This window comes from Bos grunniens, chromosome 5, assembly GCF_055505025.1.
Source record: "Bos grunniens cultivar Pamir isolate PY7600 chromosome 5, Bosgru_T2T1.0, whole genome shotgun sequence".
Lineage (NCBI taxonomy): Eukaryota > Metazoa > Chordata > Mammalia > Artiodactyla > Bovidae > Bos > Bos grunniens.
Genome location: NC_141169.1, coordinates 112,199,528 through 112,434,698, shown reverse-complemented (window position 1 = coordinate 112,434,698; position 235,171 = coordinate 112,199,528). Strand labels below are relative to the sequence as shown.

General features: G+C 54.7%; 6 protein-coding genes and 4 long non-coding RNA genes across 17 annotated transcripts; 5 read left to right on the top strand and 5 right to left on the bottom strand.

Annotated features, from left to right (window-relative positions):
- Positions 1-1,351: 1,351 nt before the first annotated feature.
- Positions 1,352-117,841, bottom strand: CACNA1I (calcium voltage-gated channel subunit alpha1 I). Its single transcript, XM_086402931.1, has 36 exons — positions 117,360-117,841; positions 98,831-98,942; positions 97,159-97,292; positions 76,732-76,829; positions 59,694-59,853; positions 52,762-53,077; positions 51,302-51,394; positions 46,472-46,778; positions 43,044-43,468; positions 33,436-33,587; positions 32,476-32,661; positions 32,048-32,165; positions 31,271-31,426; positions 30,677-30,770; positions 29,809-30,011; positions 28,694-29,161; positions 28,242-28,342; positions 27,463-27,586; positions 27,115-27,183; positions 26,408-26,592; positions 25,844-25,970; positions 24,420-24,545; positions 22,985-23,074; positions 21,072-21,264; positions 20,330-20,481; positions 18,960-19,069; positions 18,216-18,349; positions 17,388-17,458; positions 13,994-14,072; positions 13,183-13,304; positions 12,282-12,626; positions 11,881-12,027; positions 10,775-10,897; positions 8,686-8,851; positions 6,963-7,162; positions 1,352-5,706 (listed from the first exon to the last, which is right to left on the bottom strand). Exons 1-36 carry the CDS (start codon positions 117,590-117,592, stop codon positions 5,038-5,040), a joined length of 6,588 nt encoding a protein of 2,195 aa, XP_086259057.1. The 5' UTR covers positions 117,593-117,841; the 3' UTR covers positions 1,352-5,037.
- LOC147373110 (uncharacterized) lies at positions 37,289-40,025 on the top strand. The gene is made up of 2 exons (XR_015164528.1): positions 37,289-37,589; positions 38,787-40,025. It is a non-coding gene; the product is annotated as an uncharacterized LOC147373110 (long non-coding RNA).
- A 38,917-nt stretch (positions 117,842-156,758) lies between the features above and the next one.
- Positions 156,759-160,356, top strand: RPS19BP1 (ribosomal protein S19 binding protein 1). Its single transcript, XM_086402928.1, has 4 exons — positions 156,759-156,838; positions 156,992-157,120; positions 159,427-159,524; positions 159,904-160,356. The coding sequence occupies exons 1-4, from the start codon at positions 156,787-156,789 to the stop codon at positions 160,036-160,038; spliced, it is 414 nt and encodes a 137-aa protein (XP_086259054.1). The 5' UTR covers positions 156,759-156,786; the 3' UTR covers positions 160,039-160,356.
- LOC147373108 (uncharacterized) lies at positions 158,683-159,226 on the top strand. The gene is made up of 2 exons (XR_015164527.1): positions 158,683-158,790; positions 159,093-159,226. It is a non-coding gene; the product is annotated as an uncharacterized LOC147373108 (long non-coding RNA).
- Positions 160,357-162,953: 2,597 nt separating the features above from the next.
- ATF4 (activating transcription factor 4) lies at positions 162,954-165,052 on the bottom strand. The gene is made up of 3 exons (XM_086402927.1): positions 164,857-165,052; positions 163,957-164,271; positions 162,954-163,859 (listed from the first exon to the last, which is right to left on the bottom strand). The coding sequence occupies exons 2-3, from the start codon at positions 164,174-164,176 to the stop codon at positions 163,033-163,035; spliced, it is 1,047 nt and encodes a 348-aa protein (XP_086259053.1). The 5' UTR covers positions 164,177-164,271; positions 164,857-165,052; the 3' UTR covers positions 162,954-163,032.
- A 136-nt stretch (positions 165,053-165,188) lies between these two features.
- Positions 165,189-179,519, top strand: LOC147373105 (uncharacterized). Of its 2 annotated transcripts, none has more exons than XR_015164525.1 (2): positions 165,189-165,485; positions 174,684-179,519. It is a non-coding gene; the product is annotated as an uncharacterized LOC147373105 (long non-coding RNA). The 2 variants fall into 2 exon arrangements; XR_015164526.1 differs by having other exon boundaries at positions 175,455-175,706.
- Positions 168,477-183,382, bottom strand: MIEF1 (mitochondrial elongation factor 1). The gene is made up of 6 exons (XM_086402926.1): positions 183,288-183,382; positions 180,488-180,844; positions 174,746-174,896; positions 172,898-173,075; positions 172,437-172,699; positions 168,477-171,910 (listed from the first exon to the last, which is right to left on the bottom strand). The coding sequence occupies exons 3-6, from the start codon at positions 174,887-174,889 to the stop codon at positions 171,104-171,106; spliced, it is 1,392 nt and encodes a 463-aa protein (XP_086259052.1). The 5' UTR covers positions 174,890-174,896; positions 180,488-180,844; positions 183,288-183,382; the 3' UTR covers positions 168,477-171,103.
- MIURF (mitochondrial elongation factor 1 upstream open reading frame) lies at positions 180,564-183,382 on the bottom strand. Its single transcript, XM_086402929.1, has 2 exons — positions 183,288-183,382; positions 180,564-180,844 (listed from the first exon to the last, which is right to left on the bottom strand). Exon 2 carries the CDS (start codon positions 180,814-180,816, stop codon positions 180,604-180,606), a length of 213 nt encoding a protein of 70 aa, XP_086259055.1. The 5' UTR covers positions 180,817-180,844; positions 183,288-183,382; the 3' UTR covers positions 180,564-180,603.
- Positions 183,383-183,471: 89 nt separating this feature from the next.
- On the top strand, positions 183,472-199,137 carry LOC147373102 (uncharacterized). Of its 2 annotated transcripts, XR_015164524.1 has the most exons (3): positions 183,472-184,712; positions 189,010-189,130; positions 197,825-199,137. It is a non-coding gene; the product is annotated as an uncharacterized LOC147373102 (long non-coding RNA). The 2 variants fall into 2 exon arrangements; XR_015164523.1 differs by lacking the exon at positions 183,472-184,712 and having other exon boundaries at positions 185,049-189,130.
- A 1,099-nt stretch (positions 199,138-200,236) lies between these two features.
- Positions 200,237-232,291, bottom strand: MGAT3 (beta-1,4-mannosyl-glycoprotein 4-beta-N-acetylglucosaminyltransferase). Of its 6 annotated transcripts, none has more exons than XM_086402919.1 (2): positions 232,140-232,291; positions 200,237-204,943 (listed from the first exon to the last, which is right to left on the bottom strand). In XM_086402919.1, the coding sequence occupies exons 1-2, from the start codon at positions 232,259-232,261 to the stop codon at positions 203,332-203,334; spliced, it is 1,734 nt and encodes a 577-aa protein (XP_086259045.1). In that variant the 5' UTR covers positions 232,262-232,291; the 3' UTR covers positions 200,237-203,331. The 6 variants fall into 6 exon arrangements, with proteins under 6 accessions (XP_086259045.1, XP_086259046.1, XP_086259047.1 ...); XM_086402920.1 differs by lacking the exon at positions 232,140-232,291 and adding an exon at positions 230,884-231,021; XM_086402921.1 differs by lacking the exon at positions 232,140-232,291 and adding an exon at positions 221,224-221,307.
- Between the last annotated feature and the right edge of the window lie 2,880 nt (positions 232,292-235,171).

Genomic DNA, 235,171 nt, shown 5'->3' with positions numbered 1-235,171 from the left:
CTCCCATAGCTTATAGATGTCCAGGTGCTCAGTCTCTGGACCTCTCTGGGTCCCTGGTCTGATCTGAGGGACAGTGATGAGAGCACCCTTCCCAGGGATGAGGCCGCACGCAGCTTAGCCGGAGGAGAGGCCGCCCAGGTTTCTCTGCGTGTCCAGCCTTCAGCCCCTCCTTCCAACAAGCACACAGTGGTTCTCCTTGACAGTTTCTCCCTTTCTTGCTCTCAGACCATGATGCCGGTGGGTCACCCCCATCCCTGGATCCCAGAGTTCAGACCTGGCCAATCAGAGCATGGCACGTACCCCAGTCAACCTATGAGAGTCCATGAACTTTGCCAGACTGTCAGGGAGAGACGCCCTCCTTCATCTGGGGATGGGCAGATAGGCCCCAAGCCTGGGCTTCTGGTGGCCACTCGGAGAGGAGGGAGGTAAACTCAGAAGGAAGTAGAGACAAGAGGTAGAGAGAGACCTCGTCCTAGCAACCTAGTTGGAGCCCTTGATCCAACTGCACCTGAAGCTGACTCTACCTCTGGGCTTTCTAGCTACTGGAGCCACCAAGTTACTTTCATCTTATTTCTCTCTTTTCTCCCTGCCTTCCTTTCCTCTCTTCCAGCTTTTTCTTTCAAACTCATTTGAGTTGGATTTTTGTCCTTTGCGAACTGTGGTGTTGGAGAAGACTCTTGAGAGTCCCTTGGACAGCAAGGAGATCCAACCAGTCCATCCTAAAGGAAATCAGTCCTGAATATTCATTGGAAGGACTGATGCTGAAGCTGAAGCTCCAATACTTTGGCCACCTGATGCGAAGAATTGACTCATTGGAAAAGACCCTGATGCTGGGAAAGATTGAAGGCAGGAGGAGAAGGGGATGACAGAGGATGAGATGGTTGGATGGCATCACCGACTCCATGGACATGAGTTTGAGTAAGCTCCAGGAGTTGGTGATGGACAAGGAGGCCTGGCATGCTGCGGTTCATGGGGTCGCAAAGAGTCGGACACGAATGAGTGACTGAACTGAACTGAACTGAACCAAGAGTCCTGAAAATACCCACAGTATGACTTTAGGTAACAGTGCCAGGTAGGTAGATGACTTCTTTCTTGTTACTTTCTCACCCAGGTCCAGCATCTTCACTAAAGAGCCAGGTTCTGCTTCCTCCCCAGCCCAGCAGCCCCCGACCCACACCCAAGCCAGGAGAGAAACTTCCATCCGTGTCTCTAGGTCCCAGACACCCCAGGCCCCGCAGCCTGGGCATAATAAACACATCACCACCACCACGCCCACCCACCCCCCAGCGGGAAACCCCCCAGTACAACACCCATGCCACTAGGGAAAGAACAGCCCAGACACACAGAAAAATTCTGAAATAGGCTTCGGGTTTTATTCAAAACAACACTGGTGGCGGCTGCCACTTGTTTTCTCTACCCCAGGCCGTCTGGGCCAGTAGGTACCAGCGCCATCAGCAACTAGGAGGGAAGTTTATTCACACCATAGAAACTGTACAGCGACTGGGAGTGCGATAGTCACAGCAGCAGGGCTGGGTGGAGGGCTTCCAGGAGGAGGCGGCCTCTGTCTCCTCCTCAAACCCTGGCTCAGCCCAGGCTCCGCCAGGAACACTGATTATTGCACAAAGACAAAAAAGAGTATGTGTATCTGGGCTAAACAGCGGTTTCTAAGACCCCAAGCCCTTACACAGCGCAGCAAAGGGGGCCAGAGGTGGCCCTGGAAACAGAAAGCTCCAGTGGGAAGATTTGTGGGGGGAAGACAGGCAGACAGGCTGATACTGTGCACATTTGGTCCACTTTTAGGGGGCTGCCTGGTGCAGGAGAAGGCCTGGCAGGAGACAGGAAAAGGGTTTGGCCAGGGCAGGCCATGTCCCATCTGGTCTTGGGTCCCTTTGTATAGGTGTTGAGGTGCCTGCCAGCCACCATCCTGCAGAGATCTGCAAACACACAGCTTGGGGTGTCCAGCACCAGGGTCCCCACTCTCCTCAGGGCCAGGCCACGTGGGTTAGGGTAGGTTTGTGCTTTTGTGATAGACAGGCCGCAGGATCAGAGAGGGCAAAGGGGCTAATCACCCAACCCTTAGCCATTTGGGCTTCTCCTGGCCAGCCAACCACAGCTTCCCTGGTCCCCTATCACCTGTAACTCCCAGGAACAGGACCAAGTGCCTGGGTTCAGCATTTGAGGCCCTCCAGGAACAAGCCCATCTCTCACGACTCCCTCAGGCAAAGCTTCTATCTTCTGTGTTCAGCTCTGAGACATATCCCTCTCTGACCAGACCTCCCACCATCACTCAGGTGACGGCTGGATCACTCTTCCCACGTGTCTGCTTGTTCTGAGGTCACACAGATCCCAGTAAAAGGATGGCTTTATGTCAGACACACCGGAGATGTGTTCCCTGCCCAGCCACTGATAACCTGGTGACATCAGGAAAGTCAGTTCCCTGGTCTGCGCGTGGAGCAGCAGTGCACGCGGCTCAGGGCCTCCCGACGACACCTGAGCCCAGAAAACGGGAGCTGCTGACCGGAGTCAGATGCCATCCCCTGAATCCCACCCACCCTCCACACGGGCCTCCCAGGCCCCACTAGCCATCTTCCAGCCCCTGGCACACACGTCCCTCCAGGAACACGTTGTCGGGCACAGCTACTGTGTGTGCGGCCTCCCCTCCACCTCGATTGCTGGGGCCAGCGTGGCTCACGGAGGGAGGGTGAGGCAGAGCCCAGCAGGCTACCCACGCCCTCTTTTTCCCCAGACAAGCAAGCACCCCCGTGATGAAACCACCAGCATGGCCAGGGCAGCCAGTGCAAGGCTCTCTGGAGCAAGCAGCTCAGGACTAGGGCCCAGCCTCCACCTCCAGCCAATGGGCCCCTGGGGGGCAGGAGGGGACATGACCCCAGGCCCAGCCAGCCCCTCCCCTGGAGGCTGCCACCTGGGAGAGTGCAGAGCGTGTAGGCACCGCCTTGTGTGGCCTCACAGCGACCCCTCAAAGAGGACTGCCCACCATCACACTTTCAGGTGAGGAGAGGGAGGCTCCAGAGGCTCAGGGGCAAGTCCAGGACTGACCACCAAGATGGCCCAACTCCCCCACTGCCAGCAGAGAGGCCTGCAGCCCGGCTGTGACTTTCTGAATCCACCTGCTTTGAAACACAGGGTCCCTGTTTCACATTTCAGGTACTCAGGGGCTGGCTGCCCACAGGGCCCCAGCCTCTTTGCTCCCCGGGTTCTGAGGGTCCTAGGGTGGCCCCTTCACCCCCTGGGGTGGACCTTGGCTTCCTCAGGTGTGAAGTGGACCAAACAACCCTTCCCCCTACCAGCTCTTGGGGAAAGGCTTTGCAGGCCACATTACCTCCTCCCTTTGCACGATGCCCAGACCCCAGGGGTCCCTCTGCCACCTAGAAGACCCACAGCCTGTCAAGAAGACCCTTCTCCCGAACCCATCTGCCCAGCCCAAAGCCAAACTCTTTAAGGTCAGGTTTGGGGAACAAGGTCAAGGGCCCCTCAGCGGGGCCAGCCAAAGCCTTTGAGAGGCTCTCACACCGGCAGAGGGCCTGGTTATTGCTGAAGGGCGGTGAGTCCCCAGCTTTCGGCATTTCCCACCCCACAACCTCTGCGTGTCTGCAGATCACTGCATCACTATGACCCAGCCTTCTTCCTCAAAATGACTTCAAGTCCATTCACTGCTCAAAACCCAGCCCTGATCTGAGCACTATGTCTGTGATGTCATGGGTCCAATGTACTGGGGTTTTTTTTTCTAATAAGTACTGAAATAAATGCACAACTATTCAAATAAATACCCATCTGATAAATGCAAGTCTATTCAAATAAATACCCATCTGGGAACCCATTTGAGAAGTATTGCAGCTTTGGGAAAGCTGGGAAGGGGAATAAAACAGAGACTTAGAGGCAGGCAGCAGGGAGAGAGGATGTGGGGATGTGGGTCTCCAGGTGCCAGGCGGGCGTGGGAAGGTGCAGGGCCCAGGGCTGATCCCAGGGCCCAGGCAGCTACCCCCACCCCTACTTAGGGTCCTGTCAGATCTATTTTACCCTGAACTCCATGGAGGATGGGGGGCAGGGAGCAGAGTTGGTCAGGGGACAGGGAGTGGAGGGGTGTGTACAACCTCCAGCAATGGCCGTGGCTCAGGGTCCACCCCGGGCTGGGGGTAAAAGGCAATAAGTAACCGGCCACTGATTGTCAGAACCCAGGAGCCCTGGGGGGCAGCCCGACCAGCATATGACCTCCAAACATCTCATCTGCTTAATACCTTCACCGTCCCTCTCCTTCCTGCAGCCCTGCTGCTCTCAGCTCCTTGGGGGCAAAAGCCCCTGGAACCTCACCTAAAGGTGAGGCCCCCCAACCCTGCCCAGTCGTGGAGCCACTTTACAGCCCCACCGCTGTCCTTAAAGTAATACCAGGACTCACCCCTGGTTTTTCTAAAGAAAGACATCTAACTGGTTGACTAAGAGAGTTTGTGTGCTCTGGGGCATCTATGAAGGACTGTCACAACAGCTAGACGGTCAGGAACAAGACAGACACCCCAACATGTAGAGGGGTGGGATCTTAGCAGCGTTTCTTCTTTAAAGGAAAAAAAAATGCACCCTGAATTCCACCTCTTCTTCTGGGCCTGTCTCCCCAGCCACGGTAGGGACCCTCAGAGGCCTGAGAGCCCTCTCCAAGCCACTCTCAACCCGGGAGGGAGACACCAGAAATTCCAGCCGCCAGTACCCCCGGAGTGGGCCCCCACCGGCTATGCTCAACTTTAGCACTTTCTGGAAGTCATAAGCTCTCGGTAGAAAAAATAAATATATATGTCTGTCTCTCTCTATGTATATGCATATGTATACACGTATACACACAGGCAGGACCTCCGCTGGGCCCTTCTGAGCCTCGGCTACCGGGCGGGCGTGGGGGGGCCTGCTCCTCCCGCCCCGACGGCGGCCCCCCGGCGCGGCGCCCAGGTCCAGGTGGTAGACTGGACGAAGTATTGCTGTCTGCCCCTGGCTCCTGAGGTAAAGAAGTGAAACGGGGCGGGCGGGCGGCGGCCCTCATCTCCTCCCCTGGCTCGCGGCGTCCCCGGACGGCGGCTCCCCCGGCGGCGGCGGCGGGGGCTGTGGCTCAGGCGCCTCGGGGTCCCGGGGAGCCGCCGGCTCAGCCGGGCGCGGCGGGTCCTTGCAGCGATCGGCGGCGGCCCAGGATGGGCTGCGGGCCAGGCCGCGGGGCCCGGGGGCGGCGGCGGCGCGGGGGCGGCCGGGCCCGGCGGCCAGGCTGCTGGCGCTGCTGAACCGGCGCGCGGGCGGGAGGCCGGGCGGCGGGGGCGGTGGCCCGAAGAGGGAGGTGAGCGAGAGGCTGCTGAGGGTCTCCGAGTGCTCGCTGCCCGCGCCCCCGCAGCCCCCGCCGGCCCGGCCGCCCGCGCCCTCCTCGTCCGAGGGGTCCATGGAGTCGTGCCGCGTGCAGCCCGGGCTGGTGGAGCCCCCGCTGCTGTGGCTGCGCTGGTGCGCCCGCAGCCCGCGCAGGCTGAACGTGCCCCGGCCCCGTGGGCTCGGGCGGCGGCGCGCGGCGGGCGACGGGCCGGCGCGGGGCCCCGGGACGGACGCGGGCAGCCCCAGCCCTCGCCGCGGGCTGTCGCTCAGGGTCAGGCTGTCCTCCAGCGTGGTCTGCAGGCTGCCCGCCGAGCTGCTGCGGCTGACCTCCAGCGACGTGTCGCTCCCCGTGGCCTGCGGGGAGGGCCACAGGGGATGGGGGTGCTGCCCGGTGCTCCCCTCCCCCGATGGGCACCCCCTCAAGCCCCTCCGACCCCTCAGGAACACACCGGGCCTGGCGAGGCTTTCCGGCTGTCTGAGCTGCAGGGTGGCCCTCCTGGTGGTCCCTGCAGCAGCTTCCAACTGGGCCCCACCCCACCCCATTGCCTGGCCCTCAGTGTGCCACCAGCGTCATCCTGCTCAGACCCCAGTCAGGCACCCAGCAGAGGAGGATCCAATTCACTGGGAGGAAAAGCCCTTGGGCCCCACCCCATCCCTCTTGACCTCCCTCCCCCCTTACTCGCCTGGCTCCTCCCACCCCACCCCGCACCCCCACCCCCACCTCTGCCTGGAAAGCTCTTCCCTGATACACCTGTGTCACCACTCACTGCCCTCCCAGTCCCTCCACCTGAACTGTCAGCACCCCACTCCCCCACCAGCTCCCTCCCCTCTCCCCCGCAGCATTCTTCCTGGCCCACATCACTGCCAAACACACTATACTTTCCCTGCATTTATTCTGATCATCTCTCCTGGCACATCCCTGCTACACACTAAACGGTAAACCCCCCAGAAGGCAGGGATTTTTTCACCCTGCAGCCGGCTGTAGCCTGGCTGGCGGGAGCTGGGGTCAACAGTCACTGGACGAACAAGTAATTGCAAGAGCCCTGGGCTGACTATGCCTCTCCCTGTGCCTCACTGTGCCTCTCCCTGAGACCTGGTCCCCTCCCCCTGCCCCCGCTGCCCCCAATCCACACCCCCAGACCAGGGATGTCAGGTCTGCAGACCCTTCTGCTCTGTGCCCTGAGGGGTGCCCAGGTGGTAGCCCTGGCCAATTCAATACAGGCGGCCTCACAGACCGAGACCTCCATTCCTAGCAATCACATGCCAACCCCCTCACCCCACCCCCAAACCCTGCAATGACTCCTAACACCCCCTCCTCCCTGTCCCCTCAAGCTAGAGCCCAGGTCTTCCTCCAGGGCCCCCAACCTGGGCACTCCCCACACTCTGCTGTCCCCAGATGCCCTAGGACCCAGCCCTGTCCACTTCATCAGCCTCTAGTGTCACCTCCTCCCTCCAGGCTCCCACTATGCCCCTCTTTCCCAAGTGTCCCTGGCACCGCCCTGCCTGGTGCCTTTGGTTGGGCCCGTTCCCTCCTCCCTCACCTTGGATTTCAAGACGCCCCCTCACATGTCCCCTGACAGGAGAGCTCTCAGAGCCCGGAGGGACCGTACCTGTCGAAGGAGGGTGCAGTTGACGCTCGGCGACCTCAGGGAGGCCCAGGAGCCCTGCAGGGCGATCTTGGGGAGGGTCCGGGATCCGGCGCCCTTCTCCTGCCCTTCCTGGCTGGCGGCCACGGCAGGGTGGAAGAACTCGGCCGGCATGGGCAGGAGCGGGCTGGAGGCATCCGGGGAGAAGGGGCTCGGGGGCACTGCTGGGGAGGGAGGAGAGGGACAGGGGAGCAGGCTCAGGCTGGCAGGCCCCTGAGGGTCGGCTGGCAGGAAGGGCCCCCTGACAAACTGGCTGTGACTCCATGGGCAAGCCTCCCTCTCTGAGCCTCAGAGTCCATCGTGAGAGCAAGAAACACTGAGCCTGCCTTGTGAGCCCTGGGAGGACGGGCACTGGGCGATGGCAGTTTCTGGAGCCAAGCAGACCCAGGCTCAAGGCCCCCTAGGTTCCTTCCTCTTTAAATGGGGACCAGCTGCCCACCTAGAGGAGTGGAGACATGGCTGTAAGAGCAAGAGGCAGCTATGGAGCTCAAGCCCCATGAACAGCAGCGCTCACTAAGACACTCACTCCACAGTGCTGACACCCTCAGGGCATGGCCAGGCCTGGGGCCCCCCACCCAAGGACAGCACACAGGTGGGCACCACGCTGGACAGCAGAGCAGACAGAGTGCTGGGGATGGAGGGGGCAAAGAGAAGGTGAGGTGGAGATGAGGGCAGTTCTGCAGGTGGGAGGAAGCAACTTCTGCCCATGGTCCCCTCAGTGGCTTCCAGGATGAGGATGGAAGCTCGAATGTCCCCAGGTAAGGGGGATTCCTCATCTTTGGCATCTTATTTAAAGAAAAATGCTAATGAAAGGTTAGGTAAAGAAGATGGGACTTCATCTGATCAGAATGGCTCTTCGGTCCTGTGCCCTAACTTTTGATTCAGGAGGTCTGGGGTCTTGGCACCTCAGCCATCATATCCAGGCCAGAGGCCGTCAGCTTTAGGAAAGTCCTCGGAAGAGTCACTCCACCTTTAGCTCCTGGAAGGTGCTCAAGGCCAAGGCCCCTCCCAGAAGAGTACATGGGGTGGGCTCAGGATCTCAGGGCCGCTCTTCCAACGAGTTCATCTTTCTGCCCCCCTTCCCCAGCTGGGACTATGAAGCCAGATTCCATCACCTTCCAGAGAGACTGGAGGTGAAGGTGAACCTGTGATGGACCAGTCAATTGAGTCCTCTGTCCTCAAGCCCAGAGCCCAGCCACAAGCCCAAAGTGCAAACAGAAGACGCTGAGGGTAGGGCTTTGTATGAAAGAGCTATTGAGGACCACAGGCATCTGCTGTTCAGCATCACCTTGTATGACGATCTTGTGGGATAAACACCTCTCAAATTCAGCTCTAGAAAAACGCTTCAATAATTAGGCAGCTTGCCTTCTGCTTGATGAGAGCTGTGTGTGCCAACCTGTTTCCTTTTTCACCACAGCTCCCAGGACACTCAGCATGAATCATCCATTAGCCCAGATTTTCGGTATAATTATGACCTCATCTCTCTGTATTATTTGGCTCCTGGTCTTTTGTCATTGTTCTATCAGGCCTGAGATTCCTATCTTTTATTGTCAATTAACCATCTGGTTCTTTCTGGACTCGATGTAATAGTCTAGGCAAAATTACTCAGGAAAAATCTCAGCCAGTTCCCTCTGAAGCCAACACCCAAGATCAGGGCCATGGGAGCTGGCAGGGCTCCCACCCTCACCTTGGCTGCTCTCGTGTTTCAGCCAGGACTGGACGGGGTTGAATGGGATGGCCTCCATCTCGCACAGGAAGTTCTCCGGACCCGATGAGACGGCCGTGTTGGGTAAGGGGAAGAAGCATTCGCCCAGGTCCCCTACCTGCATGGGCTCAGGCGGGTCAGGCTCGCCCTACAGGAAAAGGGAGGTGGAAGGGGCAGGATGGTGGAGGGGGGAACAGCCCACCATAGCTGCCTTCATGCCCCTGCTCTACACCCCTTTGCTTCGCTGCTCTCACTGCCTGGGACGGCCTTCTCCTCCCCTCCTTCACCTGGCCAGCGATCATCATCTTCCAAAACCTCCTGGAGGTAAAAGGACCCCACCTCCAAGAAGCCCTCTCTGATGTCCCAGGCAGGTAGCAATTCCCCCACTCACTCCCCTTGTGACCCTGAGACTCTTGAGGCTCTTCTTTGTCTCTGTAGCCAAGTGGTACAGACCCTGGCCAGCAAAAAGGCCAAGCCTAGGCTGGTGAAGGCACCAGAAGACAGACCAAGCAGCTTCAAAGCCTCCTTGTGAGCGTGACCCTGGGCAGGTCCCTTCCTGTGGCTGAGCCTCAGTTTCCACATCCATAAATGAGAGAGGAACCACTCCTTCTGGCAACCAGCTCTCCTTCCTGGCACTCCCTGAGCCCTGCCCTTCTTCAACCCTGCAGCCCAAGGTTACCTCTGAACAGTATGTGTCTCAAAAGCTGCCTCTATGCCCCCTCCAAGATAGATGAGCCCCCTATGAACTATTATTTGAGTCCTAATAAAACAGCACCCACCAACACCACCAGACCCTAGAAACTGCACCCCAACATCCTGTGTGGGAAAATAGTGCAGGGGTACAGGAGATGCAGGAAGGGGCTGGTGGCAGCGGGGGACAGGGGCTGTCAGCTGTCAGAGGGGGACAGAAGGGGCCAGCAAGATCCACTCCCCCCATCCCCGCCTTCCTGGAGCTGATGGAGGACAGCCCTGGGGGCGGTGGTGCCAAATCCAGGCTGCGCCAGGGGTCAGGGGGAAAGAGACTCTCTTAGGGGAGGCCCACTGCATACCCACCTTGGGCCGGGGGCTCTCGCACCTCCCCCAGCCTGGGCAAGCACGACTAGAATGCCTCGGAGCAATTAAGCCCCCTGATGCAACTACTGGGACCACGCACAGCACAACGAGAGAGTCCGTGTGCCGCAACAAAAGACCACACACGATGCAGTGAAGACCCTGAATGCCACAACTCAGACCCAAATGTCCCACTCCTTGCGACCCCATGGACTGGAGCCCACCAGGCTCCTCCGTCCGTGGAATTCTCCAAGCAAGAGTACTGGGGTGGGTTGCCATTTCCTTCTCCAGGGGATCGTCCCAACCCGGGGATTGAACCTGGGTCTCCCGCATTGCAGGCAGACTCTTTACCATCTGAGTCACCAGGGAATCCAAATAAAGAAATAAATACTTTAAAAAAGAAAAAAAAGAACGACTCTGCCTCCAGGTCACAAGCCCTGCGGCAGACCTCCCCTGCCTGAGTCTGCAGGATCAACAGAGCAGCCCTTCCAGCCCTCCTGGCCTCCCCTAGACTGACCACCTCGAGGGCAGAGGTTGGGGACTGTGCCCAGCTATGCGACAGGACAAGCCACCTCACCTCTCAGAGCCCTCATGCCCTGGCCTGTGGAATGGAGTCACATTACCCCCAACGCACAGAGCTGGGGGGCGGGCACACTGAGTGCAGACAAAGGGCACACAGTAGGTGCCTGCACCTGTTGAGACTCTCCAGCCTCCCCCGGTGCCCCCGTAAAGTGTGCCCACCAGGGACAACTCCCAGTGGAGCAAAAACATCCAAAGCTACAGTGAGTGGCCAGGGCCACTTGGATGCTGTGACTGGAGCTCTGGCTTGTTGCTGTGTGACTTCAGGTAAATCACTCCACCTCTCTGTCCCCAGCCCTCATCTGACCAACAGGAGATGAGGGCCCAGCATGCAGCAGGTGCCACTTAAATGGTGCGCCAGGAAGGGGCAGTGTCCCAGCATGGCAGGCAGAGGCCAGGCTGCAAGTTCAGATCCACCTGCCCAGGAGCCCACTGTGCTCACCTTGCTGTCCCTGGGGCCGACAGGGCAGGCTGCAGGGTCCTCCAGACTCAGGTCATCGCCAAGCAGGATGGACGAGGACCTGTCTGAGTTCAGGGAGAAGGCCTCCGTCTCGGCCAGCTGCACCTGCAGGGAGAGCGGGCCACCTCGTGTCACCTCTGGGGCTGCGGTGGGGCAGGGGTCCTCCAGAGAGACACAGGGCAGTGGTCAGAGAGGGCAAGAGATCTGAGCACAGATGGCACGTCCATCCTGTGCAGGGACCTAGCCTGGGCTGGGAATGGGAGACGACCCGAGGATGTCACAGACGGCAGAGTGCTGGGCCTAAGCTGGGCCAGCGGGCAGGTGAGCTGCTGAGGGCTGTGAACCAAAGCTGGTCCAAGCAGACCAAGTGCCCTTCAAGGCTGCTGGGAATGACTCACCTGTGGCTCTGTGCAGGCTGCCCTCATGGGCTGGGGGTGCTTGTGAGCCCCTAGGGCCTTGGGGAGTCTGAAGTCACCTCAGGCTAAAGGGGATCCCTGGGGGCTGGCCACTCCTAGGGAGGTGCTCAGGGCCCCACGTGGCTGGGGAGAGGGGACAGGGCCCGCCTGAGCCTGCACAAGACAGGCCCAAGGCCACGGATGCCCTGCGGCGCCCATCAGGGAAACCCCACCTGGGGAGGTTGGGGCTGAGCCCTGGAACCAGGACAGGGGCCCTGGGAAGAGGCTCTGGGGTGCTCAGGCCTTGAGCTCTGGAACGATGGTCCTGGGTGACCCCTTGACGTCACAGAAAAGGCACACTGCACCAGAGGTGACACCTGGGCTTCCTGCTGGCACCCGCAGCGCACCACCACAGTGGGCAGCCACCCTTTCTGAGCACCTGCTGTGTACAGGCCCAGAGCGGGGCCTCGCAGCTCCTGAGGCCACAGCACAGGCCTGGACCGAGCAGAGGATCAGGCCAGGCTGGGCTCAGGGAGGAGGCCTGTCCACCACAGCCCCATGGGACCAGCCTTGATCAAGTAGGCCCTGGCGGGCTTCCACCCAGAGCAGCTCGCCCCTCAGGCTGGCCCTCCACCAGGACTGGAGCCACCCCCCAACCCCGAGGCCCCAGCTCCCCTGGGGCGCTGTCATCACCTCCTGCTTGTCGTGGTGACACTTCTCGCAGCCGGCCGGCGAGGAGTAGTGGTGGAAGATGGACCCGGACAGGTTGTCGATGATGGTCAGCTCCCCCTCCAAGGAGTCCTTGATGATTAAAGAGACGCTGTCCAGCCACAGGTTCTCCTAGGCGGACGGGGACGGGGTGGGGACAGGTGGGATTATCGGCCAGCTCGGGATGGCCGGGTGGGCGGGCACGGGCTGCCTTCCTGGTTCTCCGCCCGTGGCCTGGGCCCGACCCCACATCACAGGGTCGCCCCTGAAACGGAGCTGAGCAAGCGGGGCCCGGAATGACAGAGCTCTCTGCCCGAGCCCCCCCGCCAGCCCAGCTGTCCTCCCAGCCCTCAGCAACCCCGCTGCCCTCTCCGGGCCCCGCCCACCTGGGCTGGCGAGTAGCAGCTTCGGTGCAGGCGGCCCTCGGGATCACCCTCGCCGGCCGCCCCTCCTGGCCCGTGGGCGGGTGCGGGCGCCCCCGGGGCACTGGCCGGTGGCCGCGGGCTGGGGCCCAGGCCGTGAGCCAGCTCCAGCTCCAGCTCGGCGTCCATCTCAGCGTCCTCCTGGGCCTCCTTGTTGCTGTCGTCCAGGTGCTTCATGAGCACGGCCACCACCACGTTGATGAGCACGAACTGGGCCGTGAGCACGAAGCTGACGAAGTAGAGCGGTGACACGAACTGCAGGCTGCTCAGGCAGCTGCGCTCGTCGTGCGTGCAGTCCCGCAGCGTGTCCTGCACCGAGGACGGGGGAGAGAGGGATGCAGCAGGGAGCTAGCCACGAGGCCCGGGGGTCTGGGACACAGGCCGCATCTCTGTCCTCATGAGGCCCCTCTCCACCCAGCCCAGGCTGAACTGCAGGCCAGAGCCAGGGAACCCGTGCTGGGTGATGGACAGTGAAGCCCAAGCCAAGGGACAGTCTGTTCGGGGGAGGGTGTCTCAGGCCTCCCCACCCTGCCGGGACCCTCCCTCCACTACCAGACCTGTTCCATAGCCCACCCCCTAGGCTGGCTTCAGCGTCAGAGCAGTGGCGCCTGGAGTCCCTGGGCTCGGGACCCCAGCACCCCCTCTGGCCCCAAGCAGAGTCCTGTCCCCTAGATTCTGAGCCCTGATCCCAGCACAGCATTCAGGGCGGACAGAAAACCCGCTCTGGCCTCATGTCCACCTTGCTGTGCCCCAGGGCCGTGGGTGGACCCCCGCGTCTCTGTGCCCTGCACACCCTCCGTGTGCGACGAGCCACTGGGCAGGCAGAATGCAGCCTGACTCTCCCTCCCCTGCCCACCACGTGTACCTTCATGATCCCATTCCAGTTGTCGCCAGTGGAGACCTGGAAGAGCGTGAGGAAGGCCATGCCGAAGTTCTCGAAGGTGGCGTGCCGGCTCATGCCCTCACAAGGGTTCTCGTCGTTGCAGACTGGAAGGAGAGTGGGGTCAGCCTGGCCTGCCCTGCGCTGCTGCCTCTCAGCCTTATCTCAGATAACCTCAGAGGCGTGTGCGGCCTGTGCACGCCCACAGATGGAGAGACTGAGGCTCAGAGAGGTGGCATGCTGGTGGAGACTCAAGCTCAGGTGAGCCTGGCTCCTTGCTCCACCCAGTATCAATTTCTGAGGGAGAAGTTGGGCTAAGGTAGGTAAGGGCTCATGCCCAGAGGAGCCCGGCTTGCTGGAGCTGGCCCTGTGCAAGGCTGCCTGGATGTGGGCTGCGTTGCCCTCAGTCTGGGCCCTGTCCACTCTGCCTACTGGGATGGCAGTGACTGGGGATAGGCACTGGCAGGTGGCACTGGAAGGGGCATCCCTGAGAGGTCAGACAGCTAGGGGGGCTCCAAGTGGGGGGTCCACTGCACAGGTATGGGATTGCCCATGGACCCAGGCGAGCATCTCTCCAAAGCCTCTATTCACGCTGGGAGCGGGGTATGGATGGCGGAGGGTCACCCATCCAGCCCCCAAAGGCTCGCTGTGGGAACATTTCCCCATCACAGAGACCGTGGCATGACAGTCTGTTCGGGGGAGGGTGTCTCAGGCCTCCCCACCCTGCCGGGACCCTCCCTCCACTACCAGACCTGTTCCATAGCCCACCCCCCAGGTCGGCTTCAGCATCACGCACCCAGCTTCCCGAAGAGCTCCACTCCCAGGGCGGCGTAGATGAAGAAGAGCAGCATGAAGAGGAGGCCCAGGTTGCCCACCTGTGGGGACAGCGGGTGGGGCTGGGCAGGGTCCGGGGAGGGGGCACGGCAGGCTCCAGGCAAAGGGCCAGCCTGAAGGTCAGGGCAGGCTCTGTGTCCGTGTCGGCCACCCCTGCCCCACCTCCTGGAGGGCCGGCCAGGTCCAGCACAGGGCACAAGACACGTGTGAAGCCCTTACTGGTGGCCCCTGTGGCTCAGTGGTAAAGAATCCGCCTGCAGTGCAGGAGCCACAGGAGATGTGGGTTCGATTTCTGAGTCAGGAAGTTCCCCTGGTTAGGAAAAGGCAGCCCACTCCAGTACTCTTGCCTGGAGAATCCCACGGATAAAGGAGCCTGGTGAGTTATAGTCCATGAGGTTGCAAAGAGTCAGACAGGACCGAAGTGACTGAGCATGACGCCCTTCCTATGAGCAGTCCGATTTCAAGCATTCCTTAGTCATGGCTGCACACAATGATCTATGGACTCTCTTTTACCCCCATTCTTCAAGTGATTAAACAGATGTCCTGAGAGGTGAAGTCCTTGCCCAGGACCACATCGCTAGTAGTGGTAGGACTGGGGTCAAGCCTAGCAGGCTGGCCCCAGGGTCTCTGCACACAGCTTCTACACCTGTGTGTGGTCAGTACCATCCCACAGATGAATGTAGAGAGGGAGAAAAGGAAGTTACATCAATAATGCTACCTCCTTCATGAAGCCTGCCTGAATTCCTTCAGACAGACAGGGATTCAGTCTTACAGCGTGAGTGTAACTGGTGTATCCCTGTCACTGTCTCTGCCAGTCTAGGAAGTCCTGGAGAGCAGGGGCATGGCTGGAGTAATTCAGATCTGCTTCCTTGGGTCAGCACGAGCTCTGGCCCCAGAAAGGCGTGAATATAGGAATCATGCAAGACTGGGCCCCCCAGAAGCCTCCTGCAGACCCAGCCACCCCCCTCCCACAGCTCCGGTGGGAGAAAAATATCGCAGATTTCAAACCTATTTCAAGTCTATCTGTAGGCCAGAGACCACCTTTAACTCATGTTATGGGTAAGATAAGGTTCCAACATGTTCTTGCCCTAGAAAGGAAGTGTCTCTGAGAACCCTCAGAGACCTGCATGAATGGAATCTGAGGATGTTCGTGTTAATTGCTGAAAAGTAAACCGTGTTAATCACGGGCTCCTAATGTTTCTCTACTCCAGACAAGGGTTTCCTTCTGAGCTGCGCCACAATCACACCAACAGAGTCTAATTAAATGATGCTTTTTTATTAAAGAGACAAGCTCTCACTGAGCACCTCTGAGGCCAGGTGTGAGGCCCCAGCTGCTGGGGTCCAGCCCTGTGGACCCCTCCCAGACTGATCACCCAACTCCAGACTCCAGCCACACAGAGAACAGACCCCATTTGCATATTCTGTTTTGTCTGCCAGGAAGACCTTCTCTCTGCCTTTGCCTAGAAAATGCCTACTCCCCACCCCTCAATACCCGGATCATGGGTCACCTCCTCTGAGAAGCCTTCCCTCAGGCCTCCTCTCTGGGTGCCTGAGACAAAGCCTGGAAGGAAAGGGCTGAGGTTTCGTTTTCCTGTCACTTTACAAAGAACCAAGGAAATGTCCAGGATCAGCTAATAGATTTTGAGGGGTAAGCCCTCACCCCAATACCACATGGTTCTAGGCACACACATCTCTTAAAGTAGTTGTAATTACTATTCCATGTCTCCTACCTGAAGCTGGGACTTCCTAGGCATCTCCATGTGCCCCATACCAACGTAGGGTTAGGATGCCCAAGGGTCAGAACAAGGGGAAAGGGAGAGGGGAAAGGGCCAGGAGGCCAGGCAGGCGGGGGGCACACACTTGCCACCCCCATTCCTGTCCTTAGCGGACTCTTCCACGGTGCTGCTTATGATCCAGTGCTTTACAAGCTTTAACTATTTTAAACCTCACAACAACCCTTTGAGATAGGAACTACTGCTACCACCATCCCTCGCCCCAATTTCACAGGCAAGAAAAATAAAGGCACCTCGTCCCCAGGCTCTCACAGGGCACTAGGCTTTGACCATAGGTTCCCTGGTGGCTCAGATGGTAAAGAATCTGCCTGCAACACAGAAGACCTGAATTTGATCCCTCGGTCGGGAAGATCCCCTGGAGAAGGGAATGACTACCCACTCCAGTATTCTTGCCCGGAGAATTCCATGGACACAGGAGCCTGGTGGGTTACAATCCATGGGGTTGCAAAGAGTCGGACACGACTGAGTGACTAACACTTTGACTTTCAGGGAGGCTTGAGTCTGGTCTCCAACCCATTTACTATCTGCCCAGAACTCACCCCCATCTCCCATGTGACAAATCCCTCCAAAGGAATTTCATGTTAGGAAAGACCACAGCTCTCTGAATGAAAGCCCTTGCTTTCCATCCAGACCGGCTGTCTGCTGTGTCGCTTGCCCTTTGCAACGAGGCTGCCAGGAAGCTCACACCAAACTTGAGAATGGAACTCAACGTCCTCAGCCCAAGTGCCTGAGAGAATTTGCTTTCACTTTCCCTGGGCTGTTTATCTTTCATCCTCATCTTTAGCATGCTGTATCTGTGCCTTTTACCTTAAAACAGCTGAAGTTCCTTAAGACTAGATGAGTCATAGTGAATAAATGAATGTATATGAGGCTCACCTCAGAGTGAGGTGAGGCTGCACTGAGGGGAGGGAGAAAAGGAGTCATCGGTAGCTGGGACAGCAGGGGAGGAGGAGCCTGGGACTGCAGAGCTCCCAGGAGGACCGAAGATGCACCCCTGTGGCTCTGACCCCATCTCCCTTCCCCTCACCAATGGTGGGGGGTGCTTTCCTAACTTCCCAGGGTCCCCACCCCCAGGTCAGTGTCTCATGCTATCCCCTCCTAGAATGTCATACCTGTCACCTCTCTATCCACATCACCACCTCTTACCAAGCCACCGACAAGGTCAAGCCGCCCTATAAGGTCATGCTCGAAGTGCCTTATGCCTTCTCTGATTCCCCATGTGCGGGCCTCTCCCCACACTGCCCTGAGGCCTCTGTCGTTCCCCTAGACTCCTGAGGGCAGAACCTGGGTCCTCAGCGTCCAGCCCGAGGGCGGGGTACAGAGCAGGCAGGTGGGGCAGGAGTGGGGAGAGGGACCAAGGGCTCAGCCAAGAAAGGAAGGAAGAAGTAGATGGGAACCCGCCCATCTCTCACGCCCTGAGCTCACAATTGCTTCTCTGGAGGCAGGACTCTGCCTCAGCTCCGGTTTGGGCAGATCTGGAGAGAAGGGAAGTCACAGCCCATGCCCCCCAGGGGCCCAGCGTGACACTGATGACGGCCAGGTTGGGCGAGGGGCGGCTCTTACCTGGGGCAGAGCTTGCACCACGGTGTCCAGCAGGGCCCGCATTCCCGTGGCCATCTTCAGGAGCTTCAGCACTGTGGGCAACACCCAACCCGGCCCACTCAGCCCAGACCAGCAGGGACAGGCCTGTGTGTGTGTGTGCATGTGAATGCGGTAGAGCGAGAAAGTGGAGGAGCGTGAACGAGACGCCACACTACAATCCCCTGGGTGCAGATGAATGGGGGTGGTGCACAAAAACACGTCCCCCCTGGGGTGGGTGTCTGTGTAAAAAAGCCCAAGAGAAGGAGGACAGGCACAAGGGAGCAGACGGATATCAAGTGTGTGCGTGGGCACGTAATTCACCATGATGAGGCCACAGTGAGCAGCGCGTGAGGGCCCCTGGGTCTCTCCCTTCCTCTCTGGCTGGAGAGGCCCCAGGGTGACTGCTGAGTTTCTCCACGGGATCCCTCACCACCTCGGAATCTGGGGGCAACGGGCGGGGCAGGTAGAAGGGTGAGGCCAGAGGCAGGAGGTTTTTTGAAACAAGGATGAGGACAGCCTTGGGGCGAAAGGGAGACTTCTGGGAGAACAAACAGGGTTTCAAGGACAAGGTGTCCCAGCCAGAGCTGGAGAAAGGCTGGTGAGGACCCAGTGTCTTCTTGGCTGCCCTGGGGTCCTTTCAACCCCACCTGAGACTGGACCACACTGGGCAGGGTGTTATATGGAGGGGGCATGCCAGGGCGCAGTACAGAGCTGTCAGGACGAGGGCAAGTGTGGGCACACAGCATGGGGGCGTCAAGTGTGTGTCAAGGACGGGCTCCTATTCCCCATCCTGCCCCGCCCAACCCTCACCCCGGGCGATGCGCAGGACCCGCATGATTCGGATGATGGTGGGGTTGATGGGCAGCGCCGCGTTGATCTCAATCTCCTCCAGTGTGATGCCCATGACCGACAGCAGCACGATGGCCAGGTCCAGTTGGTTCCACCTGTGCGGCCGAGCAGAGGAGGGCGGGAGTGAGATGCAGGGCGAGAAGCACTTGAGTTTAGACACACTCCAGCTGGGAGGAGTTTCCCAGCCCTCCACCCTCCTGCCATGGCCCTCGGGGATCCCTAATAGCCCCTCCAGATCCCAGTGGTTCCAGCTCCCTCGCTGCCCCCCAACCCCAACCCCACCACAGCCTCTATCCCTCAAGCAAGAGGCTGACCAGGCTAAAGGAACATCTGAGGAGGAATGGGTTCTGACTCCTAGGTCTGAATCTTGAGCCAGCTGCTCCCTCTGTGTGGCCTTGGGCTAGTCCATCAACCTCTCTGAGCTCCACTTTTTCCCTCTGAAAAGAAGGACTCGCATGAGGTATGCCCTGCTCTACCTGTGGGGTATGGAGGACCATGAGAGGGGTTTGGCAGAATGCCCGGCACCCATCAGGGCTGAAGGCAGCACCTGGGGTCAATGACCATCAGTCCTCGGACTCACTGGTTCCCCTCCTCCAGCTGCCCCAAGCTTCCCCTGGGGTCAGGATAGCTTCCCTGGGGGTCAGGACTGCTTCTCTCTCCTGCAGTGCACTCTCCGCTGCCTCAGCCCAGCCCAGTTTTGCTCACCGGTCCTTGAAGAAGCGTCTCAGACCAAATGCCACCAGCTTCAGCACAGCCTCCAGCACAAAGACAGTGGTGAACATGTAGTTGCAGTACTTGAGGGCTGTCTCCAGAGACTGCAGGAGCAACAAAAAGAAGCATGACCAGGCCCCATGACCTGTCCGCCACCTTTACTCCAGTCAGAAGAATCTCTGCCTTGTAAGGGGAGAATTTACTCCATTCACACTTAATGCAGTGATTTACATATCTGCTTTTACTCTTCCCACCTTACTTAATGTGCACTATTTATTTTAGATTGCGGTTTCCTTTTCCTTATTTCTGCTGGTCTGGTCCAATCGCCACTCAGTGGAGGCAGTATGGGGTAATGGTTAAGGTAGTGGTTAAGAACCAGGCCGCATATTAATCGATGTGAATTCAGACTCAGCACTTATTCCTTGTTTGAAGCCTTGGCAAGTCACTTGACCTCTCCAGGACTTAGTTTTCCAGTCTATGAATTGGATGATAATAGCACCCACCTCAGAATTAAACGAGGTAATAGTCCAAGACCAGACAGAATAAATACTTGGTTAATATGAACTTATTCTTATTCCATTTCTTCATGTTAATTTAGAAGTTCTACCATTACGGCCGCATCCCATCAACGGCTGCCTGCACTCATTGTATTTCACTCCTACCGTTTAAAATAACGTACCAATTCCTCATCTAGAGGCTCTGCTCTCCCCTCTTCCCCCACTCCAGTTAGTCTTCCCAGAGACTCGCCCCTACATAACACACCCCTCGTGTCCCTCATGAACACTGCCTGCAACCAGCTGGGGACTGGTCACCTCTCCTACCCCAGTGTTTGCCCTCAGAGGCCCTGCCCCTCTGCCAGGCTCCATATGCCCAGGAGCAGTGGAGCCAGGTGGCAAACCACAGTTCCAGTCCCACCTCCACTCACTGGCTGAATGACTAGGGCAGCGTGTTTTATGTCTCTGAGTCTCGGTTTCTTTATCTACAAAATCTGGAGAAAGCCCACCACACACACACATTAAGGTTGCTGCGAGGATTGGAGAGTTAATATCTGTAGTGTGTCCTGCAAAGAGTCTCAGTGAACACACCACGGCCACTGTCATCCACGTTCAAGGCTGGACCTGAATGTCACCCCCACCCCACTCCTACCCCGTTCCACCCCATCCCACCCCACTCACCAGGATCTTGCCCTGGAAAGGGGTGACTTCTCCCTCTCACTCATCCATCCTACCAGGCCCTGAGCTTCTTAAGCATAAGACCCCGTGCAGGACCTGCTCAGACCCTGGCCCGCCCATCCCTGGGGTGCGGGCCCCTGAGGACCCAACCCCACCACACGACCTCGGGCCAGGGGCCAGGCCGGGGCTCACCGTGGGCTGGTTGTAGTGCTCCAGGGACATGGTGACCACGTTGAGGCAGATGATGAAGGTGATGAAGATGTCCAGGTAGTGGCTGGTGCACATGGAGTGGATGAGCAGCCTCGTGGGACAGTAGGTAGCGTAGTAGGGCAGCCGCTGGGCCTCTGCAGGGGTGCGGGGTGGGTGGTGCAGACCACAGAGGGTTGGGGCAGAGGTGGGGACAGAGCACACAGAAGGAGAGGCAGACGGGAGGGAGGAGGCGAGGGGAGAGATCAGGTCCACCCCAGGCCCTGGGAGTCAGCTAGGTCCACCCCACCCAACCAGGGCACCTCGAGGGAAAGGGGTTAGCACGTGAGGCAGGATGGCAGAGAGGGATTGTCCTCTTTGTCCTGATTGTCCTCATTCACCCCAAATGTGCCCATTCAGGGGCTCTGGTTCTGCTGGGGGCAGGATAGGGGTCCCACGGCTCAGGGCTGGGCATCCAGGCTCTGTCTCTGCCCTCTGCCTGGACTGAGCTGCCAGGCCTCGTTTGGACAGGCAGTGGGGTCACCATTAGACTCTGGATGGACACTGATGACAGAGGTCAGGTCAGGCAGATGCTGGGGAAGGGCAAGGCCAGGGGCACAGAGACCTCCGTTCCCTCTGGGTCCAGAGGCCCAGTGGCTGGGGTCAGGCCCGGGCCTCCGCAGAGCAGCGGGCAGAGGAGCCCTGGGGCCAGGGAGCCATCACCCTCCCCCGCAGGTCACCCACTCACTCCGGCGCTTCTTCTCCAGCCGCCGCAGCCGCTTCTCCTCACGCCGCCGCGCCTCCTCGGCCTCCTGGTGCTGCCGGCACTTGTGGAAGTTCTCCACCACGACGCCCACGAACATGTTGAGCACGAAGAAGCTGACGATGAGCAGGAAGGAGATGAAGTAGAGCAGCATCCAGGGGTTGTGGTTGGGCACGGGCTGCGGGGACCAGACGGGGCTGAGGGAGGCTGGCCAGGCACCATGGGGCCCACTGCCGGGGGTACCCTCCCTCGACGAGCCTCCGTGCAGGGCAGGCACTGGTAACAGCCTCCCGGGCAACTGGGAGATTTGAAGGTGGAGGTAGGAAGTGCCTACCCTGCCTGGCACAAGGATGGTGCTCAGCAAAGACAGTGCCCCCTTCCCTGCCCTCTGTCTTCTTCCTCTACCCACCATCTATTCATCCACCCACCAACCTATCCATTCATCCACTCATTCATCCATTTACCCATCCATCCATTCATTCATCCATTTACCCACCCATTATCCATTCATCTATTTACCCACCCATCCACTTATTCACCATTTACCCATCCATCCATTCATTCATCCATTTACCCACCCATTATCCACTCATTCATCTATTTACCCACCCATCCACTTATTCATCCATTTACCCATCCATCCATTCATTCATCCATTTACCCATCCATCACCCACCCACTCATTCATCCATTTGCCCATCCATCCACTCATTCATCCATTTACCCATCCATCACCCACTTATTCATCCATTTACCCATCCATCCACTCATTCATCCATTTACCCACCAATCCACTTATTCATCCATGTGCTCATCATCCATCTATTCATCCAACTATTCATTCATTTATTCATTCATCTAGAAACAAACCAGGAAACAAAGCAGCCAGCAGAGGAGTGATCACAGCCCTGATGGTGTGTATGTGTGTGTGTGTGTGTGTGTGTGCATCTGTGTGTGTCCATGTGTGTGTTAGTGGGGGTGGCAGGCAGGAAGAGTGTACAGACAAAGAAGTGGAAGGTGATGTCACCACATGTTCTCATTCCTCCACATCCCCAACCTCCACTTCTATGTCCACTCCAGAGCCATCCAGGGTGAAGCCAAGAGTCTGAGGGGACCTACAGGCCTAGGGGCATCCCCAGCTCCAGTGCCCTCACTGAGTGGGTCCTGGCATGACCTAGAGCATCTCCCTGCTCCTTCTTCTGATGACTTTCATAGCCAGGACACTGCTGACCCTGATCAGCCATGTGTCTTGCCTAAGGCCCCCACCTAGCCCCTGAGGGGACCCCTGCTCTCAGAGGGATCTTGGGGGTGAGGGCTCAGACCCAGCCTCCTTGCTGACCCCTTCCACCCTCCCACTTCCAAATCCATCCTCACCCAGCAGCCCCAGGAGGCTCCCACAAGCTCACCTCACTGTTACCCCTTCACTGATGCCCACTACCCTCTGCTCCAGCCCCAGCTGTGCACCTAGGCCTTCCTGCCCTTTCTGCCCTGCTTACCTCCTCCACCTGCCTCCTGCCACTCTCCTTCCACCTCCTACCCCCGGCCCTGGCCTCATGACTCCCTGAGCCTGTCACTGTCCCGCCCAAGCATGCACCTGCTGTCCTCACAGCTGGCCCAGCCCTGGGCCTCCTCTTACTCTCGCTTCTCCATCCACGGGCTCTGCAGCCCTCTGGACAGAGCCAGCTCACAGCGCTCTCCCTGCAGACAGCAGGCTTGCAGAAGCAATCGGAGCACGGACTTACACCAGCCAGAGCACAGCCCTAATGGAAGGGTGCAGGCCAGGACAGGGAGGGGCGGGTACGGCTGACAGTGGGAGACACCAGCTTCAGACCCCGGGGGCCCCAAAGACACCGTGTCCCTCCCCTGCTGCCAGGCAGACCCGGCCCGGCCATGCCCACCTGCTGGTCCACCGCGACGGCGTCCAGTCCATTGTACATAATGTTCACCCAGCCATCCTTGGAGGCCAGCACGAAGAGGGACATGAGGGCCTGGAAACACGGGAGGAAGGGGGCAGGGAGATGGCACGGGCATCTCAGGCTGCATCTGCCCCCTCTGAGGGACAGAGAGGCCTTCCCCGAGTCCAGGGCAGAGCTGTGTCCTTGACCAACAGACCTTTTCTGAGAACACACCATGTGCCTGCCATGTACCCCGCAGGCACTGCTGCAGGAGAACGAGCACTGGACTTGGAGTCCTGGGCTCCAGTCTCAGCTCTGAAATTAACAGGCAAAAAATTCATGACATCTTTTCTCCTCACCCACAGAATGGCGCTAACCCTTCAGGGCCTGCCTGCCACATTGGCTGGGAGGATCAGCAGAGACTTTAAACTGGAAGGTTCCTGAAAACACGAGGGGCCCTGCCTCCAGTGCCTGAAACAGGAGCTCTCAAGAGACGCCAGGACCAGCTCAAGTTCTGCCACTCACTGGCTGTGTGTCTTGGGGCAGGTTCCTTCATGTCTCTAGGCCCCAGCTTCTTTGTCTGTAAATGGCAATATTTACCCTCGCTAATGATATTAGAAACAGAGGTGATCCCCAGGGGATAGGCAGCCAAGGCTTCTATATGGACAGCAGGCCAAAGCATCCACGGGAGAGGTCTCCTGCCCTGTACCGGCCCCTCCATCCTATCCATCCAGGCCTCAGACCCTTCCTCTTTGCTGCCGGTGCTGCCGGGAAAGGGCTCAGGCCCAGGAGCAGGACAGGGGACAAAAAGGGAGCCCTCTCGACCAGGGAGGCACACGAAGCCCTTACAGCTCAAGAGGCAAATGTCCCTGTGAGCCCTTAGATCACAGAGCTCTGAAGTGCAGAGAGCCTGGGGACCTTGGAATCACAGACCTGCTATCACTACTCCCATTTACAGATGAAGACACGGAAGCACAGAGAGGGGCAGAGCTGGGTGAGGGCACACAGCTGCTAAGAGGTCCAGGAGGGACCTAAGGCTCCAGGCCATGCTGGAACCTCCCACGTGGTTCTGCGGAGACCTACTCAGGGGTCTAAGGTCATCAGCCTGCCGTTAAGCAGATTTTCCAGAATGGAAAAGGGCTGGGCGGGGGAAGGGGACCAGGAACCAACGTCCACTAAGGCACTTACTAAATGCCAAGCACCTGCCAGACACTCTGTATTCAGGGTCCCTAAGCCTCACAGTACCTGTGAAGGGAGTTCTACCCCTACCCATTCTACAGAAAAGAAAATCAAGGCTTGAAAAGTAGAAGCCCTGGCAGGGGAGGACTGAAGCCTGGTCTGTAGTCCTGTTGGCGCTGAAGAGGGCTGTTGGCACCGAAGAGCTGTCACCCCCACCCATCTGGGGTGGGGCAGGTCAAGACCAGGAGGGGGTGCTCACCTGGCCCAGATTGTCGAAGTTGTACTTGTGATGGACCCAGCGGTAGTTGGCAGCCATGCAGTCGGAGCGGTTGGTGATGTTGCGGGTGTCTACACCCAGACAGTGGTAGAACTTGCCCTTGAAGAGCTGGGGGTAGGGACACAGGGCTAGTGACCATCTAGCCAGTGCTCCCAGGGGATGGTGGTGGATGGGGTACAATTGGGGTGCAAATCAGAAAAAGGACCTGCCCTTCCAGGGGCACGTCCTCTGTACATGCCTGAGCCAACCCACTCTACCCCACCCGCTCTCCAAGTCCTCCAGCATGAGGCAGGGCTACGCTCATCCCATCTCACAGGTAAGAAAACTGAGACCCAGTGATGTTAGGTTAATTTCCCAAAGTCATTTCTGGTTCAGGAAGAGGCAGAGCCAAAGTTCACAGCCTGGTCTGATTTCCAGCTCTTCCACAGACCCCAGAGATCAAACCCCAGTATGTACACTGAGGATTCGGGCAGGGACTCCACACAAGAAAGTTGCCTGTACATCCCCAAGGGAGAGACAGAAAGAAGCAAGGGGACCCTCTTAGGGACCCAAGCCCTGTCCATGTCAGCTGCCTAGAAGGGGCAGATCCACTGTCTGCACGAAGCCCTTCCTGCCCAGGCAGCCACGCTGTGATCTCTCAGCGACCCCACAGGACACCTGTGCCTGGGACTCCTCCAAAGCTACAGCCCAGAACACAGGACCAGGTGGGGAGCCTGGGGGCCTCAGAACAGGGCTCGGACCCTCAAGAAACAGGGTCTCCGTGGCACTTGGACCACAGAAGGCCCAGGTCATTCTGGCCACCCCCAACACACAGTCTACGGTCTGCAACCCCTCACCCCCGTCCAGCCCTGAGGCTCCATCCTATTCCCAGACTGGGCTCCAAACCAAAATCTGAGTCAGCTCAGGGCCCTGCCTGGGTTGGAGGCTCTCCATGGCGCCCACCCCAGTGAAGCCAAGCTGCCCTTCCAGGTCTCGCCCACCTTGGTCCAGCTCACCTCTGCATGCCAGTCATAGCTCCAGGACTCTCTCCACCAGTGCTCTGCTTGTCCCTGCCTCCCCATGCGCCCATCTGCCCCTGACATTCATTGCCCCTACTGTGACCTGCCCAAACCACTTGTCTTTCAAGGCCCTGTGAAAAGGCCACCTCCTTCCCCATTGTCACCGGCCCAGCCCTGTGTTCCTGCCTCCCTTGGCCCCCTGTGATCCCATTTACCCCGCCTGCTCTGCGCTCAGCACTTTGGGGCCTGTCTGCCTCCCTGCCTGGAATGGGAGCTCCCTGCTGGCCGAGACCATGGCTGCTCCACCAGGGCATCTGGCACAAGGTCCCGAGAGCTGGGCAGGAACGTGGAGCCTCTTCCTCAACTACAGAGCCCAGCCTACTGACAGCCCAGCCTGGGGCCCCTCACCTGCACCCCCAGGATGCCGAAGATGATGAAGAAGGCGCAGCAGATGAGGACGATGTTGCCGATGGGCTTTAGGGAGGAGATGAGTGTCTCCACCACCAGCTTCAGGCCAGGTGCCCGGCTGATGACACTGCAGGCGGGGAGGGGCCAAGGATACCATGAGCCATCAGCCAGGCCTAGGACAGCCCCTACTAGGCCCGAGTCACCAGAGCAGAGGCCCCAGGTCACAGATTATATGCACAGCAAGGCAGGGTGCATTCACCCCAATCCCTTGGGATACATGCTGCACCCTCCTCTAGATACTAGAGGCCCAGAGATGGCAGTGAGCCCCCCAAGGACACACAGAGAGTGGGTAGTAGCCCTGGGGACCACCTTCAGCCCCCGCCTTCCAGCACCTGCTGCAGGCCCCGCCCCCAGGAGTAGGGCCCGCAGCCCGGGGTTCAGATGGTGCCCGGCACATGCTACAGAGGACCGCGTGGGTGCAGAGAGGGAGAGTAAGTCCACTTAGACCCTGGGAGATTCCTCTGACAGTGCAGGGATCCCCATCCGCAGGGGCGGGGTCCTTACCGCAGGGGTCGTAGGGTGCGCAGGAGCCGCAGGACCCGGAGGACGCCCAAGATCTTGGCTCCCCCAGCCGAGGCCACGGACACCACAATGTCAATGATTGACACGAAGACGAGGAAGCCGTCCAGTACGTTCCAGCTGCTGCGCAGGTACGCCTGCTCCCCGAAGTACAGGCCCAGCGAGACCACCTGGGGGCGGGGCGTGGGCGGGGTCAGGTAGGTGTCCAGGGAGCAGGTGGGCGGGAGTGGACGCGTCACTGCCACCCCTCTGAAGGCAGGCTACAGGTGTCCCCTTACCCAAGGGGCCGCTCCCTGAAGCACAGGCCCACGACTGCCCGGTTCCCTTCTCCCTGCATATCTGGCTAACCCCCATTGGAAGCCAAGCACTCCCGGAAGCATCCTACACGGAACCCTCTCCTGTGCCCCACGCCTCCAGCAGGCACCTCCATGACACTGGAAATGCATTGTGAGCGCCCGCCCGGCAGACATGAAGCTGACCTCGCCCACCTCCTCCTTCCTCCGCCCCCCCTCCTCCTTCCTCCGCCCCAGGAGCCCCACCCAGTGGCTGGCACCAAGTGGGGATGGGCCTCCAATGCCCCCTGTGGAATGCTGCTGAGGGGCAAGTGGATGACCAGCTGATGGAGGCTGGACCAGAGCCTGGGGCCCCTGGCAGGGGGAAGGAGAGGTCCCTTCCTTCAGTGAAGCCAGTACCTTCAGTGTCATCTCGCCCACGAAGATAGCTGTGAAGATGTAGTTGGACACAGTGAGGAAGATGCGTTCCTGAAAGAGCCGGGAGAGGCCGTGGGTCCAGGGGCCTCCCAGAACTGTCACCCTCTGCCTTCAGCCAAGGGGCACCCAGGAGAGGCTGCCACTTCACAGTCCATGGAGGTGGCCCCCTCTCCAGAAGCATGCTCCCGGCCACACCTCCCTCCATGGCATCCGGCCTCATAGAGCTCTCCCACCCCCTGCCCCCAGCCCGGCATGCTGTCCCACAGCAGGCCCTGGCAGTCTGTCCCTCTGGCTTGTTCCCTGCACCGCCTGAAGTCCCCAGCCACTCACGGTGCTGCCAGCCTCAATCTGGGGCCGCTCCAGGGCGATGGTGATGCAGTTGAGGAAGATGAAGGCCAGGACGACATAGTCGAAGAGCTTGTGGGCAATGATGGTCTGACACAGGACCCGGAACCTGGGCAGGGTGGGCAGGGGACCACGTGAGTATCGGTTTGTCCCTCACCCTGGCCGGAAGGAAGGCAGAAGGCCCCAGCACACATGGGGACCAGGGTGTCCTGGAAAGCTGACCCTTCTCTTCTGGACACATCACAGGTGGCGATTTCACATCTTCTCAGGATGCCACCTGACCACACTGCAAGCTCCTAGCACCCCAGGATGCAGGGCACCCACCTAGCCTCGACACTCAAAGCTTTCCAAACACCAGCCCGTGTCCCTGAGCCTTGTCCTCAGCCGCATGGGCACACATGGCCAGATACCCTCAGCTCCTGACCCCAGGCCTTTCCTCAGGCTACTCTCTCCACCTGGACCGGCCTCCACCTTCTCACACCTCCTTCTTCATCTGCAGAATGCTGTCTGCTTCCAAAGCCCAGAACAAAGGCCACCTCCTCCAGGAAGCCCTTGGATGCTCCCTCCAGAGGGAAGCACTCCAGGTTCTCAGAAGATTTATCCAAGATGCTCAGAAAAGCCCCCTCCTAAACCCCTCCCTACCCTGCAGGCTCTGAGGTATAAGTGATGCCCCTCCAATGGTCCTGCTTGGCTTGGCAGAAATCTCCCCCTCCCAGACACATCAATCCCCTACACAATGGCACCCCAAGCCTGGCCCTGCCCACCTGTTCTCGGGGGAGAAGAGGTAGACGGACCAGTCCTCTCGGACTTCACACCAGTCAGGCTTGTAGACGTCAATCATCTTGCGGACTCGGAAGCACAGAGTCTGGCAAGAGAAGGCCGCAGGGTCAGGCAGGTCAGTGCTGCCCAGAGCTGCTCGCCTCCACCCATCCTGGCTATCTAGCAGAGTGTGGCCACTGGATGACCTCCGAACTCTGCGAGCAAGACCAGAATCCTCGCCCCACCCAGGGTAGGCCAGGAGGGCTTCTGTGCCAAGGGTAGGCCCACTCAGAGGTGGGCAGTCCAGGCCCTGCCCCCTGCTCACTCTCCTGAAGTCCTCTCCCCACGCCCACTCAGGTGGGGCCCCATTCAAGCCCCGCCCCTCGGCCCCTCCCTGTTCTATGCCCGCTCTCCACCTCGTGGTCCCTTCGGCTGCCCCAGAGCCCCGCGCACTCACATAGTCGATCTCCTCCTCGTCCTCCCCGCGATCCCGGCGGTCATCCATCTTAGTGAAGACGTCCTTGGCGATGCTGGGCATCCTGCCATTGCAGTCCTCGTGCCCGGGGGCCAGGCCTGCCGCCCTCCAGGCCGCCCGGGAGTGGGTGCCCACGGCGGGCACCAGCTCGGCCAGGTCCACCGAATCTCTGGTGTCGAGGGATAGCGTTCGGCGGTGGTGGTGGTGACGATGCACCGGGTGGGGACCATGATGCGCGTGGTGGGCGTGCGGGGCGTGCAGGGGCGCGGTCCGTAGCGGGCCCTCGTTCCGGGCGCCCTCGCAGCCCCGGGCGCCGCCACGCTCAGCGGAGAGCAGGGACTCATGCTCCGCCGACGGTTGCTTGTGCTTGAGGCTGTTCCAGCTGGAGCGACGGCTGGCCCAGGCCCCGCTGCGGCCCCACGGCCCGTAGTAGGAGCTCCGAGAGCTGGACTGGGAGGAAGCCCGGGGCTCTGGTCAGCGCCATCACACACAGTCACGGCTGTGACTGAAGGCAACCTGCACACCCGCTGAGGCCCAAAGAGGGCCACGCACCTGGCCACTGGGGGACAGAATGGGCTAGACCCCAAGAGACCTGTCCCTGCTCTGCCTCTCACTCCATCCTCATCTTGGGACATTTGGTCACCTCCACCCTGTGGTTCTGTCCCTCCTGCCACCTCATTTCTCGTAAGAAAGGTACAGCAAGTTAGGGCATCTGCCCATTTTACAGGAAAGGAAACCGGAGGCTTAGAGAAGCATTGTAACTTGGCCAGGGTTACAAAGCTTCACAGTGGCAGAGGCCAGATTGAAGCTCAGGTCTCCCCAACCCCAAGGCCCAGCTATTTACCCTGCACATTGCTGCTAAGACAAAAACCCAACTCTACACCAGACCCACTGGCACTTAGTCATTCATTCCTTGTTCCCTGGGCACCTAGGAATACAAAGACATGGTCCCTGCCTGGTTCTGGCTGGGCAGTCTGGTGTCCTAAGCCTAGGTACCAGTCTGAGGCTGGCACCAGACTGGCAGACACATCTTCTCTGGGTCACTCAGCACGCACCCGGCAGGAAGCAGCCATCCAGAGCACCACACAAGGACTCACCAGGGAGCGCTGGTCGTAGCTCATCCTCCCCAGTGACATGACACTGCTCTTGCGGGAGCCCAGGGCCATTAGCACGGGGTCTGGCTGCAGTGAGAGGCGGGGGGCAGATGCTGCAGCCCCAGTGGGGCCCAGATGTCCACCCAGTGGGAGATTGGGGTCCAGGTGCCCATTGGGGGTCATGGGGATTGGGCAGAGCTTGGGATCTGGAGGGTTCAGATAGAGACAGAAGGAGGGGCAGACAGGAGGACAGAACAAGAGCAAAAGAAGCCATGAGATGAAGAAATAGACATGGACAGTAACAGAAAAGAAGAATTTTTCTGGAGAGACCTCCTCCCCCAGGAAGTCCTCCTGGCTGGACCCCATTACACGTGCCTCCCCTGTGCCCATCTCCAAGGCTTTCAGCTTTACTTTTGGATGAGTGAAGCCCTTGCCCTCCATGTTTAGAGGCCAGCTCTGGGCTTCATCCAGCATAGGAGCCTCACTCCTGTACTCATTGAAGGAAGAAGGCAGAACCTGTCTAGCCCAGTTGCTGAGAAGGACACAGCATGGGCTGGGGAGGTTTCTTCCCAGCTGCCCAGAAGTACTCAACAGAACCCAGGCATCCTGAGGCCCAAAGCTCTTCCTAACAGGCCAGCTGTGTAGAGGGGTGAGGGTGGGCTGCATGGCTAGAATTCAGGAGAGCCATGACTGTCACTGACCTTTTTGAGATTCAGCATTTCTGTCTATTATAAACGTAAACAACAAACCATAGAGAGTTAGCAGTCCCGGAGCCTTGGCTTAAGGGGAAACTAGATGCTGTACCCTCTGCCCACCTGGGGCTCTGGGGAGAAGTCCTGGCCTCCCAGGTGATGAGTGGAAATCTGTTTACCTCCGCTGCAGTCCAGGCCCTCCTGGAGCTTGTCAAACTCCTCCATGTTGGATGAGCTCTGGTCCTCGTCCGAGTAGGAGCGATTGGCATCACCCTGGGAGACCGTCCCTCACATTGGAATGAAAGTCAGTTTAGCCCTTTCCTCCCTCCTGAATTTTTCAATGGGTATTTTTACCATTTCCCCCACACACACACCATTTTACAGATGGGAAAACTGAGGCTCTGAAAAGGGAAGTGAGAAGCTAATGAGGACCTCAGCCAGAATCCACATCTGCCTGACTGCAAGTGTCCCCCAAGCCTCAGAAAATGGAGCAGGCAGGATCCAGCATCCCAGATCTTGGGGACTCTAGGACCTCAGAGATGGAGGGGCTTATTCCTACATCCCTGGGGGATAGGCAGGGGTCCTAGATGCAGCCTCCACTTGCATGCTTCCTGTGATGGGAAGCTCACCACCTCACTGGTAACACCCTCCTCTGGAGACCCGTTGCCTGCTAGATGTTTGAATTGCGGTCCTCCTCTATCCAGGCCACTGCCCACCCCCACAGTCTCATACAGGCTCCAAAGAGGTGCTTCCTCCACCAAGGCCACAGTCACCTCCGCCTGGAAGCCCTCCACCAGGATGGCCACCAGCAGGTTGAAGAGCACATAATTGCCAAAGGTCATGAGGGCAACGAAGTAGAGGGAGGCCCAGGGGGAGGTGGAAGCCATGCCGTTGTAGAGGACGACGTTCCAGTCCTCCTGGGTGAGGATCTGTGGGGGGAGAGGATCGACTGCTTAGCCCCTGAGTATCCCCAGGCCCCAGCCCCCTGGGTGTCCTAGCTGCAGGCACGCAGCAGCCCATGCACACCCACATACAGCATCCTCTCACAATCGTGCACACCCAGGGTCCTCGCGTATCATGGCCTCGGCTGGGGCACAGCCACAGACCCAAGCGCATGTGCGTGTGTGTACACACATGTGAACACACACACATGCACACACACGTGCACACACACACACCTTTCTCTTCCTGCTGCCTGGCTTGCCCACACCCTCAAGGCCTGCATCACACACTCCTGCCCTAACACTCGCTCCCTGGTGACCAGCGTTCCCTCCTGGCTGCCCCCACAACCTCACCCCACGACCACAGTACCCATGAGGAAACGGTTTCAGGGAAGAATCCTAACCCCAAAGTCTCGGGGCAGGAGTGGATGCACAGGGATGGGCACTGGGCGGTCAGTCCAGCTCTCACAGCCAGAGCTGTGGCAGTCTGGCCACCGGAGGCTGGGGTTGAGGGGCCTCCTTGCAGGCTGCTGCTCTTCCCCGGACTCTCTGAGGCTGGGGACACCTCCAAAAAGCGACAGACACCCGTGGACACAGGCCGGGGCTCACCTGGAACACCGTGACGATGGCCCACAGCAGGGAGTCGAAGTTCTTCCTGTCGGGGACCGTGTCTCCCGTGTCTGTGCGCAGGCTGAATTTGCAGCCAAAGATGTGCATCCCGAGGATGCTGGGGGAAGGATGCAGGTGGCTCAAGGGACTCACACACACACCAAGCTCTCCGCCCGCCCACCCTGTTTCATTCTCAGAACAGCCCACTAAGAGGAGAAGCACCAGAGTTGGTCCCATTTTACAGATGTGAACACTGAGGCTCAGAGGGGCAGGATTTGCCCAGAGCCATCAGGGATGAAGTGACGGTGCCAGGATTCACACCCAGGTCTGGGGTGCTGCGTGGAGAAGCTCAGTCACACTCCCCCAGGCCCCTTCCCATGGGCCCTAGCAGACCCCGCGGGTGTGGCGCCAGGGTAGGCAGGGCTCACCTGAAGATGAAGATGAAAAGCATGAGCAGCATGCAGAAGGTGGCCACGTTGTCCATGGTCTTCATGAGCACCACGAGCTGGCGCCGCAGCGCGGGCATAAAGCGCACCAGCTTCAGCACCCGCAGCAGCCGGAAAGTCCGCAGCACTGACAGCCCGCCGTCCGCCTGCCCCACGATCTCCCAGATGCTGCGGCCAGGCCAGCAGGCAGGGCGGGGAGGGGAGAGAGGCAGGAGGGGTCAGCGGGAGGCCGGAACAGGGGCAGAGGAAGAAGCGGGGCCGGGGAGACAGAGACGCACACCTTCCGTTCAGACACTCATTCACCCAACAGATACTGTTTGCCAGGTTGCTGCGGCTCGTGCACCCTAATCCCGGGGCTCTGAACCTGGATTCCACGGACCGCCCCATTCAAGAAGTCTACAGCTCATGAATATCGCTGACCTCTTTTTGAGATTCAACATTCCTTTAATTATGAAGGTCAACAACAAACAGCAGAGAATTAATTAGCAGTCCCTACGACCCTGTGGCCAATCGAAATAACTGGTAGTTTTCTATCACGTGATGGCTGATACAGATATTTCCAGACGCTAGTTATGCTCATCATTTCTCTGGAATGTGGTTGTCATGGACCCACTACTATTGATCTTGATATTTAATTCATTCACCCAGAAGCACATCTATATTGATAAATCAGACATTTTCAAATATTTTCGTAACTGGTTTTCAGTATAATTGACTTCCTTTGATCTTATGTACTTCATTTACATCCATAGTTGGATGGCATCACTGACTCAATGGACATGAGTTTGAGCAAATTCCAGGAGATAATGAAAGACAGGGAAGCCTGGTGTGCTGCAGTCCATCGGGTTGCAAAGAGTCGGACATTTACTGGCTGGGGTCGGTGCATTGAATCCCCCTCCCGCCTCGCTCTAAGTCCGCAGGCTGGGGAGGTGGGGTCAGCACCTGATGATGACGATGATGCTGTCGAAGATGTTATAGGGGTTGCGCAGGTAGTCGAAGAGCCCGAAGGCGGCCAGCTTCAGCAGCATCTCCAGGGCAAACATGCTGGTGAAGACCACATTGCAGATCTCCAGGATGTTGGTCAGCTCCTCGGGCTGTGGGGATGTTGGGGCAGACGACAGGGACCCGGTCAGGCCAGAGGGCAGCTGGACACCCATCAGCTCTCAAATCCCCAGGGAGGGCCTGGCTCTGCCACCCTGGCCCCATGGCCCGCAGGCCCGTGTCCTCGTTGGACCTCCATCCTCCCCCTGCACTTGGCCTCTGCATCGTCTCTGCTGTCCCAAGAGGGCTACTGAGATGAGAACACATGGGGCTGACCTCCCATCAACGGGGCAATGATGCCCGTACTGCTCACTGAGGGCCACGTTATGATACCCAATTTACAGATAAGGAAGATAAGGCTCAGAAGGCAGCCTGAGGTCACACAGTTAGACAGAGAGCAAGACAGGAAGGCAAACCAGTGACTGCTGAAATCCCTGTTTGCCCACGACCCTAACCCATTTAGTGAGTGTGTGCGGGTCCTGTTCTGTGCACTTCTTAAGTATCGTGTCACTTAGTCCTTCACAAGAGCCCATCTGTATGCAGGTCAAGAAGCAACAGTTAGAACCAGACATGGAACAACGGACTAGTCCCACACTGGGAAAGGAGTAAGTCAAAGCTGGATATTGTCACCCTGCTTACTTAACTTATATGCAGAGTACATCATGTGAAATACCAGGCTGGATGAAGCACGGGCTGGAATCAAGACTGCCAGGAGAAATATCAATAAGCTCAGATATCCAGGATGTTGGTCAGCTCCTCAGGCTATGGGGATTTGGAGATGTATACCTGCTGATTATTAGCAGCACGTGACACCCCTACACGTGGGACTACCCAAGGAATGTCAGTGTATTAAGCAAGCTACCCTATAGCCACGACATTCCCATAGCTCCTCAGGCTATGGGGATGTTCAGATAAGATAGCACCCTTATGGCAGAAAGCAAAGAGGAACTAAAGAGCCTCTTGATGAAAGTGAAAGAGGAGAGTGAAAAAGTTGGCTAAAAACTCAACATTCAAAAATTGAAGATCATGCATGGCATCCAGTCCCATCACTTCATGGCAAATAGATGGGTAAACAGTGGAAACAGTGAGAGACTTTATTTTCTTGTGCTCCAAAATCACTGCAGATGGTGACTGCTGCCATGAAATTAAAAGATGCTTGCTCCTTGGAAGAAAAGTTATGACCAACCTAGACAGCATATTAAAAAGCAGAGACATCACTTTGCTGACAAAGGTCTGTCTAGTCAAAACTGTGGTTTTTCCAGTAGTCATGTTTGCATGTGAGAGCTGGACCATAAAAAAGCCTGAGCGCTGAAGAATTGATGCTTTTGAACTGTGGTCTTGGAGAAAACTCTTGAGAGACCCTTGGACTGCAAGGAGATCAAACCAGGCAATCCTAAAGGAAATCAATCCTGAATATTCATTGAAAAGACTGATGCTGAAGCTGCAATACTTTGGCCACATGATGCGAAGAGCTGACTCATTAGAAAAGACCCTGATGCTGGGAAGGATTGAAGGCAGGAAGAGAAGGGGATGACAGAGAATGAGATGGTTGGATGGCATCACCAACTTGATGGACATGAGTTTGAACAAGCTCCAGGAGATGGTGATGGACAGGGAAGCATGGCATGCTGCAGTCCATAGGGTCGCAAAGAATTGGACATGACTGAGCGACTGAACTGAACTGAAGAGCCAATTATGCAGATGAGGAGACAGGTTCAGAGAAGGCCAGTCCCCTGCCTGAGGCTGCACAGCTAGTACCTGGATTTGAACCCAGGCAGCCTAACTCCAAGGCTCTGCCCTTTGGCCCTCCATACCCAGCCCTCCCCCAACCTCTTTCCTTCCTTCGCAATTGCCTTTTCAAGACTGTGGGTGGCTGGAGACCACCAGCACTGTGAAGGGCAGACAGAGGCCCTGCCCCTACCGTGTGCCACCACGGCTTTCAGTACACTGGGCCACCCGGTCAGTGGGGCTTACTTCACCTGCTGCTCAGAGGAGAACACTAAGGCCCAGAGAGGTTGAAGGTCAAAGGGAAAGTCACTCAGTCGTGTCCGATTCTTTGCGACCCCATGGACTGTATGTAGCTGCCAGGCTCCTCTGTCCATGGCATTCTCCAGGCAAGAACACTGGAGTGGGTTGCCATTCCCTTCTCCAGGGGATCTTCCTGACCCAGGGATCGAAACCAGGTCTCCCGCATCAGAGGCAGATTCTTTACCATCTGAGCCATGAGGGAAGCCCCTGAAGGTCAAAGTCCCAGCTACTCAGAGGGAGACTAGCCCCTCGGTCCACAGACCCACCCTCTGCCCCTGGAGCTGTATACCTGCCAATTATTAGCAGCACGTGACACCCCTACATGTGGGACTACCCGCGGAATGCCAGTGTATGAAACAAGCTACCCTATAGCACGACTGGGGGTGGGGTTCCAAGTCCGCCCTCACTGCCCAGGCCTCAGTTTCCTCATCCATAAAATGGGAGATGGAGTGAGGGGAGGGCCATACAGGGCTCCAGCCCCTTCTCTCTCCACCCCTCTCCCCTCCCCTGGTTCTGCCAGGACTGGTGAAGTGTCTGGTCTCTACTCACCACCGGGTCAGGTTGTTCCTGCCCAAATCATGCAGCAGGAAAGGGCCATTTGTCAGGCCTGAGCTCAACCCCAACTCAGTTACTGACACCTCAGCCAGCCTGCGAGGCAACTGTTGTCGTCTCCGGTTTACAGATGAGGAAACTGAGGCTCAGAGAAGGGAACCGCCGTGCTCAGAGTCACCTGGCAAGGCTGTGGCAGAACCACCAAGTCAGACTTCAACCTGCGCTCCCAGTCCCCACCCCCACCCCCGACCTCATCCATCCATCCATTCACTCGTGCACTGCTGCAGGCTCTCCCCAGCGTCGGTCAAAGGCTGGGCTTGTGCTACCCAGGCTGGGCAGTGGTGAGCCAATCATGACATTCTTCCTGCCCTTGAGGAGTGCAGGCTCCACTGGCAAAGCCCATCGTGCAGCTTAACAAACCAGTCGGCAGGTGATAAAAACAGAGGGAAGTTGCAGGTGGTTTGGGCCATAGGGTCAGTGGAGTCTGGAGCAGCTTCCTGGAAGAAGTGACATCTCAAGGAGAGCTCAAAGCCAAGCGGGGAGTGGGTAACATGGGGAAGAGAAGGTGTCCAGGCAGAGGGACCAGCTAGAGCGAGGGAGGGAGGTGGGAGAAATCCCAGTATCGGGTCTGCCCGCTCTGGCCCATAGAGTTACTGGGACTCTCTCGCATAGAGTAACAGGGACTCAGGGCCTGACTTTGACTCCACTTGGGTCAAAAGGAGAAGAGAAAAAAATAGCAACACAACCCTCTGCTTCCCGCCTGGTGCCTGGGAAATCTAATAAAACTGCCAGCTCCTCTCAAGGCCAGATCAAAGGAGAAGGCACCATTTCCATCTGTAATTACATTTGACTCACAAAATGGTCCCGAAAGGGGAGTGGGACCCCAAGAGAGGCCCCCAGAGTGGGAGGGGCTGGGGCCCAGCATCCCAGGCTGAGCCAGGGCCCAGATGCTCTTGAGAGTCACCAATTTCCCAGCCCGCCAAAAGGGAGATGAGAGATGTGGCTGCTGACAGTCTGTGACCGCGGTCACCCCACTTGGGGCCACTTGCCGCACACGCGCCCGCCCACCCACAACTGATGGGAAGCCCGCCGCCCGGCTCTCCCCGAAAGGTCACCTGCTTCCTCCCGTCCTCCCTTGCAACAGCTGTTTCTCTAGTCAAGCACACACCTGTTAATCTTTTTCTAATGGACCATCCATCACTCCTGCGAGCATTTTTCTGGGAGAGAGGCAGTGAGCGGGAGACAAGCAGGTAGACAAACCTAGGCACAGTGAGTGAGAGACCAAGCGGGGAGGCATGTGGAGGGGAACAGGGCAGCCGTCAGAGAGACAGACAGAGGGAGACGCAAAAGACAGATGTATAGACAGACCAATATGGACGCAGGGAGTGAGAAGCTAACGCAGGGTGTGGAGAGACAAGACAAAGAGAGGAAAACAGAGATAAACACAGAATGAAGGACTGCGATCACGACACTGGGTAAGTCAGAGACAGAGCCAGAAAGTGAGAGCTCCGAGGCAGACAGAAGAGACTGCAGAGAGGTGGCTGGAGACGGCAAAGACCCACCCAGGGGAAGGGGAGGTGCGGAAGGGCAGAAAAACCAGGTTACACCAGAGGTGGGAAGATGGAGGGCAGATGAGGGGGCTGCAACCTGGAGGAGAGGCCAGAAGCAGAGGGAGACGGGGGCAGGGGCAGGGCCAGCTCACCCCTGAAGGACGCCAGGCTTGGGAGGGCTGGCTGCAGGGGCAGACAAGGGCCCAGCTGGGCAGGAACCTAAGCTGCCCCCCAGGAACCCCTCAAGCCCAGCATCACCCCCATGACAACAATGCTAGCTGGTGTTAAAAACATCCCCATGTGCCAGGTGGTGCTAAGCACGTTCCATGAATTATTCCATCAAAGCTAAAACATTACCCTATAGTAGCCCCATCTGACAGCCGGAAAACCTGAGACCCAGAGAGGAAAAGTGACTGCCCCTGGCCACAGACAGGCAGCGGAAGAATCAGATCTCACACGCAGGTCTCCTCCCTCTGGCCCAATACCTCCCCATGGTCCAGGTGCCTGCGCCTCCCCTGCCTTTCTGACTTGAGGCTCCAGTTCAGCACAGACTCACTGACCTGCTTACAAGCCTTCCATGCCCTCCCTCCCCCACTGCCCTAAGGATAAAGCCAGTCTCAAGACTCTTCATGAATGGACAGCCCCCGGGCCTCCTGGGCTATCTGCCCTGGCCCATGTGCATATGCACCTTGAGGGCTCAAGAGGGTCTTCCATAGGAATACCTATGTTCCTGGTGCCTGCATTTGTCTCTCCTCTGTCTACCCTCAGGATCCATCTCCAGTGCCACCACCTCCAGGAAGCCTTCCCTGACTGCAGCCCATGTTGGTGTGTCTCTCTCCTAAGCCCCCATAGAGCTGGAATGTCAGGCACTAAGCTATCCCATCTTCCTCTTCCTAGAGTCACCCAGATCTAGGTTGGCAGTGACTTGACAGGACTGCTGAAAAGAATAAAACCTGTTCTGACCCATCCACTGATTTGGAGGCCTTGAATGCTGTCCCCTGGGAGCTAGAGCCAGTGGACATACCCCAGCTGGGGTCAGCCTTGCTCTAGGGAGGGTTTCTGCACCCCTGCCTTGCACTCCATTCAACCTGACCCTCTTTTTCTTTTTTGGCCACACTGCAGCATATGAGACCTTAATTCCCCAAGCAAGGATCGAACCTGCGCCCCCTGCATTGGAAGGCAGAGCCTTAACCACTGGACCACGAGGGAAGCTTCTAATCCTCTTTGTGTCGTCCAACCATTCTCTAGTCTCAGGAAGGCCTTGCCCAGCTCGGGAGGAGTCATGGGCATGGTCAAGAGAGTGCCAGGAGAGGGTGGGGCTGAGACAGCCCCCTCCCAGAAATGGTGCCTCCCCTTCACCTCCTATCAGCCTTCTGGAACCTCCAATTCAACCTCAGCATCTCGGAGCCCAGCGCTGACAGCCGCTCACCATGCCACGCTGGGCAAGCCAGTTCACCTCTCTGAGCCTCAGTTTCCCCACCTGCCCAGTGGGGACAAGACACTTGCCCCGCCTGCCCCAGGGGCTGCCGAGAGGTCATACCAGGAAGAGATATGACAACACAGGAGAGCAGATGACGACGGAGGAATCTGGCTGCCCAAGCCATCCCCACCCACCTGCCTGTCACGTGGACTCCATCCCAGACAATTCTGGGCCCCCTCCCCTCTAGGGCTGCGCCGGATTGGGAGCAGACTTCAGCACCATCTGACCACCTCGTGGGTCACACACAGGCCCCTGCCTGGCTGACTCCTGCTTTTCCCAGCCACCTCCTCCCAGGCCAGTCCCTGCACGGAGTATCCATGACCATGAGAAACCTGGAGACGCTCCTTCGTGATCTTGGCAGCAGTGACCACCTACAGGCCATGGGCACCCCCGTCTCACCTCTCATCTGAGCCCCTGTGACCACACAGGGGTAGCCCCTTCACAGACGGAAAAGGAAAGTGACACCTGACCTCTGTCATGCCCTCGTCACCTTGGCGACCACACCAAGCTCGCCGCCTGCAGGGTGTGCAGCCGGGGCTATATGAGGGACCCCCCAGGATGCCTCCCCTCTGGGTGCCCTCCCCTGCAGGAGACGGACTGCATGTGTTCCTCGGCCTCCACTTCCCGCTCCCAGCTTCTCTCTCTGCCCCTTGGCAGCCCTGGGCCACCTTTCTCTCTACCGGCACCACCTCAGACGGGAGTTGCTCAAAATAGACTCGGGGGCGGATCGCTTCCTGCCAGCACTGTCTGGGATGGGAGCGAGGGGCGTGGAGCAGAGCTGCCCGCGCCCCACGAGCGGGCCCTGCGCAGAGCTCCGCCAAACAATGGCTGCCGCTCCGAGCTGCTTTAAAGAGAATATTTTTAAAAATCTTCCCTCCCCCTCACTTCTTCCTTAATAATTTTTTTAAGCTCCAGACGGTAGCTGGGTAAACTCAGCCCAAGGGTGGTGCAGTGAAAGTTGCTCAGTCGTGTCTGATTCTTTGCGACCCCATGGACTGTCCATGGAATTCTCCAGGCCAGAATACTGGAGTGAGTAGCCTTTCCCTTCTCCAAGGGACCTTCCCAACCCAGGGATCTAACCCAGGTCTCCCGTATTGCAGGCGGATTCTTTACCAGCTGAGCCACAAGGGAAGCCCAAGAATACTGGAGTGGGTAGCCTATCTCTTCTCCAGCAGATCTTCCCGATCCAGGAATTGAACCGGAGTCTCCTGCATTGCAGGCAGATTCTTTACCAACTGAGCTATGAGGGAAACCCCAAGGGTGGTGTAAGGTTCCAACAGAAGTTCACAAACCATTCCTAACTAGTGGGTGTGGACTATGTTGCAGGCTTCTTAACGCACTTGACCCTCCTGGCTGCTCTGGGAGGAGAGGTTCATGTGCCCACTTCCAGATGGGGCTACTGGCTGAAGGAGGCCAAGTGACTTGCCCAAGGTCACCCTCCTGGGCAACAGCAGAACCAAAGGATGAAGCAGTGGGTTTCAGCATTCCAGTGGTAGATGTCAGGTTGAGGGGTGGGGCAGGGGGTGTTAATACCTGCTTTGAGGATGGTGGTGAAAACTCAATACACCAGGCTGGCTCAGGGCCTGGCGCTTAGTAGGAGCCAGGGAGCCAATCCCTATGAGGGAAAGGGCACGAAGTCAGGGCATCTGCTTGTGGACGAAGAGGCCAGGGAGGATCCTGTGAAGGGGCAGAGGGTGCCAGTGAGGGCACCCCAGTGGGGAGACCAAAGGGGGCCTGCAGTACCAAAGAGAAGAGCCCCCCCCACCCCCGCCATCTGAAGGCTGGAGTGTTTGCCCAAAAGGATGCAGCAGAAGGAGAAGGCGGGACAGGCCAGGTGGGGAGACCCTGAGAGGACTCGAGAAGGGACCATGGCCTGGCCTGAGTCTGGGGCTGCAGGGAGAGGGAGAAGCTGGACCCAGAGGTCAGAGCTGCAGCCACTGTGTTGCCTTGGAGGGATGGCTGAGAAGGTGGGAACCAGTGGCACAGTAGCAAACAGGCCTCTGAAAAATAGCCCTGATTTGCAGCGTACGGCAGTTTCTACGAGTAAATACCCCCCACTTCATGGCCAAACCGTTTGGAAGGGTAGGCTTGCAAAATCCTGGAATCTGAGAAAACGGGCTCCTGTGAGCTGGTTCCACAAGCCAGCACAGGGACCGTGCTCAGGCGCTGGTGGGGCGGGACTGTAACAGGCACCCTGGGTGCTGCTCCATCCAGAAGCCAGACCAACCCCCCGCAGCACCCGTTCACTGCAGCGCCGTCCCTGGGGACACTGGGCCAGGCAAAGGCCAGCAGACTAGACCCGAGGTGAGGGGGTCCGGGCTGCCAGTCTCACCAACTTTACCCTTGCAGAAAGCCTCCCCACTGGCCCTCCCCAGAGACCCTCGTAATTAAGCTGGAATGGCTGGCAAACGGGCAGCTCCGAGCAGAGTGTGGTGGCAGCCCCAGGGGCCGCATTTAAGTAAATTGAATGGAGCCTGTGCCTGGTGAGCTAATGAAGAGGGAAATGAGAGTGGGGCCCACCCTGGGGTGCTGTGGGCGGGTGGGACGGCCCCACAGAAAGAGGACCACTGGGAAGCCAAGGGGGTGTTGAAACCCTATGGGGGATGAAATCTGACCTCAGCTGGCTATGGGATCTTGGGTCAGTAACATCCCCTCCCTGGGCCTCAAGCCTCCCCCTCTGGCTCCTAGATAGAGTTCCTTACACAGCTGGGGTGCAGGTTAAGGGAGAGACCCCACCTAGCAGCTGGGGAACAGTGGGAGCCCGAAAATGATGTTTTTCCAAAAGGAGCCAGGGCTGGACTGACTTGTCCAGGCTGTCAGCCAAGTGTGAGCTATGGAGACATCTGTGCTAACCCCCTAGCCCTCTGTCCTGTGCCCCCATAAATACCCTCCGGTACCACACATCCTCCCTATGTTCCTGCCACCTTCCAGTAGCCATCCCTGCCCCCATGGGCAGCTACCCCCCCCTCTTTGAGGACCCTTTCTCTGAACTTGCTGCTGCTGCTGCTAAGTCACTTCAGTCGTGTCCAACTGTGTGACCCCAGAGACGGCAGCTCATCAGGTTCCCCCATCCCTGGGATTCTCCAGGCAAGAACACTGGAGTGGGTTGCCATTTCCTTCTCCAATGCATGAAAGTGAAAAATGAAAGTGAAGTCGTTCAGTCGTGTCTGACTTGCCTCACCTCTAAACCCTGGGCAGTACCCCTGGCGGCCCAGGGGACCTGGGACCCACCATTTAACTCCGTCAACACAGTCTCTGTCCCCCATGCCTCCAGAGCTGAAGACAGAAGAAGCCACGAGTTCAGCCAAGAAGGGAGACAGGGGCAGCAGGGCAACCCCAGAGGGGTCCTCAGTGCCGTGGGGCTACAGTGGAAGGGAAGAAGAAGTTGGGGTGGGGGTCAGGGATAGAAGGACGCCCCACCTGCTGAAGGTGTGTCATGGGTAGAGCACAAGGGGCTTTGACCGTCAGTGAAAAGGTCTGCATTTTGTGCCGAGGGCGACGGAGGCTGTGGAAGTTTGGGGCCAGGGCGCTCCCAGCTTCTGGAAAGACCACTCCAGGGGTTTTGGAGAGAAGAGACAGGAAGGCTCGGGTGCAGAGGTGAGGAATGGAAGTCAGGATTCAGCGGGGACTGGCTGGGGATGGGCTGTGGGTGAGCTGGTGTCCACACTGAGAGGGACAGGAAGTGCTCCCCCTGGCTCTGACCCCAGGTCGCCATTCGATCACTCATCCACCCTGAGCTCTGCCTCCTCCGTGCCTCGCCCTGGGCTGGGCACTGAGGTCACGTGGCTGAACGGGACCCAGAACAGGGGAGACAGACACACAGCAGGTGTGTGCCAGCACATGTGTGCCACACACATGCCAGCCCGCCCCATGCCCGCCCCGCCCCGCTCCCCACTGGCCTGCTGATGGTGCTCGATGCCCATGCTGACAGTGTTGACCAGAATAGCCATCATGATGCCCCGGTTGAAGTATTTGCTGTCCACGATGCCCCGCAGCTTGGCTCGCGTCTCCCGCCACACGTCTTCGCACAGCCGAGCCGCCCCATCGGCCGGCCCCTCCTCGTCCTCCTTCCCCAGCTCCAAGGAGGCCCCGTCCTCGCTGGTCCGGGCCACATCCGCGCCGACTTCATCCTCGCTGCCCCCTGCGTCCCCGGAGCCCGAGCCCTCCTGGCCCGAGTCACTGCTGCTGCCCTGGCCTGAGGGCCGCCGGTCGCTCTCGTGCTGGCAGCGGGGGCAGCTGGCAGGGTCGGAGGCCAGCATGGCAGAGATGGGCTGCACCAGCGTGTGGGGCGTCGGGTCCAGGGGGCTGTGTCGGGGGCATAACTCTGGAAAGGAAGCAGGGGTCAGGGTCGGGGCCTCGGGTCATGCAGGAAGCAGTCCCCACCTGCAGTGGGTCTGGCATAACCTGGGTCACCACCCGCGTGAGCCCACAGGGTCTGCCTGGAACCCACCAGCGCTGCTTGGAGGCCGACGGCTGGTGGTTCCTGGGGAAATGCGCTTCCCCTTCTCGGCTTTCCTGGCACCCAAAGCAAAGCAGGGACCAGAAGCACCCACCCCACAGAGCTGTAGGGTGGGTTCTATTGGTTAAGACGCAGATGAGCCCTGAGGAGTGTCCTTGCTCCATCACTTCCTGACCTGTGGCCCCCCAAGATTAGTCACCAAAAGACCCTTCAGGTACCCCAGCCTGTCCCCACTGTTTTGCTTCATAGCATCATGGAGCCTGGAAAACGGCTGAAAAGGCCGGTGTGGAGGGTAGACACCCCTCAGAGGAAGCCAAGGTGGCCTCAATGTTCCTCAATTTTCCTGGGGTCTATCGCATCCAGGGAAGAAGGAAGCAGGAGCCCTGGGCAAAGGAAAGTCTTCATTCTAGAAGCACCTCTCCCCGTCCCCAGGCTCCCCTCCACACAGCTGAGTCGAGGTGGGCCCTGGGGAGCGGGCAGGAGGTCCCCACACGTGGCAGGGGCAGGAGCTGTCATCCCAGGGCTGTCCCCGGAGAGGTGAGGAGCTCGGCCAGTATTGGATCCAAGTTCTATGATCCGTGAACCATTTCAAAGAGGCGTCAGAGAGGCTCCGTTTGGGTGGTTTGGTTCCTTCTTTATATTTGTCTATGTTTTCCTAGAATAAACGGGTTTTGCTTGTGTAACAAAAAATATATAACATTAAAGGGGAAGAAAAGCCTGAAATGTCTACCCTTCATTTCCACGCTTGCTACCAAATACCTCTGGATGAGGCTCTCTGACTCACTCATCCTCTAGACCAGTGGGGCTGCCAGGGGTGGGCCCACCTCAGCATTGGAGGTCAGAGAAGAGCACTTCCCAGCCCAGCTGTGCATGGGGTTGACCCCCTAAGGCTTGTTTCCCAAGGAAGGGAGGAGTTGGGGGAGGCACAGAGGCCCAGGGCAGGGGACAACCTCCCTCCAGAGGCCTTCTAAGGGCTTCTCTCCACGCAATTTCTCGGGAGAGAGTGGTGGGTGACAGCAGGAAGTCCCCAAGTGGTAAACACCCTCCCCGCATCATCCAGGAACACAGGGTGCCAGCCTTGCCCAGACCCCCGCTCCCCCGACCACGTGCTGGGCCAGCCCACGGGCCACCTGGAGCCTCCTCCAAGACCACGCCTGGATGGCTGGCACTCGGGGATGGGTGGGCGGCCGCCCTGAGGATGAATTCTCCAGCTTGTCTCTGAGCATCTCAGATTCCCAGAACATGAGAGCTGCAGGAGCGAGGCTTGGGGTGGCTGACTCCACAGGGCCTGGCCTCATCCTCACGCCATGGATGGAGACCAGAGGGCCGCAGAGGAGCCAGGCCAGCCAGCATCACAGCTGCCGCTGCTCTGGGGTACAGTCCTGAGGCCAGCTGCCTTCCTCACTGGCACCAACTGGGGGGTAGGGCTGGGCCTGGGCTGGGGCTCACCTCCCGTGGCTCCTTCGCCTCCTCTTACCGGAGAGGTTCACGTCCCCCTGGGTGGTGGGGGGCGGGGAGCGGCAGAGCCTGTAACTCTGATGTCCCTAACACACTGTGTGACCTTGGGTGACTCCTTTCATCCCTCTAGACCTTAGTATTCCCATCTGAACACGGGAGCCGATATTACTCTGTTCCCTTCTTAAGACTGTTTTCTAGAACAGATGAGAAAATGAATGGAAAACCCTTTGAAGCCTAAGGGGCTAACTCTCTGGAACCGTCTACAGTTGAGCAAGAGAAATGATCCCAAGGCAGGAGCAGATCACAGTGTGTGAGGTGCCCAACATGCCTGCTCAGGTGTGCGAGCAGGCAGGCAGGTAGCAGCAGGAAGCCATGGGCGGGGTCGGGGAGGGGAGATGGTCTGCAGCGGAAAGGGATTTTATAGTTTCATAAAACTAAGGAAAACTATAAAGGAAACTAAGGAAAACTATAAAGAAAGCTGAACGCCTAAGAACTGATGCTTAGGAGATCCAACCAGTCCATCCTAAAGGAAATCAGTCCTGAATATTCATCGGAAGGACTGATGCTGAAGCTGAAACTCCAATACTTTGGCCATCTGATTAGAAGAACTGACTTATTTGAAAAGACTCTGATGCTGGGAAAGGTTGAAGGCTGGAGGAGAAGGGGACGACAGAGGATAAGATGGTTGGATGGCATCACCAACTACTTGGACATGAGTTTGAACAAGCTCCGGGAGTTGGTGATGGACAGGGAGGCCTGGCGTGCTGCAGTCCATGGGGTCTCGAAGAGTCAGACATGACTGAGCGACTGAACTGAAAACTAAGGACAGATACTTCAGTACTTTGGCCACCCGATGCAAAGAGCTGACTCATTGGAAAGACCCTGATGCTGGGAAAGATTGAAGGAAGGAGGAGAAGGGGATGACAGAGGATGAGATGGTTGGAGGGCATCACTGACTCAAAGGACATGATTTTGAGCAAACTCCGGGAGATAGTGAAGGACAGGGAAACCTGGTGTGCTGCAGTCCACGGGGTTGCGAAGAGTCAGACACGACTGAGCTGCAGAACAACAAAGGACAGATAACTGTTCATTGTTTTGTGCAGGGAGCCACGGTAGAGCCTGAGTCCTGTGCACACACGGGGTCAGAAGGGAATTCCTCCAGGGTGGGGCTAGGCCTCCCCAAGTCCAGGGCCAGGCCAGGCCAGCCCAGGCCCCAGCAGGTGATCGGGAAAGGAGACAGGCAACTGAGAGTGTGGACTGCAGCTCCCGGGGAAGGCCCAGGTTCTGAACTAGATGGACACCTCTGCTTGTGCTGGAGAGACAGGCCACGTTTTCAAACTGCCGCGTCTGAGTCCCCAGCTGGAGACACACCAGGCCTGGGTGGAGCACCCTGGAGGCCCCGCGACTTACTGTAGTGCCTGGGCTCCTTGGCGCGGGGCCCGGGTGTGGCAGATCCGGGCATCCCCGCAGCCTGGCGCCGGCTCCGCAGGGCCTGGTAGAGGCCCAGGGCCCGGCGCTTGGCCTTGCGCAGGATGTGGCAGACGTACTGGAAGATCTCCTCATAGCAGTCGCCGGGCTCGGCGTAGCTGGCCACCGTGCTGGAGGACAGGTAGCGCTGCCGCTGCTCCAGCATCAGCCGGTGCTCCCGCTGCTTGGTCTCCGAGAACTGGGTCGCTATGACAACGAGGCACAGGTTGATCATGAAGAAGGAGCCCACCTGTGACCAACGGGAGGAGAGGACAGGGACAGAGGGGATGGTGGGGTGAGAGGGGGTGGGGGTGAGGGGGAGGGGCCGCAGGACAGTGGGAGAGGGAGAAGGAGAGACGGGGCGGGAGAGGGAGCGGTGGAGACGAGGGATGGAGGCAGGGCGAAGAGCAGAGGGGATGCAGAGGCAGAAAGAGGACCAGGGGAAGGGGTGGGGCAGATCCCGGACATGAAACAGGCAGAGAGACGGCCAGAGACAGTGGGATGCAGAGAGAAAGGTAAGGAGAGACGCCGAGGGAGGGTGAGACAGGCTCAGAGAGGACAGAGGTGGAGGGTGTGGGAGGCACGGAGAAGGGGGCGGGTGGGGACGGGGAGAGAGAGGAGGGGGCAGGGTGTGGAGGGCCCAGAGAGACGGAGAGGCACGGGCACAGATAGGAACAAGAAAAGATCACTGAGGCCTGGCTCCCAGAGGAGGCTGAGGTCCAGGACAGGGGTGGCCCGGACAGCCCCCCAGAAGGCTGCTTCCCTGAAGCCTGCTTCCAAGCCCACCCGCTTCAGACCCCTAGGTCCTGACCACAGCTGCCCTCCCACCTGGGACATTGACACTGAGGCAGGGGAGGGAGGCAGAGACCCCGCAGGCTCTGCTAGCCCTGAAACCCACTCCAGCCCTGCCCTCGCTATGGCCTTGACTTGGGCCCTAGTTAGGCCCGCAGATCCCACTAGAGAGGCTTGCTTTAGAAAGCATTTCCTTGTGTGCTTGGACTGGGTGGTAGGGAAAGGTTAGGAGTTCTGCTACCTCAAGTCCTCAGGCCCCACTCCAGGGGCCCCCAGAGCCAGAAGGGCCCTTCCCGCCGCAGTTTCCAGAGTCAGGTCCTCCCAGACACGTGCTGAGCCTTGGACCAGACTCAGCTGCAGTGAGAGAGGCAATGGCGTTGCACCCTCCTCCAGGTTGCCCACCAGAAGGTTCCTGCAGGCAACAGTCGGTCGCTCATCCCCTCTTCCTTCCTCTCCCTGACAGCACGGCTGGGAGCTGGGGTTCTGGAGATGAGGTGTGAGGGTTGTAGGGGGCTTCCTGGCCCAGAAGACTCTGGGAAAATCCCCTGCTTCTAAAGTAAGAAGATGCCTCACTCGTTTGCTCTCTGTATTTCCGGGAAACGGGCTCCGCAGGCCCATGTGAGGGGCACGGACCCCGCCCGCTGGGACCTCACACTTGGCGGCCTCTGCCCAGCCTGCCTCTGCAGCCGCTGTCCCTGGGTGACCAGACAGCGCCCCATTTCCCCCCTGGACCTCCATTTTCCCCATCTGTCAAATGGAGGGCTCAGACGAGCTCAGGACTTATCCGGCCAGAAGGAGCACAGGGGACCTGGGTCTCAGGGATGAGAACCCTCACTGGCTGCATGGTCCAAGCCAAGCGCCTCGCCTCTCTGAGGGTCAGGGTGCACACCTGAGAAATGGGCAGGTGACCCGGCCTGGCCAGGGCTGTGAAGGTCAAAGGACAGAATGGTCGCTCAGGCGCTGTTCGCTACCCTCTTCCTAGCACCTGGCCAACCCAGCACCCCGGCCTCCTGCCAGCCACCCTTTTCCCTGAGATGGGGTCACCACCTGGGGCCCAATGATTGCAGCAACAATAGCAGCGGGACTCATTTACTGAGCAAGTACTGCGTGCCAGGAGCTGTGCAGGCGGCAGGCCCTGTCTCCTCTAACCCTCCCAGGGCCCGTGAACCAGATGTCGCCACTGTTCCTCACTTCACCATGAGCTTGGGAGCCAAGGGGCTTGCCCAGAATCATGCTGAAAGGTGCCACCCCCAGACCCTGTCCTAACTCCATCAGGAGAAGCAGATGAAGCATCTGGCCGCTTCTCGCTGGATCTCAAGGCTCCCCTCGCCACCCCAGTGCTTCAGAGTCCGCCCCACTGCAGGATTCTGTCTGGGTTCAAGGTCTCCACAAGGCGCCCCCTGCCCAGAAAGGCGCTTCCTCTGGCTCTTCCCCCTCCAGCTTTTAAGCTTTGATTCCGGCATCACCTCCTCCAGGAAACCTCTCACTTCCCCATCCCTTCTCCAGGCTGGACAAGAAGCCTCCTTTGGACTCCCTTAGCCTCTTGGGCTTCCTTTTGAGGCAGCTCCTAAGATGCGACTGGTCCCTGATGCTGCAGCCTGTTTCCCAGTGAGACTGTGAGCTCCCAGAGGGCAGGGCAGGCCAGATCCACTGCTCGATACCCAGCACTTGGGGCCTGGCACAGTGCAGGCTTCCCTGAAAGTGCTGGGGAATGAACGAACCAGTGGATGGGTAGGGATGCTGAACAAAGCCTGGGATCTTCTTTTATCGGCACTGTTTCCTTATGGAAGGCATTCTAGCACCCTCAGGAAGGCATTCCAGCACCCCCAGGAAGGCACTGAAGCTAAGCCAGCACTGGGTGTGTCTCAGCTTAGTTTGTCCTGAATCCCCAGGTCAAAGTCCCAGCAGCCCAGGAGGGGGTGCAGCGCTAAGCGCACCCTCTCCTAACACCAGGGAGCCAGACAACCCAGCCCTACAGCAGGGAGCCAGCAGTGACTTTCCTGGGAGTGAATCACCTTGACATTTGAGGACTGTGTTGTGGCTGAGACTGTCAGGCATGACAGAGTGGATGAGCTCTAAGCTTAGAGGAGACTGTGGTGGGGGTAGAGGGGTTGTGTTGGGGGCCAGAGTGAGGTACTCCGCCCATGGCAAAGGTCATGAGGAAGGAGGCTCGACATACGCAAAGGCGGGATCGAACCTCAGGAGTCCCCCTGGAACTCCTCGAGCATCTACCCCCATTACCAGAGCCTGCCTACTTTACTACTTTGTGCTCTTACCTACACCTCTGACTTTACGGGGGGCTGTCCCCCACCACCTCTTTCGGAGAAGGAGTTAACCTAGAGCTCCAGTCAATAAAAACTCTTGGGTGTGACAAGAGTGTTTTAACCTACAAACTCCTCTGAAGGTTCTCTAGCCTGCCTGACAGGCTCGTCCAGCCACATGTGATTGCTCACAGCCTCCCAACCGTGAGAGGCACAAGATGCTTTAAACCCTCTAAAAACAGGTTCTTTAGAGAAGTTAGAAAACTATTAGTATAAGTATAATGGGCTGATTAGAAATTGTGTTGGTGAAGGGTTTTTCATTTGTTGAGCCAACGTTTGTTGCTAAGTCTCCACATCCCCTGCCCTTACACACATTAATGAATATATAGAATTAACCTTTGATATTAATCACGTTAGACCTTAGGCTAAGTAAATTCTTTCCTTAACTAAAACCCACTACACCCTCACCCTGTAGGAATGTAACTTTATTTGGGTGGCGTCTGTTTTGAGAATAATCAGCCCTGGAGAAATAAGTGTCCTGATTGACTGACCGCTGTCACAAGGAGAGGGTCGTAAATTGTCAGCAGGCCCCCCTGGCCAGAAGATGATGTAACACCCCTAAGACCTCTGTATACATTTGTGTGAAGCACCTGACTTTAATACAAGTCAGGACTGCTGTCCCCACGTGACTTTTGTATAACATCTCAGTGTATAAAAACAGACTCTGGAAAATAAAGAATTGGGATCAGTTTCTCAAAATACTGGTCTCCCCATGTCGCTCTCTCTCTCACTCTGGTTGAGTCTCCATCTGGAGCGCGGAACCCACCATGCTTACTAATTATGCCTGGGCTTCTAAGAACCGACCGGGGAGGCCTCAGTGTCTCCTCTCCTTCGGGAGAACGGAAGGACGCCTGTGGCCTACGTAAGTGGTGCAAACTTCTTGTCTTGAAGTTTTATTGGTCTCCCGCGTAAACCAAGCTACTCAGCCTCTTTTCTCCACTGAATTTTCCTACTGAGCTATCCTTATTCTATTACTCTTTATATCTTTAATTAATATCTAATTGAAGCTATTGTATCCTGATCCTCGCCTATGCCGTCTCTCCTTCGAATACCCTGGATCAGCCGGGGCTGGTCCCCGGCAGGGTTGGTCAGCAGAGGAGCCCTCTCTGGGGGTAGAGAGAGCCCCCCTTCACCTCCAAGTCTCCCCCACAAGGAAGAGATGCCCGAGAGGCGTGGGTCCCTCCAAGAATTCCAAGGAGCTCCAGGAGCCCACACCCAGGCTCAGTCTCCCCTCCAGACCCTGCCTGGGAAGCCACCCCAGCCTTCAGTTTCACAGCGTCTCATCTTCCCGCCCCAGGAAACAAGGGAGATGCTGGAGCTCTTGAGAAGCTTTATCTGGGGGCTGCATCCCTGCTATGGTCATAAAAGAATGTATTCCCAGAGACTGCAAGGCAGAGAAACTTGAGTGCTGGGTGGACTTCAATGCCCAGAAATGAGAAACAAAGGCAATCAGAAGTGATGGATGCCTCCAGCAGCCACCCCCAACGAGACCCTTCAATCACCCATGGCTTGGGTGCATTTAAAAACTGCCCCTCCTGCTCTCTCCCACTCAGCTCTGTGGGCTCGGAGGGTCTCCCTGGGGACTCCCAAAGACTCTCTGGTCCCCTGGCCTGTGGGTCCTGGAGCTTGCCTGGAGAGCACCAGCTCCCTTGACACTTACTATGATGAGCAGGATAAAATAGATGAAGTTGTAGAAGGAGTGAGCATCCATCACATAGTACATGATCTCCACCCAGCCTTCCAGAGTGATCACCTGCAGCCGGAACAGAGCAGGAGAGACAGGCTGAGCTGGCCGAGCCTCTGGAAAGGCAGGCAGCAAAACGAGTGCCCCAGACAGAGGTCCCCCAGCACCTGGGCACTACACGTGTTCTCTCTTATACTTCTCCCGAGGGCTCCACTGGGCAGGCATCCTCATCCCCAACATGCAGGTGAGGAACTGAGGTCCAGAGGGATCAGGACACTTGTCCAATGTCACATAGCCAGCAAGGAGTGGATAGTGGACTTTTAACCTGGTCCCTCTCGCTCCAGAGCTCCCTACCTTTCAGTCTTCCACAGCAAAGCAGAAGGACTGGAGGAAGCAGGTGGCCGGGAGTGGGTCTGGGTTGCAACTCCAGCTCACCCCCTGGGCCACTCACTCTTTGAGCCTCAGCTGCTTCTTCAGTGCATGGGATTAACAGAGCCCGCCCGGCAGGGCTGGGGGTGCAGCTCGGCTGAGCCAGGGACAGTGGCTGTGCTGAGCTTGGTGTGACTCTGTCCCCCATGCACTTCCCCAGAGAGGAAAAGCAGAGCAGTCTTGGGCAAGACGAACACTGGATCCTTCCCAGCACTGCGGTCTTGTTGGCTTCTGGGCAATTGCACAGAGCAATTCCCCTTCTTGGGGCCGGAAGGTCTCCAAACACAGATGCTGGGCTATGATCACATCACACCTTCGGCTCTGAATTCTATGATTCTGATGCTCCCCAGAGCAAAGCTCGCAGAGCAGCCCTCTCAGCGGCTTCTCAGCCACCACACTCTGCGCCTGCCCCATCCTTCCTTCCAACCACAGCAGAAAAGTAACCCTGACCGAGCACTCACCGCACGCTGGGCTCTGCTCACATCGTCTGGTTTATTCTTCTCAGCCACTCAAGGTTGGGGGGCAGGGGGAGGGAGCTGTTATAACCCCCATTTTTTTAATTAAAAAAATTTTTTTTTGATGTGGACTATTTTTAAAGTCTTTATTGAACCTGTTGCAATATTACTTCCATTTTAGTTTTTTGGCTGCAAGGCATGTGGAATCTTAGCTCCCCGACCAGGGAATGAACCTGCATCCCCTGCATGGGAAGGTGAAAATCTTAACCACTGGACCGCCAGGGAAGTTCCAGCCCCATTTTTAGAGATAAGCAAATTGAGGCACAGAGACTTCAGGCGATACACCCGAGGGCCTACAGTCCTTTCTCCAAACCTCAGTTGCTCTGTCTGGAACATGGGCATGATACTGCCTGTCGTGCCTGCAGGTCAGGCAGACTTCAGTGACACAGGTGGCAAGCGTCTAGCACAGAGTGCCGGGTGAAGCTGCTCCCCCAACCCCTGCCCACCCCCAGCCCCCAGCACAGGGGCCGGTGCCAAGCCCGAGGGCCTCACCTGGAAAATGACGATCCAGGCATAGCCGATGTTGTCAAAGTTGATGGCGCCCTTGTGGGGGTTGGCGCTGCCCGTGCGGCACACGTTGTAGTAGCGGTTCCAGTTGACGCAGAGCCCACTGGCGTTGAGGTCCTGGCGGCCCGCCCCGAAGTCGTAGACGTCGTCCTTGGACAGGCAGCACTCGCGGCCCTGCTCCTTGAGCGGAGGGATCTCGTGGCAGCCCATGATGCCGTTGTCCCCCGACAGGGAGCAGATGAAGGGCATCTCGTCGTCCTCCTCCGGCTGGTAGTAGGGGGGCAGAGCCACGTCCCCTTGTCTGCGCAGGTGACGGTGCAGAAAAGAGGAGAAGGGGAGGGGTCACCGCCACGCAGCATGGCAGGACTGGAACCACCAGCCGTCATCGCTTCAAGGCCTTCATACCCGCTGTTCCGCCGCCTGGGACGCCTTTCTCCACCTCTGGCATCGTCACAAAAACTCCCACCTCCTCACTGAGGGGCGTTCCAGGGTCCCCGCTCCTCAGGGAGCCTGAGGCCCTGCACAAACTCCATTATTGCTCTTGGGGAAAATGCACCCAACTTCCCTGCGATCCCGGAGCTCTTTCAGGGCGAGGACTGGGTCTCAGCACCCCTAGTGCCTGCACACTGTCTGCTCGGCACAGATCAGGTGCTCAATATACAAATGCTGAATTTTACCGGTTCAACGAATCAAGGTAAGATACCTTCCTGTCCCACCCTGTCCCATCTCTGTGACCTTGGGCTGGTCAATTCCCCTCTCTGGATCTCAATTTCTTCATCTGTAAAACAGAGATAGCGATCCCTGCCCTACCCATCCTATGGAGCTAATCTGTGACTCATGGCAATCCCAATGAAAATTCCAACATGCTTTTGTCTATGAAACCTGGCCAGATGGTTCTAGGATTTATATAAATGGGAGACTAGTCTAGACAATTTTTTAAAAGAATAAAGATGAGTGGAGTACAGCCCTACAAGAGGTCAAAATGTACACTGTGGTATTGCACAGGAACAGAAAGATTCGTGGAGCACCACAGAACACAGGCACAAACCCAGGCATAAGAGAGAACTTGGTGTATTACAGAGAAGCCTCTTCAGACCCATGGAGAACAGAAGGCCTAGGCAATCAATGGTGTTAAGACATCTGCTATCCATTTGGAAAACAATAAAGTTAGATCCCTACCTCACACCACATACAAAAATAAACCTATGGAAGACATGGTATTGAAAGGAAAAAAGAACATCTATTATCTCCTCAATTGTTTGTATTGATCGCACACTGAAAATAAATAACATTTTGGACATACTAGGTTAAGTAAAATATATCATAAAATTTTAAATAATAAAATCCTGGTGAATAAAAAAGCATAAGTGCAACAAAAGTAACCACAAAAACTTTACAAGAAAATATGAGGTATTTTTGTTAACTCAGGATAGGTAAGACCTTCTTATATACGACACATAAAATCCAAAATCTATAAGGAAAAAGGTTGACAGGATTGAGTGTATACAAAATTTCTGAGACAAATAATAGTATACAAACAACAAATTGCAATAAAGCAGAAGTAGGCAAACTTTTTCCATAAAGAGACAAATAGAAAGTTTTTTTTCTTTCTGAAAACCACATGGTCTCCGTCCCAACCATGCAACTCTGCCACTGTAACATGAAAACCCTCACAGAAAACAGATAAACAAGTGGGCATGGCTGTGTTCCAACAAAACTTTATTCACAAAAACAGGCCAGAGTTTGCCATCCCCTGTGATAAAGTATTTGAAACACATAAAACAAATACAATATAATCATCTAAAACATATTAAAATCTCTTATAACTCGATAAGAAAAAGAATCCACTAGGGAAATAAAGGACGAAAGAATGGAAAATTCACAGAAGAAATCAAAATGACCAACATACAGGAAGAGATGCTCACTTCACTAATAACAGGAATATGCAAACAAAAATTACAGTGAGATCACTTTACATCCATCCAAACAGCAAACATTTCAGGGTTGATAATATTGAGTGTGGGGGTGAGTGTAAACAGACACGCTCATACACTAGCAGTGGGAGTTTAAATTGACACAACCCTTCTAGAGGGCACTTTGGCAACATCCATCAACAATTAACATGTGGACATATGACCCAAATACATATGGTCCCCCAGTGGTAATAAAGGCACTCTGACAATTCAATGGAGAAAGGATGGACTTCTCCAGCAGCAGCGCTGGGACAACTGGTCATCCACATGAAAAATGAATCTTGACCCCAAACGCATGCCATACTAAAAATGACTTGAAATGGAATACACACCTAAATGTGAAAGACACAAACAAGAAAGCTTCTAAAAGAAAACACTGGAGGACAGTTCATAACCTTGGGTTAGAAAAAGATTTCTTACACTGCATACAAAAAATAATACTAGAAAAGTAATTGATAATCTGGTCCTCATTATAACTGGGGAGCTTCTGTTTATCAATCAAACGATACCATTAAGAAAGTGAAAACTGCAAAAAGACAAAAAGAAAATTAGAAAAGAAAAAATACAGAAGTACAAAAAAAACCTTTAAAAAGAAATTAAAATGGAAGAAGAAAAAACAAAATTAAGAAAAATTTTAAAGGGGGAGAAAAGAGTGAAAACATAAAATTCAAACTGGAATCAAATATATGATATATGTCATAAATACATATATATCCACTGAAGGACTCAAATCCAGAATATAAAGAACTGCTACAAATTTATAAGAAAAATAAAGGCAATTCAATTTTAAAATGGCAAAAACCACACAGGCACTTCACATGAAGATATACCAATGGCTGATAAACACACAGAGAAGTGCCTATCACCACTAGCCATCAGGAAAATTCAAATTAAGTTGCAAATTAAAACCACAATAAGGCGCCACTGCACTCTCACTAGAATGGTAAAAATTAAAGGACTGACAATTCCAAACATCGGCATAGAATGTGGGGCAACTGGAACTCATTAGACTTTGCTAGTGAACATTCAGTGCAACCATCCTGGAAAACGGCTTGACAAAATTTACAAGCCAGTAAACACAGGCACTCCCTTCACCTGGCATTTCTACTCCTGGGAATTTACCCAAAAGAAGGAACGGCCATATCCACCCAAGGACATGGGCAAGAATATTCATGAGGCACTGAACCAAAGAACCAGAAACCACCCACATCCACAGGAGAATGGAAAAACACAACACTTCGTGGTGTATTCAGTCAGTGGGAGCCTTGCAGCAATAAAAAAGGAGCTACTGATACATGCAGCAACTTGGATGAACCTCAGAGACACAGGACCATGAGCCAAAGATGCAGACACAGAAGGTAACCGCCTGTATGATTTCATCTAAAGAAACCTCAGAAACAGGCAAAGGGAGTCCATGGAGATAAGAGATCAGAATAGCGACTACGTTGGGGCGAGGGGGAGGGTGACGAGGAAGGGGCAGGATGGAGCCCTGTTGGGCACTGTGAATTTCTCAGGGTAGATTTACACCCGTGCTTAATCCAGGGAAAACCTCACTGAGCACCCCGCCCCCCACAGCACCTATTAGCTGTGCCTGGCGCTGAGTGTAATTTATACCTTAACCAAAAAAGGCAAATAAAAAACATGGACACAGAGGTTCAAGAGGGAGGGAGACATATGTATATCTATGGTTGACTTATATTGATATTTGGCAGAAACCAACACAATTCTGTAAAGTAATTATCTTTCAATTTAAAATTTTTAAAAAAATCTTTTTTTAATGGACACAGGGCATAGCTCATTTTATTATTTTTAAATATTTATTTACTTACTTATTTGGCTGCACTGGGCCTGAGGTGCAGCATGTGGGATCTTGGATCTTAGCTGTGGCATGTGGATCTTTTTAGTTGGGGTGTGTGCAATCTTGCAGCATGCGGAATCTAGTTCCCTGACCGGGGATCAAACCCCAGGCCCCCTGCATTGGGCATGTGGAGTCTTAGCCACTGGACCACCAGAGAATCCCCCATACCTCATTTTATTAAGCTTTGCTTTATTATCCTTCTTACAAAGTGAAAGTTTATGGCAACCCTGCCTCAAACAAGCCTACCAACACCACTGTTCCCACAGCATCTGCTCTTTTGGTGTCTCTGTGTCGTATTCTGGTAATTCTTGCACTATTTCAAGCTTTCATTATTATTATGTCTGTTATGGTGATCTTCGATCAATGATGTTTGTTGTTACCACTATGACTCACTGAAGGCTCAGCAGAGATGGCTAGCATTTTTTGGCAATAAAATATTTTCAGTTGGGGCATGTTCTTTTTTATATACTCTTGCACAATTAACAGACTCCAGACGACTTGCCTGGTGGTTCACACTCCCAATGCAGGGGGCCTGGGTTCAATCCCTGGTTAGGGAAGTCGGTCCCTCATGCTGCAACTAAGAATTTGCGTGCCAAAACTAAAGATTTCACACGCCGCAACAAAGATTGAAGATTCCAAATACTGCAGCTAAAACCTGGTGCAGCCACATAAATAAAAAGAAATATTAAAAAAAAAACAAACCACAGGATGGTGTAAACATAACTTAACATGCATTGGGAAACCAAAAAAATCGCATGACTCACTTTATTTCCGTGGTCTGGAACCGAACCCACAGTATCTCAGAGGTGTGCCTTACACTTCGACTAGCAATTATGAGTCTAGTTATTGATCACACAAGGGCATACAAAGATGGCAAGCATACACGATGCTCCCTGCAGGCTTCCACGTAAAACCAAAAACCTGGTAACCGCACAAAGTCCATAGACAGAGGCTGGCTCACTGAACTGTGGTTCATTTGTAGAATAAGAAACACTGATGTAAGACACACTCAGGACACATTGCCAAAGCAATTCCCATTTTTAAAACTTGTCTGGGGTGTAAACAGTCGTGCGTGTGCATTAATGGCTAGACAGAATCTGCCAGAAGAGAGCAGATGCTTTGCAAAGGACACGAGACGGAGCCCTGCCACTTCCTAGGTGGGTGACATCGCCTTTGCTCATCAAGAACCCTCCGTCTGGCCATCTGGGGTCTCCCTGGGGGCCTATGTGCCTGGGGCAGGCTTTGTGCACACTCACTGGGGGGTGGTCACGGGAGGCTTTGGAGGTCCTGGAGCAAGGTTCTCCTCTCTCAGCCTCAGTTTCCGGGTCTCCGCATGGGGTCAAAAGTCAAGCACCACCGTCACCACCCGTGTCACACAGGAGCGTGTCATCCTTGCTAACCAAGGCGATGAACTGGACTAGAGATGCCCAACAACCCAGAAGATAAACTCACAAGCGAGACAGGTTCAGACAGAGACAGTGCCAAGAAAATCAAGCGGGATAATGTCTGAGGGAAAGGGGTGGTGAGGGAAGGCCTCCAGGAGGAGGTGACACTGGGGTTGAGCTGGGTGAATGAGAGGGGGCCACCTCAGGATGAACTAGGAAAAGATCCATGGGAGGCAGAGGGGCCTGGATGTGACCTGAACCCCCAAAGCTGAGAGCTCACACCTGCCCATCTCCATCTGTGCAGGCCAGACCAGGAGAAGCAGGGCCTGCCCCTTACAAGTGACTGACACTGTGTGCTCCCCTCCCCCAAACAGGGCCCTGACCCACAAGGGTGCCCTGGCCCTGATCTGCCCCTGCAGCGCTGCAGAGGGAGCCCTGCAGAGGGAGCCAGTTCTTTCCCCAGGCTTCCCCCTGGCTCTCCAGCGTAGCTCCATCCCCACAACCAGCAGTCAGGCGGACAGGGAGGCCCAGCCCCTGCCTGTGCAGTGCCCCCACGTCCCTGCACCCTTCGATCCCCAAGGGCTGGAACTCCACCTTCTGCTGCATCCTCCCCCGAGCTGCGCAAATGCCGCCGCTTCGGTGAGCGTGTCAAGTCACAGGATGAATGAAAATGCTTTCCTACCTCTGTCCCTGGGGCCTGCACACAGCAGGAGTGCACTAACGCATATTAGTGAAACGAAATGAAAGCTTAGTCATGTCCAACTACATATGGCCATGTATGTGTACTCAAAGGTGCTGCTCACCCCTCCTCGCTGAGATGCTACAGAGGTCCAATTTCTCCGACGACTCAACCCAACTTCTCCAAGAGCCACAGCTCAATTTCTGTTTACGTAGCTTTGGACAAGCCTCTCTCTAGGGAGCTGTCCACCCCCGCTGCTTTTAGACACACGTGGGCCAAGTGCAAGCTGACCTTTCCCTGATGACTCAGAGTCACCGATTGGAATGTCTGTGCTGTAATTAGGCAGCCAGGCTTCATGTCTGCTTTTGAGGTTTTCTGTCTTGCTTTTCCTTGCTGTCGTCACTTCTGCTTGGGTCTTCCCCTCCTACCCAACCTCCTTCTGGTTCGATGCTTCCACTCTTTTGGTCCCAACTACCAAGTAAGCTGCTTCCTGCTTCCCTGGTGGCTCAGAATCTGTCTGTAATGTAGGAGACCCAGGTTCCATCTCTGGGTTGGGAAGAGCCCCTGGAGAAGGGAATGGCAACCTGCTCCAGTATTCTTGCCTGAGAAATCCCATAGACAGAGGAGCCTGGCAGACTACAGACCATAGGGTTGCAAAGAGTCGGATATGACTGAGTGACTAACACTTTCACTTTCACCCAGTAAGTTAAAACTATGTGTTAAGTAAGAGTCAGTAGGAGCTGAATTAGCATCTAAAGGCCTATCTTGGACTGGGACTTTGTCATAACAGTTTGGAGGGCTCAGAGGCCTTTTGCTCTCATTTTGGTGTCCAACCATTCATGGGAGACCTACCACCAACTCACCTGGGCACATCTCTTAATCTCTCTGCTCCACCGGGAGTAAGGATGGGGACCAGGTGCTCAATGGGGAGACCTTCCTAGCTTGGAAACATTCTGCATGAACAATGCCCCAGGTAAAGCCAGCCAGGAGTCCCAGGGCAGGGGATGGGGGGCTGCACTCACATAGTGAAGTTCTCCTCCAGGAAGCAGCGGTTGCGAAGCAGGCCGGCCCAGAGCTGCACGCCGATGATGCCAAAGATGAAGAAGACAAAGAAGCAGAGCAGGAGGACATTCCCCAGCATGGGCAGTGTGTCCAGGAGCAGGTTCACCAGGATCCGCATACCTGGGCGAGGGAAGGGTGGAGGGATTGGCAGACAGGGGCAGAGGGCCCGGAGAGGAGAGGGAGAGAGCAGGGTTAGAGGAACAGAGAGGGGGTGGTGAGAGGAGAGGTGGGACACGTGGGCAGGGGCTCCTTACTGCCCTCAACCTGCTCAGTGGCCACCAGACCCCTTCTCCCAGAAGCCATGCAAATGGCTCTGCGTCCCGCTATATTTCCACTAGATCATGGGTGAATAAGCAGATATTTACGGAGCGCTTTTAATGTGCCAAATGCTTTTCGGGGTAATGCACAAATACGAGCTCTTCAGTCTCCATGACAACTCTATGAGGGTGGTAATATTATCCCTATTTTATAGAAAAGGCAACTGGAGGTTCATAGAGCTGAAGCTACTTGCCCAAGTTCGCATAGATAGGAAGCAGCAGGGTCTGGATTTAAACCAGGTGTCCTGACACCAAGTTAGCACTCTTTCCATAGCCCCCAAGTACCCAGAGGTCTGAGGCTGAGGTTATCTCATCTCCCTAACCCACCCAGGATGGGCACTGGTACCCTAATAAATGTGTCCTGAGTGTCCTTTATCTCTGGAACAGTCAGTGCCCTGACCGTGCCAGGACACATCTGTACCAACCAAAACCATCCTGCTAACCCACCCCACTGCATGATGAAATCAGGCAGAGTTCTCAGAACCACCTAGAGAAGAACCTTGGCCAGCCAAGGTACCCAGACCTGTCCTGATGCCAGAGGAAGAGGACTTTTCCTTTCCTTAGAAATAGCTACAATGAACAAGCCAAGCCAGAGGCAACAAGAGGAGAAAACGGGGAAATGAGAGAGGAGATAGACGTCCCCAGGGAGGGTGATGGGGTGCCCTGTTTGGGGCTTCAGGCAGGCATGGAGAGGGGAACAGAACATGTCAGTCACTTCCTGAGGAGGTCTGACATCCCAGAACTCTGCAGGTAGGGAAAGCCTGTGGAAAGCACATAGCCCATGATGAAGAGAGAACAGGGTTCAAATCCTCACGCTGCTGGCCTCTGGGACCTGTGGGACCTTGAACCAGTCCCTTCCCCTCTTGGAGGATAAGACCCCTCAGCAGAGGGGCCCAAGAAGACAGCAACCACGCTACAAAGATCCCCCAGCTCAGGGCCCACACCCAAGTCTCAGCAAACACTGGGGCTCCCACCCCACAGAGGAAGTGGGGAACAGGCTCAGCTTTGGCACCACTTCACACACTTGCCGCTCTTCATGTCTGTCTCCCCTACCCTTCCCTTCTGCCCCGCCTGCCTGGGCTGGCCCATCTGCACCCTCCAAGCCCTCTCTCCCCATGGGCTCAGCCCCCAGCTGCGAAAAGCACCTGCTCTCTCAAGTCTGGGTGATGTCATCCACTGCCATGGCTTTGGTAATGGTCTGCATGTCACCCACTCCCTCCTGACTCCTCAAGAAGATCCAGCCACCCCAGTCACTGGAGAACCCACGGGAATGCATGTCCCAGACAGGTGGGCCACCTCTGTGGCTTTGCCCAGCCCCTCTTTCCCAGTCCTCTGAACACAGCATCACTCTTCCATTCCAGTTCCCTGGTTTGCGTGCGCTGACATGGAGATCACATGACCCAGGCTTGGCCAATCAGCATAGTCTGTTTCCCTAGCTCCGTGATTGGTCCAGGATGAGTATGTGACTCTACCTAGGACCAATGAGAGTTGGCAATGAGACTTCTGATGGAATTACAGGAAAAGAGACGCTCTCTTACTGCAGGGATTAAAGTTGGGAGGAGTGAAGCCTGGAGTTGCTGGGGCCATCTTGCTTCCCAGGGATAGTGCCTGTCTGGGGTTGAAGCCAGCCCAGGGAAAGCAGAGCCCAGGACAGAGAGGGGATAATTTCTGGTAACAGCCACTCTAGAACACAAATGGGGACATGTCATCACTATGTGTACAAACAGATGACATTCTCTTCAGCAACCAGGGTTTGTGGACCCCTGGCAGGTGGGGGGGGAGGTCACTGGAAGGACTACAAGAGGTCATTGAACCTTATGAAATTGCTATAAAATATGCAAGTATGATGCCATGAATTTTTCTGGGAAGAAGGTCCACATAAGTGTCTGTGGCTCCAAAGAGCGTCAAGAGCTAATGGGTCACCCTTGAGTGTACACCACCCAAGATCCTGTGATTCCTGTGTACCCTCTCTAGCCTCATCTTCCTCTCTCCCTCCCTCTGTCCCCAGGCACACCCTAGGTCTCAGGTGGCACTAGTGGTAAAGAACCCATCTACCCATGCAGTAGACGTAAGAGACGCGGGTTCGATCCCTGGGTCGGGAAGATCCCCTGGAGGACGACTCGGCAATCTACTCCAGTGTTCTTGCCTGGAGAATCCCATGGACAGAGGAGCCTGGCAGCCTGCAGTCCATAGGGTCACACAGAGTCGGATACAACTGAATTGACTTAGCAAGCACACATGCGCAAAGATACCATGGGATTTCACACCTCCATGCTTTTTTTATTCATGCTGTTCCCTCTTTCTAGAACGCTCTTCCACCTCTCTTGTGCCTGGCAAACCTTTATTTAGCCACCATAGCTCAGTTAAGGATCTGCCTTCTCTCTGTGAAGTCTCTCTGTGACTTCCCATACCCCTTCTAAACCCATCTCTCGCTCATCTGTTCTGGGCCACTGTAGCACCTCTGACCCAGCGTAGGCTGTCATGTACAGCTGTGCAGGCTGCATACTGCACAACCTTGGAGGCACCATTTACATCAACATCTAATCTTCTAACCCTAATATATAATTATCCATTTACTCTCCTGTTTTTTCCACTGGGCTATACGCTCCTGGGGACAGGGTCTGTCTGAGTCACCTCAGTACTCCCAGAACCCAGCAGGTCCTGGCCCAGAGCAGAGTCTCAGCCATTTACATTCAACATTTATTGAATGACTGCTTGCGAATGAACAATGTGCAAAGTCATGGGGAGGGGTGGAATACTGGAGAGGGGAGGATGAAAGGATGGTGACAAGAAGACCGGCTCTGTCCAGATTTTTATTTATTCCAGGGGCAATGGCTGAGGTAGTTATTAACGAGGATAATTATTTGGGATTTGCATCACGAGCTCTGTATGGAGCAATTTCCAATCAATAATTAATGCTCACCCCCATCCTCCCACCCCACAAAACTAGGTCAGCCTCCTCTTGGGAAAGACAGTGGGGCTCCCTTGCAGGCTCCTGCTCTCCAATTGAGAGCAAGCCAGGGTGAGTGAGGGCTCAGTACCCCGCTCCCTCCACATCCACCCCCACAACACGGGGTGTGCAGAAAGAGGGAAGTGAGAAATCAGAGCAATCAGTTTGCAATCCATCCAAACATCAAGTCAGTCAGTCGCGGGCCTTTCTGGTGCCCCATCATTCATTCATTCATCAAACACTTACAAGAACTGTTGCATACCAGGCACAGTGCTGGGCTCGTGGGAAATCCCAAATCCCATTTTTCACCCCTTGCAGAGTTTGCAGTCTGCCAGCAGAGGGACAGGGGACCCCAGTGTTGGGGAAAGGGACAAGGCCTGCGGAGTAAGGGAGCTCTAGGCACATCGCTGGAGGCACTGACTCGAGCTGGGCCCTGCAGGATGACAGGAGCCATGGCAAAGGCACAGAGGAGTGACCAGTCAGAGAGGGCATCCGGGGGTCTCTGCTAGGTGGCTACTTGGGAGATTTCTAAGCAGGCTGAGCCCTTGACCAGCTCTGGGCTTTAAAGCCGATGTAACAATCTTGGAGGACAGGACAGAGGCAGGAGGCAAGCATGAAGGGCCAGGCAGCAGCCCTGAGAAGCGGTGGGCTCAGAGAGGCCTGCAGGAGGCCGCTCTGCACCATCCCAGCCTGGCTGCTCCCGCCTACTCCCCCCGGGCCCAGCTGTTGTTGCTCAATTAATTACATTTCCCAGCTCTCCAGGACACTGAAATTCTGAAAGGCTCCTGAGAACCTGCCTGGCCGCTGGCTTCCCTTAATGGCAGCCCGATCTCTCCTCCCCTCCTCCCTCCCCTCTGCTGAGCTGAACCCCAGCTCACTTCACAGCCCCCCTGGGGCCCAGGGAGTCCCAGGGCCACAGAGCCAGGGCATAATTAGCTAATTAGGGACTCAGAGCAAGTTCATCGCTTCCGTGCCAGGGAACAGGGGCCACGGGATTAGGGAGCCAGGGAGGACCTCACGAGAACCCAGCTAATCCTCCTTTCAATGCCCACAGTCAAGTAATTAGCTCAAGCAAGTCGGAGGGTTCTGCCATGCCCTTGATTCCCCTGGTAACCGCTACAGGAGAGAGAGAGAAAGTGAAACAAAGAGAGAATTGTAGACAGAGAATAGAGGCGGAGAGAAAGAGGCAGAGACTGCTCTTAAGACCCATCACCATCTACCTCAGACTACCTTTTCTGCTTATCTTCCACACCTCTCTTCAGCCAAGGCCTCCTCCTCCAGGCAGCCTTCTCTGATTCTCACCCCCAGATACTTAGAAGGCTTTCTGCCTCTCACTCCCTTATGGCTCTCCCTTTTCCTCTCCCGGGGTGAGATTACCTGGTTTTGGTCTCTGTGACTCTTGAGCCTTGGATGGAGACCAGGTGGGCCTTGATGAGGGCAGGCTGCAGGTGACCCATGAGTGTAGCTTGGGGCCCTACTCCCCTAGTTAAGATGGAAGAGGACCCCAGAGTCCTCAGAACATCCATGTAGCCCTTTCTCTGATGAGCAGACAGAGCACCAACTCAGGACAGGACATCTGGGGGCCAGTTCTGGCTGGGCAGCCTTGAGGCAGAGCTGGCCCTCTCTGGGCCCCAGAGGCCTCAACTACAAAAGAAGACAGTGGTTCCTGTCCAGCCTCAGGAAGACCCCAAGGCCAGAACACCTCAGCGGGGGGTGCCCCCAAAGTCAAAGCCTCCCATTCCAGTGGGGAAAGTATAAATCCTTATCCCACCCCCCAATCGCAGGACCCCCAACCATCAGGCTCCAGTCTGCCACCCCAGCCTCACCCCGCTCTGTCCTCCAGGCCACGCCTGAACCTGCTGCTCCACCAGACTGCAGACACGCCCAGCACGCCCACTCCCCACCTGTGCACACATCCTGCCCCCCACTGACCCCCCACCCACTCTCTGCCAGGGGAGTTCCTTTATTACTGCGCTGCTGAGAGCAATGCCAAGTTGACTTGCCAAGGCAGGATAGGGTCCATGCCGGAGCCAGACTGACCCACTTCCAATCCCTGGGAAGCTCAGGTTCTGGGTCACTGCCGGGCCCTCGCACATGCTCAGAAGGCCATCTCTCCTCCGTTTTCAGACCTCTGCTGTGTGGTCACCTCTCCTGGATCCCAGGCCTGGGCTCGTGTCCCTGCAATGAGCTGTCACAGCCCCGTCCGCCCTCCATCACACCACTTATTACACTGCCACCCTTCATCACAGCTCTGCCCTCCTCTCTCCCCAGAAACCACGAGTGCAAAGCCCACCTGGGGTGCTCTGCATCCCCCAATCCAGCCTGGGGCCCAGTACAGGGTAACCCCTCCAAGGGGGGCAGCCTGAACGAATGTAGGAGTGATGCTCTGGGTGGATGGATCTGTTCTACAAATGTTGCTGCTGCTGCTAAGTCGCTTCAATCGTGTCCGACTCTGTGCGACCCCAGAGACAGCAGCCCACAAGGCTCCCCTGTCCCTGGGATTCTCTGGGCAAGAACACTGGAGTGGGTTGCCATTTCCTTCTCCAATGCATGAAAGTGAAAAGTCAAAGTGTAGTCACTCAGTCGTGTCCGACTCTTCGAGACCCCATGGACTGCAGCCTACCAGGCTCCTCCGCCCATGGGATTTTCCAGGCAAGAGTACTGGAGTGGGGTGCCATTGCCTTCTCCAACTACAAATGTTGAGCAAGGGCCAACTACATGCCAGGCACTGTTTTAAGCTCTAGGGATATATCAGTTTAAAAACACACACACACACAAACAGATCAAACCCTTGCCCTTATGAGGCACACATTCCAGGTTAAGGGTAGGAAGAGGCAGGGGCTTCCCCGGTGACTCATCGGTAAAGCATCTGCCTACAATGCAGAAAATGTGGATTTGATTCTGGGGCCAGAAAGATCCCCTAGAGAAGAAAATGGCAACCCACTCCAGTATTCTCGCCTGGGAAATCCCACGGATAGAGACGCCTGGCGGGCTACAGTCCATGGGGCCGCAAAAGAACTCGACACGACTGAGCGTCTAAACAGCAAGCGAGATACAAAGAAAGAGCAAACATGATAAATAAGTACATTTCTTCCTTTGTTGGGTGGTAAGTGCTACAAAAACAAAAAGTAAGTTGCAGGAGGACCAGGCTGGGGCTAGGGGCCCAGTTGGTATAAAGCGGGGGCTGGGAAAGGCCACCCTGCCAAGACGCACAGAGCAGCTGTGTGCCCACTTTGGGGAGAGCTCTCCAGGAGAGGGGAGAGCCGGGCAAAGGTGGGAGGGCAACAGGGCTGCCTGCAGGAGAGCGTGTGACTCCAGCTTTGACTGGCACTGAGAGTCACGGGTAGAAGACAGACATGGTCTCCCAGCTGCTGGAGAGAAAACAACTGTGTGGGCTGGGGCGGAAGAGGGAGGCCATTACGGAACCCAGCCTGTAGGATGGTCTACAAATGCCCCTGAGTGACCCCGGAACCCGCACACGCATCTGGAAAGGGGGCTGGGCCTGTGGGCTGCATGGCCAGGAGCCTGACAGTGGCCACGTGGTCACTGCCTCCTGAGGGCACCCCCTGCCTTCCCCTGGGACTGAAATGGGGATCCCTCAAGGGGGTGCCTGGGGACTTCCCCGGTGGCTCGGATGGTAAAGCGTCTGCCTGCAATGCGGAACACAAGTGGTTTGATACCTGGGTCAGGAAGATCCCCTGGAGAAGGAAATGGCAACCCACTACAATATTCTTGCCTGGGAAATTCCATGGATGGAGGAGCCTGGTGAGCCACAGTCCATGGGGTCACAAAGAGTTGGACACGACTGAGCGACTTCACTTTCTTTCTTTGTTTCAAGGGGGTGTCCAGGAGAGACTCAGGCTCCTGCCCAGTGCCCTCCCTGTTGAGGTTGCCCAGGCCAGATGCTGGGACTGGGCACTCTCCAGGGTGGGGACCGGGCCTTCGGTCTACCTGCTCCACTTCAGGCCACCTGGCCTGGCCCAGCCCTCGCGCACCTGCCATCCTGATAACACACATCTGGCTGGGTTCAGATGACGTGGCAGTGGAGAGGGGCGTCAAGGCGGGGTTCTAGAGGCATTCCAAAGGTTGAGTCAGGGGTAGGATGTGGGTGTGAGTGGAATAGAGGAGCTGGGGCATCTCCAAGGTTGGGGGCCTGAGTCCAGAGGCACACAGCAGCCCTCAGCGGAGATGGGGGTCTGCGAGGATATGTGGAATTGGGGGTGCCTGGTGTATACCTGTGTGAAATCAGATCTCAGGGTCTGGGGTTCAGAGGGAGAAGTATGGCCTGGAGCATCACGTGGGTGGCACCAGGGTAGAAACAGTTTGTAGTGGCATTTTATTTTTTAATTTTTTGGCCGCACTGTGAGGCATGCAGGATGTTAGTTCCCAGACCAGGAATCGACCCTGCGCCCCCTGCGTAGGAAACGTGGAGTCTTAACCATTGGACCACCAGGGGAGTCCCTCTAGGTGGCATTTTAAATGCCAGGAGCTGAGGGAGACGATGACAGGTGGGCAAACTGATGGAGCTGCTCAACCTTTTCACCCCTTTCTCGCCAGCGAGCCCCTGGACCAGGCCCTCTGCCCTAAGGAAAGATGGGCATCAGCCAGACAAGGGCCCCTGGTCGCAGCGGGGCGCCTAGGAGGCGAAGGGGGTGCACTTCTTGACAGGCCTCTCCCCTGGAGGTCTGGGGTGCTCTCTGCAGACAGGAGCTGTCAGCCCAGATTAGCGCAGCCGCTCTGCCAGGGCAGCTCAAGTAGAAAGAGCCGAGCTCATGCCAGCCTCTGCCAGGGGCTCAGCCCGTAGCCAGGAGGACGGGAGTAGGCCCGGGGCAAGGGGCCGTGAGGCAGTGGCTGGCCCTGGGGCTCCCCTCTCTCCCTGGTCTTCCCAGGTCAGCAGAGGCTGAGAGAGGCCGTGTGCTGCTCCTGCCACAGCCAGCGCCAACTAATCAGAGGCACAGTGGGTGCCCGGGAGGCCGGGCCAGGCAGCATACGGTCCGGCGGCCGAGGACACAGCTGCTGGCCCCAGCCCTGAGGGGTGGGGCCTGTGGACTGAAGGGGGGCCTCAGTGCCCACTCCTGAGACGAGAAGCAGTGCCCACACAAGGGGTCTGCGGCATCGTGCCCTCCACCCCAGGGGAGGCCTTGGCTCCTCCCCGGGCAGTCAGCACTCACCCTGGAGGGGGGGGTGCCCGGCCCTGTCCTGCTGAAGGTCCCCAACCCCACCATGGCCCCGGATGTCCTCTCGCTCACTCTTCCAGAGTCTCTTGCCCGCTCCTCTCTGAAGCCTCCTCAAAGTACGGTGTCGGGAGCCCCTCGCCTCGGCCCGGCTGCCTCCGTTAGGGCACCTGGCCCCAGGCCCACAGCCGCCCAGCTTGAGCATCTGTCTACAGAGTCGGGGCAGCATCAGAGCCTTCTCCATGACCCCCACGTCTGCCCCAAGGCCTGGCTCCGTGGCCCCACAGGGGCTGCTACTCCGGATGAACGGATGAAGGCGTCAACACACACGCAGTGGCTCTCTCCCTTGATCTGGTGTCCAGGAATCACGCCCTCCTGATGTGTAAAGCGGAATTTGACCCACCGCAGAGGCAGAGTAGGGAGGAGAGGGCTGCCCTCACCCCAGCCCCACCCCAAGCATCTCTCCTCTCGAAGTCCTGGCTGCTCTTTCCTGTTCCTGAGTCAGGCTCTCATCAGATGGTCTGTCCAGATGCTCTCCGGCCCACCCCCATCTCTTCTGAAAGGCAGCAGCCCTGGGGAAATCGGGCCCCTGCTCACTGTCTTCTCTTTTCTCTCCCCACCTCCCTCCTTCCCTCCCTTCCTTCTCGGGTGGCTGCCAGACCTTTCTTCCACGGGGCATCTGGGGAGCTGTGTGGGTGCCAAGGACAGACAGTCTGAAGTTCAAGGTCCTGCTTGGGATCAGAGCCCCCTTCAGCTGTGCCCCAAGCCCCACTGAACACATGTACAGATTGAAAGTGCTGAGGTTCTCATGCAAGCCTTGTTTCCAGATACCCCAGCCCCTCTGCCAATAGATCTGGAGTATGACATTTGGAGTATGAGAAGTCACTCAAGCTTCCCCGGGGACTCAGTGGTAAAGAATCCACCTGTCAGTGCAGGAGATGTGGGTTCAGTCCCTGGCTCTGGAAGACCCCCTGGAGAAGGAAACGGCCACCCACTCCAGGATTCTTGCCTAGAAAATCCCATGGACAGGGGAGCTTAGTGGGCTACAGTCCATGGGGTGGCAAAAGAGTCAGACACAACTTAGCAACTAAAGGACAACATGAGACCCAAGATCAACGTACAGTATTGGCACCTTCACTGGGCACCTTCTAGGAGCAGGTGTCATGAAGATGCTTTGCCACTCCGAAGCCTAGCAAGCAAGTGCTGGGACCCATCTTATGGACCGAGAAACCAAGGTCTGAGAGGTGGCCAAGATCCCAGGCACAAACCCTGGTCTAACTGCTCTGGATGCTGTAGCCCCGACACTGGGACCCTCCCTCCAAGGGGGCGGGGATGGAGCAGCTCTCCAGGCGCCTGCTCTGCATCTGGCACTGCAGACTATCCCACGTTGAGGTGCCGTGTGTCATCCCCCTTGTGAGGACAGGGGTCCAAAACAAGAGAGGTTTCTTTTCCCAGGTCCTGCAGCTAACCAACACAGGCCCATGCTCTGAACACTGGCAGGGCAACTCAGACACCATGCTCCGCACTAACCACTCTACCTTTCTCCTTCCTGCCCTGACTCACCCCCTCAGGCTGCAAAGGGCCCAGCACCACGAGAACTCTTCACCCTGACAGTGAAAGGCGTTCAGAGGTCTGGAGCACACCAAACTTGGGGGTAAAGAAGGGGCCACTACTTCAGCCCATGGGGCCTTTCTGCTTTGACCTTGAACGTGGGCAGGTGTCTTTCCTGATGCCCCTATGCAGACGGAGTGGGTGGCTAAGATGCCTACCCAGTAAAAGGAAAGGAAGGAGGTTGTGAAAGGGAGCATAAAGCGCTGGCCAGCTGTGTGGCCTTGGGCAGGTTACTCAACCTCTCTCTGCCTCAGTTTTCCCATCTGTAAAGTGGGCATCACAATGGTACCAACATCCTAGGACTGTTATGATACAGTTGTGTAAAGCATATGATAAATTTTAGCCACTTATCATTATTAGTAAATCCCTAGAAGATGTGGAACGCTCACCTCACGCCTCCCCGTGACGGGCAGTGCTCTGCACCTACACACTAAAATGTGCACACAACCCCACATGTGCACATACAGATACACACAGTCCCAGGAGAGCTCCTCTCCTCCACCCTGGCATGTGCAATTCCACTCCGTCTGCCAGGACCACCGTTCCTGTTCTTCCTGTTCTTCCCAGTTCTCTGTGTTGCTGGTGAGCATTTTCCACAGGCAACCTCTGTGAAGAGGTCCTGATGCCCTCACCCTCCAACCCCAATGCTCCCAAGCACCTTCTTCATTAGAGTAGCACCTGTTGACCACTTACTGCATACAAGGCTCCAGGCCAAGCTCTCTATACACATGGGAGCATTTTGTCCTTAAAAAACCATATAGTAACTGGTATCACTAATGCCATCTTATCACTGGAGAAACAGAGGCCCAGGGTCCCACAACAGGTGGGTGGAAGGACCAGAACTGGGGCCTGTCAGTAGAGAGCTAATCTCCAGTCCTGAGCCTGCAGCTGGGGCCCGACAGGGGCCTTCCCCACAGCACTGTCAGCTCTGCCCCCCTGTCCCTGGGCCGTGCCCAGCCCAGCCAGAGCCCAGAGGCCCCTGCACAGAGGTGGGTCCTTGCTGACCCAGGGGTTGTCAGCCAGATAGGGCTCCAGGAGGTGGACAGCTGCCCCGAGCTCCCTAGGCCTCCCTCCCAACCCCATCCACAGCCTGGGTCAGGGCGTACAGGGGCACAGGTGGGCCAGCAGTTCATACTCAGCCGACAACAGACTGGTTCCAAATAGGAAAAGGAGTTCGTCAAGGCTGTATACTGTCACCCTGCTTATCTAACTTATATGCAGAGTACATCATGAGAAACGCTGGACTGGAAGAAACACAAGCTGGAATCAAGATTGCCGGGAGAAATATCAATAACCTCAGATATGCAGATGACACCACCCTTATGGCAGAAAGTGAAGAGGAACTCAAAAGCCTCTTGATTAAAGTGAAAGTGGAGAGTGAAAAAGTTGGCTTAAAGCTCAACATTCAGAAAACGAAGATCATGGCATCCGGTCCCATCACTTCATGGGAAATAGATGGGGAAACAGTGGAAACAGTGTCAGACTTTATTTTTCTGGGCTCCAAAATCACTGCAGATGGTGATTGCAGCCATGAAATTAAAAGACACTTACTCCTTGGAAGGAAAGTTATGACCAACCTAGATGGCATATTCAAAAGCAGAGACATTACTTTGCCAACAAAGGTCCATCTAGTCAAGGCTTATGGTTTTTCCAGTGGTCATGTATGGATGTGAGAGTTGGACTGTGAAGAAGGCTGAGCGCCGAAGAATTGATGCTTTTGAACTGTGGTGTTGGAGAAGACTCTTGAGAGTCCCTTGGACTGCAAGGAGATCCAACCAGTCCATTCTGAAGGAGATCAGCCCTGGGATTTCTTTGGAAGGAATGATGCTAAAGCTGAAACTCCAGTACTTTGGCCACCTCATTTGAAGAGTTGACTCATTGGAAAAGACTCTGATGCTGGGAGGGATTGGGGGCAAGAGGAGAAAGGGGACGACAGAGGATGAGATGGCTGGATGGCATCACTGACTCGATGGACGTGAGTCTGAGTGAACTCTGGGAGTTGGTGATGGACAGGGAGGCCCGGCGTGCTGTAGTCCATGGGGTTGCAAAGTCAGACACGACTGAGTCAGCTGATTGAGGGGTGTGTAGGGTGGGTGAAACCTGGAGTCAGCTGGTGCCAGGAGGGAGCACTTTCAGAGATAAACCAGCCCCATCTTGCCAAGGCCCCGAAAGGGATAATGACTTATGAAAAGTCACACAGCAAGGACTTATAAAAAGTCAGAACCTAGCCTCCTGACTGGCAGTCTAGTGCTTCTTCCTTCCCTCCCCAACTGGCTCCTCTATGCCCTCCTGCCCTTTATCCACCGATGGTTGAGTGGCCAGCACACACCTACAGGGGTGGGGGGAGGGACACATTTTCTGATGTTCTGTAAAGAGCACGACCCCCAGGTGCCCCACCCATCCTGGACAAAGCCTCTCCTCCTCCTTTGTGCAAATAGGAAAACAGGCCCAGAGACTCCCAAGGGCTTCCCAGGTCACACAGCAGACTCTCAGCAGAGCTCAGAAGCAGAACTTACATTCCCTGACAACCCAACTGAGTCTTCCTGGTTGCTTGTGTTTTTAAACTTCAGGCAGCCACCTCCCTCTCCACAGCTTTGCAATTAATAACCCATAATTTGACTTCACCCTCCCAATCCTCTAGCCTGCCATCTAGTGGCCAAATTGAAAGCTACAGGCTATTGTTGAACGAGTCCCAGGGCAGAAGCAGCAATAAAGATAAATGGGGGACTTCCCTGGCAGTGGATAACACTCCATGCTTCCAATGCAGGGGATGCGTGTTCAACTCCTGGTTGGGACTAAGGGAACTAAATCCCCCATGCCATGTGGCACGGCCTAAAAAAGATAAATGGGAGTACTTGGAATGTTCAGGGAAACAGCTAGGAAAAAAGAAGGCAACCAACCAAACCTCTCAAACAGACACTTCTAAGTGACCCCGCACCCCTACAGGCCACTCATTCCCAGTGACTCTGGGCAGAGCACGTGGCACCTGGGAAGGAAGTGGCAAGGTCTGGATTAGTGCACGCGCTCCAACAGTTTGAGGCTCCTGTTAAGTTGCTCGTGAAGATGGATTTATCTTAAGGTCCCTTTCAGGGAGGGAGGTGAGGCACATGAGCTATATTTTGGATCCCGGAGGGCTCATGCTCTCAATAACTCTCCCCCAGGCCAGGTTCTGAGAAAGCAAGAGATTCATTTGTCAGCTGAGAGGCAGAAACAGCTCAGAGTGGGAACAGAACTGCCCACCTCAGGCAGCCCTGGGCCTCCTGGCAAAGCCTATTAGCAGGAAAGAAGCCCCTGAGGAAAGACCCGGACTCCTCTCTGGGCCCTGGGGGCCACCCAGCCTCCGAAATCAGAACCTCCATGAGCGTGGGGCCCAGCCCGGCCCTTCTCTAGACAACTAGACGGACTGGCATGGGGGGCCTGCCAGTGACCCCTGACAGCCAGGAGCCGCAAATGAGTTCCTCACACGGGCAGTGAGGGCGGGTGAGGAGAGGCATGTGGGCCACAACCCTACATGTGCACACCCCCATGTACACACCCCCACATGTGCACACCCCCATGTACACGTTCCCACATGTGCACACCCCCATGTACAAACCCCCACATGTGCACACCCCCATGTACACGTTCCCACATGTGCACACCCCCATGTACACACCCCCACATGTGCACACCCCATGTACACACCCCCACATGTGCACACCTCCATGTACACATTCCCACATGTGCACACCCCCATGTACACACCCCCACATGTGCACACCCCCATGTACACACTCCCACATGTGCACACCCCCATTTACATGTTCCCACATGTGCACATCCACATGTACACATTCCCACATGTGCACATCCACATGTACACACCCCCACATGTGCACACCCCCATGTACACACCCCCACATGTGCACACCCCCATGTACACGTTCCCACATGTGCACACCCACATGTACACATTCCCACATGTGCACACCCCCATGTACACACCCCCACATGTGCACACCCCCATGTACACGTTCCCACATGTGCACACCCCCATGTACACACCCCCACATGTGCACACCCCCATGTACACGTTCCCACATGTGCACACCTCCATGTACACACCCCCACATGTGCACACCCCCATGTACACTTTCCCACATGTGCACACCCCCATGTACACACCCCCACATGTGAAGACCCCCATGTACACGTTCCCACATATGCACACCCCCATGTACACGTTCCCACATGTGCACACCCCCATGTACACGTTCCCACATGTGCACACCCCCACGTACACACCCCGACATGTGCACACCCACATGTACACGTTCCCACATGTGCACACTCCCACATGTGCACACACATATACACACGGTCTCTTAAGGAGAGACCCTCACACACACACACACGCACAAATGTACAGAAACCCATCCACAGAGACCCATAGCCTGTGTGTCTATCCCATCCACCCCCCACCCAGACCATCTCAGAAATGCCCTGTCACATTGCTATTCCCATGCCTGTCAGACCCTGAGACCTGACGGGAGATGCAGAATGCAGGATGGCCTCCAAACGCCCCTGTATGACCCCGGCACACGCATCTCTGGAAATGGGGCCAGGCCTGCGGGCTGCGTGGCCAGGAGGGTGACAGTGGTCATGTGGTTGCCGCCCCCTGGGGGCAGCCCTGCCTTTCTCTGGGACTGAAATGGGGAGCCCTATGGGGGATGCCCAGGAGAGATGCAGCCCCTGCCTGCCCTCCCTGTGGAGTTGCCCAGGTCAGACACTTGATTTCCTCCAGGACTCTCCAGAGTTAGGACCAGACCTCCCAGCCACCTGCTCCTCTCCAGCCTGCCCAGCCTGGCCCTCGTTCACCCACACTGCCAGAGCAGTCTTGTATCCACCTGCCCACCGCTGCCAGGCATCTATAAAACACTCCCTTGTCGGCTCAGTCCCCACGCTCCGCTGGGTCTCAGCTCAGACACCACCTCAGACCCCCAGTGCCCCACGTTGTGCCCCTCCCTGCACCCCTGTGCCCTCCACATGCCCGGCAACCCTCGGTCCAAGCATGGGCAGCACAGGACAGCTGCTCGATATACCTGCCCAGTGGGTCCACTTCACACCTATTTACTGAGCCCCTGCTACACACCAGACAGAGTTGTGGGCACTGCGGGAACAAAGGCTGCCTGTGGCCCGCCTCCCAGGAGGAGATGGGGCCTGGGAAGGGGAACATGCACCCCTGGGAGAAGCGTGCTGCTTAGAAATGGGCTCCAGTTTGGTCCCTGCCACTGACCTGCTGTGTGACCTTGGACTGGCCATGACCTTCTCTGGGCCTCACTGGCCTCATTTGTTAAAAGGGGTAAAGACGGTTTAGAATGAGGTGATCTTTAAGGAGACTCCTAGGCTTGGTGGCAAGTGGGAAGGACAGAAAGGCTGCCAGCCAGGATGGCCTCTCTGGATGCCCCTTCTCTGCCCCAAGGGAGTCTCCCTAGGACCAGGAGGGGACAAAGATGAACTCTTCCTTCCGCTCCCAGACACCTTGAGTTCCCACTGCCCACCTCTGGATTCCTACCTCTCAAGTCCTCCCTGGGGACCCTCACAGCAGCTCTCAGGGGCCCCCGAGTTCCCCATCATGTCAAGGCTCATGTGTGGGGAGGTGACCTTGTACATGTGATCCTGAGACATCAGCCCTTCCCCCTCTGCACATCATTCAGCCTGAGCCAGCCTGCCCCCTCCCCAAGTCCCTCTGCTCCACAAACATCCCAAAGCACAGCCTCCCCTGCAACGCCAGGCCTGCCCTGGCTGACCGACACGAGCCCAGAGTCAGGCGGACGGCTGCAGACAGGTGGGCAGGCTGGGAATGGGTGGAGCGGGGTCCGTACCAACTGGGGAGGAGAACGAGGTGCCAGGAGCCCCTTCCCCTTCTGCAGAAGAAGAAACGGAGGCTCAGGCAGGGAACAGAACTAGAGTTCAGATGGAGTCCAGGAAGAGCGGGGCTCGGGACAGACAGAACTCTGCTCAGATCCCTGCCTTGCCCCTGAATTGCTGTGTGACCTTCTGCAAGCCATTTAACCTCCCTGAACCTCACATAGGTTGTCGAGGGGGTTAAGTCAGCCATCAGCATGTCAAGAGCCTGACACACAGGAGATGGGCGGATGCTCCTGGAAGTTCCTGTCCTTCTCCATCAGGACAGAAGCTCCCTGGGGCAGGGCCCCTCACTCCTTTCCCGAATCCCCATTCCATCCTTGACACCAAGTGGAAAAGAGTCAGGGGACCTCCTGGGCAAGTAACCTCGTGTCTCCTCCAAGTCTCGGTTTTTTCCATCTCAGTTTTTCATGAGCACAGCCCACCTCCCGCTCCCGCCCAGGGGGATGGTAAGGCCCAAAAGAAATCACAGAGATGAAAGGCTTTGAAAGCGGTGTGAGTCTAGGCAGATGTCAGGGATTGTTGTTCTTAGATAACCTCTCTCAATACTAGGTGGGTGGACGGATGGGCACCTGGTCAGACGGGGGAGCCAAGTGGGTGGATGGACCTGCATGTAGGGGGGTGGTGAACCTATGGGGGATGAGGAGGGGGGTCAGGAGCTCAAGTTCCAGGTCACTTGGCACAAGTGGGGAGTCCAGGAGCCCCTCCTCAGTAGAAAGCTTCATGACACCTCCCTCCAACCAACCAGCTTCTTTTCACACACCTGCCACCTTGACTGCCCCCCGCAAGGACCCTTGTCCCCAACAAGCCAGAAACTTGCTGCAATACGAGTGCCTTGGGGACCCAGAGGCATCAGGACCACCCTCCCGCATCTTCAGGCCCGAGTAATGGCCCAAGAGGCCCGGGCAACAGGGCCCACATCTGTCCTGTCACGGAAGGGTCCCGTGCCCAGCACAGGCCTGGCACTGGGAGGTGCTGGGCAGTCTTGCTGAGTGCATGAGTGGCAGGGCCTGGGGCAGGGCCGGGGGCACCAACTCACTGGGCACACGGTTGATGGCTTTGAGGGGCCTCAGGACGCGCACGGTACGGATGGCTGACAGGTTGATGTTCTGGAGGTCCAGGGAGTACTCGACCATCCTGCAAAGAGAGGGGAGGAGAGTGAGACCCGGAGCTCGAAGGACGGCGGGGCCATGGCCAGACCAGCCACGCCCACACCTGCCTGGATGGGGTAAGAAAAGTGGTCAGCATCCCCGGCTAAGCCACAGTCAGCCCTGTGGCCTCGGGCTGTCCCCTTGGGCCCATCTCCTCCTCTGTAAGCAGGGCTGGTGACGTCCACCATGTAGACTGCCCAGAGGTGCCTGGTAGATGTGGCCGGGGGCAGAGGGAATAAGGAGCAGAGGCCCTGGGTCCCCAAAGCCTGTCCAGCCATGCGCTGGCAGCTCCTGCCCTCGTTTCTAGGGCAGCCCCCCAAACAGGGAGCAGTCACCCTGTTCCCTAGGGGGAGAATGGAGGTGCCCAGAGGCCCCAAGCTAAGCTCAGACAGTGACTGGCCATTACAGCTGCAGCCGCAGCAGCAGCGTCTGGTGGAGCTCCCCAGTCCCTCCATCTCCCCAAGTCCCCAGGAGCCCCTCAAGCCAGGGTTAGATGCCTGGATTTATGATGAGATAAGGCTGTAGGGTTAGGGTTAGGGTTAGAAGAGATGGCAAGAATACACAGAAGATATATATACATTATATACATAATATATAGAATATACATAAGAAGAGATGGCAAGAATACACAGAAGAACTGTACAAAAAAGATCTTCACGACCCAGATAATCATGATGGTGTGATCACTGACCTAGAGCCAGACATCCTGGAATGTGAAGTCAAGTGGGCCTTAGAAAGCATCACTATGAACAAAGCTAGTGGAGGTGACAGAATTCCAGTTGAGCTATTCCAAATCCTGAAAGATGATGCTGTGAAAGTGCTGCACTCAATATGCCAGCAAATTTGGAAAACTCAGCAGTGGCCACAGGACTGGAAAAGGTCAGTTTTCATTCCAATCCCAAAGAAAGGCCATGCCAAAGAATGCTCAAACTACCACACAATTCCACTCATCTCACATGCTAGTAAAGTAATGCTCAAAATGCTCCAAGCCAGGCTTCAGCAATATGTGAACCATGAACTTCCTGATGTTCAAGCTGGTTTTAGAAAAGGCAGAGGAACCAGAAACCAAATTGCCAACATCCACTGGATCATGGAAAAAGCAAAAGAGTTCCAGAAAAACATCTATTTCTGCTTTATTGACTATGCCAAAGCATTTGACTGTGTGGATCACAATAAACTGTGGAAAATTCTGAAAGATATGGAATACCAGACCACCTGATCTGCCTCTTGAGAAATCTGTATGCAGGTCAGGAAACAACAGTTAGAACTGGACATGGAACAACAGACTGGTTCCAAATAGGAAAAGGAGTTCGTCAAGGCTGTATATTGTTACCCTGTTTATTTAACTTATATGCAGAGTACATCATGAGAAACGCTGGACTGGAAGAAACACAAGCTGGAATCAAGATTGCCGGGAGAAATATCAATAACCTCAGATATGCAGGTGACACCACCCTTATGGCAGAAAGTGAAGAGGAACTAAAAAGCCTCTTGATTAAAGTGAAAGTGGAGAGTGAAAAAGTTGGCTTAAAGCTCAACATTCAGAAAACGAAGATCATGGCATCCGGTCCCATCACTTCATGAGAAATAGATGGGAAACAGTGGAAACAGTGTCAGACTTTATTTTTCTGGGCTCCAAAATCACTACAGATGGTGATTGCAGCCATGAAATTAAAAGACGCTTACTCCTTGGAAGGAAAGTTATGACCAACGTAGATAGTGTATTCAAAAGCAGAGACATTACTTTGCCAACAAAGGTTCATCTAGTCAAGGCTATGGTTTTTCCTGTGGTCATGTATGGATGTGAGAGTTGGACTGTGATGAAGGCTGAGTGCCGAAGAATTGATGCTTTTGAACTGTGGTGTTGGAGAAGACTTGAGAGTCCCTTGGACTGCAAGGAGATCCAACCAGTCCATTCTGAAGGAGATCAGCCCTGGGATTTCTTTGGAAGGAATGATGCTAAAGCTGAAACTCCAGTACTTTGGCCACCTCATTTGAAGAGTTGACTCATTGGAAAAGACTTTGATGCTGGGAGGGATTGGGGGCAAGAGGAGAAGGGGACGACAGAGGATGAGTTGGCTGGATGGCATCACTGACTCAATGGACGTGAGTCTGAGTGAACTCTGGGAGTTGGTGATGGACAGGGAGGCCTGGCGTGCTGTGATTCATGGGGTCGCAAAGAGTCGGACACGACTGAGCGACTGATCTGATCTGAAGGCTGTAGGAGAGGTGATGTCACATGTCCCAGGTCACCTAGCGAATGGGTTTAAGAAACTCAGTTCAGTTCAGTTCAGTTCAGTCGCTCAGTCATGTCCGACTCTTTGTGACCCCATGAACTGCAGCACGCCAGGCCTCCCTGTCCATCACCAACTCCCGGAGTCTACCCAAACCCATGTCCATTGAGTCGGTGATGCCATCCAACCATCTCATCCTGTGTCATCCCCTCCTCCTCCTGCCCTCAATCTTTCCCAGCATCAGGGTCTTTTCCAATGAGTCAGCTGTTTGCATCAGGTGGCCAAAGTATTGGAGTTACAGCTTTAACATCAGTCCTTCCAATGAACACCAAGGACTGATCTCCCTTAGGATGGACTGGTTGGATCTCCATGCAGTCCAAGGGACTCTCAAGAGTCTTCTCCAACACCACAGTTCAAAAGCATCAAGTCTTCGGTGCTCAGCTTTCTTTATAGTCCAACTCTCACATCCATTGGAGAAGGAAATGGCAACCCACTCCAGTACTCTTGCCTGGAAAATCCCATGGACGGAGGAGCCTGGTAGGCTATAGTCTATGAGGTCGCAAAGAGTCGGACACGACTGAGAGACTTCACTCACTCACTCACTCACTCACATCCATACATGACCACTGGAAAAACCATAGCCTTGACTAGACAGAGCTTGGTTGGCAAAGTAATGTCTCTGCTTTTGAATATGCTGTCTAGGTTGGTCATAACTTCCCTTCCAAGGAGTAAGCATCTTTTAATTTCATGGCTGCAATCACCATCTGCAGTGATTTTGGAGCCCAGAAAAATAAAGTCTGACACTGTTTCCACTGTTTCCCCATCTATCTGCCATGAAGTGATGGGACCAGATGCCATGATCTTCGTTTTCTGAATGTTGAGCTTTAAGCCAACTTTTTCACTCTCCACTTTCACTTTCATCAAGAGCCTCTTTAGTTCTTCTTCACTTTTTGCCATAAGGGTAGTGTCATCTGCATATCTAAGGTTATTGATATTTCTCCTGGCAATCTTGATTCCAGCTTGTGCTTCCTCCAGCCCAGCATTTCTCATGATGTACTCTGAATATAAGTTAAATAAGCATGGATACAATATACAGCCTTGATGTACTCCTTTTCCTATTTGGAACCAATCTGTTGTTCCATGTCCAGTTCTAACTGTTACTTCCTGACCTGCGTACAGGTTTCTCAAGAAGCAGGTCAGGTGGTCTGGTATGCCGATCTTTTTCAGAATTTTCCAGTTTATTGTAACCACACAGTCAAAGGCTTTGGCATAGTCAATAAAGCAGAAATAGATGTTTTTCTGGAACTCTTTTGCTTTTTCCATGATCCAGTGGATGTTGGCAATTTGATCTCTGGTTCCTCTGCCTTTTCTAAAACCAGCTTGAACATCTGGAAGTTCACGGTTCACGTATTGCTGAAGCTTGGCTTGGAGCATTTTAAGCATTACTTTACTAGCGTGTGAGATGAGTGCAATTGTGCGGTAGTTTGAGCATTCTTTGGCATTGCCTTTCTTTAGAAGCTCAAGCCAGGAGCCATCCCAGTTCTGCCCCCTCTCCCGTCTCTGAGTTTCACCTGGGCTCTGCGAGGCCAGGCTTCACAGGCCATGGCTCAGGGGTGTGGCAGGCAGGTGGTACTCGCCCTGTAGGAATAATCCCCTCTTTTGGGGCACACCCATCGGCCAGCCCCTGCAAGGTGCGCAGGCTCCAGCCTCTCGGGCTGACTGCACTGTCCCACTCCAGGCTTTCCCCGCACTGTCCCTTCCGCCTGGAACACCTCCCTCCTCTATTGAAGCCTTAATCGGGTTTTGTACAGAAGTCCCTGGAGACTTAGCAGTTTCTCCACACCCAGGTCCATGATGAACCAGGCCAGTCCAAGTGCTATGGCCCCAAGAACGACTCAGACCGGCCCCTACCCTCAGGAGTTCACATGGAGGCAGGGCAGAGACTCAAAGGCAAAGACGGCCCTGGAGCCCTCACCGTTGCCCTCCTTCTCATCCTTGGGGCCTCTCCCCACAGGCCCACCCACCCCTCCCACCGTCCACCAGTCCAGCAGCAACTCAGAGACAGTCTGCCTCCTCCAGGAGGCCTTCCTGGATCTCCGCAGCAGGCAGATCTCAGGGGAGGGGGGGCCTGTAGTTCCCAGCACGTCCACCAGATCCTCCCTGCTCAGTCGCTACCTGCTCCCCACCTCTGAAAGACAGGTCCCAGGGGCCTGCCACCCCAGCCTCACCCCAGGCGCCCCAATCACCAGACCTGAGCAACTCAAGCCTGAGGCTCGGGCCAGGCTGCCAGTTCCACATGTCTCCGCCATCAACGGGAATGAAGGCTTTTCCTGCACACCATGCAAACCTGTCCAACTGTTGTGAAGCTGCCCGCCCCCCCCCCACTTCCCCCGCTGCTTGAAGAGTAATTGAGTGAAAGCCTTGCTTGCCTCAAATGCCTCCATCCATCCCCCAGCTTTCTGGGGCCCAGGTTTCACTCCCTCTCTTTGTCTCTCTCTCTCTTTCACACACAACCCAGAGTCAAACCCCTGCACACAACCTCTGGTGCACACACACATACACACGCACTCCTTGCATGCCCTCATCCACACTCGCGCCTACCAGAGCCCAAATTCAGATGAAGGAATGTGACAGAGACCTAAGAACTAGAGACAGAGACCACCAGGGGGACCAGAGGAGGGGCGGGAGGGGATGCAGCAGGGGGACAGGGGGCAGCAGCCAGGCGGAGAGGCCGAGGGCCGAGGTGCCCAGGGGCAGCAGGTGACGTGAGAAGGGGCGCCGGGGGAGGGGGACTGCATGAGAATTCCGTGCGTGGGCAAGCCAAACTGTTGTTTTCCTATCTGGAAGAAAGAGCTCTCCAGGCAGCCTGGGAGATGTGCGTGATGGAGGCGCTGTGGGGGTGGCACACGTGGACACACAAACAGGCTCTCACGCTGGCGCACGCACACACACACACACACACACACCAGGCCGGGGACAGCCACCCCAGGGCAGGCAGCTAGGCCCAGCTCCAGCCCTCCCCTCCCCCTTCCCCCATCCCCACTAATGCATACCCTCCCCCTTCTGCCTCGTTCTATTCCATCCTGACAACCGGCTCGGTTGGTGCCTCGCTGCGTGTGCTGGAGGTGGGGGGCTCCTCAGCCATGCCAGACGGAACCCACCCAGGGACTACATTCCAGGAGCCTCGGGCACACCTCTGAGCTCCAGCAGGTGCCAGTCCAGGATTTGTTCACGTCTCACAATAAAAATAAATAGCTGCTTCACAGGCAGAGGGGTAGACAGAGAAAAGAATGGATTTTGAGGGCCTCTTGCGTGTGTTCTCATTATTCACCTGAGTTAACCTCCTGAGTGCCCTCTACATCACTCAGATCCCACCTCAACCCTCTCCTTGCTCCCCTGGACCAGGGCAGACCCACACTTACAAGCCACACAGGGCTCGCTCCGCGCTGGGAGCCCACAAGACAGTCGTGCCTGGTCCCTGACTCCCCCACCCCACTCTGCCAAGCGGGCTCCGTGCTGTCGATCCCTTCGCAAAGAACCTGCAGTCCACAGTCTGGGACTAAAGCTTCTTAATTAAGTCAGGAGCATCCACCGTGGCCCTGACCCAGGACAGGCTGGAGGGCAGGAATGGGAAACTACAGATGCCCTGCGTACTCAGGACCGATGGTGAAAAATCGGGTTCACCCTCCTCACGTGTTTCTCTAAAACAAGCCGGGCTGGCCCCTGCCTCCTGAGTGCAATGCAAGTTATTACTGGATGTCACCAAGGCTCACCATAACCCAGAGCCAGTGAGCCCTAGGATCTGAACACCTCCTAGACCCCAGCCCTCTCATGGAGGCTGATCTGACTCTTGTCCCATCTCTGAAGGGAACTACACAGCCACAGCCTGGCAGACCCAGACCAACACAGTGGCTCTGCCCCTTCCCTTCACCTCTGACCTCATCCTCTACTGCAAAAATCCCCCTGAGAATTCGTCAGTTGCAAGCCCCCGGGTTCCCATGGAAAAACTCCCCCAGAGAAATTTCTTGAAGAACTTAGTGCCAAGATCTTGGCTCTGAGCTTCCTGGCAGTCGAGTCAAAAGGGGAAATGTGATGAGTCACTGAGTTCATGGCAGCATGATCGACCTTGGCCCTGGGAATTCCTCTGCCTGAACACTACTCCCAGGTCCTAACTCTCTGTGAACCTATCAGGGTGTCCTGCCACAGCCGCATCTCCTGTCTAGGGGAGTAAGACCAGGTGTAAATGCTTTCAGAGGTAAAGAGTAAATAGCAGGTACACGGTGAGGAATCCAGCAGATCTCACAGTTCCCTGAGAGGAAGAGGATAGAAAGCTGCATATTGGACCAGGATGGGGAGACAGGCGCCAAGCGAGGGGCCGGGAGGTAGGAACTGCAGGTCTGAGTCTCTGCCCTGGAACCACACCGTCCTGATGGTGACTGTACCCACCAGCCCAACGTGGACAGTCACTGACAGCCTCAGCACCCTGCCCCTGCCCAGCCACCGTCCCTCTCTGCTGACAGCTGCAGCAGCCTTGGTGAGCCCAAAGCTCCTGAAACGCAAAGCTAGCTGTGTCACTCCTGGCTTAAACCCTCAATGGCTCCCCACTGCCCTCAGAACAAAGTCCAAGCCCCTGAGCAGGGTCTTCATGGTCCTGCAGTCTGGCCTCAGCCCCCTTCCCCCACCCCTTGCTCCAACTCCACACATCTCGGGCACCAGGAGCACCGAGCTCACCAAACACACTTCCCTGTCCCTTTCCTTTGAGTGGAGCCCATCCTCCGTACTCTCCGCCTACAAGACCCCCTCCTCCAGAAGTCCTGCTCTCCCCTCCCTGCACCTCGGGCTGCCCTCACCCCTCTGGGCTCTGGTTCCTCCCACACTCTGTTCACAACTCCAGTCTGGCTTGGGATCCCCCAACACTGCCTCAGCCAAGGACTCAGGAGACTCAGTTTATTTGGGAGGTGATCCCAGGAGGCCCAGAGAAGGGGCAGAGAGGGAAAAACCAGCAAGGGGCTGTTCGTGAGCAGGTTACCCTGCAAACACAAACGGGGTGCAATCCCAGTGGGGACCCTAACAGGCTGTGTGCATCAGACCTGGACCAGCCGGGGGTGGGGCCGAGGTGTTATCCTTGGACGACCGGCTGGATGCTGGCCGGGCGTCTCTCAGACACAGCCTGCTCCAGCCCCACCACACAGAGCTGGCACAGCACTGACTCGGGAATCTATGCAGCATGAAGAACACCTGGGACGGAAGAAGCCACCTCCCGCTTCGGGAGAGCTGAAGGAGCATTCTCCCCCCAGCCGACAAAAGAGAAGGGGAAGAGAGCTGCTCTGTGGGTGAATAACCATCCGGCTGACTTCCCTCAGGCCCCAAGTAAGACATTACTTGAGGGAGTGAGAAATTAATCCCTAATTACACAGTTACTTTATTGCGCAGCTTCAGTGCTAAAAGTCTAAAAAAAAAACAAAAACCAACAACCCCCACCCCACTACCTCCTGCCAGCTCCCAAGCGCCTAATTAGGTAAGTAATTTTGCTTTAAAGCGAGCACATTCGTCCTGACATCACCCCTGGAGGAGGGTGACTGCACCCAGCTCCCGGATGGGGTGTCGTCTGGGAAGAGGGGCTCGGGTGTGGCCGTGCTGAAGTGTGGGCCATGCCAGAGTGGGCAGGCAGGTTGGACACCTGCTCTTAGGGCCCTCCCCACGTATTCCTGCTAAGAAGCCACCCCCTTGTACTGTTCCCCTGGTTCCCAGGAGAAGCGCAGAGACCCAGGCCTGGTCTACCGCCAGACACCAGCCCCCACGACCACCACCAGCCACCGTGACTACTTCAGGATGGGCCGTGAGGAGCTGCTGGCCCTTGAGCCGGGACTGCAGAGGAGAGATGCTCTACCTGGCTAAGCCACCACCAGGAAACCCGGAGGCGCTAATGGCCATCTTGCCTCCGTGGTGGCCGGAAAGCTCTGCCAACACAGAGGAAGGCGGAGGCCAGAACCAGGACAAGGCAGGATCCTGACCATATGGCTGGAGCACTCCTCCCCAGCTGCACCCGAACCGTGGATCTGTGCTCTGTTCTGCCCAGGCACACGAGCCAGCCCCTTCCCTTTGGGGCCTAGGTGTCATGTGAACTGGTTTCTCTCCCTGGCAACTTGCAGGGTCCTGTTGCTTCAGAGGGCTTTCCGGAGCACTTGCCGTGTGCCAGGCACTTTACGCCCCTTCCCCTGGAGGGAGTAGGGCACCCACCCCAGAAGCTGAGGCACAGACAGAACCCAACTGAGCAGTGGGGGGCCCAGGAGCTCTGCATGACCTGCCCCCCACACTTCATCAATCATCAGGTCAGGCAGAGCAACTGCCACAGCCAGCCAGTAAATCGGACCGGCAGCATTTGGAACAGGGCCAGCAACGATGGAGGCTATGTTACCCGATGTTTAGAGCACAGAGCCTGGGTTCCAATCCCAGCTTGGGGTTTGCACCGGGTGACCTTGGGCAAGTCACTGAATTGACCTCACGGGGTTGAGGAAATGCGTTCACATGTGGATTCAGCACCTAGGGCAGGGTTTGGCACATGAAAGCCAGCCATTATTACATCACAGCCTTATTTGCTGCCTCGGGGCACACTGGCCCACAAATCACATGCTACCTGCTTAAACCCTCCCTGGATCCCACTTCCTCCCGGGGGGAGCCCAGGCGATAAGGGCCTCTGGAGGCTCCCCGACCAAGACTCCATCACTGCCCACCATTTGCCCTGCAGTCCAGGAACACCCCGGAGAAGGCAATAGCACCCAACTCTAGTAGTCTTGCCTGGAAAATCCCATGGATGGAGGAGCCTGATGGGCTGCCGTCTATGGGGTCGCACAGAGCCGGACACAACTGAGCGACTTCACTTTCACTTTTCACTTTCATGCATTGGAGAAGGAAATGGCAACCCACTCCTGTTCTTGCCTGGAGAATCCCAGGGACGGGGGAGCCTGATGGGCTGCCATCTATGGGGTCGCACGGAGTCGGACACGACTGAAGCGACTTAGCAGCAGCAGCAGCAGCAGCCAGGAACACCCGAACATCTCAGTTTCCCAGAATACACCAGCAGACATGCCTCAGCATCTGTCAGCCTCTCTCCCTGGGACGCCCTTCCCAGCTTTCAGATCCCACCCCAGGGCATCTCTGGCTCGAAGGGGTGCTGTCGTGTCCCTGTTCCTCAGGTCATGGCTCAGAGCCCTAGTTAGGTCCCTAGCCCCTCATCCAGCACCTGGCTTGGAGGCAGCTCCCCCTGCCAGCTTGTCAAACAAATAACTTGAGGGACAAGACCAGAAAAAAAGAAAAAAACTAGGAGCCGACAAGAAGCAACATAAAATGACTGAGACTTAACATCTTTCCAGGAAATACCCCTCCCAGGAGATGATTTCTGAGTGTTACTGATAAAAATAGGGTGTTTCCTCAGTCTTTACAAGGGACTCACAGGGGCTTTCTTAAAATGTAATGTAAGATGTAGCTAATGGAAAGGAAGCTGAGATGCTGGAAATGGCAACTCATCTGTCAGGAGGCAGCTCTATGATGACTCAGGCTTGTGTCGGGTGGTAACTAGACCACCAGCTTATGCTACTGTCTCAGCACCCAGCACATAGTAGGTGTTCAGTGGAGGGAGGGCAGGCGGGAGAGAGGAAATCATGGAAAGAGAAAATTAGGGACTGATAATGTTAACCCTTGACTCTGGCCAGTGTTTTATGATTGGTGGGTTGTTATTGCCCAGATACCATCACACAATTCTTATGAGACCAGAATAAAGTTTCTTTCTTTTTTGGGGGGAGGGGATTGCACTGGGTCTTCATTGCTACATGTAGGCTTTCTCTAGTTGCGAGTAGGGCTACTCTTCATTGGGGTACGCGGGCTTCTCACTGTGGTGGCTTCTCTCGTTACAGAGCAAGGGCTCTAGAGTGCAGGCTCAGAAGTTGTGATGCATAGGCTTAGTTGCTCCACGGCATATGGAATCTTTCCAGACCAGGGATCGAACCCATGACCCCTGCACTGGCTGGTGGATTTGTATCCACTGTGCCATCAGGGAAGTCCAAGAACTGGGTTTCTTAAGCCTACCTGACAAACTGATGGGCTGAAGCCAAGTCAGGTCAAGTTCAGAGTAAAGGAGGAACTGGGGGCCACAAAAGAAATTTGGGGACCTCGGCAGCAGGAGACCCTGGACCATCTCTCCACAAGGCTCTATGCAGGGGACAACACTCACTGGCTTTATCTCTGGGTAGAGTTGCCAAGTAGATAGAGGATGCCCAGTTAAGTCTGAACTTCAGGCAAACAGTGTTATCATTTTTTAGTATACATCCCAAATATACCTCCTGACTGCCTCCCACAACATTCAGCTCCCTTACTCCAGAGTAGTCTTGGCACCACGGCCGGTGGGCACAGCTGCTGGAAACCAGATAGGGATTCTTTTGGCTCCACCACAGCCTCAGAGAAAAAAAAATCCCTCTTCCGGGACTCATCCCACATCCTTCTGAGAGCTGGTGAGGTCGTCCAAGTCCTCCAGGGCAGAGCGACTGGGATCTTTTGGCCTCTGAAAGGGTAAAACCCTTCATGTTGTGAGTCAGCATGTAGTTGTCCCCAGAACCTGAACACATCACACAGTCCCTACAGGCTGTGTGACCTGAGACAGGCTGCTGATCTCTCTGAGCTTCCATTTCCCCAGTTGGGAAATGAGGTTAACAACCTCAAGTTCTCAGGACAGTGGGGGAGTAAGAAAGCACAACTCAGTCAGGAAACCTGAGTTCTGGCAACCCACCTAGGCATCATCACTGATTTGTGCCTACCTGGAGCTTCCTTCTCTGCTTGTAGGGTAACAGTTCTGGGATTTGCCAAATGCACCCTCCCCACTCTCTGACCATGTGGTATGAGAGAGGTCAACCTCACACCTGGCCCAGGACATAGACCTTGCCCTAGGTCTGGCCAATCAGAGTGCTGCCTCATTTAGGCTACAGTGATTGGCTGAAAAGCAGAGACATTACTTTGCCAACAAAGGTCCATCTAGTCAAGGCTATGGTTTTTCCAGTGGTCATGTATGGATGTGAGAGTTGGACTATGAAGAAAGCTGAATGCCAAAGAATTGATGCTTTTGAACTGTGGTGTTGGAGAAGACTCTTGAGAGTCCCTTGGACTGCAAGGAGCTCCAACCAGTCCATTCTAAAGGATATCAGTCCTGGGTATTCATTGGAAGGAATAATGCTAAAGCTGAAACTCCAATACTTTGGCCACCTCATGCAAAGAGTTGACTCATTGGAAAAGACTCTGATGCTGGGAGGGATTGGGGGCAGGAGGAGAAGGGGACGACAGAGGATGAGATGGCTGGATGGCATCACTGACTCGATGGACGTGACTTCGGGTGAACTCCGGGAGTTGGTGATGGACAGGGAGGCCTGGCGTGCTGCGATTCATAGGGTCGCAAAGAGTCGGACACGACTGAGCGACTGAACTGAACTGAACTGATTGGCTCAGGGATGAGCACATGACCCTTTCCAGCCAATCCAAGCCAACGAGGCTCTCTCCCACTCTGCTTAGAGTGGCTAAGGAAGCAGAGGTGTCTTTCTGTTGAACTGGAGGGAGGAGTTGTGCTCTTCTTCTGCCCATCCCGCTCCAAACCAGAGGAAAGCTGCCATGGATGGAAGTCCTTGGTCAGAGGACTGAGAAGAGCTGTAGGATGGGAGGACACACCGCCTGGTGACATCTTTCAGGATTCTGGATTGAGCGGGTCCTAAAGTCAGAGACCCCTCGACTTTCAGGAAAAGGAATAGTAAGCTTCTTTAAAAAAGGTTCAGAGGCTTCCTGTTCGTATAAACTGAGAGAATCCTGACTGATTTATGACTGACTGGTGTCTGGCTTGTCAACCTGTAGCCTGAGAATCTCTGGTGATTTACCCCCTACCCAGTCCTCCATGTCATCTAGCATCCTGTTTCCATGGAAACGGGTCGGAGTGGTGATCATCATGCTGTCTCTCCCACCCACTTTATTCTATATGCAAATGAAGAATCATCCACACCAGGACTTTCCCTGGAATCTTCCCAGGTCCACACCCACCCAAGGGCCAATTCAGCTAAAAGAAAATGGCCCCAGATGCCCCAGCTCCGCAGGGACACAAAGAAACAGAACAAATATGGAGCTTCCCCTCTGTGCTGGCCCTGGAGCCAAGTCCCAGGGGCTCCAGGACGCAGGCTCGGCCTTGGCCTTGCCCTTGCCCTGGGGCACGCAGGTCCTGGAGTAGACAGACCTATAGAGCCCAGGATAAGTCAGGGTCTAAACTCATAGAACGAAGAGGATTCTACCTAGGCCTGCGGACATGTGCCGTGCTTCCTTGACCAGAGATCATGCACATAGAGCCGTGCAGGAGGTGGGCAGGCAGCAAAGGCTTCTGGAAACAGCCCAGGGGTGACCCTCTCACACCAGTAACCACAGCAAGTCTGCTAGTGGGCACCAGCCTCTGCGGAGATTACATGGGTCGGTAATTGACTTTAGATTTCTCAGCAGATCACGTACATCCCCAGACAGCCCAGGCAGGGCTCCTGAGGCTCCAATTAGGGCTTGGAGACATAGTAGGGCCACAGCTTTGGCCAAGAGCAAATGAAGAAACACAGACTGTAGGAGAAGAGGGTGGCAGACTCTGAGAGTTGCCCACCCAAAGTGCACTCTCTCTCCTTCCAATCTTGCCTAGCCCCAGGGAACAATTCTTGATTGATTTACCCAAATTCAATTATGTTTTCTATTCTCCTAGCTTCCCTTGCAGCTAAGCACAGCCATGAGACCCAGTTCTGGCCAAGTGTGCTGGGATGGGGAAGGATCTAGAAAAGAAAATGTTGTTTTCCAGATCCAAGTAGATACGCACAGCTGGCATAGTCCTGTCTCCCTCCACCCTTTCTGCCTTCAATGCAGACATGACGCCCACAGCTTCAACAGCCACCTTGTGCCCATGAAAAGAAGATCTGGAAAATCACAAGGACGTCAGTCCCCACATCACAGAGCCATCACTGGTAACCGCTGACCTCAGAACGTCATGTTATGTCGGGAAAAACATCCCAGCATTTGCGCTGTGGTCAGATGTCCTGTGAACTTGCAGTCCAATGCATCCCTGACAGATACACCCAGCAAGTTACAGAGAACCAGGATTCAATGCCAGCCCATGGAGCCAAGCTGCCTGGATGCAACTCCTGGCTCTGCCCCTTACCAGGTCTGTCGTGACCTCGGGCAGGTCACTCCCTGTTGCTGTGCTCATCTGTGAAATGGAACTGACCACAGGGCCTCCCTCACAGTGCTAGTTTGAAGATTAGGCCAGATAATGCACAGCATCAGGCCTACAGTGAGTACTCCGCAAACAGTAGATGCTCTTATTTTTTTTTCACCTGGATAATGCCTAAGAGGATTCAATTCCTTTTGCTTTTTAAAGTCCCACTGATGGGCCACTTTGGACAATAGGAACTCTCAGCAAGCAACCACAGAGGGGACAAGCCTACCTGATCTCTTTAGAAAGCTCTAGTTCAGGGATAAGGAACAATTCTTATTGACATTTTGTTGCCCGAGAGCTTGTAAGAGTCGGGTTGGAGAAGCTGCTCCCCACGCACTCTGGGGAGAAGCTGTTTCCAGGGCACGATAGATCCTGGCCCAGCCCCTCCTTCTTCCTCCCTGGCCAAGGTGCAGAGTTCCTGATGTTAGCGCTATTCGTGTTAATATTATTAACGATGACAGAAATTTTTACGAGTCCCCACTGTTTCATTGACAGAGCACATCTGCTTATCTTGAGAATTAATTCAGATCCTGGGCACAGATCAGAGACAGAGCCCTCCCCAGGCCTCTTCTCCTTCCTGTGGTTCCCAGAACCGGGAATCATGCTCACCACTCGAAGGACTCCTGATGAGGGGCTCTCTGAGGGTCAAAAGAACCCAGACCCACCTGGGCATTTGCATAAAATGCAGATGCCTAGGCCCTCTGTACCTGCTGGGTCAGGATCCCCTGGATGAGGCCCCAGAATCTGTAGTTTAACCTGTGCCCCAGTAACCCTGTGGCTCTCTTAATTTCAAGGAGCAGAGAGAAGGGGTACAAGGTTGCACATATGTTTAAGAGCCCATTCCTGATCGGCTCATGCTTATCCTTCAGCAGCTTCACTTTCCACGCCAAGGCCTTCTCCAGGATACCATCATAGTCAAAAGCTTTTAAGGGACATCAGACTCAAGGCCACTCCTGTTCCCTGAGCTCCTCCAAGGCGGGGCCCACACCAGCCATGACCTTGGCAAAGGCACTGGCTCAGACTCATTCTAGAAAGGTCCCTACCAGCCCAGCCCTACAGCCCTGGCTCACCATACCCACCCCTCCTCCCAGACACCAGTCATCAGAATTCTTGGGAAAGACTTTAACAGAGGAACCCAGACCCCTCTCCACAGCTGTCAACGGCCAGTTCATGTGGTTTTATTTTTTTGGTTAAGGGAGGTGGCAGTATTACCAGTATGATGCAGCAAGGGAGATATATAGATAAAGAAAATCTCAAGTTCAATGAGAATGTCATTGAATATTTCATGACCTGCTAATGGACTAAGGCAGAGAAGCATAGCTTAAGTAACACAATGAGGTAGGTTCCACTATTGCCCACTGATGAGTGGGGCTTTGTCCACACTGGAAGAGCCTCTAGTGAGGTGCCCAGGGCCTCACTGTCCCGGGCTGATCAAGCACAGGAAGAAAATGTAATGAGTGACGGAAACAAGACTCCAAGAGATCACTGTAAGATGAAATTAATAACAATAAATGCAAAGGTGGGTATTTGTGTGTTTTTTAAAAAATCACCTGTGTTCAGTTCCAGGGGAGAAGAGGCCTGGCTTGGAGACTGCACACAACCTAGGGGTGGCAGAGAGCGCAGCCCCTCCGCAGGCCACACTGCCACCCGGTCCCAGGAGAGGGCAATCCCTTTTCTCTCCCACAAGTCATCAGTGGGAAGCCGGGGTCCTTCCCCCCGGCCAGGGACCAAGACCGCCTAAAGTAGGTCCGGCAGGGGAGGCCACCTCCCCTCCTTTGACAAACAGTGGGAGAGGCTGGAAACATTCTGTGTGGGGAAGGGGAGACTCGGGGAGGAAATGAGCCGCTTTCGAATGTGTGAAGGCTGTCACGAGTCTTTTGGGGACACCCCTGCCGCAACGGCAATCCACTCCGGTATTCTTGCCTGGAGAGCTCCATGGATGGAAGAACCTAGTGGGCTACAGTTCACGGGGTTGCAAAGAGTCGGACACGACTGAGCCACTAACGCCTCTGGACGGTCAGGGCCCTGCCCCCTCTCTGCCTCATCTCTCAGCACCCACCCACCCATCCCACGGGTCCCTGGGCTCTGACAGCCTCCTCTTCCTCAAACAGCCCCTCCAGGCCCCCTGCGTGCCGTCCCCTCTACTGATGACACCCTCCCCGAACCCCTGCTGGTCAACTCTTACCCCCAGGCCTCTCTTCCTCAGGAAGCTGTATACAAACCCAGTCCATGCCCTCGTGGCCCTCTACACTTTGCTGCAACGGCTTTGGTCCCAAGTAGAATTTATCTAGAACTTTATTATCTGTTTTATATTGTTTCCTAGATCGTGGGCTTTATGAAATCACAGCAGCATCTGTCTTGTTCCTTTCATGTGCTCCCTGCGTAGCACCTGGGGTGCAGCAGGTGCTCAATAAATGCTGACTTTGTCAATGAGTAAGTGTCAAGATCTACCATCGGGCGGGAGCTACAGGAAGACAAATTTCAAACTCCTTGAAAGAACTTTCCAGCACATTAGGCTGGACATGAGTTTGAGCAAACTCCAGGAGACAGTGAAGGACAGGGAAGCCTGGCGTGCTGCAGTCCATGGGGTCGCAAAGAGTTGGACACAACTTAGGGACTGGACAACAAAAGCTGTCCCAGTTTGCAACTGGCTGCCTTGTGAGTTGCCCCTAGTGGCAGCACGCAAGCAGGGCTGACTGGATACAGAGGTGAAGGCTCTGACCTCTGCAGGCACCTTCCAGTGTGGGGGTTCTGTCTCCTCTGTCACTTGAAAAGGGAGCCAGTAATTTGGGGATAAGGAGGAGCAGGGAGGAAGAAAACGTCCTCAGGATGGCAAGCCTGTTGCTCAAGAAACAGGACATTTATAGCTGCAGGCTTGGGTGGGACTGGGTGAGGGGAGCTGGGCTCTGAAGCCCAGGCTTAGGGCTCCCCATCCTGCCTTCTGCACCCACACCATCCCTAGGCACAAAGGACAGGAAGGACCCAGAGTTCCCAGCATCCCACATGGGGCTGTTCATGACTCACAAAAATGTCTCTGTTGAGCCCACTGCCAAGCCAAGACTGGCTACATTACTCCCAGGACCCAGGGCTAAGTGAAAACGTAGGGCCCCTGTTCAAAATGTATTAAGAATTTCAGAACTTCTCTGGTGATACAGTGGTTAAGAGTCTGCCTGCCAATGCAGGAGACGCAGGTTGGATCTCTGGTTCAGGAAGATCACAACTGCTGAGCCCATGTGCTGCAAATACCGAAGCCCAGGCATCTACAGCTATGCTCCGAAATGAGAGAAGCCACCGCAATGAGAACCCCACGCACTACAACCGGAGCCCCTGCTGGCCCAAACTAGAGAAAGCAGGCACACAGCAACAGACTCAGCGCGGCCAAAAGTAAGAAAAAATAATATACAGTGAAATCTTTTTATGAAGAGAATTGCAAATATTACGTGTTAACACACATATACGGAATCTAGAAAAAAGGCATAGATGAAACTGTTTGCAAAGCAGAAATAGAGACACAGACGTAAAGAAGAAATGCACAGACACCCAGGTGGGGAAGGGGTGCGGGGGAGAATCGGGAGATGGGGGTTGACAGAGATATGTTGCTACATATAAAATGGGGCTTCCACGTCTAAAACAGGTAACTAACGAGAACCTCCTGTGTAGCACAGAGAACTCCACTCAGTGCTCTGTGGCGACCTGAATGGGAAGAAAATCCAAAAGAGAGAGAATATATGTATACATATGGCTGATTCACTTTGCTGATACAGCAGAAACCCACACAACACTGTAAAGCAACTATCCTCCAATAAAAAAATTTTCAAAGAAAGAATTCCATTGTGGAAGACCAGCAACCACTAGAAAAAGAAAAAAGAATTTCAAACTGATGAAAGCAGAGCATTAACCCAAGTATGGGGCCCTATGGGGCTGCACATGTACCCAGCCCTCCCTGACCCCCCAGGAGGCTGCTGGCCTGTGGACCCCATCCCCGCCCCGTCTCCACCCCAAAGACCAAGAGAAGATGTCAAACGGAGACCTCGCCACAATGCTGAAGCCAGCCCAGGTCCTTAGACCACTCAGTTTAGATCTTTATTGTCTTTTTTTATAAATATGAGCAGACAGAGGGGAACCGCTAAGCAATAGAGGAGACTCTTCAAGGCAAAAGGGCAGAGCGGGGGCACTCATAGGAGGCAGTCAGCGGAGCCAGCAAAACAAATGACTTCCCTGAAACAGGAGTTACGAAAAATCATCCTAAAATTTGGAACTTCGGCAAAGGAAGGGCAGCATTTCTCGTGATATCATTTGGAGCATTATTTAACAGACCCATCTAAAGATTATTTCATTATCTGGGGGAACACACCTTGGTCTGATTCACTCTTTACTGTTAATTAAAGGTCTGGCTGCTATGAAATTACATGTGAACTTGGAGGTATTTGTAAGTGGTTTCTGCCCAATATAAAAAGATAACCCCAAAGATTACGGTTTTATGACCCTATAAGGCCATTAACCAGCTTTGATTCTAAGCACCTCATATCCCCAGGTTTTTTTTTCCATTGCCTGTTTTTCTGGTTCTGACGATTACCATCCTGCTGATTCCTCATTAATGAGTCGAATAAATCTGTAATATACATGTTCCTTCTAAGATTTGTGTGAGGGTAATTTTTTTTAACTTTCTGGAAATTATACTTTGACTTCAGGATCAGTAAAGCCTAATTTGTATATACGAAGAGATGTGAGTGAATATTGCATCCATAAAAACAAGCTGCTCTGAAAAATAAGAAATTCAAGAGCAACAAGCGATCCTGAGAATTAAAAAGACACAGAGGAGATGAGCACTTGCATTAGGGGCAGTAAATTGAGAAAAGGACATTGTTAGTGATTCAGAAGGCCAAGTCAAGGAATTCTTAGTACAGATGAAATCTGTAAGAGAGGTGAACGAAACATGCAGAGAATAGAGAGATGATGGAAATAACCACTTACTGGGAATTCTAGGAGAGAGCAGAGAAGAATGGCCAGTCACCAAACAAGATACGGAATAATTTTTTTCTGACCTGAAGGATGCACAAGTCTTGAATTCCAAAAGGCCCCACCAGAAGCGATCCTTCACTTAACACCTGCCCTTGTGAAATGTCTGAATTCTGAAGGTAAGGAGAAAACTTTCAAGCTTCTAGCAAAGAAAAAGCAGGTTTCTCCCAACAAAGAAGAACCAGATCTATAGTGGCCTCGGCTGCAATATATGGTGTCGATTTGGACAGTACCACACACAGGGCTCTGAGGGAGAAAAACTTCGAGTCCAGTGCAGTGCAGACAAAAACTGCCCTTCACCCACCAAGGTCAAAGGGATATATGCGTGGACAGGCAAGACTGAAAAACGACACTATCCAAACACCTTTTCTTTTTATTGAGTTGGTCAAAAAGTTCGTTCGGATTTTTCCTTAACATGTGATGGGAAAACCCAAATGAACTCTCTAAAAAACAAAACTACTTAAGGATGTCCTCCAGCCAAACCAAGATGAGAATGAGAAGGAAGAATCTGACAAAGAGGGTGACACAGCTCCCACGTAGGGACCCAGTTTAACTTCTAATTTGGTCTACATCGTCACTGATAATGTGGCTGTGGAACTGAATACAGCGCTGAGGACAGGGTACTGTCACATTCTAAAGAACACCAGTGAGCAACCCACGGCCCTTCAGGACACATCCGCAGAATTCAGTGTGTACATGGTGATACTGACTTCCCATCTCAGCCACGTGCCTGGCCACCCTCCCTGCAACTTCTCAAGGGCATCACACACATATCTTGGCACACACATGTATGCAAATAAATGCACATGCTCTCAAGGTCACTGACACGTGTACACACTCACACACACACTCGTGGGTCTCTAGCCTTTTTGTCCCTGCTTTTCACTTCTGCCATATTGACCATTACTGGGCATGGTTAACACCTGTCTATCTTCCAGCTGTTGTGTGTGCGTCACCTCCTCAGGCAAGTCGTCAAATCCCCAAGCCCCCAGCCTGGCCCAAAGATGCTGTCAGAGAATCATAACTCTTTCCCAGGGCCCTGGTCTCAGCATGTGGCATGCTCACCCATGTAGCTGCTGAATGCCTCTCTCCAGATGGTACTTGGGAAGGATAAAGTTTATGTCTAGATTTGCCATCCTTCCTGCCCTGCATTGAAGACAGTGCTGACACTTAGTAGGAGCTCAGTCAACTGCTGACTGTGGAATGAATGTGTGGATGGGCCACCAGCCTGGCTTAACCCAGGAAAGGAAGGACAAGGCACAGAGCAGAATCCAAGATGCTCCAAACAGTTTAAGTTGTCCCCTGACCTCTTTCTGACTATAGCTAACATCTTGGCAGAAATAACCACAGTTTGGAGTCAGACAGTAGAGTCTGTGCTGGATCTCTAACTTGCTAAGTGATCTAGGATGATAATAATAATAGCTCACATTTGTTGGGTGCTCACTTTAATGGAGCTGGCCTTCGTTATACATTATCCCCATTTCACAGATGAGGACACTGAGGTTTAGAGAGGTTAAGTAGCTTTCTTAAGGTCACAGTTAGTTAGTGTAAAACAGATCCAGTATCAGTTGACAGCGCAGGAAGACACACAGTTCACCAGAATGAGGGGGAAGGAATGTCTGTTTGTCCAGGCCATTCAGGGAAGGGACATCATTCCTTCCATCAGAGAGGCCCAGGAAGAATCCAGACAATAACACACAGCTTCTTCATTATTACCCAGAAGCCCCAGAGATTATTTACACGATGTCTGGCATGCATCAGGGGCTAGGACCTGTCTGATATGATCTACCTACCCTGCCATGACAATGAAGAAATCCAGTCGGTTCCATGTGTCCCCAAGGTAGCACTTCTTGCCAAAAATGCCCAGGGCCACCATCTTGAGCACCATCTCCATGGCAAAGAAGACAAAGATGAAGTCATCGAAGACCTGCAGGGGCAGGAGGAAGACAAGAAGCAAGGGACAGCGTGAGGTCCCAGATCAGGACGCAGCGTTGGAGCCACGGTGTGAGGTGGGAACATGGGGATGGACACCCGGGCCCAGGGAGAGACCTGGAAACATCTTCTCCTGGTCCGGGAGAGAACCTCAGAGATCCTAGTCCAAGGCATTCATTTCACAGAGGAGGAGACTGCCCAGGGTTTTCCAGCCCCCTCTATTTGTTCCCTAAAAGCAAGCATAATGACAAGGGACCCAGATGGGAGTGGGCAAAGGGGGGTCTCCCTAATAATTGCCATGCCCTGGGCTAGACCTTTGTCCTGCATTCTCTCTTCAGTTCTCTGAGTGACTCCTTGAATGCTGCCATTTTACAGATGAGGAACCGGGATCTCAGACTGCTTCAGAAACTCGCCACAGTTCCCACAGCAGTGAAGGGAAGAAATGACACTCAGGTCTCCCTGACTCCTAAACACACACGGAAGGAGCTTTCTCAAAACAGGCCTGACACCTGCAGTGGGCACAGGTCCCTGTGATGTCTTCCTCTGCTCGGAAAGGAAGGCCCCAAATATGGCCACAATCACGGGCTCTGTGAGCGTCTATTTGCTGAGGATGGGACCTGGGTGGAATCCCTCTTTCCAGAATCAATGAAGGTTGAAGACAATTCAATTCAGCAAATGGACACTGAGCACCTTCTCTGGGTAGCTCATAGGCTGAGTGTTGGGGGCCCAGAGATGAATGCTCGCTAAATTCACCACCTAGTAGGGAAGCCAGTCTAGTACTCACTGAGGTTAATAATGGGTTCTAACTCCACCCAGGACCCTGGGGCCGGCCCAGGAGCTTGTTACCCACTTGGACCCCAGACCCACCTCAGAGATTCTAATTCTGTAGGTTTTGTATGGGCCAGGGGTCTGGATCTTGAACATGTACCCCCAAAGGAATCGGAGAAACTGGGCTGCTTGGGAACCTCTGAGTCCTGTGGGAACACAGGAAGCAGAGGGCAGTTCCTCTCAGGAGGAATCTGAGTTTCTAAGGGAGACAGAATTAGATGTTTCCACATCTGTAAAATGGGTATAGACCTAACACCCTGCACTATAGGTGTACATGTGCCACAGGGGCCAAAGGTCAGGCCTCCACCTGGGATCTCTGTGAGATGAGAATAGGAGAGGTCCAGGAGGCGGCTCCTAACGGCATCAGCATAGTGATGGAGCTCGGCCTTTATCCCGATCACTGGGCGTGAAGGGCAAGGCCTTCTTCAGGGAGTGTCAGGTCACTTGTGCTTTACTGGATAGTGGGTTGGGGATGGGGAGACCAGGAGGAAGTTGGAGATGGGAGAAAAGGAAGGGCATGGACTAGGGCAGAGGCCTCGAGACAGAGAGGAGAGGACGGGAGGGAGAGAGGATGGAAGAGACGCAGGTAGGACCAGCTGGCAGTGAGTGGGAGGGGCGGGGCGGGGCCTAGCTAGGATGGGCGGGGCCTGAGGGCGGGGCGGGGCGGGGCCTGAGGGCGGGGCGGGGCGGGGCAGCCGACCTCACCTGCAGGATCTTGCAGCGCTCTGACAGGCAGTCCATGTCGTCGCACGGCTGGTACATGCCGAGGGTCACGCAGTTCAGCAGGATCACCAGCATGCTGATACATTCAAACCACGTGCGCACCAAGTCAAGGACACAACAGCTGGGGGGCCACTCCCCCACCACCAACACAGATATCCACCCCATTGCCCCCCAGGTGCCTCCCCTGGTGGGTCAGTGCCTATATTTTCAAAGACCTTTTAAACAGCCTACCCCGACTCCTCACAACAGACATGGCCAAACCCACCAGAGAACCTGAACTCCACTAAGCCACCATCTGCCAGGATGCCCTCCCCATGGCCCTCCCCTGACCTCTTTGCCCCAGCCTGAACTTCCCCAGAACCAGAAAGGAAGAGGTCCCCAGAGACCTGACTGGGGGACCATCTCCAGACTCTCCCAGCCTCTCTAACTCTGATTTTCTTCCTCTGACTGTCACTGCCTCCCTTCTCTGACCATCCCTCCCCTCCTCCACCCACACCCCCTCCATCTCTACCCAAGCCCTGGAGCTGAACCCTGCAGAGCGTCCATCCAGCATGGCTAAGACTGGCCAGACACCCTGTACTTCTCTCCTCTCCTGTGGCTGGGTTACAGCCCATTGCCAGACTCCAGCAGGTCTGTGCCTGGGCTCCCCCCAACCCCTGCACAAGTCAGGGTGGGGCTCAGCCTCCTCAGGCCTGTCCAGGCAGAAAGGCTCCTGCAGCCAGCAGCCTGGGCCAGGCCTCAAGGGCACATGCTTAGACGCGGGTGAGTGGGCTTTCCAGGCCAGGCTGCTCTCCTCTCTAACACCTTGCTCCTTCCTGGCTGGTTCCTGCTCAATCTTAGAACACAGCCCACTGATGTTCAGCCCCATCCCTCCCTCCCAAACCTAGAATCCCCAAGCCCCCAAGGGAATCAGGGGAGCCAGAACCCAGAAGGGCCCGAGGGCCTGGGTCATTCATGGGTCAACTTGCTGACAGGCTCATTGTCTTTATCCAAGGCTAGAACCTACATTCCAAGGGGACAGGGGGGTGGCATTCATGCCCCAACAGTGCCAAGCATCTAGGAGGAGCAAAATAAATGTCTGTCTGATTGAGTAAACCTCTCTAGGTGCTGCCCACTCTGACACCCAAAGATTCTTGAGTGTCCCCACATGAAAGCTCTGCCCCCTCAATTTCAAAGCCCTTTCTCTGAGCTCGGATGCAGCAACGCCAGTCAGACTCTCAGCCAGACCCCACCCAGCAGTGGGGTGAGGATCTCTTGCTTAATGGAAGATTGACCTGGTTTCCTTGGCAACCGCTTCCCTCCCATCCCCGGTCCTTGCTCACCTTGGGATACTGCCTTCCCTCCCGCCTCCCTGTCAGACCCTCCTTGCCCCAACTCTGCTCCTTCCTGCCCCCTCAAACCTCTGCCACTCTCCCGCCACAGCCTGTAATTAACTTCAGTCGTTGCCAGGGCCCCCTTCTAGCCTGAGCATCGCTCCAGCAGCAGCTTCATCATTAATTAACTTTTTTGAAGTTCAAACGTTCTAATTACCAGCAAACGTCCCCCATCCTCTTTGCCTTTTCCCCTGGCCTGTCGTGCTCTCTCTCCTTCCAGCCACCTCTTCTGCTCCCTTTGCCCTTCCTGCCAGCTTCAAGTTCAAAGTGCACTTGGCAGGTGTCTTCCAGGAACCTGGCACTCCCACTTCTTCCTAACCAAGGCCCTGAGCAGTGGGGGTCAGCAGACCCATTTTACGGATTAGGAAAACTGAGGTTCAGAGAAATGAGGGGCCTCTCCCAGCTCACACAGCTGGGAAGCGCTGGAGCTGAGATTCACCCCAGACCTGCTCTCCTCTGTGCTGCAGGGCTTGTCTCTGCCCGTGTCTTTCCTTGCCAGCCTCTGAGGCCTCAGCTCATCTCCAGCACCTCTCACCTGAGCCCTGCCCAGCCTCCCTGCTGGCCTCCAGCTCTGGTCTCTGCCGCTCCAATCTGCCCTGCATACAATCCCGAGGTGTTTGTTGTGTGGCCAATACTATCCAAGCTCTTTGCAAGCATTATCGCATTTAATCCTCCAGCCCTATTACAAGCCCCAGTTACAAGTGAGGAAACAGAGTCACAAAGGGGAACACAATTTTGCCCAAGGACCCTAGCTGGAAAAAGGCAGAGCTGAGCTACAAAAACAGAGCCTGCTGTTCTTGCCCCATTTCGTCATCGCCAAATTAATCTGGCTGAAGTCCAATTCTGATTAGACCTCTCCCCTATTCAAAAGCCTTCCAGCCTCCCTAGCCTGACACCCACAGCCTCCTACACTCTGACCTCAATGAACTCTTCTGGCCTCTCCCGCCAGCCTTGGCATGCACTGAACTTCTTGCTGTCCCCAATTATACCCTTTGAATGAGATATGCATGCATACCTTTCTACCAACATGCATATCTTTCTACCAACTTTACCAGGCAAACTCCTACTCATCCTTCACAGCCCAGGTCATCTGTCACCTCTTCTGGAAGCTTTCCTGAAGCACCTTTCCCCACTCACTTAGTGGTGGCTCAGCCTCCTTCCCAAAGTGCTCCCCACCCACCTGGTCTAGCTCATATTGCGTTAATGAACTTGGCAGTAGTCATGACTACTGCCTGCCAGGCCCCTAGGGACATGGCCCTAATTCTTCTCATAGCCCACAGGGAGCAGATGGAGAAATGGCCTGGAGAGCTGGAATGACCTGGCCAAGGTCACAGTCAATGAGATGCCCGAACGGTCTGACTTAGTGGTGCCGGAGCCGCTGCCACAGGGCCACCTCTGGTGCACGTCCCTCGAAAGGGGCAGATGGAGCGGCTTTCACCTCTAGATGGCTCAGCTTCAGGGATGGACAGTCTCAGCCCTGCCCCAAGGCACTCAGGGAAATCCCAGATGGCAGGGCTGGGCCCTTTCCAGGAGCCTGCGAGGCTCAGAAGTCAGGCCAGAGCTGGCATCGCTGTCTGCAGATCCTGACACACTCCCCACTGGCTCGGGGATCAAAGGCATAAGCCCTCCTTGAAGTTAAACCAGACCACGTGGCGCGGGGAAGGAGAGTGGTGGAAGGCGTGAAGGGCCTGGCCCAGCGCCCAGAGCTGCCATCGTTAGTCACAAGCACCAGGAAATTCTGAAAGCCGTCAAGCAGAGCTCCGGGACTCTGGGACAGCACAAGAGAGGACAGAGGCCCAGAGAGGGTGGTACAGGATTGCTGGGTAACAGGGCAGGCTGGGGCCTGGGTGCCAGCTCCAGGTGGGAAGCTGGTGTGAAGCTCAGGGCCCCGCCGGCACCCAAGGCTCTGTGGTTAGGGCCCTGCCACTCTGCCCCCTTGGCCGCCCAGACCCTCACGCCTCTCCAGGTGACCTTTGCCACAGAACAACCCCATCCCGGCCCTCAGAGAGCCCCTGATCCCATCCCCACTGCACAGAGGGGACACAGAGGGGCAGAGAGCATCCCAGGGACATGATGACCCTGGAGCAGAAGTGACCCTCAAGAAAGAGACTCCCCAGCCACAGGGTCCCTGAGCTTTTCACTTTTCTAATGAAATAGCAAATATTAATAATATGTCATTTAAACCTTACAGTAAGCACATGAGGAAGGGACCCCAGAGGCCCCAGAACACAGAACCCATGTGATCGTGGACAAGAACCAGGGCTTGTCATGTATGTGCAACAGGGAAGCCCCTATCCTTGTCCACCTCTTCTATAACAGGGTCCAGGGTTTCTCATTCTTTGACTTTGGGCGAAAAAAAAAAGCCACCTCACCAGCAAAGGACTGAGAATCTCAGACTGGTGTTATCTGCTGATTACTTAACATGACCTTGAGTAAGGACAAGAGATGCGATCACAAACCCTTTAGACCATGGCTGCCTCCCAAGGACTGAACCTTCATTCACAGGCTTTAAATACAATCAATCAACAACTTGGAGAGTCGTCCTTCACCTTCAGCCGAGTCCCCTCAACTGGCAGGTGCTACTGTTACCCCATTTTACAGATGAGGAAACTGAGGCACCAGCATTGGCTCCAGGGCTCCAGCCACAGCCACCTAGGGTCATACCATGGCTGGTATGTGGCAAAGTCAGGATTTGAACATGCTTCTCCTGACTCCAAACCCCATGTTCTCAGCCACATGCTGTGGCCTCAGGGAACAGGGCCTGGACTGGCACATGCTCAGTGGAATATTTGCTTTTCCCTTCCGACTGGGAGACTTCCCTGGTGGCTTAGACGGTAAAGCATCTGCCTACAATGCGGGAGACCCGGGTTCAATCCCTGTGTCGGGAAGATCTCCTGGAGAAGGAAATGGCAATCCACTCCAGTGTTCTTGCTTGGAAAACCCCATGGACAGAGGAGCCTGGTAGGCTACAGTCCATGGGGTCGCAAAGAGTCAGACACGACTGAGCGACTTCACTCACTCACTCACTCACTCTGACTGGGAAGGAAGGAGATGGTGGAGGAGAGGATGGGAGAGGAAGCCAGTGAGGAGAGGGTGCCAGCCTCAAAGTCCCCAGCAAGAGCTGAGCCAGACCAGGACCATCTCCACCCCATGCCTGGCTGCTGTCTTAAGAAGCTGGGGTGTCACCTGGTAGGACAGAGCCACCAGCAAAGCTACAATGCCAGGGGCCCCCTTGAACCCGCCACTTCCTAAAGAGAAGAGTGACTGGCTGGGCAATGTCCAGAGCCCAACCAGGCCCCTCAGGGCAGCCTCCTCTTCAGGAACCAGAACCAGAGGCCTGCACGGTTACCATGGCAACCACCACCCTCCATCCTGCAGGCTCAGCTGACAGTCATGGTTTCTGCAATTCCAGGGGGCTCTGGGAGGGTAGGTAGGGGATGGGAGTGCTCGGTTTGGCTGGGGCAGCCAAGTTTGTTTTTATTTTTGTCAAATCTGAAATCAGATCCATTTCCCAGTGTGTACTTCGGTTGTCTAAATAAATCAAGTGGAGGAAGCAAGCTGGGAGCTACATCCTCCTAGACCAGGGAGGCAGGGAAGGTGAGCCTGCCCCTATACAGAGCTCCCTCCTCTGTCTGTCTCCAGGGCATCCAAGGATGGGCACCCAGGCCTCAGGCCTTCATAGACCAGGGCCCGAGCTTCCAGACCCTTGTTCTTGGGCCAGCTCTGTGCTCTTCCAAGGCCAGGTTCACAGGCATCCATGGAACACCTACTGGATACCTGACCTGTGAATCAGTGTATTGAGATGAGCCAGGCTGGAGGTGCCCAGAGTGCTTACCTGTTCTAGGACCTGCCATGGTCTGAGGCCACGTAGTATGCACTGTACTAGAAGTGGCTACCATCCTGAATGTTAGCTGTGCTTCAGGCCCTGGGCTTTAAGGAGGAGATCCATTCACTTACTCATTCACTCCACTTATCTTTATGAGGCACAACCACTCTGGAAAGCTGCTTGGCAGCATTTATTAAAACTAAACAGAGGGCTTCTCTGGGGATCCAATGGTTAAGAACCCACCTGCTAAAACAGAGGACATGGGCTCAATTCTTGATCTAGGAAGGTTCCACATGCCACAGGGTAACAGCCATGTGCCACCAACCACTGAGCCCTCACTCTCGAGCCCATAACTCCTGAGCCCATGTGCCACAACTACAGAAGCCTGAGCACCCTCTAGCCTGGGCTCCACAGCAAGAGAAGCCACCGCAACAAGTAGCCCACGCACCGTGACTAGAGAGCAGCCCCCACTCTCCACAACTAGAGAAAGCCCTGTGCAGCAGTGAAGCCCAGGCACAGCCAAAAATTAAATAAATAAGTATTTTTTAAAAAAGAAGGGTGACTTTAAAAAACATAAGCCCATGCTAGGATCCAACTGTGCCACTCTTGGGTCCACGCCCCCCAGAGAAATGCCCAAATAAGTCCACAAAAAAGCACGTGTTACCTTTAACAGTCCCAACTTGGGAACAATCTAAGTGGCCATTGACAGGAGAATGAGTCGGGCAGGAGATTTCAACTGGAGATGATTTGGGCCCCCGGGGGGACATGCGGCCATGTCTGGAGACGTTTTGGGTTGTCACAACTGGGTTTTGAAGGAGGCTCTTGGTATCTGGTGGATGGAGACCAAGGATGCCGCTCAACGCACCACAATGCACAGAGCAGCCTCACCACAAAGAATTCTCCAGCCTGAAATGCCCACAGTGCCAAGGCTGAGAAACTGCGACACATTTCCTTTGATGGAACACTACTCAGTGACCTAAAAGAACACGCTACCACAGCTGCGTGGATGGAGCGGCCAGACCTGACAGTGGTAACAGGAGCCAGAAGAGCAAAGAGCGTCCAAGTCATACGAAGTGAAAACCCAGGCAAAGCGAAGCGACAGTGAGAGAGGGCAGCAACTCTAGAGGAGAGAGAGTTCATCCCGGGTGGAGTGAGGGAGCCTGCGAGGGCTGGAGATGTCCTTCTTGGACGGAGTGAGGTCACAGGAGTGTGTTTACATGGAAAAATGCCTTGAGCTAGACATTAAGATTTGCGAGCTCTACTGCATGCACATTTTATCACAATGAAAAGTGTAACAAAAAGTGATGCCGAGCTACAGCTATAGGGAAATATAAAATGCAACAATTAAAAAGCCACAACCCCTGCTGGGGCACTGGCTGTCAGGGACCCCCCAGAAGACCTTCACCACAACCTGCAAAGGAGCGGTGTCACCCCTGTTCCACAGACTTGCCCGAGGCCACAGCAAGGGACGGAACGGGGATCTGAACCTCGCAGCATCCTGTCTTCGTTTAAGAATTTCTTCTGTCCGAGCCCACGGCAACCTTGGAAGATGGGCATGGCAGACATCATTCCACCCACTTTACAGATATGAAAATGAAGGTCCCAGGACTTCACTAGCGATCCAGTGGTTAAGACTCCCCGCTTCCACTGAAAGGGGCATGTATTTGATCCCTGGTCAGGGAACTAAGCTCTCTCATCCCACATGCCTCATGGTGTGGCCAAAAAAAAAAAAAGAAAGAAAATGAAAGTTCAGAGGTGGCAGGATTTGGCCAAGCTGACACAGTGGTTCAGCTGAGACAGAAAATTGTTCAACAAAGTGAATGGACCCGCTAGGCAGATGGTCCTCATCCTCTCTCCACTTACGTGCTTCTAGTGACAGGGAGCTCCCCACACGACACACAGCCCTTCCCCAGGCTGACTGGTTCTAGTGATAAGCTATAAGTTCAGGGGGCTGAGATCCCTTAGAAAGAGTGTCGCTGCCCCCAAGCCCACTTCTTAGAGTCTGTGTAATTTGACAACTCATTGAATTTGGCCAAAGTCTTTGATTCCCAGATGCCCAGCAGGCCTCCGTGCCCAGTGCAGACAGCCGAAGTGGAGGAGGCAGTGGCGAGGGAACTGGGGCCGCCAGCCTGGAAGAAAACCGGGGTGGATGGTCCATGGAAGGAAGCTCCCGCCAAGGAGACCCACCAGATGCCACACTTCAGCCACTGCTGAAGAGACGGGCAGGGAAGGCCCCTGGGGACCAGGGTCCCGCTGTCTGCGAGCCGACCCAGCCTCAGGAGCCCATCCACAAAGAAGGTGCACCCGCCGGGGAGCCTCTTGGAGTCCTAGCAGGGGGTGCGGAGGCCTCCCCGGGCCCCTTACAGAACCTCAGACGTGCCCCTGATGACAGTGTGGTTCTGTCCCGGTGTCCCGCCCCCAACCAGGCCGTGCTCTCCAAGGGCAGCGCATATCCGACCTTCTCTGTGCCCAGAGGCCCACCTGGAGCAGCAGCTCAGGGCATCTACAACCTCAGGAAGGACTGAGGTGCCCGTCACTTGGAGGCATCGAGGGGGCTAAAGAGGGATTTCTGTGTTGAAGGGATCTGCAGCCCCGCTCCCCACCTCGAACGCCCCCTCCTCTCCTTTCTAACATCCATCACTCACTATTCCTATACTCAGCCCCTCTTCACTGAGCCCCCGCCCCCGCTCTGTCTGGCCCACAGTGACCCTGGAAGCCCTGAATGAAGATGACATGGTCCCTGCCCTGCAGAAGCCATGGGCAGACACAAACACTAACGGAGATGCGGTTGGACAGGGTGAGGGCTGGACAGAGGGTGATGCCGCTCTTCCTTGGCCTCCTGGGGGCCCATCCCCCACCACATGTCTTCTCTGCCTGCCCCTGACCACACATGTGTACATGTTCACATGTGCATTTGCACGGAGCCCCTCCCACACTTACACACGCCAAAGTGTGTGCACACCAGCCTCCACGCCCCCTTGGGAGCAGCAGCACTGGGCACGGCCGACCCACTCTCTTCCCTGCACCAGCAGCTCTTAAGCATTTCTGTACCTCCTGGGGAAGTTCATGAACCCTTTCTCAGAATACTGTTTTTAAGTGCATAATTTTTTTTAAGAAAGCTTAGTATTAGAAAAGAAAGAAGACAGTTATGTTAAAATAGTTGTCAAAATATTTTTTAGGAAAACAAATTTGTGATGGAGAACTCTGTGTGCTTCGTTATCAACACAATGAATAACCAAAGCCAGGGGCGGGTCTGAGCCTGTGTGCCTGGGAAGCCGGGGAGAATGACAATGACATTCCCAGAGCTCTACAAGGAACCGTGATGTGGCTCAAAATATCGGTGACTGCTGCTGGTGACAGTCGCAGGAACTGCCGGCAACCCCATTGTGCTCGGCTGCCTCTGTTCATAACACAAAGAAATGCTACATTTCAGTTGGAAGTCAATGAAACCAAACACGCAGCTTGTCCCGATTCAAGTGGATGAACCTCAGTTTAAGACCCTTGTTTCAGAAACTCCTGCTGGGCGCTGGGGACACCACAAGCCCCTGGACAGATCCTCATCCTGCTTGATGGACCTCACCCTTTAATTGCTGGCCTTTCTCGGGCTCCCCAGGCCCCTGAGATTCCCTCTCCATCCACTGAACCCACACCCAGAGCCACAGCCTCTATGATCCTCCCTGGACTGACAGGTCCAGAGTGAGCCACAGCCTCCCAAGCACTGCTCTGGGATGTCCCAGGGAACCTCTCAAAGTCATCATGTCTAAAATGGGATAGGTCATCCTCTCTGCAGACCACCAAACTCCCCCCTGAACTTCCCACCCCCTGAACGATGACCCCAACTACCACCAATCCTGCAAGCTGTCCAGGCTAGAACCCCTCAGAGCCCTCCTTCCCCTCACCCCTGACGTCCATCTCAGAGACCTGTCCATCTCACCCCCTAAATCTCTCCTCTCCATCCCACCTCTGAACCCCACTGCCCCAGGCAAGCCTCGCTCTCTCACTCCTAAGTCCTTGAACAGCCTGCTCCTCCTGCAGCCCTGCCTTCTCTGACACACCCTCCACGCAGCAGTCCGAGGGCTCCTCCAAAACCAAAAGCCTTCCATGGCTCCCTACTGCCTTCCAGAGAATTTCCAGATTCGTTGGCTCTGCGTTCCATTGTGTAAGAGCTTTTGGCCAGCCTCCTCTCTGTCTGTATAACCTCCACCTCCAACCTTGTTGACTAGGATGTGCTTCGCTGAAAGCTTTGCTGCACACCCACTATGTGCAGCATAGGGCTGAGGGTCAAGGCTGAAGAAGAGACATGCATTAATGGAACATGGAGCCTGCCCTCAGGGAGCTCACAGTCTAGCAGAAGGTGAAAATAAGAAGTCAGGTACAAGAGGTCTTGTAAGTGCTACAAGGAGAGAGTGATGGTGCCCAACAGAGGGTTGGGCTGGGTATTCTGCATTTGCCAAATAACTGAATGGTTGATAGATGGGTAGGTAGGAGGGTGAGAAGGAGGCCTTTGTGTGGTTGGAGCGATGGATGATTGAATGGGTAGATGATTGGGAAGGTGGGTAGATAAATGCACAGATGTAAGGACTGAGTGAATAGATGGGTGGGTGTGCAGATAAACAGATGAAGAAATGAAAAGATGAATGGATAGATGGGTGGATGGATGGATGAGTGGGTTGGGGAGTGGCTGGATGAATTGATGCATGAAGCAAAGGAAGGAGGGTGGGGAGATGGGTGGGTGGAAGGAAGGGGGTGATCGAGAATGTGACTCCTAGTAAATGGCAGCTCCAGGACTCAAACTCAAGTCTAGGAGACCACAAGAAACCCTGCCAGTTGGGACTCTGCATGTCCTCCTCTTCTCTCTCAGTGATCATCCTCAGCTTCCCTCCGTCTCAGCCCTCCTCCTCACAAGACCCTCAGCTCCATGCTTTCCACACTCTCGGAGCTTCAGGAGATCTCAGGGACCTTCTGAGCCTCCGCACTATTGACATCAAGGGATGGAGGACCCTTTGTTGTAGGCTAGCCTGTGCGTTGTAGGATGTCTGACCTTTACCCACTGGCAACCAGTAACACATGCTGACACTGGGAAAGATAGAAGGCAAAAGAAGACAGAAGTGGCAGAGGATGAGATAGTTAGATAGCATCCCTGACTCAATGGACATGAATTTGAGCAAACTCTGAGAGATACTGGAGGGCAAAGGAGCCTGATGTGCCGCAGTCCGTGGATGGGGTCGGAAAGAGTCAGACACGACTTAGCGACTGAAAGACAACAATGCCCAGTAGCACACCCTCCCTGAGCTGTGATGACCAACAGTGTCTGCTGCTGCTGCTAAGTCACTTCAGTCATGTCTGACTCCGTACGACCCCAGAGACGGCAGCCCACCAGGCTCCCCCGTCCCTGGGATTCTCCAGGCAAGAACACTGGAGTGGGTGTCTGCAGACGTTGTCAAATACCGTGGGCAAAATCACACCCAACTGAAGATCACGGTTGATACGGCTCAACCCCTTCCTCAGTCCTGGTTTTTTTGTTTTTGGGAAATTGAGATGAAGACAGGAGGAGTGACCGCCTGAGGTCACAGGGCTTATACTTGGGCTGGATCTCTTCCCCTAGCCCAGCCCCCAATATTCATACAGAATCTCACAGTCAGCCAAGGCTTCTCCTTCTGCTTTCTCATCTACATACAGGAGTCAGATAGAAATTGGAGCCCAGAGAGGTCAAGTGGCTTGCTCAGTACCACACAGCAGTCAGCAGCAGAGTCAGGATTTGAACTTGACGGGAGACAGGGGACGCAGGACTCCCCAGGGCAGCTGGGGAAGGAAACATGGATGGCGGCCCCATAGGAGAGCTGGAGGGAGATGAGCAGGAAGACCTTCTGGCTGATTAAAAAGACATATCGATTTCTCTCCCAGGGAAATGAACGGGGCCATTTGTCTCCCAACAGGACCGCGAGGCAGTCTGAGGGAGGCGACAGGTCAAAGTCGGCCTCTGACATGAAGCTGTAGCTGAGGGGGGACTGAACAGTAAAAATCCAATCGTGTTTTAAATGTCCCAGGAGGGGGTTGACTCTTCATTAGCCAGCCAGCCCTCCTTCTAATCCGCCCGCTCTATATCAATCACAACGAGGCTTCCCAGCTGGGCTCACCTCGGGGCTTCGAGGGGCTGGCGACACAGGCCCGGGCCCCCGCCCCAAGCCTCCTCAGCCACCGCCTGGCAGGGTGGTCTGGACAAGCATGTCCCCTCTCTGAGCCTCAGCTGTCAAATGGGAAATCTCAAGGAGGGACCTGAGCTGCACCAGGCAGTGCATGGGAGGCCCTTAGGGATCACCAGCATCCTCTCTGGCACAGCCTTCCAGAATCTAGACCCCGAATGTCCCTCTGTGCTCAGACCCCACTCCTCTGGTCTCCCAGCCCAGCCCCCAGGCTGTAGTCAGCGACCTTGGTGACCCCAGCTTGACTCTGAGCCTCCGATCAGGCTGTTTCCTCCACTGGGATATCATGCCCCGTCCCCGCCTTCTCCCCCACCAAAGTCTCTCCTGCCCCACTCCTCGTCCACGGAGGGCTCCTGTGGCTTCCCAGTCACAACGGACTGACCAGCCTCCTGGTGCCCACAGCCCACTCAGGGTCCCTCTGCCCAGTCTTTACCCCGTTTTTCTTCACTAGAGTATGATCTGGGTGTGGTTCTGCCTCCCCCATCAGATTGGGGTCTCCCGGGGGCCAAGGCTGGGTGCCAGGCCTGGTACACTGTGACCCCCCCCCAGCGTGGCTGAACAGCCCTCCACTTCTGTCTAGGACAGTGTTCAACACTACTGAAGCTGGGCTTCGCTAAACACTTGTTGAATCCATCAATTGATTGATCTGTATCTATTACAGGTGGTTCCTGCTTGGTCTCCTGACCTTAGTCTCTCTCCCTCAAGCACCTGCCATTCTGCTTCAGGAGGAACTGTTCTAATAAATGAAATTACATGTGCCCTATCCCTGCTGGACATCCTTCAGTGGTTCTGCAGTGTCCACAAGATGGAGAGTAAGCTCTAACCTGGCATTTCATACCCTGCTATCCCGCCCCTCCTCACACCACTCCAGCCACACTAAACTCCTTCCTGTTCCCTACACTAGTCCCCCTGCCTAAAACACCATTCCTCATCTGCCCTCCTGGGAAACTCCTACTCATGCAGCAAGACCCAGCCAAATGTCCCTTCCTCCAGGTAGGCTTCACCAACCCGCCTAGGCTTTGTCAGGGGCAGCTTCTGCACCTGTAGCTCTGTTTATATAGACATCTCCAGGTGACAGTACCTGAGACCGCCTTGTGGGTCAGGCTCTCCCTGGCCCCAGACCTCTGACTGGCTGTCAGGTCCACCCTGCTGACCAGTGAGTGTGCAGCATCCACTCTGACCACCGCGAGCATCCCCAGGGCACAGCTTGGTGCTGACTTGTACTTCTGAGAAAAACAACCTTCTCTACGCCAGATGGAGGGAAACGGACAATTTCCCAGACATGTGCTGCTTCTTCCAGCAACACTTGCCGTCCGTCTGGACGTTCCCTTTGGGCCAGGGCTGAAGGAGGAGGGGATACCCTCCCCGAAAGAACCCCTTCCCCAGCCACTAGCAGGCCCTGGCCTGAGAGTCCTGGGCTCTGATCTGTGCTGGCTTTGTCCACTACTCAACACGTGCCCTCAGGCAGGTCAGGCTCCCTTCCTCAGCCTCAGGCTTCCCAGCTGTAGAATGGGGAGCTAGCAGACTTCTGGTCCCGGCACCCCACGGGAGAAGAGTATCTGAGAGGTCATGGCAAGCAGGAAAGTACTTTGTAAGGCAGAAAGTGATGAGACGCCTGTGCATTGGAGACAGAGTCAAGTGAGAGCCACGGGCCCAGCCCTCTGGGACCCCACTGAGGGAGGAGGAGACAAGGCTAGCCACCAACAATCTCCCGAGGCCGGAGGCTAGGGAAGGACTGCGGGAGGATAGAGAGGAAAAAGCTGAGATTCCTGCAGGTGGTGGCCAGGAAGCTGGTGCTGGTGGGGCTGGCAGGATTTGGCACCCTAGAGACTGGGGGAGAGGGTGTCTCAGGGGGCAGACCCAGCGTAAGCAAAGACGGGCAGGCAGGGGTGTCAGGAAACACGAGCAGCGTGTTTGGGCTTCAGGATAGAGTGTGTGAAGGGAAACAGCAGAAAGGCGGCTGGAGGCCAACCAGGTGGATGGTGGAAGGCCCCGAATCCAGGCTAAGTGAGACTATTCTGGGGGTGAGATTGCCGCTGAAGGTTTCTGAGGGAGGAATGAATAAGCAAACAAATAGAAGAAGGCAGCGAGGGAGGGAGGGAGCGAACAGCCCTTAACTGATGACAAACCGCGTCCACACCGGGAGCTCAGGACCCCCGGAGGATGAAGGCGAGTAGGGAGGAGGGGTGCAGGAAACAGGCACTCAGCAGAGGGCGCTACGCTCTGGGTTCCTGCTCGGGGGTTCTCTCCACCATGTGGGAAAGAGGAAGGAGGAAGATGCCAGCTGTCAGTGGGGCAGGAGGGGTGAGATCCCAGAGGCCACCTGTTTACACAGGAAGAGGTGGAGGAATACAGGCTCGGATTTCCCAATGACCCCGACCCAGAGAAAGGGCTCAGAACAGGAGGGGGAGGGGGGGTTAGATTAAGGAGGACTTCCTGACAGTCAGTCTAGAGCCTCAGAAGGCCCAAAAGGTGCTTATCAGTTGACCCCAGGCCCATCTAATGCAGCAGAGGCGTAGCCCACCAGAGGCAGGGGGATGGACTAAATGACCAGAGCAAGGGCAGCAGGGCGATGGGAGGGTGGTGACACCCCATTTCTCTTCCTGTGGTGAGGGCTTTCTTGGCCTTCTCCCCCTCACTCCCCAAACTTCATGCCCTCCCTCCACCCTGCAGGAGTCGGCATCTCTCTCCCTGGGGGCAACCCAGCCCACAGGCTTCTCAGACCATCATCCAGACACAGGACCCAGCTATCCACCAACCTTGAAAACCCTTGTCCTGAGCCGGGTCACCCAAGTCACCCCAGTATGTCCCCGTCAGCTCCATCATTGGCTCCAGGGTGCGCACAGCTGCTACTCCACACTTAGCAGTTTTCCCAGTCAATGCTTGCCCTGGAATTCTCTCTGGAACCCCTGATGTTCCCAACTGGGGGTCGTTGAAGTTCCCATTTCACAGATGAGCAAACTGAGGCTCAGCAAAGACAAAGGCTCCTTGGCCAAGAAGGTTAACATTCATGCTTGACCAAGCTACAATCCCTGGGGTCACCTCTGTGACCCCCAAGGCAGCCATGCCTCCACTCGGACCCCCTTTCCGGCCCCACCAGCACCCTCAGCCACCAGCCTCCCCAGATCCCCTCTCATGATGGTCTCCTGGCTGGCTTCTCACCAAGGGAGCCAGAGTGACCCTCCCCTGCACAAAACAGCCATAGTTGGCCTCTGAGCCTGGTACATGGCAGGCACTCAGTAAAGGCTTGCCGACCCAGCTCATGAATGGGTGAGTAAAGGACGGATGAACAAGAGCCCGTTCGCCCACCTCAGCAAATTCACTGAACCCTCACAGCGAACAGCACAAGGCTTGACACCGCAGGGCTGTGATGAGAAAATGGACCCTGTCTCTTCCTGCCCCATGATGACCCAGGTCAGAGGGTCTGCAAGGCGGCAGGGGTCTCAGCCAGGTGGGCTTCAATGCAAGCGCACCCACAGACCCTCAGTCCTAGCAGCAGAGCCAGGCAGGGACGGAGGAGCAGATGAGAACCAGGATCACAGCCATGAAAGCACAGAGCGAGCACACCTGCCCACCGGGAACACAGAGCCCCATCCCTGCACACCACGGGGACACTTTCTGACAAAGGCAGCAGGGAAGTGAGCACCCCAGACGGCCCCTCCTGACTCGGGGAGACTGCCCGAGTCTCCCCATCCTGCAGACAGGCAGGCCAAGGGCGAAAGAGGGGAAGTGACTTGCCCAAGGTCACCGGCAGCTGGTGTCTCCCGCCTCCCGGCCCAGGCTGGCGCCCTCCCCCTGCCCAGCAGAGAGGCAGCCTCCACAGCCGACCGGCTCCCACCACGCATGGCTGGCTCCCACGGCTCTGGCTCAGCGCAGGCTGGCATGGGGCAGGCAGCAGCCAGGGGCACGCGGGGAGGCAGGGGGCTGCAAAGTCCTCCTGGGGGGTGGCCCCTGGCAGGGCACAGTGAGGTGGCTGCAGAAGGTAGAAGCTGGAACCCAGGAAGACCCTCGCCCAGCCTCCTGGAACTGCAAAGCATCCTTGCTCCGGTGGAGTGTGGAGAACCTGTCTCCAGCCTCCGAAGGTGGCAGCCGTGTCCTGGATAAAAGCTGAGCCTGGGGAATTCAGAGAGATTGAGGTTTTTGTGCTAGCTTTACCACATCCTGGCTGTGCAACCTGGATAAAAGTTAGTCAACCTCTCTGAGCTCACTTTCCCCATGTGTAAATGGGGCTCTGAAAGCCTACCTCCTAGGGGGTGGTTATAGGGGTTAAAAGGTGATACTGCAGGCAAAGCATTCAGCACAGTTGAAGTGCTGGCTCTTGTTATTATCACCGCCCCTCCTCCCTGATCCCACTTCTGGGCTGGACACATGGCTGGGTGCTTTGCAAGAATCATCTCTAATCGTCTTTGTCCCATCACAGAGATGAGAAAACTAAGGCTCAGGGAAAGGAAACCAGAATACATACAACCCACCACTGGCCGTTCTCCCACACACCGCCGGTGACATGCCTAAGAAAGGCTCTCAAAATCTAATCGAGGGTGGAAAACGGGTTTCAAACTGATTAGTCATGCTGCCAAGGGTGCCCTGCTGGAGGACGCTGTGATCGATTAGCAATGTCTGCACGGATGAGGGCACAGGTATCAGCATGGTAACTGGCACAAATCTACCTAAATCACAGAGACAGAATCTGATTTTCCCTGGGAACAATGCCCTCTGAAGGCGTTATGTTCTACCTAAAGACGTGATGCCCGGTGTCTTGTTGAATCTACCACGAGCAGTGTTTACTCAGCTGTTTGAGGGCCCTGATCACTTTTGGGCACAGGTGATAAGAGTGATAACCACATGTGTGGTTTTCTAGGCCACAAAGATGTGCTTTCCCATGTGCTAGTTATGTACTGCTTTGGTCTTCAATGCAATCCAGTAAAATGTGTAAATACCGTCTCTGTTTAACAGATGGAGAAACTGGGGCTCAGAGAGGTTAAGAAATCAGCTTGTGGTCACACAGCAAATAACAGGCAGAACCAGCCCATGGGTCTGTCTTACTCCGGTCCCCAGTGCTTTCCACATGCCACCTACCCATGAGTCAGACAGCACAACGGGGGACCTCCCTGGCAGTCCCATAGTTAAGAATGTGCCTTCCAATGCAGGGGACGTGGGTTCGATCCCTGATCGGGAAACGAAGATCCCACGTGCCATGGAGCAACTAAGCCCAGGCACTACAACTCCTGAGTCCACACACCAGAACTAGAGAATCCCTGCACCTCAGTGAAAACCCTGCATGATGTAACAAAGACCCCATGGATGGCAACTAAGACCCACAGCAGCCAAAGAATAAATATTTTTTAAAATAAATTAGTTGATTCAAAAAAAAAAAAAAAAAAGAACAGCACAACGGACCCCCTGACATTTCAGACGCAGAGTCCTCCCAGCTGAAACCCGGCTGACAGTGTGAGCTTAAGGCCCAGGCCAGGTAAGGAACAGTGCTGACCTCTGGGTGAATGGACCTCTGCCACCCCAGCTTGGCAGCTTACGGAGGGTCCCAGCGGCCTTCTGTCTCTCCAATGAGTCAGGCGGTGACTCAGGGCCTGCCTCTGGGCTGGGGAGGAGCTGAGTCAGGAAGCACCAAGTTTCAAAGGGCAGCTGGCTCTGAGCCAGGGCCCCTCAGCACCAGGGACTCCGGCACTTGGAACAGTCTGTCCCGGGCGGACCTCCCACACCGCCCTGCTCCCACCCCGGCCTGCAGGTCCTGACAGCCTTTCCCTACTGGCCTGACCCTGACACCTCCATGTCCACCATTCCTTTGGGTTCTTGATGGAGAGCAGGCTCCTGCAAAGTCTGCAGATGCAATGGCTCGTTTTTGGTTGTTGCAATAACGGAGGGCTGCTCCCTACCAATATTTAGGGGCCAGGAAGAGCAAACGTCCTGTGCCCTGCAGGACAGCTCAGACCACACAACACCATCACGCTCCAAATGCCAACCCTGCCCGCACTGAGGAACACTGGGTTACGCAATGCTCCTTTCCTGAGCTCCTTCCCAGGAAGGAGGGGCAGGAGGGAGGTTTGTGGCTGGGGAAGAATCCTGGAGCCCTCGGCACGGGATCAAAGAATCCCACTACATCCCCCCAAGATCCCAAAGCCCAGCCTGAGTGCCCCGTGATGGGGCCTCTGCTCCGTTCACTGTGGAGACACGCGCCCAGCGAACACTGCAGGAGCACCCACGATGTGCCAGGCACTGTGCTGGGTGCTGGGGTCCCGCAGGCAAAAAGACAGGCTTGATCTGTGTCCTGATCACTTGGCAGAGCCCTGGAGGAGACAGTGTCAGAGTCTGAGTCCCACATGAGCTCAGGACAAGCAAGAGAGGCGGAGGAGGAACCTCAGAGGGCTGCCCTGAGGAAGTGACGTGTAAGTGGGGATTTGAAGGAGGCAACAAAGGATTTGGCCCAGTGAAGAGGGAAGGGAAGGCTTTTCAAAGGAGAGAGTGTGTGAGAAGGCCCTGAGGCCTGGAAGAGCAGGGGAAGCAGAATGAGGGGAGCGGGGCAGGGCCTGGGGGCTGGGTAGGACTCTGCTCGTGCCTCCAAGACCACGGGAAAGGGTGAACGGTCTTCACCAGGGGGTGACCCGAGTGGAGGAGATGCAGCAAGTGGAGGCAGGAAGCTCTGTAAGGAGGTGAGGTGGGTGGAGCCTCACCCTGCGTGTCAGAGTCACCTGCCAATGGTCCAGGCCCACAGTTTCTTGTCAGGCTCTCATCACCCCTGTGGTCAGCAACCCCCAAATGACTCGATCACCAGGAGCTGGGCCACAGGCCAGGGTCTGACTTAACTCTGCTTCCTCCTGCAGACCTAAAGTTCATACCAGAGGGCTTCCTGAGCCGCCTGGACACTGCACTGACCACCCACGGTCATCAGCAACTCCCAGAACATTCACATCAGCAGGACGCCAGGTCCTCATCCGTCCGAGCTCTGTGGTCCAAGATCTCCCAGGCCCAGCCCCTGAGCTTGCTAACCGACACCACAGCCTCTCAGCCTCAGTCCGGGCCGCAGGCCTCCTGGCCAGAGGGACCGGCGGGGCCCCGGGCAGAATCCAGATAAACCCAGGCCCCACAAAGGATATGGGTTACACACCATCTTGATGCACCAGTTCCGGGGACTGGTGGTCTGTCGCAGGCAGAAGAAGGCAACGGGGGCCAGGTCCGGGTGAGGGACTTCTGGGTCAACTCCGTCCAGGGGCTCTTCTGGGCCAGGAGGGGAGGAAGGGGGGCTCTGGGGCCCCGGCTGCTCCGTGACTCCGGGTTCAGCCACCGGGGCTGCGGTGGGGGAAGGGGGCGGTGGGGAGTTCTCAGCCATGTCGGTGCTGAGCAGGGAGCCCTGCAGAAGAAAAAGAGGCGGCACTTGGCAGGGGGTTGGGGGCGAGCCTGGCACCCGCCTCCCTCGACAAAGGGACACGGGTCAGACAGCCCAGCCTTAAGCCCCGCAGGCCCCTCGCCCACACTCTGGCTGTGAGGGTCAGAAGAGTCGAGGGCCCGGAGGCACCCAAGTTGGAATCCACTTCCAGGCTGGTGGTATTGGGGCAGGTCTGGTCAACCTTGGTGAACCTCATTCGGAGGAGATGAAATGTAGAGAGAATAAAACCTTCTTAGAACACAGTTTTTGTTTTTTGTTTTTTTCCAATGAGACCAGAGTTGTATATTTATTGCATCATCGAAGAAAAGTTGCAGGAGAAAGACAAGAGTTATTGGGAAGACAGACGTTGCCAGGATGACGTGTGCTGCAAAGCAGAGGTGCCGTGGGACTTCTAGGTACCCGAGCAAGCCGGGGTAGGATCAGGGCAGACTTCCCTGAGGAAGTGACCCTTGAGCCGAGACCTACAGGGGAGCCCAGGGACACCCCACCCACTGCTCCATAAAGCTGAGAACCCAGAGGGACCTCACACACCAACCTCTTGGTTTTACAGCTGGAGGAACTGAGACACGGCAAAGGAGGAAGATAGACACAAAGTCAGAGACAGAACTCCACCAGGGCTGGCTTCCTGGTGTCTCAGAAGGACCCTCCGCTTGGTTTAATGTTCTGCTGTCACAAACTTGAAATCCTTAATACTTTTCGTCAAGGGGCCCACATTCTCATTTTGCGCTGGGACCTGCAACTCACTTAACTGGTCCTGACTTCCACTCAGAGGTACTTTGACAGCCTGGCTTCATCTGATGCTCATTACAACCCCAGAAGCCTTACTGGGCCCATTTAGCAGATGGAGAAACTGAGATGGGAGGGGCATGCGCAGGTTACACCTAGGCACAGGCTAAACTAGGGCAGGTCTAGAGGCCAGAAGCCCAGCACCAGCCTCCAGATTCAGTGACAACTGACTGTGGCCTTGCTCAGCTCCTTCCACAGCCAGTCAAGGGTAGGGCCTGCCCCTGCCCATATCACCCAAGAGGTTAATAATCCCTGAATCCTCCTCCAGGGGAGTCTCCTGGGCCCTGACACCCTGGCAGTGCCAGGCTGGGCAGTGGGAGTCAGGGATGAGTGGTACCCACCCAGCTGCTGCCTGTGGCTGCTAAGCTGTCAGCTGGGCCACCCAGAGCTGATACATTTGGACATTTCTCTGGCTCTTGGGGGCAACAGGCGGGAGGTGGCACCTCCTGCCTCTTCGCCCGGCTGGTCAGTGAGGCCGAGTTTTCTCCTGAGCTCAGAGCTTTGCTCTTGGTTCTAGAGAAATAGCCACGGGCCTTACATAAGCTCCCAGGCACCTCGGCCCGCCACGTGTCAACCACTGGGCGGAGAAACATCCTCCCCGGGGTGGCTGCAGGTCTGCTTACGGCTGTGCCAGCCCGAATCTACCGCTCCCCACACTGGCCCCGCGCTCCTGCCAAACACTGCCTCGTCCCATCCTGGGTGCAGGCTGCCTCCTCTCCCAGACCTCTGCTTACGCGGCTCCCTCTCCCGAGAACACCCTCTCCCCATCTCCCATCCTCCCTTCTCCCAGGCCCTGACGATTCATTCATTTGCCCAACACTGATTTCCTGAGCACCTACTATGTGCAGGCAGTGTGCAGGCTCAGGGGGCTACACTGGTGAAGAAGCCAGACTCGGCACCAGCCTTCATTCAGCCTTCAGTCCAGCAAAAGAGAGAGGAACATGGGTCAATTCATTTTTCTCTCTAGGCTTTCAAAGCTCTTATCACCACCCAACATGCCGCATAATTTATGTATTTACATATTTATGATTTAGCGTCTGTCTCCCGACCTGAAAGGGGGCTGCAAGAGAGCAGGGACTGTGGTCTGCATCGTTCACCCCAGCGCCTGGACAGTGCCTGGAACGTAACAGGTGCTCAGCAAACAGTTGGTGACTAAATAAGTAAAAAGTGCTGGGAAGTAAACAAACAAGGGAGAAAGGTGGGCTCGGGAAGAACCCATCTTGCCCTCTAAAGACAGATCTTTACAATAAAAACAAGAATAGGAGGCACCAGCCACGGATGCTCGGTGGGAAGAGGCCTCCAGGTACCAGGAACAGCTGGTGCGTCTAAGGAACAGAAATGAGGCCAGTGTGGCGGAGCCGGCGCCAGGGAGGAGGGATGAAATTGAAGAGTTTGGCAGGGCCCACTGTGAGCCCACGGAAGGAGCTTGGGTTTAGTCCAAGTGCGACAGGAAGCCACAGAAGGGTTTATGCAGGGAGTGGTGTGCTTGGGGCTGCGTTTTAACCCCACCCCTCTGTGGGCTGCAGGGAGAGGAGGTGGAAAGGCAGGGGAGGACCAGAAGGAGCCTGGGAGGATGGGCTGGGCTGGCCTGGGATGCTGGAGGAGGTGAAAAGAAAGGGGTGGCTTTGAGGTATATTTTACAGGCAGGAGAGCCTGGCCTGGCATTGGCCCCAGTGCCACCTCGCCCAGCTCCACCAAAGCCCTGCTGGGAGCAGCAGAGGTGGTAACAGCTGCCGTGGCCTCTGGGACCGCACAGAACTGCCTCCTCTCCTCGCTGTCAGCTCATTCCACTCGGTACTGACTTGCTCTTTGCCTCACCTGGCCTGTGTAGAGCTGTCACACTGTGCTGTCCCTTGCTTTCACGCCTCTCCTCGCACACTGCAGGGCTCTTAGAGACCACGACTGCCAAGGCCACCAATCCACTGCCCACCACCCCACCAGCCTCCACCCTCTGACCTACTACCCCGTGACCCTCCAGGCCATCTCCTGCTGGCCTGCTCCCTCGCAGCTGCCCAGGCCATAGCTCTCTGGCTTCAGCTCTCCCTTCCCAATCCCCTCCGCTCTGTGCCTGTAGCCCAGCTCCTGTCCCCCGCTGCTCATTGTCTGTGGCTGAAGGTTCTTGGGGAGTTGGCAGCTGGGCCCCCCTGGGCTTTGTCCTGTCTGCAGATGGAGCCTCAGAGAAAGCAGACCACTCACCTTAGGTGGTAGGCAGCGCTGATGAATTCAAACTCAGGTCCATCTGCCCCCAGAGTCTGAGCTGCCTCCATGTTCAGAGCCTCCTCCCCCTAAGTGCTCCCAGGGTGGACCCACAGGCAGTGGTGTGTGACTAGACTGGCCTCCACGACCAGGGCAGGATCAGGACCCCACTGTATCTACAGCATACCCCCACCTACTCCTGACTCCACTGGCCTCTTGGAGTCTCAGTTTTCTCTCTGTGAAGCTCAGCCTTCCTCCTGCCTCCCTCTGTAGGCTCCTGTGAAGAGGCAAAGTGACACAGATGGAAAGATGCTATAGGACCCATCAAGGTGGTTACCCAAGCAGGTATGGGGCCAGTGGTGTCATCCCCAATGGCTGTCACCCTAACGTCTCTGTGCTGTCACCACCATCTCCACCACCACCACCACCATCATCTCCACCACCACCATCACCACCATCACCACCATCATCACCATCACCATCTCCACCATAACCATCACCACCACCATCATCACCACCACCACCATCAACACCATCAACACCACCACCACCATCATCTCCACCACCACCACCACCACCATCATCTCCACCATCACCACCACCACCATCAACACCATCAACACCACCACCACCACTATCATCATCTCCACCACCACCACCACCATCACCACCATCACCACCATCATCACCATCTCCACCATAACCATCACCACCACCATCATCACCACCACCACCATCAACACCATCAACACCACCACCACCATCATCATCATCTCCACCACCACCACCACCATCATCTCCACCATCACCACCACCACCATCATCACCATCATACCACCACCATCATCACCACCACCATGATCATCTCCACCATCACAACCACTGTCAACACCACCACCATCACCACCATTATCACCACCATCATCATCACCATCATCATCACCACCACAATCACCACCACCATCACCACCATCATCACCACCATTATCACCATCTCCACCATCACCACCATCATCATCACCACCACAATCACCACCACCATCATCATCACCACCACCACCATCACCACCATCATCATCATCTCCACCATCACCACCATCATCACCATCTCCACCATCACCACCATCATCACCACCACCACCACCATCACCACCATCACCACCATCTCCACCATCACCATCACCACCACCATCATCACCACCACCACCACCACCACTGCCATCACCATCACTAACACCAACACCACCATCATCATCATCTCCACCACCACCACCACCGTCATCATCTCCACCATCACCACCACCATCATCACCATCACCACCACCATCACGACCACTGTCAACACCACCACCATCATCACCACCACCATCACCACCACCACCATCATCACCATCTCCACCATCACCACCATCACCATCACCACCATCATCACCATCTCCAACTTCACCATCACCACCATCATCACCATCTCCACCTTCACCATCACCACCACCATCATCATCACCACCACCATCACCACCACCATCACCACCATCATCACCATCATCACCACCATCATCACCATCTCCACCATCACCACCATCACCATCACCACCATCATCACCATCTCCACCATCACCACCATCATCACCATCTCCACCATCACCACCATCACCACCACCACCATCACCACCACCATCACCACCACCACCATCATCATCTCCACAATCACCACCACTGTCAACACCACCACCACCACCATCATCACCACCATCACCACCACCACCATCACCACCATCATCACCACCACCACCACCACCATCATCATCATCTCCACCACCACCACCACCGTCATCATCTCCACCATCACCACCACCATCACGACCACCGTCAACACCACCACCATCACCACCACCACCATCACCACCACCACCTCCACCATCACCACCATCATCACCATCTCCACCATCACCACCATCATCACCACCACCACCACCACCATTATCTCCATAATCACCACCACTGTCAACACCACCACCATCACCATCATCACCACCATCACCATCACCACCACCATCATCACCACCACCACCATCACCATCACCATCATCTCCACCATCACCACCACCACCACCATCACCATCATCATCTCCACCACCACCACCACCATCATCATCTCTACCATCACCACCACCACCATCATCACCATCACCATCATCATCATCTCCACCACCACCACCACCATCATCATCTCTACCATCACCACCACCACCATCATCACCATCACCACCACCATCACCACCACTGTCAACACCACCACCACCACCATCATCACCACCATCATCACCATCTCCACCATCACCACCATCATCACCATCATCTCCACCATCACCACCACCACCATCATCACCACCACCACCATCACCACCACCATCACAGCATCACAGAGGCTCTGACTGAGTCTGACCCTATACCAGGCAATGGGCAAAGGGCTTCCTATGCACTGTCCATGTTGATTTCCACCACAGTCCTATGATATACACACCATGCTTATTCCTACTTCATGGAGAATGTGACTGGGGACCAAGGAAGTCCAGCAGTGCCTGAGATCATTCAACCAGGATAGGGCAGAGTCAGGTTCCAGGCCTGGCCTGCCAACCCTGAGCCCAAGCCCACTGAACCATCACAGGCACCACCTTGGGACAAAGAAAGGTACCCTGGAGCCAGTCTTTCCCTCCCAGCTGAGTCACCAGGCACTGAAGATACAGCTGCTGGTCCAGCCAAGACCCCCAGTGTGGGCAAAGGCCCCTCAAGTCTTCCCAAGTCTCTGGGGTAATCTGCCTGCCAGGGTCTTTCCACAGGCATGCCAGAGCATTTAGAGTATGGTATGGGGAAGCCTTGTTTCTGCAGAGCCCAGAGTCCTGGTGGAGAAGAACCCAAGGCCTGGCCGGGTTACCCAAGCCATGTGTGTGTGTGCGTGCTTGTGTGTGTGTTCACAGGTACACACAGGCCAGCAACTTGTTTATCCCTTTGTCAACAACCACACATCAGCTAATGTCACAGCTCCAAGGACAACAGATTTATTCTGGGAATCCTAGAATCCAGGAATCTCAGAATCAGAATATCTTAGAATCGCCCAGAAAGAACCTTAAAGACCCAAGATATTAACTATGATGACCTTACACTCTATAACGTGTGCTTCAGAGCACCAGAGCTGGAAGCCAAGACTTGTATCAGAGTCCAAGTTCTGACACCAACTCACCTTAGCACATGACAACCTGGCAGGGACCTCGGATGCCCTGCCTATAAAATGAGGCTATTGGCTGTTCTGTGGTGGGGCCACTGGGAGGATGAATGGGGTAACACACATATCAGCACCTGATCACGCCACCAGCCACTGGGCCGGTGCACAAAGAACCTGTGATGGTTTCACAAACGTGTTAGCGCATCAGCCGCAGAATTCCAGCACCCTGGAACTCAAGTGTCCCAGAAACGCAGTGGCTCCAGATTTCCACACAAGGAACTTCTGAAAAGACTGAGACCCCAAAAGTGACCTGATCATCACCACACACATTCACCAGCACAAGATAACACAATCACAATCACACAGAGAGACATACCTACAATCACACACTCACACAGACAGATGTCTTACACATTGTCACAGTCACAAACACGCACACACACACACAGACACACACACACCATGATACACACACACAGACACATTCACTCACACAAACATGCACGCACACACTTCATACACTCATTATCACACACGCACAGACACACACACACAAACACCACACCCTCCAATGCAGAGCCTGGGAAAAAGTCTCTATGAGGCTGCGGGAAACCTGCCTACCAGAATCTTCCGGCTGGCATCTCAGAGCCCCCCGCACCCTCTGTCTGCTCCCTCTTCCAGATGACAGCCCAGCAGATGTGTGACAACCACCCGCCCACCCCCAAACCTCATCTGCCCCAGGCCTCTTGTCACCAGCTCCCTGATCCATTTCTTGGGTGACAATTTCCAGATCATCTGTTCCTTGGGCCCTCTCCCCTGTCATGCTAGAGTCTGCCGACCTCCCCCCTGCAAGGGCTAGACCAGGTTTGCACCACGTCACCCAGAGTAGAGCAAACAGGTCCGCTCCTGACTCTGCGGAGATGGAGAGGGAACTCTTTTGATGCAGTCTGGGAGCCTAGCAGCCAGACTGAAGCAACTATGAGGTGTGTGGTCCACCGGTCTTCTCTAATCTTCTTCAGAGGAACGGCAGCCAAGTCAAGGCTCCTCTAGCCTAAAGAGGAATGGCTGAAATCTGGCCTCTAAATGCGGGACCTGACACAAAACTTGCTCTGGTCTGGCCAGCTGAGCCTGCCCACATACTGCAGTCACCTTGGTTCTGGTACCAGAATCAACAGCTCGCCCTCCATCCTTGCTGCATTCGATGAATTGGATGAGCAACCCCTCCAAGACAGCTAACAAGGCTCACAGCCGACACTGTTTGTTGAGCACATGCTATGTGCCAGGCACTTTTTACAAACCAATGAAGTAAGCACTTTTGCCCTCTCCAATTAGAGACGAAGAACCAGGGTAGAGAGAGATGCAGGGATTTTCCCAAGGTCAAGAGCTACTTAGTCAAAGAGCTAGGATTTGGATGGAGGGGATTCAAATCCAGCTCCCCAGTTAAAGAGTTGTCCAGGCCAGGCTGTAGACGGAAGGCTGAAGTCATGCTCTCACCCCCAGGACCTGTCCACATGTCTGTCACTAGGCATCATCATTTGTTCGTCGGCCCTCGGCCTCAAGACAAGTCCCAGCAAGTGGGGCTGTGTTTGAATCTTCATCCATGTGTTTGAACATCTCCCATCTGGTGACTCTGCTGATCATTTTTCAGTCCCTCTGCAGGACGTAGGGCCTGGGGTCTTACTTCAGTGAACCAGTCAGGGTGACGGTGGCCCCTGACAGAGGAAGAGCATTCTAGCAGGAAGAACCCTGGGTCTGGAGTCCCAGCTCCACCTGCTCTGAATCGTAGTCACAGCAAGCTTCATTTCTCTTGTATAAAATGCAACACAGGGTCCTTTCTCTATCTCTCAAACGGGGCAGTGAATGGGGAAGGAGATTCAGAAAGCACCTTAAGGAAAAAAGGCAGCTTCCCTGTACCAGACCCCGTGCTAGGCATTGCAGAGACATTTCTAAGCCTCACAAAAATCCCTTAAGGTGGATGCTATTTTCCCAATTTTATAAGAAGCCAATGCTCCCATGATGCTAAGTGCCTTGCCCCTCAGGGGCCAGGCCTGTGACCCTGCACGGGCTCATGTCTCTTCCGGCTGGAACAAGAGCTGAGGGATCCAGGGAGGAAGCCTGAGTCCCTGGACCAGTGGCGAGTGAAGGGCAACCCTGACTGCTCATCAGGGCCGGTGGTCAGCGGTAAGAAGGAAAACCCTGACACTTTTCTCAGCGAGACTGCCCAGGCCAGAGTGCAGGAGACGGGGAACTGGCAGAGTGAGGGCCTCCAAGATGAAGGGAGAAGGTCGGCAAGGCAGGACCAGGCCTGTGTTGACCTTGGCCCCAAAAGACTGTGGCCTCCACCCTGGAGAAACCACTTCCCTCTCATCTTCTCCTGCTCAAGAAGCCCCGGAAGCTCCCAGCACTAGCTCCCAGGGAACCCAAACGCCTCGTGCTTCCAAAGGCTTCCATGATCTGCACCCTTCCCCACAGGTGCCAAACACAGCCTGGTTCTCCTCTCTGAGCACGAACGAGGAAAGCAGGCCCTATGACCACATGCCCACACCTGGGCACCTGGCAGGGGGGATGGCCCAGACCCCTCCTAGGGACACAGATGCTCCAAGCCTTCGTCTTCTCCCCTCTGTTCACTGCTACATCCCTCCAGCGCCCAGATCGGGGCTTGGCACATAGTAGGTGCTTATCAAACACAAAAGAGAGAAGGGAATCCAGGAAATCGGATTTGTTTTCTTCCCTCTGTAGACTGGCAGCCATGAAGGGGAGAGACTTAGCCCACATCTTCCTGGATATGAGGATCCACAGACCCACGAAAGTGCGGACACACAGGCCCACGAACCCACACATCTACCGGCTCGCAGACACTTTCACCCACAGTCCCACAGACCTAAAGGCTCGCAGACCCACACACTCACACATTCACAGAGATCCATGGATGTCGGAGAACAGACCCACAGACCATACGCTCCTAGCTCTGGGTGGTCTCTGGGCCCCCAGCAGAGCCACACGCCAGCCTCCTGCAGGCAAGAAGGATTGAGGGCACTAGCCAAGAGCACCTCCTGGGAACCTGTGGGAAGAAAAGGCTCTGCAGAAAAGAACCAGAGGGCGGGGAGAGGTCAGAAAGGAGCAAGGGGAAGGGCGGACCAAAGGAAGCGGGAAGCCAGAAGAGGAGAGGGGATGGGGAAGAAGGGAGAAGAGCCATGCACCCCCTGTTGCCCCCACCCAGCCCGGCAGCCTCTCTTTCCAGACAGAGTTTTGAGCACATTGACTGGGCATCCGGTGAACAAGGCAGCCCAGGAGGAAATGGCACAAACCAAGGAGCCTCACGAGAGCCTGTTGTTACCTTGTGTGCCTTCAGAAGCTGCCAGGGACGGGAGCCCCTCGAGCGTTGGGGAGGGACAGAGCGGGGCCCAGAAGCAGACTTTCCCGAGGAGCCCTACTTGGGGCACAGGGTGAGGGGGCAGAGACGGCTGTAGAGGGGGACAGGGGGAGGTGAGTCGGAGGCGACTCCCCCGCCCCGCCCCCCGCTGCGGTTTCGGGATGTGGATCTGGGTCCAGGACCCCCGGGAGACTGCGGTCACATGCCAGTCCCTGAAACTGCTCCCAGCTTGGCTTCAGGGCTCGCAAGGGACAGGCTTGTCTGGAGCCAGCACCTGGGAGAGGAAGGGGAGGGAGGGGGTTCTGGCAGCTACCTCCGCCCCCACCTCCCCACCCAAGGTCAAGGGGAGTCAGGGCACAGAGAACTGCTGCGTGGTGCCCCCTGGTGGGCCTAGAAGATGCCCTCTTGGAAGCACCTGGAACAGAGGTGGAGGGAAAAGGAGCGGAGGACCTCCATCAAAGCAACCGGGAGAGACCTTCAGCCAGGCTGGCCGCCCCTCCCCCAAGCTGCACCCCACAGAGCTCCAGAGGCAGCCTTGGGCAGCTCAGAGCTGGGAGCTGAGCTTCTGGGCTCCCTACCTTCAGCCAGGCAGGGAGCCCAGAGATCCTGGAGTGGTACCCAGGCCCCCCGGGGGTGGGGGTGTTGGGGGGCAGGGCGAGTTTGGCGCCAGCCAGCTTAGCACTCCCTCGGGATGTGGCTTTTCCCTTTTCCTCCCCCAGACTGCAGCCCCAGAATCGTCCCAGCTCAGTGCCACCTGCCCTGTCACCCCCTGGGTCCTCCCCGTCTGGGCTCAGCATGGATGGTGGAGGAGGGAAGGGGACAGGGAGGTCTCTAGATGCCCCAGCCCAGTCCCCATCCAAGGCCCAGGAGTCTGGAGCCTGAACAGAAAGTTTGTCCTGAAGGGTGGACAAGAGTTTCCAGGGCCAGTCCTGGGGGCTGAGGGGAGACACTGATCTGAGTGGTGGTCTGACAGAGTGGACAGGGCCTGAGCAGCAGGCAAGCAGCCTAGCTCCTCAGCCAGACCCTTTCCCACGGGCCCCGGCACACGGACCCACAGCTCCATCTGCACAGCACCCTGGCGCGAGACAGGGCCAGAATCTGCTGGCTGAGTCCCCTAGGCAGCAAGAGACAGCAGGACAGACCCGCTCCCTGGTCAGACCATCCTGAGCACCCCAGCCCCTAGGATGCCATCACACTGCATGTCGACATGTCAGACCTGATCACACCCCACAGCAGATGCAAGCAAGCTTCCTCTCGCTTTCTCTCTCTCTCTCTCACACACACACACACAAACACACACGCACACACACATGCACACACCTGGCCCCAGACCACAGACTCCCAGGGCCAGAATACAGCTCTGAGGTGTCTCCAGAGGCCAACCTCATTCACAGCTCCAGAGCCCCCAGGACCCTGAAGGGAAAGAAAGACACAGGCAGAGCAGCTGACTGACGCCTCAGCCTGGGCCCATCTAAGAGCCCCCTCCCACCAGGCATCATGCCCTCCCCCCACCCAGAGGCCTGCCACCCCTGCCAAGGCCTCCTGTCCCCCCACATCCTACACACACACCACCCAGCACACAATTAAAACCCAGTCATCATAAACACTCATTATATAACCAGCCCCAACCTACTGAGGTTTCCTTTTACCCCCTAGAGTCCCACCTCCGACCCCCGCCTGGCTTCCCACAGCCAGGCTCTGGGCACCCTCGGGGTGCTGACCAAGGAGGGGGCCGGCTCCCACCCCGGCCTCGAGGAAAGTTAAACGCTGCCTGGGATTCCCCCATTCAATCCCCCTGCGGCCGCCCTGCCTCCGCCAACACTCCCAGCTCAGCCCCCTGGACACGGGCACGAGCTCTGGTCCCGCCGGCCGCAGAGCCGCAGCCACGGAGGGACAGCGGGATAGACGGACAGGCAGCCTGGGCCCCCCCGCCCCCAACCCCCGGCCGGCAGCCTGACTTGTTGAATAAATTTCTGCAGCGCTGGCTCAGCCGGCTTCAGCATTGGCACGGAGAGAACTTTCGTGGCCTTGGAGAAGGGACCGGTCAAAGTTTCCCGTCCTTCTTCCCAAGGCACCTACCCACAAGGCTCGGGGTGGGGGGCCGACCTGATGGGCACGCGCAGGTGGGGGGACCGGTCCCCAGAAATAAATAAACGCCCCAATAAAGAACGCGACGCGCCAAGAAATTGGCATCGGAGCGGAGCCCTCCCTTGCTTCCAGTTCCCTCCCCCGCTCCACCCCCACCCCCACCTACCTTGGCATGGACTTGGCCGGGCCGCGGGGGGTGGGAGGGGGGGTCGTCCACGTTAGAGCTACGGGGGCGACGCGTCCCCCGAAGCCGGAAATCGAGGGGGACCCGCAGCCCCGCCAGGCGCCCCCCGCCAATTCAGGATCAGCTGAGCCCCTGGGGCGCTAGGGGCGGCGGGCGGTGGGCGGCGGGCACCGGGGCCCGGGCCATGGCGCGAGGAGGCGGCGGGCTGGCGGGAGTGTCGCGCGGCTCCGGCGGGCGGCGAGAAGCCGGCAGCGCGGACGAGCCGCGGACCGAGCCGGAGTTGGAGCGCGCGGCGGGCGGGCGGGAGCGCGGCGCTCCCGGGCCGGGGCCGGGGCCGGGGGCGGGGGCGCTGCGGGGACTGCGCGGCGGGGCAAGTGCCCGGAGAGGAGCCCGCGCGGGCGGCGGCCCGGGGCGGAGGCGCGGGGTCGGGGCCGCGTTCCTCGCCCCGCTCGGCTGGGCTCGCGCCTCCGGCCCCGGGCTCCAGGCGCGGGGTCTGCGCGCGGCGGGGGCTGCGGAGGAGCCCGAGCGCCGGGCGGTGCGGGGACGTGCGGCGGCGGCGAGACCGAGCCGCGCCGCGTGCGAGGCAAAGCCGTCCTTATACTGACACCAAATGTCTTCGGGGAAAGCTGCAGGCGCGGGACGCTAGAGGGGGGAGGCGTGGAGGCGACAGACAGACCGACGGCGGCGGCTGGTGAGCCCCCTCTTCTCCCGAGAGGACAGGAAGCCGCCCTAGCCTTGAGGCCACCTCCTCAGCATTCAGGGTCGTGCCCGGGGGAGGGTCCTATCCCCTCCACAAGGGGGCTGCGTCATGCATTAAAAAGGGAGGGACCCCATTACTGACCCGCTGCCTGGTTGGCCACATTACTGTCCGGATTCTAACCGAGATGCTGTGTGAAGGGCGGGGAGAGGGTCCTTGCTGCCCCGGTGAGGGGCTGCCTGTCTAAGACCACCAGCTTTTCCAAGGTGGAGCCCGGCTTAGAACTCAAATCCAAAGGTTCACTCCACAGCCCAGGCAGCCTCCCCTCCTCTCACCCACACTCAGCTTCTTCCCACTCTTCAAGGCTTGGCTGAAAAGCCATCTCCTCCAGGAAGGCTTCCAAGAGGGCTCTCAGGTGGAAAGGAAACCTCACCCCACCTGCAAATGCCCCAGCCTCACCACTTTCCTCCAGGGAAGCGGGGGCCACAGGACCCAGAAGGGTCAGAACCTCTGCTCAGCTCTCCCACCCCCACTTCATCTCCTTGGAGACTGGGGGAGCGGGGACACCCTGCTGGGCTGGGGCTTTAGCGAAGGGATGCTGAGACCTCCCTTGGAACCACTTGGTCTGCTAAATGGACAGAGTTGTAAGAGGATGCCTACAAGCTTGATCCCAGCTCAGCCCCTTTCTGTCAGAGGGCCTTGGGAAACCCCCTGAAGTCTCTGGGCCTCAGGTTCCTCTTCTGTGAAAGGAACACACAGATTCCCCGTAAAAGAATTTAAGTTCATGCTCTGCAGAATGAGAAGTCTAAAAAGGGTTTAGCACCATGCCTGGCACATAGTAGGTGCTCAACAAACATTCATTGCTCCTTACCTTTTCATCTGTCCAGGGAAACCAGACAAACCTTCATCACCAGACCGCAGCGCAAGGTCATGTAAGCACACACCAGCCTGGGCGGTGGTGTCTCACAGGCATGGACTGAGCAGGCCAGAAGGCGTCCGCGGGCGGGATGGATTTATTTCAGAACAGAGTGGGCTGCAGATCAGACGTCTCGGGGAAGACCTCATCCAGGGCCAAAGGCTTGCACGGGACCTCAAAGGCACGTGCAGGATTGAGATAAGAGGAGACGAGGTGGGTGGAGAACTGGCATTGAAGAGGGAAGAGGGACATGTGCAAAGACTCGGAGGTAGGAAGGAGGTGGCGCGAGCAGGCACTCCATGCCCTGACCGGCTGAGTACCCAGCTGGACAGCCCCGGGCTTAGGAGAGTGAAAGAGATCAGACAACGAAGCAGGGAGAAGATGCCAGCTACGGCTCGCTTTCTCTCCAGTCTCCTCTGGCAACGTTTTCATTAAGTTCACAGGCTGGACCCTGAGAAGCCAGCAGATGGTGAATTCTCAGGACCGGGGCTTCTCCGTCACAGTCTCCTGAAGTGAGGGCCCAGCTCCTGCCTGCATACCTGGGGTGACGTAGATCTCACCACCTCCTGGGACGGCTCCTTTGTTCTCTGAGCAACTCCGATCATTCACGATTCTTTTTCAGATTGAAGGAGACATTTGCCCCCCTCCATGATCCCAGTCCCCTCCCTGTCCCGACAGGATTAACACCCCCTCCCCAGCCTCCTTCAAGCGTCCACATTGGCAAGAAGTCCTGCTTTGTGTCCAACCTAGATGCTTTCTGCTTCAGCAAAAAGCTTCCTGGTGCATTCCTTTACCCTCTGCCCACCCCACCGCTCAACATCGGGATGGGTTCTGTGGACATGAAGGGTGCACATGGAGTAAAGGTCATGGAAGCAGTGTGGATGAGGGGTGACCCTCAAACCTGCTGGGGGATGGGATTGCAACTCCAGGTCTCCACAAGAAGCAGGGCTGTGCCAGTCCCTCCTGGAGGCCCTCGCTGGCTGCTGGAGCTTCATTTATTCATTATTGCTATTTATATTGCGCCTGGTATTTGCAGAAGGCTGCAGCAGCCGCACACACTCATTAGGCCCTGTCCTGCCCTGGGAGCAGGGAGGCCCCTGCCAGGAGGTAAGTGAGCTGGGCCCTGGCCTGGAGTCCCCTTGTGCACCCACCTGACAGCTGGACCAGGCTCACCATCCCCTTCCCCAGAACAAAGTCCAGGCCTTGTTGGGTCCTCACACTCCAGCAGCTGCTGAGCAGAGAAGCCCAGACTCCTTTCCATCCCTGAGGAGAACTTTCTAGCAATTGTCATGGCTGCAAGAGTAGGGAACATCTGTCAGTGGGGATAAGCAAGCTGGGACTAAAGGAAGGTGGGGTCAAATTCCTGCCCAAGGACATGAGACAGGTCCCTCCCAGGCCAAAAGATCCTGAGAGCACACAGATTCCAATTTCCTCCGAATCCACACTGATTTATTTCTCAAACACTTACAGAGCATTTATGTGCACCAGCCCCTGGTCTAAGCCCTTGACAAATATTAACGCATTGAGTCCTTTCCGCAGTCTTGTAAATCGTCACTACTGTGTTGCAGATGAGGAACCACTGGCAGAGAAAAGTTAAGTAACTTGCTCAAGGTCACACAGCTAATAATTTGAATTCAGGGGGCCAGAGTGTGTACTCTTCACTAGGCTCCTGGATTCTAAGACCCAGAAACTCTTAAGAGTCAAGGTTTCAGGGTTCCAAACAGGCAGAGTAACCCCATCCACTAAAGCAGAGAGGGGATGGCCTGTGATACCCTCACTTTGGCCACCCCGTGCCCTTCAAGGGCATCCCCTCCAGGGCATGGAGAGGAACTGCTTTCAGTCCAGCTCCCTGGACGCCTAAGAACCAGACCCTGGAAGCAGCCCACCATGGGAGCAGCTAGCAAATCAATGGCAGAAAACAAACTTCAACATTCCAAGAGATTTTATTAAGCATCTATTGGGTACCAGGCCTATGCCAGGGCTGCAGAATGTGACGAGATGGAAAGGCCCAGAAATGCTGACTGTGGATGAAACAGGGAGGAGATTTAGAGTTACTTTCAGAGGGAAGGAGAACCAAATGCTGGGCCTCCCGGGAGCAGGCGCTTGATGGGTTCAGAGAGGCCAAGGTGGACCCAGAGCCCAGTCTGGAGGATCGTGGCTGGATTGGTCAGGGGAGAATTGGAAGTTTCAGAGGGGAATGAGCAGAAAGTGATGGCAGAAGAGAGGAGAGGAGGAGGTGGAGTCACATCGAGGGGGAGCCCCCAGGGAGGAGCCCCCAGACAGGAGGACTTGGATATGCCAGTCTTCTCTCCCCACAAGCCCCGGGGGAAGTTGCTAGATGCACACAGGCCTTGTGAGAGTGGGGTTTTCAGTGTGGGGCTGGATTCCCCTTGGACCTGATGTGCACGAGGCCAGCCCTGGGCAGGTCAGCCAGTCCATCCCCCAACTCGACTAAGCTGATAGAAGCAAAGGTCAGAGCCAGAGGGGCCCAGGAGGATGCTGGCAACCCTCCAGAGTTGCTGCAGCCCCAGGAATTCCACCCAAGCTGGAAGGTGGGGGGGGGAGGTCCAGCCTCCATACCCAGCTGAGGCACGGCAGCCCCCTCTGCCAGACAGGTGTCCTTCTCCTCGTTAGCCCACTTAACCTGACAGCAGTCCTCGGTGAGAGGGGTCAGGAAGCTCATTTTACAGATGGGAGAGCCGGGATCCAGAGAAATTAAGTAAATTGCCCAGGGTCACCCAGCTAATGAGCGGCAGAAACAGGATTCTGTGCTAGAGTGAGTGAGTGAGTGAGTGAGTGTGTGTGTGTGTGAGAGAGAGAGACAGAGAGAGCATAGAGACCCATCCCCCACTTGCCTGCCCAGGAAGAAGGCTGGAGATGGGCAGAGGGGGAGGAGACGGATCTCAGGACCCCCAGGTTCCTGCCTGGTGGGAAGCCCCAAAAGAAGCCTCTGATGCCCTAGAAGCCTCCTGGGTGGGGCTGGAAGAATCTAGCTTGAGTGCAGATGGACAGGGTGACTTGATGCCCCAGCGGTCTGCAAAGGGCAGGAGTGGGTGTGGGGACCGGGGGGCCAGGAGCACCAGCACCTGCATTCCCGGATGAACGTCAGAGAAGAGAACCGCGGGGAGGACTGCCCAGACCCCCAGACGACACCAGAAACCCCCTCACGTCCGGCTGGTGCTTGACCGTGAGCACACCACCCTCTTGGTGCCTCTCGACATCCGGCGTGTGTAACAGCAGAGAGTAGGTGCTCGCTGTTTGCTCAGTGCGTTCCTGAGTGCCAGCACTCTGAGCAGTTGTTTGCATGTCCACCTTACTGATGAGGAAATGAGGTCACGAGAAGATGTGGCACGGGGACAATCACTCCAGGGGGCCATTCAGTGACACTTAGGGACCGTCTACCGTGTGTGAGGTGTTGGAGGTGTTGCAGCCCAGCAGGGCGATGGCCTGACAAGCCTGATGAAGCGCAGTGGAGAAGGGGCCCCCCACAAGGAAACCATCTTTTCCCGTGAGGAGGGTCAAAGCAGGTTTCCTATTGCAGAGAGCCCTGTGAAGTTCTGGAGGGATGGTGGGCGGTGGGAGAGGTCATCCCGGGCAGGGGTAAGAGCAGGAGAAAAGGCCTGGGGCTCTGAAGGAGCAGAGATTGTCTTGGGAACCAACGGCCTTGAATGCCAGGCCCAGGGGTGGGGGGTGAGTCGTGAGTGGCAACATCAGGTTTGTGGTGAAGCCTGGACCTGGGTACCTTGTGAGAGCCTGTTGCAGAGGGCAGAACCGGGGCCCAGAGGCCTAGCGAGCCTGGGCTGGTTTGCTGACCGGAGGGATGGAAGCAGACTCGAGGGATGTGCTGGAGGCAGAGGGACAGGACTTGGGGAAGCTGAGGAAGAAGGGTTCTGATTTCTGGCGTTCCCCAGGCGGGTGGCGATGCCTGATATCTCCCCCAACAGAGCCCCCAGGGCTGCTCCCAGCAAAACAGGCTCTGGGATGGGAGTGAGATGGGCACAGTGCGGGAGAGACGGAGAGACGGCCCAGGAGAGAGAGAGGAGAGGAAGAGATGAAGGACCTGGGGAGAGAGGGGTGGAGGAAGAGACAGGAGACATGGGGGAGCCGGAGGGGAGAGCGAAGGAGGAACCAGGGAAAGCAGCTTCTGCTGCCTTTTCTCTGTCTCTGTCCCTCTGTCTCTCTGTCTCTGTCTCCATCTCTCTGTCTCTGTTGCTCTCTCTGTCTGTATGTCTGTCTGTCTCTGTCTCTCTGTCCTCTGTCTTTCTGTCTCTATCCCTCTGTCTGTCTCTCTGTCTGTCTCTGTCCCTCTGTCTGTCCCTCTGTCTCTCTTTCTCTGTCTCTCTGTCTCTGTCTGTCTCTGTCCCACTGTCCCTCTGTCTCTCTGTCTCTGTCTGTCTGTCCCTCTGTCTTTCTGTCTCCGTCTGTCTCTGTCTCTCTGTCTCCGTCCCTCTGTCCCTCTGTCTGTCTCTGTCTGTCTGTCCCTCTGTCCCTCTGTCTCTCTGTCCCTCTGTCTTTCTGTCTCCATCTCTCTGTCTCTGTCTGTCTCTGTCCCACTGTCCCTCTGTCTGTCTCTGTCTGTCTGTCCCTCTGTCTCTCTGTCCCTCTGTCCCTTTGTCTCTGTCTCTCTGTCTCTCTGTCTCTATCTGTCTCCATCTCTCTGTCTCTGTCCCTCTGTCTGTCCCTCTGTCCCTCTGTCTCCATCTCTCTGTCTCTGTCTCTCTGTCCCTCTGTCCCTCTGTCTCTCTGTCTCCGTCTCTCTGTCTCTGTTTCTCTGTCCCTCTGTCTGTCCCTCTGTCCCTCTGTCTTTCTGTCTCCATCTGTCTCTGTCTCTCTGTCTCCGTCCCTCTGTCCCTCTGTCTGTCTCTGTCCCTCTGTCTCTCTGTCCCTCTGTCTCTCTGTCTCTGTCTGTCTCTGTCCCTCTGTCTGTCCCTCTGTCCCTCTGTCCCTCTGTCTCTCTGTCTCCGTCTCTCTGTCTCTGTCTCTCTGTCCCTCTGTCTCTCTGTCCCTCTGTCCCTCTGTCTCTCTGTCTCTGTCTCTGTCTCTCTGTCCCTCTGTCTCTCTGTCCCTCTGTCTGTCTCTGTCTCTCTGTCCCTCTGTCTGTCCCTCTGTCCCTCTGTCTCTCTGTCTTCGTCTCTCTGTCTCTGTCTCTCTGTCTCTGTCTCTCTGTCTCTGTCTCTCTGTCTGTCTGTCTCTATCCCTCTGTCTGTCCCTCTGTCCCTCTGTCTCTCTGTCTCCATCTCTCTGTCTCTGTCTCTCTGTCCCTCTGTCTGTCCCTCTGTCCCTCTGTCTCTCTGTCTTCGTCTCTCTGTCTCTGTCTCTGTCTCTCTGTCCCTCTGTCTCTCTGTCTGTCTCTATCCCTCTGTCTGTCCCTCTGTCCCTCTGTCTCTGTCCCTCTGTCTCTCTGTCTTCATCTCTCTGTCTCTGTCTCCGTCCCCGTCTCTGTCCCTCCGTCCCTCTCTGTCTCTGTCTCTCTGTCTCTGTCCCTCTGTCTCTCTGTCTCTCTGTCTCTGTCTGTCTCTCTGTCTCGGTCTCTCCGTCTTTCTCCGTTCTCCCTCTCCTCTTTTCCGGCTCCCTCCTCCTCAGCTGTCTCCTGTCTTCTCCTCTCTCGGGCTCTGCCCATCTTTCTTCTCTGCTCCTCCACCACCACCACCACCCACCCTGCCCCCATCCCGTCCAGTCCCTTCTCCCCCAGCATCTCCCCCTCGCCCTAACTCAGGAGGGCTGCTTTCTGTCTTCCCCTCTCTCCGGCTCTGCCCATCTTCCCCCGCACCCCCCCCTCCCCCCCCCCCCCCCCCGCCATCCTGTCCCCTCTCCCCCAGCATCTCCCCCTCTCCCTAACTCAGGAGGGCTGCTCTGTCTTCATCCTGTGTGTAAGTCTCCCCCCCACACATGCTCTGGCTGCCTTTTTCCCTCTGCCCTGCCTGCTGTTTGGAGACAGAATAATAGAGCAGGCCACTCTTTCCTTTATCCTCGGCTGGACAAAGGCTGGCACCCCTGCAGTCAGGCCTCTGGAAAGCCACCTTCAATGCCACCCTCCAGGAGAGACGGCTGGGGGCTGTCCAGGTAGGAGCGGGGTCCTGGGCTGGAGAGGCTGTTCCAGGTTGGCCTCAGGCCTCCTGGCCTTGCAACCTCGGGACCCCTGCTGACTCAGGATGGGCCTTCTGGGGACCATCTCCTCGGCCACCCAGGATGGCTGAAATTTCTCCTTTCTTTTAAGGTTCTGATCTTTGTTAAAACTGGAACCCACCCCACACCCCTCCACCCCCACCCACTCCCACCCCTCACCCCAACTCTTGACCCTGGGAAGAATCAAGGAGCCCACTGCCCCAGCTCTGGGGCCAGGTCTGTACCCATGCCTACTCTGAGCTTTAGAGAGTAATCCCCATCCTGCCCTCTGTTCAGCCTTGGTCTTGGGGGTTGTGGGGAGGAGATGAAAAACCACGATCAAATGTCTCCACCTAGAGAGTGCCTTTGCACCTTCAAGCCCCGCTCAGCCTCCTCTTCCCATCACACCAGCTGAGTCAGAGGTCCTCACTCCTTACCCCCTCCCCATCTTGATGGCCTAGCACTCTGTCCTGCCCTGCCAGGCCAAGACCCCTGCAAAGAAGGGTAGAACTTGGCATAGAGCAGGTGGCAGCACGAATGAATGGCTGAATGAATGAATGAATGATTTCACACAGGAGAGCGTGACAGGGCTGCTTTGTCTGTTCATCAGCTCCTCTCTGAGCCCCAATTATGTGCCAGGCACATTTCTAGGCCCTGGGGGCACAGCAATGAACAAAATGAAGTCTTTGCCCCCTCTTGGATCTTATATTGTAGTGAGCAAGTCAGAAAATATTCCCTGTAGCTCAAACAGTAAAGAATCTGCCTACAACGCAGGAGACCCAGGTTTGATCCCTGGGTCAGGAAGATCCTCTGGAGGAGGGAATGCAGTCCACTCCAGTGTTCTTGCCTAGAGAATCCCGTGGACAGAGGAGCCTGGCAGGCTACAGTCTGTGGGATCACAAAGAGTTGGACATGACTGAGCTACTAACACTGCTACTACTATTACTAAAAGTGTGAAATACATGTGTGCTTAGTCGCCCAGTCGCATCTGACTCTGAGACCCTGTGGACTGCCATGCCCTCCTCCAGGGGAATCTTTGAAACCCAGGGATCAAACCCAGGACTCCCACATTATAGGTCGATTCTCTACCATCTGAGCCACAAGGGAAGCCCAAGAATACTGGAACCGTGGCCCATCCCTTCTCTAGGGGATCTTCCCAACCCAGGAATCGAACCAGAGTCTCCTGCATTGCAGGCGGATTCTTTACCAGCTGAGCTACCAGGGAAGCACAGTACACCAGATATGATCAGCCTACACGTCGTGTGTTGTGCTGAGTTCACCGGTAGTTTCTGACTCTTTGTGACCCCATGGACTATTGTCTGCCAGGCTCCTCCATCCACTGAATTTTCCAGGCAAAGAAAAATAAAGCAAGATGGACAGTGAGGACAGATGGGTCATTTAAAGTGAGGTAGTGACCTGACTCAGATCCTAAAAGATCTCCCTAGAGACTTCCCTGGTGGTCCAGTGGTTAAGAATCCACCTTGCGATGCAGGGGACAAGGGTTTGATCCCTGGTCAGGGAACTAAGATCCCACATACCGCGGAGAAACTAAGCCCATGCACCACAACTAGAGAGTCTACAACAAAAGATCTCTCATGATGCAAAGATCCCACTCCCTGCAACCTGAAGCAGCCAAATAAATTAATATTTTTTTAAAAGGGTCGCCCTGGCTGCTGCACGGTGACCAGACTGGGAGGGGCACTGCTCACCCATCTCCATGTGCTCTAGGGCCAGAGGACTGATGCTTTCTCAGCAGGTTCCTTGATCCCTGATGCAAATGGCCCCTGACATCGGGGCCCACCTGCCCAGCTGAAGGCCCAGGCTCCTACTTCTCCCTCTGGGTGAGCAGAGCCTGGGGCTCAAGCTGCCCCACTTTATCTCTGCCCCTCCCATCCACCTCTCATCTTCCATTCTCTTCCACCATTCCCAGGACACACACATCTCCTTTCATAAAATGCTTCTGGGGATCCCTCCATCAAGGGCAGAGACACAGACCATGGTGGGGGTGTTAGAGGGCTCACAGGGGGATGGAGGACGCAGATACACACCCTTGGCGGAGATCTGGGAAGCTTCCTGCAGACGGTGGCTTTCAAGATGCATCTTGAAGGTGAGATTAGCCATCCACGGATTAAGATGGGGGATACTTCCAGTGGGAGGACCCAGCCTCCAATTCTTTGAACATCAAATTATAAACACACAGTTGGGGAAGCAACATGAGCCAACCCATTGAAGCAGAAAAGCTCACACCTGATGAAGGGGCCTCAGGTGTTCTGGTGACCAGCGTGTCCTCACCAACTCCACACCTAGGACTTCCCTCGGTCCCCACCTCCAGCCTTGTAGGGTGAGCAGGGATCATGTTCCTCTGGCAGATGCAGAAGCAAGGACCAGAGAGGCCAATAGACTGACTCAAGGTCACACAGCAGAAAGTGACAGAGCCAAAAAGCCCGAGCCTGGGTCCACTCTCTAGATAGTCTAGAGCCTGTAACCACCCTGCTCCCAGTCTTTAGGGCATCTGGCGATCTCCATGCAACCCAAGCCTCTGTGTAAAAGTGGGGAGGGGTTCTCCACTGCTTTCCCTTCCAGGGCATAGAGCTGCACCCCTCAAAGGAGAAGAAACACACAGAGACACACAATCCCCTCACTCCTGTGTGTACACAGAACCACAAACACCACAGACAGCTCCACATATACACCCAGACAGAATTTTTATTGAATACATCCTCACAGCAAGACACAAATTCACACAGATACATTCACACTCCCTCTCAAGTACACACAGCCACTTGAGCGTTACTGTTATTAGGTTCACACAAACACAAGAGCAAAAAATACCCTTTCTCAGATGCACTCGTGAAGGCAGAAAGACAGAGTTAAGTGTTAGAGAGACAGAGGGAAAGGGATAAGAAAGAGGAGGAAGGTGGAAAAATCGAGGGAGGGGAGAGAATGAGGGAATGGGCAGATCAGGGAAAGGGGGGAGTTCAGAGCATCCAAGAGGAGAGAGGTTTAGGGAGAAAGAGAGGAGAGGAGAGGGGAAAGATGGGGAGGAAAAGATAAGGAGGCAGTAAGGGACTGAGAGTGAAGAAGGGAAAGAGAGGGAGAGGGAGCCTGTGATTGGAGCCTAACTTTAGCTGCAGAAGCACAGATGACTCACACTCGGGGGGAGCGTTGGGTTGGCTCCAGGTTTCTGTTTATATACCTCGATGAGCTAAATATACAGGCTAAGGGGTTCTTCTGTTCTGGTCCAGCAGCTCCTCTGCGTTCTTCCTCCCGCCCTCGCCTCCCCTCCCCAGCACCCACACCCACACACACACACATACACACTCAGAGTCCCTGCCTCTCCCTCCCCCAAGCCCACAGAGCCCTGCCTGTGGCCTCCTGCGGCCAACAGCACGCATCCTGCCCTTACCTACAGCTCCCCACCAGTGTATTGACTGCCAGGAGTTGACCATGAGATTTGGCTCCAAGCTCAGAAATAACATGGTCCAAATTGCCCCTTCTGATGCTAGGAGGTCAGGCGGGGGGGGGGGGGGGGGGGTTGACACTTGCCCAAGGTCACACAGCATGCAAGTAACTGAGCCTCACCAGAGCCTCTTGTGACAGCCAGGCCAGGATCTCCCACATGAGCCAGGGGTGTGGACCCGAGGAGGTGAGCTGAGTGCCTGTGGACAGGCAACCTGAGGCCTGGAGAAGGGAGCATGGAACCTGGGGGGAGACAGAGCATGAGCAAAGTCCTGCAGAAGAGGAAGAAATGGAACTGGGGGCAGGGCTGGTGACTGAGGGTCTTGAAAAAATAAAAGAGAATTCCACTGGAAAAAGCATCTCTGGACCCACAGGGAGCTTCTCTGACATCATCACCCCCAACCCAGCCACCTGCACCCCAACTTCCTGAGTTGGCACTCAAGGCCATGCAACCAGTCTTTTTTTTTTTTTTCTTTAGATCATTTTGTGTATTTATTTTTGGCTGTGCTGGGTCTTCGTTGCTGTTCGGGCTTTTCTCCAGTTGTGGAGAGTGGGAGCTACTCTCTAGTTGTGGTGTGCGGGCTTCTCACTGCGGTGGCCTCCTGTTATGGAACACGGGCTCTAGGGTGCAGGGGCTTCCGTAGCCGCAGCACACAGGCTCAGTAGTTGCTGCTCCTAGACTCTAGAGCACAGGCTCAGCAGCTGTGGTGCACGAGGTTAGTTGCCCCACAGCATGTGAGATCACCCCAGGTCAGGGATCCAACCAGTGTCTTCTGCATTGGCAGGTGTATTCTTCACCATTGAGCCACCAGGAAAGCCCTCAACTCGCTCAGTCTTAAGCCTGCAGAATCACTTCCTATAGATGGCAGGCTGTGTCGCTGTCCGTGGTGCTGAACCTCTCAATGCCTCTCTTCAGCCTGGACAGTGTCCATTCCCACCCACACCCCTCCTAGCAGTTCAGCAGGGTTGGGGGAGGAGAGTGGCAGGAAGGAAGCGGGAGACAGAGACAGAGGACAGGGATTGTAAGAGAGGTGACTCCAGCCAAAGATTTTCAAGGAGAGCAATTTCTCCTTTGACATCGTTTTCAAAGAACCACAGTGACCAAGCACACCACAGCGAAGATGGCTGACAAGTCGAGAAACCAGAGCAGAGAGAGATGTCTGCTGATCTGGGTGAGTGTTGACATGCACAAACGAATCCAGGCCGGAGAGCGGAAACCGGGCGGGCTGAGAGTAACATCCTCAGCAGACTTGAACCAAAACGCTTTTAGTGTTCCTGTGTTTTTCTTACCCATCTTGATGAAAAGGTTGTGAGTTTTCACACTGCCATGGAACAAACAGAGCCTTGACTTCCATTTCCCAGGGTACGTGGCTGTTTCATGTACTCCTGACAGCTCCATCACATTTCTGACAGTTTCGAAATTTTTTGTTTTCCTCTGGGAATGTAGCAGAGTGCTAGCCCTCCCTTTCTCCATCACACACCAGGCTCTGGAGCCTTGTTCCCTTGCACACACCTGCCCCCCAGTGCTCCAGTTACACTCGCCTCCTCCCTCTGCTGTCTCCTGCCTCTGAGGTCTTTACACATGCTGTGACCCTCTCCCACCCCCAACCCGGAGAGCCTTCCCTCCCCCTCTTCTCCTTCTAGGCCCAGCTTCTCTGTCTCCTCCTCTGGACATTGCAGGGCAGGAAATACCACACTCAGTATCCCCGGTAGCCAGCAGAGAACCTGTCATATCCATTTCCTGGGTTTCCCTTCCTTTTAGATGAGTGAGCTGAGTCAAAGAAATGCTTAACTAAATGCCCTAGGATTGAGGAGGAGGGGTGCAAATTGACTCCTCTAGAAGGAGAGTGTTGCAGGCGTTCGAAGGAAGAGGTCTCCCAAGTTCTTAGATGGAAATTTACTGCCTACAGCAACCTGAAAAGCAGTTTAACAGAATCCTCCCTCCCTGCTTTGTGTCATTTTGCAGATGAGAAAACTGCGGCTGAGAGAGGAAGGGCCTTGGTGCAGGGCTGGCCAGGAAGACAGTGGGCAGCCTGAAGCTGCCCGAGACTGAGGGGAGGTCCTTCTGAGTGGGAGCAGGTGGGAAGGGAGCTGGCTCTGTCTCCCAGGTCTCTGGGCCCCAGCCTGGCCACACACATGCCCCCAGGAGAGAATCTAACAGCCTCTGCAGGAAAAATGGCCCTGCCCCATCTCCACCATCACCCCACCTGCCAGAGAATCCCAGCCTTCAAATAATGAAGGATTCCTAATTTAATTACATCTTTAATTCATTCAGGTCTCTGAGGAGCTTTGAGTTGGAGTTGGAGTCTGAGGGGATGCTCAATAGTTCCCAAGATGGGGGGAGGATTTCCTTCCCTGTTTCAGGGAGAGGAGAAAGAGAGGCCATGGTCCCCTTTTCCTCTGGGACTGTGTGTGCCCCCCACTTTCCCTGCAGGGAATCCCTCCATCAGACTTGGGGGTAAGCAGGGTGCTAGCAGAGGGTAAGGAGGCAGCTGGTGGAGGAAGCAAGGCGTACTGGGAAAATCCCCATATTTTAAAAGACACGGTGGACTTCTCCGGTGGTCCAATGGTTAAGAATCTGCCTGCCAGTGCAGGGGTCACAGGTTCAATCCCTGGTCCAGGAAGGTTCGACATGCCACAGGGCAACTAAGCTCACACACCAAAACTAGAGAGTGGCCCCCCTCTCGCCGCAACTAAAGAAAACCCTCGAGCAGCAAAGAAGACCCAGTGCAGCCAGAAAGAAAGAAAAAGTAAGCTCAGGGCTTCCCTAGAGGCTCAGTGGTAAAGAATCCACCTGCCAATGCAGGAGACATGGGTTGGATTCCTGATCCAGGAAGATCCCACATGTCACGGTGCAACTAAAACCATGGGCCACAACTACTGAGCTTGTACTCCAGAGCCTGGGAGCCCTAAAGTCTGCACTCCAAAACAAGAGAAGCCACCGCAATGAGAAGCCCACACGCCACAATTAGAAAGCAGCCCCGGCTTGCCGCAACCAGAGAAAAGCCTGTGCAGCAGTGAAGACCCAGACAGCCAAAAATAAATACAGAAAATTTTTTTAATCTGCTTTTAAGAAAATGAATAAGTAAGCTCACTATTTTAAAGAAATAAAAGCCACAGAGCTCACACGCATAGCAGGAAGTTGGTTGTGGACTGCCTGCTTTGTGCTGGGGCATTTTAATCACTGTGATCATTTCTTGAGGGTCTTCTCTTGTCAGGCACTGCATCCGATTTAACCTTTACCTCCCAATATTACCATCTGTGTTTTGCAAAAGAGGAAACCGAGGCTTCGAGGAGAGGAGATGACTCGCCCAAGACCACCAGGTAGGTAAGAAACATAACCAGGACTCAGAGGTGTTCTTTCTGGCTAGAAGCCCCAGCTCAATGTCCTACCTCCACAGGGATCTCCAATACCCACTCACACATTTCTGACAAGGAATCCCAGGGGATATCTAATCCAAGGATGCTGACACTCCAGGAATGAACCTCTTGGAAATGTTTGGGAAATCTTGTGCCCATGTGCAAATTTCATCAACTCATAATAATAGCAAACATGTATACAGTCTCTATTGTGAGTTAGGCACTGTTCTAAGCACTTTCACATAGGACCTCATTTAACCTTCACATCAGCCCTGTGAGGTAGGTGCTCGGATTATCACCCCCATTTTACAGGTGAGGAGACTGAGGCACTGAGAGACATGTAACCTGGCTGAAGTTCACATACCTGGAAAGTAAGGCTTATAATCCTGACTCTAAAGGTCAGGAAACAGGCTCAGAAGGAGGCATCTCCCAGAGACACACAGGAAACGACCTGACTTAAACTCACACCCAGGTCTGACCTCCCAGTCTCATGCTCTCCACTGCATCGAGTAGGTAGGAACCTCTGTTTCCGCATTCACCAAATAGACTAGGTGTGAGGCCCAGAGTTTAACTGGGAAAGCACTCTACAAATGGATAGGCACCAAAAAACTTAACAGCTAGGTTCCTAAGGCGCTTAGAATGTGTTCATTTAATCCTTATGACAACCTACAGGGTTGACATTATCGTTAAGCAGTTTATGATGGAGCCACCAGAGCACAGAGAGTTTAAGTAATTTGCCTAAGACACAGCAGATAGATGGTGGGGCTAAGATTTAAACCCAGACATCTGACTCCAGAGTCATGCTCTTAACCATCATGTTCTGCTCCCTCCACCTGGGAGCATGAAGGAAAGGGAAGGGAAGGGAGCCAGCAACCAGGCCTGGGAGGACACAGGAGGAGGTCATCTGACAGAGAAGAGAGGAAGGCAGAGGCAGAAGAAGGGACAATTCTGGGACCAGACTGGGGTGGAGGCACAGCCTAGCGCCCCATCCCCAGGACCAAGGGGTCTTGTGAGCCTGTCGGTGTAGAAGCCTAAGCCATGGGTCCTCAGGCACAAAAGGTCTGTATGGGGGGAGAGGGTGTGTTCCCAACCCTGGGGCCAGCAGAGGAGGCAACAGCCACCCTAAAGGCCACAGCTGGACAGGCAAAAGCTGCCCACTCCCCAGGCAGGCCTGCCAGCAACTCCCATCCCAAGCAAGCATCTGCAGGCACAAGCCTCGGGACAGATGAGAAGTCATCTCTAGGGCCCGATGACCCTGGGGGCACATTCCTGGGGGTGGAGAGAAGGCAGACTCTGAGGTGATTTAGAAAGTTGAATGGACAGGACGGGTGACTCCTCTCAGGTGGGGTAAAGGACAAGGGGAGACTGGCACCCCAGTTCCTGGCTGGAGTGAGACAGAGGAGAGGAGAAGCAGGTTTGGGTGAGGAGAGCAAGCTCCCTTAGGGACAGGTTGAGGCTGAGAGGTCCGTGCAACACACAAGAGCAGAGGACACGCCAGGAGCCCATGGAGAATGAGTCTGGGCCCTAAAGAGAGGCCGGAGTTCACACAGAAGCCACACAGCCTGAGACGGCTTGGCCAAGGACCAGTGGACTCACCAGCCTCCTTTGATCCGTTTCTCAGGAGAGGAGTTGAGGGGAACTACCAGGACCCTCTGGGGACAAAGCATTGATGCTTTTGAACTGCGGTGCTGGAGAAGACTCTTGAGAGTCCCTTGGCAAGGAGACCAAACCAGTAAATCCTAAAGGAAATCAACTCTGACTATTCATTGGAAGGACTGATGCTGAAGCGGAAGCTCCAATACTTTGGCCACCTGATGTGAAGAGTCGACTCATTGGAAAAGACCCTGATGCTGGGAAAGACGAGGGCAGGAAGAGAAGGGGACGACAGATGAGGCAGTTGAATGGTATCCCTGACTCAATGGACATGAGTTTGAGCAAATCCTAAGAGATGGTGAAGGACAGGGAGGCCTGATGTGCTGCAGTCCAGGGGGTCACAAAGAGTTGGACACAACTGAGTGACTGAACAAGAACAACTGGGGACATGTCCTGCCAGTGTCCACCAAGTCAGAACCCCCACAAGGGGCGATCACCCAGGACGCCCTCCCAGACTGAAGCTACAAGTGACACTGTCCTCAGGCTGGGCTTTGCCCCGCTTCCCGGCAATTCCAGACTCAGGACCTCCAGCACAGATGCTGCAGACAGTGCAGGGGCCAGGGGCTGACTCAGGTCTGAAGGCCATCCTGCCAGGAAACAGGCTGCCTGCTGAGGAGTGGGCTCCCCGTGACAGGTTACAGCCGTACAAGGAACGGATGCTCCCTCCTCCCGACCAAGCCTTCCCCCAGCCCGTTCTCCCCAACCCGGTCTCCCTGTCCTTGAGTCTGTGGACACCATCTGCACCCCGCCTGCCCCTCTACCGTCCGGCATCCACACTCACTCTGCTCCCCTCCCTCACTTCTGCCCCAAAGCTCACTCATAAGGAAACCTCAGACAGTCCCTGGCACACAGTAGCTGCTCAGTACATATTTTTTACCTAACAAATGGCTTGACACTCATTCATTCATTCAACAAATATCTGCCAGGCACCATTCGAGGGTCTGTGGCTGCTGCCAAGAAGATATAAAGAGTTTCCCAAACAAGCAAAACCTCACAAGAAATGTTAAAGGGATTCCTTTAAAAGGAAAAAGAGGAAAAGGCCATAAGTAGGAATACAAAATTATGAAAGAAAAAAATCTCACGATAAAGGCAAATAAGTAGAAAAGGCAATAGAGCAACCACTTATAGAGCTAATATGAACGTCAAAAGATAAAAGCAGAAAATCTACAATGAGTTAGTGAGTGTGAGTGAGTTTGAAGTCACTCAGTCGTGTCCAACTCTTTGCGTTCCCATGGACTGTAGCCCACCAGGCTCCTCTGTCCATGGAATTTTTCAGGCAAGAGTACTGGAATGGGTTGCCATTTCCTTCTCCAGGGGATCTTCCTGACCCAGGGATCGAACCTGGGTCTCCCGCATTGCAGGCAGACAGTTTGCCATCTGAGCCACCATGGAAGCACCATGATGAGTTAAAGGATACACAAAATTGAAGATGTAAAATATTACATCAAAAACACACCTCACTCTGTAGTAGGGGGATAATAAAAATGTAGCACTTTTAGAATGCACTCAAACTTAAGCAACCATCAACTTAGACCGCTATGTACGTAGGTTGTTATATAAAACCTCATGGTAAACACAAACCAAAAATCCATGACACAAAGATAAACAGAAAGGAAGATGAACATAACACTAAAGAAAGTCATCGAATCATAAGGAAAGAGAGCAAGAAGGAGCAGAGAACAAGAAAAACAACCACAGACAATTAACAAAATGGCAATAAGTGCATTCCTATTACATTTAATAATTAATTTAAGCGTAAATGGACTGAAGGTTTCAATCAAAAGACACAGAAGGAAAAAAGGCTATATAGAAGCCCTGTGGGCCTCACATCACGTTTGAGAAGATGGACAACAAATAAGAATAAGAAGTGGAATAAAATATCTGGTGGTCAGACAGTGGTTAGTGCTGTGGAGTGAACACGGGCGGGGGTGGGGGGCAGGGGCGGCAGGAGGTGTGTGATGGTCATTTGAAGATCGAAGGGTGGATCACCTGTGGATCCATTACTGCCCCACCCCACCTCAAGGCTTTACACTCTCTTGAATCCTCACAACTCTAGAAGGTGGTGTCATTTTTTTTTCATTTTGCAGATGAGGAAACTGGCTGGTTCTTGTGCTGCAGTGGGAGGGGTGAGGGGTGCCTTAGAAAAATCCCAAGCTGAAAAACCCTTCCAGGCATGGGCAGTCCCACTGGGCTCCCCACCTCCACCCCCAAGGGCCTCATGCTTGGTTAAAGGCTCTGCTCTCAGCTCACCGTCTCCATTTTGAACAAGGGGCGCCACACTTATTTTGCACAGGGATCCACAAATAGCTAGTCCTGCCCTCAGGGAACAAGGACTCTGACAGATGCTCCCTCCTTCCCTTCCCCACTTCCTCAGGCCTGCCAGCCCTAATCACACCAAGTCAAAGGACACTGTCACCGTCTTCCCCACCAGGCTCCTTGATGGTGGTGGGGTCAGAGCAATTCTTCTCTGTGTCTCCAAAGCCCAGCATGGGGCTAGCAAAAGCAGACCCCTGGGGAGTGTTGGCTGGGTCGGACCAGTGGGGTTGGGATGGAATAAACTGACCCTTCCTGGGGGTCCTTGGTGGAGTCATTGTTACTCAGTTGCTAAGTCGTGTCTGACTCTTTTTGACCCCATGGACTGCAGCACAATAGGCTTCCCTGTCCTTCACCATCTCCCAGAGCCAGAGTTTGCCCAAACTCATGTCCATCAAGTTGGTGATGCCATCCAACCATCTCATCCTCCATCGTCCCCTTCTCCTGCCGACAATCTTTCCCAGCATCAGGGTCTTTTCCAATGAGTCAGCTCTTCACATCAGGTGGCCAAAGTATTGGAGCTTCAGCTTCAGCATCAGTCCTTCCCATGAATATTCAGAGTTGATGGTTTGATCTCCACGCAGTCCAAGGGACTCTCAAGAGTCTTCTCCAGCACTGCAATTCGAAACCATCCATTCTTTGGTGCTCAGCCTCCTTGGGGGAATTTTTGGCCCAAATTTCTAACTCTGGGTCCTCCTGGGAGATCCTGGGATTCCCCTCTGACCACATCCTGATTCCTGGTCCCAGGGTCCTGACTGGGAGGCAGCCTCTCAAGATACACCCAGTTCGGGGCTCTGGGGTCCAGAGAAGCCCCCATCACTGGCCCTGCCCCCATCACCCGTGCCCTCAGCTCCACCTGTGTGCGGTGAAGAGCTTCAGACATTCCACACCTTCTCTTTCCACAGGTTGGCTGGAGCCTCTTCTGGGCTGCCAGCAAGGACATGCAGGAGTGGGATGACCCTGCCCCAGCCTCTGACCCTGGTTCCTCACTAAGCCTCCCTGTCAGCCATCTCAGGACCCTGGGGTGTCCTCCTCTGAGCTTGAGGAAGCCCCAGAGACCTGGTTGAGGTCTCAGCACACCCACAGGCCTCAAGCCCCAGCTCCAGGCCTCTCAGTCCTCTGCATGCATGAAGCCTGAGCCTTCAGGGACAGGAGTTTCACCACTGAGCAGACACAGGATCCTGAAACCGTGACAAAGCCTGCTCCTTCTCATTCTGCCTTTGTGCATAGACGATATAGGTCATCCTGGAGCCCCGGCCTGACCTCTTGGGGGCTCCTGGGGACGCTCAGGAGAGGAACTGGGAGGTGTATTAGTCAGGATGTGATAGGCTATGCTATGGTAACAAACTGATCCTGAATCTCAGAGTTACAAAAAACTGTAACAATAGTTTATTTCTTATGAGTGTCACAGCTCTACTGGACTGTCCTCTGCCATCCATAGTATATTGTACCAAGGTCGTGGTAGCAAGGAACATGAGCTGGAAGGACTTCCCTGGGGGTCCAGTGGTTAAGACTCCGAGCTTCCAATGCAGGGGGCGCAGGTTCGACCCCTGATTAAGGAATTGAGATCCCACATGCCATGCAGTGCAGCCAAAAAAAGGAAAAAAGAAAGAAAATGAGCTGGAGATTGCAAGGGGTGCTTTCAAGAGCCAGGCCAGGCCCAGAGTTGTGTCATTTCCTCCACCAACACACCATCAGCCAGAACTCATTTTCTGACCCCACCCAGAGATCAAGGTTGGTGAGCTGCTGTAAACTCCAGCACTGAGCCGTCAGGATGGGTAAGGGGGTTGATGCACACTTCCTGGCCTCTCCTGAGAACTGACCCCCACCTTGTTCAATATCTGGCCCCTCCGAGACCAGACCCTCGAGCCCCACCCTTGTTCTTGTAGGGATGTGATCTTAACCACTTAGCATTAAGAACACAAAATCAACCATCAGACACATTTTATAGCCACTGTTCCCTGCCCCCACTCCCTGTCTCCCCCTTCCAGCACTTAAAATAAGGCCACAGTCACCCACAGGTTCAGAGGCTGAAAGGTCTGCACAGAACAGCCCATGCTCATTCTTTCTCTCTCTGCCATCATGATTTATTTACCAAAACATGTATACTCTCAGCTATTTCTAAAGAGGGTTTCTCAGGAAGCAAAATAAAAAGATTAGAAATCATTTAGGGAAAAAGAGTGAGCTAGATAGATTAGAAAGCTGAAATGGACACAGTACAGCTGAATAATATAACATAATAATGTAATCGGTTACATTTATTACTGTATTACAGTAATAATGCCATCCAATCTGAGCTTCCTAGTAACAGAGGCAAAAAGGGATACAGCTTCTTTCATGTAATCATCCCTTATGGCTTCTTTCACCAGCTGTCTTTGCCCTTCTCTTTATCCTCCCTGTTTTCAGATTCACTTGGGGTACAAAGATCCCGCCACCATTTTCTAGGCATCCACATCTCCCTTGCAAGAAAGGAACAGCATAAAGTCAAAGGGCTGCAGTATTCGTGTAAGAGTGGCTCCAACTGAGGACCTGAGCATACACAGGACTTGAAGGTCACTCATGCCATTATTTTGGCTCTTGGTTTAGGGATGCAGCAGAAGCTAGAATTCCTCGGTTCGTCACGGGGAGGGGTCCAGACCACGGCTTCATCAGGTACCCTGGAACTGCATCCGGAGAGCAGACCCTGCTCTGATGTCCTGTACATTTAATCACTGAATCCCCAGGGCGATCCTACAAAAGAGGCCTATAGTGTTATCCCCAGTTCACAGATGGAGAAACTGAGGCCAAGGAGGGAAATGACTTCATCAAGGTTACCCAGCTCCCTTCCCCTAAAGACCCAGCCTTGGGGCCGGAGACCCCCAGGTGGTGCATGAGAGGGAAGAAGAGCAGTTCCAAGCAAACTGAAAGTTCAGGAGATGGAGACCGGCTCCCCTCTCCCCCATCCCTCAGATTCCAGTTTCCATGACAACAGGTCCTCCTTCCTGGGTGTTTGTGGAAATTTGCATTTTAATGGAGATGTAATTAGAATTAAAAAGCTGAGGCTGGAAGGGATGAGACCCTTCCTGGCCACTTGGAACCTGAACCATCCTCTATTCCCCACCCTTCGCCCGTCCCCCAGCCCTATCCTGACACTTTGCAGCCAGGTTCCTAGTGTCTGTCCCCACTGCCCAGATGGGCAGCCTGAAGCCTGGAGCAGAGAAGGGACTTATTCAAAATCTCACAGTGAGGACAGGTCCCCAGAGTCTGCATTGCCTAAGGACCCCCCCCATCTGACAAGAGGAAGGGGTGCTGGCTGGATGAGGGCCCCTCGGGTCCTCCCCTGACTCTTCCAAGCTCACTTTTCCTCTCCCTGTAATCTCACAACATCTCAATGACGCTGGGGACCTGGCAGGTCTCTGGGGCCGGGGCGGGGGGTGAGAACCCTCCCATCTCACCCCAGAGGGAACTGAGGCCCAAGCAACTTAGTGTCTTTGGCCGGTCAGGGCTAAGTCCATAAAAAGATCCCACCTTTGGGACCTGCTTGGCAGTCCAGTGGTTAAGACTTCACCTTCCAGTGAGGGGGTTGGGTTTGATCTCTGATCGGGGAGCTACCCTCCTACTTGCCTCCTGGCCCAAAACCCAAAACATAAAAACAGAAGCAGTATTGTAACAAATTCAATAGAGACTTTAAAAATGGTCCCCATCAAAAAAAAAAAAAAAAAGATCTCATCTTTGACCCCCACCCAGAGTCACTATCTGACCCCAGAGCTCCATGGAGAATTTCTAGCAGGGTGACAAAGGCTGCATTTGAACACAAGCCTGCTGACTCCAGGCTCTTGAACAGCACTCTCCCTGTGTGATCATAAGAGCATGGAGGTCCAGCAGCTACACAGACACACAGATCACACTCACGGACATGGACAGAGGTCCCAGGGCACACTGCCGATCCTTCATTTTCAAACACATTGTGCTTAAACTCTGTACCCTATGTGCTATTCCAAGTATTAACACTTTGCGCTCAATCCCCACAGCCACCCCAGAAGGCAGGGACCATTATTATAATGAACACACAGATGAGGAAACCAAGGCACAGATGAGGAAACCAAGGCACAGAGAGGTTATGTGACTTGCCCAAGGTCACACAGCTAGTGAATGAAGAAGCCCGAATCCGAACGTACACAGCCTGGCTCCAGAACCCATGTTCCCCTCCAGACCTCAGGACCCTGGAGCCAGGAGCTCTGGGCGCCGCCCCCCGCCCCCAACCCTCAGCCCTGGGAGGAGGGCCGGACAATATTTCTCAAAGCCCAATTGACAGAGGAGGAAACAGCCCTACACAAGGAAGGCAGCCTACTTTGGGGCACGCGGCTGTGTGAGCCCAGAGCCTCTGCACCAGCCGCAGCCCTGCCCACCTCCCAACCCCTCCCTTGGCCCACAGGGCCTTCCCCTACCCACGGGGGCTGCGGACGAGTGACTGCCTGGTGACAGCCTGATCAGGAGGAGATGAGACAGGAGACACAAGCATCACCTTTCAGAAAAGAAAGCTCCAGAGACCCTGAGAGGGAGGCGATGAGACCAGAGGCCGAAAAGAGCCCATTCCCCATCCATTTAGAACCCGACAGAGCAGAAATGGATTTTCTCTTGAACGCTCTTGTGAACACACTTCAAAGCCACTGATGGCAGGAGCAGGAGGTGAGAGGGAAGGAGGCAGAGAGGCCAGGCGGCAGAGGGAAGGGAGAGGGCCGGGCACACGGGGCTCGGAGACGCACAATCACCAGTCGGAAAAGGCAATTGGAAATTCCATTTGGGTTTTCAGTTTGAAGATGGAGAGAGGCTGGGGGCTTGGGGTGGGGGTGAGGGGACAGTGCAGTGACTGAGAAAGAGACAGAGAGGACTCAGGGATAGGGAGAAAAGGAGAGGAGAGAGACATGGAGAGACAGAGTCAGAGATAAAGGCGAGGAGATAAAGACACACACAAAGAGGGGGAGGCAAAAGCAAGTCACCAGATCCCAGGTGCTCCCCAACACACAAGTCAGAACGGCCACACAGGGACTTGCCCAGTGGCCCAGTGGCCAACCCCTCCTCCCAGTGCAGGGGCCCGGGTTTCACCCCTGGACAGGGAACTGGATCCCACACCTAGTTCCTGGACAGTGGAAACCAGATCTGCTGCAACTGAAGATCCTACAGGCCACGTCTAAGACTCAGCACAGCCAAATAATTTTTTTAAAAAAAGAAAGAAATTTCAAAATGGCCTCATACACACACTCACATGTGCTCTTGATCAGGACTCAGAGTTGTGGGTCCTAGTCCTCCCCCTGCTCTTGAAATACCCTGTGACTCTGCAGAAGACCCTACCTCCCTCTGAGCCTTGAGGTTCCCCGCCCCCAGGCCCGGTGAGGTTAAGTTGGCTCCAGAAAGGCCAGGAAGGAGACCAGGATGGGGCGTGTGGGCAACAGGGGCTAGGGAGGCGGCCACCTCACCTGGATGCTTCTTCTGTGCGGCTAAGGGCCCGGGCCAAGCAGGCACAGAGGGGCACCCAGAGAAGGGTGGGGGCAGGCTGGTAAAGAATCTGCCTGCAATGCAAGAGACCCGGGTTCAGTCTCTGGGTAGGGAAGATCCCCTGGAGAAGGGAAAGGCTATCCCCTCCAGCATTCTGGCCTGGAGAAGTCCATGGACTATACAGTCCATTGGGGTCACAAAGGGTCGGACACGACTGAGCAACTTTCACTTCACTTCAGGCAGGAACCCAGCGCTTCCACCAACAGATGAAGAAACAGGCTGAGAGCAGGAAAGCATCAGGAAGTCAGGCAGCCAGGACAGAAACCCACCTGTGAGACCTCAGGACCCCCGCTCCCCAGGGGCAGGAGTGAGCAGGAGGGAGCTGCCCTCTTGGAGCTGGACCAGGACAGGCCTGGCCCTTCTAAGGTGCCCAATTGCAGGCACCTAGTTCTTGATCAGAGTGGGGCAGACCTGGCTGTAAAATTCACCAGGAACCCTCGTGGGGTACTTTCCTTCCCAGTTTCTAGTCGGGTAATACAAACTTTATCAGTATTAACTTACTGGCTCCTCACTTTATCAGGGAGCTAAGCCCCATTTAACAGATGAGGAAACTGAGGCACTGTCTGTTAAGGGACTGGGTGAATGCCCCATTGTCGTTTGCACACCTTTGCATAAGAAAGCCTTATCGCCCCACTGGGCAGTCCAACCTGGTGGCTCTACCTCAGCTTCCCCACCCAGTCGTGGAAGGCCACGGGGAAGGGACAGCAGGAAGCCAGGGCCATGCAGGGCTGACCACAAAGAGCCAGCCGACTCCGAGGGATGTGCCCACTCCACGCCGGCACCCTAGCCTGGACAGTGGCAAACCAGATTGCAGGGCCGCGCAATGGGAGAAAGTGGTCCTGCGGCGCCACCTAGTGGCCGGAGTGGCCGCTTGTCCCCTCCAGAGGCCGGCGGAAATGCTACAGGAATCCAACTGGTTGTTTGGGACATCGGGATACAAAAAAATCCCTCCACGACGACGACCATGTGCTGACCATCCCACGTAGGGAGGAGAAATGGGTTACAGTCAGGCTTTGTCCTTTGCCCTCCTGAAAGGCAGACACTCATCCCACGCTGAGTGGACCTGGACATCTCTGCCTTCCTCTCTCTGATTTACACGTTTACGGAACACTTACATTATGCCAGACTCTGTTCCAGGCGCTTGATGTAACAGTGAATAAAGGAAGATGCCTTTCTTTATAGAGTTTACACTGAGGAATGGGTGGGGAAACATTCATTAAACACTGCATGAATGTATCAGTTAAGTTCAGTCGCTCAGTGGTGTCTGACTTTGCGACTTCATGGATCGCAGCACGTCAGGCTTCCCTGTTCATCACCAACTCTGGAAACTTACTCAAACTTATGTCCAACGAGTCAGTGATGCCATTCAACCACCTCATCCTCTGTCGTTCCCTTCTCCTCCCACCTTCAATCTTTCCCAGCATCAGGGTCTTTTCCAATGAGTCAGTTCTTCGCATCAGGTGGCCAAACTGATGTTGAGTTTCAGCTTCAGTATCAGTCCTTCCAATGAATATATAATAACAGAAATAAGAAAATCTGGTCATTTCAGAAGCAGGAAAAAAGAGCCTGTCTGACAACATCACTGGAATGCTGGGACCACCCCCCCCACCAAGCCCTCAGGGCAAATCTGTGGCCCTGATGCCAATGAAACCACCCAGCCCTCTGCTCCTCCAGGGCCACACCTGTCCCAAGGGACATGCCCCCACTACAGGGTCCTCCTGCCCCGGACACTCCCCTCCCACACTGTCAGCTCTTCTCCAGAGGCCTCCTGACCCACACCACATCTTGGGTGGTTGGCACAGGCCAGCAATGCATAAATGCTCCGGCCCCATGGTCTTTATTCCCAGCTCTGACACCACCTGTGTGACCCTCTGGGCCATTTGTAAAATGAGGGAAACAGTGGTTTCTACTTCAGAGTGAGGGGGATGGTATAAGTGAGCCAACAAATGTAAAACACTGAAAACAGCACCTCGAGGTAGTGTTTGTTATTAATGTTTGTTTAGGTGTTTCTCTCCCTTCTGGACAAGCTGGTGGAGGTTAGTAAGGTTCATTCACATAGGAGCAACTGAGTCCCCTCCATGTCCTACACTCTACAGTGTCTAGTACACAAAAGGCCCTCAGAACATGTTTGTCCTGCGAATTCATTCTCCACTCATTTATTGAGTGCCTTCTGCATGCCAGGTACTGGGCTAGGAGCACAGGAGCAGTGAACAAGACAGGGATCCTCCCCGCAGCAAGAAGAGCACTAATTTCTAAGCCAGGATTTCTCAAACTATCAATATTTTATCTAAGAAACTCTTTGCAACCCCATTGGCTGCAGCCTGCCAGGGTCCTCTGTCCATGGGATCTTCCAAGACAAGAATACTGGAGTGGAACGCTATTTCCTCCTCCAAGGGATTTTCCTGACTCTGGGATCGAACCCGTGGCTCCTGTGTCTCCTGCACTGGCAGGCAGATTCTTTACCACTGAGAGGTAAAGAGGTGGCCCCGGATCCTCTTCCTTCTTAAAAAACTTCAGAATCCCTAAGAGCTTCTGCATACATAACTATCTAATGAGGGTTACCATGTTAGAAATTAAAAGATACATTTTAAAATATTAATTTAAAATAACAGTATCAAACTCACATATTAACGTAACTGACGTATTTTAATGAAAATGGTTGTATTTTCCAAAACCAAACAAAATAGTTCAAAAAATACTATTAAAAACTATTTAGAAAAAACTACTAAAACCCACTGATAGTGTTTTACGTTTTTGCAAATATCTTTAATATCTGGCTTAATGCAAGACAGCTGGATTCTCACGCCGAACTAAACGTTGCTCTGGTTGAAGTATATAAAAAAATATTTCCAAAAACATATTCTCCTTTTTCGTAAAAATTGAGAATACTAAGTCCCCTCCCCGGCCTTGCCCACTACGTAGCGGGCTGACCGCAGCGGCTGTACCTACGAGGCTGAGCTACTGGTGGGCGGCTTCCGGGAGAAGGTGCCGCCTGTCTCGCAAAGGGTTGATTGGGTTGCGATTGGACGACAAATGCTTCCTTCGGCGCTTTGGCCCCGCCTCCAGATCCCGCCCCCTTTCCGCCGATTAGTAAACCTCACGCATGCGTTCTAAGGAAGGTGGGCACTTCCGTCCGCTCACTGTGGAACTTTTGCTTCTGGCTCAGGTTTCCGTCGAAACCACCACGGGAGCCAAGGCGGAAGTAGTTGAGACGTGTGGGCAGAACTGTGGGCAGAACTCAGGGCAGCTATGTCGGCTTCCTTGCTGCGGCGGGGCTTGGAACTACTGGGGGCTCCTGAGGGTGAGGAGGCTCTGCCCGAGGACGTTCGGCCGGGCGGGAAGGTGGCAGGGGCTGGGGGCAGGAACCCCGAGGGCGCCCAACGATCCAAACCAGTCTTAGCCTCGGTGGGATGGGAACCCTGAGCGCCCTCCGACCCGAGTCCGTTCTTTACAGCCCCCGGCGCCGCTCCAGGACACACCAAACCGAGCCAGGCTCCGATGAAGCGGACCCGTAAGGCGAAGGCGACCCAGGCCCAGAAACTGCGGAACTCCGCCAAGGGAAAGGTGCCCAAGTCGGCGCTGGGTGAGCTTGGGAAGGGGCTGAACGCGCTGCTTCCGGGGTCGGTGCCTTGGAGGAACTGGCGCTGGAGTCAGGGCTTCAGATCTTCCCCAGGCGTTACTAGACTACCTGCCATGCTACGGCCGCGGAGCGGGGTCCTGGGAACACGGAGATGAACGAATCACATCGTCCCGACCCTCAAGGTCTACAGTCCTAGTGGGGAGAGAACACTGAGGAGTTTCAAAATCAGCGTTTTGAAACTGATTTTGGGTTTGGGTTGCGTCAGGTTGGATCTCTGTGATGAGGTTTGTGCTGTAAAACTAGGGTACTTTGAAAGGGACTTAGAAGAACGACTTCTCTGAGGAAGCGACATTTAAGCACAGACCTGATGGAAATATAAGAATGAGCTGGGGGACGTATACTGTTACCATATGTGGAATCAGAAGTTTATTATTAATCTTTGAAATGTTGAAAGAAAGAAGTCTGGTCGAGGTGACATATAGTAAACGAGGGTCAGAGACTGAGTGTTGAGTACAAGTTAACACTGCGGGTGCTGTTCTCAGTCTCTGACAGATGTTTGCTCATTTGTTCCTCACAACCCTGTGAGGCCGGCGCTGTCATTACCCGCATTGCTCAGATGCAGAAACAGACCCCTGCCCAGATGGTACCGGTGGAAACCAGGCAGTGTGTCTCCAGAGCCCTGCTCCCGCCTGTCCCTTCAAGTAGAAGGTGCTGTGGCCTGAGCAGCGGTGACAGTGCAGACATAACAAGAATCCTGCGGCTGGAAGCTGTGTTGATGGTGTCAGTGGTGGATTGGCTGTGAGGATGGAGGGAGCATCTTGAGGGATTTGGCGCCACTTAATGAGATGTACAGACTTGAAGAGGGACAGGGTGGGCAGGATCGTGGGGTGTTTGGATGTTTTGACCTGTGGCAGGACTTGAGCTCCTAGTGTGTCTTCAAATCCCCAGTGTTAGTTTTGTGGTTGTCTGACTCTTTTGCAACCCCATGGGCTGTAGCCCACCAAGCTCCTGTGTCCATGAGATTTTTCAGTCAACAAAGTGGAGTGGGCTGCCATTTCCTCCTCTAGGGGATCTTCCCAAACCCAGGGATCGAACCCAGGTCTCCCACATTACAGGCAGATTCTTTACTGTCTTGAGCCACAGGAGAAGCCTCAATTCTCCAGGGCCTGGTGCAATCAATATAAAGGTGTTCAAGTATCTGTTAAAAGAACTATGAATCTCGGGGAGGTAAGACAACAGGAGCAAGTGTGAAAGCAGGGAAGTGAGCCTGGGTTGAGCCACAGTGATGCCAGGGTGGAGCGGGCACACCCTCCATCCCCACCCACCCCATCCCACCACCCTGCCATGGCACATGAGTGAGGGGACTCTCAGGGCCAACCTAAAGGACACCTCTGTGGCTGCCACCTTGGTCTGAGCTACACCATCTCTTGCCTGGATTATTACAAAAACTTGCTAATTGGTCTCCTTGATCCCCCTCCCCCAGTCATCTGGTTCTCACCACAGCAGCTGAAGTGATGCCGTAAAATCCTAAGTCAGACCTGTCTCTACCCTGCCTCTCACCCTCCAGGGGCTCCCATCGGCCTGGTGAGAGCCTGAGTTCTTTCCATGCCTCCATGCCTCCATGCCTGCTGAGGGCCCCCCGTGATCTGCCCCCTCCAGCTTCCAACCCTCAGGTTCGCCCCTCCCTGTCCTTCAAGCACGTTAGTCACACTTCTGCCTCAGAGCCTTTGCATTGACTGTTCCCTCTATCCAGAATGCTCTTCCGCCCACAGTTTAATGCTCTCTTCCTCCAGTCTTTGCTCAGAATTTCTTTCAGTGAATTTCAGGTCTTCTCAGAGCCTCCTATTTTTTTTAGAATTGCCACCTTCCCCCCATCCCCTGCATTCCTCCTTTCTGCTTGCCGTTCTCTTTTTCTCCATAAAACGTTCACCCTCTAAACTACTGCTTGCCTTGTTTACCATCTCTCTCCCTTCAGAATGGAAGCTCCACGAGGGCAGGACTTTTGGGCTGTTCTGTTTCCGGCTCTGTGCTCTTGCACCTAGAACAGTGCCTGACACACAGTGAATGCCCAGGACGCACTTGTTGAATAAATCACTTGAGCAGCTGGAACCACGGGGGACTCTGAGTGGGATCTGTGTGGAATGTGGTTTTGACATAAGAAGTCAGCCTGTTGCAGTGACGTGGGGAATGGACCATGGGGCCTTCGGCAGGGCTGGGGAGCAGGGGTGGAGTGGGGAGATGTCAGAAGGGACCCCAGAAGGCTTCCAGGGAGTGAATCTGGAATGATACCACCCTCCCTGCCTCCACAGCTGAGTTCCGGAAGAAAGAGCGTCGAGGTTACCTTGGAGTAAACCTGAGGTTTATGACCAGTGCAAGAAGCACAGTGGACGAATCCGTCACCCGGCAGGTTCGTCAGGGGGATGGGCTGTGGGAAGTGGGGGTGAAAGCTGAGGCTGTCCCGGGGATCTGTGGGAGTCTCAGCCCTGAGCCTAGGGTGGGGGGCGGGCCCCCCTCCAGGCTCCTGAGAGCTGGACACACTGCTGTGCAGTGAGGGGCCTCCTCAGAGGGCTGACAGCATAACAGGGGAGGTGGGAGCCTGGCTTCACTCCCCTGCTACCCCTCTGGGCCTCGGTTGGCTCCTCTGTGAATGGAAACGATGTGCCCTCCCCCTCCCCAGACGTGGTGAGGGCCGGGGGAGAGGGCGGCCCTTGGGCGGCTGCGCTAGGCTGTGGAGCTCCAGGTGGTGGAGTCACCACCCAGGGCTCCTGACCCCCACACGCCCCCAGATTATGCGCCAGAACCGGGGCCGCAAGGCCTGTGACCGGCCTGTGACCAAGACAAAGAAGAAGAAGAAGGCCGAGGGCACCGTGTTCACCGAGGAAGACTTCCAGAAGTTCCAGCGGGAATATTTCGGCAGCTAGGCTCCCAGGAGGGCACAGCCTCCTCTGATCTCTCAGCCCGGGGTGGGGAACCCCTGGGGGAGCTGGCGAGCTGGAAGCCCACAGGAGGACCTTCGCTCAGACTTGAGCTGACATTTCCAGGCTCAGGAGGTGCCACCTGCCTGCCAGGAAGAAACCTTTCTGATTGTTTTGTTTGCTTTAACCCAGGAAGGGCCTCTGAGCTATTTGCTGTGGAGAGGCCGGTCACTGGGCCCTTGGGGACCACACCTCTGATAGGAGGGCCACTGGGTAGGCTTCGGGTTCTAATAAATGTGGCCCAGGGGCTGTGTACTGCTCTAACAGGGTGTTTCCCGTTGTCTCCCCTGGTACCAAGGAGCCTCCACCACCACCCTCCCACCCCTCCAGCTGCTGCTTAGGCTCCAGATGAGAAGTCCTTGGGCCCAGCCCCAGTGCAGGCGCCAGCGGAGAGCAGTTCACAGCCTCCATGAGCCTCCTCCCCCTGGCGGGCAGCCACGGCTGAGAAGGCAGCTCTTGAGGCAAAAATAGCACCCACAGCTGCTGGGGGCTCATTCCAGGGAAGCCAACACCAGGGTCTGAGGGAGGGATCACTGCTGCCTCAGGCCAGTGCCCAGGGCACGTGCACACGCAGTCGGGGGACAGATATCAAAGGCTACTTTTTTTTCCTCTTCTGTCACGAGGTGGGAACTAGCGAGGTGAGGGGGAAGGTGGAAGCTGGGCCGCATCTGGCGGCCGCAGGCAGTGCTGAGCGGCATGCCCAAGTGGGTGAGTGGTGCTGCCCAGTTTGGGCCTCAGTGTGGTATTGGTGACAAGGCCTGGTAGCCCCAGGAGTTCCTTCTGAGGACAGGTTGGGGGCCTTGTGGAGAAAGGGCCCTGGAGGCCTTCAGGCTGCTAGTCTGGCTCTTGTAGGGCCCCCACCCACCCATGCCTAAAAAGCTCCTTGGGGCATGCATTGTCTGGTGAGAACTTCCGAAGGGCCCCGTGGCTAGGAAGAGTTGGCCCATCCCACCACGGCCTCTTTAGTGCAGGTGGTTTTACTCCTTACACACCCATCCTGGGATGGGGAGCACTTTCCCTGGTTATTAGCCAGCTTTCCATCCTCAGTGGGGATTCAGAGGACCACAGACCTGCCTGAGTCCAAGTTGGAATCCTTCCTGTCTGCAGGTGGCCACCATCTGAGTAGAAAGCTGGCCAGCCTTTCAGGAAGTCAAGGTGGGAGGAAAGGAGCTGAGACTCCACATCGGTATTGTGCCAATGTCCTCAGATGGGCTTGTCTAAGAAGGGAGAGGCTGGTGTGCCCTGAGCTCTCCACCGTCCTCCCCCCACAGAGCAAGGTGGTTGGGTGTGCTTCCTCTTTTAAGTAGCTTAGCAAGAAGCAGGCTCAGCTGCTCACTGCCTCTCACCAGGAGTTTGTTCTCTGAAGAACAGGCTGATCAGGCCCCCTTCCTAACAAAGATGCACATGACAGATCTAATGGGAAAGAAAGGCTCAGGAGCCAAGAAAGGGGACACTGGGTTACCATATTGAGACCAAGGCTAGAAAGACCAGTTCTCTGAGTGGCTGTGAAGCACCTGGAAGCATGTCTCTGGTGGTTTGGAGCAGCTGGCACATTTGCCTGGAGGAGACCCTAGGGTAACCAATAGAGCCCCAGCCCAGGCTTCCTGTGGCTTCCACATGGGGTGGGCTGCTCCAGCCATCCACTGCCCTGAGCCTCCATGAGTGGAAGGGCTGACTGAGGCCCTAGCCAGACAGCCGCATGGGCACGTGTGGGTGGGAGGCTTACACATCTCCAGTGACTTCCTGTAGCACAGCTGGGGTAGGGCCGTCCTCTTGCAAGAGGTTTATTTGTTGGGGTTTCATCCCCACCTCCAAGGCTTTGCCTGAGCTCCTCTCTCAGGTGCCCTCCCCATTCTGTGTCTCCACAACTTTCCCTGTCCTTCTCCAAGTCACCAACGCCACATACACCTTTGGTGTGCTGGAGGAAAATTTGCACCTAGGTCACCAATCAGCCCAGCCCTGGATTCAAACAGCTAGGCCTACCACTCTGAACACCCCCTGCTGTAGGACATGGGCACCGTGTTCAGAACAGTGCCTGGTGCCACATTCCCATCACCCTTATGACACACACTCAGCTACACTGTCCTTCATGATAGTACACTCATCTTCCCTCCACAGGCCCCAAAGGACATAAGGGAAGAAACCTACCCAGGCTGGGATGATCTCAACAATCCCAAAGAAAATGTCTGCCATATCCTGCTTTAGGACATTACCAGCCAGGGTTGCAAGGGCAGCGCAGCCCGTGCCCTTCCATGCTGACTCTCCCCCGACCCATCCCCAATGCATAGCAGGCCTTCCAGCTGGCCTAGGTGCCAGAGGGGAGCCTCAAAACCAGCCAGCCTTTTGACCCCACTCACCCATTTCAGCCACCACTTTAGAGCCCACTTTCTCTAAACAGACCCTTATGGGAAGAAGCCTGTACAGAATTCAGATTAGTGCAGCCTCATGGGGTTTTATCTGGGTATTTAATGTTGGCACAAAAACAGGAGTGGCGTCCAGGCTCTTCCTACCACCAGCATCAAGTCTGATAGTTCTTAGTTTTCAGCGAAAACCCATCAACCTATGGAAGGGATGTAAACCACTCATTGTCTCAGGCCCAACCGCATCAGTCATCCTGGGGCTTCCCTGGTGGCCCAAAGGTTAAAACTCCTGCTCCTAATGCAGAGGGTCCAGGTTCCATCCCTACTCAAGGATAAAACCTAGCACAGCAGTTATTTAAAAATCTTCACCTATGGCCCAGCCGGTCAGGAAATTAAAAAATCTCACCGTGCATTTGAATACTGACAGCCAATCCCACAGCAATTGAGACTTGGGATTCATCAGGACTCTTACCAGAGGCAACAGACCAGACTGTGCAGTAGTACTTTCACTACAAAATAATTTATTAAAACACAGCTTCAGCCTTCTATATACAAGCGCACATACTCCTGACTACCCTAACTAGAGGACCCTTTTCTTCTCCCTTGCTTTGCGAACCTCTTCTATCAGATCTTTAAGATACTGGATCTCCTTGGCCAAGGAATCTGCCTTCTCTTTCAGAGCCTCATTCTTTTTTTCTAGCTCTTTACATTCACCAGTGAGGGCCTCCTGTTCCGCCCTCTTCTTCTGGCGGTACCTAGTAGCTGCTGTCTTGTTCTGCTCCATTTTCTTCAGCTTCTTGTCTAGCTTCTCACCCTTGACTTTTGCTGCTACCATCTTCTCTCCAGGAGGGTCGTAGGGTTTGGGGCGGGAAGAGCCACTGAGGGCACCTGGAGATAGCAGGCTCTTATTTGGAGAGCCCCTGGAGGTGGAAGGGCTATCCTGGGGAGAGCCCAGAGAGGAGTCAGGGCTCATACAGATGCCACTATCATTATCTGAGGGGGCATCCTCCTCTTTTATGCATTGAGGAAACCCAGTAGTGGTGGAGTCTGGCTTGCTCTCTCCTTCAGGGATAACCACTTCACTGCATAGCTCTAAACTAAAGGAATGATCTGGAGTGGAAGACAGGGTCCCTGGGGAAGGGGGAAGAGGTTGAAAGAAAGTGAAGGGGGCACCCTGGTCAATTGTTGGTAAACCTTCTGGAAGATGGCCAATTGGGTTTACTATCTGGGGGGGCTCCTTGTTAGTCTCCTGGACTAGGGGCTGAAAGAGATCACACGTGTCATCCAACGTGGCCAAGAGCTCATCTGGCATGGTTTCCAGGTCATCTTTACTGAACAGGATATCAAAATCAAACTCCTTCAAATCCATTTTCTCCACCATCCAATCTGTCCCGGAGAAAGCATCCTCTGGAAAAGATAAAAAGTTGGAAGAAACTTGAATCAAACGTAGGAGCCCCTATCACCAGATCCCACGAGCAGATAAAAAAAAAAAAGTCCCTCTTACCCTTGCTGTTGTCTGAGACCAACCAATCCACAGCCAGCCATTCGGAGGAGCCTGCCTTAGCCTTGTCGCAGGAGAACCCATGATGTTTGAAGTGCTTGGCCACCTCCAGGTTGTCATCTAGGAGACCTAGGCTCTCTTCAGCCCCCAAACCCAACTGGTCGAAGGGGGACACGAAGTCCCCCCCTAACACCTCGCTGCTCAGAAAGCTCATCTCGGCCATGTTGCGAGGTTTTGGTGCTTAACTCGAGGAATGTGCTTAATTCGAAGATGTCTTTGTCGGTTACAGCAAGGCTGCTGCTGAATGCCGTGAAAAGCCTGGATAGCAATTAGAAACCGAGTCCCATTAGACATCAGCTGGTCCGAGAATTTCATCTTCTCACCCATTAACCAGGATGGCCAAATCAAAACTCCACTCCGTGTTGAGAACAGGGACGGCCATGGTGACACCCCAAGGCCATGGTGTCACCTTTCTATTAGGCCGCACAAGATGGACGCCCGGCCCTTCCCTACCGGCCACAAGAGGAAGTCGCCCCACCCTCGCGTCCAAATCCGGCACCAGCCGCCCGGCCCCGCCCACGCCCCTCCGACTCAAGCCGCGGCCGCCGCCCTGCCCCGCCGCCATCTTTGCTGCCACGTTTCACGGGACGCCAGATGGGACTCCGGTGGGTTCCGGGGAGCCCGGGGCCGCCCAGGGCTTCGCTCCGCGGCAAAATAACGCGATCTCCCGACAGAAGGGCGCCGGCGTTTCGGGGACACCCAAGCAGGAGTCACGCGTCCTGGGCGCTCGTAAACCCGCTTCCCCCTCCGCGACGCCGCCAGGCCTTCGGCCGCACCCAAGCAGACGAAAACCCCTCACCGACCCGGGGATCACGGCCAGAGCGGCTCCTCCCTGGTACTTACGCCATGGCTTAAGCCGCTGGGGGGGGTTGCCGCTGCAGAGCCTGGTGCTGCTGCCGCCGCTGCAAAGGCCGATGCTGCCGCAGGCACTGCTGCCTCTAATGCGCCATGGTGGCCGCGGACCCTGGGGGAGCAGGAGTAGAGACTGCGCACTTGCCCGGAGGAACTACATCTATGGACGGGAAGAAGGAAAAATGGCAGCAACAAGCCGAGCGCGGATCCTTTATAGACTCTGCCTCTGTGAGGACGCATCACAGACCACATCCTTCCGCCGCCGTCACGTGACTCGCACCTCCCGCCCACGTATTGTCATCTCTCCGACGCCCCGATCGTTTACAAATCTCCGACTTTTATGTCTAGGGCATATCAGTGAAGAGGGAGTTTGTTAAGTTTTTTATTTACGGCTTCAGGAAAAAGGTGCACTTTTTTACAAGGCTTTTAAAATCAAAGAGTCACTCCAGGCCTCCGCCAGAGAGCGCGGAGGGATCCGTACACTCACTTCCGGCGTTGGCTCGAGGGGTGGAGAAAGAAGTCTCACCCCAAGAAAGGTTTTTATTGTGAAGTAGACGGTCTCCTGGTTCTCGCGCGAGATAATGGAGGAGAGAGCGCGTCGAGATGATTGGTCAGGCACGGTGAGTCATATATATCTTCAATTTCTATTGGCTCAAGCTCCTGATCTGCGCGGGAAGGGGCGGAGCGGCCGGTGAGGTTCCCGCCGTCTGGCGCTGTCGCCCACTCGATTTTTTCTGTTGTAACGCTTTGCAGTGGTTTTCTCAGGCCGGTCGGCCCGGAGCCGGTCTTGATTGACTGGGGCAGCCCTCCCCTAGTGCGTCCCAAATAATGGCGTTAGGTCCCGGCCATGCAGTCCTTTCCTGCCGTTCTCAGTGAAGCCCCTAACTAGCGACCAGTTTCAGGCCCGAAGATAAAAGGCAAAAGGAAGTGCCACTTCGTGTGTGCGTTTTCACAGTGTCGTTTTCATGCAGACACTTGTGAAAAGATTGGCTGATGACGTCAGTCGAATCGCCTCATCTGTGCCCACCTACCATCAAAGGCCAGCTCCGCGTCCCTACTTTTGACTATAAAAGTCGAGGAGATGCATAATCCTACAGCCCAATGTATTTTTACATAATCCATTTTGCTAAAATATAAATTGCTATTCTGTTACAGGGGAGATTTCTTTCCATTTATGTAGTTTGAATTCCGCTAAGAACAAGGAGAGATTTTATTAAGCTGCTGTCTCTCGGGTAGTTTCAATTATCTCCCACCGCTGTAACTCCAAGGCACAATCGCTTCCCAGCAAGTCCTTCCCAGCAATGCCCAATTGCGGTAGTTTGTGTTCAGGATCTCAAGAACCAACTCCAACACATGTTCGTAGCCTCAGTCAAGCTAGCTGTGGGTTTTCTAAGCAACGAGGGACACATCTATTCCACCGTGGATGATGATCATTTTAAATCCACAGACGCAGAATAACTGGATCTAATTGGGTACCCGAGATATTTTCCAGTTGGACCTTTTTTAATGCAGCCTCTTGTCTCCAACTGTGCATATAATTGGCGAGTTGACTTCTAGGAAGTAGATTTCTTCTATAAAAGATCTCAACTGACAATCCTTTTGAAACTTACTCCTACTCTTCTGTGTTTTCAATGGGCTTCCCTGGTGGCTCAGACGGTAAAGCGTCTGCCTACAACGCGGGAGACCTGGGTTTGATCCCTGGGTCAGGAAGATCCCCTGGCAAAGGAAACAGGTAACCCACTCCAGTATTCATGCCTGGAAAATCCCATGGACCGAGGAGCCTGGTGGGCTACAATCCATGGGGTCGCAAAGAGTTGGACACGACTGAGCGACGTGTGTGTGTGTGTGTGTGTGTGTGTGTGTGTGTGTGTGTGTGTTGCACTCTCTACTGGGGAACTGTTAAGAGTGGTGAGGAAAGCCCTGTAGAGGTGGAAACCTTGAGTTTTTGCTTCCATCCACTTAAGTGGGCTCTACAAATATTCCTTTGAGGACTGTGATGTGAAAAATTGAGGAAGCACTGTCCTCCGTGACTACTGACCATTTTATTGACTTGATTCGGTTTAGCCTAACAATTTCTTTTCAGTGATAAACTGAGGACTAAAGGGATGAAGTGTTCTTGCGCCGTGAAGGCAGTATGAGGTAGGAGTTGAGAGATTTTTAGGGGCAAATACCCCCAAATTTGGCTATTAGTGGAGACGTTTTGGTTGAGTGAGTTATCCTTGCTGAGTCTGATTCCTGATCTGTAAGATGAGGCTCATGATGAGTATGCTTAGAATGAAGTAAGATAATACATGCAAGCACTGAGCCAAAGCTCCTGGTATCTGATAAGTGCTGGATAAATAGTTCCTATTACTACTTTTATTAGAACTGAGGTCTTCTGAACCTCCTAGGTCCCCCGTCCCCATCTCCATTACATCATCCTGCTTCCTCAGAGGACTATTATTTACAGAGATGAAATCAACAACTGAACAACTAGTATAGGCAAAGCATACTAGATGCGGTTTTTCTTTCCCCTTGAGGAATCACAAATATCTCGACATACATAAGGCATCTAGTCTAGTGCAAAGACAGTAAGAACCCCTGGGCCACTACTCAAGTGTTCCAAAGGTGTCACCAAGGACCCTGGGGGACATGTCCTCCATTTGCTGTATGGAGGGAGCTGTCAGTGCTTCTTGACAGATGACCATATCGATGGCTGAGAATTAAAGTAATCCTGCTCCAGACTGACACTGCAGAGTGGTGGGAGAATGACTCCAGTAGCAGGTCATCCCATCCTTTCCATTATGGTAACCCAGTTCAAAGTGTCTCCTACCTGCAAATGGAGAACCAGTCCCAGTCCTGTAGGAAAATGTTTCATACCACACACACAAGCCAAAGCTGTTGGAAACTCTTTATTTTCGTCTTCCCGTGCTGTAGACAGACAGCACATTCCCCGGCTTTATTTCTTCCCTCAAGGAGAAAAAGGATAGTAGTTGTCTGGGTCTCAGGGCTAAGCTGCTTCTCTCTGGACCTAGCCCAGACAGGACAGAAAAGACTGGTGCTGGATTCCAAACCTATCCTCCAGACATAGTAACCTCTTATTGAAGGGCAGGCAAATGACTGGATGGCATGTTGTGGGCCTGGCCTCAGGGGTGAAGAATAGAGAGCATGAGGTGACTGTAATGAAGAGATAAGCAACGCACTGTACACAGTTAGCCCCAGAACACACACCTCTGATATTTTGGCCTCTTCCAATCAGCTAAGTGTATCTACGAGGGCTACCGCCTCACAGCTCTAGTCTTGGGTCCTCTTACCATTCTCTTTGGCTTTAAGCTTCGGCTCAAAGGTCAGGGTTCTAACACGTCCTGTGAGAGCAGTTCTCGGCCAGGGTCATAGTCTCAAAGATGTGCCACAACAGAGCCTCTGGACACATGGCAGGGATCCCCGCTCACACATCCCCACCCCCAACCCTCTCCAGGGCTTCTTGATCCCGAAGCTGATTCCTCATCAAAACCATTTGCGTTCTCAACTTGAGTGAAGTACCAGGGAGCAACACCAGCCAATCAAGAATATGAACAGGAGGACCACAGGGGCTGAGCCCAAGAGGAAAGATTATAGGTCTCACAACACAATTTTTCCAAACATGAGCTTCAGTTATTTTTTTATTTGGAAAAAAAGTCACAACCAAGAGTATAAAGTACTTTGAATTGAACTCATGTTTTAGGAAGGGGCAACAGGGAAAACCAAAATACACTTTGGAATTGATTGGGTTTTCGAGATGATGAGTCTTTTTTCAAGCATTAAGCTAACTATGTGGTTTGTTAACCTAGATGGTGCAAAAAAATTTCCAGATGGAGTAGAAGCAGATGCTGTTACTTCAGGCAAAGGTGAAAGTTACAGAGTAGAAAGGCAGGGAAAGGCCCTACATCTTTCCCCAAAGGTGAAAAAAAAAAGTGTGTGTGTGTAGGTGTGTGTGGGGGGTCCCCTCCTCCATCCAAGAATCTCAAAGCACTGAACTTCATCCACATGTGATGATGGGACTTGCCCCATCTCAGTCAGCAAATCCACCAGGACTAGAGTCGAGAATTCCCACTGCTTCTAGTTCTGAGGACCGCTAAGAGATTCTTGCTTGTGAAATGGCAGAGTTAGGCATTTTGGTTTTTGAAAACAGGTAAGAGACGGAGCTGCCTGTAGAAAGGTGCTCGGAGATAAACTCAAATCACAATTACACTTGGCTTAGATGATTTGGGATCTGGTCTTTAAAGTCTTTTGTTTTTTGAGTCTCCATCCAATGTCTTATATAGAATTAGGTCAGAGACACCTTGGGAAAATTCCAGGTTTTCTAATATTCACATGGGGAAAACCAGATCCTTTCTCTGAATGAAGAAAAACAAGAAGGAATGCTTTTCAAACACTCGTGGCCCTGTCCTTTTCTTCTAATGACAGTAGATGGGTGCATCAGTGCTCGGCTCCACCCCACAGCCTCTACACTAGTCACCCTGGGTGGTACTCAGGCATACAGAGCGTTGTAAACTCCCGGTCTGACTCTGATGAACAGCCAAGAGGGAGAACCTCTCTCAGGCTTCGGGGCTGTTGTTTTTCATTCTCTCTCAATGTCTTCATACAAAGGGAACAACTGAACCATTTCAGGGGGCCTTTGCATGTATGTAAGAGAAGAGACAGGAAGACTCTAAATATAGCCAATGTTAACCCTACTGCTCAACCTACTAAACCATGACAAAAAAGGGGACAGGAGTCTCTACCTTAAATTCAAAGGGAAGCTAAGGTTTCAATGCTATTTAAAGAGTCATTTCATGTCGCTGTCATTGGAAAGGAATGAGACAGCTGCAGAGAGCTTCACCAGAATCTCATTGATGGAGAGGTAGTAAGAATAAAAATAAGATTTGATGGGAGAACAAAATACTGGATGGGAAGATCAGAAATAGAATTATCATCAGCCTCCTGCCACAAACAGGAAAAAAACCACACAAAACAAGATGCACTGACATTGTATATTAAATATTCCTCCCCACTCTCAGGATACTTTTTACATTGCAATAAATAGTGCAATTTTAGCAGCAGAAAACAAGAAGGAATGTGGGAAGTACCCACCTCCCTCTCATGTGTTCTAGCCATGTGCTCTTCCTGGGTAGCACCGATCTCCCCAGGTGCTGGGTGAGAGACGGGATGGAGGGAGGAGGTCTGTGCATGTCTGCCTGCCCTCTGGTGATGCCTGCAGAGTTCAGCAAACACTCCCTCATGTTCACACGGCACACACTGGGCTGGCTCTTGGACCTGTTCTTGGGCTAAGGCAATATCCGAGAAACGCAGGCCTGACAGGGAGGAATTGGTCATTGATGGTCAGCTGCCTGTCAACCTCACGCACTAAGACTGTGTCCTTGAAGGCCTTGTCCTCATTAGCAATACGGCAGGGAGGGGCCAACAGCAGCCCTTCCGCCTGCGCCGGACGGGAGCAGCCCCAGGTGAGGCACAGACATCAGGCACGCAGACCCCACCGCCACCTCCAGGTTCACCCACCTGCACTCTCACCAATGGCCACTGAGAGACAGTCTCCGAATAACTCTGCATCCAGTTTACCGTGAGCCCTCACTCCCCTGTGCGGCAGCCAAAAGGGTGCCCAGGAGACCTTCTTGGTCCTTCTGGATATGAATTGGTCAAGAGGTGGGGGTGGGCTTCTTTTTTCCAGGAACTTGGGTCAAAGACCAGCTTTTCCACCAGCTTTATCCCCGGAAATCCTAAATACTGTCTGAGCACTCCCTGCAGAGTTGAGTTTGAAACATGCAATCCTAACTTCAGTGACAGTCAACTGCAAGGCAACATCTTAATTAGGCAGATGTGCTCCAGGAAAAAAGAGCAACAGAAGATGTGAACAGGCAGGAAAGACAGAGCAGACACCGAAAAAGGGCAGGCTGGCCAAGATGCAAAATACCAAGTGGTCGCCACAGCTCAGGCTAGGGCTCCACCTTCTCAGTTCATTCAAGGAAAACTAGCCTGGAGCATGGGGAGGGGAAGAGTAGGGAGCACAGTGTTTGATAACAAAAGTCGAAAGGGAAGGTGAGAAAAGAGGAGACAGAAATGGCATTCTAATCTGCCATTAGATTAGAATCTAATCACCAGGGTGATGACCAGCAAGACAGGAGGCACCTAGGGACCCTGTGAGGCACCAACTATGTAGCCAAGTGTTTCTAACAGAGAATCGGGCCTGAGCACCCGACACCTGCTTTGGCCTTCACCTGCCCTACGTCTGCAGCAGCACCTCTGGCTCGGATAACGAGCAATAGAGAGTGTATCCCAATTCGTCTATTTCCTCAGGGGTGAGCTCTGCAAATAAGTTCACCTTGGGGTTCAGGACACTGGGCAGAATGCCGGCCTCTAAGTGGCTGATGAGCCCCCTCAAGGCCTGCAGGAAGCGGTCGGCCAGCACGTCCGGGGACCAGTCAGCCTCCTCCTGGGCCAAGTGGAGGATGACATTGGTGAGCTGGCTGGCAGTGAGGCGGCCCAGGGCCGGAGTGGACTTGCATACGGCCTTGAGGATCTTGAGGCACAGGGAGCGGCAGCCCGAGTCGGCCTGGTCCAGGGCCCGCAGGCGCGCCGTCTCAGCAGGACGCAGGCTCAGCCGCCACAGGTTGTCATACTGGGCTAGCCGGTGTGGTTTGGCCACCAAGACAGTGTCACCAAGGGTCACTGATGGCAGGAAGTCAATGACAAGGTGCTTGTCCCGCTCATACTGCACTTCCAGAGTCAGGGCCTCTGGGGGCGGGGCTGGTCGAATCACGTAGTCCAAGAGGGACCCGATGGCCGGCCAGTTGATGGAGCCAGCCACTACCTTCTCAAACGTGTCTGCCACCGTCTTCGGAGAAAGGTAGCCCCCTACTACACAGCGGTCCCAGTAACTGCTACCGCGAGGAAAATACTCTGGATTCTCCCGGCGAACTAGAAAGAAGCCAGGGACGTTCATGATGGTGTCCTCCCCGGGGATACATGACCACAGGTTTTGCTCCAACACGAGGGGCACGATGAGTTGGATGTGGTCGGCTGTCACCACCTATTATAGCAAAATTAAAAAGGGTTTGAGGGACCTTCATCTCCTCAAGAGACAAGTTTCCCCAAACACAGGTCTCACCATCTTGTATCCCCCACCACCACCCTCTGAACCCAGCAAAAAAGGAAACTAAAAATTCTTGCACATGACCACATCAATTCAGAGTGAGGACTTAAACCCAGGTCTGTTAGACATTAGAGCCTGTGCTCGTTCCACACACCCCACTGTTTATGGACTCAGAAGTACATATAACATCCTCCATGCCTTCAAGATCCCAGAAGACAGAAAGCCAGGAAGGAGAAACTGGAACAAGAATAAGGAAGGAGGAAGCCTCTAAAAGCTTCCTAGAAGTTTTATGACTGAAACGAGTTAAAGGCAGGGATCAAATGTTACCACATGTGCAGAATTCAGAAGGAGTAAGACTAATCTTTTTTGGCAAGCCTGGGACACTGATCTTCTGCCCCAATGGCACTATTGAGAAGCATCGTGGTCAGAACCACCCTACCCTTCGTAAGCACCCCCTGGTTACCTGCAGGTCATCATAGAGGCTGCCACTCAGGTACATGTCCCGAAGTGGCATGTCAGGCAACTTGGCCCGCAGGAAGCTCCGGAGCTCAGCACATATGTCCACAGCAGCTTGCTTGGCCCGAGCCTGCTCGCCGGCAGGAATGGCCGCCCGGTTCCGGTAGTAAGTGAGAAGTTTCTCCTGCAGGGACATGCGGAGTCGTGACTTCTTCAAGTCTACCTGGCCTTTCCTGGCCAATGGCTTGGGCCGGGGCGGGCAGAATGTATCTGCCAAGGCAAGAAAGAGAGGCCTGTGAGCTCATCCCATGCTTGCTCATCCACAGCTGCCTCAGCCCCAGAGAGGAGAAGGGCTTAGCACAAAAGGCCAGCATGGTGCCTGGCGTGTGTGTCCTTAAGAAACATGTTGAGGGCAAGAGTAGCACCAAGAGCCCGAGATGAGTCCCAGAGGGAAACAGCCTTCCTCACCTGTGTCGAAGGCAGAGGAGCCTGTGGGAAGGGCCTGCAGGGACCTGCTCAGGCCTGCCTTCATGTCCTTGTTGAGCAGTCGGGGAGAGCCCATCCAGTTTGGTTCTTCCCAGCTCCTTTTCCCTGAATGGCTCAGGCGGGTGGGGCTGGTGGGGGCGCTGATAGCCCTGTCGTACATCTGAAAGAGCAGAGAGGACCCAGCATGTGGACCTTCTTTCCTGCTTCCCACCAGTTCTCCCATATTGAGTTCCACTACTACTTTTCAGTAATGTCATTTTATTTTAGATTATGGAATGCTTTGCTCCACACAGAAAAATCTCAGGAAATACTAAATCATATAAATAAGTAAGAAACACATTTATCTATAATGTCAAAACCCAGAAAAAAAAACTCAGAATTTCTACTAGTTCTATTCATAAGACCCTGCTGGGTGACTCGGGGACACCCCCTCCTCCACCCAGGCCCCAGGGCTTCCCTGACGTGGGTCAGACCTGTGCCCCTGCCGGACCTGTCCACAGGGCCACTTCTCTGTTCTGGGGGCACAGGCACCAGCCGGACCCCACAAGGAGCGGCTGACATCTGAGTCAGGCCCCATCGGTGCTTTCGGGGCCTCAGTACCCATTTCAGGACATGACAGGGTCTGACAGACTAAGTGCCATGCTGTGTGCTTAGTTGCTCAGTCGTGTCCGACTCTTTGTGACCCCATGGACTGTATCCCGCCAGGCTTCTCTGTCCAAGGGATTCTCTAGGCAAGAATACTGGAGTGGGTTGCCATTTCCTCCTCCAGAGGATCTTCCCAACCCAGGTCTCCTGCATTACAGGTGGACTCTTTACTGCCTGAGCCACCAGGGAAGTCACGCCAGAAGATAACTATTAATATTTTGGTATATTTCTTTCTGGAAATATGTATTTATATAATTAGCATCTTCCTCTATGCTGCTGCTAAGTCACTTCAGTTGTGTCCAACTCTGTGTGACCCCACAGACGGCAGCCCACCAGGCTCCCGGTCCCTGGGATTCTCCAGGCAAGAACACTGGAGTGGGTTGCCAATTCCTTCTCCAATGCATGAAAGTGAAAAGTGAAAGTGAAGTCGCTCAGTCGTGTCCGACTCCTAGTAACCCCATGGACTGCAGCCTACCAGGCTCCTCCGTTCATGGGATTTTCCAGGCAAGAGTACTGGCGTGGGTTGCCATTGCCTTCTCCAATCTTCCTCTATATATACCTTAAAAAACTGATTTTTTACTTGTCATTTTTATCACTCCTCGTATCACTAAGAATGAATCAGGGCTGAACAATATGGTACAATTTCTGATGATACAACACTGTACCTTATCAATGCACCGTAATGTCAAACACCGATCCATTTATTTAACAAACACATCACTGAATGGCTACTCTGTGCCAGGCACTGTTCTAGGTGTACAAAATAAATCAGTTTCCCAACCCAATTCCTGCCTTCATGGAGTCTGCAGTCCAGTACAGGGATTCAGATACATAATCAACAAGCAAAAGCAGGCAGATACAGGTGTTAATTAAGAGTAAAGCGGGAAAGGGAAATAGGATATATGTGTGGTGAGGGTGCTGCTATTTTAAGTAAGGTGGTCACAAGAAGCTATTTTGGTTATTTGCAATTTAACCCTGGGATAAACTTCTTTCTTTGTATTTCCAACAGTTACTTTATAACAGGATCCTAGAAGCACATTTACTTAATTCTTTTAAGGTCTTGTCTAATAATGTCAAATTGCCATATTACATTCCCATTAGCAGTATCACGGTCTTATTCTAGGTCAGCTCCACTTGGCAGCCTCACCACCTCTCCAATGCCTGGCCTGGGCTGAGTGCACTTACCCGCTTAACCGCCAGCGTAGCGATGCCCAGCATGGCTGCTCCTCCGACCCCCAGCACCAGCCGGGCGTTGGAGAGTACAAAATCGATGGCCGTCCCAATGCCATTGTCATCTTTCTTGCTTTTGCGCTCACCAGAGCCTGCCATCGCGCACCTGAGGACGAAGGCAGAACACAGCTGTCACCATCTGCGACCCTGAGAACAGACCTCCTCCTCCCTCCTGCTTTGGGCCAGTCCAGGGTACTCTTGAGTTCCAGCAAACCAAATCCTCCTGACTCTAGGGCTCCACGCTCGAGGGCCAGGAGGGAGGTAGTGTGTCCTGGATGTACCTAGATGCAGGCGGAGGAAATGATCATGCTAGTTATGGGAAAACCACCCCACCCGTCTATTGAGATTATAGAGAGCACTAAGCTCATGGTCAACCCTTTCTTGTATTAGAGTGAAAACCCCACCATGAAACCCAATCCTCCGGCCCCTTTCCCAACACTGTAGCGCAGATAGTGCTTTGATCCTTCGGCCACTGCTTGTGGAAAGAAGAGCAGAGAAGGTCTCATTTAATTAGAGGTGGCCCATCTAGTCCCATCACATCCCCTCACACACAGGGAGGTGACTTGTCAGAGGGCTCAGAGAAAAGGGATGACAGAGCCACGTGCACAACTCGCGACTCCTAGCGTGATGCTTTTCCTCCTCTATCATGTCTACCCTCGCCCAGATCAAACTGTTCCTATTCTGCGAACTTTCTGCGAACAACGGTAACAACGATGACACGGACTGAACACCCTGGCACATGGAGGTGTAACTACAAGTCCATGTGTGAGGAAGGGCCAAAGAAGAAAAGAACTCTCTGCGGACAGTCCCACTTGACAAATGCTGTTTCTCGGGGAGAGTGCGCAGGGGACCATGAGAAGCTCAGGTGAGCCTGGCTCTGGGGCAGAGACTGAATAAACACGACGGTTGCTGGAGACTAAGCTGCTAACTGGAGAACAAGAAAATCCACCCGTTCACATGCACCTGAAAAATGCGCTGAAAATGTGGCCCCCCGAGTGGAGTTCACAGGCACAGTGCAGACGAGGCTGGCCTCCGTACAGGGTTCACGCAGGGTGAGCTCACCTTCGTTCCCTGGCAACAACGGGGTCATCCTGACTGAAGTTCCCCTCATCCCCCCAAAAACCCATTTCCCATGGACTTAAAACCCTGGGCCCAACCCAGATGAGGGATGACAGAGTGGCTCAGATCTGAGCACGGCGCTTCACACTGCTTGCTTCTTCCCCCCGTGCCCTGTATCCCAGGAACTCCCTGTAAACAGTTGTGTACCATTCACCCGTATACCCAGAATGGGAGGACAGAGAGGCAAGATCGCTGGTGCGCCCGCCAGTGTGAAGTGATCTCCTTCGAATACCCTTACAACCGAGCACTGCTCACCTCACACCGCATGCTTCTGCCCTCCTCAACAAGGAAGGAGTATTTCTGACCCCACTTATTTCAGCAGCAGTTGCAGTCGAGCCTTACTCTTTCTCGAACTAGAATTCACCACTTTGGCACTTTTCTGTTCTCTTCTCACCTTCTGCAGTTAGTAGACGCTTCGGGTTCAGGGACAGGATGAGAGACTTGGCCAAATTAAATACACTTCCACTTCAAATGCTCAGAGCAAGCAAGGCTGAGAAGAGGGAAACTGTATTTGCAGGTGGTCAGGCAGGAACTCCAGCCATTATCGTCCCTCCAGCAGCCACTGAGACAAACTAACACAATCAGGACAAAGCTGACAGGTACAGTCCCCATACAGAATGATGAGCACTGTTCTGTGTGCGCTCAGTCGTGTCTGACTCTGCGACCCCATGGACTGTAGCCCGCCAGGCTCCTCTTTCCATGGAATTCTCTCGGCAAGAATAATGGAGCGGGCTGCCATTTTCTATTCCAACCACTGTTTTATTTCTTTTAAAACAAAAGGCTCTTTAGGGATATATTTACAATAGGGAGAACCATCTCCTAAATGATCCTTGCATATGATACAGCAGAGCAAGAAGGGCCCAGCTCCCCTCTGCGCGGAAGCTGGAAGGAGCCTCTCTGGGCCATTTAGTCCTTGACCCTCTGATGGCTGGTGAGAATGAGGCAGTGAGGTGGCACGACAGAAGAGGCTAAATCTTAGAGTCAGAAATCTTGAGAACTTGCCATTGAGCCCTGACTAACTAGCTGGGTGACCTCAAATGAGTTACTCAGCCCCTCAGCTATGTAAAGGGGATAATGACGCCTGCACGGCCTAAATCACAGGGTTGTAGTAAGGACAACACAGCTACTAAAATACTGCACGTGAACATTTTATCAACTGTTAAAGGACTCTACGAACGTGGGCTATCAAGTCTTTTACGATTTCCATCCACAGGACAAAGGTCACGTTTCAGAAGGCACTCAGCAATCCAGATTGTCCTGTGAGGTCCATTTCACCTTCTGAAATGGAGCCAGGAACGGTCTCTGAAACCCACACTGATGCCATCCTGGGCTTGAGACCAAAACTATTACGTTGAGCAGACTTGGGAAAAGGCTTTTCTACACCAGCGCAGTATATTCCCTGCCCCATCCAAGGACCAGGTGGTGCTGATGACCTAGCAACCAGCAAGAAGAGAGAACACCCACAAGCTCCCCCAGGGAGATCAGAGTTTCTAAAACTGAACTCAACCTGTTCCAGTTGAAACTGCTTATCCACAGTATACCCTCCACTCAGGCCGTGCTCTACTAGCTGGGAGCCAGTGAAGGGTAGGAGCTCTGCCTAACAAGGGGGAAGGAGCCTGGGTCCTTGCGCAATTAGGAAGGAGCCCTGTGGTTTAGTTTCAGTTTTACAAGATGAAAAAGCTCTGGAGATCTGTTACATCATAAGATGAATATTCTTAACACCACTGAACTGTACACATACAACTAGTTAAAAGTATTTAAAAAAAGAGGAGGAACCACTGTCCCAGTGGGCAGGGCTGAGGATGCGGAATGTGAACTCTGCTGACACTTCAGACACGGTGTTTAACCTGCCTCCTCAGACACAAGAATGGGAACGGACATACTCACCACCCCGTGTACTGGCAGTGGCGGAGATGAGTAACACTGGCCCTGTGGCTTCCTAGGATGACAACACAGAACTCTGAACATTCCAACTTCTTTTACTTGAAAAGGTCATATGATTCGAACTAAACATGACCTGGTTTAAGTATACATGATAAGAACTAACATACATTGAGCATGTACCATGTGCTGGGCATTTTCCCCCTCTTTGCTCTCTTACTCTTCACAACAATCCCATGAGGTCAGTCACATTGTTAGCTCCCCTGTCAGATGAAGAAACTGAGGCATAGGTCAGTCATCATGAGAGTAAGCTGTGCAGTCGTGAGTTGAACCTAGAGCTCACGGTGCTGGGGTGCAGGTTACAGGGGTCCCAAACAGCCTGCAGCCCCACCTTGTACCCATCTGCGCTCCACGAACCACTAGACCATATGCCCCAGGACCATTCTGGCTCATTCACTGCCCCCAGGGCCAGCAGTACTTGACAGACAGGACTTGATGCATCTGTTCCACCCGTGAGCTACTAAGTCTATGTTTTTTTTTGGTTTTTGGAGGAGGTAGTGGCAGCAACCTTTAACGCGACTCACACTCAAAACAGACTCTGAACACAAAGTCTTCAGTACTCACTTCCACTTTCCCTATGCAGGCATAGGGAAGTGGGCATCACTTCGTACCTGCTGTTTACTCCCAAAGGCAGGTCTGCCAATCAACCCAAAACCATTCCACATGGCTCCTCCTGCCTTCCCTCTCTGTTGAAAACAGTACCCTCCACCCAGCTGGCATGCCTTCCACCTCAAAGTCATCCTTCATCCTCCCTCCTCCTGCTACACCAGCCCCCACTTGGTAAAGTCCCCTGCTGCCCACATTGCACCTACATGCAGCCACCCCACCGCCTCAGTCCCTCCACTCATCTGCTCAGATTCACCCCCTCTGGGGCCTCTCACCGATTTATTCTGCATGCTGCCCCTGCCCTGACCCCTCATCCACATCACTCCCCGGCTGACAAAGCTGTGGTGCCCACCACCCCCTCATCAGATATCACGACTTCCTCAACAGGAGATTGGATGTCCTTCTAGACCTGGCTCAGTCTCAACTCCAGTCACCTGTCTTCAATTCAGTCAGTTCAGTCACTCAGTCGTGTCCGACTCTTTGCGACCCCATGAATTGCAGCACACCAGGCCTCCCTGTCCATCACCAACTCCCGGAGTTGACCCAGACTCACGTCCATCGAGTCAGTGATGCCATCCAGCCATCTCATCCTCTGCCGTCCCCTTCTCCTCCTGCCCCCAATCCCTCCCAGCATCAGAGTCTTTTCCAATGAGTCAACTCTTCACATCAGGTGCCCAAAGTACTGGAGTTTCAGCTTTAGCATCATTCCTTCCAAAGAAATCCCAGGGCTGATCTCCTTAGAATGAACTGGTTGGATCTCCTTGCAGTCCAAGGGACTCTCAAGAATCTTCTCCAACACCACAGTTCAAAAGCATCAATTCTTCGGTGCTCAGCTTTCTTCACAGTCCAACTCTCACATCCATACATGACCACTGGAAAAACCATAGCCTTGACTAGACAGACCTTTGTTGGCAAAGTAATGTCTCTGCTTTTGAATATGCTATCTAGGTTGGTCATAACTTTCCTTCCAAGGAGTAAGCGTCTTTTAATTTCATGGCTGCAATCACCATCTGCAGTGATTTTGGAGCCCCCAAAAATAAAGTCTGACACTGTTTCCACTGTTTCCCCATCTAGTTGCTGAATTAAATACAGTCATCAGGTTACAGTGGAACTTGCTGGTCACCTTGGCATGACAGGAAACAGAGCTCACATACCACCGGCCAAGAACCATTGAAGCACTCTGTGCATTTTCTCATTAACTCTTGCAATAAGCTGAAGAAGTGGGTACTATTTTAGTGGTGGTGCTCAGTCGTGTCCTCTTTGCGACCCCACTGTAGCTAGCCCGCCAAGCTCCTCTGTCCATGGAATTTTCCAGGCAAGAATACTGGAGTGGGATGCTATTTCATCTACAAATGAGGAAATGGAGGCCTGGACAGATTGAATGATTTGCCCTAAATCCCACAGTTGTTAGCAGCAGAGCCACGAAGGCAGTCCTCTGAGGTCTGGACACTATACTTGCTTTAGAGACTTTTGAAACCGAGTATAGTTATGTTTACAGCTTCCCAGTGGCTTAGTTGGTAAAGAATCTGCCTGCAGTGCAGGAGACCTGGGTTCAATCCCCAGGTTGGGAAGATCCTCAGAGAAAGAAATGGCAACCCACTCCAGTATTCTTGCCTGGAGAATTCCATGAACAGAGGAGCCTGGTGGGCTACAGTCCATGGAGTCACAAAGAGTAGGACTGGACTTATGTGACTAAACCACATAGTTATGTTTGGGGGAACATGATCTAATCCTCAAGAGAACTGAATCCACTGAAGAATGAGCCAGATGGAACAAGATATAAGTTTTAACCAGTAATTTTTCTAGCATTTTCATACATTAAATGTTCTATGAAGAAAAATGATCCCTAGTAGGACTTGAAACTAAGGGCCTTTTTAACTGGGAGCATTTTATAAGGGAACATTCTGTTATTTATGTTGGTATTTCCTTCAGTATGCCTGAAGAACTTTGGCCCCTAAAAGGAAAGATTCTCCCTTTCCTGGTCCCCTGTATCAGAAAAAATGAAACCTACAGGAACACAGGCCTACCTACCTGAGACTTCTTAATGCATCTGTGAGGTGGAGGTGGGAGAGAGGCAGGCGTGTCTCTGGAAGGCACCTGTGTCCTCTTTCCCTTGGAATTAGGATGGGAGGGGAAAGGAGAGGATCCTAAATGATCCCTCCCAGCTTGCTGTGGAGGAAGACCAGGCCCTTTTCCAGCTGCTTCTCCCGGGCCTCGGGATCCTCCAGTTTCTGATTTTTCCGGAACTCACGGCGGATGGAGGCAAGGTAGAAGTCTCGATCAGTGTAGCGAAGCTGTCGGCCTTGGCGAAGCAGAGCCCGGTAGAGACTCAGCACCGCCTCTCGGCTCCATGAGGCCATGGGGGACTGACAGGGGCTGGGCGTCAAGCTATACACAGGAGGGAAGAAAGAGAAGCCTAGAATCAGAATTAATGATAGAAGGGAACTACACCGTTGTTCTCGTTCAGTTGCTCAGTGGTGTCCGACTCTTTGTGACCCTTTGGACTGTAGCCTGCCAGGCTCCTCAGTCCATGGGATTCTCCAGGCAAGAATACTACAGTGGGTTGCCATTTCCTTCTCCAAGGGGATCTTCCCCACCCAGGGACTGAACCCACATTTCCTGCATTGACAGGTGGATTCTTTACCACTGAGTCACCAGGAAAGCCCAGAAGGACCTATGAAAGTGAAATGTGAAAGTGTTAGTTGCTCAGTCATGTCTGATTCTGCAAACCCATGGACTGTACCTCGCCAGGCTCCTCTGTCCATGGGATTCTCCAGGCAAGACTACTGGAGTAAGTAACCATTCCCTTCGCCAGGGGATCTTCTTGACCCAGGGATTGAACCCAGGTCTCTCTTGTTGCAGGCACATTCTTTACCATCTGAGTCACCAGTAATTCTGTAGTTTTTAATCCAGGTCTCAGAGACCCCCTCAAGGTCACACTGTGACTTAGTGGCAGGGCCGGGACTAGATTCCAGCCTACAGACTCCTGCTCCTGGGAAACTACCAGCTACGCTGAAAGGTCAGGGACTGGAAGCTGGACTACCTGGGCTTGAATTTTGGCTCTGCCACTTACCTGCCATATGATTTTGAGCAAAGTACATAACCTCTCTGAGCATCAGTTTCCTCGCTTGTAAAATAGAAATAATGCTATCTACATTTATATACTGCTATGTACTTTTATGCTAATAGTACTTACCTCATAGGATTATTTTGAAACTTGCCTGAGATATCGCATGTAAAGTGAAAGGAAGTAAAAATATTAGTTAGTCACATCCATCTCTTTGTGACCCCATGGACTGTATGTAGCCCGTCAGGCTCCTCTGGAGCCTAGCTTCTCTAGGCAACTGGAGTGGGTTGCCATTTCTTCCTCCAGAGGATCTTCCCGACCCAGGGGTTGAACCCCAGTCTCCTGCACTGCAGACAGATTCTTTACCATCTGAGCCACCAGGGAAGAAGCACACGTAATATAACTTCACCACAAGGGGCCTCAGTCATACTTGAATCCTAGCACCAACACTTAGTAAGCTAATTACCCTGGGCAAGTTTCTTAACCTCTCTGGGCTTACCTTAGTTCCTCATTTGTAAAATGAGGATTAAAACTGTATTTTCCATATGGTTAGTATGAGGATTAAATGTGGTTAGAATAGCACTCAGCATATGCCAAGCCATCTATTGTGGCAGCTATGATTAATGCTACCTCCCCTTGTGTGTTTGTAAATGTTCAATAAGTATCAGATTTAGTTACACATAAACCACCATCATCTACCTTCAGTAACAATAAACCCTTACAGAACTAGGAGTGTTACCATTTGCAAAGTGCTTTGTCATCCATTATCACATTTAAACTGAGGAACTTATGAAGTGGACAGGGTTCATAACAACAATGGTTAATGTTTATTGATTGTTTACTATTATAGCACGCACTGGCCAAGCAGGTCCCACGTGACATCTCATTCCATCAACAATTCTAGTGTCACCAGTTATCTCCATTTTAAGTGGAGGAAACTGATGCTGCCAGAGAGAAGTAACTCGCCCACAGGCAGGGCTGTAAAGGGGGGGTGCACTTCCGACCCCGACTCTGCCTGCCTGTGGAATGAAAACTACCGTGGGCTGGGATCTTACCATGCATACAGCACTTCTAGGTGCTGTACAGACTTTCCCAGTTCAGCGCCTGGCACATACCGAGGGCTCAAAAAATAACGAAGGACGCTCACAGTGTCCCTGTGTGGAAAAAATGATCACCCCTCTTTCTGAAATAAAGAAATGAGACTGAATGGGAGAGGTATCTGACTGGTAAAAAGGTCTAAACTTTGGGCCCAAAGTCAGCTACCGTCAGCCTCTGGCCTTGCGAGCCTGCTGCGCGAGGGTGAGCCAGCCACCGTCCTCCTCCCTTTACCCTCAACTGCAGAAGAGCGCCCCTCGGCGCCAAGTCTCCCTGAGTGGGACAGATGAACCCAGAAATCAACAGTAAAGTGTTTTACGAAGTAGGAGGGGACTGGCATGCAAGAGCTGTTACCAGGTCGACAGGCGAATGGGCGGTTGGGCCCTGGAGGGTCCCCAGGTCCTCCCCCTACCTGGGGGGATCGCACCGAACCAGGGTGGAAAGACCCTGAGGCTGGGGCAGGCCGGCTCTGGGGCACCGGGAGAGCTCCGGAGGTTGGGGCGAGGCCCCGGAGCGGCCTCCAGGGGAAAACCCAGGGCAGCCTGGGGCGAGACCCCCGGTGATCAGGCCGGTAGTGTGGGCCCCGGCCGGGCTGGGGACTCAAACAGCGACCCTGAGAGAAGGCGTGGCGAACCCCCACCCCTAGCCGTCACTCCTCCCCTCGCTCACCTGAGGACCGCGCGCACTTCCTCTACTCGAGATTCGCCTCTCGCCCGGTACCTCTCCTAGGGTCACCCACCAACATGGCCCCTTTACTTCCGGGCCACGACCTTGCGACCGGAGCTGAGAGGAGGAACCGAAGGGAGCCGGGAAGCCGACGGTGGCTGAAGGACTTCCGGTCTCCCCTGCCTAGGCCTCTCTCGGGGTGGGGCCAGGAGTCGCGTCGGGCCCCGCCCCTCTCGGGGCCCCGCCCCACAGTCCTGAGTCCCGCCTCTATACGTGACGTCACCTAAGGATGGGCCTGGCCAGGCCATTTGGACCCCGCCCAGAGGGCCCCAGAGGGCCGCGGACAAGTGGTCCAATGGAAGAGAGGGGGAAACCGTTGTGCGGGCTGGTCACCCAACCTGCTGTCAGCCCTATGACCTGTCAGGCCCCAGCACTGTTTGCTGATCTCGGGCTGGAGCCGTGGAGGGTCCCTGGGGAGGTTTAGCACTAACAATGTTCTCTATCGTGGGTTTTAAAGCTCTTCCAGATTGCTCTCTTTTCATCCTTCCGTGCTGTTACCGCTCGACTGTTAAAGACCTACTGTTCAAGGTCCTCCTCAAACATCCCCACTAGAAGTCTCCAGCTCATTCCGCGCCCCTCATCCAACACACCTAGGTGTCTCCTTTGAGTCCCACAGAACTGTTTGCACATCCCAGTTAGGGCTTCAGTCCTTCAAGGAAATGTATTGTTTGGGCTTTGTGTTTTTTTTTGTTTTTTTTTTTCTTTTTTTGCTAATCCGGGTCTTAGTTGGGGCGCTCAGGATATTTGTTGCTGCATGCGAACTCTTAGTTGTGACTTGTAGGATCTAATTCCCTGACCAGGAATGGAACCTGGGCCCCCTGCGTTGGGAGTGCAGAATATTGGCCACTGGACCACCAGGGAAGTACACAAACACGTTTCTTGGCGCCTGTTATTTGCTAGGCACTGTTTTTAAATTTCTCCATTACTTTTTGTCTCTCATCAGATTTGAGGGCAGGAGCCCATGTCCTTATGGAATCTGTCAGCCCTTTTCCCCCTTTTGCCAGCTCAGCATCTCAGAAGGGGAGGGGAAAAGGCAGGCTTTGGAATCAGGCCCAGCCTGCTCCAAATTCAGCTCTACCTTAAAGAGAGCAGCCTGCCCTCTGGCAACTTTCCTAACCTGACCCCTCTCAGACCCTCTCAGACCCTCTCAGCCCCTCTCAGCCTTTGTGAGGATTAAAAAGCATCTAGCAGGAAGGGGCAGTGGCTGAGAGGAGCAAGCCCACGTCCAAGGAGCGGTGGCTGCGCGGGCGCAGGAGGGCCGAGAGGAGCTACCCCACATTCAAGGTCAAGAGGGGCGACCTCGTCCAAGGTAAAGAGCTGCAGCTGCGCTTTGCTGGAGCAGCTGTGAAGAGATACCCCACATCCAAGGTAAGAGAAACCCAAGTAAGATGGTAGGTGTTGCAAGAGGGCATCAGAGGGCAGACACACTGAAACCATAATCACAGAAAACTAGCCAATCTGATCACATGGACCACAGCCTTGTCTAAGTCAGTGAAACTAAGCCATGCCATGTGGGGCCACCCAAGACAGATGGGTCATGGTGGAGAGGTCTGACAGAATGTGGTCCACTGGAGAAGGGAATGGCAAACCACTTCAGTATTCTTGCCTTGAGAACCCCATGAACAGTATGAAAAGGCAAAACGATAGGATACTGAAAGAGGAACTCCCCAGGTTGGTAGGTGCCCAATATGCTACTGGAGATCAGTGGAGAAATAACTCCAGAAAGAATGAAGGGATGGAGCCAAAGCAAAAACAACACCCAGTTGTGGATGTGACTGGTGATAGAAGCAAGGTCCAATGCTGTAAAGAGCAATATTGCATAGGAACCTGGAATGTCAGGTCCATGAATCAAGGCAGATTGGAAGTGGTCAAACAGGAGATGGCAAGAGTGAATGTCGACATTCTAGGAATCAGCAAACTAAAATGGACTGGAATGGGTGAATTTAACTCAGATGACCATTATATCTACTATGGGGTAGCCACCATGGTCAACAATGCAGTACTTGGATGCAATCTCAAAAACGACAGAATGATCTCTGTTCATTTCCAAGACAAACCATTCAATACCACAGTAACCCAAGCCTATGCCCCAACCAGTAACGCTGAAGAAGCTGAAGTTGAATGATTCTATGAAGACCTACAAGACCTTTTAGGACTAACACCCCAAAAAGATGTCCTTTTCATTATAGGGGACTGGAATGCAAAAGTAGGAAGTCAAGAAACACCTGGGGTAACAGGCAAATTTGCCCTTGGAGTATGGAATGAAGCAGGGCAAAGGCTAATAGAGTTTTGCCAAGAGAACGCACTGGTCATAGCAAACACCCTCTTCCAACAACACAAGAGAAGACTCTACACATGGACATCACCAGATGGTCAACACCAAAATCAGATTGATTATATTCTTTGCAGCCAAAACTGGAGAAGCTCTATACAGTTAGCAAAAACAAGACTGGGAGCTGACTGTGGCTCAGACCATGAACTCCTTATTGCCAAATTCAGACTTAAATTGAAGAAAGTAGGGGAAACTACTAGACCATTCAGGTATGACCTAAATCAAATCCCTTATGATTATACAGTGAAGTGAGAAATAGATTTAAGGGACTATATCTGATAGACAGAGTGCCTGATGAACTATGGACGGAGGTTCATGACATTGTACAGGAGACAGGGATCAAGACCATCCCCATGGAAAAGAAATGCAAAAAAGCAAAATGGCTGTCTGGGGAGGCCTTACAAATAGCTGTGAGAAGAAGAGAAGTGAAAAGCAAAGGAGAAAAGGAAAGATATAAGCATTTGAATGCAGAGTTCCAGAGAATAGCAAGGAGAGATAAGAAAGCCTTCCTCAGTGATCAATGCAAGAAAATAGAGGAAAACAACAGAATGGGAAAGACTAGAGATCTCATCAAGAAAATTAGAGATACCAAGGGAACATTTCATGCAAAGATGGGCTTGATAAAGGACAGAAATGGTATGGACCTAACAGAAGCAGAAGATATTAAGAAGAGGTGGCAAGAATACACAGAAGAACTGTACAAAAAAGAGCTTCACGATCCAGATAATCACGATGGTGTGACCACTGACCTAGAGCCAGACATCCTGGAATGTGAAGTCAAGTGGGCCTTAGAAAGCATCACTACGAACAAAGCTAGTGGAGGTGATGGAATTCCAGTTGAGCTATTTCAAATCCTGAAAGATGATGCTGTAAAAGTGCTGAACTCAATATGTCAGCAAATTCGGAAAACTCAGCAGTGGCCACAGGACTGGAAAAGGTCAGTTTTCCTTCCAATCCCAAAGAAATGCAATGCCAAAGAATGCTCAAACTACCGCACAATTGCACTCATCTCACACACTAGTAAAGTAATGCTCAAAATTCTCCAAGCCAGGCTTCAGCAATACATGAACCATGAACTTCCAGATGTCCAAGTTGGTTTTAGAAAAGGCAGAGGAACCAGAGATCAAATTGCCAACATCCGCTGGATCATGGAAAAAGCAAGAGAGTTCCAGAAAAACATTTATTTCTGCTTTATTGACTATGCCAAAGCCTTTGACTGTGTGAATCACAATAAACTGTGGAAAATTCTGAAAGAGATGGGCATACCAGACCACCTGACCTGCCTCTTGAGAAACCTGTATGCAGGTCAGGAAGCAACAGTTAGAACTGGACATGGAACAACAGACTAGTTCCAAATAGGGAAAGGAGTACATCAAGGCTGTATATTGTCACCCTGCTTATTTAACTTATATGCAGAGTACATCATGAGAAATGCTGGGTTGGAAGAAGCACAAGCTGGAATCAAGATTGCCGGGAGAAATATCAATAACCTTATATACACAGATGACACCACCCTTATGGCAGAAAGTGAAGAGGAACTAAAAAGCCTCTTGATTAAAGTGAAAGAGGAGAGTGAAAAAGTTGGCTTAAAGCTCAACATTCAGAAAACTAAGATCATGGCATTTGGTCCCATCACTTCATGAGAAATAGATGGGGAAACAGTGTAAACAGTGTCAGACTTTATTTTTGGGGGCTCCAAAATCACTGCAGATGGTGATTGCAGCCATGAAATTAAAAGACGCTTACTCCTTGGAAGGAAAGTTATGACCAACCTTGATAACATTAAAAAGCAGAGACATTACTTGGCCAACAAAGGTCCATCTAGTCAAGGCTATGGTTTCTCCAGTGGTCATGTATGGATGTGAGAGTTGGACTGTCAGGAAAGCTAAGCACTAAAGAATTGATGCTTTTGAACTGTGGTGTTGGAGAAGACTCTTGAGAGTCCCTTGGACTGCAAGGAGATCCAACCAGTCCATTCTGAAGGAGATCAGTCCTGGGTGTTCATGGGAAGGAATGATGCTGAAGCTGAAACTCCAATACTTTGGCCACCTCATGCAAAGAGTTGACTCATTGGAAAAGACCCTGATGCTGGGAGGGATTGGGGGCAGGAGGAGAAAGGGATGACAGAGGATGAGATGGCTGGTTGGCATCACTGACTCGATGGACATGAGTCTGAGTGAACTCTGGGAGTTGGTGATGGACAGGGAGGCCTGGCGTGCTGCGATTCATGGGGTTGCAAAGTCAGACACAACTGAGTGACTGAACTGAACTGAACTGAGCAGGAAGGGGTGGGCACCCACAGAGCAGTTGCCCACCCGTCCAATTATTCTTGCACAAATCGTTGTTTGGGGTCTCTAATGTCAATCCTAAAGAAAATCAACCCTGAATGTTCATTGGAAGGACAGATGCTGAAGCTGAAGCTCCAGTACTTTGCCCACCTCATGCAAAGAGCTGACTCACTGGAAAAGACCCTGATGCTGGGAAAGATTGAGGGCAGGAGGAGAAGGGGCAACAGAGGATGAGGTGGTTGGATGGCATCACTGACTCAATGGACATGAGTTTGAGCAAGCTCCAACAGATAGTGGAGGACAGGGAAACCTGGTGTGCTGCAGTCTGTGGGGTTGCAGAGAGTCAGACACACTGAATGAATGGACAACAACAACATGCCGTGCACTGCCACGCGAGTGGCCGATGAGATGAGATCACGTCCTTGTCTTCCCACCGGGGCAGATGTAAAAGGAAGTGATAAGAATTGGGAGGAAAAAATAATGCGTAAGGATGGAGAGAAAGGAGCTGCTTTTATACCTGAAATGTTGCTGGAGAGCCTGTCTGATAAGAGGACCTGAGTAGGACCTGCAGGAGGGGCATTCCAGGTATTGGCCCTCAGGTGGGCCCTTAGTCTATCTTAGGAGCAGCCAGGGAGGCGGCCAGTGCCTGGGGGAATAGAGTGAGCAAGAGGTGAAGAAGAGGCAAGACAGGAGGTCCTTGTCACAGACAGGGGAGAGGAGACCATCTGAGACAGGAGCCACCAGAGGATTTGGAGTAAAGTAGTGATGGGATCTGACATCCATTAGTTTGTCTGTGGTTAAAAAAAAAATTATACTTAGAATTACCCAACTGGACTTAGTTTAGATGATACAATTTGTTGGCACCACCCAAAGCATTACAGGGCCTGTCGAACCTATATGCCTTTTTCTCTCCATCAGACCCCATCAGGGTGCTGGCCTGGCTAGGTGATGTCATAAAAGCATCTTCCCAGCCTGTCTGATACCTGTGTTGATGGCCTTGACCTCCACAAAGAACATGAGTGTGTTGCTGTCTTCTCTTTCACAGCGGATCCAGTGGCCTGCGGGATGTGGTACTGGCATAGTGGTCAAGCTTGGTTCTCCTGGGAATGCACTTATGAGAATATTTAGGCTCCCATTGGAGCCATGGTGTCTATGTCCTCTGGAAGGTGGGTGACATGTGGATTTTCTTTTGTGTGTGTGTCTTTGGTTGCATTTCAGCACTGCCTTCCTGACCTTCAAAGTCTGTTTTGACGTTAGCTCTGGGAGGGCAGGGGCTTTCTTCTTCACTTTTGGTGTCATCTTTGAGAAAAAGGCCCCTGCATTCTATTTTCAAAGGATCAGTCTGACTGGAGACTAATAGAAGGCTGAAGGGCTAAAGCAGAGTGACTGGTCAAGAGGCTGCTGCAAAGCCCCAGGGGAGAGAGGACAGGGGCTTGGCCCAGGGGGCAGCAGTGTGGAGGGGAGTGGTCGGATCCAGGAAGTATTCGGAGGTAGGGCCACAGTTTGTTGATGGGGGAGTGAGACGGAGGGTCAACCATGGCTTTGGGGTCCTGCCTGAGTAATGCCCTATTGCTTCCCCTGCTCCAACCTATTCAAGAGCATCTTCCAGGCTTCCCATGTTTCTAAGAGAAGGCAGTTTTCTGGGGTCTAGAGTCTCCACTCACATAAAGGAAGATCTCCCATGACAGAGGGAGCCCCATCAATACTGGGGAGACCGTGGACCCCTGGAACATCTAGGAAAGGGAGGGACCTGGATAGGGGCTTTGAGGAGGCTAAGATTTAGGAGTAATAATGTGTGTGGCATCTGGGATCTTAGGCATCATTCCCCGAGGGCTGGATTGGTGTGGGAGAAACACCGAAATGGCAGCAGACCCTACATGTGCCTTTATGAAGCAGCTGTTGTGTGCCAGGCACGTGGCTAAGTACTTTACAAATGTTGTTCATGTCAAAAGTCCACGTTGGGTCAGCATGATTGTCCTGATGATGATAGGCAAAGCAGAGAAAGGTTCAGGCATTTCCCTAAGACACCAAGCCAGGCAGCTGAGAGGCTCACTGTGGAGCCCAGGTCTGTCTTACTCCAAAATGTGTATTCTTCCAACTCTTTGAGGCTGCCCTACTTTGCTCTTTAAGGAAATAATTTTGTGACCCACATAAGCCTAATTGGTGACATTCCCAGATGGAAGACCAAGGGAACTTTTATATCTCCCCTGACCCTCCTGTTCTGGAGAACATTAGTTTTAGGAAGGAAAGAGGAAGGCCCCTTGGGCATCTGCCCTTCAGATAAGCTCCCGCAGACTCTTCTTGCTCTTCAGAGCAAACTCTGGGAGACAGTGAAGGATAGGAAATCTGGGTGTGCTGCATCCTTGGGGCTCACGAAGAGTTGTATGTGCCTTAGAGACTGAACAGCAACAAGACAGAAAGCCAACCCAGCCCACCAACCCTCCCCAGCCTACCCAGGGAGACTCAGGGTGTAGGAAAGTGTAGATGCTCTTACTACCCAGGATGATGGAGATGTTGACTATGACCGGATCAATGAAGACTCCGTGATATAAGCGGCCAGGGACCTGGAAATCATTCTCTGAGAGCTAACTCCATCCTCATGGGGTTTGCTATCTTCAGATGTCATCGATTCTGTATTTACCAGACTAGAACCTGATACCCCGGACAGATGTTTCCCCCATTGTCCTGTGAAATCTTTGCTGCCCACATTGTGCCAGGTGGTGCTGAAATGGGCAAAGGGAACGGAAGCTTGTTCACTGAATACCTCTCTTTGGCAGGCACCAGGAGTAGCGGACTGAGGGCAGAAGATGTGTGGGCTCAGAGCCCAGATCCCAGCTCCCCACTTTCCACTTGTGCACCTCGGGGAGTTCCAGGATGTAGAAGAGAGACGGGGAGACTGAGTACAGTGACCAGCCCAGGGCAGTTGCTCGGGGAGTGGCAGTTGGCTTTCCTTCACATCCTTCACCCCCATGGATTGACTACAGCCTGCCAGGGCAGTGCACTAGCGTACCCACTTTTTAAAAATTGCTGCTGCTGCTAAGTCACTTCAGTCGTGTCCGACTCTGTGTGACCCCATAGACGGCAGCCCACCAGGCTCCCCCGTCCCTGGGATTCTCCAGGCAAGAACACTGGAGTGGGTTGCCATTTCCTTCTCCAATACATGAAAGTGAAAAGTGAAAGGGAAGTCGCTCAGTCGTGTCTGACTCTTCGAGACCCCGTGGACTGCAGCCCATCAGGCTCCTCCGTCCATGGGATTTTCCAGGCAAGAGTGCTGGAGTGGGGTGCCATTGCCTTTTAAAAATTATTTTAAGCTTAATCCATGTTGTCATATCAGTTTATTCCATTTTACTGCTAGATAATATTCCATTACGTGTGTGTACCACAATTTTTAAAATATTTATTTATTTTACTGCCTTGGGTCTTAGTTGCATCGTATGGGATCTTTCATCACTTGGGATGATGTGACTCGAGTTGCCCTGCTGCGTGTGGGATCTTAGTTCCCCAATCAGGGATGGAACCTGCGCCTCTTTTGTTGGAAGGCAGATTCTTAACCCCTGGATCACAAGAGAATTCTCTCAGTGTACCCATTTTACAGATGAGGCACCATTCAGACAGCTTCATGACTTAGCTATTGAACAGGCTTTCACCTCCTCAAGGGGCAAACTGGAAGTCCCCGTGCTGGGCTGGACCAAGATGTGTTCTTGCTTCACATCAAGCTTTGTAAGATACAGACAAATATAAAAGACAGCTTTCTAGTTCGGCTTAAATGTTTAGAAGATCTGGAAGCACTGGCTCAGAGTTTGAGCTCCCCCCGCACGCTGATCCCCACTGCTCCCTGTCATCTTATCCATGGGTGTTCATTCATCTACATGACTCGTTGGGCTCCTGTATCCTGCCGAGTCTGCCAAAGCCTCACAAGGCTTTCTCATCTGAGCTGGAAAGGAAAGGGATTCGGAGAGAAAGCATGATTGCCCACCAGAGTCAGGATGGGTACCCTCTCTGACGTATCTTCCCAGCTATAATCACAAAGCATCAAGCCTTAAAATATAGAAAGAGGAAACCAGAACAGCACAGCTGTGCTCAAAGCTAAGATAAATACCTCCACAGCTCAGGACGGGAACTGAAGCTGAAGTTCTTGGTACAGCCTGGGAGCCAAGGTGGACTCTTGGAGAGTGCTGGGACCTGCAGGGCTCCCAAACCCGCCTCCTGGAAGTCCCAGGAGAAAATCCAGGCATGGTGGGGCAGCTAGAGTTGAAGAAATGAGAGTTAAGATTATTCCAGTCAAGGGCAAAGTATTACAGGAAGCAGGTGGATGTGGATGGAGAAGGAAATGGCAACCCACACCAGTATTCTTGCCTAGAGAATTCCATGGACAGAGGAGCCTGGTGGGCTGCCATCTGTGGGGTCGCACAGAGTCAGATACAACTGACGTGACTTAGCAGCAGCAGCAGCAGTGGGTGTGGAGGGCTGAGGGTCGCTGGGCTGAGGGTTAGACCTGAGAGTTTATTCAGCTTAATTTTTCCCCTGCACAGACCCCCCTCTTCAACTGTACAGTCACTCAAGAGACAGAAAAGACTGGCCAAATTGTACTTTAAAAAAAATCTTATGTCTATGGTGAATTCATTTTGTTACAAGGAGCAAGGGAGGGATTGTAATTAATCTTTTTTTGAAACGACTGTCTGATATTTATGAAACTATCCTTCTTTCCCCTAATGCCACTTTTATCATATATCAAATTCCTGTGTGTATTTGAGGACCCCGTCTCCAAGTCTTCAGAACAGAGTGGCAACTTCACATTAGCCGACTTCCAGGTCAGGGTACTGCCTTCCAATGTCTACTACTGTTATTACAAGTTAGAGGCCAGGGAGACCAGTCACCCGAGGAAGGGTGAGTTACTCTGTGCCCAGGTCAGTACAATTCATGGAGGATTTAGTGAGTGTGTCCAGGCCTGGGGCAGACCACTGGAGACCCAAAAGTGAGGCCCAGCCCCTCTGCGTAGACAAGAGAGATGCTCCAGAGGTATGTCCTCTGTTCATGCTTCTCTCGGAGCTCCAGCACCTCTGGTTCACTTCCTCTGTAAAGGGGAGAGAAGGTTCCCTTCCTCGCCCCCCCACCCCCACCTCCTACCCCGCTGTGCCTTCAGCACTCTGACATGCCCCCAGCATCGCCTTCATCGTGTTGTGTTACTTCCTGAGATTGGTTTTCTTTTATCATTTTCCAAAATTCTAATTTTTATACATTTGCTTTTCCATTCTGTGGCCTGTATTTTTATCATCTGGCTTACATCCAGGGTGGTGTCCAGCGAGAAGGAAGAGGAAGGAAAGAAGGGAGCAAGCGAGGCAGGTTCTGGCTCTCCCACTAGGGGGCAGCGCTGCGCCACGAGAAGGCTGGTAGAGCCCTGGTCTTTAATCCGGCTGGAAGCGGTTCCCAGCCTTTCAGCAATTCTACCCTTAATCTCCCGAAATCCTAGGCTCCCCACCTCCAATCTCATATTCTGGAATGTGGGAGGAAACCCTTCGTTCGGATTACGGGAGAGATCATATAGCCAAAGGGCCTGGTGTGGACACAGAAGAGGCTCGGGGGCCGGGTGGCCTTTCTTGTGGATCAGAGGCTCTATGGTGAGGGCTTCAGGAGTTGCAGCTCGAGAGCTCATAGTTGTGGCACCCGGGCTTCTTTCCTCCCAGGCATGTGGAATCTTCAAGGACCTGGGATCGAACCGGTGTCCCTTGCATTGCAAGGCAGATTCTTAACCACAGGACCACCAGGGAAGCCCCAGCGTGCCTTTGACAAAAGGGCACACACAGTTGAGAAATCCTGGGTGTGGGTTTTTTTGGGTTTTTTTTTTTTTTTTCCTTTTTAATTTGGCTGTACCAGGTCTTAGTTGCAGCATGTAGGATATAGTTCCCCGACCAGGGATTGAACCCCGGACGCTTAGATTGGGTGTGCAGAGCCTCAGCCAATGGACCATTAGGGAAGTCCCTGGTTGTATTTTAGCAGAGGCTCCATATAGCAGCCAGTGCTATAAGCTATATGCTCCACACACACCCCTGTATTTTTTCTGGTAGTGGATGGAGAAGTTCTTTTTTATTAAAGAAAAGAACTTTTTTTTCTGGCTACACCGTAAAGTTTGCACGATCTTAGTTCTCTGACTAGGAATTGAACCCAGTCCCTTGGCAGTGAAAGCACAGAGTCCTAACCACTGGACTGCCAGGGAATTCCCAAGAACTTTTTTGGTTACTATTTGTTTATTTGACTGCACCAGGTCTTAGTGGTGGCATGCAGAATCTTCGAGCTTCATTTCGGCGTGTGTGATCTTTAGTTGTGGTGTGTGGACTCTCAGTTGGGGCATATGGAATCTAGTTGTGGCATGTGGTTCTTTGACGAGGGATCGAACCCGGACCTCCTGCATTGAGAGTGTGGAGTCCTAGCCACTGGACCATTAGGGAAGTATCCCCAAGAACTTCTTTTCTAGGAGCTTCCAGCAGTTTATTCTGTATCATGACCAATCTAGATAGCATATTCAAAAGCAGAGATGTTACTTTGCCAAGAAAGGTCCGTCTAGTCAAGGCTATGGTTTTTCCAGTGGTCATGTATGGATGTGAGAGTTGGACTGTGAAGAAAGCTGAGCGCCCAAGAATTGATGCTTTTGAACTGTGGTGTTGGAGAAGAGTCTTGAGAGTCCCTTGGACTGCAAGGAGATCCAACCAGTCCATCCTAAAGGAGATCAGTCCTGGGTGTTCTTTGGAAGTAATGATGCTAAAGCTGAAACTCCAGTATTTTGGCCACCTCGTGCGAAGAGTTGACTCATTGGAAAAGGCTCTGATGCTGGGAGGGACTGGGGGCAGGAGGAGAAGGGGACGACAGAAAATGAGATGGCTGGATGGCATCACCGACTCCATGGATGTGAGTTTGAGTGAACTCCGGGAGTTGGTGATGGACAGGAAGGGCTGGCGTGCTGTGATTCATGGGGTCACAAGGAGTTGGACACGACTGAGCGACTGAACTGAACTGAAGTCCCAATTGGGCCACTTGTCCATCCCTGAAGCTATCGCCCTGACCAGGCCATGGATGTACTCATTGGCTTAGCCATGCAGGGCCACCTTGGAAGCTGGGTGTACCCACTAGGAGATACTGAGAAGAACAGGTGCAGATGTCCACAGCAGGTAGCACTGACTGAGTACTTACTGGATGCCCAGCTCTGTGCCCACTGCTTCACAGGCCTCATTTAATACCCACACCCAGCCAATGCTTTGAGGTTGGAGTTGTCATCCCCACTTTACAAATGCTGAGCTGAACACATCTAGGGTCATGTGATTAGCAACTTGGAATCTGGATTTTGGACCCTGAGTGGTTGGATCATAACCCTGGTATACAGTAGGTGATCAGTAATGGTAGCTACTATTAGGGAATTTTCAAGGATGACTCTCAGATTTCCAGCTGTTGTGACAGGGAAGATGACGCATCATCAACAGGATGGAACGTACGGGGAAAAGAGCCTTTGGGGAAGCTGAGTTCCATTTGGCTCTTCGGTGTTTGAAGTGACCGTGACACTCAACACCAGTGGGATCCATGAATAAGGTGCTCAGGAGAGAGGACTCCCTGGAGAGATTTATCTGATCCCACCTTTATTTTTAGATTAATTAATTACTTTTGGCTGCGCTGGGTCTTGTGCACGGGCCCTCTTTAGCTGCTGAGTAGGGGCTGCTCTTCGTTGCAGTGCCCAGGCTCCTCACCATGGTGGCTTCTCCTGACGCGGGGCACGGGCTCTAGGTGCACGGGCTTCAGTACTTGCAGCACTGGGCTCAGTAGTTGTGGCACACGGGCTTAGTTGCCCTGCTGCAAGTGAAATCTTCTCAGACCAGGGATCAAACCCATATCCCCCGCATTGGCAGGTGGATTCTTATCCACTGTATCCACCAGGAAAATCCCTCGATCCCACCTTGATAAGAATCATGAACTGTAAGCAGAGTTGTGGGCCCAGGACCAAGCCCCAGAGAGACCCCTTATTGAAGGCCTGTATGGGGTAAATTGTTAGTCACTCAGTCGTGTCCGACTCTTTGCGACCCCATGGATTGTAGCCCACCAGGATCCTCTGTCCATGGAGTTTTCCAGGCAAGAATACTGGAGTGGATTGCCATTCCCTTCTCCAGGGGATCTTCCTGACCCAGGGATTGACCCTTGGTCTCCTGCATTGCAGGCAGATTCTTTACCATCTGAGCCACCAGGAAAGCCCTATGGGGTAAAAGGGGCCCAGAAAGGCAACCAGGAAGGAATGACAAGGAGGAGGAAGAGAAATGCACAGAGGCTAAGGGAAGGAGTGTTGAAAAGGGATGCATGGTGCATGTGTCAAGCACACCACGTGAGGAAATGCAGGGAGGTGTCAGTCATAATAATGACTCACATCTACAAAGTCCTCACAGTGCTCCAGGCTCTGTTCCAAGCTCTGGGCATCCTCACACCCACTCCAGAAGCCTGTTATATGAAGACCCTCAGCTCACAGATGATCCAGGAGAGGAGGTTGACCAAGGGCTGGTGAAAGGCTTGCTGAAGGCAGCTGAGATTGTACCAATGGTGACATCTTTGCCCCGAGTTTGGGGGAGCATCTCCCTTCCTTTTCAGTCAATGTAGAATGGGCTCTGGTTGATCTAAGCCAATCAGTATATGCCAACCCCTCTCCACTCTCAGTGGTCAAAGCATGATCACATGACCTCATCCAAGTCAGTGAGATCTGCGATCCAGACCCAGGGCTTTTAGGAGCTCTATTTCTTCTGTGCTGAGTACACAAGATGGGATGGTGTGAGCCCTGGAGCTGCTACAGCCATCTTACAGGCATGAGGGGTAAAACCGTCTGGGAATGAGGGCAACACCTGTTGGGATGTGGAGCTGGGCTGAGCCACAGAGAGAGCTGGATGACCATGTGACATTGAGCTCTGCCTCAAGCTGCAGCTGAAGGCTTTACCATTACTGACATTTATTGCCAGCAACCAATAAGCTCTTCCTCTGCTTTTCTAGTTTGGGCTGGACTTTCTATCCTTCATTGAAAGCAAACTGTATCAGTTATGTAGGGCCACAATTAGGCTGAGTAACAAATCACCCCCACAGTTTAGTGGCTGAAGCAATTCAGCTCATGAGACTGGATTGATGGGTTGGACTTGACTTGGAAGTCCTCTGGCCTTGACCAGTGGGATGATGGAGACAGCCAGGCCACATGTAGAGGCCCCAGTGATAACAATTATGTCACTGTTGATGTTTTGTCTCTGGAAGCTTTCAGGAGTCTAGGATAGGTGCTTCAAAGATGGTCTGTGCTACTGATGGAGGGTCGAGCTTTTCTTACAAATACTGCAGGCTGTGGAAGGGTAGATGAGAGGCCAGATTGGTTTTTTCTCTTAATTTGGGTTTGTGTGATGCTTCCTTGGGATCATGGTCAGGCAGTGGTTTTTTTCAGCAGCAGACCTCATGGGTAAAATGGGTCCTTCTCAGAGCCTCTTCTCAGTGGGTCTGTGAGGGTGAGGGAGACCTGTCTATGTGACTGTTGACGGGCTGGCAGGCTCATTCTTTGTGTGTTATCCCTTCCTTCATCAAAACAATGCAGGTCAGGTCTGAGCAGGTGGACATGTCTCTATAGCAGCTGTCCACCCACTGCAGATCAGAAAAACTGTTCAGCTGAGCCCAGCCTGAATTGTAGAATTGGGAGCAAATAGATTGTTGTTTTATCTACTATATTTCAGGGTGATTTGTGTTGCATTAATAAATAGCAACAGCGTTTAAAAACAAACAAACAAAAAGACTATTAAAAGACTATATTAATTTGGGGGGCTTCCCTGGTGACTCAATGGTAAAGAATCTCCCTGCCAATGCAGGAGACACAGGTCCAATCCCTGGTCCCGGAAGATCCCACATGCCATGGGACAACTAAGCCTGTGGACCTCAACTACTGAGCCTGTGCTGCAGAGGCCGGGAGCTGCAACTACAGAGCCCACCTGCCGCAACCACTGAAGCCTGAGCACCCTAGAGCCTGTGCTCTGCAGCAAGACAAGCCACTGCAACAAGAGGCCCTTGCACTGCAACGAGAGTAGCCCCCACTTGCCACAACCAGAGAAAAGCCTGTGCAGCAACGGAGACCCAGCAAAACCAAATAAATAAACAATTTTTTTTAAACTGTATTAATTTGAAAGAGTTAGTTTCCTATTACAACTGAGTCACTGGGAATTCACCGGAACAGCAGGTGAAGAGTCAAGGATGCTGGCCCTGGGCAAGGCCTCTCACTCCTTTGAGCTTTAACCAGAGATCTGTTTTAACCCCAAACATCTGTGGGTGTTTCATGATTTGGGGCACATGGGTGGAGATTTCCAATGGGCTCCAGGATGATGGGCCTTTGGGATTTGGGGGTTTTATCTACACACAGCCAAAGCCCCCACTTGCAAAGCATACTGGGAGGATTTTAACGATAGGTCTTGACTGCAGTCATCACGTTTGCTCTTGTCTCTTCCAACCTAATGGAGCTTACCAGGTTGCCAAGCTTTTCTCTTTATTTCATTTTATCCTCTGCATGCAGTAAAGCTTTCTATGGGCTATTTTGGTAGAGAGGAGAATGAGTCTGGAAGAAAATATATGTTCCCCCCTCCAAGGTCATGGAGCCCATCGATGCCGCCACACCTACCTGGATGGCCAGCGGAGGGGATGTGTTTTACTTGATGCTCACAGACAGACAGCGACACTGGTTCCTGCGTGATGCCAACCTCTGGGTTCTGGGGACTCTGTGCCAGCCTTGCCTCACTGTCCTGAGGTCATGCTTCCCTGTCTTCTCCACTGACTGTGGTCCCTCTGAGAACAGGGACTGTCCTCTCTCTCGGTGACCCACGACCCAGCACTGTGCCTGGCTGTCAGAAGCCTGGATGATGTCTGAATGATGGCACTGGCATCACCCCCAGCCTCTCCACCTCTCCCCCTACCCTCCTCTTCCTCCCCGAATGGACTCAGAGATGGAGTGAAGTTTGGCAGTTAAGATCTCAGTCTCTGGAGTTAGGCAAACTGCCCTTCCTTGCCTTACTGAATGTATCCAAGCCTCACTTTCCACATCTGTAACATGGGAATGATAAGGGAGGGAACTCTCTTATCCCAGAGTTTGGCACAAAATAGGCATTTCATTAAAAATGTTTGTGAAGGATTACAATGGTGATGATTCATTATCAGACATGATTTAAAGGCTGTAAACTTGACCTTAAGTGGCAGGTGGGTCACTGTTGCCATCTTTCAGATAGATGCAGCATCTCCATCTCTCCCACTCCTCAATTCTGTACCTGCGGGCGCCTTCCTGGGCTTTGGAGTGTGGCTAGGAGTCCAGGCATCAGTTATGGGCATAAAGGGCTCAGCACTTCCTGGGTGCTCAGGCTACATCTCTCCCACTCCTGCTCAAGTCTGCAATTGCGAGCACCTTCCTGTGCTTTGGGGGTGTGGCTAGGAGTCCAGGCATTAGTTATGGGCATAAAGGGCTCAGCACTTTCCAGGTGCTCAGGAGACATGAGCCCCTGCTCTGGTCAGCAACACTGTGGTCACTCCTCTTCCCTGTCCCCAGCCTCAGTTTCTCCATCTAAGAGGCTGCACAGCCGCCCCATGAGGGACCGAGGCAGAGTTCATCTTTGAGACTCTCCTTAGAAAATATCCAGAGGCTCCCCTCCCCAGGACAAAGCCAGGATCCAAAAGACCTGGAATAAGCCTCCAGGAAGTCCCCATTTTCCACCGCCTGGGCGCCATCACAGCACAAGTCCAGCTTAGCTCCACAGGGGAGACGACCAACCCTGGAGGCTGCCATCCCCACCTGCCCTGGAGGTTGGTACCCCTAATTCACGTCCGACCCCACACCCACTATGTGTGTGGCCTTAGGACCCCTGACAGGTGCACAATAGTGGAGGAATCACTCCCCTCTCCCTAGAGGCACCAGGGTCTGCATCTAGATCCCCAAAGAGGTCCCCTGCCCACCTCAGGAAGGTGTGGCCAGGCCCGGACCTTCTTCCTCCTTCTGTGAAGGACCACCTGTCATCACCCCCTTTCCAGGCCCGTCTCCACTGGTGGGAGGTCAGAGGCTCCCTTGGTCAGGGTCAGGAGTGGGGTAACTGCATCCCTAAATGAAGATGCTTGGAATGCCCCCCCACTGCCTGTCCAGTCCTCAGGAAGGCTCACCAACCCCCACCGACCCAGCAAGACCAGTCACCCACTTGCACCCCTTCTTGTGCCAGCGCACCCCCAAAGTAGCCACTCAAGTACAACCTTCAGACTTTGTAGCTGTTTTTATTATTAATATTATTTTCTCCTTTAAGCATCCCTTTAAGGGTGAAATGAAATCCAACCATTTACAGAGAAAATGATTTCAGAATGTACATATTGATTTTCCCTTACAAAAAAAATAATACTATTATTATTATCGGTGTCCTTAAATTACACATTTCCCAGGGCGCTGCCTGCTGCTGGGGCAAGTCCTAGCTCCCCACCCTGTCACCTGTCCCCAAAGCTCTCCCACGCCTGCCTGTGGGAACCACCACACCCTAGGGAACCCCCGAAGGGTGGGCTGAGCCTCCATGAGTCTGGAAACCCCCGGGCCAGGGCTTCCCAAGGAAGGAAGGAAGGTGGCTATGACGACAGGGCCAGCAGCTGCTGGCGTCCCCTTTCACAGCTTGGCTTGCCTTCATAGAGGAGAGTGGCCCAGGGCTCCCCTGTCCCCGAAGTTCCCAGTGTATGATGTGACTCTGAGTGAAACTCTGCGACCCCACGCCTTGGTCCCCTGACCCCGCAGACGGTTGTGCTTGCTCTCCATGGCCAGGCCTCCACTGGGGGGTGACCACAAACACGCCTGGACCTCCTTGTCCGAGAGGGAAGGTGGGGTCTGGCACATCTGAGCTCCTTCCCTCTTTCTACCTTTGCCCCTGAGCTGGCGAACTGGAAGCGAGCGACCTCTGCCAGCCTGGAGGGGGACCTCCCCACAAGTGTGGGGGTGTGGGGTGAGGAGGCTGTCAAGGTGGGAGGCCCTGGGCTGGGGCTCAGGCATGTGTCCCCAGAGATGCCTGCCCAGGAGGTGGGCAGAGGTGGCTGGCGGGCAGGCCCTGGCCTGGGGTGACCTGGAGCCACAGGGACACCCTGACCTCTTGAGCCACTTCTCAGCCCCAAAAGGGGCCGGGGGGTTGGGAGGTGCTGCTCTAACTCCGAGGGAGGGGTTGGTTCCCTTGGGACACCCCCTCAACCGGAGGGACAGTGGGGGCTCCCCAGCCTGCTTCATGCCTGCCTGCCTGAGGCTGTTCCGCGGCCAGCTCCCCACACCACACCAGCTCCCCAGGAAACCCCCCAGTAAGACACGCCGAGAAAGTCTTGGCTGGCGGCTTGAAGGGAAGAGGCCGGGAGGTCGTGGGCTCGCAGCGGTACAGCCCTCAGGTTGAGAGCATTCTCATTCCTTGGACTGAAAGACAGACAGACAGACGGACCCCCATATCCCTTTTAGCCTGGCTTTCTGGCTCCCCAGGTTGCCCTTCTGCCTCAGTCATTTTGGGGAGTTGCAGGAAGTGTGGCCACAGGCTGCAGGTCCCAGCAAGGGGAGGCCTGGGCCCGGCTCCCACGTCCCACACACAGGCATATATGTACAGGGACACATCGACACGGACACGGACAATCCACACCAAGCATGCACCCATGCCATAAATACACACGCACGCAAAGACATGGACCGTTCCACAGGCAGGCTCTGCGTCCAGCATCACTGGGTAAACACCCGAGGGGGCCGTTGGGAGGGGGCGCCTCTCCCTGCCCCCTGCATGCTCTCAGTGATCCAGCCCTGGGTCGCCAGTGAGGCGGGCAGGGACGGGCTGACCCAGGAGCTGTGGGCATGCCAGCAGGACCCCACCAGTGCGACAGTCACTTCTGCCCTCTCCCCTCCTCCCTCGGGGTCAGAGATGCCCCTCGTCCCCGTAAGTATCCTCTCCACCTTCATTTTCTTCCCTCCTTCCTTTAATGGGTGAAAGGGGCAGCCCAGCTGGAAACTACTTTCCCTGGTGGCCAGGTGACTGAGTCCTGCAAGATGCCATCAGAAGTGACCGTACCATCTCTGGCTCACGCTCTTAACAGAAAGGGTGTGCACGTTCTCTGTTTCCCTCGGACATGGATGCAAACATGATGGTGGGAGCTGGAGCAACCACTCTATCCAGAGTTGGAGGCATGAGGCAGGGAAGCAGAGCTGCCCTCCAGACCACCACCCTCCAGAGAGTAAGTTAGAAACAAGCTTCTGTCTGCTGAAACCACTGTATTTTGGGGTCTCTTAATTACAGCAGCTTAGAATCTACTCTAACATATACACCCCCCTCCCCCGAGGCAACTAAGGAATGAGACGACAAACAACTGGCCTCAATGTCCCCTGTGGGCCCAGAGCAGCCTCGTGGCCCCTTCCTGGCCCCAAGCCAGCCCCCAAAGGGGCACAAGAGTGCCTCCACCTGAGACAGTGGCGAGCTGAGGCTGTGGGTTCCAGTGGGAAGGGGTGATGGGGGAGGAGGCTCCCCACCCCCCACCCCCACATCTCACCTAGGCTAGCTCATGGTCCCATCCCAGCCTGAGAACTGGACTCTTGGAACTTACAAGGACTGGGTGGGCAGCCCACAAGACAGTGATATAAAAAGTAAGAAGAAATGTCAAGGCCAGCTTGGGAACCTAAAAGAAGACTTCCCGGGCCTCCCCACACCTGCGTCATCTCCAGAGGGGCTGAGGGGCACAGGGCCATCTGTGCTGTATGTCCTGTGGGATGAGGGTGGAGGTCCCCACTCCCTCTGGCCCAGCACTCCTGAGGCCACTACAAAGCATCCTTTGGAGCTTCTTCCCAGCTGCCGTTTTTCGTTCCCTCCCACCTTGGTGTCCCTGCTTCGTCCAGGGCCTGAATGTGACTATTTACAGAGCCCTGGGAACTCCTGGCATCTCTCCCTTCCTACAGTGCGTCCAAAGCCCCAGGAGGCCAAATGGTGGGCTGCTTCTCCCTGGAGGGGACCGCGGCGCCCCTCTCGGCTGCCCTACGGCGTTCCTGCAGGCTCCCTCCCCCACCCACCCCTGCTCCCCAGTAACCCTCCTGCGCTCTCTGCGGGCACTTCCCAGGGGCAGCACCCCTAGGGGCGTAATACCTGCTCTCCTCCCCTGGTGAGGAAGGGTGTTTTCTGAGCTCACAGGCCTGACCCTGGATTCACAGGGGCTTGAGTAGGAAAGACTCTCCCATCTTCCACTCCTGGTCCTCTGACGAACCACCCAGAGGGTGGAAGGAGGCAGAAAGGTAACGACAGGAGGGGCAGTGCCAACACCCCACCCCACCCCCACCCTGCCACTGGCCCTGTAAGATCATGCAGCCCTAGCCTTCAACCACATCCACTTTGCCCCTGGCGGGTGGCCTTCCCTCCGAACCCTTGTTCCGCCACCCACCGGCCGCTGTGCTCTTGGGCTCCCGGTAGGGGTTGTCCAGCAGGTAGCGGAACTGGTCGTAGTTCTTCAGCAGGTACTTGGGGGCGTACATGTGCTCGCTGGGGTCGGCCGGCGGGTACTCCTGCTGCGTGCCGTCGAACCAGCCCCCCGTGCGGATCAGGCTCCGGATGTAGTTGAGGTCCCGCTTGTCTTCGTAGTCGCCCCAGCGGGGGAAGTCGCCGTTCTGGGCCGACACGAGCTTGAAGTAGATGCCCTCGGGCGTGAAGCACCAGGAGCAGTGCCAGCCGGCAAAGTGCAGGGGGCTCCCCAGCGACCACTGCACCAAGATGTGGCCCGTGCGGTTCTCATACTGACGGAAGTTAGGCATGGTGTAGTACTGGCGGCGGCGCAGGCGGATGCCGTCCAGCCCGTACACCGTCTGCAGCATGTCCACCGTGCAGCCCGACACCACCTCCAGGGTGCCCGGCTGCTTCCAGAAGAAGCCGTACAGCGACTTGCGCATGTGGAAGGCGAAGGGCTCCGTCCAGCCGTCGTAGAGCTTGAGGAAGAGCACGCCGTCGCGCGCGGGGATCTCGTCGGCGTCGTCGATGATGAAGACATCGTCCGGCCGTAGGTTGCGCAGCCGCGATACGCCGTCCTGCGTCAGGAAGGTGCGCAGGTAGTCGTCTGCGATCCAGCCGTCCTGCCGCCCGCCCAGCGGGAAGTGGTCCAGGAAGACGTACAGCACCTTGTGCCGGATGTACTCGAAGGTGCCGTTGGTCAGCATCTCGCGGAACTTGAGCGGCCGCGGCTCCCCGTACGCTGTGAAGTTGGACTCGCACACCACGAAGGCGTCCACCACGTCGCCCAGCTCGTGGAAGCGCACGTCCAGCAGGTCGAACTCATGGTTGATGTTGATGGCGTTGATGACCCGCCGTGGCACCTCCCGGGGCACCAGGCGCTCCTTGGTGGGCAGGTTGGAGTACTGCACCACGGTGGGCACGCCGCAGCTCGGCCCGTGCCAGCCCGGGAGGCACACGCACTCCACCCACTTGCGCCGCGCGCCGCCGCGGCTCCCCGCTCGCTCCCGGGTGCTCAGTAGCTGCCGGCCCGGGCCCCGCGCCGACGACGATGCGCCGTCGCCCGCCTCCACCTTATCCTCTGGCCGCCCCGATGGGGGCTTCTCCAGCATCTTGGTACCTGGCTTGAAGCAGACGCCCCCGGCTTTGGTGCGGACGAAGTACTCGGTGGTGTCCTCAGGCAGCACGAAGTCCATCCGGTGGAGCTCCTCCGTGGCCTTGCTCGGCGACAGCGGCTGGAGCAGGGGTGAGTGGGAATAGAGTGGGGTCCGCAGCAGGTCGGGGCTACCCGGCTCCGGGCTGGCCTGGGGCGTGACCGGGGCATTGTTCCAGAAGAAGCTGGACACCAGGTTAGGGCTGAGAGAGGCTAGTTCGCGGGGGAAGGTGACATAGGACAGGGTCTTAAAGAAGTGCAGGAAGGAGATGAGACACAGGCCGGCCATACAGAACATGAGAAACAGCTTGTAGCGTTTCATCTTCATCCTGCAGGAAACGGGAGAAAGCCCAGCGGTCAGGATCTGCAGACCTGGCGAGGGGAGACTAAGGCTCTTCTCCTGAGGGAGGGAATGCAACTTTTAGGGAAACTAAAATAGAAAAAGTCGTGTTCAGGCTTCAGAAGCAGGAGAGCCGGCCTCTGACCTGCTTGCACACTGCCTGGATTCCATGCCTGCCTGAAAGCACAGCAAGTCAGGCAGCACTTTAAATAAGAAAGGGAGTGGGGTCTTGGGATTCTTGAGCCCCTGGAGGTCTGGCCAACCCCCTGGGGTCTAATGAAATCCTGTGACTCACAAGGTGAAACAAACAGCATTGTAAAAGTTAAAAACAAAAACAAAAAAAGACAACCCAGAGCCACATTTTTGAACACAAACTGCTTATAGTATCAGGTTGTGGCCTGGGATTATAAGCAGGAGCCCTCAAAGCTGCAATTTGGATGATCACCCCTGGGGTGTACGCACCACCCAAAACCCTTCCCATGTGGGACTCCAGATTGCAGGGACCTCCCAGTGATGGTCAAGTCTGGATGTAGGTTGTTGGCCCAATGTGGTGCTATATATGTTTTTATATCTGTCTATTCTATTTTTCTTCTTTTAGTGACTGTATGTTGAAATTAAATTATCTGCTATAAAAAATTGGAATTGTTTACTTGTGTGCAAGAGTGGTTTCAAATGAATCCTTTGAAAAGTTTTACTAAAAGGAAAGTAACACTTTTGGCAGAACAGCAGCCAGCTCCAGCACCTGGCCCACCCCACCATGACTGTACCAGCTGCATCGCTGTGCTTTACTCCAGGAACAGAATGCATCCTGGGAGAAGCTCAACCCTGCAATGCAGAACCTGCCCCAGGGGGCTCACCAGCCCTGAGGGAGGGGGAGAGTGGGCTGTAGGCTGCAGACATGGGGTCCCTTCCCTGCACTGTCCAGGATGCTTTCTCCTACTATCTGTCCGTCTGTCTGTCTCTTTATCTTTGTGTGTGTGTGTGTGTGTGTGGCTATATTAACAAAACTTTTCACTGAAAAAAATTCCCAGGTCTCAAGGGAACACTTCTAATTCTAACATATTTAATAAACAAAGAAGAAGTTCTGCAGAGGATGGCAACTGCAGCCCTGAAATTAAAAGATGCTTACACCTTGGAAGCAAAGCTATGACACACCTAGACAATGTATTTAAAAAGCAGAGACATCACTTTGCTGACAAAGGTCCATATAGTCAAAGCTATGGTTTTGCCAAAAGTCTTGTACAGATGTGAGAGTTGGACCATAAAGCAGGCTAAGCATACAATTTATGCTTTTGAATCATGGTGCTGGAGAAGACTCTTGAGAGTCCCATGGACAGCAAGGAGGTGAAACTAGTCAATCCTAAAGGAAATCAACCCTGAATATTCAATGGAAGAACAGATGCTGAAGCTGAAGCTCCAATCCTTTGGCCACCTGATGCGAAGAGTCGACTCATTGGAAAAGAACCTGATGCTGGGAAAGATTGCAGGCAGGAGGAGAAGGGGATGACAGAGGATAAGATGGTTGAATGGCATCACCAACTTAATGGACATGGGTTTGAGCAAACTCCAGGAAATAGAGAAGGACAAGGGAAGCCTGGGGTGCCATAGTCCATGAGGTTGCAAAGAGTCAGACACGACTGAGTGACTGAATAACAACTCCTTCATTGCTCCATGCAAGGCACTGGACTGATAACCAGCCATAAATATTATCTACTTGAGGTGCATCATTGGTTTTATATGCATTTTTTCTGTTCTCAGCTTAATATTTTTTATGATTATTATTCTATTGAACACTCATCCAATCAAGTAGTTTTCCTCAGTCAACGACAGGTTAAAGAGATTTCACATCAGTAGAAATAAATGTACCCATTTCCTTTTAAATTTCACATATTCCATACTCATCTGGAATGAATCGTTCTCTATGAGGGGTCATGATTATGACCATTCTCTACTTGTTTGCAGTTTATCAATTAGTTTATGGTTGTGCAATGGAGAGCCATATATATTTTCATAATTAAAAAAAGTTCTGTTTTAGAGTATTTGTAGCTTACCAGAAAAGTTGCAAAGATAGTTCAGAGGGTTCCGTCACACCCGTCACCCCGTCTCCCCAAGTGTGGACACTGACATTGCTGCAGTGTGTGGTCACGACTAAGAAACGGAAAGGCTCACATTACACTGGACTCCACACTTCACTCAGCCACGCTCTTCATCTCATGAGGAGCCTGTGCGACACCTCTGACTCTCGCCGCACAGCCCAGGACAGAGGGCACACCGGCCAGGAGGTTACGCCCATCTGGCCAAGTCAGACCAGTGCCTTTCCGGGTAGCACTGAGTGCGAAAGAATCTGCTTGCCAGCCAGCAGACATAAGAGACTCAGGTTCGATCCCTGGGTTGGGAAGATCACCTGGAGAAGAGAATGGCATGCCACACCAGTATTCTTGCCTGGAAAATCCCATGGGCAGAGGAGCCTGGAGGGCTACAGTCTATGGGGCTGCAAAGAGTCAGGCATGACTGAGTTCATGACCAGTGCCTTGGCTGGAGTGACCTGCGGAGTCAGAGGAGGGGCCAGGACAGAAACTGGTGTTTTCATTTCCCTTCCACAGATCTCCCTGTGTGTGTGTGGCAGGGCGGGGGCGCACCGTCCTTTCCCTTAAAATGTTCCTTTCTGTGGCCTCTCCCTATGTTTCTGGCTCAAATGACCTCTGGGTCATTTGAGCGTCCCTGGTGGCTCAGAGATTAAAGTGTCTGCCTACAATGTGGGAGACCTGGGTTCGATCACTGGGTTGGGAAGACCCCCTGGCAAAAGGAAATGGCAACCCACTCCAGTATTCTTGCCTGGAGAATCCCATGGACAGAGGAGCCTGGTGGGCTACAGTCCACGTGGTCGCAAAGAGTCGGACCCGACTGAGCGACTTCACTTCCCTTGCTATACTTTCCCCTTCCTTTCCTAACTTAAGCCAGGCTCCTCACCATTCTGAACCTTGGTTTCTACATCTGTGAAATGGGTACAGAGTTCCTGGTGTACAGCAGGTATTCAACAGATTTCTACTTCTTTCAAAGCTCAAGGCTAAAAGACTCAAACATAAATGTTCTCTAAACTACATGATCATAAGGCGCACAATCATGAAATGTTTGATCTAGAACAAGCTTTAAGGACCATCTCCTCCCACCCTTTCATGTCGGGGAGGAGGGGCCTCACCTTGGAGCAGCTGAGTTTGCGGATCCTGCTGACCAGGGCGGTACTTGTGCCCTCAGATGTCCCCCCTCCTCCGGTTTAAATGCAGACACCCTGGAGCCTGGCCTCAGGCGGGGATTGGACAGCTGACTGCAGGAGGCAGGACAATCAGGGGTAGGGGCCTGACCTCTGGTAAATGTCAGCTGCCCTGGGACAGAGGCGGGAGGGACTGGTCTCCACTGGCTCTGGGGGAGGCAGAAGGGAGCTCTCGTCCCCACCACAGATTCTAGCCCTGCTCTGGCAAAGGCAGACAGGCCAGCGGGGTGAATGGAGTGGCCCAGGGCAGAGGCCCAGTAGAGGCAGGAGGATGGGAGCTCTTGTGGGGCAGGACCAGGTACAAGGCGACTCTGCAGACAAGAGGTCCGCATGGCAGAGGTCTCCAGAGTGACCCTCCCGAGGGCTTTTAGGACCTGGCAAGGCAGCCCCGATCCTTCTGGCGGATCATTTCTCCCCACTTGGAGCCTGTCTCTATGAGACACCCCAATCCCAGCCCTCCCTGGACTGAACTGGCCATGAGTGGTGAAGGGCAAGGTTGGGGCCGCCACTCAGAAGAAATCTCCTGGCAGCCGTGAACACAGGCCCCAGGAAGGTAAGATCAACTCAGGTAAGGCGCCCCCACAGCCCTGCTGAGGTCACACTGACCCAGCTGCCCCTCAGCTCCCTGGTCAGACAAGCTTTTAGGATCTAGTTACCCCTGGCCAGCTGCACCCTTTGGAAAACAGACTCGCCAGGGCCTGGGGTCCCCCATCTGAATTGCAGGGGCCTTCAGGGTGAGGCCATGTGATAAGGCCCCAGCCCGGCTTGCCGCCAAGAATCACGGAATGGAGTGTGTCTCCCTCGTGGCTTGGGCTGCTGGGAGGCTGACAGACACAGAGGCTGGCCCGGAGCAAGGCAGTGCCTCACAGGCCAAGTTTTCTGGGACACTGTTACACACAGCTGTCTGGGTTGTTTTTTTTTTTGTTTTTTGTTTTCCTTGAACTTGTTCTTGGCCTGATCTTTTTTTATCTTATCTTCAAGTATTTTCAAATACATTTTATAGACTGAGTGGCCTATAAACAAGAAACCGAATAAATAAGCGTGGGCCCTGGGGTCTCATGTAAGTCTTGCCCACCCAGGGAGACTGAGGATTGTGATCACCGTTTTCACAGATGGGGAAACTGAGAGTCAGAAAGATGGCAAGACTTTCCCCAAAGGATATTAGGAAGGCGATCAAATCAGGACCTCAAGGTAAGTTTGGTTTCCAAACCAGCCTCTGCCTCCTTACATCTGAGACCATAGTCCTCCTTGGTGCTGCTGGCCTGGCTGCGGGCTAAAGCCGTGGAACCAAACTAGACCCCTGCTTCAGCATCTCTGCCTCCATTATAAAGCTTCATCTAGAACCACCAGGTGTACCGATAAAGCTGATGGTCACTGACACTTACAGGCCAGCTACTGTCCCGAGCACATGACATGCACGTCCTCACCAGATCCCCCCACCATGTAGCAGGTACCACTGTCTTTCCCATTTTACAAATCAGGAGACCGAGGCCAGAGAGATGGTATAACTTAGTGACACACAATTAGTAAGGGTCGGACTCAACCCTGTGGGGTCAGTAGTGGGATTTCATCCAGTGGTAAAGCTGTCCTGGGTCCCTTCCACCTTCCAAGTTCAGCCCAAGTGGGGTGAAACCCAAGTTGGGTGATAAGGGTCCCATGGAGAGTCCACCAGTGACCAGTGAAGACAGTCCATGGATGGAACAGCCACCACTGCATTTGACCCATGTGAGCCCCTGCAGGGTGTCACCCAACCCGTCTCCTCCATTTACTCAGTAACTACTTATTAAGAGCCCACTGAGTGCCAGGCACTGCACTGGCCCCGGGAGCATAGCAGATGAGGACCACAAGAGCCCCCAACTCATGGAGCTGGTGCAGGGTGAGTGGGGCACAGGGCTGTGGCAACTAAAATGAGCCAAATAATACGGTATGTTAGAAAGATGTGCTCTGGAGAAAAATAAAATGGTGAAGACTAGGAGTGAGCAGGTTCGCAGGTAATCAGGTGGCCAAGGTGGGCCTTAAGAGTGAGTCCAGAAGACAAGGGAGGAGGGGCGGCGGAACAGAAGTGCTGGAGTGCGGCTTTCACGGGAGGATGCTAAGCGTCCAGGCTCAGCTGGGCTGCTCTGCTGAGAACAGACGGTCCCCTGAAGAACAGAGCAGGGAGAGTGGCAAGGAGGCCGCGGCACTGTCTGGGCAAGGGGCGGGGTGCAGGCAGCGGTCAGACCTGGCGTGAAGTGTGAGTGGCGAGTCACACTCAGTGGCTCCGGGACCTGCAGAATGGACCAGCCTTTGACTGGGGTGGAAGTCATCCCTCAACCGCCTCCATGGAGACGGAAAATGGCAGAGCTGGGCTGGAGGCAGCTCTTGTCTCTGCAGGGTCCTCTCTAAGTGCCTTGCCCACTTCAGTCACCGAATCAGAGAGACCAATCCGCAGCCCCACCCCATCCCTTCTTCCCAGTGCTGAGCCCATCTCCCCATCTGTCTGTCTCCTCATCTCTGGGCACGAGCCCCTGGGGGCAGGGAGCTGTCAGGGAGCGAGCTTCAACCAGAGCCGCCAACTGTGTGCACACAGAGCCTAGAGCCAGACAGCCCAGCTCAAACCTCTGGCTCTGCCATCTCCTATCTGCATGGCCTTGGCAGGTCAAAGTAACTTCCCTCCTTTGGCTCATCTAGAAAATGAGGGTTCAATAATAACCCATGTGAAGCTCCTAGCACAGAGTAAGAACCCAATAAGCATTAGCTTTTCTTACCACTACTGTTATTCCCCTACCTGGAAGCAGAGTAGGGAGAGCCTTCAGCTGGGGGGAGGGGGCAGCACGTGCACAGGCTCAACCAGAGCTGAGCCCCTGGCAGGGCCTGGGGCCTGGTGGGTGCTTGCTTATTTAACAGCAGTAAGGAGTCGAGTAGGGGGCTCAACTGGACCCTGGTCAGAACCTGAGTCTGATGGGAGATGGGCTGGGAAACAGTGCCCTGCTTCCCTGGGCTCCACAGAAAGGAGGGAAGAACTATGAGACTCTGGAAGCCTCCTTAAAAGACCCCCGGCCACACACACACACACAAACACACATACTCACTCACTCACTCTGTAGGTGGCACCAGCCTCAGAGCCCTGGGTCTCCTGCAGGAATGTGATGGGAATAGATCAGGTGCTTCCTGACAGTCAGATAATCATGGCTGCAGGAAGCGGACCCAGACCCAGGATGCTGGCAGACCAGCCCACCCTGGGCCTCCTCTTTCTGTACTGACTCACAGCCATGGCCATGCTCGGAAGGTTCCAGCTGGGCAGACTGTCTTTGCACCCTGTCTCTTCCTGCTCCTCCCTCCTTCTTGTGATCTCTTCCCCCGGCCTCTGCTTGATAAGCTCATGAGGTGAGAGAAGGAAGATGAGCCCAAAGCCCACCACCCAGTCACGGCCTTGGGGTCTGGGCTCGGGCTGCGTCCAGTGGGGGCTGCCGACCAGAGAAAAGACAGGTGCTCCCTGGAGGCCACGGGCTGTGACTCGTGTACCAGTCAGGCGGGCAGCAGCCTCCCGGGTGTGGATGCACCCTGACAGCTGTCACCTGGTGACCAGGCTCCTGTGGCGCTCTCCATGGTCCTGAGCTCACATGCGCTGACCAGGGTCCTAGCTCGGCCCTTAGCCGGCCTCACCCTGGCCCCTGCCAGCCTCTGCTGAGGTCTTGCAGCTTCTCTCCTAACAGCCGTGTCCTCTGTTCACCACCCTCTGGCCCCCTTCTCCGTCTGCCTCGCAACACCTTGCTGACAGCTGTGATCCCTGGTGTCCTCAGCTTGGGAGCAGCCACAGGGCACCCAACTCCTCCGGCTGACAGAAGGGGCCACCAGTGAACAGGTCTGACACCTAGGAGGTGCTCAGGGCACTCTTGGAATATCCATGGGGGAAATCTCAGAGGTTGCAGAGCCCACCCTCTGTCTCCACTCCTAGAGGAATCTACAGCCCCCAACCCAAGAGTACCTTCAGATGAACTCTCACCAGCTCCCATGAGCTTCAGCAGGCATCTTGACTGAGCCGAAGTCTGCCTTGCACCCCATCCCAGTTCCGCTCTACAGTACCCGAGGGCTCTGCCTAGCTCCGTGTGCCAGGCTTTGCTCCTGGCCAGCTTTGTTAAATGACTGGGCTGATTTGGGAGGGGGGCGCTCCTTACTGACTGGCACCCATCACCTTGCAATGCATTCTCAGTGACTTATCTGGCTTTCCGAACCAAACCTCTTGCCCCAGGCCAGTGCCCCTCCCGAGTGCCCATCTGGCCTCTGCTTGTCCAATTCTGAGTACCGCCCATTCCGGGCCATTTGGGCTGCTAGAAATTCTTCTATTGGCCTCAATCAGCTTCTCTGGAGCTTCTGCTCCCACTTCCGGGTTCTTCCTTACGGCTCAGCAGAGGAAACCAGTGTCTCAGGGACCAGAAGACAGCAACCACCTCCCACTGAGTCTGGAACTAAATAAGGGTCTTTCCGACGTGAGGTTCCCCAATCCCACATGGGGAAGAGACAGGCTGAGGAGGTGGCTACGGAACATGACGGATCCCATAGCTCTGGCAAGGTGGGAGAAACAGCTGATGCTGAGTCATCTCTCGTTTTATTCATTCCTTTGGTTCATATCCATCAGGCCGGCTCCACAAGAAACAAGCCTACACCTGGGGTCACTCGACAGCCAGCACATGACCCAGGCTGCTGGTGGACGTTTACCAAGAACCTGCTATGAGCCAGGCGCTGCCCATGCAAGGGCTGGAGAAAAAATCAGGGGCAGATGCCTGGGGCAGAGCCTGAAGGAAGGTACGTGTGTCTCCATTTCGCAAATGAGGAAATATGGGGCTTCAAGAGGTTAAGCTACTCACTCCGCCACCCAGGGCTTGTGGGAATGAAGATGAGATGGAAAACTGAGGCTCCCCGAGCATCCTGCACCTGCCAACAGGTAGACCTGGAGTGGGGCTGCAGATCTGGGAGTCCTGACCCGGGCTGGACAAGAATGGCTGAGGGTGGGTCTGGTGTACCATGACCCTCAGTCCCCAGGAATTCTGCTCCCCTGGCATCGGCTCAAGGGAAGGACTCCGTCTGCCCAGGTGACCGGAATGTCCTGGTAAAACCTGTTTAACTGGGGGGTGGAGGTGGGGCACAGCTACCACTCTCCCCATCCACAGATAAGGGACTCGAGCGGCCAGGCAGAGCCACACCGGGAACCAGTTCTTGGACCAGCCAGATGGGGCACTGAGGGCACTTCCCTGGGTACTTCCACTTTCTCTGCTGGCTCGGCTCCAGGGGGCCGGCCTGGATTAAGAACTATGGAATGACTGGTGGTTCAGATGGTGAAGAATCTGCCTGCAATGCGGGAGACCTGGGTTCCATCCCCGGGTCCAGAAGATCCCCTGGAGAAGGGAATGGCTACCGACTCCAGTATTCTTGCCTGGAGAATCCTATGGACAGAGGACTCCATGGGGTTGCAAAGAGTCAAACACGTTAGTCTGAGCGACTAACACTAACTGCTAAATACTAGGTGACTGAGGGAGAGAGAGGAGGAGGCATGCTGCTCTGAGGGGAGCCCAGACATGCCGGGACCAAGAGGCGGCTGAAGGCAGGGCCTGGGGAAGGTCTGGGAAGGTGGAAGAGCGGGAGCAGAGCCGTGAGGGACCAGCCAGTGCCCGTGGTCTGTGCCAGGTGGGGACACAGACTGACCCGAGCCTGCGGGGGAGGGGGGGCCAGGCCTGGATCTGCACAGAGGCCTCCTGAGACAGCATCCAGATCCTGCAGCCAGATGGCAGGGCTTCGCCACTTCCCTGGGCCTCAGCTTCCTCACCAGTGAAATGGGGTGATGATGTGGCCGTCACGGGGCAGTGGTGAGGGGTCTGCATGTCTGAAGTGCCTGGACCAGGAGGTGTGTGTGAGACAACAGCTGGTGAGGGGCACGTGGGGAACGTCTGTCACGGGAGGAGGGAGACTACTGAGGCCTCTGAGGTGGCAGTGGGGACTCTGGGGTGGCTCTGGGGATGAGGAGAGGGGCTGGACGCACAGACCTACAAACATGCCACAGAAAGGGCTCTGTGGGCACTGAGAACAGGTGTTCCAGAGCAAGGCACCCCCAAGGTGCCCCAGCCCTGACCCTAACTGCCCCTGGACGTGACCAGGGGCCACTGAGCCAGGGCAGTCCAGTCTCCTCCAACCCCTGCTTTGGGTCTGTAACCCTTGGCGGCAACAGGCCTTGTCCCCTGCCTCGCCCACCTCTGTCCCCACACTGTTCTCTTAAGTCAGGTGGGCCTGCGTTCCCCACACCCAGCCTGGGGCCCAGACAGACAGACATTCAGTGAGTGTTTGGGGCAAGCCAGAGGGAAAAGCTTTGGCCAGTACTTTGGCCACCTGATGCAAAGAGCCGACTCATTGGGAAAGACCCCAATGCTGGGAAACACAGAGGTGAGAGGTGGCAGAGGATGAGATGGTTTGATGGCATCACTGACTCCAGGGACATGAGTTTGAGCATGTTCTGGGAGACAGTGAAGGACAGGGAAGCCTGGCACACTGCAGTCCGTGGGGTCACGAAGAGTCAGACAAGACTGAGCGACTGAATAACAACAACAACAGAGGGAGGCGCACTAGGGTGGAATTTCAAGCTCAAGGATCTGGCTGCATCTGTTCCCTTCAGCAGGGGCGCAGGGGCAGGGTGGAGGGAAGGCACCCGGGGGCTGTGAGAGGGCCTTGGGAGATGTACGGACCACCATCAGGCCACTGGTGCTTCTGCCTGCCCTGAGGTGGGTGGAGAGAGCAGTCTGGCTCCTGGCAATAGAGCTGGGGGTACAGTAGGGAGCCAGGTGCGGGGAGGAGGTCCTCATAGAGCGCAGTCCAGTGGAGGGACAGGGGACAAATGAGAAAACCGACCAACGGAGGGTGCCAGGTGTCAGGGAGGGCCTCCCAAGGAGAGGACCCTTCAGCGGAGACCCAAGGTTGAGAAGGAGCCACTGCACAGAGTGGGGACAGCGGCCCAGGCCCTGGGCCAAGGGCTCAGAAGCCAGTGTGTCGGGAACCCCAGCGCAGGGGCAGCAAAGCAGGGGCCCCGAGCCTGGGGAGGGGTGTGGGGCCTCGAGGGGTGGCACGGACACGCCCCACACTCGGGGGTGGCTAGGGCAGAAGCCTGGGCACCGCATCTTGGTCAGCACCCTCTTGGATCAGCAGTCCCAAGGCAGCTGTGCAAAACTTTTAGCCTAAAATAGAACCAGAGGAGGGCTTCAGGGGCTTAAGTGGTTAAGACTCCGTGCTCCCAAGGCAGGAGTCATGGGTTTGATCCCTAGTCGGGGAACTAAGATCCCGCATGCCACGTGGCCAAGACTAAATAAATAAAATAGAACCAGAGAAGATACAAAGTGGAGTTTCTCACACATATACCCTCAGGGAGACTAAACTTAAGGACTAGGAGACCTGACTTCCTATAAATGCTGGATTTATAGAAAACTGATAGTGTTTATCAGAGGTAGCCTCCCATCAACCTTGGAAAGTTCTGCCAGAAACCACCCAGCTGGGAGGAATTAGAGCCCCATACACCACCTCTGCGACTCCTCACTCAGGATTTCCAGGACAAAAGCTAGGCTGCCGCATTGAGCCTGACCCTGGGACGGGCCTCTGGCAGGAGCCTGTGGGCCTGAGTCTGTGGGTCACAGTCCTCTCTGGCTCTGGCATGTGCCCGGACCAGCCACCAGAGCCCCATGCCCAGGACAGCTGCACCCTCCCAAACCCCCTTGGCTGGCAGCTTCCCTCCCCTTCCCCCTGTAACAATGTGAGTCCTCCCACCCCAACCTGAGATGCTCTGCAAGGTTGGCCTGCATTGACTTCAAACTGCATTTCAGGGACCTCCCTGGTGGTCCAGGGGCTAAGACTCTGCACTCCCAATGCAGGGAGCCCGGGTTCGATCCCTGGTCACGGAACTAGATCCCACATGTCGCAAGTAAGAGTTTGCATGCCACAACTAAAGATCCCTCGTGCCGCAACTAAGACCCAGCACAGCCAAATAATAAATAAAAGTAAAATTTAAAAAACCCACACATTTCACAAAACTCTGGGTTCCCTGAGAAAGGCTGAGGGAGCCCCAGGGCCCTTTCTCCAATGGGAACAGATCACCCTGAACAGGGTCCCATGTTGTGGTCTCCAGTAGCTTGAAGGGGTCTGGTGCTCCAAAAAGTTGGGGAACCTCTGAGGCCAGGCCTGGACTTCAGGAGCTCTGGGGGCCTGAAACCTCTCAGAGGACCTGACTCTTGCTGCCCCCTGCCCACACCCTCTCTCTCATCAGTTTTTATCCCCACCTTCCCCATCATCTTCTCCCTGGTCCTACTGGCCCAGAGCTCAGACAGTGAGGGTACCACACAATTGCACCCCCACTGGGGGGTTTCCATTTGCTTGCTGTTTGCCAGCTGGGCCTGACCATATGGCCTGGGGACCCCCGGACTCCTGTGCCCACAGCCATCGCCACCAGCCTGTTGCCAATATGGGCGGAAGAAGCGGGCCCACCTGAGGCCTATCCCAGAACCACCCTCTGGCAGGGACACTAAGTACTTTTGCTCCAATTTGATCCTTTCATTAGCTGCCAGAGCCATCACAGGTGAGGAAAGAGGTTCAGGGTCAGAGTGCCCAGCCTGACCCACCCTCTAAGTGGTGGCAGAGTGTCTGACCTGGACCCTGGGGCTTCCCACTCCCCACCAACCTCCCCTGCCTTGCTCTCTGCCTGGCCCCTCCCTGGAGCCCCCAGGCCCACATTCCCCTCACCTGACCCGGTACCTGCCTCGGACCCCAGGGTGGCAAGCCACAGGTGAGGCAGTGTCCCGTCCCAGTGGCTGCAAGGCGCTGCCCGACCCAGTGCCCAGCCCACATGGCGGGAAGGCAGCTGCTTCCTCCCTGAGGACGGTTCCCCACCCCCCAGGCCAAGCAGGTAGGTGGCTACGTGATGAGCCGGCCTTGGCCTGGCCTGGCGCCAGCTCTGCCCTTCAAAGGGCCTGGCTTCCTGGCTCCACCTCCTCCCACTTGTCCAGGCCTCAGTCTCCTCATCTACTGAGGTGCAAACAGATAACCAGATGGCGGGGCAGGGTGAGGCAGCCCCACCCTGGCGGAGCCGCTCCCCAGAGCCAGGAGCCGAGGAAGTGGAGGACCTGGGGTTTCCATCTCGCAGGTGAGGGGCCTGCTGGTACCCTGCACTCAGGAAACTGCAAGCCCAGCTCCTCTGGGGCCTCGCCCTGTTCCCTCTCTGGGTGGAAGGTCACTGTGAATCCTACCCTGATTCCCAGGACTGACTCAATGGACATGAGTCTGAGTAAACTCCAGGAGTGGGTGATGGACAGGGAGGCCTGGCGTGCTGCAGTCTATGGGGTCGCAGAGAGTCGGACACGACTAAGCGACTGAACTGATACTGCCCTGACTCCCAGAGGCTGCTGGGCGTGTCCAGTGGGACGCGGATGGGACACGGTGGAGGTAGACACAGGAGAGCTCGGAAGCAGGCTTGCTCCACTGGCGGCAGCCGGTGTCCCAGACGAAGTGGGGACCGGGATCTGGATCCAACTCTGCCCCTCAGAGGACCTGGGCTGTTCACCTGGACGGGGCCCAGCGCTCCGCCCTGGGGTGGGAGCAGGCAAGGGTGAAGGGCCTCGCTGCGGGTGGCCTCGGATCAGAAATCAGCGAGCTACTCTACTGCCTGGCTCCATGTCCAAGTCCATGCTGGCCAGGGCCTTAGTTCTCTGTGTTAGGAATGGGCCTCTCCAGGGTCCTCCAGAGCGGGTCAAGACATGAAGCAGGCCCTGGCTCCGGAGGAGCGTGGCCGGCAGAACTGCCAGCGTTGGTGCTGCTGGAGGTGGGATGCGTTAGACGTCTTTAAACGCACTGCCCCCCACCCCGGGACTCCCTTCTCCCCCTCCATGCACCCCCAGGTTAGCCTTCGTCTCTCAGCAGGGGTCGGGGGGCCTCGACCCCCGCCTGCTCAGGAGCCCCATCTACCTGAGGGAACCGCCCTGTCGCTCTGTCTGTCTGCCCCACAACCCCACTGTGCCCGTGTCCCTCTCTGTCACGCAGGGTCAGCCCCACCCAGTCGGGTGGCTGAAGGCCCGAGTGAGAGGACAGCCCCACGTCGGGGGCGGACCAAGGGCTCCGGGCCGGATTCTCTCTGCAGAGAGAGACGGGGCTGGGAGAGGCAGGTGCCATGTGGTGCTGGAAGGGGGAGGAAGGCGGGAGGAGGCCAGGGTCCAGCCAGCGTGGGGCCAAGGCAGCAGGGAGGGGAGCGCAGGCCTGCAATAACAACTCAGGCAGGCTATTAATCATTAATAGAGCTTCTGATTGAAGGATGGAGAAGAACTCAGCTCCTTCCAGTGTAGGACAGGAACATGCTGCCCGGCCTTCACGGAATGTGGCCAGAAGCCCGCCTCACGCAGGCCTATTGCTCATATCTTTATCAGTTCAGTTCAGTCGCTCAGTTGTGTCCAACTCTTTGCGACCCCATGGACTGCAGCATGCCAAGCCTCCCTGTCCATCACCAACTCCCAGAGTTTACCCATATCTTTATGGAGCCCACCAAAGCCAGTGGGGAGGAGACTCCCCAGAGACCCCTGCATCTCGGGCCTGCAGCTCTTGGCCCACCTCGCAGCCACTCGTCCTTCCAGACCCAAATGACCCACCCTGGCCCATCAGGACAAGAGGGTGACCAGAGCAGATGGCCCTGCCCTGCCTCAGTGTCCACATTTGCAGAACAGAGATTAGGCTCACAGCGAGGAGAAGCAAGGCCAGTCAGGCTGGGGCTGAGCACCTTCTGCCTCTATGAGAGCGCAAACTCATTTCCAGGCCCAGCACAGGAGGAGATGCCCCCAGCCCCATCTCTCAGGAGGTGGGTCAGGGCACTGTGATTTGGGCAGCAGCTGCCCAAGATCCAGAATCCAGAGGCACTGTTCTCAAATCCGGCCCCTGTGCCTTCGCACTCCTGTGCGATCCTGGGCAGGTCACTTAATATCCCTGAACCTCAGAGTCCCCCATCTGCAATGTGGGACCACCCCAGCCCCTTACCCCAGGAGGATTAAACAGGATAACACCCAAAGAGAGAGACCAGTCCGCTGAGCTTCCGGACTGGGGTCAATGCCCGCTCTCCACATGCCCTCCGTGTGCCTGGATGGCCTGGCAGGGATGCTGGTAGGGCAGTTGGCACTTCTCTCTGAAAGTCCCCTCCTCCTCTTCCTCCTCACTGGTCTCCCTCTTGCCTGTATCTTTTTCCATCTTGAAATTTTTTTCTTTTTTTGGCCACCTCCGGGCATGTGGGATCTTAGTTTCCCAGCCAGGGATTGAACCCATCCCCTCCTGCAGTGAAAACACAGAGTCCTAACCACTGGACTGCCAGGGAAGTCCCCTCTCTTGAAATTCTCGATTTTTGAACAAAGGGCCCTACATTTTCCTTTGGCATTGAGCCCCACCAGTTCTGTCACTGCAAAGGCCCCATCGGGCCACATCCCCCTGCTCTGAACCCTCATCGCACTCAGAATAAAATCCCAACTCCTTTCTGTACCCACAGGCCCTGGCCATCTGGTCCCTGCATCTTTGCTGACCTCATGTCCCTCGTCCACGTGACTCCAGCCACAGCCACTGCCTCCCGTCCCTTCCACACCCCAGGCTCACCTGTCTCAGGGTCCTCACCCTGGCTGTTCCCTCCGCCCGGAATGCCCTTCCCTCGGATCTCCACATGCCGGCTGCCGCTCAGAGGGGCCTTCCTGACCAACCCGCTAAAGCCAGCTAAAGCAGTGGTCCCCTCCCCGGTCACGGGCTCCACAACACTCCACTGCGGAAGCCGTCTGTCTCCTTGTTTATGTGTTAGTGGTCTGTCTCCCCAACCCACACCCGGCTCCCTTGGAATGTCAACAACAGGAGAGCAGGGTCACCATGGGCCACAGTCGCCGGTCCCTACTGCTCCCCACTCCCTAAGGGAAAGCCCACCCCGGAGCAGGAGCTTCACCAACAGCTGCTGAGTGAGTACTGAACCCGGATGGGAAGTGGTGCTAGACTCCACGCCTAGCAGGATGCTCTGCGCTGTGCTGAGAAAGCCCCCTGCCCCCTCCCCGCTGAGATCAGCGCCATCCTTCCCAGGCAGGCAGCCCCGGCAGTGCCAGCCCCTCCCGCTCAGGCTCGCCCATCCTCCAGGGACAATGTACAAAGGGCCACTTCAGCTCCATCTCCAGCCCAGAAGGCCTGAGAGTGGGGGAAGGGAGGGGAGGAGAGCAGAGGGGAGGAGAGGGGAGGGGAGGGTCCGCCCCACCCCTTCTCTGTCCTCACGGTGCTTTCTCTTGCTCAGGCTGGGTGGGCGAGAGAGTCAAGCTGCAGCTGGAGGAACTTTGTCCCAGGCGTTACACCCTGGGAGGTAGGGGTGGGAGAGTGCCTGTGCTGTGGGGGTGGGGGGGCAAGAGGGGGCCCGTGCCCAGGGTGGTGGGGGTGCCTAGGCACATGACGGAGGCAGAGGTTGGTCCCCATGTTCCTAGGCAGTGGGAGTGGAAGGTCTCCCATGGGCACCTCCCCACGTGTACGGGCGTCAGGGTGCACCCATGTACGCGGGAGGCCCGAGCGCCGGCTGGGCTGAGGGACACAGATGGGCAGACTCCACGGGATCCCGGATGGGCCACAGGGAGGGCAGGGTTTTACAGTCAGTTCCCATCGTGCCTGTGTGCCACCCTCGGCCGCAAGAGACGGCACAAAGAACTCGCTCCAACGGTTGTTCTAACAACCTGAGCCGATGACCCGTGACCTGAGCCTGGCACCCAGGACAGGGGGACAACTGCGGCCGTTACCAACTTGCCTCCTTCTGTGCCCCGCCGGTGATGTGAGCTGCCACCCGGGAGCCCATGCCAGGACCCCAGGAGCCACCCTAAAGCCTCCCTCTCACTGATCCTACACACCCGTCACCAAGGCGGGTCTATTCCGTGTGCCCTGAACCCTCTCGAGCCCCACCCTTCACCCTGTGCCCGTCCCCCACTGGCCGTGCCACTGCCAGTGCTCACCTGGACAACAGCTGTGGCCTTCCTGAGGGGGCTCCCAGCCAGGTGCCCTGGAGCCAGGCAGGAGCCACATCTGACGCTGCCCCTCCCAGCCTCAGGATAAAGTCCAGATCTCTCAGGAGGCTCCAAGTTTCTGTGTAATCTTACACTCCCCGGCCCCATGCCGGGATCAGGAGGGTTCAGCAGAACTGGACTTGACTTCCTCCAGGCCTCTCTGACCCTGGCCTGGCCCCCCGATACCCCGGGGTCCCTAGCTCCAGCCCAGCACCTGCCACAGAGGCTTGGAGAACGAATGAGTGAAAGACCCCCCCCCGCCTCCCCAAATCCACACACTACTTTTCAGTTAGTGCCGCTGGGCTCTCAGGCCTGGTCGGGGGCTTGGAAAGGTGGCTGCGAGTCCTAGCTCTGCCTGCCACATGACCTCGGGCTCAGGACGCCCCAGTGAAGAGGCTCGTCTGCGTGTATCCTCAGGGTCCCCTCCAATGGGCAGGTGGTAAGAGGGACACAGGGCACGACCCCATCCTCAGGGCGCTCTGGGCAACGAGCTGCCTGATGGCCGCGAGGAGGGGCAGGGAGGTGCAAAGTGAAGCAGCCGCACGTTAGGATCCTCCCACCAGGCTCACCACGTAGGTGCTCAGTGTACAGATCCAGGTCTGGCACACAGTAGGTGCTCAAGCAGCTGCTGCTGAGGGAGGAAATGGGCTTGAGCCTGGCTCTGCCACCCCGAGCAAAACTCCCACTCTCTCCAGGCTTGTCGGTGGCCTGAAAGGGAGGCTGGTAACGCTGCCTGCAGGCTCCCAGGAGGGTTTGGGGGCTGCACCTGGCCCAGCGGCCACGGGAACCTGAGCAGCATAATTAACCTCCTGCTGGGCGCAGTCCTGAGCAGGTACACAGCTGGTTGGCTCTGCAGCTCTGGGCACCTGGTGAGCCTCCTCGAGGCTGAACAATGAGCCTTTTCTCTTTTCCCTCCCTGATTCTTCTCTGTCCGACCTGGCCTGTGAGGGGCTACAGCATCCCTGGGTCAGGACCTGACTGTCCCCACCAGGCGCTCTCCGTAAACCCTCACCACTGGAGGGGATATCACACAGGGCTGCTGGCGCTGGGCCCCTGCTCCTTAATTTCATGGGTGCTACCAATCTGTTCCCGCCAGTAATGACTTGGTCCTTCCTGCCCGCTGGACCCACGGAGCATTCTGGAACAGGCCAGCAGGTGCTCAGATTTCCCGCTGACCACAGGGTAGGAGACAGGGGATGAAATAGTAGCGACAGAAACATCAGCACAGGTGAGACGGGGCCAGGTGGCTGGGGTCCAGGCCTCAGCAATTCCGCTAACCCTGGGCACCAAGAGCAGCATCCCCTTCGCAGGTCGTGTGCTTCGCCCTAGCTCATCTTCACAAGCCCACTTCACAGACGGGGAAACCGAGGCTTACAGAGGGGACGTGCCTCATCCAAGGAGGCCACGGGAAGGGACTGGCTCAGCGGAGGCCATGCGCATGCCCACTGCTGCTCCCCAAGGCAAGGGCCGCCCCATCCTCTCTGGACCTCAGTTTCCCACTGACGCCTAGAGGTGCAGACATGACCTTCCAGCTTGACCCATATCAGCATTCCACGTTCCAACAGGCCACGTTCTAGGTTTGCTGCGCCATGTTCCCTCTCCAAGTTCTATCTTCTAGTTTCCCTGGTCTGAATTTGGCGGGGGAGGTTTCTACTTTCTGGGTGCTGTGTTCTGGGTTCTAGTTCCAAGGCTCGCCTCTCAAAGAAAGTTTGTAGCTGGAGGGACTGCCCGGGTGGTACAGTGGATAAGAATCCACCTGCCGATGCAGGAGACATGGGTTCAATCCCCGGTCCAGGAAGATTCCCCAGGCCGCGGAGCAACCAAGCCCGTGTGGCACAACTACTGAGTCTGAGTCCTGCAACTGCTGAAGCCAGCGCACCCAGAGGCCACGCTCCGCAGCAAGACATGCCACCACGACGGGAAGCCCGCACATCCCAACTAGAGAAATCCCTGCGGCAATGAAGACCCAGTGCAGCCAAAAATAAATAAACTAATTTTTAAAAAACGAGAGAAAGTTCTGCAGCCCAGGCTCTCCAGCCAACACGCTCCCTCTTCAGGGCACTGTGCCCTCCTCCTAGCACCAGCGGCGGCACTCACAGCCCAGGGCTCCGTGGTCCTAGAACAGCGAAAGCAGCAAGGAGGGCCCGCTTGGGCTCCCAGGGCCATGGTGGGATCACAGAGCACACCCACAGCCCCGGCAGGAATGCCCCTCCCCAACCCTCTCCTTGTCACCCCAAGATGCCGTCCTGACCACCCCCCATGCCCGCTGGGCCCCCTTCCCCACTAGCCCGCTCTATAATGGCCCCACGAGACAGGCACTTCACAAGGGCAGAGACCTTGGGGCACTCGGCTTCTGGGTCATGGCCTGGCACCTCCTTGTGGGCACTGAATAAAAGCTTGCTGAATGAATTAGCTAGGCATGCTCGGGACTGGCAGCATTACACACGGGCACAGCCTAAGGGACATGCATTCATATGATGGAGGGGCTCCTGCTGTGTGTGTGCGTAGGTAACTCGCAAAAAAAAAAGCACAAAAACACAGACATGATCACACCCTTCCCTGGCACGCAGCCCAGGCCCTGGCACAGAGAAGACACCCCATGATCAAGTGCTAAATGGATGAACGAGTGCTCTGTACCAAGGACAGAGTCAGGGGGCCGTGGCAGAGACAGAGATCGAGTTCCCACTTGGAATCGGGGCTCAGCTGTCATTAGGAAGCCCGTGACCACAGGTGAGAACTTGACTATGGCTCAGAAGGACTGCCGGAAATGCGCTTAGGGACAGGGTCAGTCAGGAAGACACTGGGCACAGGGGCTGGGGGGGCAGTAATGTCTACAGCCCTAGGGGTGCCTCTGGTTGGAAGGGGCAGAGGTGGCTTCCTAGGTGAATGGCAACATCTGGGTGGAGCTAGCTGGCTTTCCAGATGAAGAGTCCAGCACAGTAATGGCCCCAAGGCAGAAATGTGGAGTGCGCAGGGGAAGAGGTGCAAAGGCTGGACTGGGGCCACAGGAAGGAGGTCGGAGGTGTGGACAGAATTCTCGAGGTGCAGCATCCCAATACCCCCTGGCCTGGACTCTCACAGACCCAGTCTCCAGGGATGAGAGAGAAGGAAGCTGTGTGCACCAGTGCACCTATGCTGGGGGATGTCCCTGGGGCCGGGCAACTCCTACCCTGAGACCCCACAGCCAGCCTCCCTGGAGGCTACTCATGAGCAGGGACCCCAGAACCCAACAAATGGGGAGCTGGCTGTTCTCACAGCCCCTTTTCTTCTCTCTCTTAGAACCTAACTTCATCTTCCTGGTTTTAAAGGTTTCTCGTACATTCTGGGGAATCGAGACATCACAGCGAAAGAGACAGGATGATACCACTCATCAACCTGCCACCCCTGGGCTAACATTGTAGCCTAAGTTCTTGTAAACTTTTTTCCTGAGCACCTTTTTGCTGGAATGAACTATTGGCATGGATTTCCTGCCAGTTTGGGGGCAACACGCATTTTTCCTAAGGAGCGTTGTCTCCAAGCCAGAGGACCAGAGGGCAGGCCAGGGGACTCTGCTCTCCTGGCCTCCTTTTCATCCACCCCCTGACCAGGACCCCACTGAGAAACACTCCAGTGTGGGAAAGGAATGGGGGCGGGGCGCAAACCCACAGTCCTGGGCGCTCCTCCTAGAGACCACAAAGCTCTGGGTCAGTGCCAAGCGCCCCAGGACTCAACGTCCCCTCTGTGAAATGGGCGGCCTCCTCTCTAGGCTGAGGTGACTGTCACCTGGCTGGACTGCGCTTCACAGCTGCTTCCAGGAGCCGTGCCAGGAGGCCCCTTGACCTTTTCTGTACCCCCCTCCCTTTGCCACTTGGACACATAAACAGCAGAGCAAGCCCCTCGGCTGCCCCTGGTGACCTCTACCCCAGCCCCTCGACCAGTCCTCTCTGTTCCACTCCACTGGCATCCTCCCCTCCAACCAGGCCTTCAACAGACCTCCCTGCACAAGGGTCTCCTCCCAGGCAGACAGACAGGAATCTGGGTAGTAGGAGCACCACATGGCTTCCTGGAGGAGTCTTATAGGATGGATGAGTCAGGAGAGGAGAGGAAGGGCACTTGCAGACAGAGGGACAGCACCAGGACAGGCCGGAGGGGGAGCTGGCCCTGGCGCTGCTCGTCTGGGTCGGGGCGAGAGCTGGTGCAGCGCCCCTGAGATGCTGAAACGAAATCACGCCAGAAAGCACCAGCGTCTCCTCCCCATTCGTGCCATAAACATGAGTTGTGACACACGCACAGTCCCAGGTGATGGTCGGGAAGGCACCTTCTCCACCATTCACCTAAACCGGCTAATCTGCCTTGTTTCCAGAAGTGGCCCTCACTCTCCATTCTCAAAATCACCATTCAGCAAACACTTAAATACTTCTCAAGTGCCTCCTCATGTGAGGCACAGTGCCAGCCCCCCAGAGAGTGCCCGTGTGCCCAGCTCAGGAACCAGTGCCCCTCACTTAATGGGCAGCTCCCCTCCCCAGTCCTTCTTCCCCAGTCACCTCGATGCACCCAGACCAAGTGCCGGGCCCCCAGTAGAAGAGGAGGGCGGCCACGAGGGGCTTGTGCAAAGTGCTAAGCAAGCTCTGGGGGGTTCCACAGTCAGCCTGGGACCTATTCCCTGGAGGAGGTGGCAGCAGCAGGTGCTGAGATAAAAGCAATGGGCTTGGGAAAGGAGGGATGGGAGGGGTGGGAGCAGAGAGAACACAGGAAGCAGCTGAGTCACAGAGGCTAAAGGGGTCTCCTAAGGCAGCATGGAATTCGTGGGGCCAAGCAGTGGTTCCTGGAGTCCACAGGCCTCAGAATCTCCAGGGGATTCAAAACTATAGATTTCCAACCCTCCCTCCCAGGGTGGGATTCTGACTCGGTGGGGTGGGGAGGGGAGCCTGGAAAATCCATACTATCCCCCTGGTGCCCAGGCAAGGCTGAGCGGGCCTTCCTGAGGCAGGGTCCCAGGCCTATGAGAAGGAAGCAGGGCAGCCCCAGGGCCCCCACAGAGGGCGGGGTGGGGGAGGCGGCAGTCCAAGGCGTCCGAGCCGCACACAGAAGTCATCTCTGGGTGATGGAAGGGCCTGGACAAGCAGCCCCATCCTACAGGCTGGGGACCTACAGGCTGGATATGATGGATCCCAGCCCTGCCACTTCCCGGCCCTGGGTCCCCAGCCCCTTCGCATTGCCAAATAGGATAATAATAGTACCTACCTCGTGGGAAGTTAGGAGGTGTCTCTGAGATAATGCAGACAAAGTGCTCTGGCCCAGAGCCCAGCACATAGTAAGTGCTCGATAAATAGCTGCAAATTATTATGACTGCAAAGTCCTCCATCGCGGGTCTCTGGCATCCAGACTCTCAGAGACGGCCTCTGGCCACCCTCCCTTGGTCAGACCTCAGACCGCCTGGCCTGCTCCTTCTGGGAAATTCCTGGCCTGCCTAGAGGGGTAGCCAGAGGCCGGGCCCTCAGGAGACCCCAGCATCAGCACAGACTCCTACCTTCTGTCCTGGCCTTCACCCCGCACCCCACCCCACCCCACCCCCGGGATTCCCACTTCGGTGGGAACCAAAGTCTTAGCCAAATAAGCTCTAAACTCATAAGACAACAGAGTAATTAGGTGTGTGAATGATTACTATTGTTCTGATTTTATTTTTATAGAAAAGATGAAAAGAAGTGAGCCAACAGGAGAATTTCAGCAATGTAAGGAAAAGTATTCCGTTAACTTTCTGGATTATGAGCAAGGTCTTGGGCCCCTGGTCAGCCTATTCTAGACGATGCGAGGGTGGCCCACTACCCTTCCACCCGCCCAGGCCTGCTTCCAGCCCTTGGGAAGTTCTCGACCCTTCCTGAAGCCTCTTTCCCCTTCTGGGAAGTGGGGACAAGCAAGGTCCCTGTGCCATTCTGCTGCAAGTGAGGCTGCCCACTGGAGCTTCAGTGTCCTTGATCAGGGATGGAGGAGGAGGAGGAATAGGTGGAAGGAAGAGCAGGGATGTTCCCCTGGCTGAGAATCACGCATTCATTCATTCATTCATTCGTGCTCCTGTAGGTCCACGGGGCTAAACACACAATAACAAACACGCTGGCATCACACGGAGGCCTCTGGTGAGTGACAGAGTGCCAGGGGACAGAAGGTGGAACAGACATTCAGGTGGTGAGAACAGCATAAGCAAAGGAATAGAATCTGAGGTTTGGGGCCTGTGTGGACCACATCTCAGAGCTCTGTTAGGCTAAAGCATGGGCTCCAGCAGGGCCACTCTACACTAAGGCCCAGGCCAAGGTCAAGGGGAGTCCCTGGGAGGAGAAGAGGTTAGAGAGGAGAGAGGCAGGCTCAGAGGTGTGGAGGGAAGGAGACACCCGCCATTCCCCCTCCCCTCCTCCCTGTGGCTGCTTACTCAGGGTAGTCTCTCGCCCACCCTCAACCTATCCAGTGCCCTCCAACAAGCCCTCCGCAGCTCCAGAATCAGGGGGCCGCTCCCCAAGTCTATCTGACCAACAGCTCCTGGGGACTTTCCTCCTTGTTCTACTGTTATTTATTAAGCACCTACTGAATGCCTGGGTGCTGTACCGGCTCCCATGGTGAGACTGTTAAACTGTTGGCAGCTTGAAATCAGTCCTGCTGGGAAGATTTACACCACGGAAACTGGCCAGCACTGCTCATCGGCGAGCCAGCAGACCACTGCCCCCCCCGCCCAAGAAATGGGTGCTGCTGCTGCTGCTGCTGCTAAGTTGCTTCAGTCGTGTCCGACTCTGTGCAACCCCAGAGACGGCAGCCCACCAGGCTCCACCGTCCCTGGGATTCTCCAGGAAGAACACTGGAGTGGGTTGCCATTTCCTTCTCCAATGCATGAAAGTGAAAAGTGAAAGTGAAGTCACTCAGTCGAGCCCGTCTCCCAGCGACCCCCATGGACTGCAGCCCACCAGGCTCCTCCGTCCATGGGATTTTCCAGGCAAGAGTACTGGAGTAGGGTGCCATTGCCTTCTCCAAGAAATGGGTACAGAGAGGCAGGACCCAGCCCATGGGGACTCACAGACAGAGGGGAAGACAACAAGAAAGTGGACCACACATCGACTGTGGCAGGCTAGGCGAATAGGGAGACTCATTCTAGAAGTGGGGCAGCGAACGCCCACTGGAAACTGAACGGAGCTCTTCAAAGAGCAATAGTGTGCATCTCCCCCACTTTAGAGACGAGGAAACTGAGGCACAGGGAGACAGAGTCACTAGCCTACTGTCATGTGTAAGAAGTGACGGGATCAGAGTCCGAACCTGGGCCACTGGATCTGAAATTCTTGCTCTTTCTGCACTTGACTGCCTCATGGCACAATTATCGAGACTGCTCCCTACCTGCCAGCAGCCAGCACAGAGCTAGGCAGACCATGGGTATCTGTGCCCATGTGCCCAGGGGTATCTGCTGCCCAACTCAATTTGAATCTCTGGTGGGCAAGGCCTCTGTCCTCTCCACCAGGCTGCCTGGGAAAGCGCCCCTCGCAGGAGGACATCATGCTGTTGGCCAGAATATCTGAAGAAACTTCTGGAAGGGAGCCCTGATCCCATGTGGTAGACTAGAGAGCTGGGAAGGGGTGTACCGTGCGGTGGCATGGAGAACGAAAATTGGCCTTGGGGAGCAGAGCAGAGTCCCCTGCTCGACCTGGCCAGGGGCCAGAAGGTGGTGGGTGTCTACACAGGCAAAAGGAGGCTGTCCATGCAGACCACCCTGCCTGGGTCACACTTCACTGCTACTTTTGTCTCCTCCGAGGAGGACAGGGACACTCAGCTCCCCCAAGCCTCAGCTTCCTCCTGGTCACAACCACCATGAAGTGGACATGACCTGCCAGCTGGTATCAGCGTCCCTGTTACACAGGTGAAAATACCCATGGAGCTGCCAGCTGTTTCCTAGGTGCTTCTCAGGTGCTGGGCATACCTGTACATGTAGACACAGCATCTCATGCAGTCCTTGCCACAACTCAGTGAAGGAATCTCCCCATTTGTCAGACATGGAAACTGAGGTTCAGAAGGCTGTCCGGCCGAGGTGGTCCGGCTATCTCAGTGAAAGTGATCAGCAATGTCAAGCAGCCCTGACCACATCAAGGGCGCTAGGCAGACCTGCAGCAGGGGGTCAGCTGGGCCAGCCAGTGCCATCCCAGCCAGTCTCCTTGCTGTCCTCATGCCAGCTCCCTGGGGTGGCCCACCACCTCGCCTCCACCTGGCCTTCCTTTTCCTCCAGCCTCGCCTCCCCTCTCTTCAGTGGCTTCTCATGTCAGCCCCTAGCAGGGCTTTGGCTGTCCCCCACCTCCAGCTCTCGCATACACTCAGCACATGTTGGAGCCTTGCCTTATCCATCCCTCTGCCCAGAATACCCTTCCCACTTTCTCTCCCAAGCAAATCCTTCTAGCTTCCTTTTATGTCTTTCAGCAAGTTCTCTCTCCCCGGGGGGTGGGGGGGAGGGCGGTGCTGGGGGCCCCTTTTTCAAACTTTCCCAGGAGCCTGTGTCTATCTCTTCAGCTGGCAGAAACATTGATAACCCTGCAGAATGGTCAGCTCCGCCCGGTGAGGCACTGGGGGGAGTGGGGTGGGGTGGGGGGAGGAACTTGTCTTACTCTTCCTTCCATCCCCAGGCTTGGCCCATTGCCTGGATTTTTAGTAACTGCCCGGGAGGTGACACAAGTCTTCCCCATCGAGGCAGATCTGGGCTGGTGGCCCAGGAGTGGAGTGCTATGTGGACCCAGAGAGAGCCGGGCTTGGGGACCAGAGAGAGAACTCACTGGGGCAGTGGTCCTGCCCACCTCTAGGAAGTCTCCTGGAGCCTAGAGTCACCCGACCTCAGGTCACTAGGGCTGGCTGAGACCCATCTCTGCCTCTCTGGCACTCCAGCTCAGGCACAGACCCCCCTCCCCAATACAACCCAGGTGCAGTCCCCTCCCCACCCCCGGTTCCAGAACCCACTATTTGCAGATATTTATAGCACCCTCCCCCAGCCAGGTTCCCTCCCCCGCCCTGGGGAGTGCGGTGGAAAGAGCGGGAGCCCCCCCACCAGAAAGGGTTGGGGTTCTTTCTCCACCTCCCTCGGTCTGATCCCGGCCTCCGCATCCGCCCAGCACCCCGACAGCGCCAGGGCCTCGGCCGCGGCCGCGCCGCAGCCCGGGGTCGGGGGGTAGGGGAAGGCGGGAGCCGAGGCCTCCCACCCCCAGCCTCGCGGCGCGCGGGAGGTTTGTCAGGGGCGCGGTGCACAAAGCCTAGCTCAAACCCAGCGCCTCGGGGACGCCCCCTGCCCAGGCCGGGGGTCAGGGGAGTGGGGGGGTCGAGGGAATGAGGCTTTGCCCTCCCGGGCCACAGAAAGCTCAGCTGAGCAGCCAGGTTGGGGGAGGGGGTGCCAGAGCTGAGTAGCCGCCCCAGCATCCGCCCCCCATCTCGGCCCCCACCCAGAACCCCCAGCCTGGTGTTCCCGCCCCCGCCCCCAAAGGTCACGCTCGGGGATGGGGGCTGTGGGAGCTGTGACTGGGGCGGGGGGCACAGCGAGCGCGGAGGAGGAGGCGCAGGGCCAGGAGTGCCGGGGTGCGGGGGGCTGCGACGCGGGCCCCCAGGACACCAGGGTCAACTCACCCATCGCCCGCCGGGTCTCAGCGGCGGCGGCAGCAGCAGCGGCGGCGGCGGCTCCGCGGCCCCCGGGGCCCCCGGCGGGGAGATGCTGGCGTTCGCCGCAACCTCTCGCCCCATCCCGGGCTCCGGCGGCGGCGGCTGCGGCGGGCGCCCGGCATCGCAGGCAGCGCGGCCCCGGCCCGGCCCTGATCCCCGCCCCGCCGCCCCCGCCCCCACCTCCAACCCGTCCCACGGGCCCGGCGCGGCCGCCTGTCTGCACCCGGGGGCCGCGGCGGGGACCCGGCGAGCGGACCCCGGCGGGGGAGGGCCCCACGGGAGGCAGGCGGGGGGTGCGGAGGCGAGGCCCGAGCGCGGCGCGTAGAGGGGCAGCTCCCGCCGGGCTCGGGCGGCTCCGGCCCCCGCCCCGCCCCCACCGGCGCCCCCTTCCCTCCGCCGCCAGCCGGGCTCCGCTCGCCGCGCGGGGCCGGGGACGCCTAGGACCGCAGTCTCAGGCCGCCGCTGCTCTGCGCCTCCCGCGTGTGCGATCAAATGTGTGTGTGTGTGTGTGTGCGCGCGCGCGCGCGCGCCCAGGCGCGCGAGATCCTGCCTGTGACCGTGCGTGCGCCAACCCACGGCCCGGTGCGTCCTGTGCGGTTGTGTGTGTGTGTGTGTGTGTGTGTGTAGGAGATGAGAGGCGGAGCGGGTCAGAGTGTGTGCGTGTCTGGCATGTGCATGCGTCTGCGTGTCCGATTCTGTTGTGCGTGGATGCATGTGTCTGTTTTGCCGTATGTATGGGTCTGGGTGACCCAGGCGTGTACCCGAGTCTGTTCCTGTGTGTACATGGGCGTGGATCCCAGCCGCTGTGCCTGCGTGTACCTGGATAGTGTTTGCGTGCACACATCTGTGACCATGCAGAGAGCCGTCTGGGTCTTGTGTTGTCTGGGTGCCTGGTCCTGGGCGGCTGTGATGATGTGTATACGCTGCTGTGACCGTGTGCAAAGGGCCTGGTATTGTGTTGTATGTATCGCTGCGGGCCTGTGACCACTTCTACACGTCTGTGTGTTTGTAAAGATCGCCGATGTACACTGGCCTGTGGGCCTTGGGCCTTGGGCCTTGTCCCGCCTGTATCCTTCTGACCCCTCCATCCAGGCATATGACCCATGCAATTCTGCGCTCCCTCTATTCCAGGCCTGGCCCACTGACTCCCGGTGGAGGACTTTGCTCCCCACCCCCACCCCATACCCCTCGGCGGGCACTCAAAGCCCAATGGTCCTGCCCACCTCCTGCGTCTCCTCTTCTGGTGCACAACCAGCAGCGGTTCTCCGAGCGCCCACCATTTCACACCTTGTCTCCTCATGCTTGTGCACGGGGCTCGAGGCGGCCTCCGCGTCCTTCCCGCCATTCCAGGGCCGTGGGCTTCCGCTTCCGCTCATGTGAGCCCCGCTAGCAATCACTTCCGCCTATGTGTGTAAGCGGGTGTAGGTATGCAGCAGCCTCGCTGTGGACCAGCGGCGACGGCACCGGGAGGGCAGTGAGCTGCCTGCAGGCTAGGCACCCACAAGGTTCTCAAGAGCAGCCCCAAGGGCCTTTGGAGCCCTCTCCTGCTGTTCTTCCTGGTTCAGGTGCTCCTCGCCTACCTTTGTCGATTCTTGCTAAGCAGCCAGTCAATCTTCTCCAACATTTACTTGAGCAGGACACTCTCCTCCCTGAACACCTGATGGCTCCCACTTGCTTTCAGCTTAAGCTCAGTTCTTGAGAAGAAAAGGAGGCCTTCGTGACATAGACCCTCTGCTATTTACCTCTGCTGGTTAGTACCCTCTAAGCCCAAAATGAGCAAACTATTGTCTGCAAGGGCGATATAGTAAATATTTTAGGCTTTGTTGCTCATAGGGTCTCTGTCTCAACTACTCTACTCTGCCATTGTGGCATAAAATCAACCATAGATATTGTGTACAGGAATGAGTATGACTGTGTTCTAAGAAAACTTTATTTAGGGACACTCAAGGTAAACCATTATTCTTTTGATTTTTTACTCCAACCACTTGGAAATGTAAAAACCATTCCTAGCTGGCACTACTCTTAAAAAAAAAAAAAAAAAGAAACTTTAGTCAATCAGTCTTGTCCAACTCTTTATGACCCCATGGACTGTACCAGGCTACTCTGTCCTTCGGATTTCCCAGGCCAGAATAGTGGAGTGGGTCACCATGCCCTCCTCCAGGGGATTTTCTTGACCCAGAGATCAAATGCGAGTCTCCTGCACTGCAGGCAGATTCTTTACCCTCTGAGCCATCAGGGAAGCCACACTATGCCTTATGTATCATCTGCATGACTCACCTGCTTCAGTTACTCTGTCACTAGCTCCCCCACCCAGATCCCAACTATTCTACCCTGAAAATATGTCTTGAGACTTCTCTGTTGGTTCATTGGCTAAGACTCTGTGTTCCGAATGCAGGGGCCCGAGGTTCGATTCCAGGTCAGGGAACTAGATTCCACATTTCACAAATGAGTTCTCATGCTGCAACTAAAGATCCCACATGCTGCAACTAAGACCAGGGGAAGTCAAATAGATAAAGTGCATTGCAACAAGTGACAATTAAGTAATGTTAAAAAAAAATGTCAGCCTTCGCTTCTCCCCCACTTGCCTTGCTAGCAGACTCTCTGCCCTTGTTGCTCAACCCCTACAGAATCCTCACTACTGTTCACACACACTCACCTCCACCTTGCCGTGGCCATCACTCCACCTCTACCTGGGGATTCCTGCCATCTGGAAAGGACCCTCTTAGAGACACTTTTCCTTGCCCAGCCATGTTCCGCAGGAGAATCTTCTCCCACGGCCTCCTGCAGCACTGTGGACATCCCTCGGCCCAAAAGAGAAGCCCTGTTGCAGGTCTGGCTCCCCCAGCGAACTTCTCCAGAAACCTGGATGCTGGCCCAGCACCAAGCTGGGCACAAAATATCACATCCCTCACTTTTCACAGCTCCCAGCAAAGGGGAGGAGGTGAAGTGACGTGCCCGGGCTCAAGTTCAGGTTTATGGGGCTTTCTCAGTCTTCACTCTCTTTGCCAGGATGCTCCTGGCAGGTGGTCCATAGCCTTCATCTGTCACCTAATGTGTGCTCTTTCTGCCTCTGACAAACGTTGGCGCCCCACAAGACCACAAGCCCCACAATTCCAAATCAAGCCCTGAGCCACAAATATGCCTTTTGTCCTTTGAAATCATTTAACTGATTTGGGTGGGTAGAGAATAATTTCACACAGTACAAATCTGAAAATTATTGAAGGGTGGCCAGTGGAAAGGAAGCTTCCTAGCCCCAGCCCAGGCCTCCCAGATCCCCTCTATGTAAGGATTTTACCCTTGTGACACTTTTTTTTAATGCAGCTCATTTGGTGTGAAGCCATTTTGCTGTGACCTAAAAACTAATTCATCACACTTGTAGCTTGACTCCTTTTTGTTTTTTTTTTTTAACGATGTGCAAAATAGATGTGGTCATCTATCATTGAGCCCCCCAGGCCCTCCCTGTGGGGCCGAGTGAGAGATAAGGGTGTGGGCAGATCACTGCGTGGTGGTAACTGGGTTCAGGAACCAGAGACATCTGGCTTCAGTCTGAGTTTTTGTGTCGATGACTTAAACCTCAGTTTCCTCGTTTGTAAAATGGGAATAAGGAAGTTTCCTTCATAAGGCCACTCAGAGGGGCTTCCCTGATGTCTCAGTGGTAAAGCGTCCTCCTGCCAATGCACGAGACACAGGTTCAATCTCTGGTGCAGGAAGGTTCCCGCATGCTGTGGAGCAGCTAAGCCCGTGCTCCACAACTATTGCACCTTTGCTCTAGAGCCTGGGAGCCACAACTACCAAAGCATGATCCAAAACAAGACATGCCACCAGTGAGAAGCCCGCATAACCCAGAGCAGCCCCGGCTTGCCGCAATTAGAGAAAGCCTATGTGCAGCAACGAAGACCAAACACAACCAAAAATAATAAATAAAAATTAATTTTTAAAAAAGATCACGCATGCTGCAATGAATATCAAAGATCCCACATGCTGCAATTAAAACCTAGTGCAGCCAAATAAATAAATAAAAGAGACCTGGGCTCTAATCAGCTTCTCTACCTGTTATAATCATGTCACTGCACTAAGCCTCCATTTCCTCATCCAGAAAATGGGAATGATTGCTGCCCAGTCATCACATTGATATCAGTGGAACCTGGATAGTTCCATCCTCTCCCTCCCACTTGCTCACTTCCTCTCCTGTCTCCACACCATCAAAGGGGGTGTTGGGGAGGCAGAGGCTTGGAAAGTGCTCCTCCCTCCCCAC

Coding starts and splice junctions, on each gene's coding strand:
- CACNA1I (XM_086402931.1), bottom strand. CDS start 117,592: ATGGCTGAGAACTCCCCACCGCCCCCTTCCCCCACCGCAGCCCCGGTG. Junction 98,943..117,359: donor ATCAAGATGGTGTGTAACCC/ATATCCTTTGTG, acceptor CTTGGTGCGCAC/GTGGTTTGAATGTATCAGCA. Junction 51,395..52,761: donor CCTGGATCGTCATTTTCCAG/GTGAGGCCCTCG, acceptor TTCCGGCTGCAG/GTGATCACTCTGGAAGGCTG.
- RPS19BP1 (XM_086402928.1), top strand. CDS start 156,787: ATGTCGGCTTCCTTGCTGCGGCGGGGCTTGGAACTACTGGGGGCTCCT. Junction 156,839..156,991: donor ACTACTGGGGGCTCCTGAGG/GTGAGGAGGCTC, acceptor CGTTCTTTACAG/CCCCCGGCGCCGCTCCAGGA. Junction 157,121..159,426: donor GGTGCCCAAGTCGGCGCTGG/GTGAGCTTGGGA, acceptor CTGCCTCCACAG/CTGAGTTCCGGAAGAAAGAG.
- ATF4 (XM_086402927.1), bottom strand. CDS start 164,176: ATGGCCGAGATGAGCTTTCTGAGCAGCGAGGTGTTAGGGGGGGACTTC. Junction 163,860..163,956: donor GGTCTCAGACAACAGCAAGG/GTAAGAGGGACT, acceptor TATCTTTTCCAG/AGGATGCTTTCTCCGGGACA.
- MIEF1 (XM_086402926.1), bottom strand. CDS start 174,889: ATGGCAGGCTCTGGTGAGCGCAAAAGCAAGAAAGATGACAATGGCATT. Junction 173,076..174,745: donor CTACGCTGGCGGTTAAGCGG/GTAAGTGCACTC, acceptor CTGCTCTTTCAG/ATGTACGACAGGGCTATCAG. Junction 172,700..172,897: donor CTCCTCTGCCTTCGACACAG/GTGAGGAAGGCT, acceptor TTGCCTTGGCAG/ATACATTCTGCCCGCCCCGG.
- MIURF (XM_086402929.1), bottom strand. CDS start 180,816: ATGGCCTCATGGAGCCGAGAGGCGGTGCTGAGTCTCTACCGGGCTCTG.
- MGAT3 (XM_086402919.1), bottom strand. CDS start 232,261: ATGGCGGGAAGGACGCGGAGGCCGCCTCGAGCCCCGTGCACAAGCATG. Junction 204,944..232,139: donor CAGAAGAGGAGACGCAGGAG/GTGGGCAGGACC, acceptor CGTTTCCTGCAG/GATGAAGATGAAACGCTACA.